The 288,358-nt window shown below is 41.4% G+C and overlaps 1 non-coding gene and 1 pseudogene across 1 annotated transcript; both read left to right on the top strand.

Annotated features, from left to right (window-relative positions):
- Positions 1–90,954: 90,954 nt before the first annotated feature.
- Trnaa-cgc lies at positions 90,955–91,027 on the top strand. The gene has a single exon. It is a non-coding gene; the product is annotated as a tRNA-Ala (tRNA).
- A 132,193-nt stretch (positions 91,028–223,220) lies between these two features.
- LOC124778847 lies at positions 223,221–223,338 on the top strand (annotated as a pseudogene).
- The last annotated feature ends 65,020 nt before the right edge of the window (positions 223,339–288,358 follow it).

The raw sequence follows: 288,358 nt of genomic DNA, 5'->3' as shown, positions 1-288,358 counted from the left end.
TAATTCTTTTTAATTGCCCAATAGCACAACTGGGTTAGTTTCACATCTTCTAATTTTTAGTTTTCCACCAACGCCATCTTAAATTTTTTATTCTACCATCAGCGTCATTGTGATGTGGGACACACGCTCAAGGATACTTCAACGCAATAAAGACAAGGCATTAATTATCAATGAAACACTCACCCTGGCTTATAATTTCCAACATATTTTATTTAACAATTGCATGGCAACAGCAGACTGCTGTTACCCCAGAATAATATACATAATTACCCTAGAAATTGAAACATTACTAAACAGACAAAATGTCTACGGGCGTCAAAGCCCATCCCAAACAAATAGTATCAGAACCCTCTTTAGATAAATCTTAAGAATTATACAAACAATAAATGGTTTACTGACAATCACTCCCACAGAAGCAAGACACCTTTCTAAGATATAACAGCAGTAAGATATTAAAAACACAGTAGAATGAAAGGCATCTTTCAGATATTACAAAATTTCAGTGACAAGTAGTACCATTTCTGGGGTTCGAAAACTACAACTCAGATCGAGCCTGAATGAAATCTGAAAGGAACGGTGAAGAAGGAAAGACGGACGCCTCGGCGTCACCAGGAACAAATAATGAAATACTCAACTTAGATTCAGCGAAGAACTGGTGTCTACTGGCAAACACAGTGACCGCGCTATCGGTTACAGTTCAAACTGGCCGCCGTCAAGGCGTCGTCCCCCAGTTAAACGATCAGCCACAACAGACGACGCGCACCGCTGATTATACCACGGAAACACCAACATAAAACCAAAACAGGCAAACCTCATTCAGACAGGTAACCACTGTTCAATTTGTTGTGCACCAGTGGTCAATACGAAACAGACTACAAGGGAGTCCAAACACTATACTCGTAAGATACATTACAAAACTCAATAAACATGTATACAGCAGAACTCTAAAAACCTGAATAAATCCCACTGTTTAATTCTTTAGCGTATCTGGTTGCAGGCTGATGTATATGAAGGGCACTTTCACATGTTCACATCGTTTAGCAGCACAGTCGAGAATATCGCCCTCTCACAAGACGCAATACACACACGCCGACCGCACGCAAGTCTCCGTCCGCAACCCCACTGTCCACGTGACAGAAACAGGCAGAGAATGCGCGAAGAGCGACCGTCGACAACCAGACTGCACACCGGAGCGTTAACCAACCGACCAAAACCAGCCCTCTCCCCATTTTTTTTCTTTATTGTGATTTCATTCCCCTGCGCCATATGAGCAGGGGAGGGCTGTCAGCGGCACAATCCGTCGCTTTTCAGCCGAGTGACATAACAATAATACGAGAATAAAATGTTACATAAAAGGCGATAAAAAAGGGGGACATAAGACAGAGTAAGGGGAGATAATGGAGGTAAAATTACTCTGACATGGAGACGTTCATGGGGAGACAATTAAAAAAATCGACATAAAGTTAAAAAACACAGTTGGCAGTTCTCAAAACACTAAGAAGGCACTGAAGGCAAACGCACAGATTAAATGTCAGCCACAATGTTAAAAGCACTCCAGAACAACACACTTTAAACCCACTTTGAGCACATACGATAAAGAATAAAACTGACAGGTGGGACCTGCCGAGGGAGAGGCCAGAGAGGATGGAAAAGGAGGGGAGAGCAAGGGGCAGCAGGAGAGGCGGCGGGATGAAAAGGGTAGGGGTGTCAGCGGCTACACCAAGAGGCAGGAAACAGGTGGGGCAGGAGATGAAGAGGGAAGACAAGGCAGGAGGGAGTGCAGAGACACTGAAGGGGAGCACAAGAGAGGGAGGGGGAGTAGGAGGGGAAAGACACGAGAAGTGAGGGGGAGAAGAGGAGGCCCTGAGGAGGAGGTAGAAGGAAGATGGGGTTAGAGTTGGTAGGAAGGGTACATGTCAGGGCGAAGCTCATCATCCAGGAGGGGTAGATGGTTGAAGTTGTGTTGGGAAAGGAGGCAGAGGGTATGGAGATGGACAGAGGGTGGGACACAGCGGTAAAGGCTCAGCAACGAGCTGGGGTTGGAGAGGAAGGGAGACACGAGGGTGTGAGGGGGATCAATGTGGTGGACAATATATAGTGTGCAGATGTGTTCAAGGAAAAGGAGAATGTGAGGGAAGGGGAAGAGGTCGTAGAGGATGTGCATGGGGGATGGAAGCCTGATGCAGAAGGCAAGGTGGAGCGCACGGTGTTCAAGGATTAGGATGGATTTATGGAACCTGGGAGGGGCGGAAATCCAAGCCACGCTGGCGTAACAGAGGATGGGGTAGATCAAGGATTTGTAGGTGTGAAGGATGGTGAAAGGATGCAGACCCCATGGCCAGCCAGACAGCAGTTTCAGGAGGTGGAGGCTGTTGCGAGCTTTGTGTTGGATGGTAAGGAGATGGGGAGTCCAGGTGAGGTGGCGGTCGAGGGTGAGGCCAAGGTATTTGAGGATAGGAGTGAGGTGGATAGGATGGCCATAAATGGTGAGGTAGACATCATGGAGATGGAAATGGCGGGTGGTTCGACCTATGATGATTGCCTGGGTCTTGGAGGGGTTGATACGGAGGAACCACTGGTTGCACCAAGCAGTGAATTGGTCAATTTGGAGGGTACGTTGGGACCGTTGAAGGTTAGGATAAAGGGCTAGGAAGGCGGTGTCATCAGCCAACTGGAGGAGATGACACCTCTCCCCACAGCGTGGTGTGCTTAAATAGCCAAAAAGTGACCAATAGAGGAAAAACCACGGCTACGCGATACAGAATCGGTGGCAGATATCTTAAATGAACATTGCAGATGACGCTGTCGTTTATCGAGTAGCAAAGTCATCAGAGGGTCAAAACAAATTGCAAAACGATTTAGAAAAGATATCTGAATGGTGCATAAATTGACAGGTCAGCGTAAATAACGAAAAGTGTGAGGTCATGCACATGAGTGCTAAAAGGAATTCGTTAAACTTCGGTTACACGATAAATCAGTCAAATCTAAAGGCACTAAATTCAACTAAGTACCTAGGAATTACAATTACAAACAACTTAAACTGGAAAGAACACATAGAAAACGTTATGGGTAAGGCTAACCAAAGACTGCGTTTTATTGGCAGGACACTTAGAAAATGTAACAGATCTGCCTACACTACGCTTGTCCATCTTCTTTTAGACTACTGCTGTGAGGTGTGGGATCCTTACCAGATAGGACTGACGGAGTACATAAAAAAGTTCAAAGAAGAGCAGCATTTTTTGTACTAACGCGAAATAGGGGGGAGAACGTCACTGAAATGATACAGGATTTAGGATTGACATCATTAAAACAAAGGGGTCTTCGTCGCGTAGCAATCTTCTCACGAAATTACAATCACCAACTTTCTCTTCCGAAAGCGAAAATATTTTGTTGACGCCGACCTAGATAGGGAGAAACGAACACCATGACAAAATAAGGGAAATCAGAACTCGTATGGAAAGATATAGAAGTTCGTTCTTTCAACGTGTTGTACGAGATTGGAATAATAGAGAATTGTGACGGTGGTTCGATGAACCCTCTGCCAGGCACTTAAATGTGATTCGCAGAGTATCCATGTAGATGTAGATGTAGATGTAGTGACTCTCCACGTTCAGGAAGACATTCGGGGTTTGATAAAGGTCATTTAAACACATTAATGATTTTTATAAAAACTTGTTTCTGCAGATTGAAAATATCGTTCTGGAAACATTCCCTAGGCTGTTGCTAAGACATGTCTCCGCAACATCCTTTCTTCCAGGAGTGCTAACGAGCGAGGTGGCGCAGTGGTTAGCACACTGGACTCGCATTCGGGAGGACAACGGTTCAATCCCGTCTCCGGCCATCCTGATTTAGGTTTTACGCGATTTCCCTAAATCGTTTCAGACAAATGCCGGGATGGTTCCTTTGAAAGGGCACGGCCGATTTCCTTCCCAATTCTTCCCTAACCAGAGCTTGCACTCCGTCTCTAATGACCTCGTTGTCGACGGGACGTTAAACACTAACCACCACCACCACCGGGAGTGCTAGTTCTGAAAGGTTCACAGAAGAGCTTCTGTGAAGTTTGGAAGGTAAGATACGAGGTACTGGCGGAACTGAAGCTGTGAGGTCGGGTCGTCAGTCGTGCTTGGGTGGCTCAGTTGGTAGAGCACTTGCCCGCGAAAGGCAAAGGCCCCAAGTTCGATTCTCGGTCCGGCACACATATTTAATCTGCCAGTAAGTTACAGTAAAGTATTTCTTTCGCCCTCGTACCTTACATTATTTGCGATAATGTAAATGCACAGGGAGTCACACCTAGTGATACGTGGCTGGCGACCACGGGACCCCGAGCTGAGTCCTGGCATTGCTTCCACTTACTTACGCCAGGCTCCTCACTTTTATCTTTCCTATCTGGCCACACTCGGCCAGCTCTTGTTCTTTTCCGACCCTGACGCTATTAGGTTTCGAAGGCTAGGGGTCTTTCATTTTCCAACGTATACTTCTCATGCAGCGTCTGACCCGGAGTGGGCGGCTGCAAAAGGCGTCTGTATCCCATGTTAGGGGCGGCCTCCGGAACTGCGGAAGTCAACGTAATACCACTGCAGATTTTCTTCCCTGCATAATGCAGTCTCCATTTTATGCACAAAAAATGGCTTCCTCTCATGTTAAATCAGTGTCCGGAGGTAAAATAGTCCCCCATTCGGATCTCCAGGGGGGGGGGGGGGGGGGGGTGACAACTTGAAAGGAGGCAAAAAAGTCAAAACGAGAATTGGTACCTGGAATGTCAGAACTCTGCTACCAGCAGGAAAACTAGGAAACCTTAAAAGAGAGATGGAAAAACATCATATGGACCTTGTAGGAGTTGCTGAGGTAAGATGGAATGGACATGGAGAGTTGCAGTCAGATGAATATGTATTCTACTACTCAGGAGGAGAAGTAAAAGGAATTAATGGAGTAGGAATGATTATGACAAAGGAATTGGCTAAATGTGTGGAATATGTAGACTATGCAAATGACCGGGTTATTGGTGTAAGGCTGAAAGGAGCACAAAAAGATTTACTGATTGTCCAGGTGTATATGCCAACTTCAGAACATGATGACCAAATTGTAGAGGAAACGTACAATGTAATAGAGAGAATAATGGACGAAAATAAAAAATGCTGCAAAATAGTAATGGAAGACTGGAACGCCATTGAGGGAGAAGGGAAAGAGGGAAACATAGTTGGCAGTCATGGTCTTGGAAAGAGAAATGACAGAGGTGAATGGTTAATTGACTTCTGCAGGGAAAGGCAGCTGATAGCGGCAAACACATGGTTCAAGAACCATAAGAGGAGGCTCTACACTTGGAAATCACCAGGGGATAAATACAGAAGCCAAATCGATTTTATACTGGTAGAAGAAAGATACAGGAATGGAATCAAGAAGGTGCACACATTACCAGGTGCAGATATTAATAGTGACCACAAATTACTTATAGCAGAAATAGAAATAAGGATGAAAAAACTGAAAAAGGCGACAATGGTGAAGAAGTGGGATGTAGAGAAGATAAGGTTCAACAAAGAACAAATTACAGAAATGCTGTCTCGGGACTTTCTAAACACATTACGAGACTAAGAAGCACCTGATATTGCCAACGAGTACTGGAATATGCTGAAAGAAGGAATCATTAAAGCAGGACAACAAAATATAGGATATGTAAAAGGGAAAAGGTCAAAAAAACCATGGGTCACACAAGAAATGATTTCCTAGATGGAGGAGAGAAGAAAATTGAAAAACAAGAACACTGAAGATGCAAGAAAGATATACCGAAGGTTAAATAACGAACTGCGAAGAGAAACTGAGCAGGCTAGGAAAAAATGGCTAAAAGAAGAATGTGATGAAATTGAAGAACTGGACAGGAAGGGAAGATACGACTTACTATACAACAGAGTAAAGACTATGACATGGGAACAAAACAGTGCAGGAAGTGCTACTATGGAAATTTTGAGTAAAGACGAGGAGGTAGTGTACAAAGATCGTGACGATGCCCTCCAGAGATGGGAAGAATATATAAAAGAGCTATATGACACAAATAGCAAACCAGAAACTCTGGAACTTGAATCACACAACAGTGCAAGTGATGAAGAGAAAGGACCGACCATCATAATGGAAGAAGTAAAGTCTGACATTGCTGCAATGAAAAATGGCAAAGCAGTAGGTACAGATACAATACCGGGAGAAATACTAAAATGCTTGAACCACAATGGAGTAAGAGAAATATTGAGGTTATGTAATAAAATATATGACAGTGGTGAATGGTCTGAGGACTTTTTGACAACAGTAATGATTCCATTACCGAAAAAACAAGGAACCAAGAAATGCAGCGAGCACAGGACAATCAGCCTCATTTCACATGCAGCCAAAGTGATGTTAAGAATAATTAATAAAAGCCTTGAAAAAGTAATAGAGGAGAATCTCGGCGAGGAGCAGTTTGGCTTTAGACGGAATACGGGCACCAGAGATGCAATAGGGCTCCTACGAATCTTGGGAGAAAGGTTTATTGAAAAAGGAAGAGACCTATGTATGTGCTTCATCGATTTAGAAAAGGCATTTGACAATGTGGTTTGGGACAAGCTGGCGACTATTATGAGGGAAAACAGAGTGGGCTGGAAAACCAGAAGACTTATAAACTCATTATACCTTAATCAAAAAGTTTCAGTTAAAGTGAGAGGAGGAAGTACAAACTGGATCAGACCAGGGAAAGGAGTAAGACAAGGATGCTGTTTATCACCTACTATTTTCAACCTGTACTTGGAAAATATGATTGACCAATGCTCATTAGATGACAAAGGAGTAGAAATTGGAGGAAGAAGAGTAGGGTGCTTGAGATTTGCTGATGATATGATCCTTCTAGCCACAGGGGAAAAAGAATTACAGGATTTGGTGGACACCATTGCAACTAACGGAAAAAAATATGGATTTGAAAATTAACACAAATAAAACAAAGGTATTGGCAATAGGAGGAAATAAGGAAATAAAAATTGTGCTGAATGGAGAAACGCTAGAACAGGTGCAAAATTTTAAGTAACTTGGAAGCAGGATGGACACCGACTGCAACTGCACCACAGAAATTAAAACAAGGATAGCAATGGCAAAAGAGGCGTTTAATAAGAAAAGGAGAATCTTCTGCTGCGATCTGGACAGAGAACTCAGAACGAGACTCATAAAATGTCTTGTATGGAGTGTTCTTCTATATGGCGCTGAAACATGGACTATGAGGAAAAAAGACAGAGAAAGGCTGGAGGCTTTTGGGATCTGGACATGGCGGAAGATGGAAAGAATAAGTTGGATGGACAGAGTAAAAAATGAAGAGGTACTGAGAAGAGTGGGAGTGATAAGACAGTTACTAGATGTAATAACGAGAAGAAAAAGAAATTGGATTGGGCATATATTAAGAAAGAATGACGGACTGATAAAAACAGTTATAGAAGGTTATGTAGAAGGGAAAAGAAAGCGAGGAAGGAAGAGATTCCAGATACTGGATGACATGATGGGCGGTACAACATACAGCAGCCTTAAGAAGGAAGCAATGGATCGCAGAAAATGGAGAGGCAAAGGACCTGCTAATATAGCAGATAACTGATGATGATGATGAAATGCACAGGTTTGACGTCATTTTCCTTTGTGACACTTCTCCAGCTTATTCTGCTTAGAAATGTAAACACTTTAAGTTTTCTAGTGGCACTTTCTTCACAAACCTAAATAAATTCATGCCACTACTGCCCACTCTGAAAACATTTAGATATGCATAGATATCAAATATTGGGCAACAAAGAGCTTCGCTGAAGATTGCTTTTCTGATCGGCCCTTAACTTCAAATATCACACTGTCCGATTACGAGGGCGCGTTGAAAAGTAATGCCTTCGAATTTTTTTTTCAATATCGGCTGTTACATGACACAGATATTAGCCGGTAGACTTTTCCGCATCGCTGACGTAAGTTCCAACCCTCTGCCGCTAGAGGGCTCCAAACTATAGTATGCAGCATGGCGATGTGTATCATAACAGTGTCAGTGTACTGCGAGATACTCAGAAACCTGAAAGCGCGAATTCCAAGAGTTTGTCCGCATATCGAACACCCTGTCCTTCAGCACGATTATGCCAGACCACACACGAGCGCTGCGACATCTGCTACAATCTGACGTCTTTGGTTCACCGTCATCGACCATCCTCGATACAATGTCGACTTGGCTCCATCTAATTTTCAGCTGTTTCAAAACCTTAAAGAACAGCTTTGAGGACTTCAATTTGATAGGGTTGAAGCGGTGCCACCAGAGGTGAGGGCGTGGCTCCGTCAACTTTGTCAAACATTCTGCAGTGACGATATTAACAAACATGTCCCTCGTTGGAAGAAATGTGTTCTTCGCCAGGGTGCCTAGGCATGAACAATGAAGATGCATTATCTTCATGAGGTTGGATTATTTAAAAAGTTGTAAGAGTATTCACATAGAAAATCGGAGACATTACTTTTCAGCACGCCCTATTAGTTCACACTATTTGCGGGGTAAACGTTCTGCTTGTGGCATTGTTGGTATTGCAGGGTTCACAAAATTTGCCATGAGAATAAATTATGCAATAGTAACCCCTTTCGTAATAATCTGAGCTGCATCTCTCAGTGAATACCAGTGAAGGTATAAATTACAACTCTTCTTAACAATATATTTCCTTTCGCCACCCTCGTCGACATGAAGAACGACTAAAGGTGCAAACCTTTAGTAGTCTCTCTGTTCGGTTACTTCACTCCGTTCGATTGGTAAGCTTTCTGCTTACACTTCTGTTGGTGTTTATACTAAAGCAGCAAACCTTTAGTAGTTCTTCATTTCGACAGAGGTGCGAAACGAATCATTTATGCCCCTGATGTTAAAGTGAGAGAGAAGCCAACGAATTAAGGGAGCAAAGGAGCGTCATGTTGACATCCTGGTAATTAAAAACGGAACACTAGCACAGTTGGAATATCTTTGGCAGGAGTATCGTCAAAACTGTATAGATCAGGATACTCTCATAGTGCCATTTATACCTGAGAGGCTTTTCCAAACAGATAGTTTACGGGAAGATAATTACATATAAATGTCTATAGTTTAATTCTCTGTTAACAAAAGACTAGCCGGGGAATTCTGTTTGTGCTCTGTGTTGTTTGTCATTTCCGTTATTAAATATTGTTTCTTGTTCAAGCGGTGGTGCAAAACTCCCAATTACAGTTTTCTGGCCATAGCCACCATCATGTTAAAGTGGGTGTAGTATTTCGGCTCTTCACTGCTTCCAACGTCCTTTGATAATCCATTCAGTTTCTCGATACGCTGTAGCCAATCATCTAAGATATTATCCTTCTGGTCTTCCGGAACTCGGTCCAGGAATGGACATACTGACTTCAGAAAATCTAAAAAAATAAAAAGGCAAATATTAGATTACGATGAAAAATCACAAAGCATACAAATATTGTATTTGAATAATGGTTTAAGATATCGGAAGCAGCATTTTATCAAGATAAAGTTCGCGAAAGAAGGATGTTCAATGCTTCAGACTTTATCTAACGAGGCACTGTTTATCAGTTGTTTATTCATCCATAGAGCATTTACAGACTGTGTCAGACATGTCATCTTAGTAGAAAAACAAAACAATTTAAAAAAAAATTGAAGGTATAGCTCTAGGGAACCTACATAATTAATTTTTCCCTTTATTGTTTTGTTTTATTCATTGTGTTTAGTAGTAAACGTCAAGACGTTCAGATAGTAGTTCTACCTGAACATTAATTTTTCATTGCTTCTGTTTATATCCATGCTATAAAAGTGCCTGTTTTCGACAACACAGGGTGATTTTTTTCCCTCATGTACAAAGTCTATGGATTGATCGATGAGAAGATACGGAACAGGAAAGATCTAATGAACTTATGTCCGGAAATTCATGATTTCCGGGTATTCGATCATACACTGTTATACAGACTGCGGTCTAATGCACGCTGCACCATGCAGCCATAGCTACAGTATGTCATGAAAATGATTTGCCTCAAGGCCTGTACGTACGCGCTGTAGCGTGCTCTGTCTCACACGTCCACGTGGGCCAGGCTGCATCCGAACAGTGTCAAAGGCAGCATGAATATCCTCCGTCCTTGTCTGCATATCTGGAATGATTCTGTGTACAGGATACTTTTGAGATGGCCCCATAACCAGAAACCACACCGGTTGAGATACGGTGAACGTGAGGCCATGCAACTGGACACCCTCGTCCGGTCCACCGACCTGGCAAGACACGATTAAGATGCGTCCAGTAGGCTGGAGAACCATCATGTAGCCGCCACGTAACCCTTCGAATCATCATTGGCACTTCTTCCAGTAAGGGAGGCAAAGTCACCCGCAAGAAACGCCGATAGTTCCGGCCCGTTAGGCGACGCTGAAGGAAGACTGGCGCCAAAAGACGATCGCCAATTATCCCGGCCCACACATTCCGGCTGCTCTGATGCTGATAATTCGCTGTCACCATACCATGGGGGTTCTGCATATTATAGCACAGATCACTGATAAGAAAGTTGAACATACCAATTCTCGTAAAGGTGGTCTCAGCTGTGAATAGGACAGACGACACAAATCCCAGAATCGTGGTTGCCTGGTGAAGAAACCAGTGACGAAACTGCTCCCGATGTGGAAAGTCTGTCTCTAGAACGCCCTGCGCACGTCTGAAGCGATGAGGGTAGTAACAACTGATATAGAGAAAGTTCCACACGGTCGTCTGGCTTACCCCTTACTGGCGGGCAAACCGAATGGTACGGTCGCCTTCCTGATGTGTTAATCATATTTTCTTCCAAGTCTGGTGTTCGAACATTTCCGGTACGTTCTTCATGGTTTCCTGTTTCCTGAAACGATCCTGTCTCAGACAAATGGCGATACACTGTTGCAAATATTGAATGCTGTGGCTACTGTCGGTAAGGACAGCTCTCCTGATACGATCTTGCTGCTCCCCCCCCCCCCCCTTTGCCATTTGCCTTTCCGCAAGTGAACACTATTTCGGAACCATTGTGTACAACACTGTATCACACCCACTTCAACATGAATAACATAGAGAAGTGAATCGGATACAACGTTACCAATTACTATGGCAGGAGAGGGCTCTAGGGCATGACATCTGAGGAACTGTACCACCCTCTAGGAGAAAACCATGCATACTGTAGGTGTGGCTGCATGGTATTGCAGCGCGTATTACACCGCAGTCTCTGTATCAAAGTATGATCGAATAAATGATCTCTAGCGTGGAAACCATGCACATTCGGACGTATTTCATTAGACATTTTTTCAGTGTACTCTCAGTACATGGTGAAAAAAAATCACTCTGTAGAGACTGAACAATCGAGTTGTAGGACCGTGAGTAACATGAGGACGCGGACTGCAGACATGTGGCATGGCTGGTGCGTTGATTTTCATGCGTTAAGTCATGGATAAATCATTTAAATTAATACGTGCGCGTATTCATGGGAACTGCCGAAAGAGAGCGAGTAATATTATGTGAACTGTGTGTTGCACTTTTATTCTTGAATAAACTGAGACAGTTTTTGGGTGCAAATCGGTAGGTCACTGGTGGAACAATGTGTGTGCGTGGTACCTCGTTTGAGTGTTTCGAAGACTGAACTTTTATGTGAGTAAATCCAAAACTGTGTCGTATAAATCACTTAATTGAAATTGATCGCAAGTTCCACTGAGCAGAACAATATACGAACATATGTTCGCATGTTTCAAATTATGCATACTCTGGAACTGCAATTCCACGACATCTAGATCACGCCGACAACTGCGCCAAAATCGGAGTCCTGTCTCTACCTCAGATGTATAACGGACCTAAAATCATTTTCAGCATATTATCGTCCAATACCAGACTCATCATACTATCTTGGATTACTGCAGCCGAGTGAGCTGCAGTCACAGCGAGTATTTTTGAAAAAGGCTGCTACGTGGCTAGCCACAGCCTGGGGGATGTTTCCAGAATGAGATTTTCACTCTGCAGCGGAGTGTGCGCTGATACGAAACTTCCTGGCACATAAAAACTGTGTGCCGGACCGAGACTCGAACTCGGGACCTTTGCCTTTCGCGGGCAAGTGCTCTACCAACTGAGCTACCCAAGCACGACTCACGCCCCGTCCTTATACCTTTACTTCTGCCAGTACCTCGCCTCCTACCTTCCAAAAGGCAAAGGTCCCGAGTTCGAGTCTCTGTCCGGCTCACAGTTTTAATCTGCCAGGAAGTTTCAATGTAGTACGGTATCTGATTTCTCTTTAAAACAAAATTTGCTCCGGTCATAATATTTTGTCAATCTGGTTTCCCGTTAAAACAAAATTTGCTCCAGTCATAATATTTGGTTAATATACGACAATGTTTTCAAAACTTTAGAAAGCATTTTGTAGATGGAGCATAGTGATCGGTATAAAATGCTAAAGAACCGTAATTACACGGATCTCGCTCCGTCTGCGGTCACCAGCAGCCATAACGGCAGAAAGAGCCTAAAGATGGTTCGAGGAACGAGCCGAAACCTGTTGCTAACAAATGAACAATCTGGAAACGCGATCAGGACTGTTTTCATTTAATTTTTAAGACAATGTTGTCATTGGAACAGTACGAACAAACAAATGTACTGTTCGCTCCATTCCGCACCCTATAATTTTTTTACTATTTAGTAAATTAATAGCCATACTTGCTCTCATTTATTCAGTGGGTTAACCACGTTGTATAGCGTCATGTTCCTGAAGTAATACATAAATAACTTTATGAAATGAAGATATTTACAAATCCATTACACTGTGTGCTGACACACCTATTATAAGTGTGCTTTGTTCTGACCGGTCGAGAACTGTAGCCCTCGCAATATTCAAATCTGACAGCTGGCGTACATGTGTTTGAGGTTAGTTAGTTTACAACATTATGTTAAATTTAAGGGTTGTGCATATTAGTGTGTTTCACGTAAATGAGTACATTTCTGGGTGCACGCATACATATTATTCAACAACATTTTCACGGTATACTTGTGGGAACTAAATGTCAGAGAATGACTCAATATTTCATATTGCCCAATGTTATTGGCTGTCTGTAGGTAAGATTGAAAGTTGTGTAATATATTATACGGCATTCTGACGGATGTACTGAAATAAGATTGTAAGTAAAATGTCTCATGCTAATGGCGCTGGCTAATATTGAATGCCTGTCAGAGCTGTCTGTTACGGTGTTTATTTTGTGCATTTTGATGTGTTGTGAAATGGAAATGGGTTCGAAATAGAGGAACTGACATTTATTATTGAAAATATTTAGTGGTTTCCAGTCTCACAAAGTACTTAATTGTTGCATTGCACATTTACACAGTAAAATAATACTGATGGAGATACGCTATTTAGGAACATATTTTTTATTATATTTGATGTATTCCCCGTAATTTAGAAAGACATACTACAACAAGAATGCAACACATAACATCTAGCATATATACCAAGACTACATACATTGGGCCAGGAGGTCTATACATGTCAACTCAATGCTGACACACATAACAAATATTTCGAGCACGAACATTCAACACTTCCTGTTGAACAAATGTTTTATGTGCTCACAATAATCATGAACACTACATCGTTTTGGAGCACTACGCATTGTACTCTATGTTGTTAAACCACACAGTTTTTCAAATACCTGGAATTTGTCTTTACTGAGAGCCTTGGTCAATAAATCAGACATGCTTCCTCCGTACACAAACAGTTTATAGCCGTATCCTTCTGTTTTAGGCGATACCTAGTAAAATGGTACCCAATATCAATGTGCTTGAAACATACACTTGTTATTTGCTTCTGAGCTAGCTTGACAGTTCCCTTGCTGTCGGAAAACATTTTAGTAGACTCAATAATCGTATGTGGCTCAGTTTCACCTATTAGAGCTCTTAATCATAACACTTCTGGTATGGTGAAAGAAAATGCCACATAGTCAGCCTCAACAGTAATCAAAACCACTGTTGGTTATTTCTTGCAAGACCAAGATATTAATCCTCCCATCAACTTGAAACAGCTGCCTGTAAAATAATGTCTGTTACGCAGTTCTTTTCCCCAGTCTGCATCAATATAACTTTCCAGGTTCTAGTTCACTGTCTAACAATTACTTAATTGGTAATCAACGGTTCCTTTTAAATATATGAATTTTCTTTTAACTGCAACCCAACGTTTAATTCTAGAGTCTTAGCAAATTTTGTTCACAATATGCTGAAAATAAGGGAATTGCTTTTTCTCATTCTACCTTCGTTTTCTACTAACAGCTTTGTGGCAGCCGTGCCGAGAAATGCGCGAGCTGTAGCTAGTGCCGGCCGAAACTAGCGGTGCCCGCCGCCACCACACCCGCAGATTTACCATTTGGCCAGATTTTGGGAATGGTGCGAAGTGCACGGGCTCGCACAAGACAAAGTGGAGACCAGTGTGAGCTGAGCAACGGACCAATATAGACGTGTAACCATGTGTATAATTCTGTTTGCCGCAAACCAAAGCGTCGAGCTCTGGACCAAAGTGTCGAGCTTAAACTGAGTTCCCCACAACGCTATCTGGATCTTTTAGACAGTACCACGCGTATCGTTACGTCGCGACCACAAAGTACACGGCGCTCAGTGGGTGGGAAGACGGTTATCGGTTTTGTCTGTTCACGCGTCCATTGTTTCATCGCCATTACACGATCGGATCACGTGCTCCAAAGTTAAGGAGTGTACAATCCCCATCTCACTCGTATGGTTTCTTTCCTTGTGGTGCACTCGTAAATATCATTCGTAGAAAAAAAAATGGTTCAGATGGCTCTGTGCACTATAGGACTTAACATCTGAGGTCATCAGTCCCCTAGACCTTAGAACTACTTAAACCTAACTAACTTAAGGGCATCACACACATCCATGCCCGAGGCAGGATTCGAACCTGCGATCGTAGCGGTCGCGCTGTTCTAGAGTGCAGCGCCTAGATCCGCTCGGCCACACCGGCCGGAGTAGAAAAAGACTGTAATTCCTTTTCTGTAGCTTTCTTCCAATAAACTGCACTCGGGCTAACCAAGGCTTCTTCAACTGTAAGAGGTTACTGTTGAATATTTGAGCATCCACACACATTTTATATTCTGGATACAACTTAGATTATATTCTACACGATGAACGCCGCAAATTTACGTCCATTGCTGCTGGAGTTTCCTGGTTCTCATTATCCTTTTCATCTTCAGTCAACATATCTCATTCTGCCTGAACAGCTCTTTCATGTGCTTTAAATCCAAAATTTTCTGGTGCTTTTGAACGCTCTTGGACATCTTATTCAGATTAATATGTGCACATACTTTTTCACTATACGTTTCATTCTCACCAATTATAAAAATATTACCTCTCTGCTAGTTAGTCCCGTTTTTGATTCAGGCTTTACGATTCAGTAACCTTGGAAATCTTCACAATTTCCAATAAATATGATTTTCAAAATTAGAGCACCATTTTCTTCTAAGTAGTTTGGGAACTTATACCATGGCCTTACATTTATATATTCTTAGATGGTCTAGATCTGGCTTCTTTCCAGTCCAAATTTCATATGTGGTCGTGTTTGGTAAATCTTTAGTAGGCGATTTACTATTCAGATACTCTGCACTTGATTCTACTTCTGCCCAATAACATATGAGTAATTATGGATCCTTTAAACATGCTCCTTGCTTTTTACAAAATTTTTCTGTTAGCCTGTTTTGCTACTGCGTTATGGTCAGAACTAAAGCAAGCTGCAGTTTGATTTCTGATTCCAAGTTCAATCAGTCGTTGTCTAAAGTGTTAATTGACGCATTCGGTACTATTTTCTTACCTGATAACTTTTATATTCTTACCACTCCCTCTTTCAGCCATGACGCGAAAGTGGCAAATATCTCGCTCACTTTGTCCTTGGTTCCAGGGAAATAAACGTGGGTTTATTTTGAAAAATTACCAATCAAGGTAATGAAACAACAAGTGCTCTGATAGATTCCCTTTCCATGGGCCCAAACGTCTCTGCGTATCAGGTGTGAAAGCTCAGTACATCTATTTTTACTTGTTTTAAACGATAATCTGGCTTGATTTCATTGTAAACAAATTTCACAACGCAAGTTACAACGCTTATTTTCCTTTAACCTTGTTGCCGTGTGTTTTAACAAGGCCGTACTTCTCCTACTATGATGTCCAGTCCTTTATCACATAAAAAACCTTTTGCGGAATGTAAAGGATAACTATTTCAAACTTCAGGAACATTTAATTCATAAATAACTTTTTCTTTAGTATCTGTGGGTCTCACACTGGCCATTCTGATCAATTATTTCTCCACAATTTAAATAGAATAATTATCTTGTAGCCCTTATTCACTATTTCACTAACTGAAGGAAAAATCTTTAGCATCATTCTTAATATAATGTACATTATGAGCTGTAATGCCGTGTGATTCTGCATTAGCATTCAAATTAAAGTTTATCTTTCTTTCCCATTCACATTGTAATGAAGAACCATCCACTGTTAGGCGAACAATGTACGTTCTAGGTGAAACATCGTATAAAACTCATTGGCCTTTGGTTATATTCAAAGACACTGCACAATCAAGGAACTAACCTTTACTCTTACTCCAAATTTTGCCAAGAATAATATGCTGTGCCTTACCTTTACTGTTTTCTTTCCTTTGTGTTCCCTTTGAAACAAGACTTTTTCTTGTGTACTTCTTTTTCCTTGGTATTTATAACATGGAACAGGTTTCTTCTTTTTGTATTTTCGATACGAAGCCATTCCTATGTCCTGGATAGAATATTTTTATATATTCTTAATAGCTTGCCTTTTACGCTGTCTCCTGTAATTGGTTTACCTGAATTCTGTAGGCCCATTATTATGTGGGAGAACTTAGAGGTAGTTCCGCTAGTAACAAGGTACCAATCCATTTATTAGCGATGTCGAATCCATTATTTCTTAAAGGATTCAAAGTGGAAGAAGATTTTGTTCACATATTCATCAACATTTTTACATTCGCCTTGGCGTGTGGTGATAAGCTCTCTTTGCAAATTCATTTTCCTAATCAAACTTCCTTCTTCAAACGCTCTTCTTAGATTGTCCCATACTTCCTTCGCCGTACTGGCCTTTTCTGTGTGAAGGTAATTAACATGATCCGACTAGAAGAATTAATTTGGATTTTGCCTTACGATCTTTGTTCTGGAAATCTGAATCTGTGAAATTTTAGGTTCCATCAATGACATCCCAAAGATCGTCCAAGTGCAGATAAGCTTATACTACAGACTTCGAAGCTGCATAATTATCTCGACCAATGAACTTCTCTATCTGCCTCATTTGGGCAGAAGTTCTTTGCGCAGTTGCAATACAAGTACTGTAAGTTATGGACTTCTCACATGTAATATAAAGTATACCACAATTTACTGGTCAAAGTTATTCAATTCGGTCTTCCTAGGACCATAACCAATTGAATTTTATATCTGTACAGTAAAATAATATAGGCGGAGAAATACTGTTCAAGAAAATAGATTTTATTTATTATATTTAATGTGCTCCTGGCAGTTTGCAAAGGCAAACACACAAAAGCATACAACGCAAAATCTAGCATAGATATCTAATAATACATATAATAGGTGAAAAGGTCCATACAGATTAACTCATTGCCAATACACATAACAAATCTTTTGTTCACCAAATCTCAACATAAATGGATCGAATACAGCAGACACCATGAGAAAATGGAGCAATTCTATCAGTTGTTGTCGAAATATAGGGAAACGTACCTGGGAGCACATAAGCTTCATTTAGTAAAGAAATTAAATTCATTGTGGAAAAATTATAAGAAAGAGCTGAAAAGAATTACAAGTGCATCGAAAAGCGAGGGTGGTGGTGCCGAGCTACTGGAACATTTAAGTAAAATTATGTGTACTTCTTGTTTTCAAAACTGGATGTAAATAAGTAAATACTAACCATATATAATCAGAATTATAGATGTAATCACGTGAAACAGTATATCTAATGAGCGAGCGTCCATCGTCAGAAATTTCCGATACTCATTTCGCTCGCTTATTGTCAAGTCACTTAGGACGTTTACATGTGTCAATTCTCCTCTCTTATTATATCACTCCTTTATTCGTCTACGCTTTCTCTTTTCTTGCATGAGTGCAAAACCAGCCCAAGAGCCATATAAGAGCTGGCATCAGAATTTGCCATGTTTGCACATCCGGGATTTGACACCAACATTGTGCCATATCGATTCATTGTCTGGAACCAGCTGCTGATATGTTGCACAATATTGCTACCCAATATTATTAATAGTTTAGGGGCCACTTAATGAGATCAGGCAATCACTTGATTGCACAGTCATTAACACTGTTTGAACTTAGGTCGACCATTCACGCACCTCTTAAGGTCAAGTCGCACTTCCCATCATGTCATGTCATGTTAAAATATTCCACTTCAAATCATTGCACTCACACTGGCCATCACATCACGTCACATCATGGCAACATCAAAGTTTCTCGGGTACAAAGTTTTGAGACAGCTGACGTCATCGTCCGTTGTTGACTATGTGACCTCAGGTCATTTCTTCCCAACACTCAGCCTTGCGCTTCGTTTCAGGTTACGTCATAATATTATTTCCTGGGTGAACATTTATGATTGAAAGGAGGAATTTTCATCAGGATGACTCACTTGAAAGCTACAACACGACAGCAGATGTACATATTGGCGACCCTGCCAAGATGAAAGAACGTAAGTTTCCAGAGTTGTCTAACGAATAAAATTTACCTATCGAACGGGTATTTTTGCTAATGTTCAGAAATCTTTTCATCTACTTGTTGAAAATTTTGTTCTCTGAAACAGTTATCAGTTTGGCATACATTTTATTACAGAATATCGTTGCTTATGCTGAGAACACAGGACAATTTACGTTAAAGCATATGATACACGTTATCTTCTCTCCTTCTTCAAGCACTTCATAGATCAGTAATGAGTGCATACTTGGTGTGGTTCAAAAGAGTTTCTTCACTTCATTCTTGACATAACTCACTGTGAGGGAGAATAGTAAAGAGTACTTTGTCATGATTATGTGATAATTACCGTGATTAGTAAGGACAATATGGAATGTAATTTTTTGATGTTTGTGGTCTAAACACGAATGACGGTTGCTAATAATTACTTCTTGCACTATTCTGCATACTGAAACAAGAGACTGTAGAAAGTGGTGAAAAATTTCTCGAATTTAAAGTATAATCAGCATTTTGTTATTTAAGTTTAAATTTGGAGTGATATATTTTTTTCAGATAGAAGATTGGCGGATGTTAAGCATCAGAATATTTGCGACTGTTGCAGAGTGAAATAATTTACTTTTCTTTCTAACTTTTTTTTAGTGTTAAACTGAGAAAAATTTTCTTCTTACCGTGTGTTGAGGTGTTGTACTGTGTCTTAGGAACTGGATCCTGCATTGCTAATTTTCATTCTTAATCATTGTATATTATGGCATGTGACCTGATTTTCTGGATTTGGATGCTTGTTCTTTGGAAGTGTGTTTTCTGTGTAGAAAATTGGTGCTGATATACTGTTTATTTTGTTCAACTTGGAAAGTCGTCTGAGCGGCTCTAGGCGCTACAGTCTGGCACCGCGCGACCGCCACGGTCGCAGGTTCGAATCCTGCCTCGGACATGGATGTGTGTTATGTTTTTAGGTTAGTTAGGTTTAAGTAGTTCTATGTTCTAGGGGACTGATGACCTCAGACGTTCAGTCCCATAGTGCTCAGAGCCATTTGAACCATTTTCAAAGTCGTCTGCTCATAAATAGAAGCAAATCTGGAACTTCTGTGATGTGTTTCAGCAGTTGATTCTATGATAGCACAGACGGTGCTACAAATGGTTGATTCATTTATTACTGGCTGTGGTGTCGATTTCGAGGGCATCCTCCCCCCCCCCCCCCCCCCCCCCCCGAGGTACCCTTTATCGCAGTTGTTCTGCACGGAAGTGCCAGACAAACTGGTATAGGCATGCGTATTCAAATAAAGAGATACGTAAACAGACAGAATACGGCGCTGCGGTCGGCAGTGGCCATCTAAGACACCAAGTATCTGGCGTTGTTGTTAGATCGCTTGCTGATGCTACAGTGGCACATTATCAAGATTTAAGTGAGTTTGAAAGTGGCGTTATAGTAGGCGCACGAGCGATGGGACACAACATCTCCGAGGTAGCGATGAAGTAGGGATTTTAGTGTACGACCATTTGACGAGCATACCGTGAATATCAGGAATCCGGTAAAACATCAAATCTCCAACATCGCTGCAGCCGGAAGAAAAACCTGCAAGAACGGACCAACAACGACTGAAGAGAATCGTTCAGATTGACGGAAGTGCAACCCTTTCGCAAATTGCTGCAGATTTCAACGATGGGCTGTCAACAAGTGTCAGCGTGTGAACCATTCAACGAAACATCACCGATATGGGCTTTCAGAGCAGAAGGCCCACTCTTGTATCCTTGCTGACTGCATAACACAAAGCTTTACGCGTGCCTGGTCCCATCAACCTCGACATTGGGGTGTTGATGATTGGAAACGTGTTGCCTGGTCAGACGAGTCTCGTTTCAAATTGTATCGAGCGAATGTGCGTGTACGGGCGTGGATACAACCTCATGAATCCATGGACCCTGCATGTCAGCAGGGGACTCTTCAAGCTGGTGGAGGCTCTGTAATGGTGTGGGTCGTGTGAAGTTGGAGTGATATGGGACGCCTGATACGTCTAGATACGACTGTGACAGGTGACACGTACAGAAGCATCCTGTCTGATCACCTGCATCATTCGTGTCCATTGTGCACTTCGACGGACTTGGTGTCCGTTCCCTCCTGCACTACTTCCGATATTTGTCGAATCCACGCCACGTCGTGTTACGGCATGCTCGCGGGGTCCCTACACTATATTCGGCAGGTGTAATAGTTTCATTGGCTCTTCAGTATAGAAGACTGATGGAAGAGGGATTTTCAAATAATTTAAAGCATACCAAATTCATTGGTTACTTTCAATTCATCTGATTTAATTATATTAACCTCATTTAATTTTAGCTTGGAGCCATCTAGAACTTAACAAGCTTTGCATAGGATTTAGGGTCTGGTGTGATGTTAAGGATACTGAATGGTCGTGTTGAGTGTTTGAGTTATTGTGTACAATCAGGCAGCACCTCATATAAACACCTTTCAGAATGTTGTTAGTTATTTCAATTTTACAAGCATATTCCTTAACCTATTTTCAGCTCTTCATAGTTTCCCGAACGAAACTATGTCTCGAAACCTGGGAGAAAATCCAACGAGAGTCTGATCGTATGTGAGGTACACCAGTGGCAACACGCAATCCATACATTTATTGCACGATAACAATGCTGACGTCACTGACGACAGTACCACTAAAGTAGAGTTACTAAACATAGTTTTCCGAAACTAGCATACCAACGGAGACAACGTAAATATTCCAAATTGGCAGTCTAGAACAACGGCCAACATGAGTAACTTACAAGGGGATATCATCGGTTTAGCGAAGCACCTAAAACACTTAAGAAAGGCAAATCTTCCGCTCCAGATTGTGTACCAATCAGATTCCATTCAGAGTACGTTGACACAATGGCTCTGTACTTAGCAATCATATACGTCGCGCTCTCGTGGAAAGATCCGTCCGCAAAGACTGGAAAGTTGCACATGTCATACCAATACCCAACAAAGGAAATAGGAGTAATCCGCTAAATAACAGACTAATATCCTTAAGGCAACTTGCAGAAGAATTCTGGAACATAAACAGTGCTTGAACATTATGAATCGCCTCGAAAACAACGATTTATTGACAAACAGTCAACAATGATTAAGGAATATCATTCTTGTGAAACACAATTAGTTCTTTATTCTCAAGAAGCAATGACTGCTATCGACAGGAGACGTCAAATTGATTCCATATTTTTAGATATGCAAAAGGCTTTTGACACCGTTTCCCCACAAGTGACTTCTAATTAAATTGCATCCCTATGGAGTATCGTCTCAGTTGTGTGACTGGATTCGTAATATCTTGTCGGGAAGGTCACTGTTCGTAATAACTGACGGAATGTCATCGAGTAAAACAGAAGTAATGTTCGGCGTACCCCAAGGAAATGTATTAGGCTCTCTGTTGTTCCTAATATGCATAAACGATTTAGGAGATATCAGAGCAGCCATCTCAGATTTTTTGCAGATAATGCTGTCATTTACAGTCACATAAAGTCATCAGATGATCATATCGAATTGCAGAATGATTTAGACAAGCTATCTGTATTGTGAAAAAGTGGCAGTTGTATCTAAATCATCCATATGATCACTAAAAAGAATCCGCTGAATTTTAGATCCAGGATAAATCACAAAGTTCAACAGGCTGTAAACCAGCTAAATACTTAGGGATTACAACACAAATAACTTAAATTGGAATGAGTTCACAGATAATGTTCTTGCGATTTATTCCGCATGAGACAGGATTCATGAAGGACATCTAAAAAGTTCAAAGAAGGACACTTCGTTTCGTATTATCACGAAATAACGCGGAAAGTGCCAGGGATATGATAAACGAGTTGTGCTGGCAGTTATTAAAACAAAGGCAATTTTACCTGCGGCAGGACCTTCTCATGAAATTTCAGTCTCCTATTTCTCCTCAGAGTGTGAAAATATTTAGTTGGCGAACACCTACATAGGGAGAAATGATTACCATAATAAAATAAGAGAAATCAGAGCTCGCACAGAAAGAATTAAGTGTTCGTTTTTCCCGCGCGCTGTTTGAGTGGAACTGTAGAAAAGTAGCTTCAAGGTGTTTCGATGAATCCTCTGCCAGGCACGTAATTGTGAATTGCAGAGTAATCCTGTAGATGTAGATGTGAATGTTGTAGTACTGATTAGTAAGAGACCCAGTATTTTAGCTTGACTTGTTGTGTTACCCAGTGCATGTGTTGTTTTGTGGGTAACTAATTGCTATATACTGTGCTTTGAAAATATTAATTTTGATACTGATGATGATGTAAAAAAAAACAGAATTTCCAGTTTGGGTGCTTCACAGTACTCACTGGTAATCTGGAATCACTGAAGCAAAGTAAAGACTACATGATGCAGATAGATGTTTACTGTTACAATCGTTTTGATAATCATTTCCTTTCATCATTAGTGTAGTGTGTGACTCAGTAATGGCTTCTACTTTTTATGTACTATAGCTTTAGACTTTACACAATTCACATTTTATAGGCAAGTTGGTGTAAAGGTAACAATGTAACCTTGTATTATGTAAATTAATCATCATTTTATGAGACGTTACGAAGAGAACAGAAAGGGCGAGGGGAATTCGTATCAACGGACTTGATAAGAAAATAAAAACCAGTAATCTAGAACTGAGCAAGATACTTAGCTGAGAATATAGAAAATAGTGTTGCTACCGGGCAGAGACAGTTACAGAAATATGAATCTGTTAATGGAGAGCTTACCATGAAATTCAATGTATTTAGCTTTCAGTAGAGGTGGGATTTCCACACAAAATTTGATGTAAGAATTTCTAATGTTGAGACTAAACTTTCCATTGTTGCACAGAATTGGTTAATCTCTGGCGGATGTTAATGAACTAAGAAGCAGTTGCAAAACAATTTTCAGAGTTTTAGGGAAGAGTGTTAAAAAAATAAGGCAGAAGTGGAGTTTTAAGATAACGAAGATGGAAATGATCTGGAGGAGAAGGGAATTAGGACAAAATTGTGTATGACTGAAGAAAGGTTAAGTGAAGTTAGTGCATGTCACTGTTACAGTAGGGATTACGTACTGCACAGTGATATGGATTCAAATCATGAAGACGAACCAGATCCTTTGTGCCATTACGGAGTGGGAGAACCCAGAGTAGTCATAGAGATCTTGATCAAGAGAATGAGATTTCTGAGGGTGTGTCTGAATTTGCTTATAATAATTTCTTACCTGTCAGGAATACAGCAATTGTCATTCACCCTCATGTTTGTTGGAGCAATTTGATTTTAAACTTCTGCCTAGTCTCCCTGCTGCCCGCAAGACTGAATTTGTGTACGGTTACCTGGAAAGTGAATATGCTGTGCAGATACATATATTGACTAGAAATTGTGAATCCTATGAGGTGTTTAGGCCTATGTGCCTGCCTGCTTATTGGTCTGAGGCAGCACAACACTGACTTAAACACGGTCTTGTAATGATGTAAAATTTTTGCAATTGTGGTTTATACAATCCTGCTTGATTATTTGAACATATGTTATTGAAAAATCAATTCTTATACAGTCCTTATAGTCTTGCAACGTCGATTCGTATCTATGTAATGAAACTTTTGTCACATTTACATCAAATTATTCTAGCTGCTTGAGAAAAGATGACTTAGGTTGTCAGAGTTTATTACAGATGTTGGAATATGATAATAGTGATGAGAATGCTCCTGGAAGGAGTAATAATCAGTCTGTGTATCTTGATTGAAGTCTACAATGGATTAGAAATTACGACCGCGAGCAATATATTGACGACGAAATAAATGTGGTAATGGGAAGTGGTACCATCGAGAATCATGATGATAGGACAGGTAGAGACGGTTGGAATGGTAGACGCTTTATTAACAATAGAGGTAGCGGGGGATATACCAGGGATGGCCACTGGAGTGATAGGAACTAAGGTCTGAGCACAGCAGAGCTGCAGTCAGCTGATCCACGGAATAAAGTGCATGTGGAGAGCCCACCAACACGGGACTGACACTTCCATACGTAGCCGATTTCGATGCTGGAAAATGACAGAGAAAAGATATGAACAGGTAGACATGTTGAATTCTGAAGATGTGGAGTAACTTTTGCTCGATGAGAAATGGGAAAATGTGAATACTTTGGTGAATACAATGCTTCAGATAGATGTTAATGGAGTTGTTTTGTCTTTTGTTCTTGATAAGCCTAGCCAGACATAAGTTGTTGATAGAATCAGATTATAAAATGAGACTCTCAAGAAACTGATCAGTAGTTTTGTTACTCAGGCAGCAAAATAACTGATGGTGGTCGAAGCAAAGTCAATATAAAATGCAGAATGGCATTAGCAAGATAAGCGTTTTTCAGAAGGAGAAATTTTTTAACATACCATAAATTTCTATGTCACGAAGTTCCTCCTGAAGAACTTCTTATGGAGTGTAGCCCCGTATGGAAATGAAACTTAGACGATAAAGAGTAGAGGCAGCAAGAGAATAAGAGCATTTGATATGTGGTGCCACAGAACAATGCTGCAGGTTTGATAGGTATAACTAAAGGAGAGGTATTGAATATAACTGAGGAAAAAAAAAAGTTAATGGCGCAACTCGACCAAAAGAGCGGATCAGCTAATGTGAGACGTCCTGCACTATTAGTGAATAGTTAGTCTGGTAATTACTTATGGGAGAGTAACATTTTCAGAGCCCAAGTATTCAGTAGAGGATGCAGGTTCATAGATTGTAGTAATCACGCAGAGATGAAAAGGCTTGCACAACATTGACTAGTGTGGGGAACTTCATCAAACCTACCATCAGATTGAAGATCACAACAATAACAACAAGAGTAGCGAGGCCTTTGCCAGAACGGACCTGTTTATATTACATGTATGCGCTATCAACTGAACCAAACACGGCCATATAATTGGAAAGGTACACTTATTTTAACGAGACCATCACCATGTTCAAAGAGTAATAACTATGAAGTCTTAAATACAAATTCCACGGAATATTCAAAGGGCAGATGCGATTCATTTTGGAATGTTAGCACCATGGAATAAATAAACAACGGCTTTCCTGCAATGTCTGCCACTGGCGTTTGTTTAGCATCTCTGCAATGCTCTCGCGTCTACTTATCGCGCTGCTCCTTACTGGTTCTATCTCGTCTGTTAACCCAACTTGGTAAGGATCTTAGACTGATGAGCAGAACTCACGAGTAAGCCTTAAGAGTGTTTTGTAAGGTACTCACTTCGTGAATGAATTACATTTCCTAAAGATTTTTCCTTTACTTAATTCTAGATGAGTGGTCGCAAACATTCCTGTTTAAGAGCCAGTACTTACATTGTTGGGCGGTAGCTAATTCTGATTTAGTGGTCGTCATACTTTTCTGTAGAAGAGCCAATACTGGCATTGTGGGGTGTGTGATGCCATGACTAATAACGATATATAATGTTTTTCTTTTACTACCTTGTACTCCATAGATATGTTTCTTATGACGTAGAATATTTTTCATTTGGTTATATAGTGTAGCACATGAAGTGTGTGTGCCTATACCGGACATTCTTTTGTTAGACCGGTTTGAAATCTGACTTTATGGTGGATGTTCTCAACGGACGTTGTATTATGCAAACGCTGTTGGTTTTCTAAAACGATGCCTGTGACAGTGACAATGCACTCGTTAACAGACAGTATAGTTGTCGGTTTAGAATTGAGCAGCATTACGTAAAATGTGAATTTAATATTGCGCATTTTCTTGACTACGATGTATGACATGTGCTAAAATACTAACTGCCAATGTGGAAACTGTGAACTGTTTTGCTATATTAGTGACTGTTTTCGTGAGAAAAGCGTTATTATTAACCATAAATATTAACGGTAGATGGACTGTCTAGCTTCGCAATTGGCAAAGTATAGCAAGTGGAAGGTTAATTTAAACACGATGTGGACTGTGCCAAACTATCCCCTGTGAAAGTTGCAGGTGAACTAATACGACCTTCAGGTGCTACATCAGGAGTTACTTTGTTCCGGCCTACGACAAATGGATGCTACGTCACTTATTACCACTGCCAGCCAAAACAGCATGAAAAGAACGAGGATATTTTAATGCCAGGGACATGACTGGATGAACTTACAATAGCCATATCATCAACTTCACACTGCTTACACCGCCGTCGCCACAGCACGCCGACCCAGAACAGATAAGACTCAAAAAACATTCCCCTCTTCAAGAAACACAATTGTAAGCAATTTAATTGCTTTATGCTCTGTAACAGACTAATGTCTGTAAATAAAAGTAGTGTATTGTAAAGATTGTTCACCTTCAGTGATTGTTGACCCGATCACTAACAGCAGTTACTCCCATCATCTGTTTGGTTTTGCTTTTCAGTGTATTTGTACTAGTCGTTGCATGCGTTGTATGTGTCTTTTGGAAGGGTGTGCTTCGATGTGTATATACAGTAATTTAGACAGGAGAATTGATGTGTTGCACTGGCGAAATGTGGCCAGACGTGTAAGTTGAGGCATCTGCCATTGAAGTTATTTACACCGACCAATTACAAAGATGTAGCTTATTCGCCATTGGTTCAAGTTAGCGTATTAGAAGAAACTTTGAATCTGACAACTGTTAATGTACGCGATCTTAGTGTAATATTTCCATTCGTTCATGTTTAGATGCATATTGATCTGGGTTTGACTGTTACAGAGGAAACTTTGAATCTGACAACTGTTATTGTATGTGATCTTACTGTAATATTTCCATTCATTCATGTTTAGATGCATATTTGTCTGGATTTAACTATTACTGGTAAGGAAAGCTACAGTACATTGTGTCATTATTTATCAAATTAACTTCAGATTGTTTTACTGTTTTCCAATATCAAAGGATTTTATTATCAGAATTTTAACAGGGTTGGGAAACTTCTCATATAGAGGTAGTATGCTTTTGAAGTTTCCGGAAGTAAAACGGGTTCGTGGGGTTTACACAATATTAATTTACTTCATGTAGTTTTTCTTTAAACATTTTCTGATTACAGATTCACGGTCATAGTCAATCTCCAGGAATCGTTTCCTTCACAGGTGGCACGTGGGGCCTCCTATGTACTGATATTATTATTAATCAGTAACCTACACGTTACACACCTACAATAGACTAGCTGTAGAAAGGGCATGATGAGTTGGATGCCACCCTACCCCCACCCCTCCCCCCCCCCCACAAAAAAAGAAAAACATTCTGATCGTTAGAAGTTGTCACCATTCGAACACTTCGTGTCGACTGTTCTATTTTCGAGACTACTGCCACCCTCACAGACCCAGAGTTGTGACACTGTAATTGCATGACGAAGTGTTGTTGTCTTGTGTGTCAGCAAACGATTAATTGACTAATAACAGCAACTGTACTTATGTTTAAATGATGAGTCCCCAGCATTCCCTTGGTATGTATTTGTTCCCTTCCTCTACTGATTCATCTCTGCCTTCCTCATCTCTCTGTCCTTTTCATCTTCCTTATTCTCTGTCTGTCTCCTCTCCACCTCTCTCTGTCCACCTCCTCCATCCACTAGTCCTAGGAGGATAAAAATCACAGGGAGACCAAGAGATGAATACCCCAAGCAGATTCAGAAGTATGTAGGTTGCAGTAGTTCCCTACTTTCCGTGGAATTAATACATGTTCGTTTTCAGATTGCCCATCTAAATGTTAACCTGCCTTCCTTTTGTTGCTGATGGATTCCTTACCGCATTAGAGCAAGGGAACTGAATGCTATTGAAGGTTCAATCTGCGTCTTTGCAGTACACCATATATAAAGGCGGTCAGAATTTGCTCACATTTGTTTAATTGGAGGCCATAGTGGAGATGTGGGAGCATGTCTCACAATTTTGGAGTGACTCGATGTGCTACAAGAATTTATTTAAAGATTTTAGTAATTGTACTGAACAAGATGTTTACAGAATTGTTGAATATTGTCCTAAATGTCTGAACTAATAAATATTGACGGACAGCTTCACAGGATTGCCTGAATTCCGATGCTAAGAGATCGGTTCGGGCAATTTGCGAGGAAATTTTGCGCGTCAGCGCGTAACTCGGAAAACTGTCTCGTCAGTAGCCTGAGCAACAAGGTGCACCGGCGAACGACTACGAGGTGGTCGGACCTTCTGCTTCATTAGTTACGAGCACCACACGCAACAACAGCAAGAAAAACAAGCAAGAGATGCAACAAGATGACCTATGCGAAGAGAAGTACAAGAACCAGCATATCCAAAAATGAAATAGGTAAGGCAGTCAGTCTTCTATAAGCTACATTACGCGTAGGTCAGAATCCCCGAGAAGGATCAACGACAACACGATTACGACAACAATGTTTAAATGAGCTTGTGTTTTGATAACTTGCAGCAGACTTTAATTCTGCAGACATTAAATCCTATGAGTGTTGTTTACCAGTTGAATGATTGCATTGTGATATTTAAACAGAGCAAAAATTTACTAATGAAGATTGTCTTCGGGTTAATGTTTTTGTATTCTCAAATAAATATGTAATGAAATGTTCAACCTGAGTGCAAAGTAGTACAGCCCTCCCCCCCCCCCCCCTCTCCACCATCCCACACACACACACACACACACTTCCTCTCTGTTAGTTGTGTTGTTCACCCCTAATGGAGGGAGAATAATTGGCACTCAATATCTAATTTAAATTGAAGTCTCTCCCTATGACAAGAAAACCAACCAACAACGACACTATGAAACACTCTGCACATCTGCTCCTATGGCTCGTTCTACGAGAAGTTGGGTCAAACCTGCAACCAGCTCGTCCTGGAACTGGGCCAACAACAACACTGCCGGGCTGACGAGACATTGTCCGGAACTAATGCGAGAATAATTTTCTCCACAGAAGCCTGAGGACACCTCATCTCCACCTCAGATGAGGACAATCTTGCTGCGAGAGAAAATTTCTCCACAGCAGCTGGAGGGAAAGTATCTTCATATTCCCTGAGGCCAGTCTACCAGAGTCCGGGTAGTTATAACATCACATCGAGGGGTTCATCAGGAGTAACATTCTAATGTTTAACCTGCACACATACTGAGCAAGGAATGCACACTAGATAAGCGATTAGCGACTAGAGAGACAGGGGGTCTGTAAAAGCATTTGATTTACAGTTTCGGCCCACTTTTGCTGCTTTCACCCAAACCTCCAAGATGTCACACACTCAGATCGGTACCACGTATTGTATGTCGATAGAGCATCAACCAAAACACCGATTTAGTTCGAGCTGCGTGCTGTCATCTGGTAGAAGATGCGTAAACGGTAATTAAAAGTAACACTACGGAGCATTGGAAAAGCGTATCTGTGACTGATTTTCTTGTAGATGTCGGGGTGTATTAGTTGGTAGAGTGTGAGGTCGTCGTACCATAGGTCCCGGGTTCGCAACCCTCTAATTAAAAATCCTTTTAAGTGTTTAGGCGTGAAATTTATATGAGAGAAGCTTCTGCTAATAGTGGCTTCGTATGGACCCCACGAAGACATTAGTGTTCTTCGTGACAAGCACACACAAAATAACCTACCAGGAAACAAAATCGCATTTCACGTAATTCCAGCAAACACAACCTTCTTTTATCAACCGTCCGATCTTCATTTCTTCAGAATGTACAAGCATATGACGCGTAAAATGTCTGATGGTGCTCTAGATTCTTCGGAAGAGATTGTCAGCAAAAACGGAAAAATCTTCTTAAGCGGCAGCCCGTCTTATACAGTTTGGTTCTCCACATTTGCATAATTCTCACCGTCATCGGTGGATAATGCCTTTAAAACTTCGACAAAGTTCTGTTTCAGGCACAATCTTTCATTCGGCAATCTTCAGGGTGGATGCACAAAGGTAAGCTTTATCAAATGGTTCAAATGGCTCTGAGCACTATGGGACTTAACATCTGAGGTCATCAGTCCCCTAGAACTTAGAACTACTTAAACCTAACTAACCTAAGGACATCACACACATCCATGCCCGAGGCAGGATTCGAACCTGCGACCGTAGCGGTCGCGCGGTTCCAGGCTGAAGCGCCTAGAACCACGTGGCCACACTGGCCGGCAAGCTTTATCAAATGTGGTTGGTGAACAAAAGTAATTTTCTTCATACGCTTCTTCTTAAGCAGCCAGTATTGTGAAGCCTTAATTCCTGAATGGATCACGCTCTTTATTATTACGGCTATTACTTTTATTATTGTGTCCATTTTATTATTATTATTACTTCTGCACATGTGATGCAACTGTTTCTTCCTTTCTGTTCTGGTTGTATATTATGTGAAATTGCAAATGTACTCTGTAGGTTTACCACGTGATTTCAATGAAAAGAAGCGAAAACAGACTGCCAAGAGCACAGTTCTATAAACATGACGTAGTTCCATATAACACTTTCATTCGTAATATAGTAAAGAAAAATTGCAGTCATTGGGTTTTAAACCCAGTATGCTTAGTACAACAATCTAACGTTCTACCAACTTCCCGACGGAAACTATACATGACAGTTACTGATCGTAGTGCTTTTTGTGTGCTCCATAGTTCTCATGTTGCTTTTAATTAACGTTTACGTCGTTCTACTGGACGACAGCACATAGCACAAACTAAATCGGAGCTTTGGTTGACACACTATCGACATACAACGATTGGTACACGTCTGAGTGTCGGACAGCTGGAGGTTTTGGCGTTAGCTGCACCCAGGCGCATGTAAAGCGTTGTTTCTGAGACACTGGCTGACACTAAAGGTAAAGGAGCTGCTCACCTCTACGCTGCATCTCACTCGGGAAGAAGACCACCTGTGGCGCCACGTCGCAGTGCAGCACCTGGTAGCCCTCGCTCTGCAGCAGCTGGCGGAAGTCGCTCACTGGGTCCTCACTGTGCTGGTACGGAGAAACGAACTCCTCCACGTCCTGTTAGGAACGGCAAAATCCGTGAACATCGACACTCCACTACAACGCTTGCAAACGATTTGTCTTCAGAAAAGAATACATCACATTCTGCTCCCAACCCCATGCCTCATGGCACATATCCCCGTAACAGACCTAGATGCAACAACTGCCCCATACGTCCCTCTATAACACCCCCCTACTTCCCAGGATTTGCGAAATTACAAGTTAACAATGACCGTGAATTATGAATTTTGACCCGTGTCGGGATAAGGCATCCGAATCCGAAGTAAATAATGAATATTCCGCGGGAAAAAGGAGACGTTATAACTTGATCGTTATTGAATGAGTAATTTCATTCCATAACGATCGGTAAATGAAATAATGGAAATAAAGGAAATAATTTGGAAATAAATTTTGCCAGTGGAAATTTTGCCAAAAGAAATGATTAAGTTGTAAAAGCAATTAAAAAATCGGTCGCCAGCTCAACTAATGAGCGGCAGTACTGTTAAGTACGTGAATAATTGTGTCCAAGATGAAGTTTACCTGTTTGTAGCGCAGCAGGTGGAATGTGAACTTTTACGTGAGTGCTGTGTCAGGCTCAGTAGTCATATAAAATAATGTCATAATAATCTAACTACACTTAAACATTAGTGGTTAACTTTCAATAAGTATTTTGATAGTTGTTTTGTTCATAATTTGTCAGGTAAGTGCAATGCTGACAACACAGATAATTATCTATCTACATTTTGAATAATGGACTGACATTCTGTCTTTAAAATTACGTACTTTGCACAGTTTAATCTACTGATAATGAAATATATTGTCAAGAATTGATTAACTATGTTTTGAATGATAAAAATTCATTAATTGGGCGATTGTCATGTGGAATAAGCTTTATAATTTCATGAAATATCCTTGAACTAACTTCCGCTGAAAAAAATGGTTCAAATGGCTCTGAGCACTATGGGACTTAACATCTGAGGTCATCAGTCCCCTAGAACTTATGAACTACTTAAATCTAACTAACCTAAGGACATCACACACACAGATGCCCGAGGCAGGATTCGAACCTGCGACCGTAGCGGTCGCGCGGTTCCAGACTGAAACGCCTAGAACCACTCGGCCACACCGGCCAGCCACTTCAGCTGAATATGCATTGAAATAAATCTTAATAATCAATTTTATTACTTTAGTCTATTATTAAGTTACTACGGTTGGCATAAGCTTATTAAGTGCAACAATTAACTATGATAACCAATCGTTCAAAACAGTCTGAAATTTACTCTTCACCGTCTATGCTAATAATTAGATAATTGGAAGTCCACGGCGGCGACACAATGTGGCAGTGGGCTTTTACTGTTGCGACTTGGGCCCACAGTGCGCTTCACATTTAAGCCCTCGTTTCTTCAGCACTATGCTCATTAGTCCATAATAACTTGCCCAGCCATGCTTCCAGATATGCCGACCATTACTTTCCCGTCGTACTTAGATCGACACACTAGCCATTAGATGTAACATAGCTAGGAATAGCAGCATTCGACTGTACATCTTACTCCGAGCACGGCGTCACTGCTACTACTGCCCGCTGGCGCGCTCCCGCACCCAGCAGCACGGCAAAACAATCTCTCTGACTTCAACGTTACCTACATATGCTCTGACTTGCCAGAGTTAAATAGTACATAATTTAAACGTAGTACTTACAATACATATTTACACTAGACAATACATCGTATACAAACCGTTTCATGTGTTAAGTAAGCGAAAAAATTCATAGCAAAGACTGCGTTGTAGCGTCACACTTCCACCATCACCTACTCCAGTCCATCAAAGGCAGGACTACCTGTGAAACCAGTGATCCAAAAGCTAAGCTGCAATTACTGTGCTGCATTTATGTGTGTGTGACTGCTAACAAGCTGTCTGTCTGCATGAACGGCCACTGACCAACGGTGGCCAGGAAACAGCTGGACACCACATTGCTGAGCATGCTGCCAGCACAACTTTCTTCATGTAAATGGTTGCTTCACAGCCTGCACCACCTCGATCCTTCTCACCAGCAACAGCTTTTCTGAACTGCTTAGGTGGGAACCCTCCCTGCAGTATATTCTACGTTCCTGTAACCCTCCTGGCCTCAACTGTCGTTAGTCTTTGTCCTAATCTTTAGCCCCTCGCCTGTTTCTGTTGCAGCACTACACAGACCTCTATTCACCAATGTAACCACAGTCTTTTTATTAGTCTCCTTTCCCGTTAACCCCCCACCCCACCCTCCGTCTAACCTCCTGCCTGCACTTAGCTGCCCTACTCGCCCTCCATGGTCCGTGTAAGCTCCCACAGGTAGCACTTTAGCGTCCTCCAGTCCACACTGCTACCTCTCCCCCTCCCCCTCCCCCCGCCACAAGGCTTCTCATTACCCACACCACACAGTCCCGTCTCCCATTATGCGCAGCTGATCCCAGTGTTGCCTCAGCAGCCAGAGAGGGCTGTGGTCTCTAAGCGGTGTAAAAATTGTAAGGTTCTAAGTCGATGCAGTCAAAAGATACAGCTATGTATGTCACATATTTCCATATTCGCAAAATTCATTCATCAAGACCTATAGGATACTTCCGTTGACCTACAATCACGAAATTTGGCTAGTAACAAGGTTTCACAGTACCATTCTAAAGCAAAAAAAAAAAATCGAAAATGCTTAATTTGTAAAACTATAACACGAAAAAATAGTTCTTGGTCATTTTTCATCCGTCTGTTTGTCTGTCCGTCCCTTAAGACAAATTTTCTCTGTAAGAGGTTGGCGTATCATATTCAAGGTCTATGGCCCCTTCGCAGTGTAAAAATTTAAGCTTCTAAGTCAATACTATCAAAAGAAATGGCCGATTATGACAAATTTTGATACTCGAAACCTCACTCACCAAAACCTATGGGGTACTTCCCATTGACTTAGAACCAAGAAATTTGGCAAGAATCAAGGCGTCACAGTAAAAGTAAAGCAAAAATCCGAAATTATTAATCTTTAAATATATAACACGAAGAAAAATATTTTTGTCATATGTTATCGACTTCAAATTTGAAGGTAAAACATTATCGAAAGTCTTGGAATCCCTGTGGCCGATATCTTGCCAATATCAATGTCGATAACAGGAACAACCAGTCAGCATCATCATCGATTCCCATAATAGGGGGAAATCGACACCGTGATTCCTGCAGGGCTGTCCATAATTCCGTATGAGTGCGAGGGATTGGAGATCTCCTCTGAGCACGTTCCAAGGCGTCTCAGTTATGATCAAAACGTTCATGTCTGGGGAGTTTGGTGGCCAGCGTCAGTGTTTAAATTCAGAAGAGTGTTCATGGAGCCACTCTGTAGCAATTCTGGACGTGTGGGGTGTGGAACTGCCCTGCTGGAGTTGCCGAAGTCCGTCGGAATGCACAATGGACATGAATGGATGCAAGTTATCAGACAGGAGGCTTACGTACGTGTCACCTGTCAGAGTCGTATCTAGACGTATCAGGGGTCTCGTATCATTCCAACTGCAGACGCCCCACACCATTACAGAGCCTCCACCGGTTTCAACAGTCCCCAGCTAACATACAGGGTCCATGGTTTCATGAGGTTGTCTCCATAGCCGTACACGTCTATCCGCTTGACACAATTTGAAACGAGACTCGTCCGACCAGGCAATATGTTACCAATAATCAAGAGTGCAATTTCGGTGTTGTCGGGCCAAGGCAAGGCGTAATGCATTGTGTTGTGCAGTCATCAACGGTACACGAGAAAGCCTTCTGCTCTGAAAGCACATATCGATGAAGTTTCGTTTAATGGTTCGTATACTGACACTTGCTGATGGCCCAGCATTGAAATCTGCAGAAATTTCTGGAAGACTGTCATGCTGAACGATTATCTTCAGTCGTCATTGATCCCATTCTTGCAGGATCTTTTTCTGGCCGCGGCGATGTCGGAGATTTAATGTTTTACTGGATTCCTGATGTTCGCGGTACACACGTGAAATGGCCATTGGAGAAAATCCCCACTTTATCGCCACCGCGAAGATACTGCGTCCCATTGCTCCTAGGCTGACTATAACACCACATTCAAACTCACTTAAATCTTTGTAACCTGCCTTTGTAGTAGCAGTAACCGATCTAACAACTGCACCAGACACTCTTTGTCTTATGTAGGCGTTCCCGGCCGCTGCGCCGTATTTTGCCTGTTTACATCTCTCTGTATTTGAATACTCATGCCTCTCCCAGTTTCTTTGGCGCTTCAGTGTAGCTTAAAATTATTCCACATGTGGTTCAATCTGCATGGGTGTCAGATTTTCTATAGGCAATGAGGGTAGGACGTTTTGGTAGATTATATCTCACTTCTAGCTCACTAGCTGCTTCGTTCCTCGTGAGTTAGCTCACTAGAACTTACACAGAACTTAACAAAACAACTACTTTTCAGGTCTAAATCACTTAATTTCTTTTAAATTACTTAGAAAAGTTAATAAATCTGAACATTTTTTCGTAGCACGTTCACCAATTTTCAAATTATTATTTTTTTCATACAAAACGTGAATGCAAGGAAATAAAATTTAATATTTCATATAAAACGTAAATGTAAGAAAATAAAATTTAATATTTCTTTATAAAAAGGAAACGTAAGAAAATAAAACGTAATGAACTATGGTGAATATAAGAAATCTATTCTTTGCTCAAAATTTTCCTAATTATTTCTTCTTGAGCAGCCATACGGTTTTTATGAACTGTCGATTGTACTTGATTTTTGAGTGTTCTTCTTTTACCAACAGTTCTACCACATTCACATGTAACTTTAATTTTCTGATGTCTCGATACACTTTCTTTACAAATCCATCTTTTCGTTACTTATCTTTATGAAATTCATTAATCTTCTTTTTTCTAGACAGTCACCACACTGCTTTAGCTGTCTGATATTGTCCATTTAAAGTTTATGAAATTTAATAGGACAAAATTAGCTTCATTCCTAAAAAGTGCAAAACGCTCGATAGCGAACACCTTCCACTGTGTTAGTCCTATAAATCGAGATTCCGGGCTGTGACCTCCCGTACGTCAGTGCATCTTGCTTCTGAGATAACAGAGGGCTCCATTATTTCGGAATGAAACACACCACCCGCTCCTTAGGATGGGTCTTAAACTTGCCCTATACATGGTGATAGATCGTACAGAAGCGAGAATAGAAAAAGTTTTGTCAAATAGCTAGTTCTTCTCTAACCACTGACGCTTTGATGATTTCATGAGATAATGGTCAAAATACTTCAGTCTTCATACTTGGTTTGGAGCTTTGACACAGTAAATATCCTCTAAAATGGTATATGTATTAGGTATTCGAGTGACAAAGTAGATTTTACAAGCACTACTCCATCAGTTCATTTTGGATATAAATAAGTTATTTTCTTCACATTTTCATGTTTTATTTGAAGTGAAGAAATGTGAATAACATGTAAACGATAGCATGAATACTGAAGACAACTTTAAAAACAATTAATTTATGTTTAAAGTAAAACATGTACCGCTATTATTTTCAATGGATCGTCCATCAGCGCCATCTCTGAAAGAAGTTTTGAACTGCCTTAGATTGGCGCAAGAGAATGTTTCACGTAAGTCATACTACAAATAGAGCAAAAGAATGTTTACGTAAGTTCACTCAGTGCGCAACCTTTCTTTCACTGACGGAAATTGTTGCTCTAGGTCAGTATTATCTTTATCTAGAGGCCACCTGCCACCGGATAAAATACGAGTTGCAAACTCCTAGTTCAGCTGAATCAGACTTGTCCTTGTCCTGCAGCCAACGCTTTCCATCGATCTCACGCAAATCTTAATTGATTTTGAAAATTCAAAATGCTAATATAATCTACATAAAAAGAGCTGTACACAAGAAATACAATGAGTAATCATTTTCTAATTAACATCTAAATTTTTCAGTTTTGTTTTCTTTATCTTCCTGAAAATATTTTAAAATGAAATGAAAACATGATGTTAAAATTTCTTTAACTATTTCTAATTTTTTATTCATTTATATTGTTAAAAACGTTCAGTAAATATTCTGTGCTAAGCATTGTAAGTTACATTTTTCTTACTATACATTCCTACATACGTTGAAGTATCTGAAGGAATTTGTTCATTAAAAGTTCCACACAAAGATTCCTAGTCCTTTCCTGTGAACTTACAATATTATTTCTAGACGTCACATTAATCACATAGATAGGATAGTTCGTTATGAAATTACATGGAATTATGTCAGCATCTGATATGAGTAGTGTAACTCATTTAAAATCGAGAAATGGGTTGTATGCTTTGAGAATATTATTTGGTGGGTTAATATTCCAGATTTCCTGTGGGAAAATTTCATTTGTTCCATTTAATGTGGTCGAATAACGAAGAGTGAAGTAGCTGATTATTTTTACGATTTGTCTGAAATGTAATAAATTCGAAATATGGCATATCAAATTCTGCAGAGTTATGTGACATGTAGTTTGAAATTTTTATTACTACTCAATCCTGCTACTTCTACAGTTGTACTTCATAAAAAGATATCTTAACTTTCGATTTTTTTCAGAATATTTTCTCGTTGTTCTAACTCGTATGTTGGTTCATATTTAATAGTTAGTACACGAATTTCCATCAATTCTATTACAACTTTTCCTAGGAAGTCTATCTACAATTTCATTCCAGCAACATTATAATCAGGCCATCTAAGAATTGCCTCTCCAGAACTAGAAGACCTAGTAAAAATTGCGTTATCGCACGTAATTTCTTTATAACCTTCAAAAAATCCACCAAGAATTGATAATAGATAAGGTACTTTATTTTTCTTACTGTTTATTTTTCTGTTATCTAGAATATGTAATTCTAAGCTTATTTTATCAGTAACAGATGAAGTCAAATACAACAAAGCTGTTGAAGAAATCAAAGAATGTGCTACTTTTGAATACATTGTGGGAAAGGCAGTGATCAATGTCTTACAAATATTTACTAGTAAAAACAGTCTTGGTCACAATTTATTTATCAAGGTGACCGGTTTCGACCACTACTGTGGTCGTCTTCAGACCTACAGGTTGTATACAAAGCTTTAAGTAGAGGTCTACATACATTAAAGAAGATACATAAAGTTATAAAACTATAAAAAGGTGAATTACCATTGAGTAGGAACCTCCTTCTGTTGGAGAATCAATACTGGAGAAACCAGTTTTTCTTCTTTAATGTTATTCTAATCACCTTATAGAAAGGTGGGCTGTCAGCATATTAGGCTGCTCTTCAGCCGCGAGTGGTACAAGAAATATGACATAAAAGGTGGTACAGATAATACAATAAAAATGGCAGGCAAAAACTCTAGACACGAAAAACAATAAACACGAAGCCGTTCACGCTGTACGAGAAAAAACACTAAAACCTGTTGACACGGCGCACAAAACACGGACGATTGCGACGGCACAGGTGGTGGCGTGACGGCGAAAGAACACTAAACACAAACGAAGGCACACACACGAGACACTGATGGCGATGATCTCCGGCGCGCAAATGACCACTGAGCGTGTACGAGTCCGGGGACCAGCCAAGAGAGGAGAATGGGGGGTGGGAGAGGGAGAAGGGAGAGCAGAGATGCCACAGGCAGGGGAGAGAGGGGGGAGGGACGAAGGGAGGAAGGGGATGGGGAAGCCCAGGGGAAGAGGGGTGGCGGAAGCGCGGATGGGGGGAAAAGGAGAGAGAAGGGAGGGTGGGTGCCCAAAGGAAAAGACACAGGAAGTGGGAGGGGAGGATCAAAGTTGATAGGAGGGGTAGATGGAGGGGAGGAGGACATCATCAAGGAAGGGAATCTGGCGGAAGCCACCTTGGGAGAGGGTAAGGAGGGTGGAGAGATGGAGACCGGGTGGGACATGGGAATACAGGCGCAGCAGCAGGCGGGGGTGGGAGAGGATGAGGGAGACAAACAGGTGAGGACGAGGATCGTGTTTTTGGGAGGTGTACAGGATCCGTATCCAGAGAAACCAGTGCACATCTCACTGTATATAATGGAGGCTCCACCCACTTCAGACTGCATGATGTCATTACTAACCAATGAGTTATAAGTCGAATTAAATTTAAAATTTCTTAGTTAAAAGAACATTGTCAAGAATTAAAAATAAATACACACTAAACTTAGCTTATTAAACAGCTATTGTCAATTAAGAAGCGTTAAAAATATTTAACTATGTAGGAAAAACGAACTTCGGTTTGGCAGTACATGGGTTGCCCTCTCAAGGCCTGTTAGTGAACCATTTGGTACCGGTGGTTGCCATGGTGAAGTTGGACGCCGTTGCAAAGATGAGGCAGCAGGCTTCTTTCCACTGATAGTTGTTGTAAAGTCGATTGTCGAACTAGTGGTTGCCATGGTGAGGACAAACGCCAGTGCAAAGATGTGGCAGCAGGCTTCTCTCCAACTTCACGAAAGTTCGACAATCGACCTCACCATGGCAACCAGTGGTTCCAAATGGTTCACAAACAGGCCTTGAGAGGGCAACCCATGTACAGCCAAACCGAAGTTCATTTTTCCTACATAGCTAAAAATTTTTAACACCTCTTAATTGACAATAGCTGTTTAATAAGCTAAATTTAGTGTGCATTTATTTTTAATTCTTGACAATGTTCTTTTAACTAAGAGATTTTAAATTGTAATTCGACTTATAACTCATTGGTTAGTAATGAAATCATGCAGTCTGAAGTAGGTGGAGCCTCCATTATGTATAGTAAGACGTGCACTGGTTTCTCCGGTATTGATTCTCCAACGGAAAGAGGTTCCTACTCAATGGTAATTCATCTTTTTATAGCTTTAATGTATGTAGCCCTCTAATTAAAGCTTTGTATACAACCTGTAGGTCTGATGATGACCACAGTAGTGGTCGAAATCGGTCACCTTGATAAATAAATCGTGATCAAGACTGTTTTTAATAGTAAATATCAAAGAATGTGCGATTCTAGATAAATTGTTATTTCTTTCCTTTACAGTCACAAAATGAAACAGTTTTGTCACATTATTATTGGATTTTCAATCATACGTTGGATAATACGATTCTGATTCATTTGGATTAGCTATAACAGTTCTTAAGTTCACCAAAAATTGTGCGTAGTTTGGATGAAGTCATCAATATTTATTTCAAAATGGTTCAAATGGCTCTGAGCACTATGGGACTTAACATTTATGGTCATCAGTCCCCTAGAACGTAGATCTACTTAAACCTAACTAACGTAAGGACATCACACAACACCCAGTGATCACGAGGCCTAGAAAATCCCTGACCCCGCTGGGAATCGAACCCGGGAACCGGGGTGCGGGAAGCGAGAAGGCTACCGCACAACCACGAGCTGCGGACAATATTTATTTCAATCTCTGTACCCTCGTTGCGTACATTTAAATTATTTTTACTTTTCTCATTTGCAAGGAATGATTTTTTTCATTTCCCGCCACTTTCAAGTTAAGAAAAGTGACCTAGGAAGTGTGTTCGCATTCCCAGGCCCACTATCTTGGATCGCCATTTGAATTCTGATGTCATGTCAAATATCACATTATATCCTAAGTGATAGTACTTTCGATAATAAGCGAAATTGTCAGATTACATGACATATACACACATACTTTGCAAGAAACTGCACAAAGCAAGGCAAAGGATAGGTAGTGTTGTAGCACACATTAGGGGTTCTCTGCCACACGAAAAGCTGTCCCGAGTAGCGATGAGTCGGCAACGTCTGACTGAAAAGGAACATGGCGCCCTTGGTAGTAGAGGGGTCGTGGCACAGTCGCTTAAAGCTGTCACTGCAGAGAAGACTCACCTCGCGATGGACAGGTATAGGTAAAGACGCGGAAATGTCAGACTTACGCGTGGCTGGTGCGTCCATGTACTGGTCATCTGATTACGTGCGTTGCTTGTATTCGAAACGATTTAGTTTTGTGTTTGTGTTGCTGCACCATAAAAGGTCAGAGAAGCATAATATATCCCCTTAAAGAGCTCGAAACGCTGACTATTTCATTATAATTGTATCAGTAGCAAATAAAATTAACAGAGGTTCGTTGAGGCGAAGAAAATGGTAACGCATAAATCTTGGAAAGCTTTTTAACGAAACACTCAAGGAATCAGATGCATTAAGTACAAGAAGTCTGTGCTAGCAGAAAAGGACGTAATTTGCCATTGGAATGATACGACTCTTTGTTTCCTAGTAGTAATTTTAGGCAGTTTCAATAATTTAGTGATACTGTGCAGTCACTCTAGTTATATTTGTTATCATTTATGGGTGAACTTTCTTGTAAACCGGTGTCTATCTCGGCTTCGCCTGCGACGCCGCCAACCCGCAACGTACCTCTGTTCAGCGGGTTATCGTCAGTCCAGCACCTGCGGTCATGCTGGTTCTCGCGGTATCTTACTCAACCAACAGAGGGTCCCTCGGTAAGCAGCTAGAGGGCGCAGAACAGGAGTCACTCCAGACATGCACCCCTTGTTGCATCCGCTGCAGCTTCGCTAGCCAGTAGAAAAATTTTAACCTTCCGCCGCGCGAGTTTTCTAAAAATAGTTCAAATGGCTCTGAGCACTATGGGACTCAACTGCTGAGGTCATGAGTCCCCTAGAACTTAGAACTAGTTAAACCTAACTAACCTAAGGACATCACAAACATCCATGCCCGAGGCAGGATTCGAACCTGCGACCGTAGCGGTCTTGCGGTTCCAGACTGCAGCGCCTTTAACCGCACGGCCACTTCGGCCGGCGCGAGTTTTCTCCCAGCACGGATTCGACTAGAGACAATTCCGTCTTCGCCAGCCAGCGACTGAAGTACCACCACTGCTTGGATACAGCCTCAGATGGGACGTCGCCCGCGACCTGCACTCCGAGACTCTGTGTTCCGCGCCGTGGACTAGTAGCACTGCGCGTGAGATACAACTTTGCATACGTACTTTGTTTTGAAGACAGACTTTTCGTTGTTCACGAGAACGTAATCTAAACTCTCAAGAATCTATTCTGGCTTCGTTGAAGAACAGTTGTTTGTGACGAAACTTTCCTACACAGAACTAAGAAGAATTTCTGGAGAATGTTTGTTTTCTTCTGTTGTACTCTATCAGAAACAGTAACTGTTTCTTTTCGAGGTTTACCTATTCAAATAAATAAAGTTTAATTATGTTTATTTGTAATATTGTGGAAACATCCCGAGTGAGGAACACTTTATTGTAACAACTAGAATGAATCAGCGCAAAAGCGTGCATCTTCCTATGTGTTAGAATTTATCTGGCCGTAAGGATATACAGGGTGGCAATTACTGAAATATATGAAATAAAATCGCCATAACTTCTGAACGGATTGCGTTAGGACGTTCAAACTGCACTGTTGGCCGCGTGGCACAATGGGAATTAGTATGCCCATTGTTGTTTTGTTTAGTGACGAGGCCCAACTTCACCTGGATGGGTTCGGCAATAAGCAAAATTGGCGCATTTCGGGACTGAGAATCCGCATTTCACAGTCGATATGTCTCTTCCCCCTCAACGGGAGACTGCGTGGTGTGCAATGTGCAGTCACGGAACAATCGGTGAGATGTTCCTTTATAGCGCGGAGACTAACGAACGGTACGTGAGGGTTTTGGAAGATGATTTCATCCCCATCCCAGATTTCGGCAAGGTGTGGTCATGGAAAACGGAGCTCGGCCCTATCGAAGCAGGAGAGTGTTTGATGTCCTGGAGGAGCACTTTGGGGCACACATTCTGGCTCTGGAGTACCCAGAGGCCACTGGCATGGGCCTCTCCTGGCCGCCATATTCTCCGGGTCTGAACGTATGCGACTCCTTCTTGTGGGGCTGAAAACAGCCATTTAGGAAGTCATGGACAGCATCGACGTTCCACCACTTCAGTGGATCATGCAGAATTTTGCTCTTCGTCTGTCTCTCATCATCGTCAATGTGGCAGATATATCGAACATGTCATAATCTAAATCTGAATATCCGTGGAGACGATGTTGAATAAATTGTGTACACACCGTAGTTTGTAAGAAATTTACGTTTTATTCAAATAGTTCAATAATTGTCTTCCTGTAAAAGTCATACTTATATATTGGTGCAGAGTATGCGCCTAAAAACTATTTATTATGGAATTTCCCACAAGTGGACGTCGGAAGCCCCTTTTACATGAACGATTTTGTGGCCTCCTTTGACTACTCGTGGCAAGTGATTCTACTGCAGCGCCCTGCCATTTTATTCCTGTAGCGAGTCTCGTCTGTTGTGAGTTGTTGCTCTTTTTGACACATCAGCGCCAAAATTGCTTCCTTGTGAGAGCTGTCTGCTCAGCAGTTTGTTTCTTGTTTGGTGAAAATGAGGCTATCAGGAACATCCCTTTTTACTAAAATAAAATCTACATATAGTAACAGGTGTAAGAAACAGGAATGAAAATCAAGTCTGTTAATGAACAAGACGAAGTTCATAGAGGATGTTCTGGACAAAGGGTGTATGCTGAATTCTCCACACTCTAGAGCAATGAAAAAATAGCTTAAGTGTTACCCAAACACTTCGAAACATCTACATTTAGTTACTCTGCAAAATCCACTGAACAATAGAAGTTTTGCATTGCCCCTTTATTTGGAAATCCACGGCACACAAACCAAAAATTGGCTCTGAGGCAAGCGTGTATTTTTATTTGCGATGTGTCTAGAGCACCAAATCAGAAACACAGGCATTTGTGTAACGGCAAAATCCTCTGTTTCCCATAAGAGGTTTTTCACAGCACTCCTGAGCCAAAGTTAATACATGGTGGAATGTTTCGTTGCTCGGATGCACAGTTGAAACCGCCCTCTGTGTACCATCGATGAGACTATCCAGCCAGCCCTGGTCCAAATTGATCCACTCTCCAATGATGATTCTGCGTAACTGGCAGAGTACGTGGGAGTTGTCGAAGTCCGACTGGTTTCACAGTATCGAAAATGAAGAAGAAGTAATAGCTCATAAAATGCCAGTTTTATAGTCCATGTTTACCTGACACTTTTTCTTCCTGTCCTACTCCTGAATACTGACCATTCCTCCCGGGACTCCCCCCCCCCCCCCCAATCAGGTTTGTGGCTCGAGTTCAGTAGAGAATCGTAATTAAGAGGGTGTACCGAAATATAGTTGCTCCTAATTTTTTAATTTGAAATCTCGTAACGCTATATAAGTAAACCAAACTTTATTAACATTCTACTTCATTATTCTTCATGTCTACATATTTGCTGCTCAACAAAGTTACCTTGGTGACGAACACGTGCCCCCAATGAGAGATCAGTTTGTTGACAGAGTCACTGTAGAATGTCTGACTTTGTTGACTGAGCTAAAACCTTACCTCTAATTGCACTGATTCATCACTATCAAAATGAAGTCCTCGGAAGTGTTTCTTAGGTTTTGGAAAGAGATGACGCTCTGCCACATACAATGAGGTTGTTGTTGTTGTGGTCTTCAGCCCGAAGACTGCTTTGATGCGGCTCTCCATGCTACTCTATCCTGCGCAAATCTCTTCATCCCGAAATAAGTACTGCAACCTACATCCTTCTGAATCTGCTTATTGTACTCATCTCTTGGTCTCCCTCGACGACTTTTACCAGCTTCATTACGAGCACGAACAACCCAGCATCGCACATTACTGATGTCGATACAATCATCACTGTACACAGTTTTCATTCATCTACGGATTTCAATTAGAGGCATGTTGTCTGCGGTTAGAAACTCGATTACAGCATTTCGTTTGTTACGCACCTACTTAGTTAACGTTACACACCTCTCTTTTACCCGCAACAGCTCGAAACCATGTCGACCGAGTAATGTGCAAGATCTTTAATGCCTCGAACTGTATAGAGAACAGAATTAAAAATTCGGAGGAATTACTTTTTAGCACGCCCTCGTATCTGCCGAACAGTGACTTACTAGGCCCATCAGCGCTCAGAAGTTAGAAATTTTACCGTAGCAAAACAAGTCGACTACTCCTGAGGTAGGGCATTTTTAGTATTATTAATCATCATTTGCCAAGTATTTCTGAGATTTAGCAGGACGTCAACTAGACCTAAGTTTTACCTGCATGTACTGGGCCCAACGTGAGTCTTTCGCCATTTCCTCAAACGCTGTGTAATGAGTCATGTTAGCCATTACGCTGAAGACAGCCTCTCCGCCAGAAACCAACAGCTTGTGAATGTTCTGGACAGCACGCCTGTGAAAATATTAATTAATTAGGGGGCTTTGCCCCAGTGGAAAACACGCAAGACCTGTTGAATTTTTCTAAGAATCGTATGAACGAATTACAACAAAACTATTTTGTGGTGAAAATATACAATAACAATACTGAAAACCCAAAAAATAACATGTTTTTAATTCCATTAAGTAAGTTATGCAAAAGTGGTTAAATTAATGAGCTTCAACTTGCTGTTCCCTGCACCGAACACATTATGAGAACAAAAACATTGTAAATGTGAGCACAAAAATGAAATTAATTGTGACGGTAACTTCAGTGTCGTTATAAGTCTTCAGTCTAATCATTCCTTGTTCTCTGTTGATATCTTGTGCTATTTGAAAGCTGTCAGACTGCACACACCTTGGTGAAAATTCAGAATGGCACTTCATTAATCCCATAAAAAATTACTGACTACAACCTTTTTGCTCCTGTGCCGTTTTATTTTTACTGTGACCAGCAGCAGCTTCTCCCCTGTACCAATCGGTAGTTTCATTTCCTTCTTTTTCCGTTGAGTTCAAAGCGTGAATGAGAATTTTTTTCATGTCTCATGAAGATTAGAGGGGTTTATTTCCTCCAAAGTAGTTTTACAGCTTCTAGCTACATTTTTAGGGGCAAAGAATAGTTTTTCTAAAAATTTAAGATGTTTGACTAGTTCATCCTCCAACCGATCAATGAAAGAGTTTTTAAATTTATCATAAGAACATAACATCGTTGTACATAGCCTGGTAATAAAGGCAGCGACGAGTTCTTCTAATGGACTCTTAGGGACAGGGAACGACCCTGCTGTTGAAAGTTGCAGCTAATGCGCTATTGACGGCATTTCTTCCCGTCACTGCATCCCATTTTGATTTCTTAGAAATTCTCATTCTGACACGATGGAAGGGACACGTTTTCACGTCCAACTTTTCTTCTGCTGTATGTATCACACAACTCGAATAGATGAATAAATGCCGATACCGTGGACCGGGGGTGGGGGGTTGGGGGGTGGGGGTGGGGGAGGGGGTGAGAGAAATAACAACGGCGGGATATGCCGTTTTATTTTTACTGTGACCAGCAGCAGCTTCTCCCCTGTACCAATCGCTAGTTTACTTTCCTTCTTTTTCCGTTGAGTTCAAAGCGTGAATGAGAATTTTTTTTTCATGTCTCATGGAGATTAGAGGGGCTTATTTCCTCCAAAGTAGTTTTACAGCTTCTAGATCTATACTACTCTCCCCGTAGTCTCTCGTACAAAGATGCCTTGCAGAACAACATGTAGCGAATCATGAACTTTCGTGGTTTTTTATGCATATCGAGAAAGAACATATTCAGTAAACAGTACGCCTTTGCAGCTTTTATTTTTCTTCCAGTTGACTTGTCGAACATGTGCCATCTCCTCTCCTGATAAAAAAAAAAATGTCGGTTCTAACGGGAGACCAGAGGTGTGCTCCATCCTTTAAAATTTGTCTTCATCTAAAGAGAAAAAAGGAAACATTTTATAGTGAGCGGACGCTAAAAGGCTTCAAAAAGGGGCTGGATTGGCAATAAAATATTGTCACTTCTACCACGTCGCTGCAGTACGCAAGTTACTATGTGGAAAGTATAAGGTGGCAGTGTCTTTCCGGTGTGAGTTAGGGCAGCTCGGTGAAGGGCAAAGCAAAACACCAGCCTAGAAGGCAAAGCAACGCTCTATTTCTTTTAGAATACCATATCTGGGTGAATTACGCGAAAAAATGCAGTCATACGAGATGTAAAACATTACTTCAGCGTGTTTTACATTTTCGGATATAAGCAGTAAACCCAGGCAAAAAGCTCTTGTGAACAAATATAATGAAGCGGCTGGATACTGTTTTACATGCAGTGATTGCCGTAAGAAATATATAGGACAAACCGGTAGGTCATTTCAAATATTTCAGGAACACCTTATCTTAAATAACCCACGAGCTAAATTAACAGCGCACTTAGCGAAGAGGGACACAGCATCACAAGCCCTTCAGAAAATTTAAAAATATTCCATAAGAAAGCAAAAAGCCACATTTTGAATATGTTAGAGAGTAGAAATTTTTAGCTATAAAAACGAAAACGCTCAATTCACGTTGAATAACCAATTAGAATTAAAGCACTATATCAGTCTGGCGAATTTTGATTGTTTGTATGATTTCGTTTAAGAACGTAATAAAATTCTGTATTATTCTCGTGTGTAAAGATAGAACCAGCGCTCCTAGTCATGAGTACATGATGTCACACTGTCCATATGAGGCCCACGAGAAAGACAGCACTATGGGACTTAACATCTGAGGTCATCAGTCCCCTAGAACTTAGAACTACTTAAACCTAACTAACCTAAGGACATCACACACATCCATGCCCGAGGCAGGATTCGAACCTGCGACCGTAACGGTCGCTCGTTTCCAGACTGCAGCGCCCAGAACCGCACGGCCACTTCGGCCGGCTGGCGATGTGGCCTTAGGCAGCGAAACTTATTGTGTTTTAATGAAAAACAATTTAAATATCTGTTAGCGGACTCCTTCCTAACGTCATGCCTTTCAAAAGCTGCGGTTGGCCTGATTATAAAATAGTTCATTTCTATTTTAAACAGTGATCTTTACCTTTTGCCTTCCCCTCGTAGTTACATGGTGCTCTGTCAATTCGTTTTAATACATAATACATTCAAAAATGATTCAAATTGCTCTGAGCATTCCGGAACTTAACATCTGTGGTCATCAGTCCTCTAGACTTAGAACTACTTAAACCTAACTAACCTAAGGACATCACACACATCAATGCCCGAGGCAGGATTCGAACCTGCGACCGTAGCAGCAGCGCGGTTCCAGACTGAAGCGCCTAGAACCGCTCGGCCACAAAGGGCGGCTAATACATACTTCTGCCAGTCTGGCAACAAGCCTTACATAATCTAGTTTTACCAGTAACATAAGATATAAATATTGATAAACTAAAAATGTTATTGGAGAAAATGTATGACTGATTGTTACGGCATTTCTTACTCTTGGAAGTACCACAATAGCAATAGTTGGAGTGTTCAAGTTTAACCCGTCTTGAACTACAATCGGAGAATTAAGACAGGCCAGTTGTTGCACAGTAGTTGGTAAGGCGCCAAAATGAGTACACACCTGTTGTCGGGGACCCAATGCAGCAGCAGCAAACAGAACACCTTGCCGAAGGGCGCGTACTGCCACACGGCGGAGTTCTCCAGGTCGGGCTCAACCACGTCCAGCTGCTCGTACGTGATGGTGCCTGGCAGCGCGTTGTGCTGCCTGCAGAACTCCAGCATCTTTGTGCTGATGTCGCAGGCCACCAGCTTCGTACCCGGTGGCAGCCGCGGGGCTAAAACCTGCCAGTGCAGAAATGTACTTTCTGATTTGCTCTTCTAAGCTATACAGCATATAAAGTTAATCAGTGCTTCCGTTTCTTTTAAGAGGCAAAGCGATCCACAGGTATTGCAGATCTTTTATACAACCGTGCTGTGAAATTTCCAGACATGTCGAATATTGAGAAAAAAGGAGGGCGATGAAAGAGGCCACAGTTGTCGAATGGAGAGCACGGTGCACATTACAGAGCGTCCAGTCCGTGTGTCGTGGCCTGGTACATGGGGGTGGGTCGCCGCGTTGTCCGCGGAACATAGCTCACCGGGCCAGCTAAAGCCTGAGAGTTGTATAGGGCGGTCGGGAACGGTCTGAAAAGCTTGCAAGGGTGTTGCAGGGTAGGTTGCACTGGTAACTGATTATAAATCGTTCCCGATTCTGTTTTTGTTGAAGTTAGCTAAACAAGTCGTTGAACGCGTGAATTCAAGCAGGGTACCGGAGAAGCTGTTGCCAAATGTGTTCTTTGCTCGTTTCCTCAGACAGCACAAACGTAAACCGAGCGAGGTGGCGCAGTGGTTAGCACACTGGACTCGCATTCGGGAGGACGACGGTTCAATCCCGTCTCCAGCCATCCCAATTTAGGTTTTCCGTGATTTCCCTAAATCGTTTCAGGCAAATGTCGGGATGGTTCCTTTGAAAGGGCACCGCCGATTTCCTTCCCAATCCTTCCCTAACCCGAGCTTGCGCTTTGTCTCTAATGACCTCGTTGTCGACGGGACGTTAAACACTAACCACCACCACCACCAGCACAAATGTAGCTTCTCCTCACCTATTTTAAACTTATAACTTCCGGAAAAGGCACATTGTAACTGGTAATAAGCATTTGAAGAAGTGATAACTCACGGACTAACAGATGTCTGTCCATTGCCGCACTTTTGCCTGTACAAATGCTTGAATTGCTAATTAAATCGGACTTGCCGCAACGTATGAATTTTGTTCTCAACAGTAATTTCTCAGTACAGCCTACCCTGCAACCCCCCTACAAGCTTTTCAGACTGTTTCTGTCAACCCTGTGACAACTGACAGATAGTTCAGGCGGCGAGTCATCAACCGAAGTCTATTTGAAAACCCGCCGGTATCTTGGAAACTGCATCGGTGGCCGGCTTATGTACACAGGGTGTGCTTGTCGGGTCCACGCCTTCAGTGAGCGTTGAACTCTTATGTGAGAAATATCGGCTGCGTTTGGGATTTATTGGAGCTGGATTCGTTTCCAGATTGGTGTCTCTTTGTGTCAGAACACTGCCCATAAACTGGCGAAAACACAATGTACGTACAATTAGTTTCTTTTTAGGGTTCCTTACTTCAGCCGGTAAAAATCGAACCTCTGTTGGATTACTTTTCTGTCTGTATGTCTGCCTTACTGTGAAAATTTATGTCACATGCTAAGATCTACGGTCCCTTGACGGAGTAAAAAAGTGAAGCTTCCACGACAGTGAAATCACAAGGTACGGCCATTTATGACACATTTTGACATTTGCAAGCTCACTCATCAAAACTATAGTTACTTCCAGTTCACCTAGAATCATGAATTTAGGCAAGAAGCAAAATTGCACAGTTTAAGTAAATTTGTAATTGTATCACTAAAAAAAATATATTTTTGTCATTTGATATCCGACTTCAAACTTGAAATTAAAACATTTTCGAAAGCCTTGCAATTCCTGAGACCAATATTTTGCCAGTATCAATGTCTCAAATCTATTGTCGTACATAGGATGTTATGTATAGCTTTCTTTATTAAAATTCATGAAAGGGTGTGATAAATGTAAAGCCCTTGTTGCTACTGGTGATGAGTTCCCTGTGAGTGGGATGGACAGTGACATTATCTCATTTACTCAATATGAGCAGCGGCGCATTAAAGCTACCATTTACTGGTAGTCTGGCATATCAAATTGTTGTTGAAGAAGAAGATAGTGAAGTAGCTGTAACAGTGGCAGCGCACCACAGCCCACGGATAAGCAATTACACCGCGATTCGAATATGTTCGTAGGTAGTATTGTACAATATTGCATTGTCATAGGGATTATCCACACCACAAGTCGTTGCATCAAGAATTGCATGGCGCCGATTTCCATAACCGGGTAGTGGTTTTGTAAGTAGGCTGTTTATGTCGTCTTATTGGCAACGCTACGTAGCGCTCTGTATGAAAATTGCTGTATGCAGTCTGTGGCTAGTTTGCATTACTGTCTGCGATTGTAGTGTTGCGCAGCGGCAGTTGGCTGTTAACAGCGCGTAGCGTTGCGCAGTTGGAGGTGAGCCGCCAGGAGTGGTGGATGTGGGGAGAGAGATGGCGGAGTTCTGAAATTTGTAACACTGGTTGTCATGAACTGCTGTATATATTATGACTTTTGAACACTAGTAAGGTAAATACATTGTTTGTTCTCTATCTAAATCTTTCATTTGCAAACTATGCATATCAGTAGTTAGTGCCTTCGGTAGTTTGAATCCTTTATTTAGCTGGCAGTAGTGGCGCTCGCTGTATTGCTGTAGCTTGAGTAACGAAGATTTTTGTGAGGTAAGTGATTTGTGAAAGGTATAGGTTAATGTTAGTCAGGGCCATTCTTTTGTAGGGATTTTTTGAAAGTCGGATTGCGTTGCGCTAAAAATATTGTGTGTCAGTTTAAGGACAGTCTTGCACAATTGTTCGAAGGGGACGTTTCATATGTCGACCCTTAGCCGAGGATACCTCACTGGAATCTTCTGATTTTTTTCTTGTAGTTTGTGTAATTAGTGTAGCTATTGTTTATTGCTAGCGCGTAATTGTAGAGAGAATCTCCTTTGTAGTTGCAGTCTTTCATTGTTGTGCAGTAAAACAGTTGTGGCATGCATGTAGATTTGCACCAAGTATTTCGCAGCTGCGCTTGCAATTAACTCCATGTTATTTTCAGTGCTATGTTAATGTGTTCTCTTATTTTTGCTCTTCAAATTGTGCTTTTCTGTGTTATCGTGTGAAATATTGTGACAATAATGGCGTGTGAAAAACGTAACACTAGGCTCCAAAGTAAACTGAGAAATAATAGTGACGACGAGCGTAATTTACCAGCACCACTGTGTAATGAATTAACAGACATTCAAAGTAGTAATTTGGTAACTGTGCATAGGGAAATGGAGTGGGCTGCAAACAATGGTGTAGACAGTGAAACAATTAGTGAACAAGGAAGCATTATCGATCGATCGGTCGGCAACAGCTTGCCTCAGGAATCCGAAATGACAGGACACAATCTTGCAAATACTATAGATTCAGGTTTTGGGTCCTCACCATTTTCTCAAATAAGTCAAGACACATTTTCTGCTTGTCAAAATGTGAATATTGCCGGTGCAAATTCACTGCCGAAAATCACTAAGGAACATGTTTCACACACCAACGCACTGTTATTACAATTAATACAACAAATGGGACAAACACAGCAAAAGCTTGAAAAGTTAGACACAATGGAACTAAATCAGAGACAAACACAGCAACAGCTTCAAAAGTTAGACTCATTGGAACAAACTCTTGAACAAACACGTGAGGATTTAACTACTGAGTTACATAACATTGAATGGAAATGTCAAGAAGTCTGTAATGACGTAAAAACACAAATTTGTGAGCATTTTCAACCTATTTTTTCGCGGTATGAAAATGCATTACAGAATCACCAAGCAGCCATAAAAGAACTGCAAACCACTGTTCATGAAAATCACGACACCCATGCAAGCTAAATTTGACTCAGTTGCATCTACCGATTCGGTTACGCAACTTGCAAAAACTCAGGAAAACTTAAAGGACACCGTAGATACTCTGAAGCTTTGTTCAGAAAAACACGCTGAGGAAATAAGTACACTATCGGAGAAAGTAGCCGAACTTTCGGATCAGTTCACTATCTTATCTGCAAAGGTAGATGATGATGTGAATGACACAAGACCTGTAGCCATCACTGCCACAGAAGAATATGAACAAATTAAGAAATTCAAACAAAATCAGAATCAAATTAATACGCAATACAAAAGAGAAATCCGGGAAGTACAAGATCAGTTGGCACAAGTAATACAAAAATTTCATATTTCAGAGGACACTCGCGCTCCAACACGGGAAGAGGGACTTAGAAATACGGAACACCCACAAAATAATAACACAGGACACTTCGGAAATTATGAAAGAAATTGGCAAGGTGCACCGAATTTTGAGATGGAACCGCCGACGCGACGTAACAATGACCGATATGCTACTCGCCGACACGATGATTTTGACTATAAGCTGTTCATTACTACATGTAAATTCAAAACATTTAAGAATTCTGGCAACGACATTCATCCACAAGCGTGGCTCCATCAATTCTCTCATTGTTTTCCTCCCAACTGGTCATTGGAGCACAGGTTAGAATTTATGTGTGGCTACTTGGAGAATGGAGTTTTGCTATTTGGGGAGCAAAATAACTGATGATGGTCGAAGTAGAGAGGATATAAAATGTAGACTGGCAATGGCAAGGAAAGCGTTTCTGAAGAAGAGAAATTTGTTAACATCGAGTATAGATTTAAGTGTCAGGAAGTCATTTCTGAAAGTATTTGTATGGAGTGTAGCCTTGTATGGAAGTGAAAAATAGACGATAAATAGTTTGGACAAGAAGAGAATAGAAGCTTTCGAAATATGGTGCTACAGAAGAATGCTGAAGATTAGATGGGTAGATCACATAACTAATTAGGAAGTATTGAATAGGATTGGGGAGAAGAGAAGTTTGTGGCACAACTTGACCAGAAGAAGGGATCGGTTGGTAGGACATGTTCTGAGGCATCAAGGGATCACCAATTTAGTATTGGAGGGCAGCGTGGAGGGTAAAAATCGTAGAGGGAGACCAAGAGATGAATACACTAAGCAGATTCAGAAGGATGTAGGTTGCAGTAGGTACTGGGAGATGAAGAAGCTTGCACAGGATAGAGTAGCATGGAGAGCTGCATCAAACCAGTCTCAGGACTGAAGACCACAACAACAACAACAATTTGGAGAATGAACCAGCTGTAAGAATGCGATCGGTCATTCACGATTGTCACAGTGAAGGAGATTTTTATCATGCCTTCCTCTCAGCATATTGGTCTCAAGCAACACAAGACCGAGTAAAATATAGCATCATAATGATGAAACATTTCGAACAATCTGAATTTTCCAGTCTTGTGAAATATTTTGAAGACATGTTGCACAAGAATCGGTACCAGTCAAACCCATACAGCCCTTCAGAACTCATCCGCATTTGCTTAATGAAATTTCCTGAACATTTAAGAAATATTATTTTGGCAGGACGTTGCAAAGATGACATTGAAGCTTTTCAGGGACTCTTACAAGAATTAGAAAATGACACAGACAGTCGCAGGATGCAAAAACAGGAAAACAATCACTACAGGTCACATCCATCACAATTCCGTGACGACAGAAACTGGACACGACAAGTCTATTCTTACAACGCAAATCGTGACCAAAACAGACACCACCCATATGACAACCACTGGCAGAGTAATAATAGTTACAGAGAATGATCGCATTTCCGTAGTAATGAATATGATAGAGATAACCATGGAAACAGACAATATGGGAACCAAAACAATTATTATCAAGGGAGGCAGAATAACTTCAGACGCAACAGTTCGGTGCACAGTTACGATTCAGGGAGAAATTCTCCACCACGTGACGGACAAGGAAGAAACTACGGAATCTACCGACATGACGACAGACGATATATTCGTAACGACAGACCTGAATTGCATCAGAACTGGCGGGATTTAAACAGGGCAGGGCCCTCTCGACAAGGTGAATTTGTAGAAGTTAGGTCTCCTAATCCCAATAACGACGCGCGCCAACAAAGAGACAGACAATGACTCGCACAGCAGGCAGCCGTGTGCGCCGGCTGGCCCAGAGAAAAATAACATAGACGCTAACCTTGAGAAAAAATCCAGTATTCTTTACCGACGTATACCGAATGATAATTGCGTTCAAGTTGAAACTCTGAGTACTATGAAGAGTAAAAGATTGCACCACATTTCACATCTAAAACCGCTTTTTGAGAGATAATCTGCTTTTTAACTTAGTCTTTGCAATAAAATTTTTCACTTTACATTACTAGTATGCTTTGTTAGACTTAGAAACTGTTAACATGCGACAGTGTTTGAAGTTAACTATCCAATCTAGAACCTAGGATACATATTTAGACAGTAGTTACGAGTGCATTGTTATAGTGAACAGACGACACAGTGTTATTGTGTGTGTATATTCTTGCTCGTTACTTGCACAATTACGTAACGACTATAAGGCTCACATACTTAGAACATTTACCAGTACTGCTAATGAGATTTTAATGCAACATTTTGGTTTACCTGAAAATACATTCTGGATTTAAATTACTTTCTGTGAAATACCAGATGACACAGTGGTTAATTTATGTGACAGCTGCACGATTTTATCACAACGCTAGTAATGAGTGACAATTTACAATTTACAATAATCAGTTTTATATCTGCACAGATTTTCTCAATTCTTCTGTAAAGTAAAACATGTTTTAGTAGTAACTTTTGTGGTATGGTTACAAGGAGACAGCCTTTTCCATAGGACAACAATACGTTACAGCACAGTACTTTCTTCATCACAGCAATAAGCGTAATAACTAAGATATCTATACGCAAAGCATTTCACTTTTGTGTATAATGAGGTAAGTACATTGACTTCTGCAGAACTTAGCTTTCGGAGGACGATAACTACGACACTTCCACAGAGATTATCTTACAACAAGACGCACAGTTTAGCGCAACAGTACACGTATTTGAGTGATTAATTTTGTACTTAAAACATTTATTTTTTAAAGATATTTGAAGTACAATGATACAAAGGTTTTCTATGATACATTTCATTCCATTGCTGTAATCTGTAACACCTGAGGGTATAATTACATTAATCCTCAGGGGGTACACGCTTACTTTGTGTACCATGTGTTTGGCAAGCACAAGGAGCCCTAGCTAATATGGTATTTGCTTATACAACTTCACACATCGGTACCATATTTTTCTAACACACAAATTACATAGCTATCTGATCATTTAACTGAGAGATAAACATTTTTTTTACTACATCAGTGACACATGTTTACACAATTACACAGTTGGGTAACTTCACACTTATGAAATTGTAGTTTGTCTGTACTTTGTGAACTGTTCATATTTTTTTGGAACCATTGTGATACTATGAGAGCTTTGAATGAGGTATTTGGTATGGGATCATGATTTTTAAAGTACGTTTGAGGTAGATGAAACTTTTGAAATGAGCAGAGAATTTTTTTTAGGTTTTGAAATTATTGGAGGAAGCTACAACGATTTTGAAAGTTGACTGAGGTGTTATGATGTTATTATTACGATGACTATGTGTATTATGCTGTTGCGGTATGTTTATGATCAGTAAGCTGATGCTATATGAGTTACTTGATTATGCTACGTATCTGTTATGATGAAATATTGAAGAAGTGTCGACGAATAAGGTAACGAATAATGAGTAGTGGTTAGGGACTCTGGTTTATGAAAAAAGTTGTTGGAAACCAAGAATTGTACTTTAAGAGTTATGAAATGCATGTAAATGCGTGAATGTATTACAATGCCGATGAAAATTTTTTGGTCACTGTTATATCAATAGGATTTTGTTTCTACAGATTTGTAATGCAAATTCTTGCCCTGTGAAATATTTTTATATGAGACTGTCACTGTAGTGGAAACTGCTGTCGTAAATATTTCGGGAAGAAAGGTAGGTCTCTGTAAGCACCCAGCTGCGTGACAGACGCCTGGAAAAAAAACCATTAGTGTATGCATTTCAGAGGCTCAGGTGGAGAAAAAAAAAGGGGAGGCCATTATCCTCACTATTGACATTCCTTTGTAGAAAGCATCGTAAATACGACACGCTCAAACTTGAAAACATGATTACACTGTAGAGTTCTTAATTTATGATATTTACTGAAATGAAATGATGAGAAACATTTTATGTCTATCGTCTTGCTAGTTGAAAGATTGTTTACTGCATTATGAAATGCCATATGGCTAGTGAATGACGTTTCACGCCTTGCTTCACCTATTTTGTTTAATATCTAGTTTCTAGCTGCACTGCAGCATTGGTTAAAACAAAATTTTATAGATGTACTAATATAAATATTTTCTGTCTACAGATCGAGTAAATAATAATTTTTTTCGAAAAAATGAAGGAGCACAAAAAGACATTTACCTTCACAGGAACCGCATACATAATTTTCTTTTCAAGTACTTGGTAATTTATTTTGTAGAATTAGTTTTTGTGGTGCACCACTTTAATGTCATAGATATTAAGATGTGAACAGACATTTCCCTTATCTGCATTGTTGTCTTTAGTGTACTATTTTTTCTGCTTGAGCTTTGTCATGTTTAGGTATAAGTTATAGCATTTGCTGCTGCTGCTTGCCAGGCATAGTGTTACTGAATTTCACTTTGTATTACTCTGTTAAGCCAGTTTTACTACTGATTTATTTTTCTTGTTTGCTGCGCATTGCCTTATATTAGTTGTAATATTTCATTTGCTTTGCTAATTTATGCTGCTTGCTTTGCCATTTGTATTTTTGATCATTGCTGTTTGTGTTAATTGTTTTGTGCTGCTGCATTGCCTCGTCCCTTAGTTTAGCATCTGAGCTCAGTAGATTTAAGTTAGCTTAAGAGGGGGTAGACTATATAAGAAACTAGCTATGATTGATTGGAAGAAATGCATTGAGAAGCTATAAGAAAATGGTTTGGCCAAAAAAGTAGTGTACAGTGGAGAAAAACTATTCTAGAAAGAGGATGTGAACAGAATACAGAAAGCATGCTTGGATAGGATTTTTTTAGTGGAAACAAATGTTTTGGGTTGGACTGCAGTACCAAATCTTACACTGAAAACAAACCCTGTCCTTTCCTCCTGTGTTATTCTGCTATGTGTTTGTGTACCCTTGGGTATTTGTGTTCTTCCTGTCTTTATGTGTTTATCTGATGAGAGTTACATTGTAGAATTTTCCTGATAATATGTTATTTACTTTGTAAAGATGTTTAGACATTATTTATTCTGTTTTGTTTTAATGCTCATGTGTGAAATTAAAGTTACAAAAACTATTTTCATTATTTTATGTATGTACTTATGTCATAATTCTTGTAACACTGATGTGCATGTTTATTTCTTATCTTTTGTAAAGCCTGTATTACTACAAATGTTATCTGTATTATTATGTTTTTAATGATGTTTTCTGTATCTTTGTAATTGTATTCTCATGTTATACAATTGTAATTGTCACCAGTTCATCATATTATTAACTTGTAAGTTACATTTCACTGCACACGTTTCTGTTGGTCATAGTATATGGACAATATGTGAGAAGTAGGGACTGTTAGTATTTGCACATGTGTTAATAATTCAGCAACGGACTGGATAACAGCATCGTTGGTTCTAAAGACATTTCAAAAAAATTTTTTGTGAGTGCACAAGTGGTGGTTTATGGACTTGCTATATTGTCCTTAAGACTCTTCGATGGTGATTGTACACCTGCACAGTCTCAACAGATGGTTGCTGGCTGTCTCTACAAGGACGACAGTGGGTCTACACCTTTGATGACTCACCAACACCAATTTCTACTAGGACTGCAGTGGGTCTGCACCTTTGATCACCCACCAATACCATTATTTCTACAAGGACTGCAGTGGGTCTGCATCTTTGATGGCAAACCAATACCATTGTTTCTACAAGGACTGCAGTGGGTCTGCACCTCTAGCGGCCCACCAATACCGTATTCTCTACCAGGACTACAGTGGATCTACTCTGTGATGACCTACCTACCAATATTCTTCAAAATTTCGACTGACTCTGCGGTGGGTTTGCTCTGTTGTGGCCCATTACCTGTCTGCATGTCAAGAGTCAGCACTGTCTTTCCGTTGAAAGGACAACACTACTTCTCCAAGACAGCATGGAAATCCACTACTTCTGTGTGCATTCTCTTTTACTGCCGAGACTTTGAGAAAAACACTGCAATTTTACTGTGATGAACGATCAGGACTGTCTTTATGCACTGTGAGAAAATTTTAGCTTTTGACCAACATTGTATCAATAAGTGTGTGCATTTGATATCTTTTTTATTGTAATTATGAAAAATTTCATCAAATCATTATTGGCCACTACCCAAAACAATTTGTAAAATTTTTTGTGGGGAGCATGGGGACTATGTAAGTAGGCTGTTTATGTTGTCTTATTGGCAACGTTACGTAGCGCTCTGTATGAAAATTGCTGTATGCAGTCTGTGGCTAGTTTGCATTGTTGTCTGCCATTGTAGTGTTGGGCACGCTCAGTTGGCTGTTAGCAGCGCGTAGCGTTGCGCAGTTGGAGGTGAGCCGCCATCAGTGGTGGATGTGGGGAGAGAGATGGCGGAGTTCTGAAATTTGTAACACTGGTTGTCATGAACTGCTGTATATATTATGACCTTTGAACACTAGCATGGTAAATACATTGTTTGTTCTCTATCTAAATCTTTCATTTGCTAACTATGCGTATCAGTAGTTAGTGCCTTCTGTAGATTGAATCTTTTATTTAGCTGGCAGTAGTGGCGCTCGCTGTATTGCTGTAGCTTGAGTAACGAAGATTTTTATGAGGTAAGTGATTCCCCCCCCATGAACCATGGACCTTGCCGTTGGTGGGGAGGCTTGCGTGCCTCAGCGATACAGATAGCCGTACCGTAGGTGCAACCACAACGGAGGGGTATCTGTTGAGAGGCCAGACAAACGTGTGGTTCCTGAAGAGGGGCAGCAGCCTTTTCAGTAGTTGCAAGGGCAACAGTCTGAATGATTGACTGATCTGGCCTTGTAACAATAACCAAAACGGCCTTGCTGTGCTGGTACTGCGAACGGCTGAAAGCAAGGGGAAACTACAGCCGTAATTTTTCCCGAGGGCATGCAGCTTTACTGTATGATTACATGATGATGGCGTCCTCTTGGGTAAAATATTCCGGAGGTAAAATAGTCCCCCATTCGGATCTCCGGGCGGGGACTACTCAAGAGGATGTCGTTATCAGGAGAAAGAAAACTGGCGTTCTACGGATCGGAGCGTGGAATGTCAGATCCCTTAATCGGGCAGGTAGGTTAGAAAATTTAAAAAGGTAAATGGATAGGTTGAAGTTAGATATAGTGGGAATTAGTGAAGTTCGGTGGCAGGAGGAACAAGACTTCTGGTCAGGTGACTACAGGGTTATAAACACAAAATCAAATAGGGGTAATGCAGGAGCAGGTTTAATAATGAATAGGAAAATAGGAATGCGGGTAAGCTACTACAAACAGCATAGTGAACGCATTATTGTGGCCAAGATAGATATGAAGCCCACGCCTACTACAGTAGTACAAGTTTATATGCCAACTAGCTCTGCAGATGACGAAGAAATTGAAGAAATGTATGATGAAATAAAAGAAATTATTCAGATTGTGAAGGGAGACGAAAATTTAATAGTCATGGGTGACTGGAATTCGAGTGTAGGAAAAGGGAGAGAAGGAAACATAGTAGGTGAATATGGATTGGGGGACAGAAATGAAAGAGGAAGCCGCCTGGTCGAATTTTGCACAGAGCACAACATTATCATAACTAACACTTGGTTTAAGAATCATGAAAGAAGGTTGTATACATGGAAGAACCCTGGAGATACTAAAAGGTATCAGATAGATTATATAATGGTAAGACAGAGATTTAGGAACCAGGTTTTAAATTGTAAGACATTTCCAGGGGCAGATGTGGACTCTGTCCACAATCTATTGGTTATGACCTGTAGATTAAAACTGAAGAAACTGCAAAAAGGTGGGAATTTAAGGAGATGGGACCTGGATAAACTAAAAGAACCAGAGGTTGTACAGAGATTCAGGGAGAGCATAAGGGAGCAATTGACAGGAATGGGGGAAATAAATACAGTAGAAGACGAATGGGTAGCTTTGAGGGATAAAGTAGAGAAGGCAGCAGAGGATCAAGTAGGTAAAAAGACGAGGGCTAGTAGAAATCCTTGGGTAACAGAAGAAATATTGAATTTAATTGATGAAAGGAGAAAATATAAAAATGCAGTAAGTGAAACAGGCAAAAAGGAATACAAACGTCTCAAAAATGATATCGACAGGAAGTGCAAAATGGCTAAGCAGGGATGGCTAGAGGACAAATGTAAGGATGTAGAGGCCTATCTCACTGGGGGTAAGATAGATACCGCCTACAGGAAAATTAAAGAGACCTTTGGAGATAATATCAAGACCTCAGATGGAAACCCAGTTCTAAGCAAAGAAGGGAAAGCAGAAAGGTGGAAGGAGTATATAGAGGGTCTATACAAGGGCGATGTACTTGAGGACAATATTATGGAAATGGAAGAGGATGTAGATGAAGATGAAACGGGAGATATGATACTGCGTGAAGAGTTTGACAGAGCACTGAAAGACCTGAGTCGAAACAAGGCCCCTGGAGTAGACAATATTCCATTGGAACTACTGACGGCCGTGGGAGAGCCAGTCCTGACAAAACTCTACCATCTGGTGAGCAAGATGTATGAAACAGGCGAAATAAACTCAGACTTCAAGAAGAATATAATAATTCCAATCCCAAAGAAAGCAGGTGTTGACAGATGTGAAAATTACCGAACTATCAGCTTAATAAGTCACAGCTGCAAAATACTAACACGAATTCTTTACAGACGAATGGAAAAACTAGTAGAAGCCAACCTCGGGGAAGATCAGTTTGGATTCCGTAGAAACACTGGAACACGTGAGGCAATACTGACCTTACGACTTATCTTAGAAGAAATATTAAGGAAAGGCAAACCTACGTTTCTAGCATTTGTAGACTTAGAGAAAGCTTTTGACAATGTTGACTGGAATACTCTCTTTCAAATTCTAAAGGTGGCAGGGGTAAAATACAGGGAGCGAAAGGCTATTTACAATTTGTACAGAAACCAGATGGCAGTTATAAGAGTCGAGGGACATGAAAGGGAAGCAGTGGTTGGGAAGGGAGTAAGACAGGGTTGTAGCCTCTCCCCGATGTTGTTCAATCTGTATATTGAGCAAGCAGTAAAGGAAACAAAAGAAAAATTCGGAGTAGGTATTAAAATTCATGGAGAAGAAATAAAAACTTTGAGGTTCGCCGATGACATTGTAATTCTGTCAGAGACAGCAAAGGACTTGGAAGAGCAGTTGAATGGAATGGACAGTGTCTTGAAAGGAGGATATAAGATGAACATCAACAAAAGCAAAACAAGGATAATGGAATGTAGTCTAATTAAGTCGGGTGATGCTGAGGGAATTAGATTAGGAAATGAGGCACTTAAAGTAGTAAAGGAGTTTTGCTGTTTGGGGAGCAAAATAACTGATGATGGTCGAAGTAGAGAGGATATAAAATGTAGGCTGGCAATGGCAAGGAAAGCGTTTCTGAAGAAGAGAAATTTGTTAACATCCAGTATAGATTTAAGTGTCAGGAAGTCATTTCTGAAAGTATTCGTATGGAGTGTAGCCATGTATGGAAGTGAAACATGGACGATAAATAGTTTGGACAAGAAGAGAATAGAAGCTTTCGAAATGTGGTGCTACAGAAGAATGCTGAAGATTAGATGGGTAGATCACATAACTAATGAGGAAGTATTGAATAGGATTGGGGTGAAGAGAAGTTTGTGGCACAACTTGACCAGAAGAAGGGATCGGTTGGTAGGACATGTTCTGAGGCATCAAGGGATCACCAATTTAGTATTGGAGGGCAGCGTGGAGGGTAAAAATCGTAGAGGGAGACCAAGAGATGAATACACTAAGCAGATTCAGAAGGATGTAGGTTGCAGTCGGTACTGGGAGATGAAAAAGCTTGCACAGGATAGAGTAGCATGGAGAGCTGCATCAAACCAGTCTCAGGACTGAAGACCACAACAACAACAACAAGTGATTTGTGAAAGGTATAGGTTAATGTTAGTCAGGGCCATTCTTTTGTAGGGATTTTTTGAAAGTCAGATTGCGTTGCGCCAAAAATATTGTGTGTCAGTTTAAGGACAGTCTTGTACTATTGTTCAAAGGGGACGTTTCAGTTTGTAAATGGACACGTCAACAAATGCAATCGACCTCTACGTTATTTGCTGAGGAACAATTTTCCCGTGAGTTTACAATCACAAACAATGGTTGCGTTAACCTGGATAATATGCATTACTGGAGTGAAGACAATCCCCACTGGTTGCAGCAAGTTGCCCATCAGTGTCCTTGGCCGGTTGACATATGTTGTGGCGTCATAAGAAACAAACTCATTAGGCTGTATCTTATCGACGGCACGTAGAAGGGGCACAAACGGGAACTATCGGTACAACTGTAAGATATTGCCCCTGACGTTCGACAACGAATGTGGCCTTAGCATGACGGTTGCACATAGCATTACGCAATTGAAGTACCAGAGCTATTAAACCGTTTTTACACTGGTAGGTTGATCGGGAGAAGTGGCCCTGTTAATTATTCTGCTAGGTCGCCGGATTTGATGTCACTGGATTTCTTCCTTTGGGGATATGTAAAAGATGAAGTGCAGCAGCAAGTGCCAACAGGCCGTGAAGATATGGGCGACAGCATCGGAAACGGCGATGCTGCTATTGCCGCATCTATGCTTCTGTCCTGTGTACCTTCATTTGGAAAATGGGTCACTAAGTGTATTGAAGTTGGCGATACTACGTTTGAACACTTACTCGAAATGGAAAAGGAGAGTAGAGTTCGTCGCGAGCCATGGCCACAGTGCCGCGTCAAGTACTCCCCTGTTCGAGGATTACAACGTTGCGAATGGGGTTCCAATTAAAAGTTACGAAATGTCCCCCTCCGAGACAAGCAAATTGGAATTTGAACTGTTTTTTGGTCCGAAGTGTAGTTTCGAGATACTTCAGTGTCTTCTATGAAAATGAACACTCTGTATACCTCCTTTTCTCGGTGGTCCTAGGTATCCAGGAGCGACGATACTTTACAAAACACAAGAGAGTTGCATAGTCGTCGATTGCTCTGATGGAGTAGTAACGTGACTGATAGTGAAGAACCCACCTTCCTGGCGACGTCACCGGGCCCGCAGCCAATGTCGAGCACCGGCAGCGGCTGCCTCGGCCACGTGAGGACCGGCCACAGCTCGTCAACCAGTTTGGCGGTCAGGAGCGTGATGGTAGCACTCCCGAGGTTGTACAAGTCCGGCTTATCCATGCTGATGTACACTTCTTGTTCTTCCAAGCTGGTTACAAGTCTATCCCCCTCACAGCCAGGAACAAGAGGCTGATGCCTGGAAGAAAAAAGTTTTTAGAGAAATCCCCCTCCACATCGGATACAGTTTAATGGGAAGGTGGACGTTAACCCTTTGTCATTAGAGACGGAATACTAGTCAGTTTATGGAAGAGGTCTTTAAACCAAGGCCGAAATAAACTGGCTGTGGCTTCCCAGTTATTTACGCGTTAATGAAATTTATCGTAAATAATATACCTCATTTTTCAAACCAACAGTTCGCTCCATGGGAACAATTTTTAAGTATCTTTACAAAAGTTTAAGGTCACCTACTCCGGTCCAGTAAGGTGTCCATTATTCAGAAGCACACATTAACAATATATTTCCAGCAGCCATAACGACTTTAGCTAGTAGTAAAGTTCAGTTTAAGAAGATCCTAAGGGATTTATTGGTGACCCACTCCTTCTATTTCATTCCTCAATTTCTTACTAGAACCGTTTGATGGACACTTTGTATATATTAATAACATCAAATAACACGAGCTTTTCGAAAATAAGACTTCTGTACATCTCCAGACCCGTAATGTGATCAGTATAACTAGGTGTTGTGAAGCGATTTTGTCTTTGGTGGTGCACGGTTAGAACAGCCTGAAAATTATAATATACACCACAGTGTACCGTACGAGTACGTTTACATGTTTCGTGACAAGTTGGATACTAATAGCATACAGATTAGAATACGAGTTGCTGTTTCCCTTTTTCTGTGTATCTCAACGGCGCTGGGTTCACAATGATTTGCAAAACGTCCCTGGTGGATGAAGCCGGTTTTAGCGTTCAAAAACATAGTTAAACTAATGGCGTGGTATGTTTCCAATTGGTTACAACATGCGGATACCATAGAAAATCATGTTAAGATGTAATCCTTAACTGCACATAATTTAACTTCCAGTAGTTTTTTCCTGTGTTCTTGTATGATTTTTTATACGATAACTTTAATCATGCTACCGTGCACGCCGTTGTGTTCTCTAGCAGATGTGCATTTGTCTCTATGTTAAATAGTAGCATCATAGACCGCACAGTAATTTTTATGACACTGTACATGTTAGTATTACATTTGATGAGTTACTCACTTTAACGAAACTCTGATGCTATGCTCATTCATTTTCTTTTCTTTTTATAAGGTAAATATTATAAGTACGTAGAAGTATTTGCGAACAATTTTTTTTTTCTGTCTATTCTAAATATGAAAATCATGAGTTAGCAATCGAGACAGAGCATCTTTTTTATAAATGTGCGTTCAAGACAAATTTTATATTAAAAATCAAGATAAAGTACTCCAGAAACATTTATCGTGTCAGGTTCCATAGAAATGTAGTTAACGTCCCTTCGAGGGTTCTAGTCTAAATGTCACCAAGTGTCTGGCCATTCGTTATCTGGTGGTGATGATTGGGGGAGGGGGGGGGGGGGGAGAGAACCTGCATCCGTAAGTGTCAGTTCTAAGTGGCTTGTAAGTTGCTCCTACATAGACTAGTATCATTTGTGGTCATTCCTTGTGACTGTCGGAATAAATCTTTTGGTTGTTTCTTCAACGGAAATTTAAAATAACTCGACGGGTTAAATGAACAGCGCAGTTCACGCCAACGTGTACTGAGACCCACCATTTACTTTGGCAAATTTGTTACAGAAACACGATGGCACGTTAGCATTGCGTCCACCAGAAGAAAATTAACATCTGCCTCTCACTTTTTTTTCATGTGGCGCTCACACGAGCTTCTAATCGATGGTGAAGGATACCTGACAAGAAAATATGAAGATTAAACGCTACATAAAAGCACGAAACCTAACGGAAGGTGTTTTATCGCAACTTGGGGAGTTATGACGCAGTACAATAGCTGTAAGAGAACACTATATCATTAGGCTGGTGACAGAAATGCAAGCGACTACAAATCTATGTATCCAAGACGAATCCATTTCTGTTAATACTATTGAACTTTGTCAAACAAACTGTTCTGGGTTGTTGGCCGCATTGTTAATACATAAACTGTCCGACGTTTCGGCCACTATTATAGACGGCCTGCCTCGGGGCTTTATGCTGAGCTACACTGCCTAATGAGAGAGACATTAGATAGCGGACAGCGCGCAAAGCGACTTACACGTGCGAGCGGGGCACCGCGGTGGTCGTACGCACACTGAGCGCGGGCACGCCGCTGCCCACACCTGACAACGAGTGCGCAGTGCTACGTCACAACTACCGTCCGTTTCTGATTCGCCTGTTTCCACCAATGGCAAGACGTAATCTAAACACCAGTGAGACACGTCTCTACCCACCAATGACAACGACCCACCAATAACGAACGCCTAACACCCCTTCTACCGTCAAGCGCCCCATCAAATTACGTAAAACAGCTTCCTCCGCTGCTATATAAGATCTAAAGTCTCTCACATTCAACAGTCTAGCTTAATACAAAGTCCCGAGGAAGATCTTTTGCAGTAGTGATTGAAACGTCGGACAGTTTTATGTATTGATAGTGCTGTCGACATCGCTAAAGAATAGTGAGTCCAAACTGTCAGCTCAGCACCCGGGGTGTTTCATAACAATTAAAGTCTGTAGACGGACTCGAGAGACCCTATACAATGTACTCATCACTGTCACATTGGGGGTGATAAAGCTCATAATCAATCAAAGTTAAATTTCAAATTAACCGCATCTTTCGAGTGTCGTTCATTCACGACAATAAAAAGTGCTGTCTGTTCGTTAAACCACTAATAAATCCATTTCCCGAGGGTTGCGACTCATGAAAAGCTGCAAAGTTCTAACCAGCAATTACTATTGAATAACAGCGCAAGTTCTCATAACCGGAGGGAGGAAAGTAAAAATCGTTAAATATTATAGGAGACTGAACTAGGTCACTGAAAAATTTACAAGCGCTGAGAGCACACACATGTAAAACAGTGTGTCAGCCGGTAATGTGCTGCTGAGTGACACGCGAACCAACATGGATCCTGCCAAGTTCGTGGTCCCAAACTCTGAAAGTTCCACTGCATTTATTTTTTTTGATCACGCAAAGGGTAGAGCCCGTCCACGCCCACAATGACGTGGTGACCATCTCATAAAAACTACTGTCACCCCCATATTTGTTAATTACTACACGAGGACTTCATGGAATGTGGACTTGTGATGTTATCCGTATATCTGGGCAAGATTACCCACTAATACGGTCGCATCAAGGAGATAGATAGTGGACGAAAAGCGAGCGAAGGGCAGCGGTTTCAAGGGCAGAGGTGAAAATGTGTCAAGGAAAGCGCCAAGGGCAAAATACTTCTGCGATTGTTTGGAAGGGTAGTAAGAGCAGTAGCGAATTGCTTGCTGTCAGTGACAGAGCTTGCGAAGATAGGGTGGTTGTTAGTTTTGGGTATCGTGCAATGCCCGGTACTGTTGCCATAGCTTAGGTCGACATAAAGAGTTTTCAAGAAGGGGTACCGCTGGGACTGGGCACCTGCGAGGTATCCTGGGCCAGCTGCAGCGTCTGTGACAGGCCAAGAGTGTCATTTAAGTGGTCGATTGGTCGTAAATCGATTACGGTATAAGAGCTGTGGTTGGGTTTATCTGCTTTTAGTGTGCAGTTCCGCTTCCCTGCGCTGCCTCTTGGTCGACTAGTTTACACCTGGCGGTGCCAGTTAATTTTGATGTGCTGCAGGGATTCACCAGTGTTTGTCATGTTTGTGTGTTCGTGTTATCCATAAACAGTTAAATGTCCCCAAGTAGTAGTGTTCCACTGCAGCCTCTGGTCGGTCTCATATAGCCGCGAGCTGTACTTTCCGTAACGACTAGTCGTTGCACTCCAAATTATATACCTTTGCACAGTCTGATCAAACGTATCCAGACAGTTGTTAGTGGACACTAATATGAGCTGTATCCACTGAACGCCCTTATGACGGCTTGAACTGTACTGGAGACATTTTCACTGAGGTGTCTGGATGTCTAGCGAGAAATGAGAGTCAATTGTTCCTCCAGATCGGGAAACTGGAGAAGGTAATTAGAGGCTGGCGTGTGGGACGAAGCCGATGTACAAACTCAACCCAAAGATGTTCCATTGTGCTCAGGTCAGGACCCACGGGAGACCAGGCAATTGTCAGGAATGTTACTGTCCACAGACCACTGCATGATAGATGCTACTTTATTACTGGTTGCATTGTCCCGCTGATCGAACACGTAGTGCTGTCAAACGAGCTGTAAAATTCGTTCATAATAGTCCGCATTTAGCATTGACTTACGTGCAATTAGCGGAACACTCCCTAACCACGAGAAACACCCCCATGCGATCAAAATACTTCCTCCAAATTTAAATATTCGCACTACACATGATGACAGGCAATTTTCTCTAGGCGTTTCCAAACCCAAACCTTTCCATCCGACTGCCACAGGATATAGCGTGACTCATTGCTCCTAGTCAGTGTAAACCGCTGTCCATCCATCTAAAGAGGTGCTCAGCACTGACTACATGAATTTGTGGCTCATGAGGATCTGCGAGAGCATTTTATCCCATTCCTTTTTAACTCCCTATGCAGGGTGTTGAGTGGTGCAGAGCACGGAACTCGGTAGGATTCGGTCGGGGACGGGATGTAAATCAAATATCGGTAGGAAGGAATACATTCCCTGGAAGTATCCCCTGGCACATCCCATGTTTACAAGTTACTATTTACAAGTATGCAGAAGTGGTCATATTAGACTGTACTGCTCTTGTCTTCAAATGAAGGGTTTATTTCAATAGTGGTACAAGTCCATTTTTGTTCATTCTGAGATACAGAGTCCTAAAGTTAAATGAGCGCTGAAAAATCTGAGTTGAGATACCAGAAATATTCAAGTATATATACTTTAACAAAAATGGACTTGTACCACTATTGCAATAAGCCCTTCAAATACAAGTCCTACTGCGGCTAAGCCTCGAGAATCTTTCTAAATACTGCCTATTCCAAATAATACAAGTACAACCCTTGACCCCGAGCGACACAGAGGTAGTGCCCCAGACAACTACCGATCTGTTCTCCCCCTGCAGGCGGTGGTTGGCCTATTTATAAGGAGCAGTTGCACACTGCACCACCTGTATGGTGGAGAATTGTCTGGAGAGTTTAATACATTGTACGTGAGTTTACAATCAGTTCCCAATAAATTCCACGAATACATGGGAAAGTCTGTGCTTACGTTTGATTATCTTTAGAAAAAGCTCGATGCTCATTTGGGAGTACCCTGCACCAATTTCCATTCAACTACATAGCCAGAGGAAAAGCTTATAGTTACCTAGAGATAAGTAGATCTGAAATCAACAATTTTTGTTGGTTTTTCACAACTTTATTTTTAACGAAAGAGGATGGACTCAGGCTTGCCACATCTTGGCTGCCAGCAATCGGAGCCCAACAGACCGCACTGTCAACACGAGGCATGAGCATTACCGGCGAGCAACTACCGCCGCGCGACCGACTCCCAGCATTTGGTAAACAGCAGCCAGTCTCATTGCACGGTGACCACCAATCATGGTACATAACACAAGAGCCAATACACAAAAGAGGTTACGCTCTCCCTCCACCGCAATAACCTATTAAAATAAAATTCCCTCTCCTTCTTCCTTAAGTGACCAATGTAACGAACTATCTTTTTAAAATTATGACGTAATGGCATGCCCAGTGAACAGTAACAATACAACATAAGAGACTCTGCATAGCTAGAACGCACCAGTAGACCCAGAAGAAGGCCGCAGCAACCGTGGCCGAAACGATGGTTTTTCTCCAACAGCAGCAGTAGTTTTATACTTTATGATGCGGCACCATACCCAGAAAACGTTTATGTAAATTACCAATAACATCTAATAGCGTAAAGTCAAGCACAACAAAGGTAATCTGAGTAATTAGTGATGTGTAAATTATGAAGAATAATTTATTTGATACTGACATAGTCTGGGAAGAGAAGAATAACCAGTCTGGTTCTCACTCGCAGCTTCAGTCAACCACTCATTGATTTTTTCCTGAATGTACAATTTCTGTATTGTAGACAACTTCTTCACAGAAGACAAAATACTCATCAAAACAAATGACCCTCATCTTGTTTTAATTTCTCATTTGGTTCATTTTCACTTGAACTTTCCTCCATTAGTAAAAATTTCTGTTTTTGGAATGCCAGCATGTCTTATTGCTTCCTTTTTGTAGAGGCTAGTAGGTGAGTTGTGGGTTGAGATAATCTATCAGTCTCGTAATGTTCAACATAGAGATCTCAGTAGACGAAATAATAGTTTGTCACTAGTAGCAAGAAATGTGTGAGACATGTTTGTGAATTACTTTTGTCAAAACAGAATGACACAATAAAAATATTTACTTACTGTTAATATTAATCTTAAATACTTACAATCGACCTATTTTTATACTGACAGTGACTAGACTGCCAAACTCCTGGTCTTCATTGTACCAGTGCGATAATTTTTTCAATGGACATAGCTCATTGCTCCCTGCATGCTCGAGAAACACAAACTGGGCTCTGTCACATATGCACGATCTCCTGGACGCTGGTAATGCCAATTGCACATGCCTCCCAAAATGCATGCATCCAGGACACTACCGAATCATCTAACCAAGTTTGCCTTGCATGTTGCAGGGAAAATCGCAATCATGATGGTTGCCCCATTCCATTCAGATTATGCCTAAGGGCCAGACTTCAGCAGTTTAGGGAAACAATTAATTTCTGCTAAGGAGACGATCATACTTGGCACTTGGAGCGCAATGAATTATAAATGAATAATGCAAGAAAATATTTTTATTGAAAAGTTTCGATTTTTGATTATCTGAAATTTATTATCTACAGCTACCTCAGCTGTAATTAGCAATTATACAAATGCAGGATCGTAGCTGAATTGATTTTAGGCAACACTAGGTGCATATCCATGTAATTACGTCCAAATAAGTTCAGAAACGGCTGCTGACGTGTGTTTAATTGTAGGCACATCATCTACCAATAACAAGTAAGTATGTGAGGACAACGTCAGTCACATTCCCAAACCTTGACTTAACATTAACTTCATTTAACTTTTCAGCTATGTTCAGCACTAAAAAAAAAAAATCACCCATAAGTATGAGAAATCTTTTTGAGCTAGTAGTGGGTTCACTCAATCGAGATTGTAAGTTTACAAAAATATAAGAAGAAGATACAAAGTGAGCATCTGAAAATTATTCAGTCTGTATATCATCTACCGATTTGCTACAGATTTTAATTTGCATCAGTATAGTATCTTTCGGATACTATTTGCTCTTCCTGGCCGGCCGGTGTGGACGAGCGGTTCTAGGCGCTACAGTCTGGAACCGCGCGACCGCTATGGTCGCAGGTTCGAATCCAGCCTCGGGCATGGATGTGTGTGATGTCCTTAGGTTAGTTAGGTTTAAGTAGTTCTAAGTTCTAGGGGACTGATGACCTTAGAATTTAAGTCCCATAGTGCTCAGAGCCATTTGTACCATTTTGCTCTTCCTGGAGCCTGTGTATGAATGGAGCTCATGCTTAGCGACCAACAACTGCGCAATATCACATCATTACAATGGTTACCATTTAACATACACGAAAAGCAATGGAATGTGTACAAAAGTAAAGTCTGAAGCCAACATACATAATGGGGTACTAAGAAATGTAGTAGTTTCGTAATGTTGAGTTCCACCAAAATACAAAAGTCACAAACCTGAAGTTTTAACACCTTATGATTTTAGAAAGGAAATGTTCTCCTGATAACCTTGTTCAGTTATTTCCTTTATTTTGCAAGCTATTGACGAAACTGTGTATTCGTGACGTATAAACGAAAAACCTTTAGCGATTTTGAACACCTTTGTCTTAAATTACGGAATAGGAATTCTAGCACCTTATTCAAACCTAGTACGGGGTGTCCTAGGAGGAATAGGAATTCTCATTTGAAACCAAAAACTTCATACGGACATATGTCGTAGTTCGATTGTTACTAGGCAGACTGCAAATCATGTCAGTGATTGAACACTTCGTATGCCAGCAGAGCTCTAGACGACATGTTACACTAGTATGAAATATTCCTCTGGTAATTTGGTCATGGTTAGTGATCATACGATCTTTCACTTGCATCTGATGCAAAAGCAATTCCGAGGCTCCATATCCATTACAAGGAAATAATTATAAACAATTCTGTTGGAGGAATATTCCCAACTGAGTGTTATGCCAGAGCTTGAAAATCCCGCTACAGTTGTAAAGTCCTTTTATTATCACACGACCGGTTTCAGGCTCTTGTAGGCCGATCTTCTTCAGGTGGCGTAACTGGTTGCTGTGATCCTCGAGCGCCGTGGTGGTACACGTTCGCCACAGCGCTCGGGGGACACACCACTAAGTTACGACACCTGAAAATGTGCTTATAAGAGCCTGAAACAGGCCGTGTGATAATAAAAGTAATAAATACAACTAATTTCTGAATTATTTTCACTCAGAATAAATTAAATACCGTTAAAACATGTTTATCTATTTCAGACGAGAAAGAACCCTATGCTTGTGTATCCTTTTCTTATTGATGCAAAAGCTAGGTATCATATACCGCATTTCCAGTTATGTACAAATACTAGGCATCGCACAGAACGCCTAAAATAGTTCCCTTCCTAAACAAATTCCTAACATAAATAATTAATTGGTTGGTACTTTAAGTAATCAATCATAAAATCTTGATGGATGTCTAATGCAGATTACCTCTTTGTAACAAATTCTGAAAAATTCTGATGGTGAGGAAGGGAGTAGTGATGACTCGAGTGAAGATGAATTCTCAGGTGTAAACGAAGGTGAATATACTTCTACTGAAAGAGGGTACGAAAAAATTGATTACATTTTACCAAAGCAAGATACAGAAAGTAGAACTGGGCCAAAACCGAATGAATTATTCAGTTATGTAACACAGGTGCATAATTTCCAGGAACCTCCAGATGATACTATATTGGGGCAAGCCTTAACAAATGTTTTGAAAGAGTGTGAATTACAGGGACAAAAAGAGCCTCCTGATAAAATAATAGCAGAACAGGAGATGTTGTATCTTGCTAAAGACTTTGAAATTCCAAGACCTAAAAAGCCACCTAATGAAACAAAACGTTGGCAAGATCTGGATAGGTTAGTGAAAGATGTAGAAAATAGGAGGCCTAAAAAACCACCAGATTCAAGGGGCTGTTTTATGAACCATAAAAGACTGCCTTGTTAATTAAGTGACTGGGGGCAGGATGTATGTATATACTCTGTTAATATAATGCATGACTTTATTATTGTTGTATCTGAGTGTTATCTGAAAGTGAATTATTGTTTTGTTGACCTTGAGGCCTGTGGCAGTTTGCTGCTTATTTTCTGTAGTGCACTGTTTGTCTTTGCTTAGGAAATCTTTATTTTCAATTGAATACTTATTGTTGCCAGTCTAATTATGAAGAGAGGGCCATCTAGTATGAGAAACCTGAAACCTTTATGAATAACGATGCTTATGGTAACTTAAATGAAAGTGCAAAGAACTTCACAAGATGATAATTAAGTTCTAATATACTTAAAGACCAGAAAGGGCTTATGTTTAGACTATGTTTTTTATTTAAAGGTACATGTCCTCAGATGAGGTTTGTTAACCCTCAGGGGACATGCACTCCTTGCATTGTCAGGTGCCTGAGGAGCACCGGGGATCCGAGTCGTTGCCAGCACCACTTCCATTTCTTTTCGTGCTGCCAACCTTCCTCTTCATCATTCAGAACTTTTACTATCTTCTTTCCTTCTTCTCTATCAGAATAAACTGGAAAGTGTAGAAATAATGTAAGATACTGTGTATTGTTTGTGGACTAGTAAATGAATAATTAAATTGGGTACACTAGAAAATGACCAAGAATAATGAAAGTATAGTGGGTATTGTAAAGGAAAAATGTAATGGAAAAATAATTGGAAAGAAAAATATAGATGGGAAAAGGTAAGAATACTGAAAACAGGGTAAATGAATACTATATTATCACTAAATGTAAATGTTTTTGAAAATAGGGATAATTATGATGTTGAAACACTGTGTGTGTCAAAAAACTGAGGAGTTGAACCCGGCTAATGTATGTGAAATAGATGTGAGAGGGATGTGTGTGTCTAGTGCCACCAAAAGGGTTGGCAGAAATCACTTGCAATAGGATATAAAATTATTGTCCTGATCTTGATGTATGTAATGACCTAACTGTGTGTGGAAAAGCAATGGTAAAGGAGTAGTAAGAAATTCTTAATCCTGACCTGATCCCAAGTATGGCATTTAATTTTTTCTTGATTAATGTATATGTTACCTGATGTCATTTGAAAAGAAATGGTTTTGTTACCAGTGTCTAGTTACTGTTTCAAAGTTACAGGTTTTATGTTTTATACCATTAATGCAATGGGTAACAAAGATGTGACATAATGATGGAAAACTTGGAGATGATGACAATAAACTGCTCAAAAATATGTTGTTGGGCAAAAAAACAAGACAAAACAACAAAAATGCTGTGGTCCTGAAGTTGAGGGCTACCAAATATGCTGTGTGAGCAGTAGCCAAAGGACTTGCCATTGTGGGGCAAGAAGTTGATAAGTGGTCACGAACTGCCAAACCTAGAGGATGGGGCAGTGTATTAACTGAAAAATGTGTCTTTAAGTGTTCTTAATCTAAAAATGTGTTTATATGCCTAAATGTTTACATACAAAGACTACCAAACCAATAATGGGCAGAATGTGTAGCATCGATTGCTGGTGCTGAGGCAAGCAGTGAAGTAAGTTAGGTTTTTTGGTCAATGTGTTGTGAACTGACTATTCTTTTTGAAGTCAGTGAAAAGCTATTATATAATACATATATGCAATTTTATTGAAAAGGATGTAGATGTTTTTGATACTAGTTTTTTCTGGAATAACTTAAAGTTTTGGACTGTCTGTTTTAAAACACAGCAGTGATGATTAAAGATAGGTTCTGAATATGTTAGTGTGTTTATGAAAAAAAGGCATTTTGCACTGCTATTACTGAAGAGCAGCTTTAAAGTTGATTATTTTGAAAAAAACATCTTGAAAAGTTACTTTCATATTTAAAGAATCATTTGGAAAAGGTTATCATAACTGTTTGTGTAGATATTTGTGCACAAGTGAATGCAAACTGAAATTTTCAATATTTCATTAATTGCTGAACCTTGCAAAATGTACTATGATCATTAACATGCTTGTGTGTCTGTGAATATTTACTTTCTTTGAAAATATTGAAAGACAAATTTCTGCTTTGTTAAGTTAAAATGTTCTGTGCTTTTGAATGCGTGTTTATTTTCGTTTCTTTTATTTGAAGGCTATACCTATTCTACTAATATGCAGATGTATTTGTGTACTGTTTGTCTGTTACTTGAACTGTATGTGTATGAAATTAACATGCTTAAAGAGATATTGTATAATGATGAAAATTAGTCTTCTTAATCCAGTCTGTGGATGAAAATTACTGTAAATGTTTTATTTTTGAAAATGTTTTGGGAAGAAATGTATGAAGTTGTTAGATTGTATACTGTATATCTGTAATATGTTTTTTTTCTACCAACTGAAGTTGGATGGAATAATTTTCTTTTTTGCCAACACCACTTAGGTGTTATAGATGTTTCCTTGAAGTATCCCTTACAGGAAACTTCAATGAAACATGGGGCATGTGTAACACCATAGCTCTAATGCTGTACTGATTTATTTTGCTTTTGTTTCATTTAATGTTACATTGCTGTGCTTCTGTAAATGTGTTTGATTGAATAGATGACACAAAATTGTATACTCTTTCCTTTGTTAAAACTTTGATGTCATGATGTGATCTGTCGTTTAAATGCTTTGTCCCATTTGGAGGGAACAAAACTTAATGTAAATGATTGTAATTTTGTGTGAATAATTTTTGGTAGAAATGTCAATATGTGCAAATATTCTGTTTTATTTAATGTATTTGGTTGCTGTTATGTAAACTGCTGATCCTCACTTAGGATTCTTAGTTATTCTGTACGTAAAAGTTGTTGCGGTTCCCCTCGGGAACGGAACTGTGTAGCGCGCGAAAATTGTGGTTGGCCTAGGTAGGAAAGGTGGAACTGATAGTCAGTCGGGGACGAGCTACCAGTCGGGGACGAGCTACGAGCTGGGGACGAGCTACCAAACTGTGCACTGTCAAGTAAATGTTGCATATCGTGCTGGTTCCGAGAGACGCTTTTCCTGCCGCTTTCCAATGCCTCGGATGGATGGATAATTAGCTGGAACTATTCTGGAATTTGTATCTGTCGTCGCCACCAAGGAATGACAGAGTCCAGCAATTCTGTCTGCGAATCCACCTACCAACATGCAGTTGCCACCATGCTGCGCAATCACTGTAACGTAATACTATAATGATGTACAGTGAAGGATCAGTTTAATGGATGTGTTAGTGTGCTCAAATATAAAGTAATTTATATCTGAATTTATGTACCTACCTTGATTTTCCTCCTTATCATAACACCTCTCAGGTTCCTCTCCGTTTGAACTAAAGTGATTTCCGAGTGTCCTTACTGAAACTACATTACATCCCAGTGTTTTGCTAATTGGTTCCTCTTGAACATAGTAAAGAGAAAGTTAAAGTTAATGTGGCAAGAGAGTGAGTTAAAGTTAAAGTGGCTTGCTGAAAATAATTTTCCAAGTAAAATTGCTTATTAATGTGTTGTTGCCAACTACAAATTAAAATTTCTCAAGACTGAGGCTTATAAAGTTTTGCTTAGTTAATGATCACATTGCTGTCTGTAGTAAATTCTAAAAGGTGAGTTAGTTTCTTGCAATTTTGCCAACATTGTGTTTCACTGTAGTAAAAGTGGAAAGCTGTAGTTGTGGAACTGTATATACTCATGTTTGTTAAGTGTATGTCTCTCTTGTGTATAGGAAGTACATATTAATAATATAACAGGATCCACAGTTTGTCTATTGTATTAATGCTGGGTAACTAGTAATGGGAAGACCACTGATTATAAAAACCATAATTTCTTTATTCAAATGATAGTGAGAAGCAGCCTTTCAGTGGATTCCAGTTAACTTTCATTTTAAATAGTAAAGTATTTAACTGAGAGAGACTTAACCTATATCCACTTAATGATTCTGCAGTGAATGTTAATAGTAATGTTATAAAGACCATTCAGTTTGAACAGGCCCTGACAGTAAAACTGTTTTTCGTCATCTACTATAATTTTACAAATAGTTTGTGCTGCTCTAGCTGTTTGTTCCAACCTTAACGTTAACATATGCAGGTGTCAGAGTTCATTGCACTCGCGTGTGGCCAAGTCTAGGTTGTGTTTGTCCGTTAAAGTTACGCATACCTACTGTCTTAAACGAGAACGTTAATCTTTCTCTTGCCTAATTAGGCTGGCGACCGTTTTCCATTATCAGTTAAACAGTGCAGATAGGCAAAATTTCGTTTGTTACTGTTCAAACATTTACGTAATTCTGACTTTCATTTCCGAAAAGCTACCTCCGTTAGGTACAACACGGTCAACATAACAAATTTCCTCTTAGAGGGTAACACTGCTCTGTTGCTATATACCATAATTGCTTTAACAAAATAGTTTTATTTCTCAACCTGTTTCCAGTTTTAAGGTTATGGTATAGCAGTAGCAGACAGTAGTGTTATAAGTTCCTGTGAATTATGATGGGTGGAGGTTACACTGAACAACCGAGCTAGGTTAATAATTGGCTCCTTTTACCGACCTCCAGACTCAGCAGCATTAGTGGCAGAGCAACTGAGAGAAAATTTGGAATACATTTCACATAAATTTTCTCAGCATGTTATAGTCTTAGGTGGATATATCAATTTACCAGATATAGACTGGGACACTCAGATGTTTAGGACGGGTGGTAGGGACAGAGCATCGAGTGACATTATACTCAGTGCACTATCCGAAAATTACCTCGAGCAATTAAACAGAGGACCGACTCGTGGAGATAACATCTTGGACCTACTGATAACAAACAGACCCCAACTTTTCGACTCTGTATGTGCAGAACAGGAAATCAGTGATCATAAGGCCGTTGCAGCATCCCTGAATATGGAAGTTAATAGGAATATAAAAAAAGGGAGGAAGGTTTATCTGTTTAGCAAGAGTAATAGAAGGCAGATTTCAGACTACCTAACAGATCAAAACGAAAATTTCTGTTCCGACACTGACAATGTTGAGTGTTTATGGAAAAAGTTCAAGGCAATCGTAAAATGCGTTTTAGACAGATACGTGCCGAGTAAAACTGTGAGGGACGGGAAGAACCCACCGTGGTACAACAACAAAGTTAGGAAACTACTGCGAAAGCAAAGAGTGCTTCACTCCAAGTTTAAACGCAGCCAAAACCTCTCAGACAAACAGAAGCTAAACGATGTCAAAGTTAGCGTAAGGAGGGCTATGCGTGAAGCGTTCAGTGAATTCGAAAGTAAAATTCTATGTACCGACTTGACAGACAATCCTAGGAAGTTCTGGTCTTACGTTAAATCAGTAAGTGGCTCGAAACAGCATAACCAGACACTCCAGGTTGATGATGGCATTGAATCAGAGGGTGACACGCGTAAAGCTGAAATACTAAACACCTTTTTCCAAAGCTGCTTCACAGAGGAAGACCGCACTGCAGTTCCTTCTCTAAATCCTCGCACGAACGAAAAAATGGCTGACATCGAAATAAGTGTCCAAGGAATAGAAAAGCAACTGGAATCACTCAACAGAGGAAAGTCCACTGGGCCTGACGGGATACCAATTCGATTCCACACAGAGTACGCGAAAGAACTTGCCCCCCTTCTAACAGCCGTGTACCGCAAGTCTCTAGAGGAACGGAGGGTTCCAAATGATTGGAAAGGAGCACAGGTAGTCCCAGTCTTCAAGATGGGTCGGCGAGCAGATGCGCAAAACTATAGACCTATATCTCTGACGTCGATCTGTTGTAGAATTTTAGAACATGTTTTTTGGTCGAGTATCATGTCGTTTTTGGAAACCCAGAATCTACTATGTAGGAATCAACATGGATTCCGGAAACAGCGATCGTGTGAGACCCAACTCGCTTTATTTGTTCATGAGACCCAGAAAATATTAGATACAGGCTCCCAGGTAGATGCTATTTTTCTTGACTTCCGGAAGGCGTTCGATACAGTTCCGCACTGTCGCCTGATAAACAAAGTAAGAGCCTACGGAATATCAGACCAGCTGTGTGGCTGGATTGAAGAGTTTTTAGCAAACAGAACACAGCATGTTGTTATCAATGGAGAGACGTCTACAGACGTTAAAGTAACCTCTGGCGTGCCACAGGGGAGTGTTATGGGACCATTGCTTTTCACAATATACACTCCTGAAAATGGAAAAAAGAACACATTGACACCGGTGTGTCAGACCCAGCATACTTGCTCCGGACAATGCGAGAGGGCTGTACAAGCAATGATCACACGCACGGCACAGCGGACACACCAGGAACCGCGGTGTTGGCCGTCGAATGGCGCTAGCTGCGCAGCATTTGTGCACCGCCGCCGTCAGTGTCAGCCAGTTTGCCGTGGCATACGGAGCTCCATCGCAGTCTTTAACACTGGTAGCATGCCGCGACAGCGTGGACGTGAACCGTATGTGCAGTTGACGGACTTTGAGCGAGGGCGTATAGTGGGCATGCGGGAGGCCGGGTGGACGTACCGCCGAATTGCTCAACACGTGAGGCTTGAGGTCTCCACAGTACATCGATGTTGTCGCCAGTGGTCGGCGGAAGGTGCACGTGCCCGTCGACCTGAGACCGGACCGCAGCGACGCACTGATGCACGCCAAGACTGTAGGATCTTACGCAGTGCCGTAGGGGACCGCACCGCCACTTCCCAGCAAATTAGGGACACTGTTGCTCCTGGGGTATCGGCGAGGACCATTCGCAACCGTCTCCATGAAGCTGGGCTACGGTTCCGCACACCGTTAGGCCGTCTTCCGCTCACGCCCCAACATCGTGCAGCCCGCCTCCAGTGGTGTCGCGACAGGCGTGAATGGAGGGACGAATGGAGACGTGTCGTCTTCAGCGATGAGAGTCGCTTCTGCCTTGGTGCCAATGATGGTCGTATGCGTGTTTGGCGCCGTGCAGGTGAGCGCCACAATCAGGCCTGCACACGACCGAGGCACACAGGGCCAACACCCGGCATCATGGTGTGGGGAGCGATCTCCTACACTGGCCGTACACCACTGGTGATCGTCGAGGGGACACTGAATAGTGCACGGTACATCCAAACCGTCATCGAACCCATCGTTCTACCATTCCTAGACCGGCAAGGGAACTTGCTGTTCCAACAGGACAATGCACGTCCACATGTATCCCGTGCCACCCAACGTGCCCTAGAAGGTGTAAGTCAACTACCCTGGCCAGCAAGATCTCCGGATCTGTCCCCCATTGAGCATGTTTGGGACTGGATGAAGCGTCGTCTCACGCGGTCTGCACGTCCAGCACGAACGCTGGTCCAACTGAGGCGCCAGGTGGAAATGGCATGGCAAGCCGTTCCACAGGACTACATCCAGCATCTCTACGATCGTCTCCATGGGAGAATAGCAGCCTGCATTGCTGCGAAAGGTGGATATACACTGTACTAGTGCCGACATTGTGCATGCTCTGTTGCCTGTGTCTATGTGCCTGTGGTTCTGTCAGTGTGATCATGTGATGTATCTGACCTCAGGAATGTGTCAATAAAGTTTCCCCTTCCTGGGACAATGAATTCACGGTGTTCTTATTTCAATTTCCAGGAGTGTATATAAATGACCTAGTAGATAGTGTCGGAAGTTCCATGCGGCTTTTCGCGGATGATGCTGTAGTATACAGAGAAGTTGCAGCACTAGAAAATTGTAGCAAAATGCAGGAAGATCTGCATCGGATAGGCACTTGGTGCAGGGAGTGGCAACTGTCCCTTAACATAGACAAATGTAATGTATTGCGAATACATAGAAAGAAGGATCCTTTATTGTATGATTATATGATAGCGGAACAAACACTGGTAGCAGTTACTTCTGTAAAATATCTGGGAGTGTGCGTGCGGAACGATTTGAAGTGGAATGATCATATTAAGTTAGTTGTTGGTAAGGCGGGTACCAGGTTGAGATTCATTGTGAGAGTACTTAGAAAATGTAGTCCATCAACAAAGGAGCTGGCTTACAAAACACTCGTTCGACCTATACTTGAGTATTGCTAATCAGTGTGGGATCCGTACCAGATCGGGTTGACGGAGGAGATAGAGAAGATCCAAAGAAGAGCGGCGCGTTTCGTCACAGGGTTATTTGGTAACCATGATAGCGTTACGGAGATGTTTAATAAACTCAAGTGGCAGACTCTGCAAGAGAGGCGCTCTGCATCACGGTGTAGCTTGCTCGCCAGCTTTCGAGAGGGTGCGTTTCTGGATGAGGTATCGAATATATTGCTTCCCCCTACTTATACCTCCAGAGGAGATCACGAATGTAAAATTGGAGAGATTAGAGCGCGCACGGAGGCTTTCAGACAGTCGTTCTTCCCGCGAACCATGCGCGACTGGAACAGGAAAGGGAGGTAATGACAGTAGCACGTAAAGTGCCCTCCGCCACACACCGTTGGATGGCTTGCGGAGTATAAATGTAGATGTAGATGTAGTCAACAGGCTCATCATTGCACAGGGAAGAAAAAAGAAAGAGGTACGTGTTAGTAATTATTGTTATCACCTGACACTCAGGATATTAAAGCTATTAAATATTGTTATAAAAAGTGACTTAACAGCAGAGCCACATATCAGGGGACTGACAATATAATGACAACCATAATGTAGGCAAAATTCACTATAATCTGATGGTAAGACTAAAAAATGACGAGGTCTAGATAACTATATGAAAATGTGGCTTACCGTTGTCAGATCACTCTAGTTCGTTCCATTGTTTCACTGAAGCGCCTTGTAGTCTCCACTGTATGAAACGTATGTTAGCATTAACAGCAGAAGATGACAAATGTTTTGTACTGCAGGATAAAGTTGATGATTATGCATTGCAATCACTATATCTTTGAGTAACTTTTCGATTTTAATCGAACTAAGATATGTGTTTGACAAAATAAAACAGGCTGTTTATACTTGGACTAACATTGTTTACTTTTGTACAAAGGTCAAACTATTCTTGTCGACAAGTGCACTTTAAGCTATAAGTTATATCAGTAGTAACAACTGTAAGTGTTTTGTCGTGTTATAGAACAAACTTTTATGTATTTAGATAAATAATACACACTGTTTTGGTATTATTGAAGTTTGGTACCAAGATCGAACTAAGCTCATCGACAAGTGTCACTTAACCTGTAGGTTAAATTAATAGTGCTATGAGTGGGCCATGTCTATTTTTCTAACGTTACAGAAAAATCAGGCTAGGTGGGAATGCTATGTGTATTTTGTACTCGAAATATTACTAATTTTGATAAATAATTTTATTTTGGTCCAAAGATCGTACTGTAATAAGAAACCTGTGTGTGTGTTATGTACTAGATATAATTAGGCATTTGATGAGTACTTTTAGTTTGGTTAAAGATCGTGTTTTCAAGATAGCAAATTTTCACCTCCATGTGGAAGTTCGTTCCACCAATGCCTCTGGTGGTGTGGGCATGTTGTGTGTTTACAACTCATATTTGGAACATTATGAAGGCATATATATGTATTCCATCACCGCTATATTGTGATCTGAGTCTATATCTGCTCCTGGTTACGTCTTACAATCCAGTATCTGATTTCGGAATCTCTGTCTCACTATGAAGTAATCTAACTGAAACCTCCCCATATCACCCAGCCTTTTCCAAGTATACCTCCTACTCTTGTGATTCTTGAACAGAGTATTCGCTATTACTAGCAGAAATTTGTGACAAAACTAAATTAGTCTTTCTCCTCTCTCTTTTCTTGTCCCAAGCCCATATTCTCATGTAACCTTTTCTTCTACTCCTTCCCCTACAGCTGCATTCCGCTCTCCAATGGCTATTAGATTTCCATTTCCTTTTAGGTATTGTATTACCCGTTCAATATCGTCATATACTTTTTCTGTCTCTTAGTCTTCAGTCTGCGACATCGGCATGTATACCTGAATATCGGTGTTGGTTTGCCGTCGATTGTGATGATGACAAACCTATCACTGAAATGTTCGTAGTAACACACTCTCTTCCCTATCTTGCTAATCATAACGAATCCTACTCCCCTTATACCATTTTCTGCTGTTGTTTATATTACCCTATGCTCATCTGACCAGAAATCCTTGTCTTCTTTCCACTTCTCTTCACTGGCCTCTACTATATCTAGATTGAGCCTTTGCATTTCCCTTTTCAAATGTTTTAGCTTGCCTACCTCGTTCAAGCTTCTGACTTTCCACGCCCCAACTCATGAACGTTATCCTTTCGTTGGTTACTCAATCTTTTTCTCATTGTCGCGTCCTCTTTGGCAGTCCGCTCCTAGAGATACGAGACTATTACAGAATCGAGACTATTCCGGAATATTCTGCCAATTGCGAGATCATCATGACACCTTTTCAATTTCAGGTCAGGTGTCCTGTGGATACACGTTATATGACTTTAACTCATTGTTTCCATTGCCTTCTGTATCCTCATGCCGTTGTTCATTGCTGATACTTCCGCCCTTAGGTGCAGTTTCCCATCCCAAGGCCAAGAGAGTGACATGAATCTCTGTCCGTTCCTTTGTGTTCTTTGAAATTGTAAGTAGGCTGATTAGGTTCTTATACTGGTAACGCCGCCGCCACGTAGCGCTCTGTATGAAAATCACTGGCTGTGCTGTGTGCAGTCTGTGGCTGGTTGGCATTGTTGTAATACTCGCCATTGCAGCGTTGGGCAGTTGGCTGTTAACAGCGCGTAGCGTTGTGCAGTTGGAGGTGAGCCGCCAGCAGTGATGGATGTGAGGAGAGAAATGGCGGAGTTTTGAGAGCGGATGATCTGGACGTGTGTCCATTAGACACATTAGACACATTTGTAAGACTGGATGTCATGAACTGGTATATATATTATGACTTTTGAACACTATTAAGGTAAATACATTGTTTGTTCTCTATCAAAATCTTTCGTTAGCTAACTATGCCTATCAGTAGTTAGTGCCTTCAGTAGTTTGAATCTTTTATTTAGCTGGCAGTAGTGGCGCTCGCTGTATTGCAGTGGTTCGAGTAACCAAGATTTTTGTGAGGTAAGTGATTTGTGAAAGCTATAGGTTAATGTTAGTCATGGCTATTCTTTTGTAGGGATTATTGAAAGTCAGATTGCGTTGCGCTAAAAATATTGTGTGTCAGTTTAAGCACAGTCATTTATAATTTTTCCAAGGGGACGTTTCAAAATTGCTGCTTGAAGAATGGGGGTGACTTCCTATGCCTGAAATCTTCAGCTGTCAACGGTCATTATCAATCAAAATTTAAGCTGTGGCAGTTTTCGAACTCGGGACCGATGATGCTAGCGCTATACCAGGAAAAATTAAGTCTTTTGTATGTGACCGCAATTTTTAAAATATTCAGTTATATTGTAATGTTCCTGCACGCAGCAGACAACTTACCTCGTCTTTCCGCTGCAACTGCTTGAATATTCTGCATCCAGCAACATGCTAAAATAATTCAAAAGAAATACTGCGATCCATGCAGAGTGCAACTCATGGTCACCACTAATGATGCAACCACTCCCCTTTTTTTTATAGAAATTAAATGTACAGATGTGGTTTAGTCACAAGCATTAAGCGGTGTAAAAATTTAAAAGAATCAATAAAAACTTTTAGTTCGCTATATTCCGAAAACTGACGATTCACACCCTGCATACTTTACTCGAAACTTCTTTTCCTTTAACAGTTTTATTGCCAAAAACTTTAATTATTCCACAATTTCTTTCATGACGTATCTGGTCAAAACGAAGATACGAATATTACATTCAATGTATGCGCACACAAATATGACAACATCCATGCAGTGGACAAGCAAGCAACATCAAGGAGCGGCCAAAAGGCAAATTACCGAAAATCCTCGATTAATACAGAGCTCTCGTCCGGCACCACCATCACGGTCAGGGCGGGCTGCAACATCTCCTGACACGCGGCTTCTCCCCACGCCAGGCCGCGTCCCACTGCTGCCAACAGCTAACTGTTCGCTCGCTACCACTCGCAATAATAATACCTCAGACTCAGAGTTGCTGCATGCACGCAACAGCAGAATCAACAGCCAACTTCCCAAACGAAGATATGTACGTCCAACTTTCAAACTCTATCAGTGCACAATCCGTTTAAGTAGTAACTATAAAATGGCGATATGGCCACTCCAAGACAAAGTACCTGTTTCAAACAGAGGCATACATGGATACTTGAGTAAACGCGCTATAATCACTGCCGTTAAATTCAGGCTGCTCCATTCCCAGAACTCACATTACTCCAGGCCAGCAATCACTGAGTGGTGGCCCCATAAACAAACCACATTGAGAGCTGGTGGAAAAGCTCTTCTTGAGCGAACAAGCGACTGCCTTTCTTACTGATCCGACCAACGACCAACTCACTGATCTCGTCTGTGTCTTGACTACTGCCAATAACCACTTCTGCCAACAGAGAGGGAAGAGCACAAACTACTAGGCAGTATAGCCAACCAATGGCCTGGGGCTGCTAATGCAAACCTAGGCAATAGTGCCGCATACAGCACAGTACATCTCCTTGAGGTGCACTGAGTGTGCAACTGGTATTGAGCCAAACAAATTTCCATTACGTAAAAGTACATCTTTCTGCTATGTTTTGACAAGACTAAATAACCTCCACTGATATGGATCATAAACGTTCAGTATCACAACAAAGAGCCATATCTTCTGCAATAAATAGTTTTACTTATTCTGTTTCTCTGTTCCTGTACAGAGAGAATGAGTCTCCAGGTAACAGGTGTTTTGCTTCCAGTCTACGCCCATACGGTTTGGCAGATCTCTTATCAGAGTCAAGTCACGAGTTAAATCACTTAGATCATTTTAACTAAATAATTGTGGTACATAATCTTTTTCTAGCTTGTAATCATCACCATCATCGCATTCATTTTTGGAGCTGCTCTCCTCTCGCAAATTCTTAAGAATCGTATGTGGGTTTGGAGTAGGGAGAGATTCACAATGCATAACTGGTCGTAAGGGCGAAGAAATATTAGGATATTCTATATCCTTCTTTCTTTTTGTGTCCAACAACAACAACAACGATATATATGTTTTTGCCGCTCTTTTCTTACCAATTACATAGTTAACACAAACATAACAGAATACGTTTGTGTTATTCAAACACTTGTTGAAACTCATTTCTAAGAAACTGGAAAAGTGCATCTAACAATACAAATGTAATCTCACGACACTGTAGCATGTCCACAATCAATTAATGCTTCCCTTTAACAGTCAGATGGTTGTCACAAGTGTAGCCAGCTACTCCATGTTATTAAGATACAATATTCCTTACTTGCAACAAAATTTCTCCTGGTGAAACATAAATCTAATTGAAAAATGAGTTAACTTCGCTTGTGAAAAAGCTATACACGATACAAAAAAAAAATTAATAACACATCCGAAATGAGTACGAAAAAGTTCTCCAAGAACAGTGAAAATTTCACAGAATCAAAAATTATATTGGGTTGTATAATCGAGTGCCTTTAAATGTGGCACAAAATCCAAATCGTTCGGATACTTTTGAACAAAGCGCCGTCCTGGACTGTAGAGTCAGCAGTCTTGCAAGGTATAACTGGTATACTTCCAACGTTTTTGGATTTTTTAATTTTTCTAATTTAATTGTTTTTAATTGCCCAATAGCACAACTGGGTTAGTTTCACATCTTCTAATTTTTAGTTTTCCACCAACGCCCTCTTAAATTTTTGATTCTACCATCAACGTCATTGTGACGTGGGACACACGCTCAAGGATACTTCAACCCAATAAAGACAAGACATTAATTATCAATGAAACACACACCCTGGCTTATAATTTCCAACATATTTTATTTAACAATTGCATGGCAACAGCAGACTGCTGTTACCCCAGAATAATATACATAATTACCTTAGAAATTGAAACATTACTAAACAGACAAAATGTCTATGGGCATCAAAATCCATCCCAAACAAATAATTTCAGAACCCTCTTCAGATAAATCTTAAGAACTATACAAACAATAAATGGTTTACTGACAAACACTCCCACAGAAGCAAGACACCTTTCTAAGATATAACAGCTGTAAGATATTAAAAACACAGTAGAATGAAAGGCATCCTTCATATATTACAAAATTTCAGTGACAAGTAGTACCATATCTGGAGTTTGCGAAAACTACAACTCAGATCGAGCCTGAATGAAAGCTGAAAGGAACAGTGAAGAAGGAAAGACGGACGCCTCGGCGTCACCAGGAACAAATAATGAAATACTCAACTTAGATTCAGTGAACAACTGGTGTCTACTGGCAAACATGGCGCCCGTGCTATCGGTTACAATTCAAACTGGCCGCCGTCAAGGCGTCGTCCGCCAGTTAAACGATCAGCTACAACAGACGACGCACACCGCTGATTATACCATGGAAACACCAACATACAACCAAAACAGGCAAACCTCATTCAGACAGGTAACCACTGTTCAATACGTTGTGCACCAGTGGTCAATACGAAACAGACTACATGGGAGTCCAAACACTATACTCGTAAGATCCCTTAACTGCAAACAGCACGAAACTCAATAAACATGTATACAGCAGAACTCTAAGAACCTGAATAAATCCCACCGTTTAATTCTTTAGCGTATCTGGTTGCAGGCTGATGTACATGAAAGGCACTTTCACATGTTCACATCGTTTAGCAGCATAGACGATAACATCGCCCTCTCACAAGACGCAATACACACACGCCGACTGCATGCAAGTCTCTGTCCGCAGCGCCACTGCCGACGTGACAGAAACAGGCAGAGAACGCGCGAAGAGCGACTGTCGACAACCAGACTGCACACCGGAGCGCCAACCAACCGACCAAAACCAGCCCTCTCCCCATTTTTTTTTTCTTTATTGTGATTTCATTCCCCTGCGCCATATGGGCATGGGAGAGCTGTCAGCGGCACAATCCGCCGCTTTTCAGCCGAGTGACATGACAATAATACGAGAATAAAATGTTACATAAAATGCAATAAAAAAGGGAGACGTGTAAGACTGAGTAAGGGGAGATAATGGAGGTAAAAATACTCTGACATGGAGACGTTCATGGGGAGACAATTAAAAAAATCGACATAAAGTTAAAAAACACAGTTGGCAATTCTCAAAACACTAAGAAGACACTGAAGGCAAATGAACAGGTTAAATGTCAGCCACAGTGTTAAAAGCACTCCGGAACAACACACTTTAAACCCACTTGGAGCACATACGATAAAGAATAAAACTGACAGGTGGGACCTGCCGAGGGAGAGGCCAGAGAGGATGGAAAAGGAGGGGAGAGCAAGGGGCAACAGGGGAGGTGGCAGGATGAAAAGAGTAGGGGTGTCAGCAGCTACACCAAGAGGCAGGAAACAGGTGGGGCAGGAGATGAAGAGGGAAGACAAGGCAGGAGGGAGTGCAGAGACACTGAAGGGGAGCACAAGAGATGGAGGGGGAGTAGGAGGGGAGAGACATGAGAAGCGAGGGGGAGAAGAGGGAGCCCTGACGAGGAGGCAGAAGGAAGATGAGGTTAGAGTTGGTAGGAAGGGTACATGTCAGGGCGAAGCTCATCATCCAGGAGGGGTAGATGGTTGAAGTTGTGTTGGGGAAGGAGGCAGAGGGTGTGGTGATGGACAGAGGGTGAGACACAGCGGTGAAGTCACAGTAACAGGCTAGGGTTTGAGCAGAAGCGAGACACGAAGGGGTGAGGGGGATCAATGTGGTGGCCAATATATAGTGTGCAGATGTGTTCAAGGAAAAGGAGAATGTGAGGGAAGGGGATGAGGTCGTAGAGGATGTGCATGGGGGATGGAAGGCCGATGCAGAAGGCAAGGTGGAGCGCACGGTGTTCGAGGATTAGGAAGGACTTATAGAACCTGGGAGGGGCGGAAATCCGATCCACGCTGGCGTAACAGAGGATGGGGTGGATCAAGGATTTGTACGTGTGAAGGATGGTGGAAGGATGCAGACCCCATGGCCAGCCGGACAGTAGTTTCAGGAGGTGGAGACTGTTGCGAGCTTTGTGTTGGATGGTAAGGAGATGGGGAGTCCAGGTGAGGTGGCGGTCGAGGGTGAGGCCAAGGTATTTGAGGGTAGGAGTGAGGTGGATAGGATCGCCATAAATTGTGAGGTAGAGATCATGGAGATGGAAATAGCGGGTGGTTCGACCTATGATGATTGCCTGTGTCTTGGAGGGGTTGATACGGAGGAACCACTGGTTGCACCAAGCAGTGAATTGGTTAATTTGGAGGGTACGTTGGGACCGTTGAAGGTTAGGATAAAGGGCTAGGAAGGCGGTGTCATCAGCCAACTGGAGGAGATGACACCTCTCCCCACAGCGTGGTGTGCTTAAATAGCCGAAAAGCGGCCAAAGAGGAAAACCACGGCTACGCAATACAGAATCGGTGGCAGATATCCTAAATGAACATTGCAGATGACGCAGTCGTTTATCGACTAGCAAAGTCATCAGAGGGTCAAAACAAATTGCAAAACGATTTAGAAAAGATATTTGAATGGTGCATAAATTGACAGTTCACCCTAAATAACGAAAAGTGTGAGGTCATGCAGATGAGTGCTAAAAGGAATTCGTTAAACTTCGGTTACACGATAAATCAGTCAAATCTAAAGGCACTAAATTCAACTAAGTTCCTAGGAATTACAATTACAAACAACTTAAACTGGAAAGAACACATAGAAAACGTTATGGGCAAGGCTAACCAAAGACTGCGTTTTATTGGCAGGACACTTAGAAAATGTAACAGATCTGCCTACACTACGCTTGTCCATCCTCTTTTAGACTACTGCTGTGAGGTGTGGGTTCCTTACCAGATAGGACTGACGGAGTACATAAAAAAGTTCAAAGAAGAGCAGCATTTTTTGTACTAACGCGAAATAGGGGAGAGAACGTCACTGAAATGATACAGGATTTAGGATGGACATCATTAAAACAAAGGGGTCTTCGTCGCGTAGCAATCTTCTCACGAAATTCCAGTCACCAACTTTCTCTTCTGAAAGCGAAAATATTTTGTTGACGCCGACCTAGATAGGGAGAAACGAACACCATGATAAAATAAGGGAAATCAGAACTCGTTTGGAAAGATATATATGTTCGTTCTTGCCACGCGCTGTACGAGATAGGAATAATAGAGAATTGTGACAGTGGTTCGATGAACCCTCTGCCAGGCACTTAAATGTGATTTGCAGAGTATCCATGTAGATGTAGATGTAGATGTAGTGACTCTCCACGTTCAGGAAGACATTCGGGGTTTGATAAAGGTCATTTAAACACATTAATCCATTTTATAAAAACTTGTTTCTTCAGATTGAAAATATCATTCTGGAAACATTCCCCAGGCTGTTGCTAAGACATGTCTCCGCAGTATCCTTTCTTCCAGGAGTGCTAACGAGCGAGGTGGTGCAGTGGTTAGCACACTGGACTCGCATTCGGGAGGACGACGGTTCAATCCCGTCTCCAGCCATCCTGATTTAGGTTTTCCGCGATTTCCCTAAATCGTTTCAGACAAATGCCGGGATGGTTCCTTTGAAAGCGCACGGCCGATTTCCTTCCCAATCCTTCCCTAACCCGAGCTTGCGCTCTGTCTCTAATGACCTCGTTGTTGACGGTACGTTAAACACTAACCACCACCACCACCGGGAGTGCTGGTTCTGAAAGGTTCACAGAAGATCTTCTGTGAAGTATGGAAGGTAAGATACGAGGTACTGGCAGAACTGAAGCTGTGAGGACAGGTCGTGCTTGGGTGGCCGAGTTGGTAGAGCACTTGCCCGCGAAAGGCAAAGGCCCCAAGTTCGATTCTCGGTCCCGCACACATATCTAATCTGCCAGTAAGTTTCAGTAAAGTATTTCTTTCACCCTCGTACCCTATATTATTTGCGATAATGTAAATGCACAGAGAGTCACACCTAGTGATACGTGGCTGGCGACCACGGGCCCCGAGCTGAGTACTGGCATTGCTTCCACTTACTTATGCCAGGCTCCTCACTTTTATCTATCCTATCTGGCCACCCTCGGCCAGCTCTTGTTCTTTTCCGACCCTGACGCTATTAGGTTTCGAAGGCTAGGGGTCTTTCATTTTCCAACCTATACTTCTCATGCAGCGTCTGACCCAGAGCGGGCGGCTGCAAAAGGCGTCTGTATCCCATGTTAGGGGCGGACTCCAGAACTGCGGCAGGCAACGGAATACCACTGCAGATTTTCTTCCCTGCATAATGCAGTCTCCATTTTATGGACAAAAAATGGCTTCCTCTCATGTTAAATCAGTGTCCGGAGGTAAAATAGTCCCCCATTCGGATCTCCAGGGGGGGGGGGGGGGGTGACAACTTGAAAGGAGGCAAAAAATCAAAACGAGAATTGGTACCTGGAATGTCAATGGAATGGACATAGAGAGTTGCAGTCAGATGAATATGTATTCTACTACTCAGGAGGAGAAGTAAAAGGAATTAATGGAGTAGGAATGATTATGACAAAGGAATTGGCTAAATGTGTGGAATATGTAGACTATGCAAATGACCGGGTTATTGGTGTAAGGCTGAAAGGAGCACAAAAAGATTTACTGATTGTCCAGGTGTATATGCCAACTTCAGAACATGATGACCAAATCGTAGAGGAAACGTACAATGTAATAGAGAGAATAATGGACGAAAATAAAAAATGCTGCAAAATAGTAATGGGAGACTGGAACGCCATTGTGGGAGAAGGGAAAGAGTGAAACATAGCAGGCAGTCATGGTCTTGGAAAGAGAAATGACAGAGGTGAATGGTTAATTGACTTCTGCAGGGAATGGCAGCTGATAGCGGCAAACACACGGTTCAAGAACCATAAGAGGAGGCTCTACACTTGGAAATCACCAGGGGATAAATACAGAAACCAAATCACCCTATAATAATAATAATAATAATAGTGAATATGTTGGGTATCAATGTACGTTGTCTCTTAGACAGTGGAATTGAGGTGAGTGCGATATCTCAGTCCTTCTTTGATGCGTTACCTGGTAAAGACGAGCTTACAGTAATGAGGGTATCAGGACTAAGAATAATTGGTGCTACGGGCAAGGTGTCAAAAACGGTAAAGCAAGAAGCTTTGCTGCCCTTTAACATTAATGGTAATTTAATTGATCATCCATGCTTAATTGTAAACAATCTCAGTAATGAGGTTTTAATTGGCATAGATTCCTTGTCGAAATATCAGAGTGTTGTTGACTTTTAAAGATGCCAGTTAAAAATGGTCTTGCAGATAACCGGAGTTATTACGGTACCTTTTATTGATAAACATGAAGTAACTAATGATGAAACTTGGGAGCTGCCTATACGAGTTCTGAAAAATAGGAGATACTGGGACGAAGGTGTTAATCTTAGTACAAGTAAGCTAAACACAGAAGAAGAAGAAGCAATTATTTTGGACAAAATAGAAGCTAAATTGCAGGAAATCGATAAAATTTCAGCTAATCAGAAGGGAGAACTGAGACAGGTTTTAAAAAGACTTCATAAGGTATTTTCAAATCGACCTGGCGTGGTCAAAGTTCATGAATGAATTCTGTAGGGAGGAGGTTGTTCTGTAACCTCTACACAGTGTGGCAGCTGTGCAGTCCCAGCTGTGTGGGATCTTCTTTCCATTTCAGGTCTCACTCATTCTTCATCTTTCCTATCCACAAAAATTTCGGCGCTTACTCTCAAATACTAAAATTTTCCGTTATGACTACCAAGCCAGCATGAAGCTAATGAATCCTGTAGGGAGGAGGTTGTTCTGTAACCTCTACACAGTGTGGCAGCTGTGCAGTCCCAGCTGTGTGAGATCTTCTTTCCTTTTCAGGTCTCACTCATTCTTCATCTTTTCTATCCACCTAAAATTTCGACCTCTTCTTTCCAACACATTAAATTTTCCGTTATGGTTATCAAGCCAATAATAAACTAATGAATTCTGTAGGGAGGAGGTTGTTCTATAACCTCTACGCAGTGTGGCAGCTGTGCAGTCCCAGCTGTGTGACATCTTTCCATTTCAGGTCTCTCTCATTCTTCATTTTTCCTATCTACAAAAATTTCGACCCCTTCTTTCAATATGAAAATTTTCTGAAACCAATGAATTCCATAGCGAGGAGGTTGTTCTGTAACCTCTATATAGTGTGGCAGCTGTGCAGTCCCAGCTGTGTGAGATCTTCTTTCACATTTCAGATCTCACTCAATCTTCATCTTTCCTATCCACCAAAGTTTCGACTCCTTCTTTGCAATACAAAAATTTTCCGTCATGGCTATCAAGCCATGAGTTCTGTAATCATTCGATCCACCGATTAGTGAAGAAAAATACCTAATGTGACAAACCTAATAGTGACATAAACAACAGAGAAGTATGATGTAATTAAGATACAATGTATTTGAGTAACAAGTATGTATAGAACCCTGGTAGTATTATAAGTACAAAGTTGTTGTATTATTGGAAATGGTCCCACAATAATACTTTAAAAAAGATATACAAATTCGTGTACAAGCAGGATCTGAAGTGGCAGTGAAACCTATTGCATGCTGTAGAGCTAGCTAACTAATTAGTAATAAAAGAGATTGCTTAGTGTTATGAAAAATATGCAGATAAGTTGTAAGAATGAACTCACCTTGTGTAGTAAGAAATGGCAGTGTAATAGAATTGAACAGTGTTTGTGGTTGCGACGTGAAGGACATGTCTTTGAAATATTTATAAGGTTGGAGCTGGTCGTTATTTGATGTAGTGTGTGACAGGACACACCTACACGTATTGAGGTTATGAGTTGGAGGCGTGAATGCGACCATAGGTACCCTTATGTTAGATGAGACAGAGCAGCTCATGGTGTCCTATAGGTTTAAGGAATTTAGCATTGCGCTCGTCCATAATTACTTGATGCACTTTAGTGGTAGATCGAGAGAGACTATCTGTGGTTTCAGCGTCCGATCGAGTGGAAATGGATTGCCACGTGAGCAAACTGATCAGCTGCAACACACTATAGATATGAAATAAATGTGCTATCCTATGCTTTAAATGTTAATAGAGTGAGTATCAAATAAGTACGTGCACTAGCAACGTAATTGAGTAACATAATGACAGACGTGAAACATTATTTATAGCTCAGCATAAATACACTTCAATGAAGTAAGTACATAATTGCAGATGTGGAACTGACACAGCAGCAGAGGACCAATAAGTGGATTTAGTAGTCAACTCAACGTAGTGTGTTTTGAACACGCAGAACTGTACTATTACCACAAGTTACTCACATGTACAAAGAAGCTGAGAACACAACTACTAATCAAATATACTCATACCATCTCTAAGAAAAAGGTAATCGAAGATGAGTCAGCTAAGTAAATAAAATACAGATTTGTCAGGAATGTACCTTGCATTGGTTCAGTGTTCCGGCCCAGAAATAATAAATTGAAATTAAATAGGATTCATGATTGTATGCCTTGAGCATTAATTTTCTCTAGTACGTGACTAACGTCGTTTTGAGCCATTTGTTTACCGATTTTATGACAGTTAAGTAACCATGAGAGTAAAATTGAAAAAGTTCTGTTAACTTTGTTCCAGCAAAATATTGAAGGATAAAATGTATATATCCCCATTTCATTGTGACCCACCCTTGGATAATAAGTGAGCCTGAGGCACTCTTTTTGTTTGTTCTACAGGACAAACCAGATTATGGCAGCCTGGTAGCTGCGTGAAAGCGTGGAGTGACTTGGACACAACTCACAGTGACCCCTCCCCTTTCCCCATGTAATTTAGAGTGAACGTGAAGGACGCACACCATAGCAACTTCCCCTCCTGTACCCTTGTGAATGGAAGTGTAGAACGCCAGCCAAAGTGGCTACAACCACGTGTGTAAAAATGAAATTGTCATGATTATAAAATTTTCTTTCAGGTTTAGAAAGGACTGCTAAGATATAATCATCTGTTTGTGCATCATGAATAACTGTGTTATTTTCTTTGAATTTGTGTATGTAAAAATGTATTTAATGGATTAAAATTTTCATAATTTTACATATTTTTATGTGTTTGTTTGTCTAAGGCAATATGTATGCCAAAGTTTTTCATTGATTTTGCTAAAATTTTGAGGGACAATATTGCTTAAGAAGCAGTGAACATGCCAGTAATTTAAATAATTGAAGTAGGTAATCAGTTTTCTTTTAATATTTCTATATGTTTACATTTCAATTTTAATTTTTCATAGGGAGTTAAGCTGTACTCTTGCTTCCCTTTTTGTAATTAAAGTTTTTTTTTTCTTTCATTAACATTCGAAAAGAAAAAATTTAAGTAGAGGGTGATGGAGGGAAGCAGCCTACTCACGCCATAGTAAATTCATATCAGTCTTTCCATTGTGTGCCAGCCTAGTCCGCTGTAACTAGCTCTGACGCCATAAATGTTGCGCAATACTTTAAAAATCAAGTAAATAACCTGAAACGGTTCTAGCATGTCAGGAGTAATACTAAATCAATATGTGTTGAATGTCAGTTCATTAACTTTAAACATTTTCGAAATTTGTACGTTTTTCTGTAAAATTCATTGGCGCAACAGAAAAGAGCTAGAGATTTAAAAATTTATATTTAGATTCCTTTTTCATAATAATTTAATAGAAACAGTACTTTGGATTTCACAAATTAAAATTTTATTGGAAATTCATGATATCTGGTTTTTGTCTTAAAAATTGAGGAAGCAAGATAGATTAAGTAGGCGAATAAATAAGGCTAGGATATTTAAATTTAAGTAGAAGGGAGATCCGCTATAATCATAAAGATGTGAGAAGTTTCAATTGAATAACTATAAAACTATAGCGATAGCGTATCTCCAAAGGGCAAGTTCAGAGCTCGTCTACTGCGTGTAGTGTAATTAAATTAATTCTCTCGCCCAAACTATTTTACTTAGCCACGTCAGACTGTTATTATATTACTTACCTGTGTGCTGAATGCGCATTTAAATTGAGAGCTTCATCTGCCATCAGCAAAAGAAGCTATGATTTATTCGGTAACTTAGAGTGGTGCTTTACCAGCCCAGCGGCTAGTAGGGAGAGCCGATTTGATCAGGCGTTCCCTTAGCCGTCCGCTCCGCGGCTTTATATATAAGAACGCTGCATGGGGAAGCAAGGCCCCAGTTCTCTCCAGACACTAAATAGCACACCATCTGTGTCGGCAGTCGCGTCGCGTCGGTATCATTGCTATAAACCGCCTCGGATGCCGTATTTACTCGGGATATGCGTAACCATGAAATCATTTTCGAGTGAAGTGATAATTCTGGGATGACTTTAATTATCTATCTTCAGTTTGCGTATGTCGTATTTTCACGTGCCGCTGCGGGACAGACATTCTACCATTATGTTGCGTGGCGTTTCATGAACCTAATCATCAAATTATGGCGAGCATTGACTTAAACATTTAATTTGGACAGTTATAGTTGCATCAGCGCATTAGACTCTGAACTGCTCTGTTAGTCTGATTGTGTGGATTCTTTTTTTTTTTTTCGTCTGTGACTTTCAGAATATAGAGAACGTTTTTTTTTCACGATCGTTTTTGATTATGAATCCCAGACAATCTCCTAATTCCTCAGAGCTATAAGCTGTAGCTATAAGTGTATTTCTCAGATGAAGTGGGCACTAGGAATTCTAATTACAGGCTTCACGTTTTGCTAATCACTTTCTGGGTGCCAAAATTGTAGTTATAGAGCCAGTGTTGAGAATGGCGAAACAACAGCATGAATAATAGGAACATTTTAAACAACATAATTCCACCCGCAGCCCCACATATGGTTAAACATCAGGGAAATGCAGTGTTTCTACATCACAAAACATTATATATAAATATATACATAAATTCCACCAGCCGCCCCACATATGGTTAAAACGGCCGGGAGCACTGCAATAATTTCTACATTCTACATTACATTTATAAAACAAATAATTTCCACTCGCCGCCCCACAACACCCCTCCGATTAAAAATCATTTAAGTGTTTAAGCGTGAAATTTATGTGGCAGAAACTTCTGCTAATACTGGATTCGTATTGACCCCACGAAGACATTAGTGTTCTTCGTGACAAGCACGCTCAAAATTACCTACCAGGAAACAAAATCGCAATTCACGTAATTCCAGCAAACACAATCTTCATTTATCAACCGTCCGATCTTCATTTCTTCAGAGTGTACAAGCATATGAAGCGTAAAATGTCTGATGGTGCTCTAGATTCTTCGGAAGAGATTAGTCACCAACAACGGAAAAATCTTCTTAAGCTGCAGCCCGTCACATACAGTCAGTTTGGTTCTCCACATTTGCATAATTCTCACCATCACCGGTGTATAATGGCTTTAAAACTTCGACAAAGTTCTGTTTCAGACACAATCTTTCACTCGGCAATCTTCAGGATGGATGCACAAATGTAAGCACTTATCAAATGTGCTTGGTGAACAAAAGTAATTTTCTTCATACACTTCTTCTTAAGCAGCCAGTACTGTGAAGCCATAATTCCTGAATGGATCACGCTCTTTATTATTACGGCTATTACTTTTATTATTGTGACCATTATTATTATTATTATTACTTCTGCACATGTGATGCAACTGTTTCTTCCTTTTTGTTCTGGTTGTATATTCTGTGAAATTGCAAATGTACTCTGTAGGTTTACTACGTGCTTTCAATGAAACGAAGCGAAAACAGACTGCCAAGTGCAGAGTTCTATAAACATGACGTAGTTCCTTATAACACTTTCTCTCGTAATATAGTAAAGAAAAATTGCAGTCATTGGGTTTTAAACCCAGTATGCTTAGTACAACGATCTATTGCTCTACCAACTGCCCCACGGAAACTATACCTGATAGTTACCGATCGTAATGCTTTTTGTGTGCTCCATAGTTCTCATGTTGCTTTTAATTAACGTTTACGTCGTTCTACTGGACGCCAGCACATAGTACAAACTAAATCGGAGCTTTGGTTGACATACTATCGACATACAACGATTGGTACAGGTGTCGGACAGCTGGGGGTTTTGGCGTTAGATGCACCCAGGCACATGTAAAGCGTTGTTTCTGAGACACTGGCTGACACTAAAAGTAAAGGAGCTGCTCACCTCTACGCTGCATCTCACTCGGGAAGAAGAGCACCTGCGGCGCGACGTCACAGCGCAGCACCTGGTAGCCCTCGCTCTGCAGCAGCTGGCGGAAGTCGCTCACTGGGTCCTCACTGTGCTGGTACGGAGAAACGAACTTCTCCACGTCCTGAGAGGAACGGCAAAATCCGTGAACATCGACGCTCCACTACAACGCTTGCAAACGATTTGTCTTCAGAAAAGAATGCATCACATTCTGCTCCCAACCCTATGCCTCATGGGCTCCGGGGATTTGCGAAATTACAAGTTAACAATGACCGTGACTTATGAACTTTGACCCGTGTCGGGATAAGGCATCCGAATCCGAAGTAAATAATGATTGTTCCGCGGGAAACAGGAGACGTTATAACTTGATCGTTATTGAACGAGTAATTTCATTCAATAACGATCGGTAGATGAAATAATGGAAATATTGTTGGAAATAAATTTTGCCAGTGGAAATTTTGCCCAAATAAATGATTAAGTTGTAAAAGCAATTAAAAATCGGTCACCAGCTCAACTGATGAGAGACAGTACTGTTAAGTACGAGAATAATTGTGTCAAAGATAAAGTTTACCTGTTTGCAGCACAGCAGGTGGAACGTGAACTTTTACGTGAGTGCTGTGTCAGGCTCAGTAGTCATATAAAATAATGTCATAACAATCTAACTACACTTAAACATTAGTGGTTGACTTTCAATAAGTATTTTGATAGTTATTTTGTTCATAATTTGTCAGCTAAGTGCAATGCTGACAACACAGATAATTATCTATCTAGATTCTGAATAATGGACTGTCATTCTGTCTTTAAAATTACGTACTTTGCACAGTTTAATCTACTGATAATGAAATATATCGCCAATAATTGATTAACTATGTTTTGAATGATAAAAATTCATTAATTGGGCGATTGTCAGGTGGAATAAGCTTTATAATTTCATGAAATATCCTTGAATTAACTTCAGCTGAAAAAATGGTTCTAATGGCTCTGAGCACTATGGGACTTAACATCTGAGGTCATCAGTCCCCTAGAACTTACGAACTACTTAAACGTAACTAACCTAAGGACATCACACACACCCATACCCGAGGCAGGATTCGAACCTGCGACCGTGGCGGTCGCGCGGTTCCAGACTGAAACGCCTAGAACCGCTCGGCCACACTGGCCGGCCACTTCAGCTGAATATGCATGGAAATAAATCTTAATAATCAATTTTACTACTTCAGTCTATTATTAAGTTACTACGGTTGGCATAAGCTTATTAAGTGCAACAATTAACTATGATAACCAATCGTTCAAAACAGTCTGAAATTTACTCTTCACCGTCTATGCTAATAATTTGATAATTAACATATTTTCTCTTGATTATGGCGTGACATACTTGGTTCAATAAGATAAGTAAGGATCGCAAGGAACCTACTTGGTGTTATTGTCGGGTGGAATGCAACACTTCGATTATACAATGCATGTTATTAATTGTTCAACTTCAGAGAAAAGCACAGTCACTGGCAAACCTTCTACAATTTTATCCTACGAAAATTACGTAGATCTTACTTCCCTCGTTGTCGGTGGATCGACGGAAGTCCTCAGCGGCGACATAATGCGGCAGTGGGGTTTTACTGTTGCGACTTGGGCCCACAGTGCGCTTCACATTTAAGCCCTCGTTTCTTCAGCACTATGAACATTAATCCATAATAACTTGCCCGGCCATGCTTCCAGATATGCCGACCATTACTTTCCCGTCGTACTTAGATCCACACACTAGCCGTTGGATGTAACATAGCTAGGAATGGCAGCATTCGACTGTACATCTTACTCCGAGCACGGCGTCACTGCTACTACTGCCCGCTGGCGCGCTTCCGCGCTCAGCGGCACGGCAATACAATCTCTCTGACCTCAACGTCAACTAAATATGCCCTGACTTGCCAGTGTTAAATATTACATAATTTAAACATAGTATTTACAATACATATTTACACTAGACAATACATCGTATACAAACCGTTTCATGTGTTAAGTAAGTGAAAAAATTCATAGAAAGGACTGCGTTGTAGCGTCACACTTCCACCATCACCTACTCCAGTCCATCAAAGGCAGGGCTACCAGTGAAACCAGTCAAGTGATCCAAAAGCTAAGCTGCATTACTGTGCTGCATTTATGTGGGCGTGACTGCTAACAAGCTGTCTGTCTGCGTGAACGGCCACTGACAAACTGTGGCCAAGAAACAGCTGGACCACCACATTGCTGAGCATGCTGCCAGCACAACTTTCTTCATGTCAGTAGTTGCTTCACAGCCTGCACCACCTCGTTCCTTCCCACTAGCAACAGCTTTTCTGAACTGCTCAGGTGGGAACTCTCCCTGCAGTATATTCTACGTTCCTGTAACCCTCCTGACCACAACTGTCGTTAGTCTTTGTCCTACTCTCTAGCCACTTGCCTGTTTCCGTTCCAGCACTACACAGACCTCTATTCACTAATGTACCCACAGTCTTTTTATTAGTCTCCTTTTCCGTTAACCCCCCACCCCACACTCCATCTGCACCTAGCTGCCCTACTCACTCTCCATGGTCCCTGTAAGCTCCCACAGGTAGCACTTTAGCGACTCACTCCACACTGCTATCACTCCCCCTCCTCCCGCCCCAGGCTTCTCGTTACCCACACCACAGAGTCCCGTCTCTCATTATGCGCAGCCGATCCCAGTGTTGCCTCAGCAGCCAGAGAGGGCTGTGGTCTCCAAGCGGTGTAAAATTTGTAAGGTTCTAAGTCGATGCAGTCAAAAGATACAGCTATGTATGTCACATATTTCTATATTCGCAAAACTCATTCATCAAGACCTATACTAGAATACTTCCGTTTACCTAGAATCATGAAATTGGGCTAGAAACAAGGTTTCACAGTACAATTGTAAAGCAAAAAATAGTCGAAAATGCTTCATTTGTAAAACTATAACACGAAAAAATAGTTTTTGGTCATTTTTCATCCGTCTGTTTGTCTGTCCGTCCCTTAAGACAAACTTTCTCTGTAACAGGTTGGCGTATCATATTCAAGGTCTATGGCCCCTTCGCAGTGTAAAAATTTAAGCTTCTAAGTCAATACTATCAAAAGAAATGGCCGATTATCACATATTTTGATACTCGAAACCTCACTCACCCAAACCTATAGGGTACTTCCCATTGACTTAGAAACAAGAAATTTGGTAAGAATCTAGGTTTCACAGTATAAGTAAAGCAAAAATCCGAAATTATTAATCTTCAATTATACAACACGAAGAAAAAGATTTCTTTTGTCATTTGTTATCGACTTCAAATTTGAAGGTAAAACATTATCGAAAGTCTTAGAATCCCTGCGGCTGATATCTTGCCAATATCAATGTCGATAACAGAAACAACTAGTCAGCATCATCATTGATTCCCATAATAGAGGGAAATGACACCATGATTCCTGCAGGGCTGTCCATAATTCCGTATGAGTGCGAGGGGTTGGAGATCTCTTCTGAGCACGTTCCAAGGCGTCTCAGTTATAATCAAAATGTTCATGTCCGCGGAGTTAGGTGGCCAGCGTCAGTGTTTAAATTCAGAAGAGTGTTCCTGGAGCCACCCTGTAGCAATTCTGGACGTGTGGGGTGTGGAACAGTCCTGCTGTAGTTGCCGAAATCCGTCGGAATGCACAATGGACATGAAAGGATGCAAGTGATCAGACAGGATGCTTACGTACGTGTCACCTGCCAGAGTCGTATCTAGACGTATCAGGGGTCCCGTATCATTCCAACTGCAGACGCCCCACACCATTACAGAGCCTCCACCGGTTTGAACAGTCCCCAGCTAACATGCAGGGTCCATGGATTCATGGGGTTGTCTCTATAGCCGTACACGTCTATCCGCTTGACACAATTTGAGACTCGTCCGACCAGGCAATGTGTTACCAGTAATCAAGAGTGCAATTTCGGTGTTATCGGGCCAAGGCAAGGCGTAATGCTTTTTCTGGCCGCGGCGATGTCGGAGATTTAATATTTTACTGGATTCCCGATATTCGCGGTACACACGTGTAATGGCCATACGGGAAAATCCCCACTTTATCGCTACCGCGAAGATGCTGCTCCCATCGCTCCTGGGCTGACTATAACACCACGTTCAAACTCACTTAAATCTCTTTAACCTGCCATTGTAGTAGCAGTAACCGATCTAACAACTGCACCAGACACTCTTTGTCTTATGTAGGCGTTCCCGGCCGCTGCGCCGTATTTTGCCTGTTTACATCTCTCTGTATTTGAATACTCATACCTCTCCCAGTTTCTTTGGCGCTTCAGTGTAGCTTAAAAATATTCCACATGTGGTTCAATCTGCATGGGTGTCAGATTTTCTATAGACAATGAGAGTAGGACGATTTGGTAGATTATATCTCAGTTCTAGCTCACTAGCTGATTCGTTCCTCGTGAGCTAGCTCACTAGAACTTACACAGAACTTAACAAAACATCAACTTTTCAGGTCTAAATCACTTAATTTCTTTTAAATTACCTAGAAAAGTTAATAATTCTGAACATTTTTTCGTATCACGTTCACCAATTTTCAAATTATTATTTCTTCATTCAAAAGGTGAATGCAAGGAAATAAAATTTAATATTTCATATAAAACGTAAATGTCAGAAAATAAAATTTAATATTTATTTATAAAAAGTGAACGTAAGAAAATAAAACGTAATGAATTATGGTGAATATAAGAAATCTATCCTTCGCTCAAAATTTTCCTAATTCTTTCTTCTTGAGCAGCCATACGATTTCTATGAACTGTCGATTGTACTTGATTTTTTAGTGTTCTTGTTTTACCAACAGTTCTACCAAATTCACATGTAACTTTAATTTTCGGATGTCTCTATGCACTTTCTTTACAAATCCATCTTTTCGTTACTTCTCTTGATGAAATTAATTAATATTCTTTTTTCTAGACAGTCACCACACTGCTTCAGCTGTTTGATATTGTCCATTTAAAGATTATGAAATTTAATAGGACAAAATTAGCTTCATTCCTAAAAAGTGCAAAACGCTCGCTAGCGAACACCTTCCACTGTGTTAGTCCTATAAATCGAGATTCCGGGCTGTGACTTCCCGTACGTATTGTGAATACATAGAAAGAAGGATCCTTCATTGTATGATTATATGATAGCGGAACAAACACTGGTAGCAGTTACTTCTGTAAAATATCTGGGAGTATGCGTGCGGAACGATTTGAAGTGGAATGATCATATAAAATTAATTGTTGGTAAGGCGGGTACCAGGTTGTGATTCATTGGGAGAGTGCTTAGAAAATGTAGTCCATCAACAAAGGAGGTGGCTTACAAAACACTCGTTCGACCTATACTTGAGTATTGCTCATCAGTGTGAAATCCGTACCAGATCGGTCTGACGGAGGAGATAGAGAAGATCCAAAGAAAAGCGGCGCGTTTCGTCACAGGGTTATTTGGTAACCGTGATAGTGTTACGGAGATGTTTAATAAACTCAAGTGGCAGACTCTGCAAGAGAGGCGCTCTGCATCACGGTGTAGCTTGCTCGCCAGGTTTCGAGAGGGTGCGTTTCTGGATGAGGTATCGAATATATTGCTTCCCCCTACTTATACCTCCCGAGGAGATCACGAATGTAAAATTACAGAGATTAGAGCGCGCACGGAGGCTTTCAGACGGTCGTTCTTCCCACGAACCATACGCGACTGGAACAAGAAAGGGAGGTAATGACAGTGGCACGTAAAGTGCCCTCCGCCACACACCGTTGGGTGGCTTGCGGAGTATAAATGTAAATGTAGATGTAGATGTAGATGTACGTCAGTGCATCTTGCTTCTGAGATAACAGAGGGCTCCATTATTTCGGGATGAAACACACACTACCCGCTCCTTAGGATGGGTCTTAAACTTGCCCTTTACATGGTGATAGATCGTACAGAAGCGAGAATAGAAAAAGTTTTGTCAAATAGCTAGTTCTTCTCCAACCACTGACGCTTTGATGATTTCATGAGATAGTGGTCAAAATCCTTCAGTCTTCATACTTGGTTTAGAGCTTTGACACAGAAAATATCCTCTAAAATGGTATATATATTAGGTATTCGAGTGACAAAGTACATTCTACAAACACTACTTCCATCAGTTAATCTGGATGTAAATAAGTTATTTTCTTCACATTTTCGTGTTTTATTTGAAGTGAAGAAATGTGAATAACATGTAAATGATAGTATGAATACTGAAGACAACTTTAAAAACAATTAATTTATGTTTTAAGTTAAACATGTACCGCTATTATTTTCAGTGGGTCGTCCATCAGCGCCATCTCTGAAAGAAGTTTTGAACTGCCTTAGATTGGCGCGAGAGAAAGTTTCACGTAAGTCATACTACAAATAGAGGAAAAGAATGTTTACGTAAGTTCACTCAGTGCACAACCTTTCTTTCACTGACGGAAATTGTTGCTCTAGGTCAGTATTATCTTTATCTAGAGGCCACCTGCCACCGGATAAAATACGAGTTGCAAACTGGTAGTTCAGTTGACGCAGACTTGTCCTTTAGCCACCGATCTCACGTAAATCTTAATTGATTTTGAAAATTCAAAATGCTAATATGATCTACATAAAAAGAGCTATACACAAGAAATACAATGAGCAATCATTTTCTAATTAACATACTAAATTTTTCAGTTTTGTTTTCTTTATCTTTCTGAAAATATTTTAAAATGAAATGAAAACATGATGTTAAAATTTCTTTAACTTTTTCTAATTTTTTATTCATTTATATAGTTAAAAACGTTCAGTAAATATTCTGTGCAAAGCATTGTAAGTAAAATTTTTCTTACTATACATTCCAACATACGTTGAAGTATCTGAAGGGATTTGTTCATTAAAAGTTCCACACAAAGATTCCTAGTCCTTTCCTGTGATCTTACAATATTATATCTACACATCACATTAATCACATAGATAGGATAGTTCGTTATGAAATTACATGGAATTATGTCAGCATCTGATATAAGTAGTGTAACTCATTTAAAATGAGAAATGGATTGTATGCTTTGAGAATATTATTTGGTGGGTTAATATTCCAGATTTCCTGTGGGAAAATTTCATTTGTTCCATTTAACGTGGTGAAATAACGAAGAGTGAAGTAATTGATTATTTTTACAATTTGTCTGAAATGTAATAAATTCGAAATATGGCATAAATTCTGCAGTTATGTGATATCTAATTCGAAATTTTTCTTCCTACTCAATCCTGCTACTTCTGCAGTTGTACTTCATAAACAGATATCTTAAATTTCGATTTTTTCAGAATATTTTCTCGTTGTTCTAACTCATAAGTTGGTTCATATTTAATAGTTGGCACACGAATTTCCTAAAAGTCTTAATAATTTTTTAAAAATTTTAAAAAACAAAGGACAGAAGAGTAAACATTCTAAAGAAGATCATCAAAAAGTTCAAATAAATGTTTATTTTTGAACTGAAGTTGTTCGTTTAAAACATATAATGGATTACTATTGTGAAGTGAAAAGATTTCAATTTTTCTCAGGTATTTAGCAGTGGTGCTTTTGGCACAGTATGTAATATTTTCAAAGTGTTAGAAATGCAACCTTCTGAATTATTGTAACCATCAAGATGTTGACCAAATATTGATTTGGTACATGCAGTACCAGTAGTATGTTCTTTGAAACGTGTTAAAAAGTTTTCGCTAACAACTCAAATAATTTACAATTAAAACTTGTATTTACAGTAGGACACGAAAGTAACAATAGTATTAATTTGCTGGACCTCACAATTACAAATAAGAATGGAAAACATAATATTTCTATTTATAGAAAACCCACATCAACCGACGTAATAATAAATGCTAAATCATGCCATCCATCAAGATACAAAATGGCATTTTTTAAAACTATGATACATAGGATACTGAAATTTCCTCTCGAACATGATGCAATCCAGAAGGAAATTGATACATCAAAACAGATAGCAGTTGCTAACAATTATAATTCCCATCAGGTATTGATCTGTTACATCAAAAATTACAAGAAACAAATGATGCTGGTACAAATTCCAAAAAGAGATTTACAAAAATGACATACATGGGACCTATTTCAGATAAAATAAATAAATTATTTAAGAACACAAGCGTGACAATAGCATTTAAAACTAATAACCCCTACAGATGAAACTGAAACACACAATTGGAGACTCAAATATATACCAAAATTAGGGGTTTACAAAATAACATGTAACGACTGTGAGAAACAGTATATTGGCCAAACTGGCCATAACTTTTTAACACATTTCAAAGAACATACTACTGGTACTGCACGTACCAAACCAATATTTGGTCAACATCTTGATGGTTACAATCTTTCTGAGGGTTGCATTTCTACCACTTTGAAAATATTACATACTGTGCCAAAAGGACCACTGCCAAATACCTGAGAAGAAATTGAAAACTTTTCACTTCACAAAAGTAATCCATTATATGTTTTAAACAAACAACTTCAGTTCAAAGATAAACATTTCTTTGAGCTTTTCGATGATCTTCTTTAGAATGTTTACTCTTCTGTCCTTTGTTTTTTAAAATTTAAAAAAAATTATTAAGACTTTTACGAAATATTTTATCTTCACATTGTAATTTTATTCACCAAATATTATTTTATGACTGACTATCTGTTTTAGAATTTTTGCTTATATGCTTTTAGACTGCATATTGCTAATTCACATCATTTTATTTTTGACACTATGGCTCATAATTTTATAATTTTTCCTCCTTTTTCATTATTTTTATTTGCTTATAAGACTGGCATATAACTTGAGGAATAGCAATGCCTTTAAAAATTGTCACATGTAATTTACATACCAACTTCATAGACAATATTTCATATATATGGACAACTACTTCGTATTGTATCTGTGCAGCACGTAGTATGCATGTCAGCTATAGATTATTGCAGCTTACACATTTAAAATCGTTTCAATAAAGACATGTTGCTGCTCAATAATACATCGTCTGACGCGCCATTCCACTTTCACAACAACTTCGTTGGAGAGAAGCCTACTGCCACATCTTTGCACTGGCGTTTGTCCTCATCATGGCAACCACTAGTTCGACTATCGACTTTACAACAACTATCAGTGGAAAGAAGCCTGCTGCCTCATCTTTGCAACGGCGTCCAACTTCACCATGGCAACCAGTGGTTCCAAATGGTTCACTAACAGGCCTTGAGAGGGCAACCCATGTACAGCCAAACCGAAGTTCATTTTTCCTACATAGTTAAATATTTTTAGCGCTTCTTAATTGACAATAGCTGTTTAATAAGCTAATTTTAGTGTGTATTTATTTTTAGTTCTTGACAATGCTCTTTTAACTAACAAATTTTAAATTGTAATTCGACTTATAACTCAGTGGTGAGTAATGACTTCATGCAGTCTGAAGTCAATGGAACCTCTATTATGTATAGTAAGACGTGCACTGGTTTCTCCAGTATTGATTCTCCAACAGAAAGAGGATCCTGCTCAATAGTAATTCATCTTTTTATAGCTTTATAACTTTATGTATCTTCTTTAATGTATGTAGCCCTCTAATTAAAGCTTTGTATATAACCTGTAGGTCTGAAGATGACCACAGTTGTGGTCGAAACCGGTTACCTTCATAAATAAATCGTGATCAATAGTAAATATCAAAGAATGTGCGATTCTAGATGAAATGTTATTTCTTTCCTTTACAGTCACAAAATAAAACAGTTTTGTTACATTATTATTGGATTTTCCATCATACGTTGGATAATACGATTCTGATTCATCTGGATTAGCTATAACAGTTCTTAAGTTCAACAAAAATTGTGCATAGTTTGGATGAAGTCATCAATATTTATTTCAATCTCTGTACCCTCGTTGGGTACATTTAAATTGTGTTTACTTTTCTCCTTTGCAAGGAATGATTTTTTTGATTTCCCGCCACTTTCAAGTTAAGAAAAGTGACCTAGGAAGTGTGTTCGTATTCCCAGGTCCACCATCTTGGATCGCCATCTTGAATTCTGATGTCATGTCAAATATCACACTATATCCTAAGTGATAGTTCTTTCGATAATAAGCGAAATTGTGAGATTACATGACATATACACACATACTTTGCAAGAAACTGCACAAAGCATGGCAAAAGATAGGTAGTGTTGTAGCACACGTCACGGGTTCTCCGCCACACGAAAAGTTGTCCCGAGTAGCGATGAGTCGGCAGCGTCTGACTGAAACGAACATGGCGCCCTTGGTAGTAGAGGGGGCGTGGCACAGTCGCTTAAAGCTGTCACTGCAGAGAAAACTCACCTCGCGATGGACAGGTATAGGTAGCGTCACGGAAATGTCAGACTTACGCGTGGCTGGTGCATCCATGTACTGGTCATCTGATTATATGAGTTGCTTGTATTCGAAACGATTTACTTTTGTATTTGTGTTGCTGCACCATAAAAGGTCAGAGAAGCATAATATATCCCCCTGAAGAGCTCGAAACGCTGAATATTTCATTATAATTGTATCAGTAGCATATAAAATTAACAGAGATTCGTTGAGGCGAAGAAAATGGTAACGCATAAGTCTTGGAAAGCTTGTTAACGAAACATGATAAAATAAAAATCAAGTAATCAGATGCATTAGTTACAAGAAGTCTGTGCTAGCAGAAAAGGACGTAATTTGCCATTGGAATGATACGCCTCTTGGTTTCCTAGTAGTAATTTTAGGCAGTTTCAATAATTTAGTGATACTGTGCAGTCATTCTAGTTATATTTGTTATCATTTATGGGAGAACTTTCGTGTAAACTGGTGTCTATCTCAGAGTCGCCTGCGACGCCGCCAACCCGCAACGGATCTCTGTTCAGCGGGTTATCGTCAGTCTAACACCTGCGGTCATGCTGGTTCCCGCCGTATCTTGCTCAATCCACAGAGGGTCTCCCGGTAAGCAGCTAGAGGGCGCAGAACAGGCGTCACTCCAGACACGTATCTCTAGCTGCATTCGCTGCAGCTTCACTAGCCAATAGGGAAATTAAAACCTTCCGCCGCGCGAGTATTTCTCCCAGCACGGAGCCGGCTAGAGCCAGTTCTGTCTTCGCCAGCCAGCGACTCAAGTACCACCACTATTTGGAAACAGCCTCAGATGGGACGTCGCCCGCGACCTGCGCTCTGAGCCTTTGTGTCCCGCGCCGTGGACAAGTCGTACTGCCCGTGAGATACAACTTTGCATACGTACTTTGTTTTGAAGACAGACTTTTCATTGCTCATGAGAGCGTAATCTAAGCTCTCAAGAATCTATTCCGGTTTCGTTTAAGAATAGTAATTTGTGATGAAACTTTCCTTCACAATACTAGGAAGAATCGCTGGAAAACGTTTATTTTCTTCTGTTGCGCTGCTTCAGAAACAGTGACTGTTTGTGTTCGAAGTTTACTTGTTCAAATAAACGAAGTTAAATTATGTCTACTTGTGATAGTGTGGAAATATCCCGAGTGAGAAACACTTCATTCACATCTTATTGTAACATCTTGAATTAATCAGCACAAAAGCGCGCATTAGAATTTAACTGGCCTTAGTGATATACGGGGGGAGGGGGGCGGGGCAATTATTGAACTACAAGAAATAAAATCGTCATAGCTTCTCTGAATGGTTTGCGTTAGGAAGTTCAAACTGCGTAGCATGATGAGAATTAGCATGCGCATTGTTGTTTGTCTTAGCAACGAAGCCCACCTTCATTTGGATGGGTTCGTCAGTAACTAAAATAAACGCGCTTGGGGGACTGATAATCCGATTTTCGCGATTGAGAAGTCTCTTCACTCTCAGCAGGTGACTCTGTGGTGGGCAATGTCCAGTCACGGATTGTCGGTTCGATATTCGTTGATGGTTGATGCCACGGTGACTACCGATCGGCACGTGACGGTTTTGGAAGATGGTTCCATCTCCATTATACAAAGTGACCCTCATTTCGACAAGATATGGTTCGTGAGAGACGGAGCTCGACCCCATCGAAACAGGAGAGTGTTTGATGTTCTGGAAGAACACTTTGGGGACACACATTATGGCTCTCAGGTACTCAGAAGCCACTGCATGGGCCTCAACTGGCCGCCATATTCTCTGGATCGGAACACATGCGACACCTTTTTGTGGGGCTATATTAACGACACGTTTGCAGCAATAACCCCAAAACCATCTCTGAGCTGCAAACAGCCATTCAGGAGGTCATCGACAGCACCGCTGTTCCGACACTTCAGCGGATCATGCAGAATATCGTTATTCGTCTGCGCCACATCATCGCCAATGATGGCTGCACTATCGAACATGTCGAAATCTAAATCCGAATTTTTGTAGTGATGATCATATGTTGAATAAGTTGTGTGCACGCCGTAGTTTGTGACTAATTTACGTTTTATTCAAATAGTTCAATAATTCTCACCCTGCAGAAGTCGTAATGATATACTGGTGCAGATTCGGCTCCTAAGAACTGGTTATTTTGGAAAGTCTCGCCAGAGTATGTCTAAAGCCCCTTTCACGTGAACGATTTTGCTGTCTCCATTGACTACTCGTGACAAGTGAGTCTACTGCAGGACCTCTGGCGTTGTACTAATGTAACAAGTCTAGTCCGTCACGAGTGGTTGCTCTTGAAGACACCTCAGCGCCAAAAGTGCTTGCGTTGTGAGAGCTGTCTGCTCAGCAGTTTGGCTCTCGAAGTGAGGTTATGAAGAGCAATCCGTTTTACTAAAATAAAATCTACATATTATTATTATTAATGATCAAGGCGAAATTCATAGCAGATGTTCTGGACATAGGACGTATGCTGAATTCTCCACTCTCTGGAGAAATGAAAGAATAGGCAAATTGTCACCCAAACACTTCGAAACATCTGCATTTATTTCCTCAAGAAATACACGCAACAACAAATGTTGTGCATCGCCCTTTTATTTGGAAAATCACTGGACAGAAAACAAAAATTGGCTTCAATCATGCGATTGTTTTCATTTGGGATGTGTTCAGATCACCAAATCAAACACACAGACCTTTGAGTAAGGACAAAATCCTCTGCTTCCCACTGGAGGCTTTTCACAGCATTCCTGGGCCAACGTTAATATGTTCAGACTTTAAACCTTCGCTTATGTATCTTCGATGAGATTATCAAGTCCGCCCTGGTCCAGTTTGTCCCACTCTCCAGTGACGATTCTGCGTAAGTTGCAGAGTATATGGTCGTTGTCGATGTGCGATTGGTTTCACAGTATCGATGACGAATAGGTGCTCAAGGCTCATTAAGCATGAATTTTACAGTCAATGTTTACTGGGCATTGTTGCTTCAAATGATCGTTCCTGTCATATTCCTCAATACTGATCACTGCTCCCGGGATACCCGCTAGGTTTGTGGCTTGAGTTCAGTCGAGAATCGTATTTGCGGGGATGTGCTGAACTTGAATGACTCCGAACTTCCTTAATCCGAAAACTCGCAAAACTTTTTAAATTTAACAAGCTTTATTAATATCTACTTCATTATTTTTCATGTCTATAGACTTATTTCTCAACGCAGTCACCTTGGTGACGAAGACATTCCCCCAACTAGAGGCCGGTTTGTTGATCAGCCATTGTAGAATATTTGACTTTCTGACGGAACCAAAACCTTACCTCTAATTACACTGCTTCATCGCTATTAAAGCGAAGTCTTCCAAGCTGGTCTTTAAGATTTGGAAAGAGATTGTGCTCTGTCACTCACGATTAGGTTGTTGTTATTGTGGCCTTCTGTCCGGAGACTGGTTTGATGCAGCTCTCCATGCTGTTCTATACTGTGCAAGTCTCTTCATACCCAAATAAATACTGCAGGCTACATGGTTCTGAATCTACTTACTGTATTCATCTCTTGCTCTCCTTCGACGATTTTCACTCCCTTCATTAAGAGCACGAACAGCCCAGCGTCGGATATTAGTGATGTCGATACAATAATCACCACACATCGCTTTCATTTTTCTATGGATTTCAATTGGATGCACGTTGTCTGCGGTTAGACACTCCTTTACAACACATTGTTTCTTACGCACCGACATAGTTGCGGTACATACCGCTATTTTACACGCTACAATTCGAAACCATCTTACGTCAGTCGACTGAGAAATAAGCCAGACCTTTAGTACCTGTACCAGTATAGAGAACAGAATTAAAAACTCGGAGGCATTGCTTTTCTACAAGCCCTCTATGGACTTTCACATTTCCTTTTAAGCACATCTGGTGCACGATTTTGCTTTAAATACCAGTTGAGACGGACAAAAGGCACCAGGAAAAGTGTTTATGGAATCTGTTGAAATAAATTTTTTAAATTTATTGCAAATTCTTTGCATTGGCCACAAAATTTATTGTGACTTATTTGTTTGTACAGTTCGAGGGAACTGCGTTCATGTGAATTATCAATTGAACAAGATCCGGCTGATGCAATCAGACACCTAGACAACGTAGAGCCATAGACAGTAGTGTGATTGCATTACAGTTCAGCCATATTCCAAGGGATAGTGCAGTATAATTTATTGTTATCAGCTTGGCCGGTAATACCGCATCTTCCGGTTCTTATCGTACATGAAACTCGGGAAGACTGAGTGCTCGGATGCCTCTCTCTGCCCTATGATTAGCCCTGTTCATTAACCATGGGACACTAGAAGACTCCTGTTGATGATCGCAGAAGGGGGGTCGAAACGTCGAGTACTCGAGAACGTTGAACAACTCTGAGAATCTTAAAGTCAATCGTAATGGGTACGACAGTCCTCAGATTTATAAAAGAAAATTCTCCCTGGCTAGTAACTTTAGTTTCGTTTGAGGAAAAGGCAGAATGCAGTGGTGGTCAACATGGTCCCTCCCACCCACAAGTGGGCGTTTCAGCTTTCGTGGTGGGCGGTAGCCGGTAGGGATTTTGAAACTTTTATTATGCTTTAAAGAAAAACTTTGAAAATAAGGGACTGACTATTGTATGTTTTAACTTGATGTAGCTCGGCTTTATAAATTTTCTAAAGTAAACTTATCCCTACTTCATAAATCATATTTACTGTGTAATCGGTGGACGGTTAGAAAATTTTACAACTAACACAGAAACAAAAGTGGGTGGCAGGCTAAACAAGTTGACTTCTCCTGAGGTAGGACATTTTTAGAATTATTAAACATAATTTCCCAAGTATTTCTAAGATTTAGGAGAATATCGGGTAGACCTAAGGGTTACCTGCATGTACCGCGCCTAACGCGAGTCTTTCGCCATTTCTTCAAACGCTGTGTAAAACACCATGTTAGCTATTATGCTGAAGTCAGCCTCTCCTCCAGGCACCAACAGCTTTTGAATGTTCTGGACAGCGCGCCTGTGAAAATATTAATCTCTTAGGGGCCGTTGCCCCAGTGGAGGACACATAAGACTTTCTGGTTTTTTGTAAGAATCAAATGAACGAATTACAACAAAACTATTTTGTGATGAAAATGTACAACAATAATACTAAAAACCCACACAAAATAAGGTGATTTTAATTTCACATTATGCAAACGAAGTTAAATTAACAGGCTTGAACTTGCTGTTCACAACGCCGAACACATTATGAGAACGATAACATTGTAAATGTGAGCACATAAATGAAATTACATGTAACGGTAAATTCAGTGTCGTTATAGGTCTTCAATGTAATCATTCCTTGCTCTCTGTTGATATCTTGTGCTATTTGAAAACCAGCAGATTGAGCACACCTTGGTGAAAATTCAGAATGGCACTTCATTAATTCCATAAAAAAATTACTGACTACAGCGTTTTTGTTCCTGTGGCTTCAAATGTTGCATTAATTTATAGGCTAATTGTAAAATTACTACCTTTTAGGGGCAAAGAACAGTTTTTCTAAAAATTTAAGATGTCTGTCCTCCAACCGATTAATGAATCAGTTTTTAAATTTATCTTACGAATATACCATTGTTGTACATAGCCCGGTATTAAAGCGACATGTTCTTCTAACGGACTCTTAGGGACAGGGAAGGACCCTTTTGCTGAATTTTGCAGCTAAGGCGCTATCGACGGCATTTTTTTTACTATCACTGCATCCCATTGTGATTTCTTTGAAATTCTCATTCTGGCACGATGAAAGGGATACGTTTTCGCGTCCAACAACTTTCCTAATATTATTTCATAACGACCATGTTGTCTTCATTTTCTTCTGCTATATCACAATGCTCGAATAGATGCCGATACTGTGGACGGCGGGGGGAGGTGGGGGAGAAGCCACAACGGGATATGCCGTTTTGTTTTTAATGAAACCAGCAGCTTCTCCCCTGTACCCATCTATAGTGTCCTTTCCTTCTTTTTCCGTTGAGTTGAAAGCGTGAATGAGATTTTTTTCATGTCTCGTAGAGACCAGAGGGGTTTATTTCCTCCAAAGTAGTTTTACAGCTTCTAAATCTATACTACTCTCCCCGTAGTCTCTCGTTCAATGATGCCTTGCAGAACAACCTGTAGCGAATCATGAACTTCCGTGGTTTTTTTATGCATATCGAGAAGGAACATATTCAGTAAACAGTATGCCTTTGCAGCTTTTATTTTTCTTCCAGTTGACTTGTCGAACATGTGCCATGTCCTCTCCTGGTAAAAAAAAAATGTTGGTTCTAACGGGAGACCAGTGGTGTGCTACATCCTTTAAAATTTGTCTTCATCTAAAAAGAAAAAAGAAAACCTTTTATAATGAGCGGACGTTAAAAGTTTACAAAAAGGGGCTGGATTGGCAATAAAATATCATCACTTCTAACACGTCGCGGCAGTACGCAAGTTGCTATGTGGAAAGTATAAGGTGGCAGTGTCTTTCCGGTGTGAGTTAGGGCTGCTCGGTGAAGGGCAAAGCAAAACACCACCCGAGAAGGCAAAGGAACGCTCTATTTCTTTTAGAATACCATATCTGGGTGCAGTACGCGAAAAAAATGCAGTCATACGAGATGTAAAACATTACTTCAGCGTGTCTTACTTTTTCGGATATAAGCAGTAAACCCAGGCAAAAAGCTCTGGTAAACAAATATAATGAAGCGGCTGGATACTGTTTTACATGCAATGATTGCCGTAAGAAATATGTAGGACAAACCGGTAGGTCATTTCAAATAAGATTTCAGGAACACCTTATCTTAATTAACCCACGAGTAAAATTTACAGCGCACTTAGCGAAGAGGGACACAGCACCACAAGCCCTTCAGAAAATTTAAAAATATTCCATAAGAAAGAAAAAGGCCACATTTTGAATATGTTAGAGAGAGTAAACGAAAACGCACAGTTCACGTTGAATAACCAATTGAAATAAAAGCACCACATCATTCTGTCTAATTTTGATTGTTTGTATGATCTAGTTTTAGAACGTAATAAAATTCTGTATTATTCTCGTGTGTAAAGGCATCGACCCAGCGCTCCTAGTCATGAGTACATGACGTCACACTGCCCACATCTAGGCCCACGAGAAAGACAGGCCGCAGCGCGTACGTCACGGAGGTAGGCCTGAATTCGCTCGCTCGCTCAGCTCAGGAGACAAAATGCGTTCCTAGACCTGTTAACTTGCAGCTTGGTGTGAACACACTAATGAGAATTGCATCTTCTACTGTAATTTGCTATTATGTAGTCCTACTGATGAACAGTAGTACAACAAAATGTAATTTAAGACTAGTACTTGATATAAATGTGTATCGCATTTAGTCTCTTCTGCTCAACAGTCCTCATTTCATACAAGAAGTAGTTCCTTATGCAACTGATAATCATTTTGGCATGATTTTAAGTTCATTGTACCCCAGTACAGCCGTAGTGGACTTCCTATCATTGTAGGACTAATAACAGTAATAATCCATAACAGCGGATTCCAGCAAAAGATGCAATTCTCGTTTGCACGTACACAGTTACGAGTTAAAAGACGTATAAACGTAGTTTTTGTCTGCTGAGTTGAGCGAGCGAGCGAGCGCAGACCTACATTCGTGACGTACGCGCCGCGTCCTGTCTTTCTTGTGGGCCTCGGTCCACATGGATAGCTTCCGTTCCAGGAGCCAGCTAGTCTCTCCTTGTCGGTCATGCAGGGCGCTTTTGCTTTATCCTACACCGACCTGCCCTTCTGTCACACTGGTAAGACACTGTCACCTGACACTTTCCACACAGTAATCTGCGTAGTGTCGTGACTAATCATGTTAGTAGTGACAATTTTTTAACGCTAAACCGTCCCTTTTTTAAAAACTTTTAGCGTCCACTCACTATAAAATATTTTCTTTCGTCTTTTTTGATGCAGGCAAATTTTAAGAAATGAAGGTACGCCATATGACGATATTCACTGAATAGTAAATCCTTACTAGGAGCGACCGGTATGCCTGCAATCTTTTTAAGTTGTGACTATATTTTTGACATTCCTTTACTAATTTTAACATCCACATTATATGGTGACGCTGTACTTTGCTTTTTACCGCGTTGCACCTGACGATGAGGCTTTAGGCAGAGAAACCCATTGTGCTTCAATGAAAATCAATTTAACCAACTGTTAGCGGACTTCTGCCTAACGTCATGCCTTTCAAAAGCTGAGGTTGGCCTGAATATAAAATATTTTATTTCTATTTTAAACAGTGTTCCTTACCCTTTGACGTGCCCTCGTAGTTGCATGGTGCTCTGTGACTTCGTTTTAATACATAACACATTCTTCTGCCAGTCTGACAACAAGCCTTACATAATCTAGTTTTGTCCGTACCGTAAGATATACATATCGATAAACTTAAAATATTATTGGAGAAAATGTATGACTGATTGTTATGGTATTTCTTACTCGTGGAAGTACCACAACAGCAATCCATAGCTGGAGTGATCAAGTGTAACCCCCTTGCATTACAATCGGAGAAATAAGACAGGCCAGCTGTTGTACGGTATTGGATAAGGCGACAAACTGAGCACACACCTGTTGTCGGGCACCCAATGCAGCAGCAGCAGACAGAACACCTTGCCGAAGGGCGCGTACTGCCACACGGCGGAGTTCTCCAGGTCGGGCTCAACCACGTCTAGCTGCTCGTACGTGATGGTGCCTGGCAGCGCGTTGTGCTGCCTGCAGAACTCCAGCATCTTTGTGCTGATGTCGCAGGCCACCAGCTTCGTACCCGGTGGCAGCCGCGGGGCTAAAACCAGCCAGTACAAAAATATACTTTCTGATTTGCTCTTCTAAGCTATACAGCATATAAAGTTAATCAATGGTTCCGTTTCTTTGAAGAGGCAAAGCGATCCACAGGTATTGCAGATCATTGATACAAGCGTGCTGTGCAATTTCCAGACATGTCGAATATTGAGAAAAGAGGAGGGTGATGAAAGAGGCCACAGTTGTCGAATGGAGAGCACGGTGCAGATTACAGAGCGTCCAGTCCGTGTGTCGTGGTCTGGTACATGGGGGCGGCTCGCCGCGCTGTCCGCGGAACATAGCTCACCGCGCCAGCTAAAGCCCGTACAGGGCGGTCGGGAACGGCCTGAAAATCTTGTAAGGATGTTGCAGGGTAGGTTGCACTGGGAAATAATTATTAATCGTTTCTGATTTTGTTATTATTGAAGTTAGCTAGACAAGTAGTTGAACGCGTGAATTCAAGCAGTGTACCGGAGAAGCTGTTGCCAAATATGTTCTTCCTTCGTTTCCTCAGACAGCACAAATGTAACTTCTACTCACCTAGATTAAATTTATAACTTCCGGAAAAGGCACATTTTAGCTGGTGATGTGCATTTGAAGAAGTGGTAATTCACGGACTAACAGGTGTCTGTGAATTACCGCACTTTTGCCCGTGCAAGTGCTTCTATTGTTAATTAAATCGGACTTGCCGCAACGTATCAATTTTGTTCTCAACAATTACCCTGCAACACCCCTACAAGCTTTTCAGACTGTTTATGACCACCCTGTAGAGCCTGTGTCAACTGGAAGGTAGTTCAGGCGGCACATCATCAACCGGCGTCTATTTGAAAACCCGCCGGTATCGTGGAAACTCCATGGGTTGTGGCCGGCTCCTGTATACGTAGGGTGAGCCTGTCGGGTCCACGTCATCAGCAAGCGTTCAACGCTTGTGTGAGGAACATCGGCTGCGTTTGAGCTGGATTCGTTTCCAGATTTGTGTGTCCTTCTGTCAGAACATTGCTCATAAACTGATGAAAACACAATGTACTTACAGTTCGTTTCTTTTTAAGGTTCCTTACTTCAGTCGGTAAAAATCGAACCCCTGCTGGATTACGTTATTGCCAGTCCATCTGTCTCTCCAATTGTCAAAAACCCATTTTCTCAGGAACGAGTAAACGTATCAAGCTCAAATTTATGCCACATGCTAATATCTACTGTCCCTTGACGGAGTAAGAAAGTGAAGCTTCCAAGACAGTGAAATCACGAGGTACGGCCATTTATGACATATTTTGACACTCGAAAGCTCACTCATCAAAACTATAGTTACTTCCCGTTCACCTAGAATCGTGAATTTTGGCATGAAGCAAGATTTCACAGTTTATGTAAATTTGTAATTGTATCACACGAAAAAATATCTTTTTGTCATTTGAAATCCGACTTCAGACTTGAAATTAAACATTTTCGAACGCCTTGCAATTCCTGGGACCAATATTTTGTCAGTATCATTGTTGATAACAAGTTGATAAGTTGTCGACATTCTCGATTTCCGATACGGATGAACTGTCTATATAAATGATGAAGTTTGTATGGAACCCTCACAGAGCGAGAACTAAACGCACAGGCCAATGTTTCGTTATACTGGATGTTAAAAAAATTGTACCGTATATTGAGAGGTGGCAGTATGGACTAAAACAAGAAAACAGTCCAATATACATGCGCACTTAAATGTATACCTTAAGTGCTATGAGCATTTGTTCATATAGGCTCGTGTGAAACAAATTTCTAATACTGAACAAATGGTCACAGCTCTTAATATATACGTTTTAGAAGCCATGTTTACTGGATATTTTTGTCTTGGTTCGGACCACACTATCGCCTCTCAAAAAAAAAAACTCCGTCCGCACAGGCCTTGGAAGGCCCAAAGGTACCGACCGGCCGCCGTGTCATCGTCAGCCCACAGGCGTCACTGAATAAGGATATGGAGGGGCACGTGGTCAGCACACCGCTCTCCCGGCCGTAAGTCGGTTTACGAGACCGGCGCCGCTACTTCTCAATCAAGTAGCTCCTCACTTAGGGGCTGATTGCACCCTGCTTGCCAACAGCCCTCGGCAGACGGGATGGTCACCCATCCAAGTGTTACCACAGCCCGAAAGCGCTTAACTTCGCTGATCTGACGGGAACCGGTGTGCCCACTGCGACAAGGCCGTTGGCATCGCCTCTCAAATTATGGGATAATTTTTAACATCTTGCATAAATAATCCATGCTTAATCGTGAGCATCATGTTTTTTCTTGCTTTCGAAAAGGATATATCGATCTGTTAGATATTACACAATGTAAAATTCAAGCTAGAAAGTAACAGTACTGTGAAGAAGATAGTTGATACTCACTGTATAGCGGAGGTGCCGATTCGAAGATAGGCACAACAAAAATGTCAGAAAATGAGCTTTCGGCCAACAGGGCCTTCAAAGAAAATAGTCGGTGATTATGATCACGTGTATGTGAGTTGCGGTTGCCAGTGTGTGTGTGTGTGTGTGTGTGTGTGTGTGTGCGTTGTCTATTTTCGACGAAGGCCTTGTTAGCCGAAAGCTCACTTTCCGACAGTCTTTTTGTTGTGGCTGTCTGCAACTCACTATCTCCGCTATATGGTGACAAGCAACTATTCTTTTCTTGTTAATTATTATAGGTGCCCGAAATTTGGTGCACCTGTTGTGTACCAGGTAGTACTGTAAATCAAGAGATGAACGAGGATTATGCAAGTAGAATAGAAATCCCACAACAAGTCTAAAATCTATTGTCGTACGTAGGACGTTATGTATACCTTTCTTTACTGAAATTCATGAATGGGTGTGATAAATGTAAAGCCCTTGTTGCTGCTGGTGGTGAGTTACCTGTGAGCGGGATGGACAGAGACATTATCTCATTTACTCAGTATGTGCAGCGGCGCATTAAAGCTACCATTTACTGGTAGTCTGGCATATCAAATTGTTGTTGAAGGAGAAGATAGTGAAGTAGCTGTAACAGTGGCAGTGCACCACTGCCCACGGATAAGCAATTACACCGCGATTCCCATATGTTCGTAGGTAGTAATGTACAATATTGCTTCGTCTTAAGGATTATCCACACCACAAATCGCTTCATCAAGAATTGCATGGGGCCGATTTCCGTAACCGGGTAGTGGTTTGTAAATGGACACGTCAACAAATGCAATCGACACCCATGTTATCTGCCGAGAAACTATTTTGCAGTGAGTCTACATTCACAAACCACGGTTGCCTTAACCGGGATAATATGCATTACTGGAGTGAAGACAATCCCCACTGGTTACAACAAGTTGACCATCAGCGTCCTTGGTCGGTTAACATATCTTGTGGCGTCGTAGGAAACAAACTCATTAGTCCGTATCTTATCGACGGCACGTAGAAGGGGCACAAACAGGAACTACCGGTACAACTGTAAGACGTTGTCCCCGACGTTCGACAACGTATGTGGTTTCAGCATGACAGTTCCCGGGGCATTATGCAATTGGAGCACCGGAGCTATTAAATCGTGTTTACACTGGTCGGTGGATCTGGAGAAGTGGCCCTGTTAATTGTTCTGCTAGGTCGTCGGATTTGATGTCACTGGATTTCTTCCTTTGGGGTATGTAAAAGATGGAGTGCAGCAGCAAGTGCCAACAGGCAGTGAAGACATGGGCGACAGCATCGGAAACGGCGATGCTGCTATTCCCGCATCTATGCATCTGTCCTGTTTACGGTCATTTGGAAAGTGGATCATTAAGTGTACAGAAGTTGGTGATACTACGTTTGAACACTTACTCGAAATGGAAAAGGAGAGTAGAGTTCGTCGCGAGCCATGGCCACAGTGCCGCGTCAAGTACTCAGCTGTTCGATATGTCGTAGGATTACAACGTTGCGAATGGGGTTCCAATTAAAAGTTACGAAACATTGGCCTGGCCTAACTTCACAGCATGGAGGTGCGGTCCCAAATGCCATTCAAGGGAGATTGAGTATCATGTCATAAATGACGATGGGGTACCCATTTCTGTTCCTCTGATTACAGCGTCATCTGTGGCGAAAAGAAGAAAATGCTTCAGACAAAAGTATACAGATTTGGCCGTAAAATCATAATCTGCAATAAAAAAAACGGGGGTTCTCATTGAAGATTTCAAAGTTGCCCATACCAGCCACGCACGGGGTTGGGTGGCTGGTTGAGTGTGATGTCACTGGATGTCCCCCTCCGAGACAAGCAAATTGGAATTTGAACTGTTTTTTGGTCCGAAGTGTAGTTTCGAGATACTTCAGTGTCTTCTGTGAAAATGAACACTCTGTATACCTCCTTTTCTCGGTGGTCCTAGGTATCCAGGAGCGACGATACTTTACAAAACACAAGAGAGTTGCTTAGACGTCGATTTCTCTGATGGAGTAGTAACGTGACTGGAAGTGAAGAACCCACCTTCCTGGCGACGTCACCGGGCCCGCAGCCAATGTCGAGCACCGGCAGCGGCTGCCTCGGCCACGTGAGGACCGGCCACAGCTCGTCAACCTGTTTGGCGGCCAGCAGCGTGAGGGGAGCACACCCGAGGTTGTACAAGTCCGGCTTATCCATGCTGGTGTACACTTCTGCGCTCAGCCAAGTTGGTTAGAAGTCTATCTCCCTCACAGCCAGGAACAAGATGCTGATGCCTGGAAGAAAAACGTTTTTAGTGAAATCCCCCTCCACGCCAGATACAGTTTAATGGGAAGGTGGACGTTAACCGTTTGCCGTTAGAGACGGAATACTAGTCAGTTTCTGGAAGAGGTTTTTAAACAAGGCCGAAGGAAACTGACTGTGGCTTCCCAGCTATTTACGCGTTAATGAAATTTATCGTAAATAATATACCTCATTTTTCAAACCAACAGTTCGCTTCATGGGATCAATTTTTAAGTATCTTTACAAAAGTTTAAGGCCACCTACTCCGGTCCAGAAAGATGTCCATTATTCAGAAGCACACATTAACGATATATTTTCAGCAGCCATAACGACTTTAGCTAGCAGTAAAGTTCAGTTTAAGAAGATCCTAAGGGGTTTATTGGTGACCCTCTCCTTCTATTTCATTCCTGAATTTGTTACTAGAACCGTTTGATGGACACTTTGTATATATTAATAACATCAAATAACACGAGCTTTTCGTAAAATAAGACTTCTGTACATCTCCAGACCCGTAATGTGATCAGTATAAGTAAGTGTTGTGAACCGATATTGTCTTTGGTGGTGCACGGTTAGAACAGCCTGAAAATTATAATATACACCACAGTGTACCGTACGAGTACGTTTACATGTTTCGTGACAAGTTGGATACTAATAGCATACAGATTAGAATACGAGTTGCTGTTTCCCTTTTTCTGTGTATCTCAACGGCGCTGGGTTCATAATCATTTGCAAAACGTCACTGGTGGATGAAACCGGTTTTAGCGTTCAAAAACATAGTTAAACTAATGCCATGGTATGTTTCCAATTTTTTTACAACATGCGGATACCATGGAAACTCATGTTAAAATGTAATCCTTAAATGCACATAATTTAACTTCCAATAGTTTTTTCCTGTGTTTTTGTATGATTTTTTTATACGATAACTTTAATCATGCTACCGTGCACGCCGTTGTGCTCTCTAGCAGATGTGCATTTGTCTCTATGTTAAATAGTAGCATCACAGACCGCACAGTAATTTTTGTGACACTGTACATGTTTGTGTTACATTTGACGAGTTACTCAGTGTAACGAAACTCTGATTCTATGCTCATTCATTTTCTTTTCTTTTTATAAGGTAAATATTGTAATTACGTAGAAGTATTTGCGAACAAAATTTTTTCTGTCGATTTTAAATATGAAAGTCATGAGTTAGCAATCGAGACAGAGCATCTTTTTATGAATGTGCGTTCAAGACAAATTTTACATTAAAAATCAAGATAAAGTACTCCAGAAACTTTGATCGTGTCAGGGGGGGGGGGGGGGGGGGGAGAACCTGCATCCGTAAGTGTCAGTTCTAAGTGGCATGTAAGTTGCTCCTACATAGACTAGTATCATTTGTGGTCGTTCCTTGTGACTGTCGGAAGAAATCTTTTGGTTGTTTCTTCAACGGAAATTTAAAATAACGCGACGGGTTAAATGAACAGCGCAATTCACGCCAACGTGTACTGAGACCCACCATTTACTTTGGCAAATTTGTTACAAAAACACGATGGCACGTTAGCATTGCGTCCGCCAGAAGAAAATTAACATATGCCTCTCACTTTTTTTCATGTGGCGCTCACACGAGCTTCTAATCGATGGTGAAGGATACCTGACAAGAAAATATGAAGATTAAACGCTACATAAAAGCACGAAACCTAAGGGAAGGTGTTTTATCGCAACTTGGGGAGTTCTGATGCAGTACTATAGCTGTAAGAGAACACTATATCATTAGGCTGGTGACAGAAATGCAAGCGACTACAAATCTATGTAGCCAAGACGAACCCATTTCTGTTAATACTATTAAACTTTGTCAATCAAACTGTTCTGGGTTGTTGGCCGCATTGTCAGTACATAAACTGTCCGACGTTTCGGCCACTATTATAGACGGCCTGCCTCGGGGCTTTATGCTGAGCTACACTGCCTAATGAGAGAGACATTAGATAGCGGACAGCGCGCAAAGCGACTTACACGTGCGAGCGGGGCACCGCGGTGGTCGTACGCACACTGAGCGCGGGCACGCCGCTGCCCACACCTGACAACGAGTACGCAGTGCTACGTCACAACTACCGTCCGTTTCTGATTCGCCTGTTTCCACCAATGGCAAGACGTAATCTAAACACCAGTGACATACGTCTCTACCCACCAATGACTAGGACCCACCAATAACGGACGCCTAACACACCTTCTGCCCTCGAGCGCCCCATTAAATTACGTAAAGCAGCTTCCTCCGCTGCTATATAAGATCTAAAGTCTCTCACATTCAACAGTCTAGCTTAATACAAAGCCCCGAGGAAGATCGTTTGCAGTAGCGGCTGAAACGTCGGACAGTTTTATATATTGACAATGCTGTCGACAACGCAAGAGAATTTTATTGAGAGTGACAGCAGCCGCAGAAACCTACGCTTACACTATTGAACTCTTTTTTAATTTTTTTTGTTAAAAGTCCATACGCTACTGAATGCCACTGGCACAGATAGTGAGTCTAGACTGTCAGCTCAGCACCCAGGGTATTTCATAACAGTGAATGTCTCTAGACTAACACGAGAGTCCCTACTCAGTGTACTCATCACTGTCACATTATGCGTCCTTGGGTGATAAAGCTCATAATCAATCAAGTTAAATTACAAATTAAGCGCATTATTCGAGATTTTTCGAGTGTCGTTCACTCGCGACAGTAAAAAGCGCTGCCTCTTCGTTAAACCACTAATAAATCCATTTCCCGAGGGTTGCGACTCATGAAGAGTTACGAAGTTCTAACCAGCAATTACTACTAAATAACAGCGCAAGTTATCATAACCGGAGGGAGGAAAGTTCAACCCGTTAAATATTTTCGTAGACTGAATTAGGACACTTAAAAATTTACAGGCGCTGAGAGCACACACATTTAAGACAGTGTGTCAGCCGGGAATGTGCTGTTGACTGGCCACGTGAACCGACATGGATCCTACACAGTTCGTGGTTCAAAGTGAAAGTTGCACTGCATTTTTTTTTTATTACGCAAAGGGTAGAGCCCGTCCACGCCCTCAATGACGTGGTGACCATCTCATAAAATCTACTGTCACCTCCATATTTGTCTGTTACTAACCGAGTACTTCATGGAATGTGGGGCTGGGCAAGATTACCCACTAATATGGTCGCATCGAGGAGATAGATGGTGGATGAAAAGTGAGCGAAGGGCAGTGTTTTCAAGGGCAGAGGGAAAAAATGTGCCAACGCAAGTGTCAAGAGTCTGCGATTGTCTTGTAGGATAATAAGAGCAGTAGCGAATGGCTTGCTATCTGTGACAGAACATGCGAGGATAGGATGGCCTTTAGTTTTGGGTATCGTGTAATGCCCGGTACCGTTGTCATAGTTTAGGTCGACATAAAGAGTGTTCGAGAAGGGGTTGCGCTGGGGCTGGGCACCTGCGAGGTATCCTGGGCCAGCTGCAGCGTCTGGCCCTGTGACAGGCCATTTAAGTGGTCGAATGCTCGTAAATCGATGACGGTGTAAGGGCTGTGGTTGGGTTTTATTTTGTTTTAGTGTGCAGATCAGCTCCCCTGCGTTGCCGCTTGGTCGGCTAGTTAACACCTGGCGGTGCCAGTTAATTTTGATGTGCTGCAGGGATTCACCAGTGTTTGTCATGTTTATGTGTTAGTGTTATCCATAGGCAGTTAAATGCCCCCAAGTAGTAGTGTTCCACTGCAGCCTCTGGTCGGCCTCATATAATCGCGAGCTGTACTTTCCTTATTGACTAGTCGTTGCATTCCAAATTACATATCCTTACACAATCTGATCAAACAAGCCAGACAGCTATTAGTGGACACAAATACGAGCTGTGTCCACTATTCGCCCTTATGGTGGCTTGAACTCCGTTGGAGACTCATTCACTGAGGTGTCTGAATGTCTGCGGAGAAGTGGCAGTCGATTATTCCTCAAGATCGGGAAACCGGAAAAGTTAGTTAGACGCTGGCGTGTGGGGCGAAGCCGATGTTCAAACGCACCCCAAAGATGTTCCATTGTGCTCAGGTCAGGACCCACGGGAAACCAGCTGAATTTCAGGAAAGTTATTGTAAACCAACCACTGCATGATAGATGCTACTTCATTACAGGTTGCATTGGCTTTCTGATCGAGCACATAGTGCTCTCAAAAGAGCTGTAAAATTGGTTCATATCGTTCCGCACTTAGCATTGACTTAAGCGCAATTAGCAGAGCACGCCCTAACCACGAGAAACAACCCCATACGATCACAACACTTCCTCCAAACTTAAATATTCGCATTACACATGATGGCAGGAAATTTTCTCTGGGCGTTTCCAGACCCAAACCTTTCCATCAGACTGCCACAGGGTATAGCGTGACTCATTGCTCCGAGTCACTCATTTAGCGTAAACTGCAGTCCGTCCATCCCAAGAGGTGCTCAGCATTGACTACACGAATTTGTGGTTCATGAGGACCTGCGAGGTTATTTTAACCCATTCCTTTTTAACTCCCTATGCACAGTCATTGTGCTAGGTGGACTGTTACTAGCACTTTGTAATTCAGGAGTGATTCTTTCCTCCGATTTCATGTAGTTTTTTACAACCACTCAAGGTAATGCTTCTCCGTTGGTACATGAGGCATGCATGATCTTAGTTTAGCTGTAAATGTTGCATCGCGTTTCCAGTTCTCAGTTGCAGTACCAGCAGTCCGCAGTCGACATCCAGTGTCACTGAGTTCTCGTGTCTGATCCATTCTGCAGTTATTGATCGTCTACTGACAACACAATACTCACCACCTGCATTTATACTGGGGGTGGAGGGTGGGGGTACGCTTCTCGTGACATTTGGTGATCAACTCCACATCACATATAGGTCTCCATATACTTCTGATCACACAACTTCAATCACCGCCGATTTTGATATTCAACACATTCGCCCTAGCAATAGCAATGCATTTTCAGTAACGGCTCTTACCAGTTTTGGGAGGGGGATACTTATGCAAACCAACAAAACAAAAAACAAAAAGAAATTCGTTAACTGCTGTTGACTCATATTAACAACGTAGTTTTTATAAACTACGTTGTAGAACTTCTTAGCACATACTTAGCAAAATCAATGCCCTTTTTAATGTGTACAACTAGTGGGTGGGGGGTTATTTTATGACCTCGACAAAAAATTTTAAAAATATACATTTCATTAATTATAGTTGACTTTTATTCACAACATACTTTTTAAAGAGATATTAATTTGTGCATATGATCGTGAAGCTGAAAATCCTGAAGATGACATTCATTGTGAAACATTACATCTATTGCTACGACAGTTTTTAGGTCATGTTTTACTGAAGGATTTTAAACAAATATGGAATCTGGTATATGGGTTCATTAGGAACGATAAATATTTAAAGCAAAATTTTAGAATATAAATTACCTGTCTACATTGCAATATTTTCAAAACATAGATACAAATTACCGCCTCCAGCCCCCTTGGTACCGCGAAGGTTAATCGACAAGAATTAACGAAATACATGACAAAAAATGTAGAGTGATTAGATTTATTTTAATCTGGAAAGTAAACCAACCGTGGTCTCTGCCTCCTGTTCCCAAGACCGAAACTGAATTTATTGTGTGGTGTCTCTCCTTGTCACTCCCGTAAAGCCAGCCAGCGCCCTTAAACACACTAGTATGAATCCCTTCATAGGGAACAGCGAAAGTGGTTGCTGGACAGGGAAGTGTAGCAGCTAACCCCCTCCCCCTTCCCCCCTGTTCATCACACTTGCCATTTGGCGGCTTCTGTGAAGTTTGGAAAGAAGTGGGAGATGAGGTATGGGAGATGAGGTACTGGCGAAAGTAAAACTGTGAAGACTGGTCGTGAGTTGTGCTTAGGTAGATTAGTAGGTAGAGCATTTGCCTGCGAAAGGCAAAGAAACTGGGTTCCAATCGCAATGAGGTGCACGGTTTTAATCAAATTGAAATGGTTCAAATGGCTCTGAGAACTATGGGACTTAACATCTGTGGTCATCAGTTCCCTAGAACTTAGAACTACTTAAACCTAACTAACCTAAGGACATCACACACATCCATGCCCGAGGCAGGATTCGAACCTGCGACCGTAGCGGTCACGCGGTTCCAGACTGAAGCGCCTAGAACAGCTCGGCCACCACGGCCGGCGGTTTTAATCAGCAGGGAAGTTTCGTGTCAGTGTACACTCTGCTGCAGAGTGAAAATCCATCTGGAAACATTCCCCCAGGTCTGTCAGTCTAATGTCTAATACGACATGTCCTTCACTTCTTAAAATCTGTGCTAGATTTCAGCCATAAACGAGAAAAACGGTGAATGTCGGCTCCAGTTCCTACAGTCAGCAATGACAGAAACACAGCTCTTCGCCCTGCGTCACACTTCTTACATTTAGTTTCAAAATTTGACATGTTAGAGGTACGATTCAGAGTCATTTTGATGACCCGTTCTATGTCTTTAAATGGTTACTCGATCCGTTTTTTAAATAATTACCCATTCCTTTTTTGTAAAAAAGGACAGTGGTCAATTCTGAATTTGTAAATGGCTACCCTCGCCATTTCTTTAAGGACTGCCCTACACCGAGAGGCAAATATAGCATTTTATGTAAAATATCTTATACCATTTTATGTAAATATCTTTGACTTTCATGGAAATTTATGAACATGATACCAATTATCACATCATTTTAATATTACGTTGATCAAATACAGACATACGTATGTATATGCAAATGTCAATGACTGCCACGAAAATAATGGAAGTTGACGCTATTTTTACAGATAGTTTTGATATCACATTGCTTAAAAACACAGCTACGTATGTGTACAGAATTACATTAGACCTTCTCCGAAATAATGCATATCTTGACTTTGGTACCTATTCAAGTAAAGTTTATGTAGTTCCTTACTGCATAGCTTCGAACTTGCCGGCATTTTAATACATTTTACTGTCTCATTGTAATACTACCCTGTGACTGCCTGGAGGGGAGGAGGGGAGATGGTACGAAACACAGTTGTGCTAGTTCTACCATCTTTAATTAATTTTTCACGCTAGCACAAGTGGTTCGGCTATTTTGGGTTATAACTGATTTTAGAGGAGAGAAGGAGGCTTAATGATAAGATTGCCACTCCATGTAGGCAGCCCACTCTAACACTTGCATTTTTTTAGTGCCAAATGACCTCTATCTTGGAGTGTGACTTCAGTGGTATCACATACTTCCACACTATATTTAAGTGCAAAGTGGGCTAGTATGCCCATAGATGCGAGGATTGGAACTTAAATAGTGCCAACTATTTATTCACAACCGATACAAAAGAGTTAGATGTTTACACCTGTTACTGTCCTTCACAGTAGTCACAAGCGTTGTGTAGAACCCGTTGCCAGCGATGTGGAAGGCGTAGTATACCGTTAGCAGCGCCTGTTCTGTTGATGGTGCGAATGGAGCGGCCTAAAGTTATAGTTATTCTAGTGTATGCCTGTGATGGTGTTATCCTAACGCATCACGTTCCTCCACCTCAGACGGTCAATGCACAGTATTACTGTTCGTTTTTGGAGCATCACCTGCGACCAGCTTTGCGAAAGAAGCGGCGACACTTTCTGTGCAACCCACCCATCATTTTGCACGACAATGTGCGGGCGCATACAGCGCAAGCTGTGGCTGCTCTGTTCGATCTATGGGACTGGGAAGTATTGTGCCATCCACAGTACTCCCCGGACTTAAGTCCTTGGGACTTTGATTTGATTCCGAAAATGAAGGAACCACTTCGTGGCATTCGCTTCAGAACTGTTCCAGAGATTCGACAGGCAGTAGACCGCTCCATTCGCACCATCAACAGAACAGGCTCTGCTAACGGTACACTACGCCTTCCACATTGCTGGCAACTGGTTCTATACAATGCTGGTGACTACTTTGAAGGACAGTAACAGGTGCAAACATGTAACTCTTTTGTATCGGTTGTGAATAAATAATTGCCACTATTTAAGTTCCAACCCTCGTATTGTACTTGTGGTTAGCTGGCTTTATAAACTTATGTATTTTACTAATTTTTTAAATTTCACTGTGGAAATTATTATACAATTTTATTCCATAGCAGAAAATGCTGTTTTAAGGATTTTTTTTTATTTTTGGTATATGTAATTACGAAGTGGCTTTCGTCCTCTGGTGATTTAAAGAACTAATAGTGAAATACTTATAAATTGGCTGAACACTTCATACAAAGTGGCCTTAACTCAGCATACATATTTGTTGCTCAATAAAGTTTTAATTTGTCCTATATCAGGTGCAACTGCCACAAAAAGATCGTTACATGGGATGTTGATCGAACTAACTGACTATGACATCGGGAGTATTATACTCGTATTTGTTATACTGTAATACATTCAGACCTTAAAAGATACTTAACGACAGAAGGAATGGAAATATGGCTGCAGCTTGTTTCACACTACCGTCTACGTTTAAGTCGTTGCTAAGCCGTGCTGACCCCGGCTTATGTGTTGCTTTAAAACTTGGCTGTTACTCTGTGTTTGGTTTCCCGAGGTTATTGCGGTTATGCCGTGGTTCTTCCTCTTTTTACGTGTGGCAGCAGCGGTGTGTATCGATATTTGCACCGTATACCATCTTCGGTCTGGTGTTCATAGTTCCGGCTTGGCGGTGTGCAGCCATTCGGTCGGTTGGAGCGGATCAGCAAGCAAGTCTCCGCGTGGCGCAGTCGGCCGGGCCCGCTGTCGTTCTCTGTGCAGTGTCGGAGCATGTGGAGGCTGTTCCGAGTGCTACGAGGTTCATGGCTCACCGACCCAGGACATGAAAGTTGAGTGGTGATTTAATTACCGAAGCCACGTCTGTTCACGTTGTTCCCTTGGTTGGTGGTTCGCTGTTGGTGGTATTCCTGGGAGCAACAGCGAGTGTTCGAGTTGGTGAAGATTTAGCCGCCGTGTGGTGGAATTAACTATATTTGCCGGTTTGAAATTCAAGTGCACCAGCGGAATTTTCTGCCTTGTGGCCGTTAGCATTCCGGTTACCTACCCAAGTCGCTGACGTAAATTCAGGCAGTGTCCTTTCCTCACCTGTTGTCACTGTCCAACATGGTGTGTAGTTTTTGACAGCTCAATGTATTTTTGGTTGTGGGCGGCTATGTCTGTAACTTTTTGGCTTTTGAATTCTCGTATACTGGTCGGTGGTTAGCAAATGGTCTTGTCGGTGGGTCCCTGACTTTCTCTTGTTTGTGTTGCCGGCGTATCGAGTATAGTTGGGCCGACTTCTTGTCTCACCTAAGCGAATTTTAAGATTTCAAGAGCAGACCGAGCCCCCTGGAAACTTATGAGCACCGTTGCCTATACTGCCTTTCGTGTTGGCGTTTAAGTGTGTATTTTTAATGGTTCATAGCCGATGGTTGGAAATCGTATGCTTTTAATTGTGTTTTTAAAATCAAAGGCCTTCAGCAGTTTTAAAAGTAAGTTTTTCTAAATTGGGCAAGTCTTACATTGTCTGAAGATAAAGCTTGGGCCTTTTACCTGTTGAAAATTTATTATATTGTTCTAAAGCATCGGCCTTCAGCCGCTTTAAGTTTTAAGGATCTTACTCATCAAGTATCACCCTTTGGAAGATAAAGCGGTGGGCTTTCTGCCTGTTGAGAATTTATTGTAGTGTGTTGTTTTTAAAAGCACCGGCCTTCAGCCGCTTTAAGTTTTAAGGTTCCTACTTATCAAGTATTACATTCTTTCAAGATAAAGCTGTGGGCCTTCCGCCTGTTGAAAATTTATCGTAGTTGTATTGTTCTTAAAATGATAGGCCTTCAGCCGCTTTAAAATTTTCGATTCTTACTTATCAAGTTTTACATCACTTGGGCTTAAATACTACTTAAGGTTAAAGCCTGGAGCCTTCTGTCTCAAAAAAAAATATTTATAGTTGTTGTATTCAATTCATGGGCCTTCAGCCGTTTTAGAATTAAAAGCGTTTTGTGTCGACAGTCAAGCTTAGAAGTTGCCTTGTAATGTTTGGATAACTACATAAAGTGTTAATGTTTGGAGAGTAACTTACAGCCGCTCATTCTGGCTCCCTTCCACAGTTCCTACTACTTGTCCTGTCCTGAGGGTTTAGCAGGACGTCTCAGCTGCTTTCAGGCACTTTATTCAGGTTACCGCAACTGCAATTGTAAGACCCTTAAGATGCTAGTATATGAGCAGTAGGGTACTGAGGCTCCCAGGACACTTTTGATATCAAATTGATATGTAAATTTATTCAGTTGATCAATTATTACTCCCACCCCCACCCCTATAACAGTCCCACCACCCACTACCACCTATACCCCCACCCCAAATCCACCACATCCCCAGGTGACATCATGTGTTTCCCTCAGCCTGCACATTGCTCCCCAACGCCTCCCCCTCACCCATTCCCATTGGTGGGAATTGCAAATATGATGGCAATTTCGAATTATGGTGAGAATATCGAAATTTGGTGGAAATTTGTTTTTCCCACCGCTACCCTGACATCCCACCTCTCCTCCATCCCACAAAGGAAGTGGTCTGAAATTCGAAATGATGTTGCTATTTCCAGGACTCGAACTCTGGTCCTTTTTGACAGAAAGCCCAAGTGCACCCACAACACAAGGAAACCGTCCAGATGCAGGAGAGGAAGATTAGGTTAGTGTATTTTATTTATTTTGGTTGGGAAATTGAACTACAGATTGATCTTAATGACATAATTAATTGTAGAGATCAGTCCTAATTACACAACTATATGCATAGCACTGCGTAAGTAATGCAGAAAATAGCAATAGGACTCAAAAATTTCCATACAACTGATGTTATCTCTCTGGGAAAGTATTTCACAATACCACTCAACAGAGAGGAGTTTAATAAGTGTATTACTTGTAAGCTTGCAGCTGAGGACTGTATCTATCGCTGTTTGGCGTCAGAGTTCACTACAGATGCCTGCTCGACAATCACATTACAGCCCAGGTAATCGAAGGCGATACATGCTACTGCAGCTGATGGAAAAAGCTTCACTGTTTTAATTACACAGTGAATTGGTCGTGAAAAGAAAAACCAGCACTCATAATCAATGGGGAAAAATGTAGTTCCTAAAGATGGCAGAGGGGTGGCAGTTGAGCATGCATTTTCCTCATAGTCCAGCTAAGAACTAGCAAAATTATAGGCACTCCCACCTCCCATAATTCACTCCCATACCTCCCTCACCCCTCCTTCCACCATTGCGGGGGGGGGGGGGGGGGGGGGGGAGGCACACAAGCGCTTTCAACTGCTACAGTGTGCCATCTGTGGCATACTGCCATTCTCCTTGGTCGCTGGCTGCACCCAGCCTTGAGGTGATGGTCTAGGCATCGACCCTTCGCAAACATAAAAGGATGTAAAGCCAACTAAACAGTATGAGATAACTCAGGACCATCCCAAGTACAAACTGTTCGTTTATCTAAAATTTAGCTGCACTGCACTGCACTGCCCCTCACACTGCCCCTTCTGTTGTGGGGCAGCTGCCCTGGTGGCCTCACAAACAGAAGGTCCACCCCAGAAAGTGGCCACCTTTCTGAACGTGAAAACGCTTCACTGTAACAATAGTATTTAATGTCAAGGCACTTCTTGTATGCGAGCATCTTTTAAAAAGGAAAACACACTCAGTATAGTTTTTACGTTTGCTGCAGGATACAATGCGCATCTTATTATTTTGCGACACCTAACGAAGTGAAAAAAAACTACAGCACCGCCATCGATCATAGATGACCAGACTGCTGAGGCCTATACATGTGCACCCTGCATAAAACTGAGGGAAAAATACTTCCACTATGTTGCTGCGATAACTACTGATCACCGCAGAATGTTCTAATTATATCGAAATCGCCACTGTAGTAAAGAAAAAGCGAGAATTTAAACTACAAAGAAAATACATTTGTGTTAAGCAATGTTTTTCAGCTTGCTCGACAAATTACGCAACCTGAGAGCCTCACGTTCAAATCAGTGTCGGAAAAAAAAAAACACTGTTATGTGTGTGTGTGTATTACAAACATTTCAGACACGTGAAATAACATTACGGAATACAGCCCTTCGCTCCATTTGCTCCACGTCAGAGAAAACACAATCATTTTACATTCGACAATAACAAGCTATAATTGAAGAGTACAGTGCTCTTTTGTACACTATGGCAGGACCCGTTTTGCCAGTGTAATGTTATATCACACTGGCGTTTAGAAACAATTCATGAGAGTCTATCTTGTAGTAGAACCTCCTATAAGTTTTTACTGTGTCTATCTCTTCCGATACATCGAAAGTATATACTGTCTGCATGCTTACATGTGACATTTTTACTCCATAACTGCCCTCTACTGACCTGTCTGTAAAGATTCTGTCATAGAGCAACTATCATTTGCAATAGCAGCAGATTTTTGCGTTCTAGTTTTATCAGCAATTTGATCATGTCAACTTGTTTCACACAACGTACTCACATGTCGGGAAAAACACTATCATTTCGATGCTCTACAACGAGCTATAATTAAGGTGGTGACTACTTTATAATTAGCGATTATGGAGTATGAAATAACGTAGGACTTGTGGTAAGACGTATTTTTAAACACACAGTCGCGATGATAATAATAAAAACAGTTGTGATTCCATGAGAATAGATACAGTGGAGTTCTGTTGGTTTCATGAGCAAAATTGGTGTAGTTTTGAGAGACCTATATGCATGCAAACTTTAATCAGTTATACCACTCCTTATAATAGAACCTCCTATAAGATTTTACCATATCTCTCTGTCTGCTGATGTATCAAAAAACAAATATCATCTTTGTGTTGACACCAAGCACATTACATACATACGTATCACTCCACTGGAGCTGGCGGACAGTGGTCGAAGTCTCTTGCGCAGATCTGCACAAAGTTTTCAACTATACTAGAGGAAGACCATATCCAACAGACTATCAATCACGAGAGAGGGTTCCTCAGTTATTCCTTCATAAGCAGTTTAGTATATTGTTTTGTGTTTTTTGTTGTTGTAACAGTTCCAAGCAGTATACAATTACAGCTTTGTGCACTGCCACTTTTTTCTGTTATGTCCTAAAGGTCTGTGTCAAGTGCTAAACCGACATCATTACGTTTCAATCAATTGGCTCTTACAGAAAGCTGAACACCACGTGGGGTAACTATGCAGCTGCCACCACATACAGGTTGGTAGAAATAAAATGCACAGGTGATGTTACCCAATGACAAACGTCGGGAATACATCGCAACATGTTAAAACTGGAAGAGCTTGCGGGATTGTAGAACATTCGCAACAGCTATCAGAGGGTGGTACCCTGTACAGTTAATCTCATCTTCCACAGTGATGGGATAGTGGATGCCTCAGCGTTCTGTTTCGAAGAGCATTGTTCCCTCATTTTTCAGTCATGTACATGATTACTGTTCTGGTGTTGACCCTCGCTGGAAGGTGTTTTCACAGTACATGTGAGGCACTAATAATAAAAAAGGTACTGTTATCTTATTGGTGAAAAACAAACATCTGAATGGTATTGCAGCATATAGAAATAGGATTAGTCTGCAGAATTGAGGAACGCATCTAAATAACTGGTAAGGTGATGACCCCAATGTTTAATACTATGCTCCACACTGACAAGTAGCAGATATCCAGTGTTCCGCCAAGGCTCTTTCCATCTCAACCAATTTTTTTTAATCGTGTCAGAAGCATCGTACATAAAATCAGAATTATTAACACATACATATCAAGTATATAACAAATACAAAAAGAGTATAAAAGTATACAGATATATAAAAATGGTTCAAATGGCTCTGAGCACTATGGGACTTAACATCTGTGGTCATCAATCTCCTAGAACTTAGAACTACTTAAACCTAACTAACCTAAGGACATCACACACATCCATGCCCGAGGCAGGATTCGAACCTGCGCCGTAGCAGCCGCGCGGTTCCGGACTGCGCGCCTAGAACCGCTAGACCACCGCGGCCGGCAGATATATAAGCAGGGTCAAGTAGTTTTTTATTTTATGAAGTCTTGGACCAGAACCTGGCCACGTCCTGCGCTTCCGGGGTGGCATTCATCAAATCCTTCATGGTGCAGGTGCTTGGGCACAGCACACACTGCGTGAGGTGGATGATGGTTTGAGTGTGTCCACAGTCACACAGCGCCGGTTCATTTGAGAGGCCCTATTTGCGCATATTCTCTTTGGATCGTGTAACACCAGAGCGCAGCCTATTAAGAGATTTCCATGTCGTCCATCCTTCCATATGGCCGGGAGGGAGTACTTCGTTTGGGACTAACCATTCCCCAAGGTGCCCGTTTTCTTCTCGCCACATTGCCAGCCTCACTTGCTGCGGTGTCCCGACGATGTTTTCTACTGTGTGCAGGAAGCTTTTTCTAGATTTTAGTCGACAGCGGGCTGGCTGGTGTTTGTATAGCGGGTGGGCAGGTGAGGTCAACGCCTTTGTCTTTTCCTTCCTGCCCGCTACTTTCCTTCTAATATCTGGTGGGGCCACGCCTGCCAGGCAGTACAATTTATCAGTCGGGGTTGGTCTCAGACAGCTTGTGATGATGCCGCAGCATTCATTAAGCGGTATGTCCACTTGCTTGGCGTGGCCAGAATTGTACCACATTGGGCACGCGTACTCCGCTGTTGAATAGCACACAGCAAGAGCTGTGTTTCTCACCATTCCAGGCTGTGGCCCCCATGTAGTGCCAGTTAGTTTGCGCACAATGTTGTTCCTCGTGGCTACTTTATGTTTAGTGTTAATGCAGTGCTTTTTATAGGTGAGTGCTCTATCCAAGGTGACGCCTAAGTATTTTGGTGTTTCGCAATGTTCCAGGGGCACTCCTTCCCAGTTAAGTTGTAGTCTTCTTTAAGTTGTAGTCTTCTTGCAGATCGTCTGTTCTTTAGGTGGAAGGCGCAGGTTTGGGTTTTCCCTGGGTTGGGTTTGAGATGGTTCCCCTTATAGTAGGTGGCAAGTTGTAAGAAGGCTTCTGATAGATTCTGTTCAACAGTTTCAAAGCTGTCTGCTTGAGCGGTAATGGCGCAATCATCTGCATCTATGAAGCTTTCGGTGCCTTGGGGGAGGGGCTGTTCATTAGTATATATATATTAAAAAGTGTTGGGGCCAGTACGCTTCCTTGGGGGAATCTCAACCAAATGGTGTCACTCAATATCATGTGGCAATCAAAAGCTTATCAGTGGATGGATTGGACTGTCAAAAGTCGTTCAATATGGGATGATGTACTCTAATACACACTGCAGTTGACGGTGTGCGAATTTTTGCAGTTTCACCAGTCGTTCGGTAATTTCAATGCCAGCCAGTGATACAGCACAATGCTTCCCAGTTTCTGTACCATCACTATATCACCCCTCCAATACTTTGTAAGTACCATATACCAGATTGTGAATGCAGATAGACGACTGTCCAGTACGTCCACTCGGTCATATACACCGCATACTAGATTGTGAAAGCAAATAGATGACTGTACAGTATGTCCATTCAGTCACATACGCCAGACTATACCACTTGTTCCACAGTTTCGACGCCACACAGTAGAATGATTACCAGATTCTGTATCATCGATAAATCACCCGTCCACTACAATGCAAGTACCGTATACTGAATTGTGACTGCAAATAAATGACTGTGCTGTACATTCATTCGGTCATATACACCAAAGTATATTAGACAGTGTTCCATTCCGATGCAGTTAGGTTATCTATATTTTCCACCACATCGATCATAGTGCAGAATTTATGGTTACGACTGGTCATCTTTCCCTGTATGATGGGTGTCACAGAGTTTTCCCGCATTTGTAGGATAAAATTAAAGATTGGCAGATCCCCCCAACATTTTCCTTGACGAATCCTCCCTGCAACACTGTCGCCAATTTAATTAATTTATTTTTTATTTATTTACACGTCAAATTCCGTAGGACCAAATTGAAAAATAAATCTCCACGGTCATAGAACGTGTCATTTCATGAAATTACAACTAAAAGTAATAACAGATGAAAATAAATGTTCATGAACCAGAAAAACGTCAGTCCATAAGTTTAAGTAAACACAATCAACAATACAATAAGAATCAGTTTAATTTTTCAAGGAACTCCTCGACAGAAGGAGTGCCCCATGAGGAAACTCTTCAGTTTCGATTTGAAAGAGCGTGGATTACTGCTAAGATTTTTTAATTCGAGTGGTAGCCTATTGAAAATGGATGCAGCAGTATATTGCACACCTTTTTGCCCAAGAGTTAAGGAAATTCGATCGAAATGCAGGTTTGATTCTTGCCGAGTATTAACTGAATGAAAACTGCTTATTCTTGGGAATAAGCTAATATTGATAACAAGAAATGACAGTAAGGAATATATATAAATTGAGAGGTGGATGTTAAAATACCCGGACTCCTGGACAGGGGTCGACAAGAGCTTCGTGAACTTACACCTCTTATTGCCTGAACCGCCCGTTTCTGAGCCAAAAATATCCTTTTAAATATAATATCATACGACATAAGCGAATGAAAATAAGCGAAGTAGACTAATTTTCGTGTCGAATGATCACTCAGTTATGATACCGTTCGAATAGTGAAAGTGGCAGTATTAAGTCTTTGAACAAGATCTTGAACGTGGGCTTTGCACGACAGCTTACTATCTATCTGAAACCTAGAAATTTGAACTGTTCATTTTCACTTGTCATATGCCGGTTCTGTGAAATTAAAACGTCAGATTTTGTTGAATTGTGTGTTAGAAACTTTAAAACTGAGTCTTACTGTGATTACGCATTAGTTTATTTTCTACAAGCCATGAACTTACGTCATGTACTGCACTATTTGAAACCGAGCCAATGTTGCACACAACATCCCTTACTACCAAGCTAGTGTCATCAGCAAACAGAAAAATTTTTGAGTTACGTGTAATACTAGAGGGCATATCATTTATATAAATAAGGAACAGGTGTGGCCTCAACACTGATCCCTGGGGCATCCCCCACTTGACAGTACCCCACTTAGACCCCACATCACAGCCGTTATCAACATTGTGAACAGCGACCTTTTTCTGCCTGTTGCTAAAGTAAGAGGTGAACCCGTTGTGAGCTGCTTCCCGCATTCCGTAATAGTCCAATTTCTGGAACAATATTTTGTGATCAACACGATCAAATGCCTTAGTAAAATCTACAAATATTCCAAGCGTTCGAAACATTTTTTTTAGCCCATCCAGTACCTCACAGAGAAAAGAGAATATAGCATTTTCAGTTATTAAACGACTTCTAATGCCGAACTGTACATCTGATATATAATCGTGTGATATAAAATGATCAATTATCCTTACATACAAGCCATTTCAATAACTTTTGCAAACACTGATGGCATAAAAAATGGTTGAAATGGCTCTGAACACTATGGGACTTAACATCTGAGGTCATCAGTCCCCTAGAATTTAGAACTACTTAAACCTAACTAACCTAAGGACATCACACACAACCACGCCCGAGGCAGGATTCGAACCTGTGACCGTAGCGGTCGCGCGGTTCCAGACTGAAGCCCCTAGAACCGCTCGGCCACACCGGCCGGCACTAATGGCATAGAAATTGATCTAAAATTATCTGCATTATTCCTTTCTACCTTTTTATAAAGCGGCTTTACTACTGAGTACTTTAATCGCTCAGGAAACTGACTGCTCCTAAAGGAAAAATTACAAATATGGCTAAATACAGGGCTAACATGTGCAGCACAGTACTTTAATATTCTGCTACACACTCCATGATAACCATGAGAGTCCTTAGTCTTCAGTAATTTAATTACTGACTCAATTTCCCTCGTGTCTGTATCACAGAGGAGTATTTCAGACATCAATCTCGGAAAGGCATTTGCCAAGAAAGTTATATCATTTCCTGAATAAACTAAATTTTTATTTAATTCACCAGCAATGCTCAGAAAAGATTGATAAATACTATACATATATCTGATTTATCAGTAACAGAAATATTTTTATTGCGAACTGACTTTATATCGTCGACCTAGTGCTACTGACCAGACACCTCCTTCACAACTGACCACATAGTTTTAATTTTATCCTGTGAATCTGCAGTTGACAACTACTACATTCCACGTCTCGTGAAAAACAGGGCGAGCTGTGTCTGTAGCTGCCATTCAGAAAAGACTGTTCCGCATCAGTCTTACCCACGGCATCCATCCAAATGTACAAGATGTCTCCAGATCAGTGCATATCGAGGTGGGTAGCACCTCTTATCGGTGTGTAGTAGACCTGGGAGTGTTTCAATCATATAACGGATGGTTAAGAATAAACGTGTGGTTTATACACGATGGAGCTCCAGACAGACGGAGTTTGAAACATTTCATGTATATCACCTGTGCTATCAATTCTGAAGTATTATCACACTGTCTGGAGTCACTGCCAGGAAGGTACCAGCATGAGAGAAATGATTACAGGGCATAAACACGCATTTCTGTAGCTACAACGTTCTGCACCTAAAAATGCTATATTGTTAAAGCCATATGGTTTCTGAAGTATTAATCATGTGGAATGCAACGCTCTTAACACTCCAATGCACGAGATATATTCGTCTGACATCGGACAGTTACTCAGCAAGTTTCCTACCCCAATCACTAATTCGGCAAACTTTAAAATGATAAAACTACTTCCTTTTGCACTACTCTGGTGACCTAGGAAGGGATCGTCAGTTTGTAACCACTGCTCGAGCAGCTTAAAAACCAACTAGAGCGAAGACAGGACACTGCTGTCTGTCTCTTATGAAATTAATGGTTTTTATATGTCTTTTTAAGGGGAGTTGGAACACCCTATTCCGGCAACGTAAAATTTAATGACTTGGCTTCAATGTATTTCCGGAACCCCTGTTGCCATTGACATGAAACTTTTACAGGACATCAAACTGTATGTTCTGAGTATACTGAACTACAATAATTTCATTTCAGCCACTGCTTTCGCAAATACAATTGTTTAATTACACAGTTAAAATTTTGTGTACTTTTTTGTACGTTAACCTATATAATTTTAGTTGTACATAACATTATGTTCTTCTGTTAGTTCAGTACATATATATATATATATATATATATATATATATATATATATATATACACATATATATATATATATCTATATATATATATATATATATATATATATATATATATATATATATTATTACTCCCTAAAATTTGAATACTCTATTCGAAGTGATTTTTGAGATTAAGTGAAAAATACAACAGAAAACCTAAATTCTCATGAACGGCTTCTGAAGTTTCGAAAGACTGTAATTCACTTAATATATGCTAATATTTTATTTTAAGTCACTCAGAAGAATCCTGCACCATAGTGTGTACCATACTCTTGATCTTTTTCGAAGTTTTTTCTTCTTTTCTTCTTTCTGGACTCCTTAGTGGCCAAGTGTGCTGCATACTCTGCTTTATCAATGTAAACCTTGTCCACTTTTCAGGTTCTCTGATGCAGTTTCCTCCAGCATTAATTCGCACACGCTGTAGCACTTTCACCCTACCAATGTTGCCATCAATAAACGCAATAACAACATCACTGAGCCCCCACTTTAGTGTTTTCATTCCAACAAAATCATTTTTTGGTAAGGGAGTCCATATAAGTTTATTGAACGACTCATTGGGATTTTGAGTCTCACCATGCAGACACTTCAGTAATCCAGAATTTTCCAGGTCTCTGTAAATAAGTTTTATGGTATCCATGACTGCTGCTGGGATGGAATGATAATGGCTGTATGAACTGTTTCAGTAGTGGGCATTGCGGTAATTGCACCATGAATCAGGTCCTGGAGGACAAAGGTGGCGTACTTGTTTTTAATTCCCTTTACTCGAAAATCTATTACCATGAAACCCAAGTTTCTTAAAAACACTTCATTTTGGCGTCATACTTTACTTTTTGAGAGATTTACCAATATATTCGTCACTTTTCCTCTTAAAATCGTTAGCACTTCGACATACAACGCGTGTTTATACTACGAAACGACACGATACTGTTTTTGACAGTGCTACCAATGAAACACATAATTTAACCTTTATAACACAGAAATCCACAGCTTTCAGCACAAAAAAATACCGGTTTTATTAGATCTTGAAGTAATGCACGTAAAAATATTAACACCATCGGTGTAGATTATATATATGAAAAAAAATTCTTCGCATGTGAGTTTATAAGTTTGAGATATAAATAATCATTTTATTCAGAAAATTGCAAATTTTATAATGAGATAAATATCCTAAAATATTAAAAAAATCCGTTCTGAGTCGGCAACGTATGTAGCCTGAATCAGATTTGCTGATTCAGTTGCGCTTATTATTAGTATTAGTATCGGGTTTAATGGATACAGCTATGTCTCACTAGGAAACAGAGTGAGAGAAAACCGACTTGAATATTTTCGATAGCTGATACATTGAGCTACAACCCACGCCCTGCTACACGAAACTGCACACAAAGAAGTCGTAACATCTTACAAGGGAGTAAGCACCACGATCAGCAGCCAAAGGAAATGTAACTGTCTTATTGCTGTTTATTGTAGCATTACCACAGCTCTGGTACCATTCCTCTTGCACAAAGAAGACCTGGTCTGATGTTAGGTAGTTTTGCTCGTGTGGGATAATGCAGAAATTTCGTCGTAACTCCACATATCTTGAGTACTGAAGGTGGTATTCGCGGCTTCAGCCCACTCTCCTACAGAACACTCTAGGGAATGGGTTAAGTCTGATAAACGCATTGATTCTTATTCTTAATATTTAAGGAATAACATTGGCTGTGAGAACCAACTATAGTTCAGTAATATCTGCATTTGACAGCTTGTGTGAGAACACAGCTACGGATTGTTGTTTCATGTTTTCCGTATGTATATTGTCATATTGCTTTCATACCCACGCGTTGTTTGGTTTTTTTACGAGGATATGTATGAGTTCTACACACCAACCTACTAAAAAATCCTTAGAATTCCCCCCTTACCAATGATCTACGAGCATGCATTTTTGGATAAAAATCTCATGAAAAGTATAGTAATACTTGCCTCGTACCTAAATGAGAGTCAACGAATGGTATAGATTGGAAACTCGTAGTCTGAGAACAAATAGGTGTACTGCAATGAAACATCAGACAGCTTTCCTGCAGACTCATGTAGAGATGCACTTTGTGGAAACTCAAAGTCTGGCAAAGCTCTACACATTCATCTGACCCTCCCTCCGCCGTGTAGGGATATGCAACAGGAAGCTGACATGTGTACAGAATTGATTTTTGCTGCTGCTCTCATATCTTTTCCTATAAGTATATGCTCTTATTTCTTACCAGAAGAGCTTCGCTACCTTTTTTTACTCCTTCCACCGTTGATACGTCTCGACAACCATGTCAGGACTTCTACAAACTGTAGACTTCGGGTTTCTTATCCTAGTAATATGTTATCCGTTAGCGGACAGTGTGTCAACTGCATTGAGTATTCTGGAATGTGAGAATTTCCCCTCCTCGTACCTACGTAGTACACTCCCCTGGCAACGTAATTTATATACAAACAGCAAGTTATGCTTTTGTACTGCAACCATCCACCGCTGACAGCTCTCCATGCATGCGTGCATGATAACAGCTACGGAGTATCGGTTTCAGCAGCATGTACGTTATTTTAGATACTGCTACAGCCCCGCAAATACCGAAAAACTCTTTGCAAAACTGTTCTGTAGGCGATGTAAGCACATTTTATTTCATCCTGCTAATGAGCATAACTTCTTCGATGCAAGTTATATTACCGACATTTCGTAACAATATTGTCTGTATTCTCCAGTAATAACCAAGGTATCCTGCCATGCCTATCACAGATCCTTTTATACTCTTAAAGATGCACGATGAAGGCACTTTACCAACCAAATTTCGCTATTTTGTGTGCTAGATGTCCGCTGGATGGATGGAGCGTCCTTCGTGAGTATTATGTACAAGATAGAACAGAACATTAGTCGAATGGTGTAGTATAGCTCTGTACTCGAATGCGGCCACTCACTACCAAATATTCTACAGAAGCTATGCATTACCTCTATTTTCTGTGTGTCTGTGTCCATGTGTTTGTTGCAGATGACTCCAATAAACCCGACCCGGTCTTCCCGCTGGTGGATCCACCACGCATTATATCCAGTTGTGTCAAGGGGATTAATCGCAAACCACTGTGTCTGGGACAGAGTTCGAAGTGGATCCACCAGCGAGAGGACAAGGTAAGATTTGTGGCAGCCATCCATGACACTCGCATAGACATAGACATACAGAAAAAGAAGCACATGCATTGCATCTGTAGAATATGTGATTGTGCGTGACTGGATGCATTCAAGAATGGTGCGATACTATACCGTCTGACTTATGTGCTATTCTATCTTGTACTTAGGTGTAATATTCACGAAAGGAATGTCGCCCTCCGTAAAACTGATACCTCGCATGCAAAATAACTGAACTGGATTGATCATGTGCCTTCACTGTAGATTTTTAAGAGTATAAATGGAGGAGTGATAGGCGCGGCAGGATGCCTTGGTTTGTTGTTAATACTGGAGATTACAGACAATATTGTTAAGAAATATCGGTAATACAACTTGAATCGAAGATGTTATGATCTTTAGCAGGATGAACTAAAATATGCTTACATCTCCGACAGAATCGTTTTGCAAAGATACAAGAAATTATCACCTTCGATTGCGGTAATGAAACCAACATTTACCTAGTTTTCAGCCCAAATAATTGAGCCTTCTTCAGAAGATATATCTGAATCTATAATTTGTCTAAGAGGTCATGGTCTAGAAATAAAAATAAAACAGCCCGAATAGACGTAGTCACATTTTAAAAATGTGGAAACTCTGGCGTGCGCCTCGTCTGCATGGACGATTTATGGCCGATTTATGGCAGCCATCCATGACACTCGCATAGACATAGACATACAGAAAAAGAAGCACATGCATTGCATCTGTAGAATATGTGATTGTGCGTGACTGGATGCATTCAAGAATGGTGCGCCTCGGGAGTTCACGTGAAACTAAGTAGGACTAGACAACAAGCTGCAAATCAACATGGTCCAGCATGTTGATTTGCAGCGCGTTATCCAGTCCTAGTTAGTTTCACGTGAGCTCCCGAGGCGCACCGCACGGCGTCCATGGAGACGAAGCGCATGCCAGAGCTCAAGTTGTCTTGGTGTTGACTTAGTACTCATGTACCGCATTTTTAAAGTGTGACTACGCCTATTCAGGCTCTTTTAGTTTTATTTTTGTACCATGCCCTGTTAAACAAATTATAGATTCAAGTATATCTTCTGAAGAAAGCTCAATTATTTGGGATGAAACCTAGTTAAAGGTTGGTTTCATTACCGCAATCGAAGCTGATAATTTCTTACATAATAGATTATATCGATTGCTGACTGTGCTGCAATGTTGAAAGTACTAAACAGTTTTGCAAAGAGTTTTTCGCTATTTGCGGGGCTTGTTGTTAGCCCGCCAAGTACATCACCCAAACAGATGACTATTATCACGTAGCCTATGGCTATTGTGGACCAAAGAAATGCACAGAGAAAACGGCTGAAGTTGTGAACATTAACAATTTAAAGAGAATAACAGATAGAATAAAGATTTACAATAAGTATCAGAGAGTGAATGTGACCAACTACACAAAGCGTGCCCCTATGCAGAGCATTATACCTGACGATGTACTTGAGTTAGAGTGTAGAGCCAGAGAAACTGGTTCACTTGCTTAATGTCGGGTAGGATCCCCGCGAGCACGCAGAAGTGCCGCAACACGACGTGGCATGGACTCGACCAATGTCTGAAGCAGTGCTGGAGGGAACTGACACCATGAATCCTGCAGGGCTGCCCATAAATCCGTAAGAGTACGGGAGGGTGGAGATCTCTTCCGAACAGCACGTGGGGAGACATCCCATATACGCTCAATAATGTTGGTGTTTGGGGAGTTTGGTGGCCAGTGGAAGTGTTTAAATTCAGAAGAGTGTTCCTAGAGCCACTCTGTAGCAATTCAGGACGTATGGGGTGTCGCATTGTGCTACTGGAATTGCCCATCTCCGTCGGAATGCACAGTGGACATGAATGGATGCAAGTGATAAGACACTCCAACTGCACGCGGCTCACACCATTACACTAGCCTGAACAGTTCCCTGCTGACATGCAGGGCCCATGGATTCATGATGTTATCTCCATACCCGTACACGTCCACCCGTTCAATACAATTTGAAACGAGACTCGTCCGACCAGGCAACACGTTTCCAGTCATCAACAGTCCAATGTCGGTGTTGACAGGCCCAGGCGAGGCGTAAAGCTTTGTGTCGTGCAGTCATCAAGGGTACACGAGTGAGCCTTCTGCTCCGGAAGCTCGTATTGATGATGTTTCGTTGAATGGTTCGCATGCTGACACTTGTTGATGGCCCAGCATTGAAATCTGCCGCAATTTGCGGATGGGTTGCACTTCTGTCACGCTGCACAATTTTTCTCAGTTTTCGTTGGTCCCGTTCTTGCAGGATCTTTTTCCGGCCTCATTGATGTCGGAGATTTGATGTTTTACAGAGTTCCTGATATTCATGGCACACTCATGAAATGGTCGTAGGAAAAAGTCCCCAATTCATCGCTACCTCGGAGATGCTTTGTCCCATCGCTCTTGCGCCGACTATAACACCACGTTCAAACCCACTTAAATCTTGATAACCTGACAGTGTAACAGCAGTAGCCGGTCTAACAACTGCGCCCGACACTCGTTGTTTTGCATAGCCGTTGCCGACCGCACGCCGTATTCTGCCTCTTTGTATATCTCTGTATTAGAGTACGCATGCCTATAGTGCAGTAGTTTCTTTGACGCTTCATTGTAGTATCGACATTGAGGTGAAGAAAGAACGTTTACGAGAGGTAATGGAAAAGAAAGCCGACGCACGAATACGGCGTCATGACGCGATATCGCAGTTTGCTAAGTTCGCAAATGGCAGCCTCGTTCTCGTTAATGATAACGAGAAATCAAGCGAGATTGATAATGAGATTCCAAAATTTAAATTGATTTATTGTGGACCATTTAATATTGCCAGTATACCTCACACGAATGCTTACTGTTTAGCTTTTCCTAATTCTGGCAAGCTGTTAGGTGTTCGTAACATTTCTGACCTGAAGTTGGATCAGACAAGAACTGATTGTTCTGAGAAATAATTTCCAGTGAAGACCTAATTAAAACTGTAATTTTCAAAATTCATTCCAAATTTATTTCTTGGACCAGACTATCATCAACGAATTTTAAAAAAGTATAACGAGAAATTTAGCATAAAGAGTAAATGTTCTGGAAGCAACTGAAATGAAAGGGAAACCCAAGCTGTGACCAATCTGTGTAAATGTCACTCTGGTATTTGTATCATCTGTAAGTTTGTAAATAATATGTTGTAAAAATTCTTTCATACCATATATTATGTAAGCGAATACCGATGCACTCAGAAAATGTGAGTTTCAGGTCTGTGTATGAGTGTGAATATGGACAATGTTGAGTTACCCACATTGACAGATATATGAGGAATCCTCTAGATTACTCGGGAGTGAGTTTCCGAAGCATGCAAAGCAGGTGGACGTTCTGGAATGTCACAACACAAACTGAGAAATCAAGCGTGCCACTGCGCCATACGCAACAACGCCAGGTCGGCACTGAGCCGCTGCGGGCTCTTGGAACGCTGTGGCGTCCTTTGTAAATAGGCGTGTGGAACGCAGTCTTTCCCTTTTCAGCACAACCTCTGTAAACCTTTGTTGTAGACATTTAAGTTTTCTCGGGACGCTTGCCTGAAACACCCAAACTCTCATAATGAGGAACGAAATCTGTTGACAATTATGATATTTATGAAAAATTGTCTAAAGTAAACATTGTTACTAGAGATTTCTTATATCGCTTCTTATCTTTTTAGTCATTTTTATATACCTTTAACTATTTTCCTTAAGTTTTCTTGTACAGCAGTGACTGGAGTTTTCATTTCAAATGTATTGATTTTTTTAAATGTTATGGTATACTATGATGATTTGAGTTACAATGGTTCAAATGGCTCGGAGCACCATGGGACTTAACATTTTAGGTCATCAGTCCCCTAGAACTTAGGACTACTTAAACCTAACTAACCTAAGGAGGTCACACACATCCATGCCCGAGGCAAGATTCGAACCTGCGACGATAGCGGTCGCGCGGTTCCAGACTGAAGCGCCTAGAACAGCTCGGCCACACCGGCCGGATGAGTTATAATGCCACAGTGCTGTCATGCTAATTAAATGTCCTCACTTAATTATTACAATTAATGAGAAGCTTAATGAATGATTAACAAATTTTATGTAAACAAAATTGAATGCATTTACCCACCTGCATTTCCTTTTGTATTCGTCGGACATTTCCCGATTCTTTTTTCCCTTAGGAAAAAACTCAAAGAATGTAGGGCATATGTACACCGAAAATGCGGATGAAATACCTTCTGTACCATACAAATTTTTTCGCCGTTTAATATCCGTTGATAACTTGTGCTGTATTTTTGATTCTGAATGTGTAAGCTTTATCACAGAAACTACACTCCTGGAAATTGAAATAAGAACACCGTGAATTCATTGTCCCAGGAAAGGGAAACTTTATTGACACATTCCTGGGGTCAGATACATCACATGATCACACTGACAGAACCACAGGCACATAGACACAGGAAACAGAGCATGCACAATGTCGGCACTAGTACAGTGTATATCCACCTTTCGCAGCAATGCAGGCTGCTGTTCTCCCATGGAGACGATCGTAGAGATGCTGGATGTAGTCCTGTGGAACGGCTTGCCATGCCATTTCCACCTGGCGCCTCAGTTGGACCAGCGTTCGTGCTGGACGTGCAGACCGCGTGAGACGACGCTTCATCCAGTCCCAAACATGCTCAATGGGGGACAGATCCGGAGATCCTGCTGGCCAGGGTAGTTGACTTACATCTTCTAGAGCACGTTGGGTGGCACGGGATACATGCGGACGTGCATTGTCCTGTTGGAACAGCAAGTTCCCTTGCCGGTCTAGGAATGGTAGAACGATGGGTTCGATGACGGTTTGGATGTACCGTGCGCTGTTCAGTGTCCCCTCGACGATTACCAGTGGTGTACGGCCAGTGTAGGAGATCGCTCCCCACACCACGATGCCGGGTGTTGGCCCTGTGTGCTTCGGTCGTATGCAGTCCTGATTGTGGCGCTCACCTGCACGGCGCCAAACACGCATACGACCATCATTGGCACCAAGGCAGAAGCGACTCTCATCGCTGAAGACGACACGTCTCCATTCGTCCCTCCATTCACGCCTGTCGCGACACCACTGGAGGCGGGCTGCACGATGTTGGGGCGTGAGCGGAAGACGGCCTAACGGTGTGCGGGACCGTAGCCCAGCTTCATGGAGACGGTTGCGAATGGTCTTCGCCGATACCCCAGGAGCAACAGTGTCCCTAATTTGCTGGGAAGTGGCGGTGCGGTCCCCTGCGGCACTGCGTAGGATCCTACGGTCTTGGCGTGCATCCGTGCGTCGCTGCGGTCCGGTCCCAGGTCGACGGGCACGTGCACCTTCCGCCGACCACTGGCGACAACATCGATGTACTGTGGAGACCTCACGCCTCTCGTGTTGAGCAATTCGGCGGTACGTCCACCCGGCCTCCCGCATGCCCACTATACGCCCTCGCTCAAAGTCCGTCAACTGCACATACGGTTCACGTCCACGCTGTCGCGGCATGCTACCAGTGTTAAAGACTGCGATGGAGCTCCGTATGCCACGGCAAACTGGCTGACACTGACGGCGGCGGTGCACAAATGCTGCGCAGCTAGCGCCATTCGACGACCAACACCGCGGTTCCTGGTGTGTCCGCTGTGCCGTGCGTGTGATCATTGCTTGTACAGCCCTCTTGCAGTGTCCGGAGCAAGTATGGTGGGTCTGACACACCGGTGTCAATGTGTTCTTTTTTCCATTTCCAGGAGTGTATATTTAATACATAATCGATTTAATGGTGTATTTATTTCGTCTACACACATCAAAAAAAGTTTTGCATCATTTCGGTTCCGAGAGTTTCATAACGTGTACAGAAAATTGGAACAGAGATCAACATAAACATCATTTCCGACCTTTTTATTGCTTATGAAAACCACAAATTGCATGTTGTACCACCATACGGCGAGACCTGCAGAGGTAGTTGTCCATATTGCTGTACACACCGGTACTTCTAATACCCACTAGCATGTCCTCTTGCATTGATGCATACCTGTATTCGTCGTGGCATACTATCCACAAGTTCGTCAAGACACTCTTCCACAGATTGTCCCACTCCTCAACAGCAGTTCGGTGTAAATCCCTCAGGATGGTTGGTGGGTCACGTCTTCCATAAAAAGCCCTTTTCAGTCTATCCCAGGCATGTGCGATAGTGTTCATGTCTGCAGAACATGCTGACCACTCTAGTCGAGCGATGTCTGAAGACGAATGTCTCGCCAATATGCTGCCGATATGATTGCGCTATCGTTCGGAGGATGGCACTCGTGTATCGTACAGCCATTATCACCAGCGACGTACGTCGGCCCCACATAATGTCATCCCAAAACAGCAGGGAACCTCCAACTTGCTGCACTCGCTGGAGAATGTGTCTAAGGCGCTCAGGCTGACCGGGTTTCCTCCAAACACGTCTCCGACGAGTGTCGGGTTGCAGGCATCGGTGAAGAGAACGTGATGCCAATCATGAGCGGTCCATTGGGCACGTTGTTGGGCCCATCTATACCGCGCTTCATGGTGTCGTGGTTAGAAAGATGCACCTCGCCATGGGAGTCAGGAGTGAAGTTGCGCATCATGCAGCCTACTGCGCACAGTTTGAGTTGTAACACGACGTCCTGTGCCTGCACGAAAAGCATTATTCAACATGATGGTGTTGCTGTCAGGGTTCCTCCGAGCCATAATCCATACGTAGCAGTCATCCACTGCAGTAGTAGCCCTTGGGCGGCCTGAGCGAGGCATGTCATCGACAGTTCCTGTCTCTCTGTATCTCCTCCATGTCCGAACAACATCGCTTTGGTTCACTCCTACACGCCTGGACACTTCCATTGTTGAGAGCCCTTCCTGGCACAAAGTAACAATGCGGACACCATCGAACAGTGGTATTCACCGTCTAGGCATGGTTTAACTACAGACAACACGAGCCGTGTACCTCTTTCCTGGTGGAATGACGAACTGATCGGCTGTCGGACCCCCTCCGTCTAATATCCTCTGTTCGTGCATAGTTGTCACATCTCTGGCCGAGTTTAGTGAGATCTCTGAACAGTCAAAGGGACGGTGTCTGTGATAAAATATCCACAGTCAGCGTCTACCTTCAGGAGTTCTTGGATCTGGGGTGATGCGGAACGTTTTTTGATGTGTGTGTAATTGGTCGTAATTATAATGAATATATTGTAAATTGCTGGGTAATAGCCAAGGGTAGTTTATTTAACTGTCCCGAAAGCATCGACGAAATGGCAGTAGCTGTCCCATTGTTTATCTTTGCGTATGGAGAGTCTGTCGCGTTGCGAGGAGAGAGGAAGCAAAGTCGATTGAGTCATGAAAGAGTGCGGAAGTGTTTGTTGGGCACTCCCGCAAACACAGTGTGCAGCTATGATCGCGCCAGTGTATGCTCACCAAATTCGTTAATTCGCGAGTATTGACAGCACGGTAGGAGCGGACAGGCGGAGGAAGCTGCAATTGTATCTATTGCCTGTCCCATAACTACCCGTGACTCTGGAGATGACTCGCGGTTACCAACCAGCCTCAGCAGCAATAGCGGCAGTTCAGCATTGTCGTCGGCTACATTCTCCGTCGTCTACACAGCTACAATTATAAACTGACATAGGCATGACCTAGAGGCATTTCTTTCACAAAGTATCGCTCTTCTGAATAATGAAGTGCAATAGCTAAAACTTGTAGGGTACCTGTGTTGTCATTGTCCTCAGTTTCAGTCTAAATTTTCTGCCTCAGTAAGGGTAACTGTTCATTCTCATATTGCATAACAGAGGCTTAACTAATTTGCAGTTTTGAGTATTCATTCATTTACATTAACGCAAACTTTCAATGGAAAAACTAGTAACTAAAGATACAGCACAGTTTCGTTTATTCAGTATTTAACTTAGCGAGTGACTTCTGTTGGCTTGGTATGTATTTTACTGTTATCATTTAAAAATTAAAATCAGTCCCTCACTCGCTTAAAATAAATTCTATTCAATCTTTCAATAATCAAAAGTAAATTGCTTGACTTTTTCTAAATTTTGCATTATGTTGCACTGAGGTTACTGAAAGTCATTTTTTTACATAGTAAAGTTGAAGTTAAGCCAGTCATTTATTTAACCAGTAGTTTCATTTACTTTCCTTTCAAAATTTAGTATTTCAGAATAAATATCTGCAAAGTCAGTGTTTTCTGGTTTATTTATTTTCTCGTGAAGTGTTCTGCTGTGGAATAGCGTGACAGCCTGTAGGCATAGAACTGTATCGTTGACTATCGATAGTCGCCTCTCTGCCGAGCGCAGAGCAAGGGTGGGGAGTGTGGCGTAGCTTTCGTGGAGCGTGGGCGCAGTGTTGTGTTGATGCCGTGGCTCCAGCACCTATCTTACAAGTTATGGAGAGGTAATTGAAAATGTTTGCCACACAAATTTTGCGTTTAATTTCAGTGTTCAAGACGCAGTATCATTATTCATCCAAAAGGTGATGTATCTCGGTTTCGTGTGTCGTGTAGGGAGAACAACAATCAACCGCGACGCGACGGTTAAGAAAAAATAATGAGGACTGGTATAATCCTGATTGCAACTTCTGCATGAAAGAAACACGTATCGTTTTGACTGGCTGAATATCACGAGAGCAGGTACTTTCTCGTTCGTACATTGTACCCGAAACTTTATGGACCATCCGCGCCGCGATTCGGTCACGAGCATGCTAGTGTTATTAGCTGTTCAAATGTTTAGCACTCTAGGAAGAAATTTGCCAATCGTCGACTGATAAAACATCCGTTGAACAGTGATTATTTTCTCAATGCACCGTGTTTTTGCATTGGATGCCATCAATTAGACAGCAACCTTACACATCACGACAGACACCTACTTGGAGTACAAATACTGATCACGACCATTGTGGAATAATGTTAATTGTGAACAGTGCAGCCCCACACTGTGCGAATGTTTAACAGAATACAAAGAATTCTACCAGATCAACTTGGTATTGTTGGTGTGAATGTCTCCTCTCCATGCTAGACAATAATTATTACAGGAAACATCATTGCAGGCAGTGCAGAGACCAGCAGATCAACCGCCACGGGAAAGACCAAGTACGTGGGTTTAGGCACACGGTCGTTAAATATCCAGCCCCGTTCCTGTGTGTAAGGAGTGTTGTACAGTCTCGAGTGCTAAAGGCTAGCTTTTATTTGTACTGCATAACTACCACCTTTTCCTCCCAGGCGTGTTACAAGTCTTCTGTTTCCACGCCAGTGGTTATTTGCTTAAATTTCTTTGCTATTACCTTTCTTAAGATTCTGAGGACTCAATCCCCTAGAGGACTGGCGACCGTTTAATTGTTTCATGCAGTAGTTTAGTTTATCTGGATATATCACAGCAACTACCATTAACGAAACGATAGGCAGATCAACATGAAGCTAACGAATTAAGCTGTGAGATGTGTGAGAATCAAACTTTTTACCAAATAATGTCCTTATAATCGACTGAGGCAGACTGCAGGTCGGTTGGGGGCGCGTGACATTCAGTTTCACCTCGAGAGTTAACTGCGGTGTCTGAGAGTTCTCACCCTGTAGGTCTTGATGTCAGATGCCGACTCATGACTGGCCAGCGCAGGAAGCATTCAGGGAACCTTATAAGGACTTACCAGGAGAACAGTAACAGAGCTATCATGGAAAATGTATCTACTGTAAGGAAGTTTCCAAGAATACTAGTGAAACAGAGAGAATTTTTTGGAGAGTTTAAAACGTTATACTTGAGTTTACAATCAGATTCCAATAAATTCTATGAATACACGAGGACATCTGAGCCTACATTTGATTATATTTGGAAAAAGCTCGGTGCACACATGAGAGTACTTGCACCAATTTCCATTCACCTATATTGCCAGAGGAGAAGCTTATAGTTACTTGAGATAAGTAGATCTGAAATTTTTGTTGGTTTTTCACAATTTTATTTTTAACGAAAATAGTTTAAACAATTGCTTGTAATATAATTGCGTACGTTTCCGCGGCCAGAGTCAGTCGACATAAAAGTTTTTTGGGTGTGGTACCGCTTCATAACGAATGAAACTACTGCTGCTGGAGAAAAACTACCGTTTTGGCCACGGTTGCCGCAGCCATCTTCTGGGTCTACTGGTGCGTCCTAGCTATGCAGTGTCCTTATGTTTTGTTGTTACTGTTCACTACGCATACCATTATGTCATAATTTTAATAGTTCGTTTCGTAGATCGAGCCCAACAGACCGTACTGTCAACACGAGGAACGAGCACTACCGGCGAGTGACTCCCGCCGCGGGGAAGACGTCCAGCATTTGATAAATAGGAGCCAACTTCTCATTCAATGGTGACCACCAATCATCGCACATAACACAAGAGCCAATACACAAAAGGGGTTACGCTCTCCCTCCACCGCAATAACGTATTAAAGTTAAGTTCCCTCTCCTTCTTCCTTAAGTGACCAATGTAACGAACTATCTTTTTAAAATTATGACGTAATGGCGTGCGCAGTGAACAGTAGCAACACAATATAGGGGACTCTGCATAGCTAGAACGCACGAGTAGATCCAGACGACAGCCGCTGCAACCGTGGCCGAAACGTTGGTTTTTCTCCAGCAGCAGTAGTTTTACACATTATAACGCGGCACCATACCCAGAAAATATGTCAAATGCTTGTTGTTGTTGTTGTGGTCTTCAGTCCTGAGACTGGTTTGATGCAGCTCTCCATGCTACTCTATCCTGTGCAAGCTTTTTCATCTCCCAGTACCTACTGCAACCTACATCCTTCTGAATCTGCTTAGTGTATTCATCTCTTGGTCTCCCTCTACGATTTTTACCCTCCACGCTGCCCTCCAATACTAAATTGGTGATCCCTTGATGCCTCAGAACATGTCCTACCAACCGATCCCTTCTTCTGGTCAAGCTGTGCCACAAACTTCTCTTCTCCCCAATCCTATTCAATACTTCCTCATTAGTTATGTGATCTACCCATCTAATCTTCAGCATTCTTCTGTAGCACCACATTTCGAAAGCTTCTATTCTCTTCTTGTCCAAACTATTTATCGTCCATGTTTCACTTCCATACATGGCTACACTCCATACGAATACTTTCAGAAATGACTTCCTGACACTTAAATCAATACTGGATGTTAACAAATTTCTCTTCTTCAGAAACGCTTTCCTTGCCATTGCCAGCCTACATTTTATATCCTCTCTACTTCGACCATCATCAGTTATTTTGCTCCCCAAATAGCAAAACTCCTTTACTACTTTAAGTGCCTCATTTCCTAATCTAATTCCCTCAGCATCACCCGACTTAATTAGACTACATTCCATTATCCTTGTTTTGCTTTTGTTGATGTTCATCTTATATCCTCCTTTCAAGACACTGTCCATTCCATTCAACTGCTCTTCCAAGTCCTTTGCTGTCTCTGACAGAATTACAATGTCATCGGCGAACCTCAAAGTTTTTATTTCTTCTCCATGAATTTTAATACCTACTCCGAATTTTTCTTTTGTTTCCTTTACTGCTTGCTCAATATACAGATTGAACAACATCGGGGAGAGGCTACAACCCTGTCTTACTCCCTTCCCAACAACTGCTTCGCTTTCATGTCCCTCGACTCTTATAACTGCCATCTGGTTTCTGTACAAATTGTAAATAGCCTTTCGCTCCCTGTATTTTACCCCTGCCACCTTTAGAATTTGAAAGAGAGTATTCCAGTCAACATTGTCAAAAGCTTTCTCTAAGTCTACAAATGCTAGAAACGTAGGTTTGCCTTTCCTTAATCTCTCTTCTAAGATAAGTCGTAAGGTCAGTATTGCCTCACGTGTTCCAGTGTTTCTACGGAATCCAAACTGATCTTCCCCGAAGTTGGCTTCTACTAGTTTTTCCATTCGTCTGTAAAGAATTCGTGTTAGTATTTTGGTCAAATGCTTATAACATCTTATAGTGTAAAGGCAAGCACAACAGATGTAATTTGAGTAATGTGTGATGTGTAAATTATCAAGACTAATTTTTGTGATACTGTCATAGACTGGAAAGAGAAGAATAACCAGTCAGATTCTCACTCGCAGCTTCAGTCAACCACTCATCGATTTTTTCCCCTGAAAACACAATTTCTGTATTGTAGACAACTTCTTCACAGAAGACGAAATGTTCATGAGAAACATATGACCCTCTTCTTGTTTTAATTTCTCATGTGGTTCATTTTCACTTGAACTTTTCTCCATCAGTAAAAATTTTTGATTTTGGAATCCCAGCATCTCTTATTGTTTCCTTTTTGTAGAAGCCAATGGGTAAGATGTGGGTTGAGATAATCCATCAGTCTCGCAATGTTCAACATAGCGATCTCGGTAGACGAAATAATAGTTTGTCACTAGTAGCAAGAAATGTGTGAGACATGTTTGTGAATTACTTTTGTCAAAACAGTATGACACAATAAAAATGTTTATTAACATTAATCTTAAATGCTCACAATCGACCTATTTTTATATTGACAGTGACAAGACTGCCATATTTCTGGCCTTTATTGTACCACTGTGATAATTTTTTCAATGGACATAGCTCATTGCTCCCTGAACGCCCGAGAAACACAAATCGGCCTCCATCACATTTGCACGCGCTGCTGGACACTGGTATTGTTAATTGCAATGTCCCCCAAAATGCATGCATCCAGGACACTACATCTAACCAAGTTTGCGTTGCTTGTTGCAGGGGAAATCACAATCATGCTGCTTGCCCCACTCCATTCAGACCATGCCTAAGGGCCAGACTTCAGCAACTCAGGGAAACAATTTCTGCTAAGGAGACGATCATACTTGGCACTTACAGCACAATGAACTATAAATTAATAATACAAGAAAGTGTTTTTAATGAAAAGTTTCGATTTTTGATTAGTGTGAAATTTATTAACTACAGCTACCTCAGCTGTAACTAAAATTATACAAATGTAGCATCGTAGCTGAATTGATTTTAGTCAACACTAGGTACATAGCCATGTAATTACATCTATACAAGTTCAGAAACTACTAATGGCGTGTGCTTAATTGTAGGCACAATATCTACCAGTAACAAGTAAGAATGTGTGGACAACATCAATCACGTTCCCAAACCTTGGCTTAACACTAATTTCATTTAATTTTTCTACTATGTTCAGCACTAAAAAAAATCACTCATAAGTATGAGAAATATTTTTGAGCTAATAGTGGGTTCACTCAATCGAGATTGCAAGTTAAAAAAATATGAGAAGATACAAAGTGAGCATCTGTATATGATCTACGAATTTGCTACAGATTCTAATTTGCAAATTAGTATAGTGTCTTTTGCATACTGTTTGCTCTTCCTGGACCTGTGTATGAATGTATCCCATGCTTAGCGACCAACAATCGCGCAATACCACATCATTAAAATTATTGCCATTTAACATACAAAAAAGGGAAGTAATTTATAACGGGGTACTAAAAGGTAGTATTTCCGTAATTTTGAGTTCCACCAAAATACAAAAATCACAAACTTGAAGTTTTAACAGCTTATTGTTTTAGAAAGGAAACGTTCTTCTGATAACCTTGTTGAATTATTTCCTTTATTTTCCAAGTTATTCACCAAATTGTGTATTCGCGATGTAAAAACGAAAACCCTTTAGCGATTATGAACTCCTTTTATTATTAAATTACAGAATAGGAATTTCAGCACCTTATTCGCAACATAGTACGGGGTGTCACAGGAGGAATAGTCAACATTTAGGAATATTACAGGTATTCTCATTTGAAACCAAAAACTTCATATGGACATATGTCGTACTTAGAGTGTTACTATGCAGACTGCAAATCATGTTATTGATTGAACACTGGATCAAATACTGCACTAATATGAAATGTTCCCCTGATAATTTGGTTATGCTTAGTGATCATACAAACTTTTACTAGCATCTGATGCAAAAGCAATTCCGAGGCTTCATATCAATTACAAGGTAATAATTATAAACAATTCTGTTGGTGGAACATTCCCAACTGAGCATTATACCAGAGGCTGAAAATCCCGCTACAGTTGTAAAGTTCTTTTATTATCACACGACCGGCTTCAGGCTCTTATAAGCCCATCCTCAGGTGTCGTAACGTGGTGCTGTGACCCCCAAGAGCCGAGGTGGTACACTTTCACCGCGGCGCTCGGGGGACACACCACCAAGTTACGACACCTGAAGATGGGCTTATGAGAGCCTGAAACCGGTCGTGTGATAATAAAAGTAATAAATATAACTAATCTCTGAAGTATTTTCAGTCAGAATAAATTACATATCGTTAAAATTTGTTTATTTTCTTCAAACAAGAAAGAAATCTATGCTTGTGTGTCCTTTTCTTATTGATGCAGAGCTAGGTAGCACATACCGCATTTCCAGTTAAGTACAGATAGTAGGCATTGCACAGGACGAATAATAGAGTTCGCTTAATAAATAAATTCCTATTACAAAAATAATTAATTGGTTGCTACTATAAATAGCCATAAAATCTTGTTGAATGTCTAATACAGATTACTTTTTTTGCAACAAATTCTGAATAAGGACAACATCCATCAGTCTCAAGAGGAAATATTTAGTGAAAGAAGATCAGTAATCGATTAACACGACAGAACCCACAGATATGATAACTACAGCCTTCACTGTGTATCGATTTCAATGCAAAAATCATTTATATTCCATTTAACAAAATTATTCTGTGATGTAAGTTATTTTTTTCATGATGATGGCAGACCCATATATTGGCAGCTCTTGAACTGATGATGATACTATCTAGTGACCGGTAGTCAGCACTAATATTGCACTTTTAAAATTGGTTCAAATGGCTCTGAGCACAATGGGACTGCTGTGGTCATCAGTCCCCTAGAACTTAGAACTACTTAAACCTAACTAACCTAAGGACATCACACACATCCATGCCCGAAGCAGGATTCGAACCTGCGACAGTAGCGGTCGCGCAGTTCCAGACTGTAGCGCCTAGAACAGCTCGGCCACTCTGGCCGGCTATTGCACTTTCATATCGATATAGCAGATAATATCTGTCTCGAGATACACGCTCATCTTTGCACAGGGAAGAAAAAAGAATGAGGTACGTGTTAGTAATTATTGTTATCACCTGATAATCAGGTTGTTAAAGTTATTAAATATTGTTATAAAATGTGACTTAACAGCAGAGCCATATATCAGGGGAGAAACAATGTAACAGCCCCCATAACGTAGGCAAAATTCACGATAATCTGATGGTAAGACTAAACAATGGCGACATCTAGCTAGCTATATGAAAATATGGCTTACCATTGTGAGATCACACTGGTTCGTTACACTGTTTCACTTAAGCGCCTTTTAGTCTTCACTGTGTGATAAAGAATGTTAGCATTATTAGCAGAAGATGACAGGTGTTTTGTACAACAAGATAAAGTTAATGATTATGCATTGCGCTCACTGTACTCTTTGACTCACTTTTCGATTTTAATCGAATTAAGATATATTTTTGACAAAATAATACAGACAGTTTAGACTTAGACTAATGTTGTTTACTTTTGTGCAAAGGTCAAACTATTCTTGTCGACAAGTGCACTTTAAGCTATAAGTTACATCAGTAGTAACACCTGTAAGTGTTCTGTCGTGTTATAGAACAAACTTCTATGTATTTCGATAAATAATACACACAGTTTTGGTTTTATTGAAGTTGTGTACCAAGATCGTACTAAGTTCGTCGACGTCATTTAACTTGTAGGTTAAATTAATAGTGGGCCACATCTATTTTTCTAACAGTACAGAACAATCAGACTTGGTAGGAATGCCATGTCTATTTTGTACTCGAAATATTAGGTATTTTGATAAATGATTTTATTTTAGTCCAAAGATCGTATTTTGGTTCACCATTAGAGATCTGAAATTGTACTTACATACTGTGACAAGCAACCTGTATGTGTGGTTTGTTCTAGAAATCATTAGGTATATGATGAGCACTTTTAGTTTGATGCAAAGATCGTCTTTTCAGATACCAAACTTTCACCTCAGTGTGGAAGTTTGTTCCACCAATGCCTTTGGTGGTGTGGGCATTTTGTGTGTTTACAACTCATATTTAGAACATTATGAAGGCATGTATCTGTACTACGAAAATGTGTTGTTTAAGTGATACACTTTGTTAACTATATAAACAAAATGCTACATTTTTTAGTATGGTTCCGTCTGCTAAAGTGTCGGAAAATGTAACGTTGGTGGATGACCATGCCACCACAGGTAGGCTCTAGTTCAAATGTGACGAAATCTATATTAGCTAGTCAGTAACACCAATTATATTTTTCTAGTGTAGAACATGAGCCTTATTCATCGTGCTTTGTGAGGTGATGCGTTACTGAAAAACTTCTGAAAAGTCAAGGCAACGGATTTGTGTGCCACAACTAAAATAGCTCCAAGTATGCCTACATACTACAGAAAATTGAGACATGGAACAGACTTTCTCCTCTGTGTGGAACCTTGTCCAACATTTTCTTTGATCATTTTGTGTGTTTACATATCGTATTTTGCCCGTTACGATTAGATCTCGGTATTATTTAGCAGCTGATTAAGGCAAGAAAAGGGAATACACGCTGAAATGCTTTTGTAAACCCTCTGCGCCGTAGTTCCAATCAGTAAATGTCGCAGCCTTTCTTAAAAGATCATATTCGTGCACAGCCTCATGTGTACCCAAAAACTAATTGTTTAGCATGTTATTTTTAGCAATATGTGCTGTATGTTGTTATATGACAATTAGGCATGGCAATAACAATTTGTCAGTTAATTTGAGAGTCCACAGTCAAGTGACAGGCATCGCACATTAATTGAGCTGTTCCATTTGCTGACATTTACAGAACAGTGATTCGGACTGCCTATTTTTTTGCATGTTTGCATGCAGAGATTTGTATTGTAAGTAACATGTGTTTTGCACTGTTATAGGCCTGGTCAGTTCGTGTTTGGGCAGAAGCTCGTTTAGGTCTGCTTAGGAAGTTATTTTAGCCACATGTGTTTCGTATAGTTGGATCACGTTTTTCTAATGCAGAACTAATCTTCCTTCTCCCTAAAATGATGCTTTGTAAGGTGTAGCATTACTTAGCAACATCCAAAGTGGGGTCTTCGTAACACTGCCTGAAGAATGTTTAAAACTGAAATGCTGTGCTTGCGTGTGTGAATTTAATTCATCTTACACTAAGTGTGTGGTGTATTAATCGGAATAAGCTTGTTCACATGAGTTGTTCAACGTGTAAGTTAGATCCTTAATCCCTAGTTACCCCAGTATTGTCACACTTTTATCTGTTTTTAATTAATAGCATTATACTGGCCAATTTTTAGAGGAATGTTTGGTGACTGTAAGGTGTTATTTGACATGTTTTCTATTCTGCTTTTTTTTGTTTTTTTGTATCACGTCAGTTTTTTGTACATATACATCTAACGTTTTAGATGAAATCACATTTTATTCTAACAGGGGATTTTTTTTTATTCCATTAAAATTACTTATTTTGTATCATGTGTATAATTACTACACACTGCGTTAGAATAGATAACAGCATATGTTAACTTAAAATGCTAATAATAAGGGGACTGATGACCTCAGATGTTAAGTCCCATAGTGCTCAGAGCCATTTGAACCAGCTAATAATTGTTACAAAGCACAACACATGTGTGGCAATTTAATTTCGCTTCGCTGGTTCCACTGCATGAAGTTCCTTCTGACAAGGGGCAAAACTTCTCGTCTCTGATTGTCTGCCTTCGCTACTGCTATCTCTATTTTGCATAATGTATGCATTTCGCCTTCCGAGGTGAAACCGTTCTACTTGATCTTCAGTGACAGTGTCCAGGTTTGCAGGCAAAAAATCAGTATGTCGAGGTAGAAAATGAAACTTCACAGTCATGTTACACCCAAATTTCATGAAATCTGGCAACATTGTTCTAACCGTGGTTTTGTAATTTAGATGTTTGTTGTCGCTCCCTAAATTGGTCACTACTTCTTCAAAAAGAATCAAAGTCCTTTCTCCACTGGGTGCATTGTACTTTCAGACAAATCATTTCTCATTAAATTTCTGATCTGTGGCCCCACAAGAAGCCCTTATTTATGTTTCTCATAAGATACTTTTGGAAATCTTGTTACCAGTTACATGAAGCAGTCACCATTTCTTGGAATTGCTTTAGTTAACTGTTTCGTTAGTCCAAGCGTGATATGAAAAGAAGATCATTGTATCTTGGATGGTGGAACAACTAGTTCATTTATTACATTCTATGAATTCAATTGGAGGGTTTTTCTTTCACCCCAGTTAGTTGCCTCCAAAAGCCTGTTTTTCGCTTGGCTGCCCCATTCACAAATGACATAAGGCATTTTTGTGAAGCCGGATTGTTGACGTAGTACCGTGCTAACTGCTTTCAAATCCCCACATATTGTGCCAAAATATTTCTCATAGTTCCTGTACTTCAACACAGTTTTGAGGTTTTCGTATTGTGGGAAGCAGGTAGGCCCAAGGAAAAATAAAAGGCTGACATCTATAGATTGAGTTACCAGTAAAGTAATATCCGTCTACTGAAAACACTAAAATTACAATTTGACTAGCTGACAAACCTGGCATTACCCGAGTATTCATTTTTCCAATTTTAAAAAAATGAACTGTATTTGTAGTGAAGTATCGAAAAAATTTCGTTTCCATGTATTCGTGAAAACACCTTTGAAATTATGAAACAGTCGTATCATAGAAATGTGCACGATGTACCAATGTATAAGTACAGTATTCAGATTAAGAAACGTATCACGGACAGTTTCTGTACACTCGACTCAAGTAATTCGCGTGTCTACAAAGCGGTTCTGTAAACGTCTCTATGGCAACAGCTCTTCATAGCTCTATAGACGGCCGTCGATTCCGCCTACAACCGTTCGCGCTGCATAGTTGAAAGCTGTCAAAGGCGTTTCAAGGTGTCAGGGATTTCCTTAAGTTGACTAACTGTTGGAGTGCCTATTGTTATCAGTAAAGAAAAAATGAATTAAAATATCATGCGTGTTGTGGCGTTTTTTTCACACATCTCAGTGTTTTTGACGTCATATCTCTCGAACTATATGTCGTGTAGTAATATATTCGTGTAGGCACATTCAACGGCATATGTGGATACTGACAGCGAAATATGTTGTGGGCAAAGACGTAAAAAATTTAAACGTCTTAACACGATGCGGTAGTTTTTGCGCGTCTCAGTGTTTACGATGTCATATCTCCTGATCTATATGTCCTATAATGATATACGTTAGCAAGTACATTCAGTGGTATATTGGATACTGTCTACAAAATCTGTTGCGCATATGAGTAGTAGAAAAGAAGTAATAAATTTAAATTTCATGCGCAATGCGGCAGTTTTTCATAAATCTCAGTGTTTATGACGTCATGTCAAGAAGGCCATCTCAGATCTGAGTGTCTTCAGCGACGAATCATCCAATTACCAGCCGCTACCGTGGCACCTCCGGCTCCGACGACATTTTTACCGATCACCTACGCATCGGCGCTCTCTTCTCTCACCGGCCGCCGCCCGTCGGACCATGTACCGTTGACCCTTCCAGCTGCTACGGATACCGCCGGGGCCGAAACGTCGCGCTCAAAGCCTGACGCTACTCCGGCGCCACTACCAACAGCGACGACTTCCGACCCCCACCCGCCCGATCATATGGACGCCCCTTCATTTGACGTTCCCACGACGGCCATCCTCCCAGAGCGACGCAACTCCCTTCCGTCTTCCGACACAGAGGGACGAAGCCGCAAACAACGTTCACCTAAGAGGCGCAAGAGGAGGCGCTGCACGGGTTCGGAACGAGACGGATCACCTCCCCCTGATGCTCCAGAGGCCGTCCGATCCGACGAGACATCAGAAAACCTGCACGACGATGCGAATGACGACAACATGACGTCGACTGTGGCTGTGTCGGTCACTACTCTACTGGCTCGCCCAGGCCCTCCTGAACCAATGGACTCCACCATTGCGACTGTCGCCGAGACGTCCTCCGCCCCTACGACCGAAGTGGAAAGTATAATCACCACAACGACAGCGCCTTCTATGGCGTGGAGTGAAGACGCCGATGAAGACTCGGACCACACACTGGGGACAGAGTTACCCCAGACGGAAGCCTCGTTACGCCGCTGATAACGCCGTCAGGTGGCGCACGGCACGACTCGCCGTTGCCTCGCCCCTCTTCATCCTCCGCTGGTGGAGTTCCCCTCCACGGCGGGGTACGGCTCCAAACCTACCAAGTAGCGACGATCAACACCAACACCATTAGCTCAGCCGTGAAACTTAAACTGCTGCGAGAGATGATATGGGCGTGGACGTCGACATCGCACTACTACAAGAAGTACACTTGGTCACACTTCCAGACGTCGCGGGATATAACACTTATCCTTCTCCTGGTGACCACCTGGGACGCGGCGTAGCCATCTACGCCCGAGAAGGCATTCCAGTGGCCGATATCACATACCTTCCATCCGCCAGAGGCATAGCCGTCACCGTCATGGGGACGTGTATTGTCAAAATTTACGCTCCGTCGGGCTCCACCCGCAGACGCGACAGGGCACTCTTCTATTCAGAGGAAATCGCTCCTTTGTTTCTTGGACGCTGCGACCATTACTTGCTTGGAGGTGATTTTAATTGTGTCTTGCGCCCTAAAGATCAAGTGCCCCACTACAACACCTGTCAAGAACTGCGTCTTGTCGTCCGAGATCTGTTGCTCCGCGACACTTGGGAAGTTCAGCATACTTACCAGACGAGTCACTCCGCGAGCCGCCTTGAAAGGATTTATGTCTCTCGGAAACTCGCACCTGCAGTCCGAGGTGCAGAACGTTGGCCCTTGGCCTTTTCGGACCACTGTGTCTACATCTGCAACATTCTCCTTCCCCGGCAAGTGGTCTGGCGTAGTCGTGCACCCTGGAAGCTAAACACCTCCCATCTTCATAATCCCGAACGTCTTCAACGTGTTACCGAGATATGGGCCACCTGTGAACGTCACTTACCTAAGTACTGCACGACCTTGACCTGGTGGCTGGAATGTGCCAAACCTGCCATTCGACGTACCTTGATTCAGTATGGCAAGGAAGTTGCTACGTGGCGCCGGCACACTACCGACTATTTCTACGCCGTTCTCCGCGACCTGGACGCCCAGCCGCCCACCCCGGACACCCAGAGGGAACGCAGCAGAATTAAGGCGCAAATTGTCACTTTGACACGCCGTAGGCTGCAGGGGGCTATGGTGCGAACGCGATGTCAAGATTCGGCGGAACAAGAACATCCCACCATGCATCATATCGCCTCCGATAGGAAACATCGACGACAACGACTCATCACCGAGATCAACACCTGTCGCGGCCAGCACGTCACTTGCCAGGCCGAAATCGTCAGTGCCTTTGTCGACCACTACCGCACAATGTACCAGGAGGAGACTACCAACAACCACGCTGCGGAGTCTGTGTTACCACACGTAACTCGCACCCTCACCAGCGACGAAGCGGACGAGCTGATGGAGCCAATTACGCGTGACGAAGCCCACGATGCAATCAACAAAGGTGCTCTGGATAAGTCACCCGGTGTCGACGGATTGCAGATAGAATTTTATCGCGCTTTCCTCACACTAATGGCGTCACGGTGGACGACGATGTTTCATGAACTGATGACGACGGGGAACGCCGTACCGCCGTCCTTTGTCACGGGAATTATTATACCCAACCACAAACCGACACAAGGTGTGACGGCAGCACATTACCGTCTCCTGACTGTGCTTAACAAAGACTATAAAATTTTTACACGCCTACTGGCAACGTGATGCCGCAAGGTCCTGCCTAGCATTCTATTCCCGGAACAGACAACTCCGGGCGGCTCAGTAAGTATACAAACGGCCACAGGAGAATGTCGCGCTTTAATTGCACTGGCAGCGGCGTGCAGACTCCGCGCAGGGGTGATTGCCATTGATTTTGACAGCGCATTCGACAGAGTGCACCATCTTTTTCTGTTCTCAGTGATGAACCGCATGGCTTTTCCTCCAGGCTTTATCGACTTCAGCTGGACCCTGTATGGCTCCGCTGAGTCGTTGATTCAGGTCAACGGCCGTGTGGCGGGACCAGTGGTGATCCGGCGTTCCGTACGGAAAGGCTGCCCACTTTCGACCCCACTCTATGCCATAAACCTGGAGCCACTCATCGGGAGTCTGACGAGCCACCTTTCTGGTCTCACTTTGCGACAGCACAGTTTTCGATGTCGTGCGTATGCGGACGACCTCCTCCTCTTGATCCGCTCACGGAGTGAAACACTAACGGTACTTGATTTGATATCAACTTACGGAACTCCAGCGGGCAGTAACATGAATGTGGCTAAATCCGCGGCGATGTCCATTGGACGCGGCCTCTCACACGACGACTTAGCACCTCTCCCGTGTGTACAAAAACTACGATACCTTGATATCATTTTCACCTCCACCGTGCGCCGCTCCGCTGCCATCAATTTTCGGCGCGCGCTCCAAACTATCCGCACGACGGTGCGACAAAATCTTCTCCGCCGACTCGATTCTTTACAACGTGTCCAATACCTCAATCAACATGTGGCGTCCAGAATGGTCCACGTCGCACAGGTCCTCCCGCTGCCATCAACTATTGGACGCAGCCTCCAGGCTGCCTTCGGATACTTTCTTACGGCCGGTACGCTCTTTAAGGTCTTCTACGACACGCTTACCCTTCCCCCGCGAGCGGGAGGCCTCGGCCTTTTCAATGTGCGACTCCGAGCGGAGTCCTTGTATATGTGCAACTCGGACAAGCAGTGGCACGGGGGCATCTTCCTTAAGCGCAGCTTGATGGAAATTCTTGTGCCCGCGACCATAACGCCACCAGTACCAGTCGGACACATCAAGCACCAGCTGACGCACATTTCAGATTTCATCGTCGACTTCAGTTATGCTCACACACACTTACCGACCACGCGGTCTCCTCGACCTACAGATTTTTAGAACCCATTGCTACGTTCCATATCCAGCAACAATATCGAATTCAGACGTCCGTCCAAGCGGTAGCCCACGATTTGGCGTCATATCCACCAGCCTTTTCTTCCCTCCAACGTCCGAGCAACATGGTAGCAAGTCGCAAATGGAAAATTCGCCACAAATCAACGTCTTCACGCCATCGGACTAACGGACTCACCACTTTGTTCCATTTGCCACCTCATGGATGACGGTGTCCATCAACTGACTTGTGCTGCCACCAGTGACGTCTGGAAACTTGCTCGACAGTTCGTTGCCTGTTACCTCCGCTTTCTGCCGGACTCGATTGGCCCATGGACTTTCCTCCATCCTGAGGATACTTATTTCACCGCCACCAAAAATCATGCGTTTGTATGGGTCAAGGGATGGACGATCACCTACGTGTATAATAATGGCGACAAATCACGCCTTGATTTCTGGCAGTACTTACAAACCGCCCACAGTGAAGTCGAGCACCGATCGCGCTACCGCGCCTTCTTCGCCAATTACCTACACGCGATCTTTACGTCACCCCCGCTCAGTTGGATGTTGCCACACGCAGACAGCACTCCCGCCCCCCTCCTGCTGACATCTGAGACTCCCCGCGCCACTTTCTATACTGTAACCCGCAGTGGAGTAGGCGCATGGACACGCGCCTCCTTTCTTTTATGCACTATACACAACACACTGGTTTTTCCCCCACTCCACTGTATATTGCTTCACACCTCTTAGCTTACATCAGTATTATTATTCTTTTTTTCCTACATGTTGTTAAAACAAAAATTGCTCGCCTTGTACGAGTGTAATGCGTCGTGTTATTTCCGCCGGAGAGATGGCATTTCTGTTGTATTTAAGCTTGTACCAATTAAAGATATTTTGTTCATTTACCCTGTTCCTGGAAAATAAAAGAGACAAAAAAATACAATAAAATAAAATAAAATAAAAATAAATCAAAAAGCTGCTTTGAGGGAGTGATTCAGGGATGGGAGGGGGGAGGCATCGCGGCCAGGCCTTGGGTTCCGACCCCTGCCCGCCTTGTCTCCACCTACTCATAACTGACCACTCTTAAAATAGAACCTCAAATTTAAAAAAAGTGGTTAGCGCGACCGAATTAAAAAAAGTGGCAATCGTCGTGCATAAAAAAATTGTTGGTAGAGCACTTGCCGCCGAAAGGCAAAGGTCCCGAGTTCGAGTCTCGGTCCGCCACACAGTTTTAATCTGCCAGGAAGTTTCTGTCTCTGTTTTGTTTCATCGTTGGCTTTTGTGTTTTCCTTGTGGCTTTTCTTTGCAGGGGTGTGTTTACATGTTTTAACAATGTATCTTATAGTGTTATTTTCTATTCAGTGTTTTTACGTGGGCGTTGCAGAAATTTTCTTTGCTTGTGTGCCTATTTTTGTTGCTTGCATTGTGTTTTTGTTGCATTTGGCTATTCCAAAATGAGCAACCGACCTGTCCCACCAACTGCTCAGGCACATTAGATGCAAGCGAAATGGGAAACACAGCTAACATAGATGTTTCAGTTTCAGACGCAGCAGATTGCAACCCTCCTAAACACTGTACAGCAGTTACTGGCCAATTAAGTGCCAAACGCAGCACGACCAACCGACCAACAAGCAACAACTGAAGCTCCAAGTGCCATACCGGCTTTTCGCCAATTTAACGAAAAAGAAGAGGAATGGCTCGAGTGGTTGCAACGATATGAAGCCGACATCATTGCTCGCAAAGTATCAGGTACTGTAAAACTACATTACTTTTTGTCAACAGTAGGAAGTGCAGTCTTTCACCTCATTCAGAAATTGTTCCCTAACGCCACTCCGAGTGAACTTTCCTGTGGTCAGGTTGTAGGTTCTCTAACTAACTATTATGACCATGTAGGTTCTCTAACTAACTATTATGACCAAGAGTGATTGTGGTGGCAGCTAGCCACCAATTCTTTTGTTGCAAGATATGGTCAGAACTAACTTATCGCAAGTGGGTAACAGATTTGCAGGGTATGAAATGCAAATTCAGATGCGCTTGTGGTGCTTTATATTCAGATGTTATGTTGCGTGATGCAATCGTGTACAATGAAACTGATGTCAATCTTAGAGAACAGATTCTGAAACAGTCAGATCCATCACTTCATCACGTAGTGCAAATTCTAGATCAGTATGATTCGGGTGCCGTAGCGACCGATAAATTTGAGCAGCCGCCAGTTTATCGAGTTGAGTCTTCCCTTGTCCACGGCTGGACCAGTTGGTAGCAACAGCACGAGTGCGCCAAGATGTGTAAACAGTTCTTCAAACAGGTGTGATACGTGTCACCAACCGGACACAATGGGAAGGACCAGGCCCCTTTGCTTTTTTATTTTATCACTCGTTTATTACATCAGAGAAATACACATTTTAAGACAAAATTTAACTACTTGAAATATTGCTCCCAGTAAAGGTTAACTTAAGCAGTGACAAAACTTAGTTGTCTTAAGGGTTTCGCCGGCCGGTGTGGCCGTGCGGTTCTAGGCGCGTCAGTCTGGAACCGCGGGACCGCTACGGTCGCAGGTTCGAATCCTGCCTCGGGCATGGATGTGTGTGGTGTCCTTAGGTTAGTTAGGTTTAAGTAGTTCTAAGTTCTACGGGACTGATGACCTCAGCAGTTAAGTCCCATAGTGCTGAGAGCCATTTGAACCATCTTCTTAAGGGTTTCTGCTGGCAACAAAGTTTGAGGAGGCAATGTAAGGTTTATATCAATTTAGCTGAAACAAGTAGCTAATGATTGAATCACGACACAGACACTTCAACAATTTCGGTAACAAAAAAATAGTGTGAATTTGTACTCACAGTAACCAACTAATCAACAGCCTTGCCATTGAATAAGTAGTAGGCCATCTGGAACGAATTTGCAACACTCCGCAACTAGGGGCGTTAATATCAACAGTCTTTAAATGTCTTGCTCCCCATTAAATAAACAAACTTACAGTAATTAAATGAATAACAAACACACTACGCTTCACTCAAACTCTTCAGTGGAAACCAAGCCAAAATGAAGATTCCATTAACTGACTAGCACTGAAGTCACACTAAAGCTCATCTCTATATTCCCAGACACACATGGGGCAAACTTATACAAGACAAGATTTTGAAGGGAGCACATCAGTAAAACCGGTAGTGGAGCTAACTCGTGCCACTGAAAACTAAGGTACTAGACCGGGGCACAAGTTGGTATACAATGAGGTTGCCTTAGTGCTATACTGCGCTCCAAAATATTAATTCAAATGGCCAATTCAAAATTAAGTACACATAAACCAGCATTAATTAACAAGGAGTGACACAAGGTCGCTCGAAGGGATGACAACACTTAATTGAAAAGACAAATGGCGGAAGCGGCAGTAACATCAAACACCTTCTCCGAGTTTTAACCAGGAGTCACTTCCTGCTATACAAGTAAACATTTAACCATGCACAAGGAAGGAACCCCAAAGAGAAAATTCAAATAAAACCCCCAAAAGATTATAAAGGAGAGGAAACCCCAAGTATTTAAATTTAAAAGAATTAGCTCTCCCCAAAGGCAGTGTAATCGCGAAGGCCACACTTAAGAGGCCACCAAAAGGTCCTTTTCTTTAAAGAAACACAAGGCTGCTTAACTTCTGCTGGCTTCTGCTGGACGTCCGGTATGGCTCGTGTAGTATACACCAGGCAGCAACCCAAGTTAGGCGGTCGCAAGGCACTGCGAGCAAAATCAGGAAAACAGAAAGGCAGGCATCCAGCACATATCCTCCATGCTGAACCGGCAGACCGTGTACAACCAACTCCACATATACTTGGTTGCTTCCCACTTCGTACCTCGCGGCGTCTCAACAGGTAGCCCGAGCAAACGTCGAGTCCATTCGCCCCGCGAATGCGGAAAACAACAAGGCAAGCAAAGATAAGAAGCATCGAAGGATCGATAATGGACATCCAAGAGACTGGCGCACCAGTAACGAGCGCCACCGCTCAAGGTGGACACATCAGTGAACAGAGTTAAGTCATTTTCTCGTTTGCTATTCACGGCACAAACGCCATGATTGCCCGTCCAGACGGCACAGTGATACACTTGTGACAAGAAAGGTCACGTAAGTACAATCTGTATGTTTTCACTGGAACAAACATAATAATTCTGCCCAATCACAAAAATCAAGTCACAAGGCCCATGTAATCAGTGCAGTGAATTCAAAGCCTGCTGCAGGCATTAGCAAAACTAGCAAGCAGACAGTTCCTTCAGTGTTGCGTGTGAGTTAACGAGCATTTCGCTCTCATTTAAATATAGGGCCGAAAGAGTCAGCCTTCAGGAATTGTGAAACGAACCTGTCGTCCGGGACAGTGTGCCACAAAGAGTGCAGATTCGCCACGAGATGGGGAAATTCACAGGCGTCTATTGTGCTGAATGTGGCCTAGGTGCTTTAGTGTGCGAGCGAGACAGACGAGAACCTATGTGATATGGAAACCTCATAGAAGCTGTTTGGGGCCAGAAAGACGTATCAGTGCTAAATATGGCGGACCTAAGATATGCCATAAAGGGAAACATTTGTAAAACTATTTAATCCTGTAGTAATTCAGGGAATTAAGCCACAGTGATTTTAATCAACCATCCATAAATTTTCGTGGTCATCCCTATAAAACTTGAATATTGATCATATCTACAATAGTTTAGTATTTACTGTTAAATTGAAATTAACAAGTTTTGTAACAAAGACCTGAATGCTAAAATCTGAACGCTTTGGTCGATCTTAACAATCGACATTTCATATAGAAGCGCATCATTAAAATGACGAATGTTATAAATATCAACTCTGTAACTTTATTTGTTTAAAATAATTAGTGAATTTAAATTATCAATATATTCAGTTAAGCATTAGATCATCATTTCCTCCACACAAAACACATTGAACGATGACAGCATGACACCTTATTGAATCATTAGGTAACAGAATATTTGTTGTAACGTTTAGTGCATAATCGTTACTTTTGTTCTTTATTTATTTACCAGAAAGCACATTGGTGCTAGGCTACTGGCCGTGACATTCAAGCTTAAGAAAGATTTTGACGTTTATTATGTACTGGATATTACTGTTACTTTATTTCGAATGTGAAAGTGGTCAATCTTTGATTATATGTTGAAATGTAAAATAATGTAGAATAAGCTGTAGCCAACCAGATGGACAGCTTCAGGAAAGGGAACTGCTCTACTCACTTGAGCGAGGATTTTCGGCGCACGGGAAAACGCAGCCGGCGACGGGCAGAGAGGGACAGTTCTGATTGAGGTGCGAAAGCGGACAGTCGGTCTTTAGGTAGCTAGGAAGTGAAACGACTTAGAAAATTTGGCGTTGTGTGGTATCGCGGGACTTTGTCTCTGATGGGTGAGCAGCCGCTCGCCTCGTGTGAACTCTAGCTTTTCGTGTAAACAACGAGGTGGAGATTGAACAGTTCTCGGGTATCCGACCATGTAGCGTCGTAATTTCTCCACAATACTTCGGCATACGTACACGCTGCCATCTTCAGGTGGTTCCTGACGAATGCTGTGCTGTTCCTCTCGGCGACCTATATATACTAGCCGTTACCCCCTCCACCGTTCCTTTCCTGGTGTCTTTGGTGCGGCCGGCGCGGCGGCTACTGGAGGTGGTGGGGGAAGCGGCGCCTGGGTCTGAACCGGGGTCTACAGTCTCCCTGCTGCCGCCATCAGGGGCGTCCTCGACCTCTGGGACCGCATCTTTCTCTCCAGGCTGAGTGCAGGGTTCCAAGCCCGAGTAAGTTGAAGGCCGCTGTCTTTATTGTGTCTGCCGAAATATTGTGGAGAAATTACGACGCTACCCGGTCGGATACCCGAGAACTGTTCGAATTGGAAATACGCCGGGAAAACTTCAGATTGCATATCAAGTACCTCTACGGGGAGGAAATGCTACAACAGATGAAGATGCTGGACAAGCTGCGGAACTAGAAGGAGTGACTGCTGTACTCACCTGCGTTCCTGCTTAGATGCCGAGACGGTACTGTCGTGCCGCCCTTCGCCAAGATAACTCACCACATAAGGACTGCAGCGGCCAGGCGCATCATGAGACGAGCCAGCTTAGCGCTGGTAAGAGAGATAATTCATTATACTCGCCGCTGCCTGGATGACACTTCGAAGAAACTGCTGGATGTCCATCTCAGGATATCTTCAGTTTATTATGGGAATGGGCTAACGTTGCCACCTGGACACAAGCAGACGGCGTATAAAGGAAAGCTACAGTAAGCAGACATCGAAGCTTGAACGCCTTGCAGCACGACAGAAGACTACGCAAGAACCACCTAAGCGTACTGTCATCAACCTTACAGGAAGAACGATCAATGACGCAGCAATGTCGGTGCTCAAGAAAGGACTCAACTTCGTCCCAACCCCGACATCTCTACCGAATGTGGACATTATAAGCAGTGTGGAGCAGGCCACCTATACTCTGCCAGCCAATGAAGCAGAATAAATACGTCGTGAAACGTGCCGTGCGCTCACCAGGGGCGCACCATTGAAACAGAACATCTCGAAGGAGGAGAGAGCGGCCATCCGCGAGTTACGCAGCGATCCTGAGTTGGTGGTCTTGCCTGCTGGCAAAGGCAATGCTACAGTGGTACTCCTGCACTCAGAATATAAGAGAAAAATGTACGATCTTCTCGATGACGCAGCGTACAGAAGGATAGAAGGAGACCCGACGAATCGCCTTCAAAGAAGAACCGTTGAACTTCTTCGCAGTGTCTTTGATGGAAAAACTGTCAAGAAACTTCGACCACGAGCGGCTGCACCGCCACGACTGTATGGGCTATCAGAGGTCCACAAGGATGGGACACCTATGCGCCCAATAGTCAGCAACATAGGAGCAGCAACCTATGAACTGGGCCAACACCTGATGGGTCTCCTTAGTCCATTTGTGGGAAAATGCGAACATCACATCCGCAATTCCATCCACTTTCTAAACATATACAAGAACTTCGGCTCCAGGATAGCGACCTGTTAGTGAGCAACGACGTAGTGTCCCTCTTCACCAGGGTACCACTGAAAGACTCCATTGATCTGATAAGCAAGAAATTCGACAACAACCTAACAAGGCTCTTCGAGTTCGTGCTCACCTCAACATATTTGCTGTTTGACGGAAATTATTATGAACAGACAGATGGCGTCGCCATGGGGGCCGGTTGTAGCCAACTTTTTATGGAGAATTTCGAGGAGAAGGCACTAGAACAAGCCAAACAAAAACCAACTTGTTTCTTCCGCTACGTGGATGACACGTTCGTTGTTTGGCCAAATGGACGGGATATCTTAAATGAATTTCTCGAACACCTCAACTCGCTGTACCCCAACATATAGTTCACGGTGGAGGTGGAGCAGGACGGTGCCCTACCGTTTCTTGTCGTCCTGGTGAAACGGAAATCTGACGGGAAGCTGGAACATTGTGTATTCAGAAAACCTACACACACCGATTTGTACCTAAATGCCTCCAGTTGCCACCACAACTCCCAGGGTGAAGGCGTTTTGCGCACACTTGTTCACAGGGCACGATCGATCTGCGATCAGGAGAGCCTTCCAGCAGAGCTGCAGCACCTAGAGACAACGTTTCGGAAAAATGGGTACAACCAGAAGCAAATAAGACACGCATTCAGACAGACTGCGCCATGAGAACAAGAAGAAGAAACAGAAGAACACAAGTCATTGGTGTGCATTCCGTTCGTCGGAAACACCTCAAGAAAAATCGGTAGAATCCTGGGGAAACACAATGTGAAATCTGTATTCCGGCCCCCTTGACTCTATTGGGTTCAGTGAAAGATGATGTAGGCCTTCGAAAACCAAGCGTTTATCAAATTCCCTGTCAGTGCGGAAAATGTTACATTGGGGAGACAGTCCGCACTGTCGAAGAGAAGTGCCGCGAACACAAGCGTCATACCGAATTATGCCAGGCCACCAAATCAGCCGTGGCTGACCATTGTATAAAGACAGGCCATACTGTGGACTATGAAAAAACAAAAATATTCTGTCAATCCTCATACTTCTGGGACTTATTGTTTACAGAAGTAAGTTGGAGAATGATAACTGTTCGTGATCACAGCAAACAAAATTTGAAGAAAAGATTTATTTTCGCAGCGACCTTTGAAGGTGCGTTATTATAAAGTGAAACGCTTCAGTGTCACTATGGCTTTTATTACTGTCGCAGAAAGACGGTATTAACATATACAGCTTGTGTAACTGCGACTGAGGAAGAAAGAGGCCATAAAACAAAGAAGACAATACGTAAACTGATTTGAAATCCACCCACCGTCGTTCGAACTCTGTTCGTTCGGGCGTTGAGACTGAGATCGTTTGTAACAAGACCGCATACGTACTGGCGTATTTTTTTGAAAAGATCGGCCGTCTTCGGCCGATGTCGGTCGTCGGAGGAATGCAGTCTGTGCCAGTGCGACCGCAGCCCTAGGCTATACTTACACGTGATACGCTTTTCTGCCAATCCGATGTGAAGTCATTATGTGCCCCATTGTTGTCCGACGTCGTCCATCTGGCCTCGCTTAACATCCAATCGAGAAGCAGTTACAGTAGCCTATGTTGTGTTTGTACCAAGCTAGCGCCACTCGTTTGCAAATGACACAAAGTCCGAATAGACATCATCTTTCAGATGTAGAAACACGCCTACCAACTTTAGTTTTCGTTGTACAGCTCCTTCTTGGTATTGCGAGTTTTTTCCATGAGCGTGTGAGATGAAGAGAGAAACGTTCAATTACGCACTCGAGATTATTCGTGGTGATATTTGAAAAGGAAGATAACGAACACTCACCACAACTACAAATAAATTCAGCAAAAGAGAAATATGTCATTTACACTTCAGTGACTGTCACTAAAGATACGCGCGACAGGCAAACATAAATTTTAGAATAAGATACTTTTAACAGCAGCTGTATTGAAAAGTGGTAACACATACACCACATTTGCAATCACCTCAAGTAAAAGAATGGCGACCCTGCTGGCGTAAAAACGCCAGTAAATAGCAACAGTAATTTGTAGACCGATAGTGCTCAGCTACCAAAACCCAAAAAACATCCAGTATGGTAACTTTAAGCGTAATATACGCCACTCTTTTCTCTTGAATGAATTATTTTTTGGGGTCATAATTTATGCCTAAAATACCCGACTGTGATTTTGCCTACCAGTGGTTTCCAATAAAGCACCAATTTCAGTCCACAAATGTTGAGCTATATCCTGATTACGACAATTTATATTCTCAACATGACACAAATACGATCTTTCTTGGACTCAATTTATCAGTTTCTCACGATCCATATTTCGTGTGTGAGAACGTCGGGAGATTCGGCAGAAGAAAGATTTGAATTTCGTCGAATGTCGTCCGAATTCTGTACGTTCGGACGATGAAACCGGCTGCATCTGGCCTCGCTCGCAGTGACGTAGTTGTTTGAAAAGATCGGCCGTCTTCGGGCAAAGTCGGTCGTTGCCGTAATCTGCCGGTGTCGGTGTCACCATGACCGCAGTCTCTCAGGCAGAACTTGAAGCGTCCGCGGGACACGTTCGCGACACGTGTCGCTCTGTTGCAGTAAACGAGCGCCCTGTTTTCGCAAACACAGTGGGTAAGCACCACAAAATGAGAAACATGATTAAGAGGCAGTTAGGCGCCGCTCGTAAAACGCAGCGAGAAGCCAACTCCAGGCATGGAGGAAGTTAGCTGCAGCGGGCGGAGCAAGCACTAGGTGTTAAATGTAAACGTGGAACAAGGAGTTGCAGCGGGATCTGACGGCAAAAGGATTACGACGTCGGAACCGACAGCACTTGGGAGATAGCACACATAAAGGTCAGAATACGGCATGGAGGTGAAAGAGGACATCATTTTAAATCTTTCGAAGAGGAAATTAATTTGATTAAATGATCTACACTGAAGAGCCAAAGAAACTGGTACGCCTGATTAATATCTTTTAGGGCCTTCGCGAGTACGCAGAAGTGCCGCAGCACGACGTGGCTTGGACTCGACTAATGTCTGAAGTAGTGCTCGAGGGAATTGACACCATGAATCCTCTGGGCTGTCCATAAATCCGTAAGAGTACGAGAGGGTGGAGATCTCTTCTGAATAGCACGTTGCAAGGCATCCCAGATATGCTCAATAATGTTCACGTCTGGGGAGTTTGGTGGGCAGCGAAAGTGTTTAAACCCAGAAGAGTGTTCCTTGAGCCACTCTGTAGCAATTTGGGACGTGTGGGGTGTCGCATTGTCATGATCGAATTTTCCAAGTCCGTCGGAATGCACAATGGACATGAAAAGATGCAGATGATCAGACAGGATGCTTACATACGTGTCACTCGTCAGAGTCATATCTAGACCTATCAAGGGTCCCATATCCCTCCAGCTGCACATGCCCCACATTCTTACAGAGCCTCTAGCAGCTTCAACAGGCCCCCACTGACATGCAGGGTCCATGCATTCATGAGATTGTCTCCATATCCATACAAGTCCACTGCTCGATACAATTTGAAACGAGACTCGTCTGACCAGGTAAGATATTTACAGTCATCAACAGTCCAATGTCGGTGTTGACGGGCCCGGGCGGGGCGTAAAGTTTTGTGTCGTGCAGTCATCAAGGGTACACAGTGGGCCTTCGGCTCTGTAATCTCATATCGATGATGTTTTGTTTAATGGTTCGCACGCTGACACTTGTTGATGGCCCTGCACTGAAATCTGCAGCAGTTTGCTGAAGCGTTGCAAGTATGTCACGTTGAAAGATTCAAGAGTCGTGGTTGGTCCCGTTCTTGCTGAATCTTTTCCCGGTCGCAGCGATGTCAGAGATCTGATCTTTTTCCATATTCCTGATATTCACGGTACACTCTTGAAACGGTCGTGCAGGAAAAGCCCCACTTCATCGCTATCTCGGAGATGCAGTGTCCCAACGCTCGTGCGCCGACTATAACAACACGTTCAAACTCTCTTAAATCTTGATAACCTGCCATTATAGCAGCAGTAACCGAACTAAGAACTGCGCCAGACAGTTGGTGTCTTATATAGGCGCTGCCGATTACGGCATATCTCTGTATTTGAATACGCGTGCCTGTACCAGTTTCCTTAGCGCTTCAGTGTAAATTGTGAGACGAATGGCAAGTTACAAGTGAGAGCGCTGCATGTGGAAGGTAAAGGTTCGGGTTCTAATCCCGGTCCGACACACCGATTGCCGGCCGGTGTGGCCGTGAGGTTCTAGGCGCTTTAGTGTGGAACCGCGTGACCGCTACGGTCGCAGGTTCGAATCCTGCCTCGGGCATGGATGTGTATGATATCCTTAGGTTAGTTAGGTTAAGTAGTTCTAAGTTCTAGGGGACTGATGGCCACAGATGTTAAGTCCCACAGTGCTCAGAGCCATTTGAGCCATTTTGAACACACCGATTTAATTTGCCTGGAAGTTTCACTAACGTACGTTAGTTAATCCAAACTAAGTCACATTAAAATCATATGTCAACGTGTCACTTTACAGTGCAAGAAGGGCGCTAGAGATAACATATTACACAGTGTGAGATCACTCGTAAATTTTAATGAGAGACGGAAAGTCTCACGTATAAGTAACTAACCTTGTTCATGTTTGATGACTGATGATGAATGTGTAATAAACGCAGATGTCGTCTAACAATGACGACACAAATAACAATGACTTATGCGGTGATAATTTGATTTAAGAATTTTAATTACGCAAAACTATGAGATGTTAATATGTTAGTGACATAAGGAGACCAATGAGTAAGATTCCGCAAGAAAAATATTCTCCAGTACCCTCCAGTACCTAAGTTAAGCACTGAGCTTCAAGTTCTCAATGGCCACCTCGTTTGTTTTATATAATTTGGAGCATCATTGAAAGACAGGTCAAATGTTTCTCTAATTTGTATTATTTCTTACAAATCATTTCACAAATCATGTTACCTTTTATTTTTAATTTTTTTTATTTTCAAGTTTTGCTCATAAATCATGAAATACAATATATTTCAGAGTCAATTGGTATTGTATTAAGAGTGAAAGCAAACTAGTTTCAATTTTTGCTGTCTTATACATTTTTGACACTTCATTTACGTAGGTGTTCGTTAAAAATTTCAAGTTTTCCCTCAGATCACTAATTGTTTATTTGTCATCAGTACTTTCAAGCAATTAAAACTTTTTTACAGAATTATATCTCATACTGGTCTAATTTGTACCACATTTGTCCGTTTCCTAATCTTCAGTTGGCTATGAAAATTCACTGACCAGTTTCTCCTGAAATCACTAACTAAATTTTTCTTAATTAGCTGGGTTACTTTAAAGTATTTTTTTTTTTTTGCACTAGAGCTCACACGCGTCAATGTGGTACCCAATTTATCAATCTGTCATCCATAATTTGGATATGAAGATTATGACAAAAATTTTCCCTCACCCAATCACTAATTGCTCTTCTTAATTATCGTGATTACTTTCAAGAATTAATTTCTTCCTTGTCAAACTAGACCTCACGCTGATCAATTTGATATCTCTGTTTTTCCATTTCCTAATTTCCGTTTCAGAATGAAAATTCGGAGACTAATCCATTGTATAATTTTTACAGAACCCACAAAAATGTTTGAGAAATATTATTAGTTTTCGGCAAAAATATACACCAGGAAATTATTCCAAGTATTGTGTGTAAAAGAAGGTATTAAAGTAGGTATCACGTTTAGTGTAGTAATAAAATTTACGCCATTTTTGTAGCTATGCGTAGGTTCATTAAATGGTTCAAATGTCTCTAAGCACTATGGGATTTAACATCTGAGGTCATCAGTCCCCTAGACTTAGAGCTACTCAAACCTAACTAACCTAAGGACATCACACACATCCATGCCTGAGGCAGGATTCGAACCTGCGACCGTAGCAGCAGTGTGGTTCCGGACTGAAGCGCCTAGAACCGCTCGGCCGTAGGTTCATTATCAGATATTAAATTATGGATCTCTTTGCGAAAAATCGTCTTTGAATTTTGCTCCACTTCCTATGATCAAAAGTATTATTTGTACCACCTGATATTAAACTTTGTATTGTTGTAACTGTCTTTCATTGTTTCATCACAGTCTGGCAGACTTTGAAACTAAGAACGCCCGATTTAAGCTTTCAAGTTTGCCAGATTATGCTGAAACAGTAAAAAATAAGTTGCAGCAAAATGAAGTTTAATAGCAGCTTTTTGATTGTATATTCAAATATGTCATCAAAAAATGGTTCAAATGGCTCTGAGCACTATGGGACTCAACTGCTGAGGTCATTAGTCCCCTAGAACTTAGAACTAGTTAAACCTAACTAACCTAAGAACATCACAAACATCCATGCCCGAGGCAGGATTCGAACCTGCGACCGTAGCGGTCTTGCGGTTCAGGACTGCAGCGCCTTTAACCGCACGGCCACTTCGGCCGGCCTATGTCATCAAATCAATCACCAAGTAAGTGTGCAGCCAACAACATTTCTTTTAACACGTCTCATACGACGAAAAGTTAGAGATTGCACCGTTTGAGTGTTGCTGACTCGGTAACTTTTGAGGTGGGCGAGAGCGTCTAACGGGCCGGAGGGGTGGTGGGTACGTATAAAAAAACGCGGGCGCCCTCGATTCTTTCTGTGTCTATATCTGGGTCGCGGTCCACACGCCGTGGTCGGTGAGTTCTACGTTTGGTGCTTCGTCGTCACTTCAGGCACCGACAGCGTCTGTGGTCTAAGGCGCAGTTCATTCTAGGAAAACTCGTGATCAGGTGGGTCTTTACACTTCAAAGTTTTCTTACATTGTGGTGAGCAAATTGTACTTTTGAAAGGCTTCTCCGAAACAGCGTGTGGAATACTGGACATGATTTGAACAATATCACAGTTAAAAACAGTTGAAATACAGTTTAGCATATACAGTCGCGATACACCTACGACAGCAGCGCACCAAGCGGACAGTCAGCTACACTGTTGAAGGAGATATCCGGTGAATTCAAGTTGTATCTATGACATTGATTTGTAACATGGTTTATACAAAAGGGAGCATATGCAGCGCAACAAATTGCCGCAATAGCAAAAAGAGGATACCACATTTGTCATTCTTAAGTCTTGCAAGGACCCAGAATGTGTGATACAGCAAATTACAGGGCTGTTCGATGTCAATTCCCTTGAAACCTATAGACTTTAATATCCTTCTTTTAAAGTATAAGAACGAATGTGAAAGGAAGGAAAGTGGAACGGAATGCAGAAAATACATTATGTGACGTAACAAATCAGCCACCGTAATTTAGGTAAGAAAGTTACATGTTCCGTAGACCATTGGAACGGCTCTTTTATCAAAATGATGTGGAAAGAGTCAGTTTACAGGATATGTACGCACGTCATTGTTGTTGTTGTTGTTGTTGTTGTTTTTATTGTCATGGTCTTCAGTCCTGAGACTGGTTTGATGCAGCTCTCCATGCTACTCTATCCAAGTACTTACTGCAACCTATATCCTTCTACATCTGCTTAGTGTATTCATCTCTTGGTCTCCCTCTCGAATTTTACCCTCCACGCTGCCCTCCAATGCTAAATTTGTGATCCCTTGATGCCTCAGAACATGTCCTACCAATCGGTCCCTTCTTCTTGTCAAGTTGTGCCACAAACTCCTCTTCTCCCCAATTCTATTCAATATCTCCTCATTAGTTATGTAATCCACCCAGCTAATCTTCAGCATTCTTCTGTAACACTACCTTTCGAAAGCTTCTATTCTCTTCTCGTCCAAAATATTTATCGTCCATGTTTCTCTTTCACACATGGCTACACTCCACACAAATACTTTCAGAAACGAATTCCTGACACTTAAATCTATATTCGATGTTAACAAATTTCTGTTCTTCAGAAACGCTTTCCTTGCCATTGCCAGTCTACATTTTATATCCTCTCTACTTCGACCATCATCAGTTATTTTGCTCCCCAAATAGCAAAACTGCTTTACTTCTTTAAGTGTCTCATTTCCTAATCTAATTCCCGCAGCATCACCCGACTTAATTCGACTACATTCCATTATCCTCGTTTTGCTTTTGTTGATGTTCATCTTTTATACGCCTTTCAAGACAGTGTCCATTCCATTCCGTTCAACTGCTCTTCCAAGTCCTTTGCTGTCTCTGACAGAATTACAGTGTCATCGGCAAACCTCAAAGTTTTTATTTCTTCTCCATAGATTTTAACACCTACTCCGAATTTTTCTTTTGATTCCTTTACGTCATTAGTATTGACATTAATGAACATGCCATTTTCGTTCCACTCATGCATTTATGCAACATAAAAACCAGATCGTTTTTTCCTGACAACCAGTCTTTACATAAAAAACCTTCCATGGGATAAAAGACAGGATTACACGTTACGTTGATTTAAATTTTACTTTGCTACCTGTCAGATATGTTATTGTACAAATGATCAATAATTTTTGTTGCTGCATAATGAACTCCTATCTCAACCACTAACAGCTTCAGTAATGGCTAATAAAGGTATTTTTTCTCTAGTGTCGAAAGTACGGCCATCATATTCTTTTCAGATAACTGTGGTGGGTGTGCTGGCGTGCGCCTTCACCATCACACCAGTCAGTAGTAGCAAATATCGTATAGCAGGCGCTGAAATAAGCGCCCTTATGACAAGAGAAAACCAAAACAGCCCCCAGACTACGCATCGATAACGCCCCCAGGGCAGCGTGCATATAGGCGACCGAGCTATCAATCAATAACAGTATCTCAGACGCCTGCACGGTAGCTCAGCGTGTTCGGTCAGAGGGTTTAGCAATCCTCTGTAATAAAAAAAAAAAAAAAACTGAGTGAACGAACAATAAAAAAGAAGAAAAAACGTACGTCGCGTCGGGAGTCAGTTCGCACTGTGATCTAGTCTTCCGCAGTGATAGTCGTCGCCTCACACCTTAGCGAGCTGTGAGGGAACTTCATTGTGTACAGTTGTGATAAGGACACGGACAAGATTCAAGAATTAGTACATGTTATTTGATTGATGTTAACCACAGAACTTCAGACCGGACATAATTGAAGTTAGTACACAATTGGTTCCTGTAATACAGTGTATTTTAACCACGTGTGCATTTTGTGTTGAAGTGAGAGGAAACCAGCCACCCACCTAGCATACCACCGTCTCCTCATGCAGCCAGGAACCACTAATCATTACAAGAGGGCACAGCCACAACAGTGGGTTATGTATGACGAATTTCATTACCGAATATTTGTATTGTGATGGCGCAGTTAAAACGCCTAAATCCTTCAAGAGGTACTTATATGAAGACTGCGTGTGAACACCGTATATTATTCTTGCAGCTGTCTTCCGTGCAATCAATATTTCCTTTTAAATGTTCAGTTACCCCAGAAAATTATTCCGTAAGACATTACTGAGTGAAAGTAGTCAGAAAATGACAGGAGGCTGATTCTTTTGCTCCCAAAATTAGCAGTCATATGTAGAGCAAATGTAGCTGAATGCAATTTTGTGAGCAGCCATGGAAAGAGCCAATGGGAAAAAACCTCTGCGATTTTTCGCTATCTCTGGTCGAATCAAAGGCAGTCCCCAGAATAACAATGGAAGTATAGTGTGAGACACGCAACAATTTGCCCACTAATTTGTCAACATTTATTTTAAAATAAGTATTTGCCGATACTGAGCACTAATAAAGAAGAAAACGAAACATAAGGATTCCGATTGTGATTGACTGCCTCAGTAATGATTTTTTTGTCTTTTGTTTGTTTTAATCAGGTAAGAGCGACGCTTTTTACGATTTCAGTGAAGTTGTTTTCCTGTAATCTAGCTTATTATCATTCTCCGAGAGATAATGACGTGGAAGGACAAGGCAGTTTAGACTGTGTATAGGAAAGTTCTCATTTTCAGAAAAAAGGGCTCTTACCGTGTTAACAGTACGAAAAGGGTCGACCGACCGGATGCCTGGGACAAGAGCTCTTCGCCGGGCAAGAAGTTTCGCCGTTTTTAAACGTGGCACGATTAGTGGACGCTTGTGGAAAACTGTATCAATATTGAGTATTGCCTCTTTACGTACTTTCGAATTCGAGCAGTAGGTTTGCTACTCACTTTGGATAAATTCGTCATACGTCTGTCGTCGTCATCATGGGCAGATTACTGACACTGAACACAGTGCAAAGCACGTTCAGTCACAAAATGAGGAATCCGAGAATGTGTCTTCCGTCATCTCCTATAGTACAACAGCAACAAGTTTCAGACAGGTCGTATATCACGAAGGATGGAAAAAGTTGGTTTTAATTAAAGTGAAGCTACTCGCCGAAATCCAACGACGCTTGGTAGGAATGGTAATGCATTAGTGCGGAACCTATTTACACTGGAAAAAAATTACTTTAGGTTTTGGCCACCAGGTGCGAAACTGGAGCTTTACACCATTTGAATGGCGGCATAGCACCAACGCTGTTATTTGACGAGCCGTGACCTGAGTGAACAGTATGGTTATCGAGGATAGAGACAGTGCACTTATAATGAAACTGTTTTGTGTGAGCGGCGGCAGCTACAGTGCTGCGCTAAAAGAGTACCGCCGAATGAACGTTCTGAGGAGAAGTCCGGTGTCATTAAATGTTTTAAAGGAGGTGAGAACGAAATTCAAAACCACAGGTGCACTTGGCGCGGTGCCTGGATGAGGGAGGCGCCTTACCCCGGTGGAAGTTATCGACGGAGTTGCTGTTGCTGCAACCGACCGTTTAGAACTTGCCCTGCGTAGCATTAGTGCGCGCGCAGTCTCCCGAGAATCATGCATCCCGTGGTCAACAGTACGGATATGAGTGCGTTATGTTTACTAAACTGGTACCCCTACAAGATCCAGACGGTGGAGCACCAGGAAACCTCATGATCCGCGGCAAGGTTCTGAATTTGCTCTTCCGTTTCTGGCACGGATCGAAGTTGATGACATGTGGCCGGGCAATATTCTATCGACTGGTTGGTTGGTTGTTTGGGGAAGGAGACCAGACAGCGTGGTCATCGGTCTCATCGGATTAGGGAAGGATGGGGAAGGAAGTCGGCGGTGCCCTTTCAGAGGAACCATCCCGGCATTTGCCTGGAGTGATTTAGGGAAATCACTCTATGAACTGACGTGGCACATTTTACACTACAGGATGCAGTAAGTACACAGAACCACCGAATTTGGGGTACTGTTACACCGCGTGTTGTGCACAAAGAGCCATTACACTTGCCGAATGTGACTGTGTAGTGTGCATTCACAAGCACCTTCGTTGTCAGTCAGTTCTTCTTTCAAGAAAATACACCCAGAAGACTTGTCCGGTGTACCGTGTAGTCTACACCTTATCGATACCTCCTTATACAGCATGTGATTCCTGCTTTGGAAGAGCGCAACTGTGTTGAAAACGCTGTTTTCATGAAATATGACGCAACATCTCATTTCATTCGCCCATTGAAAGATATGCTTAGTGAACCTTCCAAAGTCGTGTTATCTCCAGATGGTTTTCCGGATGCATGGTCTGCAAGATCACCTGATCTGAATCCATGTGATCTTTCGTTTTGGGGATATGTAAATGAACGCGTGTTTACCAAGGACACGTTCGGCGTCGACCTTATCTGAAAGCCGTTATATAGGAACATGTTGCTGAGATTCCAACGGAGCAGCTCCGAGCAACTGTTGATCACGTCGTTTGACACATGCAGCATCTCGTCGACGTTCCCGGTGCTCGTACTGAACGAATTGTGTGAGCTGTGGTTAACTATAAAATCAACATTATGCCTTTCTCGCTTCCTTGACCTTTTCTGCACACGTCCCGTTCCTAATCCGTTACGTATGGAAACATTCCTGTACGTCTTCCTTGCATTTACAGCGCCAGATTTGCACTTGTTAGCCGAGATCACCAGTTGCTGCTGTGTAGAGCAGCAGATGCTCCTGAGCTGAATTTTCAGTTCAAAAATGGTTCAAATGGCTCTGAGCACTATGGAACTTAACTTCAGAGGTCATCAGTCCCCCAGAACTTAGAACTACTTAAACCTAACTAACCATGCCCGAGGCAAGATTCGAACCTGCGACCGTAGCGGTCTCGCGGTTCCAGACTGTAGCGCCTAGAACCGCTCGGCCACTCCGGCTGGCTGAATTTTTAGTTGCGGCGAACTACATATAAACGGGATTTCCCTGTTATATAATGAATGAAATTGTGTCTCAAAATACTGTGGAAAAATGAAGGCAGCATAACACTTTTCCTCTTTGTACATGAGACTTCCGACATATCAGTGAAGGAACAAATATCCATATGCTTCAGATCTGTCTACAAAAATCTTCAAGTTGCAGTACAAGCTATCGAGGGTGTCATTAGACGTTTATCGCTGTCGTGATCAGTATTATGATGGTGAGAGGAATGTCAGTAGACATTTAACAAGACTACAAAATAGAATTACTCAATTGGAGCCGAAAGCTATATTTGTTCATTGTTCGACGCATAATTTGAATTTGGTAGCGCAAGATGCAATGGAAGGTATTAGTTACGCGCAAGACTTTCTACAGTATTCGTGAACTCAAGTCAAGATATTCGCCAAAGAGGGTAGTAGAGTTTCCCTCGCCACAAGAAGACAACGAAGACAGTTTTGTAAAAAAACATTCCCAGACAGATTTTGCAACCATTCTGTCCTGCAAGGTGTTGGGTGAGAGTACGATCAACAGAATCACTGGAAATCCATCATGACGTTCTCCTGGGTGTTTTTGAAGATCTGTCTGAAGAGAAAAGTCGGTAGTAAGGCTAGTAGACTGTTTTCCACACTTACATCAACTCAGATTTCTTATTTTCCTGAAAATGTTAATTTCAGTTTCCGGCAGCAGTGAACCTGTTCATACTGCTTTTCAGCAGCACGTATTTGTATTTGCAGATGATGCTGTCTTTTACCGTCTTGTAAAGTCATCAGATGACCAAAACGAATTGCCAAAAGATTAAGATAAGATATCTGTATTGTGTGAAAAGTGCCAATTGACCCTGAATAAAGAAAAGTGTGAAGTTATTTTGAGTACTAAAAGAAATCCGCTAAATTTTCATAACGCGATAAGTCACATAAACCTGAAGGCTGTAAATTCAACTAAATACATAGGGATTATAATTATAAATAACCTAAATTGGAACGATCACATAGGTAATGTCGTGGGTAGAGCAAACCAAAGACTGTGATTCATTTGGGTAACACTTAGGAGTTGCAACAGGTCTAACTAAAGAGACTGCTTACAGCACGCGTGTCCGCCCTATGCTGGAATACTGCTGTGCGGTGTGGGAGCCGCATCAGGTGAGACTGACGGATGATATCGGAAAAGTTCAAAGGAGGGTAGCTCGTTCTGTATAATCGCCAAGTAGCCGAGATAGTGCCACAGACATGATACGTGTATTTGAGTGGCAACCATTAAAACAAAGGCGTTTTTCGTTGTGACGGGATCTTCTCATGAAATTTCAATCAACAGTTTTCTCCTCCGATTGCGAAAACATTCTGTTGGTATCCACCTACATAGGGAGAAATGATCATCACGATAAAATAAGAGAAAACAGGGATCGCACAGGAAAATTTAAGTGCTCGTTTTTCCTTGCCGCCGTTCTGGAGTGAATCGGTAGAGAGACAGCATGAAGGTGGTTCACTGAACCGTCTGCGAGGCACTTTATTGTGAATAGCAGAATAATCACGTAGATGTAGATGAATGACCCCTTCAAAGTAGTACCCTCCGGCAGCTATGCACTGGCGGAGTCGTTGTTTCCAGTCGTGCTAACAGCGCTGAAAGGCTTCAACTGGCAGGACCTTTAACATCTCGGTCACATTGTATGGAATGTTCTACAGAGTCCGCAAATGACGTCCTTTTAAGACATGTTTAAATTTCGGGAAAAGAAGAACGTCACGAAGACTCAGATCAGTTGAAAGGGGGGGGGGGGGGGAAGGGGATTTGTGGAACAACAGGATGCCTTTTGAGGCTTAAAATTCCGTGATGAAAGCGGTCGTGTTTCATGAGGCGTTGTCATGACGCAGCATCCACTTGTCTGCAATGTCCGGCCTCACTCGATTCTCCCTTTTCCTGAGTCTTTCAGGGAAACACTTGGTTGACAATTTGTCCTGGAGGAACAAATTCTTTTATACGGTACTCCTATGGACAAAAAAGCAAATCAGCATTGTAATTTCTTAGTCTTTCCCGGCGATTTTGTGACATCTCGTTGAATCGGGTATACTGCGGTGGTCTGCGATTTTCTAATACAATGTTTCGACGTCGTACCTTGGCGTCTTCATCAGGTGCTTCCTGTGACTGAACGACAGGCTGACTGTGTCCCGTATTTGTGTATGGACGCTCTCTGGCGTTCCCCACGCCGTTCGTTCCCGCTGCGATCGCGTCGGTTGGTCGCCAGATGTTCCGTCTTCCGTCCGTGCCCGCTTCCGCTGTTTTCCCCGGTGGCGGCCGTTTCTTGGCGTCCCCTACTAGGTCCGCACCCGCCATGCGCGCTCCTAGCACTGTCGACAGGCTGCGTTTGCTGTTGGTGACTCTTCCGACTTTCTCCAGGTTCGCTCGCTCGCTCGCCACGGATCTTCAGTGGATGTGTGCGTATGGAGTGTCCAGCCTTGCGGCTTCTCCTCCTGAGTCTGAGTTACTGAGAGATGCGAACATCGTGGGATGTTTGTCTTCTGGGCGATCCGTCAGTGGAGGTCGTCACTGGCTAACCGATCCGGTCGACTAGCAGGTCTGGCCAGCGGGTGGATGCCCGAAAGTGAATTTTCCTCCCAAGCGCCCGTATTTTCGGATTGTGCGAAACTTGCGTCTTCTGATAGAAGAGTTGCGCTGTCTCGCGGAAACGTTCGCGCAGTCGTTGTACTCCGGCCATCTGGTGTGCAACCGCCGAAGGGAAGTGGAGATCCACGTGGAGGGCAAGCCGGAGGGCTCGATTTTGTAGGGTCTGCAGCTTCTGGACATGATCGTCAGCAGCATTCCTCCATACCACCACGGTGTACTTAAGGACAGGGCGGAGGTAGCACCTTGAAGAGAGTCACCCCGAGGTGAGGAGGTAGCGATGAGCTCGGGTTGAGGAGGGGATAAAGAAGACTGAATCTTCCTGAAGCCTTTCGTCTGACATCCGCGATATGGTGGCGCCACGCAAGACGGCGGTCGAGCGTGGCGCCCAGGTATCGTGCGGTGTCGCTCCATGGAACAGCACTGCCGGCGATTGGCGGTGGTCGGAGGTCCCAGGGGAGGCGACGGCGGGTAACAATGAGGGCTTCAGTCTTCGCTGCATTAAAGCGGAGACGCAACCTGACCGCCCAAAGGACGAGATCGTCGCATGCCAGCTGGAGCCTCTGCTGCAGAAGATGGGGCTCCATACTTCGGGCGAAGACAGCAGCATCATCCGCGTACAGCGGAAGCTGTACGCGGTCAGTCTTCGGAGTATCCGCGGTGAACAAGGTGTAGAGGATCGGCACGAGGACTGACCCCTGTGGCACACCTGCCCGGCTGCGGCGGTCGATGGACGTCCCAGTCTGGGCACGCACGTGGAACGTCCGATCGGCCAGGTAACTGCGGATGAGGCGAGCATGGGGCACGGGGAGCCCCTTGCACTAAGCTTGTACAGGAGACTTTCTCCAGGGCGACCGTGTCGATTGGTCATCAGGTGTTCCGTCTTCCGTCTGCACCCGCTTCCGCTGTTTTCCCCGGTGGCGGCCGTTTCATGGCGTTCCATAAGTCCACTCCCGCCAGGCGCGTTCCTCGCACTGTCCACAGGCTGCGTTGGCTGTTGGTGACCGTTCCGACTTTCTCCAGCACCCCTGTCATTCTCCTGGTCTTGTGTTTTCTTCCGTTGTTTTTGTAATAGGTCTTAAGCCGGGTTCCACGCCGTGCTGAGTTGGTATCCAGCTTCCCGGTTTATAAAGTTCTCTGTCATCTTGATTTCGATCGATTCAGTTATGACGCTATCCCAAAATTTGGGGGTCTGAGATAAGATCCTGATTTTATTATAATTCATGGTGTGCTCAAGTTCCAAGTAATGTTCCGTTATTGCGGATTTAGTGGCTTGTCGTACGTAGGAGTAGCGCGGTTCCGGACTGAAGGGCCTCGAACCGCTCGGCCACGGCGGCCGGCGTAGCCTGGTATGCCTTTGGTGCTCTTTACATCTTATGTCCACGGTCCTGGTGGTCTCGCCAATGTAAGACATACCACATTCACATGAAATTCGGTAGAAACCAGGTGTTCTCAATCCCAGATCATCCTTAACCGTTCCAAGGAGCGCCCTGATCTTGTTTGGTGGATAGAACACACTCTTGATGTTGTGCTTTCTCAGTATTGTGCTGATCTTAGCAGATATAGGTCCTGCACACAGTAGAAAGGCTACCCTCCTGGTTTCTTTTTCTTGTTCTTCTCCCTCAGTATCAAGTCATCTGGAGGGATGTAGCACCTTTCAGAACTCCCTTGTTGAGTATCCGTTGTCTGCGAACACTAGCTGTAAGTGTTCTAACTCTGCTGTCAAGCTGTCTGAGTCGGACAGTGTTTTGGCTCGGTGAACAAGTGTTCCCAGCACCCCATTCTTTTGTGCCGGATGCTGTCAGCTGTCAGCCTGTAGGTATAAGTCGGTGTGTGTAGGTTTTCTATACACACTATGACCTAATGTGCCCTCTGTCTTCCTTTTCACCAGGACATCCAGAAAAGGAAGTTGACCATTATTTTCTAGTTCCATTGTGAACTTAAGTGGGGTAGGACCTCAAACGGGCCGACTTCGAGAAGGAGAGGCACCACAGGACATTTTAATTTTCACTGTCTATACTTTTACAAATAAATTCATAAAACTTTTTAGCATGACCAGGAAGGATTCAGGATTCACACTCATAGCAGTGGAAGTTCAAAAACACCAAAAAATAATATTTTTTAAATATGAAATTTCATGATTTTTTTCACTTACTGTTGGCTGCATTTGTTGCTATAGGTACACTTTTCTTCATAAGTAAGAGCGATTTTTAGATGAATTTTGCACAGCTTACAAATCATACTTACAGGTGTATGAAACTCTAGAATTTTTTTAATCTATGGAAAAATGAATGGGCTGTTACGTTTTAAACTTCGTGTTTAGAGAGAACTCGAATTTTATAGTTAATCATCTCAATTTTTTCCACATTTTTTAACAGATTTAAGGAATTCTAGAGTTTCATACACCTGTAAGTATGGTTTGTATGCTATGCAAAATTCATCGAAGAATCTCTCTTACTTATGAAGAAAAGTGTACCTACAGCAACAAATGCAGCCAATACCAAGTGAAAAAATTATGAAATTTCACATGTAAAAAAAATTGTTTTGTTATGTTTTTGAACTTCCTCTACTATGAGTGTGAATTCTGAATCCTTCCTGGTCATGCTAACAAAGTTGTATGAATTTATTTGTAAATGTATAGACAGTGTAAATAAAAGTGTCCTGTGGTGCGTCTCCTGCTCCAAGTCGGCCCGATGCACGTCCTATCCCGCTTAATACTGGGGTGTCTCGAAATGAGAAGGTCAAGAAACTCATGTAGTTTTTCCCGACCATGTGGCCAGATGACAAACGTGTCGTCAACGTACATAAAGAAACAGGTCGGCTTGTAGGCAGCGGTCGTAAGTGCCTCATCCTCGAATCTCTCCACAAACAGATTTGCCACTACCGGAGACAAGGGACTACCCATCGCCACTCCTTCAGTCTGTTAATAAAATTGGCCTTCACATAGGAAATAGATCGATGTTAAGATATGCAAACGCATCCTGTCGACAGTGCTAGGAATGGCGTGCGCGCACCTAGTAGGGAACGCCATGAAACGGCCGCCACCGGGGAAAACTGTGGAAGCGGGCGCGGACGGAAGACGGAACATATGGCGACCAACCGACACGGTCCCAGTGGGAGCGGACGGCGCAGGGAACGCCAGACAGCGTCCAGACATAAATACGGGTCACGGTCAGCCCGTCGTTCGACATCAGGGGAACCACCGTACCTTGGGGCAATACCGCTAAGTACCTGGGTGTGACGCTGGATAGAGGCCTCACATGGAGACACCATATCGACGACATCGTCAAAAAGGTCAGGGGTAGAATGACTCAACTCTACCCCTTTCTAAATCCGACACCTGCGCTCCCGCCAGAACTGGGTGTTGCGCTCTATCTTACGCTCATACGCCCGATTATCGACTACGCCGCTGTGTTTTGGGGCAATGCTGCAGCGACCCACGTCGATCGACTCCAGCGACTTCAGCACCGGATCCTACGTCTGGCATTGCACCTCCCTCGGGACTTCCCGTCGGACGACCTTAACCGAGTCTCCAACATCCCTACTGTTCGAGGCAGGTTTCGCCAGGCTGCACGGCTCTTTTACGAGAAGAGCGCGCAGTCCGAAAATCCGCTCCTTCGAGCCTGGGCCACCGGATGCAGCGTCTTAATGCAACCAGATGGCCCCACCTGCTTCGCGACCACTGAGTTGCCGGCACATCCAGAACACCGTCCGAGCAGACTGACAGGACATCAAACACGAAGTCAGGCCACATCACACGCTCCGTCAGTTTGGAGGAATAGCCTTCCAGTTTAGACTCCACCACCCACAGGGGCTCATCTGTCCCTGTCAGGCAGCAGCAGCAGCCGTCGTTCAAGCTGCGTGAAATGCTGCGAGAATTCAAGCACCTTATACTGCAGCTTCCTCAGATGATAGTACCTGCCCTGACTGCGGCCAACCAGGCCACCACCACGCGTCCAGCCCCTGCCCCACATCATGGCTAATACGCCAATACTGGGGCTCAGCGTTTGCATTTGGAATGCGAACAGTATTCGTGACCAAGCTGGCGAGTTTCGGCAGTTTCTGCGTGACGAGGCCGTGGACGTCTGCCTCGTCACCGAAACCTGGCTGAAACCAGGAGTGCAGGTGCGGGCTCCGAATTTCCGGTGCTACCGCACCGTCCGAGAGACGGCGCGCGGCGGAACGGCGGTGTTTGTGAAGACATCGCTACGCCACCATCCATTCCAGCTGCCTGAATTGACCACAGTCGAGGCCACTGGTGTTGTGGTCAACACCTCAGCGGGTCAGGTAAAGTTAGTGGCCGCGTATCGACAACGAGGACGGCTGCTGCAGCCGCGAGACCTCCACTCGCTGCTGACGATGCGTGGCAACTTGTTCATCGGCGGCGACTTGAACGCCAAACACCCGGAGTGGAACTCCCGGGTGACGACCACCAGCGGGAGGAGGCTACTGCGAACGGCCCAACAACATGACGCAATTGTGGTGGGGCCTTTTGACCCCACACACTATCCCAAACGCGGCCGCGCCGGCGTCTTGGACGTCGCTATCATCAATAGTGCCGCACACGACGCCATCGCGACAACACGCGTGGCGCTACCGTCCGATGACCTTCCTGTGATCTTCGATCTCGTCACTGACGGAGTCGCAACACCGGAGGGCCGCAAGCAGTACCGCAACGTCGACTGGGACCACTTCCGGGCCCACCTAGAAGAGACAGTTGCCGCCATGCCTGACCCAGAGGACGAGGGCGCCGATGCAGCCCTTGCCACATTCACGCGTCTGACGCACGAAGCGGCAGCAGCAGCAACGCGCGCTCGTGAAGTTTTAGCTACGGTTTTCGCGTACAAATAGCGCCTCCTACTCGAAAAACAGTGTACATCAACGGAAAAGTCTGATGTGAATACAGAGCTAAAAAATGTTGTCGTGTAATTTAAGAGAAAATTGTGCTTTTTATGTGATATCGGAGCCAGCCAAATTGGAAATACTTTGGACCTCACCAAAGGTATTTCTTATCAACTAACAACTAGGAAACGCTACTCACGTTTCTAGGAACAATCAACAAAAGCAATTACCATCTTTGAAGTATTACACTACTGGCCATTAAAATTGCTACACCAAGAAGAAATGCAGATGATAAACGGGTATTCATTGGACAAATATATTATACTAGAACTGACATGTGATTACATTTTCAAGTAATTTGGGTGCATTAATCCTGAGAAATCAGTACCCAGAACAGCCACCTCAGGACGTAATAACGGCCTTGATACGCCTGGTCATTGAGTCAAACAGAGCTTGGATGGCATGTACAGGTACAGCTGCCAATGCAGCTTCAACATGATACCACAGTTCATCAAGAGTAGTGACTGGCGTATTGTGACGAGCCAGTTGCTCGGCCACCATTGACCAGAGGTTTTCAATTGGTGAGAGATCTGGAGAATGTGCTGGCCAGTGCAACAGTCGAACATTTTCCGTATCCAGAAAGGCCCGTACAGCACCTGCAACATGCGGTCTTGCATTATCCTGCTGAAATGTAGTGTTTCGCAGGGATCGAATGAAGGGAAGAGCCAAGGGTCGTAACACATCTGAAATGTAGCGTCCACTGTTCAAAGTGCCGTCAATGCGAACAAGAGGTGACCGAGACGTGTAACCAATGGCACCCCATACCATCACGCCAGGTGATACTCCAGTATGACGATGACGAATACACGCTTCCAACGTGCGTTCATCGCAGTGTCGCCAAACACGGATGCGACTATCATGATGCTGTAAACAGAACCTGGACTCATTCGAAAAAATGACGTTTTGCCATCCGTGCACCCAGGTTCGTCGTTGAGTACACCATCGCAGGTGCTCCTGTCTGTGATGCAGCGTCAAGGGTAACCGCAGCCATGGTCTCCGAGCTGATAATCCATGCTGCTGCAAACGTCGTCGAACTGTTCGTGCAGATGGTTGTTGTCTTGCAAAAGTCCCCAACTGTTGACTCAGGGATCGAGACGTGGCTGCACGATCCGTTACAGCCATGCGAATAAGATGCCTGTCATCTCGACTGCTAGTGATACGAGGCCGTTGGGATCCAGCACAGTGTTCCGCATTACCCTCCTGAACCCACCGATTCCATATTCTGTTAACAGTCATTGGATCTCGACCAACGCGAGCAGCAATGTCGCGATACCATAAACCGCAATCGCGATAGGCTACAGTCCGACTTTTATCAAAGTCGGAAACATGATGGTACGCATTTCTCTTCCTTACACGAGTGATCACAACAACGTTTCACCGGGCAACGCCGGTCAACTGCTGTTTGTGTATGAGAAATCGGTTGGAAACTTTCCTAATGTCAGCACGTTGTACGTGTCGCCACCGGCGCCAACCTTGTGTGAATGCTCTGAAAAGCTAATCATTTGCATATCACAGCATCTTCTTCCCGTCGGTTAAATTTCGCGCCTGTAGCACGTCATCTTTGTGGTGTAGCAATTTCAATGGCCAGTAGTGTAGAAGTGGAAAGAAACAAATTTCTCTTGTGATGACTCATAGGTGGTAACATACGGTAGGGGTTTTCTTATAAAGGGTTGGTGAAATTTAAACGAAATTTCTGACAAAACAACAGTATAGTGTAGGGAAGTGACTGTAAAGGTTTCGGTAATTTCCAAGAATGATTGCCTATCAAAGTCGCGGAGTCCAAGCTATACATATTGTACGTGCGATGGTAAATCGATCATCCGACTCCGGTGGTGCGTGTTGTGATCAATTATTTGTGATCGTCATTTTTATCTGTTTTCCGTCGTTCCCTTAGTTGCTCTAAATTACACACCTCCGCGAATTGTTTATAAGTTGCTAAGGAAAACCCGGGGGTGTACCCGTCGTCTAGAGGTAGCGTCTTTGATTCATAAGCAAAACGTCTTCGGTCCCGGGTTCGATTCCCACCACTGCGTAAATTTTGATATGTAATCAGCATTGGCGGCCGAAGACTTCCGGCATAAGAAGTCAGCCTCATTCTGCCAACGGCCTTGTCAAAGAGGGCGGAGAAGCGGATAGAGGTTCAGGGCACTCTCTTGTCCTGGGGGTGGGAAATTGCCCCTAAAGGCGGAAGAATCAGCTATGATCAACGACATGAGGACGCAGAAGGCAATGGAAACCACTGCATTAAAGACACGTAACGTGTATCCACAGGACATGTGGCCTGTAATTGAAGAAGTGTCATAATGATCTCATTGGCAGAAGATTCCGGAATAGTCTCCCATTCGGATCTCCAGGAGGGGACTGCCAAGGGGGTGGTTACCATGAGAAAAAGATTGAATAATCTACTAAGGGATAACGTTCTACGAGTCGCGGCGTGGAATGTCAGAAGCTTGAACGTGGTAGGGAAACTAGGAAATCTGAAAAGGGAAATGCAAAGGGCTCAATCTAGATATAGTAGGGGTCAGTGAAGTGAAGCGGAAGGAAGACAAGGATTTCTGGTCAGATGAGTATCGGGTAATATCAACAGCAGCAGAAAATATAACAGGTGTAGGATTCCTTATGAATAGGAAGGTAGGGCAGAGGGTGTGTTACTGTGAACAGTTCAGTGACCGGGTTGTTCTAATCAGAATCGACAGAAGACATGCCGACGTCGCAAGCTGAAGATGAACAGATAGAGAAAGTGTATGAGGATATTGAAAGGGTAATGCAGTATGTAAAGGGGGACGAAAATCTAATAGTCATGGGTGACTGGAATGCAGTTGTAGGGGAAGGAGTAGAAGAAAAGGTTACAGGGGAATATGGGCTTGGGGCAAGGAATGAAAGAGGAGAAAGACTAATTGAGTTCTGTAACAAGTTTCAACTAGTAATAGCGAATACCCAGTTCAAGAATCACAAGAGGAGGAGGTATACTTGGAAAAGGCCGGGAGATACGGGAAGATTTCAATTAGATTACATCATGGTCAGACAGAGATTCCGAAATCAGATACTGGATTGTAGGCGTACCCAGGAGCAGATATAGACTCAGATCACAATATAGTAGTGATGAAGAGTAGGCTGAAGTTCAAGACATTAGTCGGGAAGAATCAATACGCAAAGAAGTGGGATACGGAAGCACTAAGGAATGACGAGATACGTTTGAAGTTCTCTAACGCTATAGATACAGCAATAAGGAATAGCGCAGCAGGCAGTACAGTTGAAGAGGAATGGACATCTCTAAAAAGGGCCATCAGAGAAGTTGGGAAGAAAATCATAGGTACAAAGAAGGTAGCTGCGAAGAAACCATGGGTAACAGAAGAAATACTTCAGTTGATTGATGAAAGGAGAAAGTACAAACATGTTCCAGGAAAATCAGAAATACAGAAATACAAGTCGCTGAGGAATGAAATAAATAGGAAGTGCAGGGAAGCTAAGACGAAATGGCTGCAGGAAAAATGTGAAGACATCGAAAAAGATATGATTGTCGGAAGGACAGACTCAGCATACAGGAAAGTCAAAACAACCTTTGGTGATATTAAAAGCAACGGTGGTAACATTAAGAGTGCAACGGGAATTCCACTGTTAAATGCAGAGGAGAGAGCAGATAGGTGGAAAGAATACATTGAAAGCCACTATGAGGGTGAAGATTTGTCTGATGTGATAGAAGAAGAAACAGGAGTCGATTTAGAAGAGATAGGCGTTCCAGTATTAGAATCGGAATTTAAAAGAGCTTTAGAGGACTTACGGTCAAATAAGGCAGAAGGGATAGATAACATTCCATCAGAATTTCTAAAATCGTTGGGGGAAGTGGCAACAAAACGACTATTCACGTTGGTGTGTAGAATATATGAGTCTGGCGATATACCATCTGACTTTCGGAAAAGCATCATCCACACAATTCAAAAGAAGGCAAGAGCTGACAACTGCGAGAGTTATCGCACAATCAGCTTAACAGCTCATGCATCGAAGCTGCTTACAAGAATAATATACAGACGAATGGGAAACAAAATTGAGAACGCGCTAGGTGCCGATCAGTTTGGCTTTAGGAAAAGTAAAGGGACGAGAGAGGCAATTCTGACGTTACGGCTAATAATAGAAGCAAGGCTAAAGAAAAATCAAGACACTTTCATAGGATTTGTCGACCTGGAAAAAGCGTTCGACAATATAAAATGGTGCAAGCTGTTCGAGATTCTGAAAAAAGTAGGGGTAAGCTATAGGGAGAGACGGGTCGTATACAATATGTACATACAACAACCAAGAGGGAATAATAAGAGTGGACGATCAAGAACGAAGTGCTCGTATTAAGAAGGGTGTAAGACAAGGCTGTAGCCTTTCGCCCCTATCCTTCAACCTGTACATCGAGGAAGCAATAATGGAAATAAAAGAAAGGTTCAGGAGTGGAATTAAAATACTACAAGGTGAAAGGATATCAATCATACGATTCGTTGATGACATTGCTATCCTGAGTGAAAGTGAAGAAGAATTAAATGATCTGCTGAACGGAATGAACAGTCTAATGAGTACACAGTATGGTTTGAGAGCAAATCGGAGAAAGACGAAGGTCATGAGAAGTAGTAGAAATGAGAACAGCGAGAAACTCAACATCAGGATTGATGGTCACGAAGTCAATGAAGCTAAGGAATTCTGCTACCTAGGCAGTAAAATAACCAATGACGGACGGAGCAAGGAGGACATCAAAAGCAGACTCGCTATGGCAAGAAAGGCATTTCCGGCCAAGAGAAGTCTACTAATATCAAATACCGGCCTTAATTTGAGGAAGAAATTTCAGAGGATGTACGTCTGGAGTACAGCATTGTATGGTAGTGAAACATGGACTGTGGGAAAACCGTAACAGAAGAGAATCGAAGCATTTGAGATGTGGTGCTATAGACGAATGTTGAAAATTAGGTGGACTGATAAGGTAAGGAATGAGGAGGTTCTATGCAGAATCGGAGAGGAAAGGAATATGTGGAAAACACTGATAAGGAGAAGGGACAGGATGATAGGACATCTGCTAAGACATGAGGGAATGACTTCCATGGAACTAGAGGGATCTGTAGAGGGCAAAAACTGTAGAGGAAGACAGAGATTGGAATACGTCAAGCAAATAATTGAGGACGTAGGTTGCAAGTGCTACTCTGAGATGAAGAGGTTAGCACAGGGAAGGAATTCGTGGTGGGCCGCATTAAACCAGTCAGTAGACTGATGACCAAAAAAAAAAAAAGGAAACCCAGACGTTTTATGTCGTTAGTGAGTAGGATGTCTCGTGTTATTGACGTTTCTTCGGCGAATTCTCTCACATGGAAAAATCTAATTCCATGTTTATCCAGCGTAGGAATACTACCGGTCGAGGAAAGAAGGGACTGTTTTTTTGTGGTTTTAGGGCGCACAACTACAATGGTCATTAGCGCCCAGACTAAGTTAGGAATACACCGCGAGGCACAAGGTTAAAACAGCAACTAAAAGGGACAACACTATAAAAGACATATTAACAGGCATAGGATTAAAAAAACAGCTTAATCAAATGTCCTTAGACAGTTTGTCAAGTGGGTCATCCGCTAAAATGGCATCCAGAGTACATAGCAGGCCGAGATCAACGCGCAATGTATTAAAATTCGGACAGGACGTTAAAATGTGGCGTACCGTCAGCAACTGCCCACATGGGCAGAACGGCGCCGGCGCAGCCGTCAGCAGATGGCGATGGCTGAACCGGCTGTGTCCAATTCGTAACCGGGCCAAAACGTCCTCCTCCCACCGAGTAGGACGTGAAGAGGTCGTCCAAGCAGTGGGAAGAGGTTTCAAGGCCCGAAGCTTGTTGTCCGTAAGTGTAGCCCAATCGGCATGCCACAGCGATAAAATGCGCTGACAAATGACCCTGCTACAATCTGATGGAAATGGAAATGAGCGTTTGGCGTCATTGGCCGGGAGGCCCCTCGCGGGGCAGGTCCGGCCGCCATATCGCAGGTCTTATTACATTCGGCGCCACATTGGGCGACCTGCACGCCGGATGGGGATGAAATGATGATGAACACAACACAACACCCAATCCCTGAGCGGAGAAAATCTCCGACCCAGCCGGGAATCGAACCCGGGCCCAGAGGACGGCAATCCGTCACGCTGACCACTCAGCTACTGGGGCGGACTACAATCTGATGAAGGGACACAACAAGAAGCTGTCCGAGGCTGGAAGACCGCAGCCTTGGCCGCGGCATCTGCAGCTTCGTTCCCAGGGATACCGACATGGCCAGGAACCCACATAAAGCTAACCGGAGAACCGTCGTCCACCAGCTGCTGAAGAGAGCGTTGGATCCGGTGCACGAAATGGTGAACCGGATACGGATCACTGAGGCTCTGGATGGCGCTCAGGGAATCTGAGCAGATGACATAAGCAGAATGTCAGTGGCGGCAGATGCAAAGAAAAGCCTGGTAGAAGGCCAATAGCTCAGCTGTGAAGACCGAACAATGGCCATGGAGCCGGTATTTGAAACTGTGTGCCCCGACAATAAGAGAACACCCGACACCGTCATTGGTCTTAGAGCCATCTGTATAAATGAAGATCATATTAATGAACTTCGAATGAAGTTAGACAAAACGGGAGCGGTATACCGAAGCTGGGGTAACCTCCTTTAGGACAGAGCTGAGGTCAAGGTGAACGCGAACCTGAGCCTGGAGCCAAGGTGGCGTCTGGCTGCCGCCCACTCGAAAGGTTGCAGGGAGTGAAAAATCAAAGTGCTGAAGGAGGCGACGAAAGCGAACTCCAGGAGGTAGCAGGGCAGAGACATACAACCCTTATTGACGGTCGAGAGAGTCGTCAAAAAAGGAACGATAAGACGGGTGGTCGGGCATTGACAATAGCCGACAGGCATACCGACAAAGCAGTATATCGCGCCGGTAGGTTAGTGGCAATTCACCGGCTTCAGCATGAAAACTCTCGACGGGACTAGTATAGAACGCTCCGATCGCGAGACGTAAACCCCGATATTGTATAGAGTTGAGGCGGCGTAAGATGGACGGCCGTGCAGAGGAGTATACGAAGCTCCCATAATCCAGCTTTGAGCGGACGATCGGCCGATATAGGCGAAGTGGGACAGAAGGGACTGTGTAGACTGTGGTGATGCAAAGTGTGTAAAACTTCGTATGAGCAGTTTCGATGCTGAAATACCGTTACAGTTTCATTACGTTCTGTGTGGAAAACAAACGAGTATCAGGAAGAATACATGGTTCGACTCTTCCAAATTATTCATCCAGACCACCGTAATGACGACAACACCGACGACGAGTAAGGTAAGTCGTCTCCTTTACAATTACAAGTATTTTTGTAACGCTCTTCTTTTGTCGCCTGAGTCGCACGATAAATTTCCGACAGTACGTTCGATATTTATCGTTTGGACCCAGCGACTCCGATAGGCAATTATTCTTGGAAATTACCCTTCGGAACGAAAACTTTAATTACAGCCATTTTATAGGCAAAAAGTGATAAACATCAAAAGTAGGAAAACTTGCATAAAAGCGTTTAAATCAGTGACAACAAACAGTGTAGAAAGAAGATTCAATCAGATTTATAGTTTCTAAAACACAAAAGGATTGCATAAAGTCCATAGAGAAAGTTCCAAAATTACGAAAAAGACAAACCGCCACTCCACGCTGAGTGACGGAGTAGCCTTCGCTGGGCGCAAATTGAGACGCGTATAGCGCAGGTAGCCCGGCGCAGCGCAGCGCGCTTGTTTGTAACTTCACAGGTTCAAATGGAACCGCGCAAATTGCCATGCGACGCGTTTGGGAGGCGAAACGCGCGTTAGCCAGGTCGCGCGGCATTGAGCTCGTGGCACAGTTTCTCGCGACACGCGTCACGCGAGTACTGTGGGAGGGACAAGGGGGGTAGCGAGAAGGTACTCCTGCCATATGCTGACTTTGACATGACGCATATGGACATTGAAAGTATTGACCATCAGAAGAATACAGCCTTATGGGACACTGAATTTTATTGTCACTGAAGAGTGTTTCGTTTTTCGCCGTTTAAGCGTTCCACCTCTTTTCGTTAGTACATAATTGTTTCCAGCTACCTATATCTGTATACTTTTTTGTTTAGTTTATTCTTTTGTCACGAACAGTGCACAGTTCAATAAGTGGTGAGCCATTACCCACTGGAATCGTATCTTCTGCCTCCACCATGTTTGAGATCGTAAGATGGTAAGAAGGGACAGACAATTCATCGTGAGGGTAGCGAATGAGGAAGTAAGGAATATTATAAAAACATGTGACCTAGAAGCAAGGGAGGAAACTAAAACAAAGTTACGTACTTGCTGCCTGTTATGCTGGCGTATCTCTGTCATCTGTTACAAAAAGTCGAAAAGGCGTATTTTCCACAGGTATGACCCCTTTATGCTCCTGGTAAAAAGCGACCAACATATGAAGTACATAAGTTTCACTATCATTATTTGGATATGGAGGTAATAAGAGACATTATACTACGTACATGTGGGCGTCATATTTCCCCTGAAAGCTAGAAACAGTCGAGAAGCCCTCACGAAAAACGGTGTTTTAATCGTCTCGTCCTGACAAGAAAAAGCATTTCAGTGGTTGCATAAACAGTATCAGCAAAAATAAACTAATCATACAACAAGCTACACACATGAGGTAGTGGTCGGTATTATTCCGAAAATACGAGTATCCCGGACGAGTGCTGTGATTTCTTATATTTAATTTGTTGAAATATATTACTGACAAAGGCAGATCTACTTACATGACAATGTTTTTCAAGCGACGTGAACTCTTCCTCTCACAAAGCACGCTAGGCTAGCTTCCGCATTCCTGCCGCGCGCATTATTCTCAGCTGCTTACGATACACTGACCATTCTGTTGTGCCACGTATCATTTGTTTACTTTCCTCAATAACAACTATCTTTTTCACGAATCGCACACCGTCAGTTTGGCAAACCATAAATGAGTAAACAGTATCTGGCATGTGCCTGTCATTCCGCCTGAAGGGCAGTGGCGGATTTAAAAATTTTGCGCCCCTAGGCACAGCATATTACATGCATCCCCCCTCCCCCTCCACAAAAAATGTTTTAAATAATAACTATTACCCGATCACTTCACAACTGTCGTTTTGGGTGGGAGCGCTGTGAGCTGTTTCCGTACTCTGCTATTCGTTGTTCTGAAGGACGCGCCAGCGGCCTAGTCGCGCTCAATCAAAATGTAATATGGTTCCTGAACTGTATTTGGTGTATGGCAGCGGATAAAACAAACTTATAACTGCATTGTGTTAACACAATCTTCTGTCGAAAGACAACAGAAACGGAAACAAGGAAAATAACTTTTCTTTTATGGCCTAAAAATTCAGCAGAGCGTGTAGGAGACCACGGATTTTTGTTATACAGTCACTTTTAATATGTCCTTTTAAACGAAACCGTTGAAAATGAAAATAAAAAATTTGTGTTACGATCTAAAAATTGAGGCGAACGCGTCATACATTAGAAATTAATACGTACTTTTACATAGATGCGTGCAAAATTAAAAATAAACTGTCGTTTTACGGTCTTATAAGTTGAATGTGTAGAAGATAAAGAAAAAAAAAAACATGTTCTGTATTAATACGTGGATCTATGGGAAACCGTAAGAAATGAAATTGAAAGAGATTTCGGTAAACAAACTAATAACTAAATACAGATGAGCAAACACAGAACTTGATTGCTATTACATAATTTTACAGACCAGTGTGGAACAATCAAATTTGTTTTATAATCTAATAAAAATGGTTCAAATGGCTCTGAGCACTATGGGACTTAACATCCGAGGTCATCAGTCCCCTAGAACGTAGAACTACTTAAACTTAACTAACCTAAGGACATCACACACATCCATGCCCGAGGCAGGATTTGAACCTGCGACCGTAGCAGTAGCGCGGTTCCGGACTGAAGCGCCTAGAACCGCACGGCCACATAGGCCGGCTATAATCTAACAGTGAAAGTGTAAAGCATTAGCGTCTGTGTAGCTAGATGCTGCATAATAAGTGTACAAAATACCTTTAATCCACGTGAGGGCTGAACAGTTTTGTACTGCAGCTACCACTCTCACCATAGTTCTTTCTAACGATGTTTATCGACAGAACTGACCTACGTTATTTATTAACGCTTTTTCATATGAGCGTATTCTCTGATAACGTATATTTCCGTGATAACTATACACCTCAGGAGACGCCAAGAATAGGCATCAGTTGTGATATACTATGGTATCAGTATGACTTGACTGTACTGCGCCGAGCGGCCTGTGTCATGCGGGTTATTTTTTAATATTGTCGGGCGGCATGGTCACGTCTCACGTAAACGAGGTTTAGTTCCGCGTTCTGCCATCGGAAATTGTAAAATGAACAGGTAATACGTAGTTTGTAAATCCAATGAATGTGCTCTAAGTTATAGTCGAGTGGTAGAGCACTTGCCGCGCTGCAGAGTGAAAATATCATTCTGGAAACATTCCCTAGGCTGTGGCTAAGCCATGTCTCCGGAATATCCTTTCTTCCAGGAGTGCTAGTTCTGAAAGGTTCGCAGAAGAGCTTCTGTAAAGTTTGGAAGGTAGGAGACGAGGTACTGGCGGAATTGAAGCTGTGAGGACGGGTCGTGAGTCGTGCTTGGGTAGCACACGGTAGTTTCATATCAGCGCACACTCAGCTGCGGAGAGAAAATCTCATTCTGTTCTTGAGGTTACTGAAAACTGTGAAGGAGTCCAAGCGTGTTCTATAGTTTTCCTTCCTCCTCACTAATTCGGTGTACTGGGAGAAATGTTTCGACTCTAAATTTTTCCCTTCCAGTCAGAAAAACTTCTTCAGAGTCCGCTTCTTCGTCATCATGAAGTTTACGTTTTCGTCATCTTTTATAGGTGCATTCATAGCCTTTATCAGTCACAATATCTATGGATTTATTTTCATAATAGTCGAACATACCACGAATAGATGCAATAAATCCCACAAGTGATTCATATTATTCATGCACTATTTTAGTATCAATATTTACACTTTGTAATTTCAGGTTTACACTATTAAATCTCTGGAGTATGCCCTTCCAAACAGTCATCACGAATATTGTTTCTAGTCTGCTGAGTTGATTCAATAAAGCTGAAGACTCATTTCGTAAGATTAGATTTCCAAGCGTGTTATTGGCAAAATGTGCGAGGGGATTAATAACGCCCTCCCATTTTTCATATAGACTTACGCACGCTGCTTCTCTTGCTGACCAATGTGTTTTTGATAAACTTTTTACCGTTTTGTTTCCTGATTTCATGAAAGAAAGAAGTTTATCCCAGCACTGTGTAGAAGCAGAGAAAAAATTATAAAGGTTTTGCCCTAGACAAAAAAATAAACATGCTTCCCGACAACAGCTTGCAGCACTGGTGCCGACTAAATTCAAAGAATGTGCTGCACAAGGCACGTAATGTGATTTTGGATTTCGTTCTTTAATGCCTGCCTGCAAACAAGTGTAGGTTCCTGAAATAACGAGTACAAATGAGGCCCTATCAGGAAAGCTGGAAAATCTGTAAGAGCCACCAGAAAAAGGATTTGTAATAAATCCGAAATGGGTAACGAACTGAGTCAACCAAAATCTATTAAGCCATACTCAGCGCCGACCGTTGTGGCCGAACGGTTCTAGGCGCTTCAGTCCGGAACCGAGCGACTGCTACGGTCGCAGGTTCGAATACTCCCTCGGGCATGGATGTGTGTGATGTCCTTAGGATAGTTGGGTTTAAGTAGTTCTAAGTTGTAGGGGCCTGAAGACCTCAGATGTTAAGTCCCATAGTCCTCAGATCCATTTGAAGCATTTTGAAGCCATATTTATGACAGGTAGCTATTTAAGTTATAAATCTTGTAATTAATACGTCTTGCTTGATGCTGAAGCTTTACCACATAAACAATATACATTTACTAAGCGATAAAATGTTTTCCTTTCATTATTATGTAAGCGAGAAAAAGATCAGAAAAGGTTTGAAATAATGCTTAAATTTTGCTGGAAGTCGCTAAGACCTGTCAAATACTGATTATCGTCTTGGTAATTTGCTCTCCGTTACAAGAAAAGCTACTTCTTCACACACATCAGTGTTTATGGTGTCATCTAAGGAGCTCGAATTTGCTATTGTGCTGATCTTTGAACTATCCAGTATTATGACATCCAAGGTAATTAGGCGACCAAGGGACTTAATCTGCTTATGCCCAAAACGTAGAGATTTTTCCTGCTTTGGTTGGGGAAAGAATTAGATGATTCAGATGTATTCAGATTAGAATTAGGAGTTTAAAAAAATACCTGGATGTAGTCTAAACTACACCAGGGAAACATAAGCTGGTGGACTCTAGTCCTAACTTCTATAGTCTGCTAGATAGACATCTATAACTGTGTTATAAACATCTCTTGTTTCTACAAGATTACTCTTTCATTTTTGATGAATAAATGTGTGATTCGTTCAACAAGCCACTCGTATGGAAAGTCTTTTTGCTGAGCAAAGTTAGATATGACCGTGTTAGGGAAGTCTGCTGTTACTACTTACATCACACTCCCTATGGTGGTTAAAAATCATAAGCAGATTTAGCATGGTAGCAATCCAGTGCTGCAATGGATTCCTCCCAGTTTCCAGAGCTCTAGGCATCACAAGTTTTACGCAAGGTCTGATGATATGTCAGACAATGACTGTGCTCTGTGGAGTGAGATGTGGGAACATGTGAAATAACTAACCACTTAGAGCGATAGTGGGGAATAATAAGACAATTTCAAGCAGGCATAGCTAGAATCTGCATTTATATTCAAGCATGGTTTGCTCGCGGTGTTTCCATATATTTTTTTGCCCAAGCCGTATGCCAAAGATCACTGTATGCGGTGAGGTATGTCTGATATGGTTTTTCGCAGTCTGTCGACACTGAACATTAAAATGAAGTCACTGCCTGCATGAGAATGTGGTAATTGAATCAAGACACATGCTTGGCTAGCCTTTATAGTGTCAGAAGTCCCCAAAGGCTGGCTACATACCGCAACCTGCCAATGCCCGCACTTACCTCCCTAACGCTGTCCGCAGTTGATGTTAACTGAATTACGACCCATGCAGCTGTGTGTTGTGACAAGTGGGTGGTGGCCACACTAGGCGCCAGCCTGCCGGTGTGTGTGGAGTGTGCTCCAGACACTGGCTGGTCACACATAGGACACACACCGTGGACGCCAGCAGGATGTCGCTGTCGTCTTGGACGGCCAACCACACTGTCCGGCGGCAGCTGGACTCACAGCTCATTGTGTTTGTTATTAATAATAAAGGCGTTGTCATTTATAGCCTCCATACTTCCTGTAAGATCAGAATGGATTAGAGACACCTGCAAAAAATTGTTAAAACATGTATCTAGAGGCTATCAAGATGTCTTATTTGCGGTCTGTGGTGTATGTGGTCAGTGGCTACAGTGGTTGTTCATGTGTAAATGCAATTGTTTTTCAAATAAAACAGCGGGATATCTAGCATTTTAAATTTGGAGCAAGCAGACTTAATTGGACAGAGGTGTACTTGATATGCTAAATAGAGTCACACGTTAGGTGCAGATGGCTTTCTGTACAGAAACAGTGAATTGCGGAACTCCACACTGTAAATTGTTTGGTACCTAGAGTGTGCTAAGTGAACCGGGTGCCTACACGGTGTGTGCTTTATTGTGTAACAAGAGTGAACTTTGTTTATGGCAGATACATGACTTCAGTATTAATAGACCATGTTATGTCACTTGGATTTTTTTTTAAATTGCCCATGATTTTAAACTTGGAATAACTTTTTATGGGCTGGTAGTGAAATTTAATATGTTTTAAAAACATCTGCTAACCATGCAGGCTGCGCTCTTTCCTCCCTGCAGTAAGACAATGCATCAACTCCAGTCTTCAAATATCCATCTATTTTTGAAAGGAACCACCATTCCTAGGTCATAAATCATTAATAAATTCCACGATTTATGCTGATGTTGAATCTATGACATATAAAGTACGAGTGGTAGTGGAAATTTAGCGACTGCAGCCTTTCCCACCATTTTAAATCACCGAACTGATGTGGAGAAGAGGGGAGGAGGAAGGGGGGAAAGGTTTGATAGCGACTTCACATTCCGCTTTCTTTAGTGGTGTCATAATTACAACAGCCCATTGCTTGAAAATAGGGGGGGGGGGGGGGTACGGAAGACTAAGTGACAATGCACTTTTCAGGAGGAGTCGGACAAGGTATTACTATTCCCCCCGCTCCCCCCCCCCCCCCCCCACATACCTTTCGCGTATTGACCACGAAGAGAAAATTCGAGAAATTAGAGCCAATACAGAGGCTACCGACAATCATTCTTTCCACGCACTATTCACGAGTGGAACAGGTTGGAGGGATCAGACAGTGGTACCGAAAGTACCCTTCACCACACACCATTAGGTGGCTTGCGGAGTATAATGTAGATGTAGATGAGGTGACCTTGTAAGTGACAATTAATTAAACTAAGTAAAGAGCGATGAATTGCGCCAACTCTCTATTTGCTCCAATAAGAACAGCTTCTCGGATACACTAACTTCGCAATATGCTTTTGGGACATTATAGGGCATAAGTTTGTTTGGTCCAGGGGAGGCTGTCACGGAGATACCGAAAAACGTCATCTGGCATCTGTATCGCTCCCGTAGGGAGGCGATGACAGGTATATACCCTGGGCTAAAATTTTGGTTATAGTTATTACAAAAATTGCCTCCCGAGCTCGGGCCTGGCATGTGCGCTGCTACGGTGGGATCGACAAAATCCGCTTGTGACTCGGCCGCTCACGCTACATCGTTGACGCCGTACAGCGGCTGGCACTGCGGAGGCTGGTTGCCACCACTGCTACGGGAATTGTTTTGGTTGGTGTGGCTCTGTCTTGAATCTTCATTAATTAAGTCAATATAGTCCAAGATACATAGAAGGTACTGCAAATTGTTTTTGGCTACTTGTACTAGCTTTTCCCGGATATTAAGCTGTAGTTTAGCTTTCAGAATGCGTAGGACGTCAGTGTATGTCACTGGCTCCTCCCAGAACCTCGTTTTATTTAAATATTTCTCAAAATATTTTCGCAATGATCCAATATTTGGATTATATTGCTCAGGGTTTAATAGGGCTTTTCTTAATCTCTCTTGAAAGCCATGTGACCAATACTTTGAAAGAAACGCGATTTCAAACTGTTCTAATGTCTGACAAGTTTCTGACATTTCCATAGTCCTTAACACTCCATCACCTTGAATGTAACCCATACCATATTTTATCTTTTGCTGTTCCAACCATATTTTAGGCAATACATTTTTGAATGACTATAAAAATAACCGGATGCACAGACTTCTTTTCAGGGATAAACACTTGAAAACGCCAGAGTTTTATAAGACTCTCTTCTAACAAAACTAATAACAAAATCGGTTCAGCTATCTGCTGTTTCTTTCTTCCATCACGATGTCGTTGGTTACCTAACATCTCATAATTTGGTGAACACACATGTACATTTGGGGTAGGATAGTCACTAATTGCACTATCACTCTTACCTGTGGGTATGTTGTCAAGCTCTTCTTCTGTGTCTTGGTATCGTTCTTTCATTGTACTAATGTTTCCTGTTAAGTTGGCCGAATATTTGATTCTGCCAGCCTGGTAAGTTCTGTGTCAAAGTTTTCTGTATCTAGCTTATGTAAATTTGCAGTTTAACTGCAGATGTGTTTTGTGTAGTGTATACTTGTTCCATTGTGTTACTTATGGCTTTTTGTAACTGTTTCTAGAGTACGGTTTATGTATGTGTCTTTTTCTTCTAGAAAATCCTCAAATTGCTGTTTTTGTTGTTCTGTTATGTCCTCAACATGATTTGCAGCACACTGATTTTTTTTAAACATTTTTTTTTTTTTTTTTTTTTTTTTTTTTTTTTTTTTTTTTTTTTTTAGCTCGGTTTGCTGTACACTCATAGCATTGAAATTTTCAGTTAACTCTCAGAGTAGCACTTGCAACCTACGTCCTCAATTATTTGTTTGACGTATTCCAATCTCTGTCTTCCTCTACAGTTTTTGCCCTCTACAGCTCCCTCTAGTATCATGGAAGTCATTCCCTCATGTCTTAGCAGATGTCCTATCATCCTGTCCCTTCTCCTTATCAGTGTTTTCCACATATTCCTTTCCTCTCCGATTCTGCATAGAACCTCCTCATTCCTTACCTTATCAGTCCACCTAATTTTCAACATTCGTCTATAGCACCACATCTCAAATGCTTCGATTCTCTTCTGTTACGGTTTTCCCACAGTCCATGTTTCACTACCATACAATGCTGTACTCCAGACGTACATCCTCAGAAATTTCTTCCTCAAATTAAGGCCGGTATTTGATATTAGTAGACTTCTCTTGGCCAGAAATGCCTTTCTTGCCATAGCGAGTCTGCTTTTGATGTCCTCCTTGCTCCGTCCGTCATTTGTAATTTTACTGCCTAGGTAGCAGAATTCCTTAGCTTCATTGACTTCGTGACCATCAATCCTGATGTTGAGTTTCTCGCTGTTCTCATTTCTACTACTTCTCATGACCTTCGTCTTTCTCCGATTTGCTCTCAAACCATATTGTGTACTCATTAGACTGTTCATTCCGTTCAGCAGATCATTTAATTCTTCTTCACTTTCACTCAGGATAGCAATGTCATCAACGAATCGTATCATTGATATCCTTTCACCTTGTATTTTAATTCCACTCCTGAACCTTTCTTTTATTTCCATCATTGCTTCCTCGATGTACAGATTGAAGAGTAGGGGCGAAAGGCTACAGCCTTGTCTTACACGTTTCTTAATACGAGCACTTCGTTCTTGATCGTCCACTCTTATTATTCCCTCTTGGTTGTTGTACATATTGTATATGACCCGTCCCTCCCTATAGCTTACTCCTACTTTTTTCAGAATCTCGAACAGCTTGCCCCATTTTATATTGTCGAACGCTTTTTCCAGGTCGACAAATCCTATGAAAGTGTCTTGATTTTTCTTTAGCCTTGCTTCCACTATTATCCGTAACGTCAGAATTTCCTCTCTCGTCCCTTTACTTTTCCTAAAGCCAAATTGATCATCACCTAGCGCATTCTCAATTTTCTTTTCCGTTCTTCTGTATATTACTCTTATAAGCAGCTTCGATGCATGAGCTGTTAAGCTGATTGTGCGATAATTCTCGCACATGTCAGCTCTTGCCTTCTTTTGAATTGTGTGGATGATGCTTTTCCGAAAGTCAGATGGTATATCGCCAGACTCATATATTCTACACGCCAAAGTGAATAGTCGATTAGTTGCCAGCCGGCCGAGGTGGCCGCGCGGATGATTTTAGAAATTCTGATGGAATGTTATTTATCCCTTCTGCCTTATTTGACCGTAAGTCCTCTAAAGCTCTTTTAAATTCCGATTCTAGTACTGGATCCCCTATCTCTTCTAAATCGACTCCTGTTTCTTCTTCTATTACATCAGACAAATCTTCACCCCCATAGAGGCTTTCAATGTATTCTTTCCACCTTTCTGCTCTCTCCTCTGCATTTAACAATAGAAATCCCGTTGCACTCTTAATGTTACCACCGTTGCTTTTAATGTCACCAAAGGTTGTTTTGACTTTCCTGTATGCTGAGTCTGTCCTTCCGACAATCATATCTTTTTCGATGTCTCCACATTTTTCCTGCAGCCATTTCGTCTTAGCTTCCCTGCACTTCCTATTTATTTCATTCCTCAGCGACTTGTATTTCTGTATTCCTGATTTTCCTGGAACATGTTTGTACTTTCTCCTTTCATCAATCAATTGAAGTATTTCTTCTGTTACCCATGGTTTCTTCGCAGCTACCTTCTTTGTACCTATGTTTTCCTTCCCAACTTCTGTGATGGCCCTTTTTAGAGATGTCCATTCCTCTTCAACTGTACTGCCTACTGCGCTATTCCTTATTGCTGTATCTATAGCGTTAGAGAACTTCAAACGTATCTGGTCATTCCTTAGTACTTCCATATCCCACTTCTTTGCGCATTGATTCTTCCTGACTAATGTCTTGAACTTCAGCCTATCTTCATCCTACTACGCACCTGGAAAAGCTGATTAGTCACTCTCTACTTTGGCTTTCCCTTGTTTACCCTAAATAGCTTGGTCTTACGTTATTTTATACAAGGATTCTACCTCTTCGTTTCTAATACTTCCTGACTCTTCTTGCTATAGAAATATTCTAAGTTTAACTTTTTCTGGTGTTTGATCTACGTTTAGTTAGTTTGTCAAACATTGCATCCACTTGTTTTTGTGATTCATCTATCACTTTGCTCGCTGCTTTTACCTCTTTGCTAACAGTTTCTTTCTGTACATCCAGTTCTTTGTGTGATTCTTCCATTTTTCTTAACATTCTCTTCCGCCCTTCTATCAATCCCTCCGTCTTCAGTAACACCACTTCGAACATCATTTAGATCGTCTTATTGCAGACGCAAGAAAAACAAAACGAACAGGCAAACACGGAAGTGACACTCAGTAAATTCCGAAATTCATACTCACAGACTGTCATATTTCGTCAAGATAGCATTAAAACAACGCTGCCTTCTCACTACACGGCGGTCTATGTGATGTAACAGGAACCCCTCGAACATTAATCTTACCAAAAGTAACCGTTTTATCTCCCATGACTATTAGATTTTCGTCCCCCTTTACATACTGCATTACCCTTTCAATATCCTCATACACTTTCTCTATCTGTTCATCTTCAGCTTGCGACGTCGGCATGTATACCTGAGCTATCGTTGTCGGTGTTGGTCTGCTGTCGATTCTGATTAGAACAACCCGGTCACTGAACTGTTCACAGTAACACACCCTCTGCCCTACCTTCCTATTCATAACGAATCCTACACCTGTTATACCATATTCTGCTGCTGTTGATATTACCCGATACTCATCTGACCAGAAATCCTTGTCTTCCTTCCACTTCACTTCACTGACCCATACTATATCTAGATTGAGCCTTTGCATTTCCCTTTTCAGATTTTCTAGTTTCCCTACCACGTTCAAGCTTCTGACATTCCACACCCCGACTCGTAGAACGTTATCCTTTCGTTGATTATTCAATCTTTTTCTCATGCTATCTATCCTTTTAGTGGTGCCAGCTATGTTGTCAGGTTATCGTGGATGCCAGTAAGGTTTCTTACATCACTGTCTATCTTGTTCATTGGAGTGGCTACACTCCCTATCTGTGTTGTGACATTGCCTACCTTTGTAGTGACATTTCTCATCTGAGTTGTTACTTTTCCTAACAAGTACTTTGTGTCTGTTACTGATAGCATTGGGTTGTCAGGCTCAGTAAATAATGCAACGGAGTATCTTAGACCAGAGCACACAAGCAATCTCAGTAAAATAGAACTGACACTTACTTCACCCCAAGAAATAGAATCCATCAAGAAGTCCTTGAAATCAAAGCATTCTAGTGGTTATGATAACATATCAACAAGGTTAATAAAAGAGTGTTCATGTGAGCTTAGTCATATCTTAAGTTATTTGTGTAATCAATCACTTATCACAGGAACATTCCCGGACTGTCTTAAATATTGGTTGTTACAGCCAAGTAACTAGCTACTGTGTGAATGATGGATTTAATGAAAGCAGATGTGAGTATTAAACCAGGAAATATTAGAAGTTTAATTTTAATTCATGTACATAATTTTACTGTTTATTGACTGAGGATCATTAAAATTAATGAAACTCAAATTTTCTGTTTACATTTTTGTAATCTGTTTATCTGACATGTTCCACATCCAGGACGATCCTCTCTTTTGTGGGTCTATGGAATGAATAATTAATCTAATCTAATATATCTGTGTATTAATTTGGGCTTTTATCTGAATTACAAATTGTGACATGAAATCTGTCTGCATTACTCTAAACATCTGCATAATGACTGGCTCTACTGGACCTTGTACATTTGCGGAATCTGATACAGTTTCCACAGCTGAAATATTATCGCCTGTCGCTTGCAACTGAGTATCACTAGTCGCTGTGACTGCGCTCTCACTATCTGCAAAGTTTTCTACTTCTGTGTTGGGCATAGATTGAGAAATTGATTTCTCATGGGATGAATTATCCATCGTTTTGGTTTGTGATCTTAATTTCGCCATAGCTGTATATAGCCGTAAATCAGCGTGCAGCTGAACTTCACTACTATTGCAGCTCGTACTACATATAAACAAATCACAGATGACGTCGCGCTCGTTAGTCAAATTCAATGTAGTAAAATCTGTTTCTCGTGAAACAGAAGACTGGTAAGTGATTTCTACGCGCGCAGTAAATGAAGATGATCCACCGTCTTATAATATATCCTCGTGTAATAAAACTACTAAATTTTACGCAAATTCATATCAAGAAATTCGGAAAAATTAATGCGTTCTACGCAGTGGGTGTCGGAAAAATGAAAAACTAGCCCACATTTACTCACAATAGAAGCGTAATAGTGCTGTTATCCTTAACTTACGATCTCTCCTGCGTCGGACAGCTCTTTTGGTTGGTAAAAGTTAAATAAAATTCCCTTTTTCAAAATTTTCTCAGTTTAAATTCCTTTTAAATTTGGTTTGCGTACGCAGGAGTAGTCAGTGATTTCCTCGTAATGCACACGGTTGGCGTAACATGCAACAAGAACAAATTTATTATAGCCATAACAATGGTTGAATAAAAATTACTTAAATACTTCAGTTGAATAGTTATTTATGAATTCTGCAATAACAATGGTTATCGCATTCGGTCGCTATTTTTAAGTTTTTCATTTGCTTCTACTAATGATTATTGTTGTACATTTCGGCCAATCGGCGCGGCAATTTGGGAACAGAAAGCTTTCCTACAAACCGAGTAATAAATTCCGCCGTTAAGTGGCGGTGAGATTAAGATATGGTACAAAAGTTACTAAAATACGGCATCGAACTGGCTATAAGAATAAGAGACGACGTACATTCGCGATGAAATGAGACCAAAAATAAAAAAATGATCCTATGTTTCTCAAATATTTATACTTGTTAGTTACGTGTCACTATGTGAAACTCGCGATTCCAAGGTTGTGGAATTGCTGGACCGTCAATGAAAATCAGTGTTGATACGTTTTTATATGGTAATTATTCAGCATTTTGCTCACGTCACATTCTCATACGTCTTTACACGCACGGCCTGCCCTTGTGGCCTGTATAAAGAAAAGTTGGGAGAAAAGTACAATTATTTTATCTTTAAAGATATAGACTGGATTCGACTTTGTGAAAGGGAAATAGTTACACATTCCTGGTCGCGGCTTACCATGACCTAAGAACAAAATTAAATATGGTGGCCACAAAAGGAAGTAGATAAGTGCATTCACGTACCTCAGTTAATATGAAGCGTCATGTCGAAGACCGGCGTCCAATCTTTTATGAAATTTTGGAAAGAACATTTCCAAGAAATAATTTCACGGGGTTCCAAGGTTGTGGAATTGTTGGACTGTCAATGAAAAACAGTGTCGATACGTTTTTATATGGTAATTATTCAGCATTTTGCACAAGTCACATTCTCATACGTCTTTACAATAGGACTGACAGATAATGAAAGACGGCTCTTCGTCGAGAAAAAAAGCTGAAGGTGAAGTGGTTCACTCTTTTTCAACGTTATCTCTTCCTACAGCTTATATACATCTTTGAAAATAAATCTGCTTGAAAGTTATTATACTATTTACAGTCCGCCTGCTTAGCTGGGTGGTAACAAGCTCACCTCCCATGCCAGTGGCCCGAGTTCAGTTCCCGACCGGGTTGGAGATATTCTCCGCTCAGGGAGTGGGTGCTGTGTTGTCCTCATCATCATTTCACTCTTATCACCGGCGCAAAAGTGGCCGAGTGTGGCGTCGGCTGAAATAAAACTTGCACATGACGGCCGAACTTTTCCGCATGGGGCCTCCCAGCCAACGATGCCATACACTCATTTCACTTCGTATACTACTTACAGAAAAGAGAAACGACAATAAATACAAATAAAAGAATGAATATTTACATAGTTCTTCTTCAATGACAAGATTGGTCTTTGCGGTGGGCAGGTACGTGTGACTGTAAATGCTGGCGTAATCGGCGAGTTTGCAGAAATGAAAAAATGGGGAAGTCGGCGTGAAGTGTTCTGGACAAGTCCAATATGTGACGAAATCGAATGAAGAACCCATCAGACACCTTTTATTGTGCCACTTACATACAATGGTAATTTTATTACCATTTTTAGCAAACTGGTTATCGCCAAGCTTGAACGTGCATCGTTTTCCTTTCTATTCTTGCTCTAAAGGGAATAAAGAGGCTGCTAGCTGTTTGATACACAGAATATCTGTTAATAAATCATTACTTAAGTACACAGCTCTAAAACTGGCAGTGTATTTACAATGAGCTGCCGACATTTTTGTAGTCCGTCGCGTCGATATTTCTCAGTCGATGTATCGATGTATAGCTGTCTGATAGTGATATATCTTTAAATACCGAATTTCGAAGGCCCGATGCTTATAAAAATATCAACAGTCCTAGAGTGGAGCTGCCAGCGCATGTGCGTCCATCTAAGCGTCGAATGTCCTGCTCTTTGGGAGCACACGCCGAGGAAGATGGCGGCACGTAGTGTAGACACTGTAGACCAGACATGGGCAACTTTTGATGCACTGCGGGCCTGTATCACGTACATATCTCGTGGGCCTACTCGTCACATGATGCGACAGCAGCGCTCTTAGCGTATAAAGGCAGAGCTACAGCGTCCCTGTCGTTAATGTATATGGGATAACGCACCGCCATCTCTTTATTGAAACGCCACGTCAATAAATTATGTTTCAAAACAAATAGTTTTGGGGGTGCATTCACTGTACGTGATCAAGTGTTTACATTTGTTTACGCATAGTAAACATTATTTATTTACTTACGACGTTTCACAATAGCTGTCTGAAGAAATTCCTAACAAAATTCTGCAATGCCTCGCTCTCTCTCCCACGAACTTCTTGCGCGCGCCAGATTGAAACCAAACGCTGGCCGGATTCGGTCCGCTGGCCGCCGGTTGCCCATCCGTGCTCTAGAGTGTAGATCACAGACGTATACAGGGTATTACAAAAAGGTACTGCCAAACTTTCAGGAAACATTCCTCACACACAAAGAAAGAAAATATGTTACGTGGACATGTGTCCGGAAACGCTTACTTTCGATGTTAGAGCTCATTTTATTACTTCTCTTCAAATCACAGTAATCATGGAATGGAAACACACAGCAACAGAACGTGCCAGCGTGACTTCAAACACTTTGTTACGGGAAATGTTAAAAATGTCCTCCGTTAGCGAGGATACATGCATCCACCCTCCGTCGCAAGGAATCCCTGATGCGCTGATGCAGCCCTGGAGAATGGCGTATTGTATCACAGCCGTCCACAATACGAGCACGAACAGTCTTTACATTTGTACCGGGGTTGCGTAGACAAGAGCATTCAAATGCCCTCATAAATGAAAGTCAAGAGGGTTGAGGTCAGGAGAGCGTGGAGGACATGGAATTGGTGCGCCTCTACCAATTCATCGGTCACAGAATCTGTTGTTGAGAAGCGTACGAACACTTCGACTGAAATGTGCAGCAGCTCCATCGTGCATGAACCACATGTTGTGTCGTACTTCTAAAGGCACATGTTCTAGCAGCACAGGTAAAGTATCCCGTATGAAATCATTGAGCGTAGGTGGAAGAACATGAGGCCAAATCAAGACATCACCAACAATGCCTGCCCAAACGTTCACAGAAAATCTGTATTGATGACGTGATTGCACAATTGCGTGCAGATTCTCGTCAGCCCACACATGTTGATTGTGAAAATTTACAATTTGATCACATACTGACGAAACTAAAATGAGCTCTAACATGGAAATTAAGCGTTCCCGGACACATGTCCACATAACATCTTTTCTTTATTTGTGTGTGAGGAATGTTTCCTGAAAGTTTGGCCGTACCTTTTTGTAACACCCTGTATAGAACGTGTGCGACCCTACCTCTAACGTATCAAGTTTTGAAACTAAATGTAAGAAGTGTGATGCAGAGCAAAATGCTTTATTTCTGCCATTGGAGCCGACATTCACCGTTTTTCTCGTTCACGGCTGAAATAAAACACTGATTTTAAGAACTGAAGGACGTGTTGTCTTAGACTGACAGACTTGGGGGAATGTTTCCAGATGGATTTTCGCTCTGCAGGGGAGTGTACACTTACACGAAACTTCCTGGCTGATGAAAACCGTGCATCTCACCGGGACTGGAACCCAGTTCCTTTGCCTTTCGTGGGCGATTGCTCTACCTACTAAGCTACCCAAGCACAATTCACGATCAGTCTCCACAGTTTTACTTTTGCCAGTACCTCATCTCACACGTCTTTCCAAACTTCACAGAAGCCACCAAATGGTGTGAAGAACAGGTGGAGAAGGGGGTAAGAGCGAGGGGGTTAGCTTCTACAGTTCTCTCTCGAGTCACAGCTTTCGATGCTCCCTATGAAGGGACTCATACTATTGTGTTTAAGGGTGCTGTGGAATGACAAGGAGAAATAACACACAATAAAGTTAGTTTCGGTGTTGGAAAACAGGAGGCAGAGACCACATCAATGTACATTTTTGCCCCTATTTTCGTTTATTCTGGTCGATTAACCTTTGCAGTACCAAGGGGGTTTGAGGCGATAATTTGTACCCATCTTCTGAAAATATTGTAATGTAGTCAGGTAATTAACATTCTAAAATTTTGCATAAAATATTCATCGTTTCTAATGTAACCATATACCAGATTCCGTATTTCTTTCAAATCTTTAAGTTAAACATAGCCCAAGGAACTGTTGTAGTAGCAGATGTAACGTTTCACAATGAAAGTCATATTCAGTATTTCCAGCTTCACGACCATATGTACATATTAATATCTCTTTAAAAAGTATGTTGTGAATATGTCAATAATAATGAAACATAAATTTTTAAAATTTTTTGTGGAGTTCATAAAGTAGCCGACCACCCTTTAGTTGTAAGCTTTATTGAAAGTTTACTGATATTGCTAAGTGTGTGCTAAAAGGTTCTAGAGCGTAGTTACATCCCAGTACCCGTTTAAAAATTATGTTGCTAATATGAGTCAACAACAGTTAACGAATTAATTTTTTTTTCTAGGATGGGCATAAGTATCCCCCTCCACAAATTGGTAATACCCGTTGTTGAAAATGCATTGCTATTGCTAGGGCGAATGTGCTGAATATCAAAATCGGCCGTGATTGAAGTTGTGTTGAGAGTACTACAAAGCGGATTGTACCAGCGGAAATAGCAGCTAACTTTACATAAGGGTGATGTGCTAGTTTTATTGGCCCTGCTGGTTATATACTGAAATTGCGATATTATAGTAGTCATTTTTTAGTTAGGAACGAATTATTCAACGTACAGCCTCCTGCTATGGTTCATTTAATCAGCTCGAAAATGTTCATCTGCATATGTAATTTTATTTGCCCTATGCACATTATTTGGTCAAAAGCATATGGACACCCATGTGATGTGGAACGGATCACCAAATATCACGAGAAGCGTACCTCCTAGTATAAATGCAAGTGGTGAGTATTGTGTTGTCAGCAGAGGATCAATAACAGCAGAATGGATCAGACAAGAGAACTCAGTGACGTTGGATGTCGACTGAGAAACAAATAAGTCACGTACTTTTCAACTCTTATAGAGCTGTACAAGAGGACTGCTGGTACTGCGACTGAAAAATGGAAATACAATGCAACATTCACAGCTAAACCACGACCACGCAAGCCTCATGTACTGACGGAGAAGCATTACCTTGAGTCGTTGTAGAAAATTGTATGAAATCAGCAGAAGGAATCACTCCTGAATTACAAAATGCTAGCAGCAGACCACCTAGCACAATTAGTTAAAAAGGATTGGGGGAAAATGGTCTCGCAGATCCACATGAACCACAAATTCATGTAGTCAATGTTGAGTACCTCTTGAGAGGGATGGACAGTGGTTTACGCTAAGTGAGTGACTTGGAGCAATGAATCACGTTATACCCTATGGTAGTCCGATGGAAAGGTTTGGGTTTGGCAAACGCCCATAGAAAATTGCCTGCCATCGTATGTAATGTAAGGATTTATTTATTTATTTATTGTTGAAGAGCTGCGAAGGAAGCACCTGGCTTGGCGTAGAAATTTGTTGAAGAGCTTTTAAGTTAGGAGGAAGTGGTATAATGGCATGAGGATGTTTTTCATGGTTGCGCTTGAGACCATAGTCTCGATCAGCAAGACAATCCAACCAAAAATAAAGCAGGATCTATTAGGCAGTGGTTTGTGGACAATAACATTCCTGACAACTGGCTGGTCTCCCCTGGGTCCTGACCTGAGCACAGTGGAATATCTTTGGGGTGAGTTTGTTCATCGGCTTCGCCCCACACCCCAGCTTCTAACTTCCTTCTCCGGTTTCCCGATCTTGAGGAATAACGGACTGCCATTTCTCCCCAGACATTCAGACACCTCAGTGAAAATATCACCAGTGGATTACAAGCCGTCATGAGGGCGAATAGTGGACACAGCCCATGTTAGTGTCCACTAATAGCTGTCTGGATATGTTTGATCAGTTTGTGTAAAGGTATATAATTTGGAGTGCAACAACTAGTCATTACCGTAAGTACAGCTCGCGGCTACCAGAGGCTGCAGTGGAACACTACTACCTGGGCACAATTAACCGCCTATGTATAACACGAACGCACAAACATGACAAATACTGGCGAACCCCTGTGGCACAACAAAATTGACGGGCACCACGAGGTGTAAAATAGTCGACCAATCGGCAACGCAGGGAAGCGGAACTGCACACTAAAAGCAAACAAACCTAGCTAAAGCCCTTATACCGTAATCGATTTACGACCAATCGACCACTTATATGACAGTCTTGGCCTGTCAAAGGGCCAGACACTGCAGTTGGCCCAGGATACCTCGCAGGTGCCCAGCCCAGCGGTACCCCTTCTCGAACACTTCTTATGTCGACCAAAGCTATGACAACAGTACCGGGCATTGCACGAGACCCAAAACTAACAGCCACCCTATCTTCACATGCTCTGTCACTGATAGCAAGCAATTCGTTACTGATCTTACTACCCGACCAAACAATCGCAGAAGTTTTTTTCCCTTGGCGCTTGCGTTGGCACATTTTCCCCTCAGCCCTTGAAACTACTGCCCTTGGCTCGTTATACGTCCACCATCTATCTCCTCGATGCGACCGTGTTGGTGGGTAATCCTACCTACAGTAAAATAAATAAATCTCGTATGATTAGGGCCTCCCGTCGGGTAGACTGTTCGCCGGGTGCAAGTCTTTCTATTTGACGCCACTTCGGAGACTTGAGCGTCGCTGGGGATGAAATGATGATGATTAGGACAACACAACACCTAGTCCCTGAGCGGAGAAAATCTCCGACCAAGCCGGGAATCGAACCCGCGCCCTTAGGATTGACATTCTGTCGGGCTGACGACTCAGGTACGAGTGGCGGACTTACCAACAGTAGATGTACGGGTAACGTCACAGGCCCACATTCCGTGAAGTCCTCTGTCAGTAATTAACAAATATGGAGGAGACAGTAGATTTTCTGAGATGGTCACCACGTCTTTGTGAGCGAGGACGGGCTCCACCCTTTGCGATGTTAAAAAGAAAATGCAGAGGATCTTGCGGTTTGGGACCACGAACTGTGTAGGATCCATGTCGGTTCGCACCATCCCGTCTTATATTTGTGTGCTCTCAACGCTTGTAAATTTTTCAGTGTCCTAGTTCAGCCACCGAAAATATTTAATGAGTTTTACTTTCCTCCCTCCTGTTATGAGAACTTGTGCTGTTATTAAATAGTAATTGCTCGTTAGAACTTCGTAAATTTTCATGAGTGGCAACCCTCGGGAAATGAATTTATTAGTGGTTTAACGAACAGGCAGCGCTATTTACTGTCGCGAGTTAACGACACTCAAAAGTTGCACTCAGTTTGTAATTTACCTTTGATTTGTTATGATCTTTATCACCCCAGGATGCATAATGTGACAGTGGAGAGTACACTGTGTAGGGACTCTCGAGTCCGTCTACAGACTTTAGCTGCTACAAAAGATACACTGGGTGCTGAGTTGACAGCCTAGACTCACTATATGTGCCAGGAGCACGCAGTAGCGTGTGAAAACTTCAATAAAAATTTTAAAAAGTGTTCGATAGTGTAAGCGTAGGCTTCTCCGCCCGCTGTCGCACTCAACAAAATTCTCTTGCGCTGTCGACAGCATTGTCAATACATAAAACTGTCCGACGTTTCGGCCACTACTGCAAACGATCATCCTCTGGGCTTTGTACTGAGCTAGATTGTTGAATGAGAGAGACTGTAGACCTTATATAGCAGCAGAGGAAGCTGCTACACGTAATTTGATGGGGCGCTTGAGGATAGCAGAAGCGTTAGGCGTTCGTTATTGGTCTTTATATAATTCCTTGTAATTGGTGGGTAAAGACGTATCTCATTGGTGTTGAGATTACTTCTTGCCACTGGCGGAAACATGCGAATCAGAAACGGACGCTAGCTGTGACGTAGCACTGCTTATTCGTTGTCGGGTCCGGGCAGCGGCGTGCCCCAGCACAGTGCCCCGCTATCTTGTGTGAGTCGCTTTTCGCGCGCTGTCCGCTATCTAAGGTCTCTCTCTCACTCGGCAGTGTAGCTCAGCACGAAGCCCTGAGGAAGGCCGTTTGCAATAGTGGCCGAAACGTCGGACAATGCGATCAACAACTCAGCACAATTGACAAACTTCAACAGTATTAACAGAAAGGAATTTGTGTTGGCTACATAGATTTGTGCTGACAGCCTTGCCGCAGTGGTAACACCGGTTCCCGTCAGATCACCGAAGTTAAGCGCTGTCGGGCTGGGCTAGCACTTGGATGGGTGACCATCCGTTCTGCTGAGCGCTGTTGGCAAGCAGGGTGCACTCAGCCCTTGTGAGGCAAACTGAGGAGCTACTTGATTGAGAAGTAGTGGCTTCGGTCTCGGAAATTGACATACGGCTGCGAGAACTGTGTGCTGACCACATGCCCCTCCATATCCGCATCCAGTGACGCCTGTGGGCTAAGGATGACACGGCGGCCTGTCGGTACCGTTGGGCCTTCATGGCCTGTTCGGGAGGAGTTTAGTTTAATTTTTACATAGATTTGTAGTCGCCTGCTTTTCTATCACCAGCCTAATGATGCATTGTTCTCTTACAGCTATTGTACTATGTAACTCCCCCGGATGCGATAAAACACTTTCCGTTAAGGTTCGTGCTTTTATGTAGCGTTTTTATCTTTATATTTTCTCGTCAAGTATCCTTCACTTACACACTTAAGTCGCCGATTTAATTTCTGACGTTGTCTCATCTTCTCCAGCCACATGAAAAAAAGTGGGGGACAGATGTCATTTTTCTTCTGGTAAACGTGGAGCATAGTGGACGCAAAGATAACGCGCCATCATGTTTTTATATCAGATTTGCCAAAGTAAATGGTGGGTCACAATACACATTGGCGTGAACTGCGTTATTCATTTAACCCGTCGGTTTATTTTAAATTTTTATTTAAGAAATAATCAAAAGCTTTCTCTTCCGGCAGTCACAAAGAACGACCACAGATTATGCAAAGGTTGGAACATAAATAGTGGCAACTATTTATTCACAACCGATACAAAATTCTTACATGTTTGCACCTGTTACTGTTGTTCAAAGTAGTCACCAGTGGTGTGTAGAACCCGTTGCCAGCGGTGAGGAAGACGTAGTATACCGTTAGCAGAGCCTGTTCTGTTGATGGTGCGAATGGAGCGGTCTACTGCCTGTCGAATCTCTGGAACAGTTCTGAACCGAATGCCACGAAGTGGTTCTTTCATCTTCGGAATCAAATCAAAGTCACAAGAACTTAAGTCCGGGGAGTATTGTGGATGGTACAGTACTTCCCAGTCCCATAGACCGAACAGAGCAGCCACAGCTTGCGCTGTATGCGCCCGCACATTGTCGTGCAAAATCATGGGTGGGTTGCGCAGAAAGTGTCGCCGCTTCTTTCGCAAAGCTGGTCGCAGGTGATGTTCCAAAAACGAACAGTAATACCGTGCACTGACGGTCTACCGTGGAGGAACGTAATGCGTTAGGATAACACCATCACACTCGTACACGAGAGTCACCGTAACTTCAGACCGCTCTGTTCGCACCCTCAACAGAAAAGGCTCTGCTAACGGTATACTACGCCTTCCACATCGCTGGCAACGGGTTCTACACAACGCTGGTGACTACTTTGAGCGACAGTAACAGGTGCAATCATGTAACTCTTTTGTATCGGTTGTGAATAAATAGTTGCCACTGTTTAAGTTCTAACCCTCGTATGAGTCTAGGCAGGAGCAACTTATATCCCACTTAGAACTGACACTAACAGATGCAGGCTCTCCCCACCACCAGATAACGAATGGCCAGACGCTTGGTGCCGTTTAGAGTGGAACCCTCGATGGAGCATTAACCACATTTTTATGAGACATGACATGATCAAGTTTGTGGAGTACTCTATCTTAATTTTCAATATAAAATTTGTCTAGATTTTCACGTTTATAAAAAAAGTGCTCTGTTTCGATTGCTAACTCATGATTTTCATATTTAAAATAAACAGAAAAAATATTGTACTCTAAAAGTTCTACCTACTTACAATATTTACCCTATAAAAAGAAAAGAAAATGACAGGGAGCATAGCATCAAAATTTCGTTACAGTGAATAACTCGTCAAATGTAGTACAAACATGTACCATGTCATAAAAATCATTGTGCTTGTATGATGCTACTATTTAACAAAGAGACAAACTCGCATCTGCTAGAAGGCACAACGGTGTGCACGGTCGCATGATTACAGTTATCGTATAGATAATCATAGAAGGACACGGGAAAAGAACGTTGGAAGTTAAATTGTGTGCAGTTAAGGATTACATGTTAACATGATTCTTTACGTTACCCGCAAGTGTTGTAGTCAATTGCAAACAAACCACGGCATCAGTTGCTACTTTGTTTTCTAATGCTAGAACCGCTTTCATCCAGCAGGGACGTTTTCCAAGTGAATATGAACGGCAAACAAACCACGGCATCAGTTGCAGCTTTGTTTTCTAATGCTAGAACCGGTTTCATCCAGCAGGGACGTTTTCCATGTGATTATGAATGCAGCGCCGTGGAGATTCGTAGACGCTGACCAGTCGTGGTGTTGAAAAAGGAAAACAGCAACTGGCACTGTAACCTGTTTGCAATTACTAATCAATTTGCCAAGAAACATGTAAACGTACTCGTTCAGTACACTGAGGTGTATATTATAATTTTCAGGCTGTTCTAACCGTGCATCACCAAAGACAAAATCAGTTTACAACACTTACGCTAATCACATTACTGGCCTGAAGACGTGCAGAAGTCTTATTTTACGAAACACTCGTGTTATTTGCTATTACTAATGTATGAAAAGTGCACATCAAACGGTTCTAGGAGGGTTGACTGAAAAGTAATGCCTCCACCTTCGTAACTCTTCAACAGTTGACAACATTGCTATGCGGCAGGTACTGACTTGTTCCGTAACCTCTTCTCTACAGCTCCAGTTGGCGGGAAGCCTTGGCATTGAACGGTTGTGTTGTTACAGTGTAAAGTATGGAACCTTGCGGAGACGGTCAGTCAATGCAATTTAAGCAAAGTGCAGTCACTGAATTATTGACAGCAGAAGATGTCACCCCAAAGGAGATTCATCAGAGAATGAAAGCAGTTTATGGTGATTGTGTTGATGTGAGGTGGGAACATCTGACCTGCGTGACAAACAAAGTGTTGGACTTGCTGTGACAGCAACCACCGAGTTTCACAAGCAAAATGTTGACAGACTGATTCAGGACGATCATCGTATCACTCAGAGAGAAATTAAAGCACAATCGGCATTTCACAAGAACATGTGAGTCACATTGATGCTGACACCTGCAATAAAAGCGCACATACTTGAAATTTCCCAGGAACTCCTCTCGCGTTACAAGAATGAAGGTGACGCCTTTCTCCATTCAATTGTGACAGGAGACGAAACGTGGGTACACCATTACGACCCGGAAACGAAACGCAAAGAGTCGCCCCAGGAAAAGAAATTCAAGACGCAGCCCTCAGCTTGAAAAATCACGGCCAAAGTGTTCTGGGACGCAGACGGTGTTATCAATGTTGATTTCCTTGATCGTGGAACAACAATACATTCGGAGCTTTACATCACAACGCTGCGAACTCTGAAATGACGGCTAACAAGGGCTCTAAAGGAAAAGGGTAATGTTTTCCTGCAGCATGACAATGCCAAACCGCACACTTAAGTGCCATCACAGCAGAACTTCAGAGACTGAACCTCAGCACCGTACGGCATCCTCCATACAGTCCAGATTTAGCACCGTCTGACTTCCATCCGTTCCCGATAATGAAAGACGATCTGCTGAGACATCATTATGCTTCTGATGAAGACGTTGAGAGAACTGTGAGACTGTTGTTGCAGAAAATGAGTGTCAACTTCTTCCGTGACGGCTTCAGAAAACTTGTTAATCGTTGGCAGAAATGTATCCAATTGGCTGGTGATTATGTGGAAAAATGAATATTGGTAATAAAAGATCATATTCTAAGGATTATTTCTGCGTCTGATTTACTAAAATATTCCCATCCAAACCCAATTAACGAAGGTGAAGGCATTCTTTTCGTTCAGCCCTCGTAGTAAGAAATTCAGGAATGAAGTAGGTGTGGACCACCGATAAATCCCTTAGGATCCTCTTAAACTGAACTTTATTACTAGCTGAAGTCGTTATGGCTGCTGGAAATTTATTGTTAATGTGTGTTTGCGGACCGAAGTAGGTGACTTTAAATTTTTTTGAAGATACTTAAAAACTGTTTCCATGGACTGAACTGTTGACTTGAAAATGAGATATATTATTTACCACAAATTTCATTAACGCATAAGTAAGTGGGAAGCAGTGGTCAGTTTCCTTCGTCTTCCAGGAAACTGACTAGTATTCCGTCTCTAACGGCAAACGGGTAACGTCCACCTTCCCATTAAACTGTATCTGACGTGGAGGTAGATTTCCCTAAAAACATCTTTCTTCCAGGCATCAGCGTCTTGTTCCTGGCTGTGATCGGTACAGACTTCTAACCAGCTTGGAAGAACAAGAAGTCTACACCAGCATGGATAAGCCGGACTTGTACAGCCTCGGGTGTGCTCCCCTCACGCTGCTGGCCGCCAAACAGGTTGACGAGCTGTGGTCGGTCCTCACGTGGCCGATGCAGCCGCTGCCGGTGCTCGACATTGGCTGCGGGCCCGGTGACGTCGCCAGGAAGGTGGGTTCTTCACTTCCAGTCACGTTACTACTCCATCAGAGCAATCGATGACTAAGCAACTCTCTTGTGTGCTGTAAAGTATCGTCGCTCCTGGATACCTAGGACCACCGAGATAAGGAGGTATATAGAGTGTTCATTTTAACAGAAGACACTGAAGTATCTCGAAACTACACATCGGACCAAAAAATGTTCAAATTCCAATTTGTTTGTCTCGGAGTGAGACATCCAATGATGCCACACTCAACCAGCCACCCAACCCTGTCCATGGCTGGTAAGGGCAACTTTGAAATCTTCAGTGGGAACCCCGGTTTTTGTTGCAGTTTACGATTTTATGGCAAAATCTATATACTTTTGTCTGAAGCATTTCCTTCCTTTCGCCACAGGTGGCGCTGTAATCGGAGGAATAGAAACGGGTACACTATCGCAATTTGTGACATGGTACTCAAAAGTCCTTGAATATCCAGTGGCATTTGGGACCCCACCTCCATGCTGCGACGTTAGGACAGGCCAGTGTCTCCTAACTTCTAATTGGAAACCCCATTCGCAACGCTGTAGTCCTCCAACCCAACGAACAGGGGACTACTTGACGTGATACTGTCGCTATGGTTCGTGGTGAACACTACTCTACTTTTCCAATTCGAGTAGGTGTTCAAACGTAGTATCGTCAACTTCAGTACACTTAGTGATTCACTTTTCAACTGACCGTAAAGAGGACAGAAGCATAGATGCAGGATTATCAGCATAGGTGTTTCCGATGCTGTCGACCATGTCTTCACGGCCTGTTGGCACTTGCTGATGCAATTTATCTTTTAAATATCCCCACAGGAAGAAATCCGGCTACCTAGCAGACCAATTAACAGGGCCACTTCTCCTGATCCACAGAACAGTGTAAACAACGTTAATACCTCCGGTGTTTCAGTTGCGTAATGTGCCGGGAATTCGTCATACTGAAACCACATACGTTGTTGGACGTCCGAGGCAACGTCTTACAGTTTTTCCGATAGTTCCTGTTTGCGCCCCTTCAACATGCCGTTGATAAGATACGGACTAATGAGATTGTTCCCTATGACTCCACACCATACGTTAACTGACAAAGGACGCTGATGGTCAACTTGCTGCAACCAGTGGGGATTGTCTTCACTCCAGTAATGCATATTATCCCGGTAACGCAACCATGGTTTGTGAATGTAGACTCACTGGAAAATAGTATATGGGTAAAGAACTTGGGGGTCGGTTGCATTTGTTGACGTGGCCACTTACAAAACACTACTCCGTTATGGAAAACGGTGCCATGAAGTTCTTGATGCAGCGACATGTGGTGTGGATAATCCTTATGACAGTGCAATATGGTGACAATACTACCTAAGGACATATCGGAATCGCGGTATAGTTGCTTGTCCGTGGACTGTGGTGCACTGGCGCTATTACAGCTATTTGATAAGCTTCTCCTTCAAAAACAATTTTATATGCCAGATTACGAGTCGCTGCACAGATTGAGTAAATCAGATCATGTCAATGTTCATTCCGCTCACAGAGAACTCATCACCACCAGCAACAAGGGCTTTCATTTATCACACCCATTTATGAATTTTAATAAAGAAAGCGATATGTAACATCCTATGTACAACAATAGATTTAAGACATTCTGTGGGGTTTCTATTTTACTTGCATATTCCTTGTTCATATCCCGATTTACAGTACCACCTCGTATGCAACAGGTGCACCAAACTTCAGATAACTATAATAATTAACAATATTATGAAAAGGATAGTTGTTACTCACCGTATACCGGAGCTAAGTCTCAGACAGCCACAACAAAAAGACTGTCAGAGAGTGAGCTTTCGGCTAACAAGGCATTCGTCGAAAATAAACACACACACACACACACACACACACACACACACACACACACACACACACACACACACACACTCCCGCAAACGCAACTCACGCACACATGATCACAGTTTCCGACTATTTTCGATGATGGCCTTATTGGTCGAAAGCATATTTTCTGACAGTCTTTTTGTTGTGCCTATCTTCGACTCGGCACCTCCGCTGTATAGTGAGTAACAACTGTCCTTTTCATAATAATGTAACGTTCTATCTTGAATTTTCCATTGTGTATTTACAGATCAATGTATCCTTTTCCAATGCAAGAAAAAACGTGGTGCTCCCAATTAAGCAGGGATTCTTCATGCAAGCTGTTAAAAAATTATCCCATAGTTTGAGTGGTAATAGTGTGGTCCAAACCAAGACAATAATATCCAGTAAACATGGGATCCAAAATGCATCCATTAAGAGCTGTGACCACTTGTTCAGTATTAGAGATTTTTTTCACACGAGCCTATATGAACAAATGCTCATAGAACTTAAGGCATTCCTTTTGGAGCCCATGTATATTGGACTGTTTTCTTGTTTTAGTCCATACTGCAACCTCGCAATGCATAGTACGATTTTTTTAACATCCTGTATAGCGAAACATTGGCCTGTGCGTTCGGGACTCAAGCTGTGAGGGTTCCATACAAACTTAATTTTTATCCTGAACTGACGCGGCATGTACACCGAGAGATTTTTATTCAAGAAATACGTCGTGAAAGACTTCGTAGCCATATTGTATACAGATAGTTCATCCATCTTGGAAATCGAGAATCTCGGCGATTTTTGCCTGTTATCAACATTGATACTGGCAAAGTATTGGTCCCAGGGATTCCAGTACCTTCGAGAATGTTTTAATTTCAAGTCTGGAGTCAGATAGCAAGCGAGAAAAAGACATTTTTTCCGTGTGATATAATAACAAATTAACAATTTACTGATTGTTTCCTTTTCTTGTACTGTGAAATCTTGCTTCTTGCCAAATTTCATGATTCTACGTCAACGGGAAAGAAGTATAGGTTTTGATGGATGAGTGTGCGAATGCCAAAAAATTTGACACAAATGGTCCTACTTTGGATTTCACTGACTTAGAAGCTTCATTGCTGCTGGTAAACCTTTCGGGGTATAATGTCGTGATCCACGAAACTGTTCTGCTCCTGGCGTTCCCTCCAGAATTGCGCTGGACATCTCCAGAGGTGTTGCTCCTCCGTTGAGACTTGAGTCGTGAAAGAGCAACGCCTCTAAAGACGTCCAGTTCAGGGTAGAACGTCAGGAACAGAAGACGACAACATTATACCTCGAAGGATTTAACAGGAGTGTGTCATCCGATCCTGAAAGCCTCCTTTCTGTCATTAGATGCTTCACTTTTTTACACCGTCAAGGGACAGTAGGCCTCAGTATGTGACATAAATGTGCACTTGGTAGACCTTAGTATGTGACATAAACTGGAACTTGATATGACCCGTTGTTGAGAAAAATGGTTTTTCACAGTAGGGTAGACAGACAGACAGAAAAGTAATCCAACAGGGGTTCCATTTTATCGACTGAAGAAAGGAACCCTAAAAAGAAACGAATTGTACGTACGTTGTGTTTTCGCCAGTTTATGGACAGTGTTCTGACACAAAGACACACGAATCTGAAAACGAATACAGCTCCAACAAAGCTCAAACACATCCGATATTCCGCACACACGCGTTAAACCCTCGCTGAGGGCATAGGCCCCACAAGCACATCCCGTGTACTCAGGAGCCGGACACAACCGATGCAGTTCGCAAAATATGGGCGGGTTTTCAAATAGACACCGTTTGATGATGCGCCGCTTGAACTACCTGTTAGTTGTCGCAGGGTTGTCAGAAACAGTCTGAAAAGCTTGTAGGGGTGTTGCAAGGTAGGCTGTACTGAGAAATAATTGCTGAGAACAAAATTCATACATTGCGGCAAGTCCGATTTAATTAGCAATTCAAGCACTTCCACGAGGAAAAGTGCGGTAATGCACAGACATCTGTGAGTTAGCACTTCTTCAAATGCTCATCACCTGTTAAACTGTGCTTTTTCCGGAAGTTATAAATTTAAGCAAGGTGAGCAGAAGCTACGTCTGTGCTGTCTTTCAACGGCTTGTTTAGCTAACTTCAATAATAACAAAATTGGAAACAATTAATAATTATTTCTCAGAGCAACCTACCCTGCAACACCCTTACAAGCTTTTAAGACTGTTCCCGACAGCTTTGTACATCTTTCAGGCTTTAGCTGGCCCGGTGAGCTATTTTCCATGGCACATCGCGGCGAGCCACCCTAATGTACCAGGTCACGGCACACGAACTGGACGATCTGGAATCTGAACTGTACTCTCCATTCGACCACTGTGGCCTCTTCTATCAATTCCCTCTTTTCTCAATCCTCGACAAGTCTGGAAGTCGCACTCAGCACGCTGTTTATCGCTTTGTGTCCTCGAAGAAACGGAAGCGCCGATTAACTTTACCAGCTGTGTAGCTTAGAAGAGCAAATTAGAAAGCATATTTCTGCACTGGCAGATTTTAGCTCCGCGGCTGTCACCGGGTACGAAGCTGGTGGCCTGCGACATCAGCACAAAGATGCTGGAGTTCTGCAGGCAGCACAACGCGGTGCCGGGCACCATCACGTACGAGCAGCTGGACGTGGTTCAGCCCGACCTGGAGAACTCCGCCGTGTGGCAGTACGCACCCTTCGGCAAGGTGTTCTGTCTGCTGCTGCTGCATTGGGTGCCCGACAACAGGTGTGTACTCATTTTGTCGCCTTATCCAATACCGTACAACAGATGGCCTGCCTTATTTCTCCGACTGTAATACAAGAGGGGTTACACTTGATCACTCCAGCTATGGATTGCTGTTGTGGTACTTCCACGAGTAAGAAATACCATAACAATCAGTCATACATTTTCTCCAATAATATTTTAAGTTTATCCATATTGACAAAACTAGGTTATGTAAGGCTTGTTGTCAGACTGCAAGAAGAATGTCTTATGTATTAAAACGGAGTCACAGAGCAGCATGTAACTACGAGGGCAAGTCAATAGGTAAAGATCACTGTTCAAAATAGAAATAAACTATTTTATGTTCAGGGCAGCTGCAGCTGTTGAAATGTATGACGTTAGGAAGAAGTCCGCTAACAGTAGGTGAAATTCTTGTTCATTAAAACTCAGTGGGTTTCGCTGCCTAAAGCCACATCGTCAAGTGCAACATACGTTGTAAAAAGCAAAGTACAGTGTCAGCAAATTTTGTGAATATTAAAATTAATAAAGGAATGTCTAAAATATAGCCACAACTTAAAAAGATTGCAGGAATATCCGTCGCTCCTAGTTAAAATTAATTGTTCTGTGAATATCGTCAATACTACTGCGTGCTGTGTTCCTTAAAATTTGCCTGCATAAAAAAAGACGGAAGAAAATATTTTATAGTGAGTGGACGCTAAAAGTTTTTAAATAAGTCCGGATTGGCGTTGAAAAATTGTCACTGCTAACATGATTAGCCGCGACACTACGCAGATTACTGTGTGGAAAGTGTCAGGTGGCAGTGTCTTACCAGTGTGACAGCAGAGCAGGACAAAGCAAAAGCACGACCGACGAAGAGAGACTAGCTGGCTGGCAGAACGGAAGTTACCCATATGGATAGTGTGACGTCATGTACTGATGACTAGGAGCGGTAGGTCGATACCTTTACACACGAGAATAATACACAATTTTATTAGGTACTAACACCTAATCGTACAAACAGTCAAAATTAGCAAGAATGATATGGTGCTTTAATTCCAATTGGTTATTCAACGCGAATTGTGCGTTTTCGTTTTTATATCTAAAAATGTCTACTCTTTCTAACATATTCAAAATGAGGCTTTTTTTTCTTTTGGAATATTTTTAAATTTCTGAACGGCTTGTGATGCTGTGTCCCTCTTCGCTAAGTGCGTTGTTATTTAAGATAAGGTGTTCCTGAAATCTGTAATGGCTTACCGGTTTGTCCTATATATTTCTTACGGCAGTCATTGCATGTAATGCAGTATACGCCCGCTTTTTTATGTTTATTTCCCACGGCTTTTTCCTTGTGCCTGAGTTTTTTGCTTGTATCCGAAAATGTAGAATACGTTGAAGTAATGTTTTTACATCTCATACGTTTGCAAATTTTTTCGCGTACTGCACCCAGGTATGGTATTCTGAAAAAAGAAAAATAGAGCGTTCCTTTGTCTCCTCAGCTGGTGTTTTGCTTTGTCCTTCACCGAGCTGTCCTGACTCACACCGGATGGACACTGCCACCTTATACTTTCCACATAGTAATCTGCATACTGCCGCGACTAATCGTGTTAGCAGTGACAATTTCTATCGCCAATCCAACCCCTTCTTGAAAACTTTTAGCGTCCGCTCACTATAAAATATTTTATTTTTTATTTTTAGATGGAGACAGATTTTAAACGATGGAGCACGCCTCTGCTCTCCCGTTAGAAACGACTTCCTTTTACGAGAAGAGGGGACGGCACATGTTCGACTAGCAAACTGGTAGAAAAATAAAAGCTGCAAAGGCGTGCTATTTACTGAATATGTTCCTTCTGGATATGCAGAAAGAACCACAAAAGTTCATCATTCGCTACAGGTTGTTCTGTAAGGTATCTTTGAACGAGAGACTACAGGGAGAGTAGTGTAGCTCTAGAAACTGCAAAACTACTCTGGAGGAAATAAACTCCTCTGGTCTCTACGAGACATGAAAAAAATCTCATTCACGCTTTCAACTCAACGGAAAAAGAAGGAAAGGACACTATAGATGGGTACAGGGGAGAAGCTGCTGGTTTCATTAAAAATAAAACAGCATATCCCGTTGTGGCTTCTCCCCCACCTCCCCCCGCCGTCCACAGTATCGGCATCTATTCGAGCTGTGTGATATAGCAGAAGAAAATGAAGACAACATGATCGTTATGAAATAATATTAGGAAAGTTGTTGGACGTGAAAACGTATCCCTTTCATCGTGCCAGAATGAGAATTTCAAAGAAATCACAATGGGATGCAGTGACAGTAAAAAAAATGCCGTCGATAGCGCATTAGCTGCAAAATTCAGGCGCAGGGTCCTTCCCTGTCCCTAAGAGTCCATTAGAAGAACATGTGACTTTAATACCGGGCTATGTACAACAATGGTATATTCGTATGATAAATTTAAAAACTCTTTCATTAATCGGTTGGAGGATAGACATCTTAAATTTTTAGAAAAACTGTTCTTTGCCCCTAAAAAGTAGTAATTTTACAATTAGTCTATAATTTAATGCAACATTTGAAGCCACGGGAACAAAAAAGCTGTAGCCTGTAATTTTTTTATGGAATTAATGAAGTGCCATTCCGAATTTTCACCAAGGTGTGCTCAATCTGCTGGTTTTCAAATAGCACAAGATATTAACATAGAGCAAGGAATGATTGCATTGAAGACCTATAACGACACTGAATTTACCGTTACATGTAATTTCATTTTTGTGCTCACATTTACAACGATATCGTTCACATTATGTGTTCGGCGTTGTGAACAGCAAGTTCAAGCCTGTTAATTTAACTTCGTTTGCATAATGTGAAATTAAAAACACCTTATTTTGTGTAGGTTTTTAGTATTATTGTTGTAAATTTTCACCACAAAATAGTTTTGTTGTAATTCGTTCATTTGATTCTTACAAAAATTCAGAAAGTCTTATGTGTCCTCCACTGGGGCAACGCCACCTAATACATTAATATTTTCACAGGCGCGCTGTCCAGAACATTCACAAGCTGTTGGTGCCTGGAGGAGAGGCTGTCTTCAGCATAATAGCTAACATGGTGTTTTACACAGCGTTTGAAGAAATGGCGAAAGACTCGCGTTGGGCGCGGTACATGCAGGTAACCCTTTGGTCTACCCGATATTCTCCTAAATCTTAGAAATACTTGGGAAATTACGTTTAATAATTCTAAAAATGCCCTACCTCAAGAGAAGTCAACTTGTTTAGCCTGCTACCCACTTTTGTTTCTGTGTTAGGTGTAAAATTTTCTAACCGTCCACCGATTACACAGTAAATATGATTTATGAAGCAGGGATAAGTTTACTTTACAAAATTTATAAAGCCGAGCTACATCAAGTTAAAACATACAGTAGTCAGTCCCTTATTTTCAAAATTTTTCTTTAAAGCCTAATAAAAGTATTTTCAAAATCCCTACCGGCTACCGCCCACCACGAAAGCTGAAACGCCCACTTGTGGGTGGGAGGGACCATGTTGACCACCACTGCATTCTGCCTTTTCCTCAAACGAAACTAAAGTTACTAGCCAGGAAGAATTTTCTTTTATAAATCTGAGGACTGTCGTACCCATTGCGATTGACTTTAAGATTCTCAGAGTTGTTCAACGTTCTCGAGTACTCGACGTTTCGACCCCCTGCTGCGATCATCAACAGGAGTCTTCTGGTGTCCCGTGGTTAATGAACAGGGCTAATCATAGCGCAGAGAGAGGCATCCGAGCACTCAGTCTTGCCGAGTTTCATGTACTATAAGAACCGGAAGATGCGGTAATACCAGCCAAGCTGATAACAATAAATTACATTGCACTATGCCTTGGAATATGGCTGAACTGGAATGCAATCACACTACTGTCTATGGCTCTACGTTGTCTAGGTGTCTGATTGCATCAGCCGGTTCTTGTTCAATTGATAATTCAAATGAACGCAGTTCCCTCGAACTGTACAAACAAATAAGTTACAATAAATTTTGTGGCCAGTGCAAAGAATTTGCAATAAATTTAAAAATTTATTTCAGCAGATCCCATAAACACTTTTTCCTGATGCCTTTTGTCAGCTTCAACTGGTATTTAAAGCAAAATCGTGCACCAGATGTGCTTAAAAGGAAATGTGAAAGTCCATAGGCCGTCTCGTGTACCTCCATACAATGTAAGTAACAATGTAAAATATCTAACTTGTGAGCGCTGATGCGTCAAGTAAGTCACTGTCCGACAGATACGAGGGCTTGTAGAAAAGTAATGCCTCCGAATTTTTAATTCTGTGCTCTATACTGGTAGAGGTACTAAAGGTCTGGCTTATTTCTCAGTCGACTGACGTAAGATGGTTTCGAATTGTAGCGTGTAAAATAGCGGTATGTACCGCAACTATGTCAGTGCGTAAGAAACAATGTGTTGTAATGGAGTGTCTAACCGCAGACAACGTGCATCCAATTGAAATTCATAGAAGAATGAAAGCTATGTATGGTGATGATTGTATCGACATCACTAATGTCCGACGCTGGGCTGTTCGTGCTCGTAATGAAGGGAGTAAAAATCGTCGAAGGAGACCAAGAGGTGAATACAGTAAGTAGATTCAGAACCATGCAAGCTGCAATATATATTTGGGTATGAAGAGACTTGCTCAGTATAGAATAGCATGGAGAGCTGCATCAAACCAGTCTTCGGACAGAAGGCCACAATAACAACAACTCATTGTGAGTGACAGAGCACAATCTCTTTCCAAAGCTTAAAGAACAGCTTGGAAGACTTCGCTTTAATAGCGATGAAGCAGTGTAATTAGAGGTAAGGTTTTCGTTCCGTCAGAAAGTCAAATATTCTACAATGACTGATCAACAAACTGGCCTCTCGTTGGGGGAATGCCTTCGTCACCAAGGTGACTGCGTTGAGAAATAAGTCTATAGACATGAAAAATAATGTAGTAGATATTAATAAAGTTTGTTTTATTTAAAAAGTTTTGCGAGTTTCGAATTAAAAAAGTTCGGAGTCATTCAAGTTCAGCACATCCTCGGAAATACGATTCTCGACTGAACTCAAGCCACAAACCTAGCGGGTATCCCGGGAGCAGTGATCAGTATTGAGGAATATGACAGGAACGATCATTCGAAGCAACAATGCCCAGTAAGCAATGAATGTAAAATTCATGCTTTATGAGCCTTGAGCACCTGTTCATCTTCGATACAGTGAAACCAATCGCACATCGACAACGACCATATACTCTGCGACTTACGCAGAATCGTCACTGGAGAGTGGGACAAACTGGACCAGAGCAGGCTTGATAATCTCATCGAAGATGCATAAGCGAAGGTTTCAAGTCTGAACATATTAACGTTGGCCCAGGAATGCAGTGAAAAACCTCCAGGGGGAAGCAGAGGATTTTGTCCTGTGTGTTTGATTTGGTGATCTGAACACATCCCAAATGAAAACAATCGCATGCTTCAGGCCAATTTTTGTTTTCTGTCCCGTGAATTTCCAAATAAAAGGGCGATGCACAACATTTGTTGTTGCGTGTATTTTTGGAGAAAATAAACGCAGATGTTTCGAAGTGTTTGGGTGACAATTTGCCTATTCTTTCATTTCTCCAGAGAGTGGGGAATGCAGCATACGTCCTTTGCCCAGAACATCTGCTATGAATTTCGCCTTGATCATTAATAATAAACTTTATCATCATTGCTTTTTCTCAATTATGTTACAATATGTAGATTTTATTTTAGTAAAACGGATTGCTCTTCATAACCTCACTTCGAGAGACAAACTGCTGAGCAGACAGCTCTCACAACGCAAGCACTTTTGGCGCTGAGGTGTCATCAAGAGCAACCACTCGTGACAGACGAGACTTGTTACATTAGTACAACGCCAGAGGTTCTGCAGTAGACTCACTTGTCACGAGTAGTCAATGGAGACAGCAAAATCGTTCACGTGAAAGGGGCTTTAGACATACTCTGGCGAGACTTTCCAAAATAACCAGTTCTTAGCAGCCGAATCTGCACTAGTATATCATTATGATTTATACAGGGTGAGAATTATTGAACTATTTGAATAAAACGTAAATTAGTTACAAACTACGGCGTGCACACAATTTATTCAACATATGAACGTCACTACAAATATTCGGATATAGATTACGACATGTTCGATATTGCAGCCGTCATTGGCGATGGTGTGGCGCAACGAATAACGAAATTCTGCATGACCCGCTTAAGTGTCGCAACAGCGATGCTGTCGATGACCTCCTGAATGGCTGTTTGCAGCTCAGAGATGGTTTTGTGGTTATTGCTGCAAACGTGTCATTAATATAGCCCCACAGGAAGGTGTCGCATGTGTTCCGATCCAGAGGATATGGCGGCCAGTTGAGGCCCATGCAGTGGCTTCTGAGTACCTGTGAGCCATAATGTGTGACCCAAAGTGCTCTTCCAGAACATCAAACACTCTCTTGTTTCGATGGGGTCGAGCTCCGTTGCCCCCCCCCCCCCCGCCCACCCCCCCCCCCCCCCCCCCCGGATATCACTAAGGTCAGTTAAATTCTAATGCGCGCTTTTGTGCTGATTAACTCAAGATGTTACAATAAGATGTGAATGAAGTGTTTCTCACTCGGGATATTTCCACACTATCACAAGTAGACATAATTTAACTTCGTTTATTTGAACAAGTAAACTTCGAACACAAACAGTCACTGTTTCTGAAGCAGCGCAACAGAAGAAAATAAACGTTTTCCAGCGATTCTTCCTAGTATTGTGAAGGAAAGTTTCATCACAAATAACTGTTCTTAAACGAAACTGGAATAGATTCTTGAGAGCTTAGATTACGCTCTCGTGAGCAATGAAAAGTCTGTCTTCAAAACAAAGTACGTATGCAAAGTTGTATCTCACGGGCAGTACGACATGTCCACGGCGCGGAACACAAAGGCTCAGAGCGCAGGTCGCGGGCGACGTCCCATCTGAGGCTGTATCCAAATAGTGGTGGTACTTGAGTCGCTGGCTGGCGAAGACAGAACTGGCTCTAGCCGGCTCCGTGCTGGGAGAAATACTCGCGCGGCGGAAGGTTTTAATTTCCCTATTGGCTAGTGAAGCTGCAGCGAATGCAGCTAGAGATACGTGTCTGGAGTGACGCCTGTTCTGCGCCCTCTAGCTGCTTACCGGGAGACCCTCTGTGGATTGAGCAAGATAGGCGGGAACCAGCATGACCGCAGGTGTTGGACTGACGATAACACGCTGAACAGAGATGCGTTGCGGGTTGGTGGAGTCGCAGGCGAATCCGAGATAGACACCAGTCTACACGAAAGTTCTCCCATAAACGATAACAAATATAATTAGAATGACTGCACAGTCTCACTAAATTATTAAAACTGCCTAAAATTACTGCTAGGAAACCAAGAGGCGTATCATTCCAATGGTAAATTACGTCCCCTTTCTGCTAGCACAGTCTTCTTGTAACTCATGCATCTGACTCCTTGATTGTTATTTCATAACGTTTCATTAACAAGCTTTCTAAGATTTATCCGTTACCATTTTCTTCGCCTCAATGAATCTCTGTTAATTTTATATGCTACTGATACAATTATAATGAAATATTCAGCATGTCGACCTCTTTAAGAGGATATATTATGGTTTTCTGAGCTTTTATGGTGCAGGACACAAACACAAAAGTAAATCGCTTCGAATACGAGCATCACACATAATCAGATGACTAGTAGACGGGCGTTCCAGCCACGTATATGTATGTGTCATGTAGTCCCATAAATCCGCTTATTATCGAAAGTACAATCGCTTGGGATATCATGCAATATTTTTGACTGGAATGAAGATTTGTTGGTAGAGACGACGCACGTGCTACCTGGGACGGATGATCATCAACAGATTAAGAAATAAATAGAGCTGTGAACCAGAGACAAGACCTAGCTGTTCATATTTTAAAGTAACTACCTGGCAGAAAAATCTAATAATAACTTCAGAAGTTATGCAGCTGTTGCAGTACCCCGTAGCAAAATACTATCACAGAAAGGATTACAGATATCAGCCACATCTTTTTAAGAATTAATATCGAGAACTTGATTCAAAAGTTCAGAGATGTAAAACAGTGCACTTCACGAATTGAAAAACGTATTATCTTACGATTGCAGTATCAATGAGTCCCAACTGTAATGTTCTTGCACGAATATCTGGGTATCACAACTTCAAGGAGCACGAAATGGTATGACTGCATAGGTCAGTCATTTGTAAACTAGATGGCGGAATTCAGTTCATTGATAGGGTAATAGGAAAATGCAACCAGTTTACAGAGAAGTCTGTTTACGAAACTATTGTGTGACCCATCCGTAGTATAACTTGTGCCAGTTCTTGCACAACCTGCATTGTTGCCAGATTTCCCTCCCTTATGACAGTGTGCTCTTTTACCAGGTATTCCCCTATCCCTACACCTCCACCTACTCCACCACCGTCCCTTTTACCTCATATATGCCAATTGTCAGGTCTATGACATGAGAATCCAAGATGGCGATCGAAGATGGTGGACCTGGGAATACGAACACACTTGCTAGGTCACATTTCTTAACATGAAATTGGCGGGAAATGAAAGAAATCCTTGGTTTCTCCCACTCCTATGATATTACACTTCAGTTGCCCTACGTCCATGGCATATATGAGGTAAAAGGGACGGTGGTGGAGTAGGTGGAGGTGTAGGGATAGGGGAATACCTGGTAAAAGAGCACACTGTCATAAGGGAGGGAAATCTGGCAACAACGCAGGTTGTGCTCGAACTGGCACAAGTTATACTACTGATGGGTCACACAATAGTTTCGTAAACAGACTTCTCTGTAGACTGGTTGCATTTTCCTATTACCCTATCAATGAACTGAATTCCGCCATCTAGTTTACAAATGACTGACCTATGCAGTCATACCATTTCGTGCTCCTTGAAGTTGTGATATCCAGTCCATGTGTAATGTTATTAAACAACTGACGCCACTTCTGGAATAGTATAGGAGTTTTTATGCTTTTATTTACATAAATACCACGCTGTGGATGGCCTCTGCGTGTCGGAAAGGCCGAAGTAGCAGGGTATACAGACACCGCCAGGGGGTAGGAGTGATAGAGCTAAATCCCACCCACTGGCTGATGACAGATGCCACACTCATACTACTGATTCAACTACCTAACGGAAAATGCAGAATAATAGCTCCAGTTTCCGCGACCAGCATGATGTTGGCGATGGTGGTGCAGTCACAGCCGACCTAAGTTAAATTGCTCGGGAAATTTTAAAATGGAAGACGGTTATTTATACAAAAGCCGTTCAATAAGTAATGCATCACTTTTTTTCTGAAAACATGTAATTTTATTCAGGATTTCAATATACCGTATTATTCCTCTCTCTTTAGGCAACAAAACCCTATTTTTCAGCGTAATCTCATTCAATACGGTGGCTTTACGTCACCTTACAGGGAGGTCTGTATGTCCACATGGTACCACTGTATTCGTTGTTGTCAGAGCCAACGTCTTGCTGCATCAAAAACCTCCGTATCAACCACGTATTGGTTCCTGCATGTTTCATTGGAAAAAACAAACGGAAAGTGCGAGATTCGGGCTGTAGGGTTGATGAATACCTCAACAGGTAGACAAGTGAGTCAGCACTTCTGACAGAGACGCCCAGTTGTCCAGCGAGGTGTTTGTTTGTGATCCGTCGATCACCTCGAACGTGAGTGTTCGCATGTTTCGACACCGCAGAAGTAACAGCTGCGTGCAGGCTGCTGGCATGCGTTAGATCAGACTGATATACGTGACGATATTTCGATAATGATGGATGCCTTTCCCAGTCACTGACTGTGCGTTTGTTCACTGGCAGGATTAAGTAGACATTCTACAAGTGTCTATGGGTGTCTGCCATGCTCTGGTCTTCCGCCAAAAGAAACTCTCTGCTGGAAACACATCTCTGTTACAGACGCCATTTTGAAGACTGTACATAGCGCCGCCACCGATGGGCACCTCATGAGTTTACAGTGTTTGAAGCGAGAACATTTCATGAAGTCCCACAACAAATTCCACATTACTTTCCACCAAAAGTGGCTGAGAAAAAAATGTGTTAGATTACATGTTGAACAGCCATATTGAAAAATTGTGGGACAATTGGTCCTATGATTACATATCGAATTGAATTTTCGAAAAACTAAACGATGATTATTTTTTTTAATTTCTGTTCCCGAATTCTTATTTTTGGTTCCCAATCTGTGCGACCGCTAAAACAGTCTTGACTGCATCACATTTCTTTCAATACAATTTTTATTAATGTAAGTGGAATGCTTATTTCAATTGCGTGGTAAGTCATCTATTTTTGAAAAAAGATTAACCATTACTTACAACAATATTTCACTAATTGGCCTTTATTAAACTTTTTTAACTACAATATTACATCGAAAAATAATGAATTATTTTGTGACACAGAAGCAACAGAAATTCCTGTAGATGAGAATAGTTAAAAAAGAAAAATTTCTTCATTCGAAATATCCAAATATTCATATTAAGCCAGATGAAATTTTAAATAGAATTGTTACTGAGAGTAATGTAAAATTCTGAATGGATATAAGAGAAGATAATATTGGAAGAGAGCTAGAATTTAATAATCAAATTATTGAAGCTAATAAGAAGACTGTTGCTAAAGATATTCCTAAAATTATTCCATTCGAATTAATTGATATAAATTTTAATTTGGTTGATGGAATGTTTGTTAAACATACTGATCGTTTTCGCAGAGAAACCAATATTATTGTTTCATTTAAACCAAATGCTTACTTTGGAAGACCGATAATTTATGAACCATATTATCCAGTAAATCTTCCTGTTTTAGATCCCAGTCAAGATTTAGAAATTACTGTAAGTGATGAAAATGACAATTTGGTTGATGTTAATTGTGCTTGTACAACAGTTGTTCTTAAAATGTTTTAATAAATTTTATCCTTAATAAATCATGAGGAAAATCGAGAGTTATCAGTTCTACTCATTCTCTGCGAATGGGAAAAGTAAACATAATTTAAATGCTCCCAAATTGGATACAGAGATTCAAATAAATGTTTGTGACTTCATACAAATTATGCACAGTTATACATGAACTTAAGAAATGTTCTAGTTAACCCAGATAGATCAGAATCAGATAATCCAACATGTGATTGAAAATCCAATAAAAAATTAATCGATTAGTATGTGGCAAAACTGTTTGTTTTTGTGAGCATAAAGAAAGGAAATGATATTTTATCTACAATCAAACATCCTTTTATTTCATCAGCAGCAGTGTTATATTTGACTTCATGTGTTACTGATAAAATAAACTTAGAAGGGTAAATTAATAACGGAAATATAAAGAGTATGAAAAATGAAGTACTTTATCCATTATTAATTCTTGGTGGATTTTTTATAGATTATAAAAAATTAGGTGGGAAGGAGATTTAACAGTAATTTTTACTAGGTCTTGTAGTTCTGAAGATGCAATTCTTAGATGGCCTGATTATAATGATGCTGGAGTTGAAATTAAAAATACACTTCCTAAGGAATGAAAAATTCTAATCGAATTGATGGAAATTTGTGTAGTAATTGTTAAATATGAACCAACTTACAAGTTAGAACAATGAAAAAATATTCTGGAAAATCCATGAGTTCGGATATCTTTTTATGAAATAAAAATTGTAGCAGTTGCAGGATTGAGACGTAAGAAAAATTACGAACTAGATATCACTAGTTACTAGAACTCTGCAGAATGTGATATACCTTATTTCGTATTTGTTACATTGCAGACAAATCGTAAAATTAATCCGTTACTTGACTCTTCATTATTCGACCACGTTAACCTACCCTACAGAAAGAATGAAGAAACGTAATTTTCCCACAGGGAATGTGGAATACTAATCAACCAAATAGTTTTCTCAGAGTATACGATCCATTTCTTGATTTTAAACGACTTACAGTACTGAAATCAGACACTGACATTTCTCTATATAACTTCATAAGAAACTGTCCTATCTATGCGATTAACGTCTTTCATAGAAAGAATATTGTAAGTTCACAGAAAATGACTATGAAAGTTTGCTTGGAACTTTTAGTGAAAAAATTTCTACAGATATACTTACTGAAAGCTTTCAACTTTATAAATGAATAAAAGATTAGAGAAAGTTTAAGAAATCTTTACATCATGTTTTCATTTCACTTTGAAATATTTTCTGAACGATAGAGATAATAAAAACTGGGTAATGTTAATTAGAAAATGATTATTCAATGTATTTTTTTCTGAATAGTTCTTTTTATGTCGATGATTTTAGCATTTTGAATTTCCAAAATCGGTTAATATTTGCGTGAGATCGATGGACAGCACTGGTTGCAGACCAAGCTTCCTTCAGTTGTAACTGGGAGCTTCAACTCGTATTTTATTCAGCAGCGTGTGGCCTCTAGATAAATGTAGTACTGACGTAGAGCAGTAATTTACGTCAGTGCAAACGAGGTCAAGCGTTGAGTGAATTTACGTCAGCATGACTTACGTAAGACATTCTCTCGTGCTGATATAAGAAGTTCATAACTTCATTCACAGATGGCGCTGATGGACTACACATTGAAAATAATATTTGGAACATGTTCCACATTAAACACAAATTAATTATTTTACAATTGATTTCAGTATTTATACCATCATGTACAGTCGTGCTCACAAGTATCCGAACGACCTGAATTGCATTTCGCCTTATTCGCATGCAACCCACATAACGCAACTGATTAGCAGGTCCTCTAATCGCTCCTCGGTACAGTCGTTTGACTATTGAAAATGGTTCCAACAAATCACCACTAGAAAACACTGCTCTGTATCGCAATAACTCAAGATGTAAAGTAAAACCAAGATACTACAAATATCAGGGAACCCTTTATCACAGATAACACTGTCCTTAAGGCCTGTAAGCTCACATTTATTACAATAAATGACATACCTGAAATGCTTACCTCAGATAGGTAAAACACGTAGTAAGTTCGTCCTATTCATGATTTCCTCTTCAACGTAACATACCGTACTTATTGTTTAACACAAAATGACATTAAAAATTTAAGTTATTCACGAGCAGCTAGTTGAGAAAATGTATGAACTTCAAATGACACGACGAACCGTCTTGTTCTGCATATGGATTCAAACCCAGGTCATGCAAACTAAGCAAAGTCTTCGTGACTGACGAAAACCAACAGTCATTCCTGACTAGGCATACAGAGAGCGATATACCTCGATTTTAGACAGTATCAGTTAGCAAATATCAACTTTAAATTACATAACGAAACATTTTTAACGGACGCGAATTCCTACTCATCATCTGTTGTCCTTTTTAACGAACTACGAGAGATGTTAAATATTGCTTCTTTACAAGTAATTTACTTGAAATGCCGTGAGGTAAAGATTTGTGTCGGATAGGGATTCGAACCCAGAACCTAATCGGATTGTAATTGAAGCACAATCAACTGTGACTTATCAGATTTTCTCGGCAGTAGCTTGATGTTTTAACTGAAATGACTAGACGAAACATTAATTTTTTCTTCCCAGAACTCCAACCTGGCACTTATCGCTGTTATATTCTACAGAAAACGAACGTTAAATATGGGTTTGTTACAACAGCAGCAACATGTGAGCACGTTTGAACTAGAAATAATACGTGAAGAGTTCAGTGCTAACTGGGAATCGAATCACACACATATCGTTGTTGACTGCACACTGAGAGACGTCAAATACCGAATTTTTCTCAACCTGCAGCTCGGACTAACATCCTTGAATTTACAATGACCTCGCAAATAGTTCTGTGTCTCACTGAGCGTCAAAAACGTCAGATATCGTTAGTGCTGACAACGAATAAAAATACATTCAAAATCTAAATTATTATCCACCAGCAGATAGGTGTTCTCATGCTAGAGCTTGATAATACATAATGGAAACTTTAGTGCCGGGCCAGAATTCTAACCCATTCACGCGCAATATGTGGAGACGTTGAGGAATCTGCAGTTTTGAACAAACAACAAATTATTGTCGAGCTGTTCTGTCACGAAAGGATCAAATTCCGCGTTAAGGGTGGTCTGAATTGCATCTCCAGTTCAGAACCAATTTTATCGACATACACAAGCTCAAATAAAAGATGAAATAAGTGACCTGTGATCCTACTTGGCGTTTGTTCCGTCACTAGAAATAAATAATTAGCATAAGAAAGATTACTGCTGAAGTTGGAATCGAATCCAGACCAGAGGTATAGGAACCTATCATCAGCCCAATAGACCACCAAATCCTCTTCTCTGTGAAACATTTTTCTATCGTAAAACGTTGTTCCATACTAGATGAGAATTCTGACTCACAGGCTCCCTGTAGTGGTGTGAAACATGTTCTGTACATTCCTTTACTTGGTTGATCGAATCGCCATGAACTAGCTGCCTCGGCTACCCAGTGCATACATTCGACTCTATTTTCGAATCATCGAAATAAAATCACGTAACTGCCACCTACACAGAACTTCCAACAGTGTAGGATGCAGAAATTTAAATAGGAGGTGTTCCTTTCCACTTGAGCTACTCTATTGCGCTAAATGTTTGTTGAAAACGCCGTGCAATGCAAAAGAAAAACTGTAACTGCCTGTCTCTCAGAAGTTATCAGTCTAATGAAACGTTAAACATAATTCCCTTCACTTCTCAATCCAAAATAGTCGCATGTTGAAAAAGAGCTAACTTCTGCGACATTTTGTTCTTTTCAGGTTTAATAGACGGCCAAGCAGTAGATACATCTTGCAATTTTTGTATTATGTATGGGGAGAGCGCATCGTGCCAAATGTTCAAACGTGTGTGAAATCTTATGGGACTTAACTGCAAAGCTCATGAGTCCCCAAGCTTACACACTACTTAAATTAAATTATGCTATAGACAAACACTCACACTCATGCCAGGGAGCGGACTCTAACCTCTGGCGGGACCAGCCGCACAGTCCGTGACTGCAGCGCATCAGGCAGCTCGGCTAACCCCGCGTGGGCCACATCGAGAAAAAACACGTAAGAAAGGTATTTTCTACACTAACTGTCGTGTGGTAATGGAATTTTATTCTTCTTCAAACCTTGTTTGACTGCTTTAATTCAGAACAAGTTTTCTATATGCATGTAATCAATAAACTGCATGTGCATTGTCGGACTGTTATAGGTAACATCAGAGAATTCGCATATATCATTGATGATTAATTTCTCTCTCATGTTTACTATTGTTTTAACAACACGAAAATAACCTTACGAAAATTGTGCATTGTATTATAAGAAATGAAATAAAACTACCCACGATAACCTTACGACGAAACTCTGTTTCAATAAAACAGAATATCTATACACAAGGGTGTCTCTTTCGGCACGAATTAGTAAAATACTATTCACTTAGATTTCGATTGGGTTTGTGTTTGATTGGTATGCTGTGTCATACTCAAGTGGTATGCAAATGTGGTATTTCATAAATAAAGTTATGTATTCCTAGAAACCCAAAATTTGCTTGTCAGGTACGGAAAGAGGCGTTACCTGTTGTGCAGCATTGTAAGTTTTTCACCATTGTACTATGAGCAGAAAGTATTTCCTTGCGATTTCCTTATCGATGTTTGATCTGACTGCTTGTAGCTCTTTCACAGAAGGGATAAAATCGTTAGAGTCAAGAGACTGGAACCGCAAACAGTAACAGCCGCTTTTTTACAGCTCAGCAAGTTACCACAGGGCTATGGAAGATGCATGTGTTTACACGTCCTTTTACAAGGCCAATAGTGGCTAGAACTCATAAACCGCTATTTAAAGGACGAGATTAGTTGCAATTTTCACGTGCAACGACTTTCCTGGGCCATCTCTTACCATCTGCTAGGTGTTTGAATCTAAAATAAGGATTCAAATTTTTGTGCCTGAGCCACAATCGAACCCCACACATACCGTCCTTCTTTATAATCCACGAATACAGCTGAAGTAACAATTGCTTGGTCACCAATAGTAAGATGTGTGCTTGTTTGACCAGAAATAATGACACCTATTGCGATTGTTGGCAACACGTGAACAGACATTAAAAATGCACGTTAATTTTCACTACCAGGCCGGTGTGCACGTAATAGGGCTTGAAATGAAATTATGAATATTTTTGTACTGGATCAGGATTCGGACCCACATACTTACCTTTGGTGGAGATCTAGAGAAGATTGCAGTCTTGGGAAAAGGAACGAAATGATTGAACTATTCTGTTCCAAGAGATTCAGATCCTCGAAAGAGGAGATACGAATTCGAATCACAGTCCAGCACCAAATTTTTCAACGTCTCTAGTTCAATCGAGTGCCAGTAAAATAAGAGCCCTGTTCCTTTAAATGCATATCGGTTCATCAAATAAAGCAAAATTTTCTAATGTAAGCAAGTTTACTGGTGACAGTATTTCTGTTTACCATGACTTCCGCCTGTGTCATTTCCCAACGTAAACCGGCTCCGCCCAGTTGGTAATGAAGGAACGTGATGTTTAATGCGGATTCTGGATTAAAACGTCGTTCTCTTGATGCTACCAGGGATAAAGTCAATTTTTTGTGCCTCTTAAAAGTAAATGCCAGAACCCATGCGTTGCACCTGTCATAGTTCGTTCCACCAGACCATTGTCGCCTCATTTCCCAGCCCCAGGAGTGTGCTGTAACGGATGACGTGATTAGCTTACAAAATTAGTTACTGTGGAAAAAATGCGAGTGTATTGAGTGGTTAAGTAGAAGTAAGCTTCTGTCGCGGAGATTATGCTATTCTCATGTCAGCAGGATGTAAAGACTTTTCTAGGCATCATAGCCTCGATGTGAAGCCATTTTGAAATTTTCACTAATTCAGCAAATGTCTTAGTTCGAGAAAATCCACTGTGAAGTGTGAAGTTACCGGATAATTCGATTATTACCTTCATTATTACTATCATTTTCTTAATACCGCTGCTGGAACACATGTGCTTGAAGATAATTTAATGGCTTTTGGTCATTATAGAAGTAGCTGCCCAAGAAGAGGTTCTTTCCCGGTCTACGGAATCCTTTTCATGTTAATATCAAACATCAGCAATTACTTGTAGATTACATTAAAACTAAAGTAATTGATGAAGACGTTACTCGAAAACAAAAACGCGCTGCCTTTCTTCATTTACTTGCGCCTAGAAATGGCTGCCGAATACTGCGAAACTAAAAGCCAAGGGATCTTACTGCCTTCCGATATACGTCGCTCTCAGTTCTTCCATATGATTTGGTCGACGTGACCTGTTACAAGTTGTATATGACAGAGAATGTTTTAGAAAATCAATTGTTTTCCTTTGCAATAAACAGAAAAATTTTCATTCTAAGCTATCCAAGTTCAAAATTTTCGCAATATTAGTTCAAATTTAATATTCGCTTCTGTAATGTAGGAAAGTATTTCACAGTTGCAAAACCCACATCCGACTCATTGACGTTACACTTAGTCGCTGACCATAAATTCTAGCTCGGAGTGACACCTGTTTAAGGAACCTAATGTAGCGAAGACTGTTTGCCAGTGCTCTTTCTCACCGGAATATATGCAATTCACTTATTGGGCTCAGTACACTGTGACAGTAATTCCTGTGTGTATGCAATGCATACTTATTGTAGAATATAGTGGTGTTCTGGCTTCCACTTCTGTATACAATATGCCTTACCTAAACGGGACCTTTATCATTACAGGCCCTGGGCAGTGCAGCATCATACTAACAACAGTAATGTGCTTATACTGACAACCTCACTGTTCTTTTTAGCTGATTTTGTAATCATTTAAATAAAACAACATGACCTTCCAGTGGGAGACATTTTGTCCCCCTTTTCCTTCTGTGAAATTTGTCAGTAAGCTTTTTGCTTTCAAACCAGCGAAATGAGGCAGAGTACAGCCAGTAAACGATTCACAAACCACGATTTAGTGCCTTTAAGACGATCTCTTTAAACATTGTCGTAGATGAAGGAATTTAGTTTCTTCGTAATTCGTCTTATGCAGCAACACTCACAGATATCATAAATAGGAATAGGTCTTCATCCAGGTATAAAGGTTCTAAAACACAGCTTGTGTCAGGTTGATCTTTTCGTCTGATAGCACCGCTATCTACTACCTTTGTGTGTTAGTTCTCGCTGTTCAAAAAGCAAAATATTATGCCTGCTCCCAAGAGGCATTAGAACGAGGTCGCAAGAAGGCTAACGAATTATAATCAAAATGCACTGAGACGCCAATTTGATGTTAAGTCGACAGATATAGTTGGATATTATTGCCTGTATTACTGGCATCCAGTTGTCGTCTTCTCTTACCGAGCTTTTCATATTAACCTGAACACAAGACGCCGAGATAAATGTGTATATTCTCCGTGACGAAACATCCCACATTTCAATCATCCTGATCCATTCATTACGTGTTTTGGCAGCAGTGAGTGATAGGAAATCTGTTGTGAGGTGACGAATAACAATAACAATGTTAGTAATAACAAATCAGTAATCAAGGGTGTTTACTGCATTACAGACAATAGTTAACGATTAACAAAGTAACCAAGAAAGGCTGAGTGTTTAATTGTCGCACTGCGTAGGTGTTCTAACCACTTTGTTACTGAATTCTGTTCTGGTTGTTTGCAGAGAGAAAAGAAAGAACCCTGTATCCATACATTTCGCTAGTACAAAGAGATACTACCTATCAACTACCCTTGCTTTACATCACGAGACGAACATAGCGTCATCGAGCAGATATTTGAAATACATTTATATTTTTTCTCTCTGTCTCTCTCTCTCTCTCTTATTATTTTTCTTTTTATTTTCTGAGGAAATCTTTGAGAAGCGCGAGTAATAAGGAAGTAGGCATATAATCTATTTACAGTTAATTTCGTCAGGATGCATAACGCAAAACTACACCTTTTAAAATATTATTGCGTAATTCCAGTTATTGACAGTCTATTCGTGAGCTTGCTCGCATTCAGTGAGGTGAAACCTATCGTAGAAGCAAGCAAAACACAAATATTTCTTGCACCATGCGCAACACACAAACGATATCTCGCTGCACTGACGTGTTGTCCAATATATTGCTCGGAAAACATATCTGATTCATGTTGCTAAATAGAGCTCTATCAGATATCGATCTGGATGTGTACCAAGTGTATAAAAGTATATCTTGAAATATGCACAAAGACACATAGAGGTATTCGACTGAAACATAGCCATGACCAAGATTGTAACTGGGGTCGACAGCATCGTCGTCTACCGCCTTGACAGCTCGAATGGTGACGGTGCTCGGCCGGTTACTTATGTTTACTGGTATCAAAGCTACAGCATGAAAATACAAAAATGTTAATAACCCGAAGATCATTAGCTTTGGAACCCATAGTAAAGTAAAGCAGTCATCAGTCGGAAAATTGGTTTGAACACCACAGTGCTTTAATAGGCACGGTCGTGTTGGAGGTTGTAAGCCATTGCTTTCCTCCGACCTTTCAGTTGACTTACCTAGCCAGTTAATAGGGGAACCTACAGTTTAACGTGGCTTTTGGACCACAGTGCAACTCGGCATTTTTCACGTCAACAAACACTGCTGCCGCTGCACGTAATGAATGGATCAGAATGACTGGAATGTGGGATGTTTCGTCACGGAGAATATACACATTTCTCTCGGCGTCTTGTGTTCAGGGTAATATGAAAATCTCAGCAAGAGAAGAAAAAAACGCGGTGCTGGTGATGCAGGCAATAATACTCAACTATTTCTGCCGACTTAACAACATGGCGATAGACTAATTGGCGTCTCAGTGTATTTTGATTATAATTCGTTAGTCTTCTTGCGACCTCGTTCTAATACCTCGCGGGAGCAGGCATAATATTTTGATTATTGAACACCGTGCAGTAACACACAAAGATAGCAGATGGAAGGATAGAAAGAAACAATCAGATTCATGGGTGTGAATCCAGTTCATTATTAGAACACTGAACAAGAGGGAAACATTACGAGAGCAATGAATACACTGCATAGTATACATTATTTGTATAGATATGAAGACGAAAAAGCGCAGATCTGCACAGTGCCCGCATCTGCACTTTAGTTTCTGTCTTAATGGGCATGATTTTTAGTTTCTTCTCTTCTGAATTTTCAGGTGAATTGATTATTACGTGGCACAGAATAATTACTTAACTGTGTTTCTTATATCTTCCATTCACACCAAAATTTTTCTGCATTCTTGTGCAATTCACGAAATTCTATTTCTATGTTCACAAGACTGCACGTAGATGAAATCGATTTGGAGGTGCAAAGTGTTTGTTATCTTACTTTTCGTGACAGGTGTGCAAAGTTGATTTCCAGAGACTTTATACTGTACTGAAATAATTTTTTGTCACAAAGTAACAAGGTAAGTGTTTCATTTGTATATATTTTGTGGGAAACTATAATCATGGTGGCAGATTACACACCTGAATGTTTCAAATAACTGGTAGGAGAAAACGCTGCATATTAACCGAACCCCACGCCTCGTCTGTGTATCCTCCTATGACACGAGCATGGGTTTCTCCTCGCATACCACTACAGAGCTGTTCCTAGTACAGCTGAGAAATGGCAGCGTCGTCACAAACATTTGGCAATACTGTCACAGTGCAATATCTTCAGCGTATGGTACTGAACTGACTCACTAAATTCACTTGATATTCCCTTTCCATTTGAATGACTCGTGTTATATAATCCTTATGTAAACTAAGACACTGAGACTAAAAATTCAATATTTTGTCTACAGAAGTGCTATTCATCATATAAGTGACAACTTTTATTATCTTTCATGATGCGTTATGAGGCTGAGCGACCAATACCATGATGAGAATGGCGTGCCGGCAGCAGTGTGCCCATAGCCCTGTGGTACCGCCTTTGTCTGGTGTTGCAATGGCTCAATGAGTCGTCAGTTCTAACCATGGTAGGGGAGAGCGTATGCGAGCTTCTTTTCTGATTTGTTTTATGGAGCTACGAATTTCCAGAAAAATGCTGTAACGAAATCAGAAGAATACCTTTACCCATCACGTCCTCTTGGTAGTTCGACTCAGTAAGTTATGTTAATGGTGATGGATCTCGGCTTTCTGACTGCCAAGCTGCTTCACAATACAAGCGTCTCTGAGGAAATTCGAATCAACTGTCAACAATACGATTTTCAATATTGTTCTTCACTTAAGACTCACATGCCAGGGTGATAAGTATGAAGGAAATGAACCTCTTTATTACTATAGGGCCTCTATGCTAAATTTCCACAGTAGCAATTAGCAACTCTCTGCAGACTTTGCTAACAGCGTCTCTAGGAATTTACTTTTTCTCCAGGTAGCTTCAAATATGGGCAATTTTGTCACCTTAAATACAATTGAATATTTTAAATGTCATTTTTATACAGCGTTCACTTCTTCATTAATGAATGTATGGACCTCAAAACAAGCAATTTGCCACAGCAGCTGTAGAGCAGTTTCTGAAAGATACCGACACAATGATTCGCATCCATTTACGATAGGGAATCAAAGAAAAGAACCAAACACATTACATTGTATTTACTTTCTGTTCCTTGACTAACACTTATGAATCCATGACAAAAAGAAATTATTTGAAGAATCTCCAGTGAAAGGAAAAAGAACAGGATATGACACATTAATTATAGTGCACTGGATCAAAAACAGTGAAATTAATTTTGTGCCACATTGATGTATTGCATACTAGTGTACTAAAATACTCACTAAATAAAAGCGGTTTTGTGTCTCCACTGCTATCGAGTGTAACACAAATCGTAGACAGATTTTATGGGTCACCACTCAACAACATTAAAGCACTTTACATAGTCGAGAGTGAGGAGTGGAGCTGATGTTGTTGGCAGAAGGCGAGGCAGCACAGTGCCTCAGCTCCTGCCAGTAGGCAGTAAACGGGTCCCAGAGTACTCAGACGCACGTGGTTTTCAGAGGCAGATGGTCGGCCAACAGATCTCTCGCTAAAATATTGCTGAACCAAACTGTTATTACCAATGTGACAGAAACCGAAACATTTTGTAGATTCGCTTGAAATACACTCAGAGCTTCAGCACCGAGAGGAAAGGGGCAATAAATATTTTGTTGACGCGTGCTTTCGGTTGCCTGACCTCGTAGTAACTAGTCTCGCGTTTTACCTCAAGACTACGGTCGTAGACAAGAGTGATGTACTCAGACTGCAGTCAAGACTTCGTCCAGGAAGTGCCGCAGTCTACAATGTTGCCAGATCGAGCATATTGCCGGACATAAAATTCTTAGGGAAGCACGACTGTATTGTCCACCTGAAGAACTCGGCGGTGATATTTTTGTCTAAGGATGTATCTGCACCTCATATTTCACAATGAAGAACCAGAAGAATTAAAAAAACTAAATTAGTTTATGAGAGCAACGGTAGCTACAGCGTTCGAAGTATTCATAGTATTGTATACATGTCAGTAAGTGCCTTCCAATACCCACTCAAGGAAGACAACGATACACAATCTACCTTCAATATTATAAAAACGCCTCAGTTTGTGGATGAACTCAGACTTAAGTTGATAATCATTGTGAATATTTAGCAGTACTGTATCTATTGGTGTTAAACTCATTTTCAACCAACGGTTCCCACAGCTACGGGAACACTACCTGTGATACCTCTTACACAAAATACTTACGCAGTGCTATCAGATGAAAAGACCAACCTGACACATGCTGTGGGAATTTTGTCTAACAACCTTTGTACCTGGCTGGATAAAGAGATTTTCCTATTTTAGATATCTATGAACGTTGCTGCATAAGACGATTAACGAATAAAACTAAATTCCATCAGCTGCGACAATATTTGAAGAAATCGTCTTAACGGCACTAAATCGTGGTTTGTGAATCGCTTACAGGCCTTACTCTGCCGCATTTCGCTGGTTGTAAGGCAAGAAGCTTACTGACAAATTTCACAGAAGGAAAAGGGGGACGAAATGTCTCCCACTGGAAGGTCATCTTGTTTTATTTAAACGATTACAAAATCAGCTAAAACGAACAGTGAGGTTGTCAGTATTAGCACATTACTGTTGTCAGTATGATGTTGCACTGGCCTGGCCGGCTGAAGTGGCCGTGCGGTTCTAGGCGCTGTAGTCTGGAACCGCGAGACCGCTACGGTCACAGGTTCGAATCCTCCCTCGGGCATGGATGTGTGTGATGTCCTTAGGTTAGTTAGGTTTAACTAATTCTAAGTTCTAGGGGACTAATGACATCAGAAGTTGAGTACCATAGTGCTCAGAGCCCTTTGAACTATTTTTTTGCACTGCCCAGGGCTTGTAATGATAAAGGGCCTGTTTAGGTAGGGCATATTGTATACAGAAGTGGAAGCCAGAAATTCTACAATCCGTATGCATTGCATACACACAGAAATTACTGTTACAGTGCACTGAGCCCAATAAGTGAATTGCATATATTCCGGCGAGAAAGAGCACTGGCAAACAGTCTTCGCTACATTAGGTTACTTAAACTGGTGTCACTCTGAGCTAGAATTTATGGTCAGCGACTAAGTGTAACGTCAATGAGTCGGATGTGGGTTTTGCAACAGTGAAATACTTTCCTACATTACAGAAGCGAATATTAAATTTGAACTAATATTGCGAAAATTTTGAACTTGGATAGCTTAGAATGAAAATTTTTCTGTTTATTGCAAAGGAAAACAATTGATTTTCTAAAACATTCTCTGTCATATACAACTTGTAACAGGTCACGTCGACCAAATCATATGGAAGAACTGACAGCGACGTAAATCGGAAGAAAGTAAGATCCCTTGGCTTTTGGTTTCGCAGTATTCGACAGCCATTTCTAGGCGCAAGTAAATGAAGAAAGGCAGCGCGATTTTGTTATCGAGTAACGTCTTCATCAATTACTTTAGTTTTAATGTAACCTACGAGTAATTGCTGATGTTTGATATTAACATGAAAAGGATTCCGTAGACAGGGAAAGAACGTGGGCAGCTACTTCTATAATGACCAAAAGGCATTAAATGATCTTCAAGCACATGTGTTCCAGCAGCGGTATGAAGAAAATGATAGTAATAATGACGGTAATAATCGAATTATCCGGTAACTTCACACTTCACAGTGAATTTTCTCGAACTAAGACATTTGCTGAATTAGTGAATATTTCAAAAAGGCTTCACATCGAAGCTATGATGCCTAGAAGAGTCTTTACATCCTGCTGACATGAGAATAGCATACTCTGCGCGTCAGAAGCTTGCTTCTACTTAACCATTCAATACCCTCGCACTTTTTCCACAGTGACTAATTTTTCTAAGCTAATCACATCATCCGTTACAGCACACTCCTGGGGCTGGGAAATGTGACCACAATGGTCTGGTGGAACGAACTATGATAGGTGAAACGTATGGGTTCAGGCATTTACTTTTAAGAGGCATAAACAGATTTCCTTTACCTCTGGTAACCTCGAGAGAAAGACGTTATTATCCGGAATCCGCATTAAACATTACTTTCCTTCATTACCAATTGGGCAGAGCCGGTTTACGTTGTGAAATGACATAGGCGGAAGTCATGGTAAACAGAAATACTGTTACCAGTAAACGTACTTACATTAGAAAATTTTGCTTTGTTTGATGAACCGATAGGCATTTGAAGGAACAGGGCTCTTATTTTACTGGCACTCGATTGAACAAGAGACGTTGAAAAATTTGGTGCTGGACTGTGATTTGAATTCGTATCTCCTCCTTCGAGGATCTGAATCTCTTGGAACAGAATAGCTCAATCATTTCGTTCCTTTTCCCAAGACTGCAATCTTCTCTAGATCTCCTCCAAAGGTAAGTATGTGGGCCCGAATCCTGATCCAGTACAAAAATATTCATAATTTCATTTCAAGCCCTATTACGTGCACACCGACCTGGTAGTGAAAATTAACGTGCATTTTTAATGTCTGTTCACGTGTTGCCAACAATCGCAATTGGTGTCGTTATTTCTGGTCAAACACGCACTAACCGGCCGGTGTGGCCGTGCGGTTCTAGGCGCTTCAGTCTGAAACCGCGTGACCGCTACGGTCGCAGGTTCGAATCCTGCCTCGGGCATGGATGTGTGTGATGTCCTTAGGTTAGTTAGGTTTAATTAGTTCTAAGTTCTAGGCTACTGATGACCTCAGAAGTTAAGTCGCATCGTGCTCAGAGCCATTTGAACCATTTTTGAAACAAACACGCACACATCTTACTACAGGTGACTAAGCAACTGATACCTAACCTGTATTCGTGGATTATAAAGAAGGACGGTATGAGTGCGGTTCGATTGTGGCTCAGGCACAACAATTTGAATCCTTATTTTAGATTCAAACACCTAGCAGATGGTAAGAGAAGGCCCAGGAAAGTCGTTGCACGTGAAAATCGCAATTAATCTCGTCCTTTAAATAGCGGTTTATGAGTTCTAGCCACTATTGGCCTTGTAAAAGGACGTGTAAACACATGCATCTTCCATAGCCCTGTGGTAACTTGCTGAGCTGTAAAAAAGCGGCTGTTACTGTTTGCGGTTCCAGTCTCTTGACTCTAACGATTTTATCCCTTCTGTGAAAGAGCTACAAGCAGTCAGATCAAACATCGCTAAGGAAATCGCAAGGAAATACTTTCTGCTCATAGTACAATGGTGAAAAACTTACAATGCTGCACAACAGGTAACGCCTCTTACCGTTGCTGACAAGCAAATTTTGGGTTTATAGGAATACATAACTTTATTTATGAAATACCACATTTGCATACCACTTGAGTATGACACAGCATACCAATCAAACACAAACCCAATCGAAATCTAAGTGAATAGTATTTTACTAATTCGTGCCGAAAGAGACACCCTTGTGTATAGATATTCAGTTTTATTGAAACAGAGTTTCGTCGTAAGGTTATCGTGGGTAGTTTTATTTCATTTCTTATAATACAATGCACAATTTTCGTAAGGTTATTTTCGTGTTGTTAAAACAATAGTAAACATGAGAGAGAAATTAATCATCAATGATATATGCGAATTCTCTGGTGTTATCTATAATAGTCCGACAATTCACATGCAGTTTATTGATTACATGCATGTAGAAAACTTGTTCTGAATTAATGCTGTCAAACAAGGTTTGATGAAGAATAAAATGCCATTACCACACAACATTTAGTGGAGAAAATACCTTTCATACGTTTTTTTTCTCGATGTGGCCCGCTCGGGATTAGCCTAGCTGTCTGATGCGCTGCAGTCACGGACTGTGCGGCTGGTCCCGCCAGAGGTTAGAGTCCGCTCTCCGGCATGTATGTGTGTGTTTGTCCATAGGATAATTTAAGTTAAGTAGTGTGTAAGATTAGGGACTCATGAGCTTAGCAGTTAAGTCCCATAAGATTTTACACACTGTAAGAGGTATGCGCTGTATGCGCTGCCTGCAACAGGCAAGACTTAGGAGAGTCTCTGACCAGAGAGCAGTATATAGTTAGTTGTTGCTTGTCGCTAGTCGGCATGAGTCTGCATTAGTGTTGAGTAGTCTGCGTGAGTCGGCAGTGGTCCGTGGTGGTCGGCGCGTATTTGCTCTGGTCGAGACTCTGGAGGATGAGTATTATTGTAGAAGGTAAAGAAGCAGCCTTGCGCATATTTAGTAATGTATGTTAACTGTCATCCAATTTCTTTTAAAAAAATGCCCCAATAATAATTTTTATAATATAAAGAATTTTTTTAAAAAAAAGCATTTTGTGGGAACATTAAATGTGAATGCATTTCTGCACAGAGATTATAAATGGGAGCCAATTTTGTTCAGAGGTTACAATATTTAAAATTCATTTTTATTATTATTTCCGTGGGGAGTTTACACATGATTCATTTTAATTTTTTTATTAATATTTCCATGGGAGGTTACACTTGGTTCATAGTAGATTTTAATATTTTTGTGGGGAGGTTACACTTGGCGACATCCGGCCAGGATCGTATTTCTTTGTGAATCTTCTGATAAGTAGTCATATATCTGCTCTTATTCACTTAAATGTAGTTTGCATCTGGCGCAACGCATTTACTAATTTATCACTCTTTCTTTCACAGATCATCGGCAATTTGTTGCTCTTTGTTGTAATTGTGTTTGTTGCATTTTTGCATTGTCCTTGTTTCATTTGTGCTTAATTTTGATTTGTGAAAAATGCCGCTAAAAACTGTGTAATTTTTTCTAACGAAAATGAACAGTGTACTCAAAGTACGACAGATTTATTTGATTCCGAGGTAGTGACTAACAGTGCACATCCGTTTGGCAAACCCTTTCAAGAAATACAGAATGACCAAATGGTTACAAAAAACGTGACAAATGCACATACACCATCACACAGCACAGAGAATACAGTAGCTGATTTTGGCATGGATCGAGTCATAGCATTAATGATACAACTTAACGAGAATCTCAAACAACAATTTGGTGAAAATGTTGAACAACTGCTTAATGAAAATTCCAAACAACAGAATGAAAAACAAGACAACAATCACAAACAACTTAGCGAAGATCTCAAACAACGAATTGATTAAATTAATGAAAAACAAGACAACAACTTCAAACAACTTAATGAAAGTAATGAAAATCTCAAACAACAACTTAATGAAAAACTAGACAACAATTCCAAACAACTTAGTGAACAGATTACAGCCGTTGCCGCGCAATGTCATGATACTAAAGAACAATTACGTGAGGAAAATAAGGCTTGTGCTAGGAAAAGTAATGAAGAAATTAGATCTGTTGCTCAAGAATTAAGTAATATGCAAACAGCTACAACAGAATCACTTACAGACGAAATTAGTGCAGTCGGTAAACAATGCTCTGAAAACGCAACACAGTTACGCGACGAGTTTAAATTAATGTCAGCAGAACTTTCGCGCACACTAGATGCAAAGGTAGACGCGAAATTTGAACAACAGAACAGCCAAATTGACGAACGTTTTAATCACCACCTACAAAACAGTGAAACGCGTTACCGTAAATTCATACAGGAACAGAATAAAGTAAAGCGACAAGTCATGGAAACAATTACCGCACAGAGACAGGAAGATAAACGTAAATCGTTTACAAAAGCAAAAACATACGTAGACAACAATATTGCTACAGTATCAGACGAAATTAATACTATCAAACGGTTGAACACCGAATTGCGTGATGAAATTTCCGATCTTAAATCAAAAACAGATACACACAGAGTAGACTTTCAGACAGTGACCGACAGACTCGAACAATTAGAATTAATACAGGATTCCGATGTCATCAAAGCAGACGTTAAAAGATTGGACGAAACCACACGTAAAATACAAAAACAAATTAATGCTTGTGACACTAAAAACGATGATCAGGTAAAAATACTGACTGAAAAAATAATGAATTGGCCAGTCGTATTGACGCTATTGAAGGTAATAATGACAGCAAATCAGAAGATACTTCACCGATTTCGTTTAATCAAACACCTGAATTCCAAAATTTACAGCAGACGATCAGTGAGATAGATTCGTCCAATAATACGTTACGTAGAAAATTGTCAACTTTACAGCAAGAAGTGACAGAGATGAAAAATGTTTCAGTCAATAACACGTCACAGCATACGGCACATTTGGAACATTTGTCACACTCACACAGTCAGTATAATTTAGGTAATTTACAGAGAGTACGTGACTTAGATTCCGAACAATCACAGACGGAAAGATTCTCATACAATCCTGAACCAGTTCAGACATATAGAGACGATTACTTTCATTACAAGCATTTTCTATCCGTGAGAAAATTTAAAGTATTTAAAAATGACAGAACACAGATTCACCCCTTGGATTGGATACAACAATTTAGCTTTGCTTTTCCACCGACTTGGCCTGTAACACATAAACTTGAATTTATTTGTAGTTTTTTGGAAGGCGAACCGGCAACTCGTACGAGACCGATCGCGAGACAAAGCTATTCGGTAGAAGAATTTCAGAATGCTTTTCTGTCATCGTATTGGTCGAAGACGACACAGCGCGGAATCAAGGATCAATTAATTAGTTTACCGAATTGTGAAAACTCAAATTTTTCCACTGCCACGCAATTTTTTGAACACATGGACCAGCAAAATCAGTACTTAACTGAACCCAGTGAATCTGCACTTATTCAATTATGTATTTCTAGATTACCACGATCATTAAGAGTGTCACTTTTAACGGGTCAGCAGAAAGAAAATATTTCGGCATTCAGAGATCTGTTACAGCTTTTGGAAGTGCAGCAATCGGATTATTCCTTTATAAACAAAAATTTTTCATATAATAACCAAGGTCAACAAACATACAGCAATTATGATCAGCCACGCAATCTCAATAGCAAAGCTAATAGGCGCTTCAGGAACGACAACCACTAGAACTTTTATAACAGACAAAATTTTAATTATCAGTATCGTCAAGATTATCAGCAACAGCGAACGCATTTTGGTAACAATAGAGGTTTTTCACAACAACAGTATGAAAGCCAACCGGTTAGCATACCTAACCAACAATGTAATGTACAAGGTCAACCAAACTTTAATGTTTCGCCGCCTACACGTATAGCATCAGCTCCAACAAATAGTAACGCACAGCAACAAGGAAATAACTACGTACAGAATACACACCATTTCAACTCCTATCGCAATGCACCGTATAGAAATGACTATCATGACAGACGTAAAAGTAATGAGCACAATTTTCAGCGTACGTTTAATAACAGTCGGTCTTACCAACAGCAAAATCATCCGCAACAACATATTATCATGAATGAACCAGACAGTAGGTATCATCCCGAACGTAATACGTCAGGAAGAAATAACAGAACAGCACAAATAGTTGAAATGCCACAGCATCCTCCCGAACATAATAGCACGTCAGATAGAATTTGACTAGATACAGTACAGGTTGCATCTTCCAGCAACGTAAGCAATACTTTTGACACGGAGAATCTTGTTCACAAAAATGTTATTACTTTCGACGACATCCGAGACACTCTTTTGCAGGAAAGACCAGTTATTCAAAAAACCATTTCACACCCTGTCATCGAAGTAAAGATTGGATCATCTAAATTTTCAGCAGTAATCGATTCTGGATCTCCTATGTCAGTCATAAATGTGGAAACTTTTAACGAATGTAACAAAGAGAATACCCATCCTACATTACCATTAGGCAAAACTAAAGTAAAAGGAGCAGTACCTGGTAAAGGAGTAGATGTAAAATTACAGACACATTTATCATTTTGTATTGCAGGTCATACATTTCACTCAAATTTTTGGATTGATCCCTTATTGACGACCGACGTTATTTTAGGTACGAATTTCCTGGTACAACACGACGCAATTATTGACTTTCAAAACTCCTATTTAATGTTAAATGATGAAAACGTACAACTGGCTTTAGAATTTCAGCACTCTTTATCTGCAGAAGAACAAACAATTAATCGTACAGAGGTCATTTCCGCATCACGTAACATAGACTGTCATTCCACATTGTTCACAGATACGTACGTACATAACTATAATACTCCAGACGAAGCCGACTATGACGTTATACAGATGATTTCTGATAAAGTTAAACAGAGCATTGCAAATACAGACGACCAACGCACGCAACTACGCAAAATTCCTTTACAGTAAGCTCCAGTTTTTGACAACGTTCCTGGTACTATGTCCGCTTTTTGTATGAATTTCAAGTTAAACAGCACGACACATTTAAAGCCAAACATTATCCCATTCCGTATATTCACAGAGAGCAAGTTAAGAAAGAATTGCAAGCTATGCTTGACCAAGGAATTATTGAACCGGCAGTTAGTCCGTACATAAACCCGCTCCATATTGTTAAGAAAAAGGATGGTTCACTTCGCCTCGTACTTGATTCGCGGCACATCAATGACATTATTATTAATGAAACAGATCGCCCTCAGACACTAGAAGACTTCTACAGAAATTTCAAGGTACTGCTATTTATTCCACATTAGATTTGAAATCGGGATTTTCGCAAATTCAACTCCATCCGGACTGCAGAAAGTACACGGCTTCTCTCTGTTTTGGTGACTGTTATCAATTTTGTAAATTACCGTTCGGTTTAACTATTTCTTCAGCAGCATTTATTCGCGGTTTGAATACAATACTTCCGACAGAACTTAAAGACAGGATCACAACGTATGTAGACGACAGTCTTATTGCAGAAGCTAACTGGTCTGAACACAATCTGATTCTTGAACAACTGTTACGAACTTTTCGTGCACAAGGACTCATAGTTAATCTCAGTAAATCGCACTTTGGCAAAACTTCTATAAAATCTCTTGGACATGTAATTTCAGCAGAAGGCATTGCACCTGACCCGGAAAAGCTTCAAGCTTTACGTGACATTACTGTTCCTACGACGAAGAAACAACTACGCAGCTTTTTGGGTTTAATTAACTTTTTTCGTAAATTTATTCATTACTCTGCTTTAGACACCCCTAGATTATGTCAATTGACAGGTAAAAACACTATTTGGTCCTGGGATAAGCAAGCACATTCTGAATTTGTGAACCTGAAACAAGCTTTGTTGAATGCACCACTTTTATCACATCCAGATCTTACTAGAAATTTTTCCATTGCCACCGACAGTTCTAACACCGCTTTAGGCGTACACATTTTTCAGGAAATTGGAGAAGATGGTTGTACAGTAATTAAAAACATAACCTTTGCGAGTCGCATTCTGTCACCTGCTGAACGCAATTATTCTGTTACAGAACTTGAAACATTATGTGTTGTATGGGCATTTACGAGATTTTGGCATTTTCTTTATGGAAGACATACCACCGTTTACACAGACCATAGAGCGATACAGTTTTTAATTTCCGCTAAATTTACACACGACAGATTAAGCAGATGGAAACTTTATTTGCAGGAATTTAGTTTTACAATTGTTCACATTCCCGGTACACAAAATATTGTAGCAGACGCACTATCCCGTTCTCTCAGCAACAATCAGCAAGACATCGCAACCAACTTCTGCAAAGCAAATTTCACCGTCATGTACATTCAACGAGTTGCATTTGAAAATTTCATTTCGTCGTCATTACAAGACATAGCACAAGAGCAGAGTAAAGATAACGTGTGGAAAGAAATTAAACACCTTTGGCAAGATAGGAATAATGTTACCATTAGAAACCATTACACTGTATGCAATGACATTCTGTTTCGCCGCTCTCACCCTGACAGCAACAATTGGTTATTATGCATTCCTGACGAGCTTGTTAACAAATTAATCTGGTATACTCATTTAAGTTACGCACATTACGCAGCCAGAAAATGTTTTCTTATACTGAGACAGAACTGTTATTTTACCAACATAGAGAAACGTATTCGACGAGTTTTAGCGTCATGTAAAATCTGCCAGAAAGCTAAGTCAGATACGGCTTCACATATTCCTCCATTACATCCCATTGTACCTGTTAAATTGAGACACATGGCCGCTGTAGACATTTTTGGTCCGATTCCCAGAACTAATAGAGGTTTTTGCTACATCTTTGTCGCTGTTGAACTCACTTCAAAATTTGTTACCTTCACTCCGTTACGCAAAGCTACAGCTAAAACTGCATTTCTAAAACATTTTCTATTTCATGTAGGGCATGTATTGAAAGTAATTTCCGACAATGGACCACAGTTTCGATCTGCTATATGGACACGTATGTTAAGAGCTAGAAACATTTCTCCGATCTATATATCCAGGTACCATGCTTCTTCGAACCCTTGTGAACGATTAATGAAAGAAATTGGTAAACTGTGTAGAATATACTGCCATAAAAAACATACTGATTGGGACACACACATACTCTCATTCCAGGATGTAATTAATTCCATACCAAATGAATCTACTATGCTATTTCCGTCTGTTATACTGAAAAATGTTGAACCACCTAACAAAATTAAAGAATTAGTAACCTTTCCTACATCTCGTCGACTACGACACCATTAAATAATTGACATTGCGCTGAACAACATCAAACGTGCCGCAGAGCACCGGAGAAGACAGCAAAAACAGGTTTGTACACGCCGTGACTTTCACATTGGACAGAAGATATTAGTACGCACACATTATTTATCTAATAGAGGAAAAAGTAGATGTAGTAAATATGAGCTTCTATATGCAGGTCCATATCGAATTCGCAGCATTCCTCACCCCAATGTAGTACACGTCGAAACTCTGAGAACCAAAAAAACCAAAGGGAGTCACCATATCTCCAACATCAAACCCTTTATTGAATGAATATACTTTATGATTTATCACACTGTAATGCCATTTCCTGATTTTTTTATGACCACTTATGCAATTATATTCACATGAACACTTACTGATGATTATCGTATTTTTTCTTGGCAAGTGCCCAGCAAGGTAAGGTTAGCAGGTCGCTTCTCTTGTCGTTACACATCAGACTGTGCACATTTTCCATTTTTTTATGTATGTATGATTATTTTCCTGTTTTGTTTGTATGCACTATGAAAATTTAAGACGTAACAAACACCAGTTGATTCTGACATTTGCTTTATGATATCTCAACATCGTGACTATTTTACATTTTTGTTTTGCTGCTACATTGTGATACTCTGTGTACATTTTTGCATCTGAACACTGTCTATGTTTTTGACATATTACGTTTTCTGTCATGCTATGCTGTATGCTCAATTATATCACTAGAAATCAGCTATTATTTAATGGGTATATGATTTAAATGCAAGACATTAATCATTGTTCATCATTTTCAGAAAGAAATAACGTGTAAAAGAAATAAATTAAACAGAAATGGGAATTTCACCTTCGGAATGAACGAAAGAAGATGCAATACCTCGTCACGAAGAGTAAATGGATCAGAATTAACAAGCATTAACAAGAATATACTATACACATCGTATGATAGCAGTCTTAACTAATTTTTTCTTTCAGAATACGAGGCGATTGATGCAGGCTGTCAGACAGAACTACACGTCTTAGTTTTAGTGATGAAATATGCTAGAAATAAGGAACTCTATACTATGAATAGTTGTATAATGAAGTGACTTTTTCGCAGATGATAATGAATGGTAATGAATAATGATGAAGAATATAGTGATACTGATAATGAAGTTTTGCTTTGCAGGTGATGATAGTAATGATAATGAAGTTTTTCTTTGCAGATGAAAATAATGATGAAGTTTATATATTTACTGTTAGTTAAGAAATGCTATGTACTAATTTAGGTATTTGTTGCAGTTCGTTTTGACAGTATGTCTTATGTCGCATGGTATGATGACTGAAGGTTTTGGAAAGGACAGCTAGAGAACATATAATATATTTAATACATATTTCATTACCTGTTAATTCGAAGTTCACTACTTTTCAGCATAATATGCGTTTCTTCTTTCAGCTTAATGATCCATTTTGTATTTTTTGCGGGAGAAATTATTCATGAAGTTAATGTGCTATAGGCAATTGGTCATTAAACCTGTGTCTTTCATGAATGTGATCACATATACTCTATTTGTTTCATAACCTTGCTACAGCTGACTCATGACAAATGACGTTACACATCTTCATTTGTAGCAATAAGTCAAATGCAAATATTATTATGCCCCAGCAATTAATTATCGATCCCAACGCAATGCATTGCTAGCACAAAAAAAAGTATTACCAGTCCCAAATAATGCTACCAATTTAAAAGAGTTATGAGTAATACTGAATGATGTTTTCTAATCACAGACTTTGAGTAATAGTTACAGAGTGTTACATTTTAATTATGTCTTATGTCACTTGAATGATGAGTTCTGAGTAATAGTGAATGATATTTTGTAATAATGCATGCATGCTCTACACTCATTAACTTCTTTTTTGATAGATGACTTCTGATGATTTGTAACTGGCCAATGAGTGCCAATAACTATTTGTAAATATGTCACATGTCACTTGAATGATGAAAAATGTTTTGTAATATTCAATACTTGCTGACCAACGAATACCACTGTTTTTTATATTTTGAATTTATATTATGTCACTTACACGCTATATATATGAATACCAGTAGCTTGATGCTACACTCTTTAACTCCTGTTTTGAATGATGACTTCTGATGGTTTGTAACTAGTCAGTGAGAACCAATGTCCTCTGTAAATAGATAACTTATGAACATTATTCTGTAATACTTCATACATGGTACAGAAATGTTCAGTAAGTGGGCGATGAGTGCCACTAATTAATCAACTCAGTTGATAGACTAGTAATTATCAATGATGACTGGCATAAGACTTAATGTCCTTCACCTTCTGACCTAATTACCAGAAATTACTGCAATATCCGTTTGTCCTGTCTATCCTCATGCTCATGGAGCACTATATTTGGTTTTTGCACTAATTCTACGTTGGTGTACCTTACAAGAACTTGGTGTTGCCACGATATGCTGTCCACCACCTTGAGCGATGGAGATGTTATTATGGTCCTAAAAAATAAATAAAATAAAATATTAATTATTAATTATGTATATGCATGATAGTGATTGGTTGTAATTAATATTTGCTTATCTGGAATGTGGACGTTTAATTATTTGGTATCAGACGCTTGACAATGGCTTTTTCGTAAATGCAATGCTATTCGTAGTTGACCGTGAAATGTGGTTCAAATAATCGGACTTCGTATTTAAATCGTTTCCAACGACTGCTGCCGTAGGTGCGGACTCAAATCTAAATCTCAGTATTAGAATAATTTGCCAGCCATGTCAATACGTCGTACAGAGGTGACTGTCTACTCAACATAAAAAGTTTACACAGTTAGTTAAATCAGATATATTCAACGAATAAGCCTACAGTTAAATAATTCTACTTACTTTCATAAATATAAATTCTTTACAGAATCGAGTGCCTAGTAAGATTGCAACTCGCAGTGTTCTTATATAACTTCAAATATGGCGGTGTGCCAGTTAATAAAATATACGTGCTTCCCGCCTCAGCTATTCTCCTCGGCCTCCTTCTTCTTAATCAAACATAAGAGTATCGTAATTGTGTTTTTGTTTTATCAGCGACACTGCGCTGCAGTTCTGTGCCATAGGCTTTATTTATTTGTCACAGATTAATTATTTAATTAAGATTTCGCGTTTCCGAGGAAACTCACGCACGGCATGCAAATGTGCCTTTATATTGCCCCCTGAATTGCGAGGCGAAAGGACACACCTGCAGGCGAGCAATTCACCTAAAGGCACAAGAAAATCTAAGTTATCTACAACAATTTACATGACATACATTATACAGTATATTATATACAAAATTTGAATGACGCGCATGCGCCGTAAAAGTTCTTATGTTGGCAAAATAGAGTGCGCGCATGCGCAGAAGCGTCTGTGTGACTCCGGCACTGCCGTTATATCGTAAATTTAGATCACGCGGCACAGTATTGCAGTTCATATTGTGCGTGTGCGCGCGCATTTCTTAGTCGTTGCACAAAGAAAATATTCAACCAAGATTACATATGAAGACTACATTCAATGACAGGTAACTTAGTTTTAAAATTACAATATTTGTTATAATACAATACAACTTTAGTGTTGAATGTTCTTAGTTACATAGTATTGCATTGAAATGCTTCAAAGAAGAATGTCTTTTTGTTTCAGGTGCGTTGACCTATACACATCACGTCGTTATTACAGTTTATATTCATCTGCTGCACAATAATTTTTCACAGGTTAGTGTCGTCGTGGTAAAGTTTTTTGATCACAGTAACATCGCTGTATAACAACGTGATTGATACATAAGCATGTCCATTTCCTATTTCCATTATAGTCGTTGGGATGCAGTTCGTTGTGACAAAAAGCATTGTTTATTTCTTATCAGACGTGACCCGTCGAGTAATTGGTCCATATGCAGTTCGTTTTCGATATTTCGTGGAAGCTTGGTTGCACAACCTTGGACGGCACATAGCTGCCGTCGATCCTTGGACAGTCCAGGTAAGTGTGTCCGTCACATTTCGAGAACATTCCTTTCCCTGAAGTTCCAACCAAAATTCTTAAACTCGACGTGTTATTTTCTGGACAGGCACGTTGTGACCATTTAATCCAGTTAACATCTTGAAGTTAGGTACTGTAGTAATGTCACTAGACGATGCACCAATTACACATTTCACATTTTCAGTTTTTTGCTGAATATAGCTCACCTAAATGTTCGTAGTTACTAATCAAAGAAATCGTTCATCGCGTTTACAAAGGTACGATGCATGATGAATGTCATTAACAGTTTCTTTCACATAGGTTTCTGCGTAGTTGCGGACTTAGTAATGTACGTTAATGTCCGTGAACAGCGGTTCACTATGCAATTTTTTTTTTCAAAAGTTTTTCACATTTTGGCACTCGTCATCGTTCAAATTTTCACATAGTAACAGTTACATTATACATAATTTTTTTAAAAAAACATAAGTAATCATACATATAAACGTCACATATTTTCTTAGAATAAACATAATACAGTTACACATAAACATGTTTACATCATCATTACATAGCTATAAATTATTACATTGTGTCACATTTGATTACATGAATTGCAGATATTTACGTCCTCTTTAACGGTTTTGCTGAGATTTTATCAATGTTTTTTGTGATGTCATCTGAAATTAAGATAGGTTAGACACAACATTCATTACATCAGTAGGCAAGGCCAGGCGTTTTCACTACTCAATAAATATTCAAAATAATAAGAGAAGGAAAACTGTTAGATTCCTCGCGTTTTGTGAGTGTGTTTATAGTGTCTTTGTGGCCTTGGCTACTGGCAGATGCTTTTCTTGCTGAGAGATGTGCGTCTAATCTATTTCTCGAAGTAAAAGATCGCTTCACAGATGACGTCTGTCGGTTCGTCAGGTGTCATACCAAGGCAGTGATACTTACAGTCACATATGTTCCGTGAAAAATTAATATATCTTTCACTGCTACGTAATCATAAATTTTACTTTAATATTCAGTCTTCTCGGTGGTGCCGCGGCGTTGAAAGGAAAGTTCTTCTGTCTTCAACTGCGTCACTGGAACCGCTGAAATGAAAATTTCTATACTACTTATTATCTGTGTTGTAGCAAACAAAGTTTTGCGAGTTGCTTAGCAATGTTTTCATAGGTATGACTTTGACATTAATTAGCATGAAATGCTCTAAGATCTCGGTGTGCGTATAGCCCAATAATTTTGTTAGTTCTAGGATGTTGTAACAGATACGTACCAGGATGTGGTATTTTAACAAGTTTATAAGGTCCTTCATATAGCAGACGCCACTTAGCATTGCGTAGTTTGAGTGCTACAGATTTATGATGAGTACGAAGTAGTACAAGCATTCCTACCTTGAATTTTTGTTTTCTTTTTATTATGTTTATGTGATGTTTGTTTCGTATCTGTGCGTGATGTGTCAGTGTAGTCAATACTTGTACCCTGTACAGCGTTTGTCATGCTTTAGAGTTCTCCTGTCCAAATCAATAATAATTACACTGCCTTTATCATTTAAAATACATTTACCTTTGGAGAAGTTTATAATGCAGCCCTTCTCGCTCATAATATCTATTCCTAATATGCAATTTGTCACAAGGTTTTGTACAACCAGGAATAGTCATTGTACGGTTCCATTACCTATTTTAATGTTTACAACAACTTGCTTCGTAACCCTACATAACTTATTACGTAGAGCAGTAGTTATTTTACAGTTTTGGACAGGAAACTCAGGCACAGGCTCCAATTCACACATCTTTTTATAGAAATTAAAAGACAAAACGCTCACAGCTGCACCTGTATCTAAGATAACAGTAGTTGGAATCCCACCTACTACACCAGTAGTAGAGGCTAAAACAATTTCATTTCTGTTTGAACGAGATTTTGTACTGTCTTGCAAAAGTTCATTTGATATATTCTCATTGTGGTTATATCTTATAAATAAAACAGGTTGTTTTTGTTTAGAATTATTAGGTAAATCAATATTTTGTTGTTCAATGGTGGTGTCAAATAACTGATTAACATTGAAGTCGCCCCCCAAGAATTCTTCAGCCACGACCCGGGGCATAAAAGTGACTGTTTCTAGTTTGTTGGACTAGCATTTGTATTAGGTACTGACACAGATTGAGGTTGTGTATCAGGTGTCATTTCTATTATATTCACATTCGGATATTGCCTGTTGTGATCTCCAAACTTTTGCGGTTGTTGTTGCTGTTGCGCATTATAACTTACCTGTCGGTCGTAAGGTATGCTCCAATTTTGTCCTGGTGGCTGCTGTGGTAAAGCAGTGTTTGAATGAAAGTATTGATCGCTACGAGTCCAGCCTTGATGCTGTCTTGGCTCGTAGTTATTGTTATTTCTATTTCTGTTTGTGTTTTTGTTGTTACATTTGAATCCGTTGTTACCGTTGTTGTTATTTCCGCGGTGCCTTTTGTATGGATTGCCGCATGAAGTGTTATTACTGTCGTAACTGTTGTTTGTATTGGAATACGCGTGTTGATTTTGATTTCCGTATTGAGACGGCATGTGAGTTTGCTGTTTTTGCTGTACCGCGTATCCAACTGTGGGAGCGCCAGAATTGAGTTGGCAAGCCTGCATGTTTTGCATACCACTAGTATAAACATTGTGGCTGCTGTTTTGCCGCGCGAAGCGCTGATCTTCTAGTAACATGTCAACCGAATCTAAAGCCGTTAAAAAATAATCTGGATCGTCATCCGGATTATGTAAGTTTTTCTTTAATGTTGAAAGGCAATTTGGCCTTCAACGCACGGAGTATATCACGTGTTGCGATTGGTTCGTCCAAAAAATGTCCCATGTTGAAGTATTTTTCAAAATATCTGCGTAAGTTACTATTTTTACTGTTAAAAGTTTCAGGTTCTAAAATTTGTCTTCTGAGTCGCTCCTGGACGGATTGCGACCAGAATTTGCTCAGAAAGGCACGCTCAAACTCACTGTACGTGGTACATACGTCAGCTTGACTGTATGCCCAGACAGCTGCATCGCCTTGGATTTAACCGCCAATATATGAAATCTTTTTCCGGTCACTCCAAGTGCGTGGAAATGCGTTACTAAAAGATTTAAGAAAAATCACCGGATGAATGGTTCGTTTTTCTGGGATAAAAGTCTGATATTGCCTGTGTTTTATTAAGCTTTCTTCTTCCTTTGCATTATGATATGGATTTGTTCCACTGTAATTACTGTAATGTTCAGATGGCGAGTAATTACGATAATGTTGCTGTGGTTTAGCAGAATAATAGCTTGTGTTTGTGTTTGCACGTCGTTGTATGTGTTGTTGTCGTGGTGTGTTTTGTTCTTGTGTGTTTATTGTGTCCGGTATGTGTGCGTCCTACTCGTATGTATATTGGTTTCTGAACTGTACATTTTGACTGATCTTTTCGTTACATTCAGACTGTGGTTGATCCGTGAATTGTGTCATTGGTGCAGTAACGGATTGCACTGCGTCACTAATCAGCTGTTTGTTATTAGTGATGTATTCCGCTACGGAGTCGTGCACAATTGTTTTTAAATTTTCACGTATGCATCTATCAAAATGTTTGTCCTTGCCCTCTACCCAATCATGAAATTCTTTGTTAATATTTTGAAAACGAGCTGTGGCATCAGATTGTAATCTATCAGTCAGTTGTTGTTCAACATCGCCAAATTTATTCTGTACGTCAATAATTCGTTTTTCAAGGTTGTCATGTACTGAAGGATATGTTTGAATTTGTTCAGTAAGAGCTTCACACGTGACATTAAGGTTTTTTACTTGTGTCTGTAAAAATCCTATGTCACTTGTAGTCTTTTCTTGTATCGTATTGAGCCTGTTTGGTCAGTGTGGCGTCTATAAGTTCCACACGTTTACATAAAGTGTCATTGCATGTCTTGATTGCTATGAGGTCAGATTTAATTTCATCATTTTGTGTCTTTAAAGTTGCCAGGTTTTCCGCGTTCTGCATCCTTAAGGTTGCCATATTTTCTGCGTTTTGTTACATTAGCATTTGTAACATGTTGGCAATGTTTACTGTTTGCAAGGTCTCTGCCCCCGCCGCGTCATTAGACGTGACGTCATATATTAACATGGGCTCTGACTGAGACTTTGAAATTTTTTTGGTGGACGGCCTATTGTCAAAACTTCCGTTAACACTTGCGTCAATATTTGATGAATCGTCACTACCGGTTGCTGTCGTAAAGTCGTTTTCTAACATTTGTCTCTCGTCCGAGTCGGATTGCGTCTGAATAGTATGTCTTTGCTGTTCCATCTTTGCGTATTGTTTTCTAGTTATGACCATGCCACACGTATGGTATGCTTCAAGAAAATAAAGTTTGACACTGGTTTTAAAATAAAATGCAGTTGAACATGAATCGCTCGTAGCAACAATGGCTGTTTGTTAATTTAAAAATGTAAACTGAATATCGGATTATTCTTAATGGCTGCTGGCCATGTTACAACGTATCGTACAGAAGTCGGCCACATTGTACACTCGTGTATTGGTATTGTTGCAGAAGTTATTGTTTAAGGAAAAGCACTGAGAATGAAATTTATCACTGAAAACTGCTACGCGCGAAAGAAATACTACAGAATCTACTGAAGAGCTAATACACTGAATTATGCGTCTGGTCAAGCCTTCCAATGCAAAGATGCTGCGTCTTACCTTATTTTGCTGGAACCTTCGTTGCGTTTTCCCGCAAAATTTTAGAATTGGAAAATATCTTCAGATTTTTGTTATTTCTCATACATTCACGTCCAGGTCCAGAAAGTTGATTTTTCAAATGAAACAAAGAGAACAATGTAACAAATGACGAATTGAACAACGTCCTGCCACGGTCGCCCATATAAAATAAATAAAATAAAATAAAATATTAATGATTAATTATGTATATGCATGATAGTGATTGGTTGTAATTAATATTTGCTTATTTGGAACGTGGACGTTTACTTATTTGGTATCAGACGCTTGACAATGGCTTTTTCGTAAATGCAATGCTATTCGTAGTTGACCGTGAAATGTGGTTCAAATAATCGGACTTCGTATTTAAATCGTTTCCAACGACTGCTGCGGTAGGTGCGGACTCAAATCTAAATCTCAGTATTAGAATAATTTGCCAGCCATGTCAATACGTCGTACAGAGGTGACTGTCTACTCAACATAAAAAGTTTATACAGTTAGTTAAATCAGATATATTCAACGAATAAGCCTACAGTTAAATAATTCTACTTACTTTCATAAATATAAATTCCTTACAGAATCAAGTGCCTAGTAAGATTGCAACTCGCAGTGTTCTTATATAACTTCAAATATGGCGGTGTGCCAGTTAATAAAATATACGTGCTTCCCGCCTCAGCTATTCTCCTCGACCTCCTTCTTCTTAATCAAACATAAGAGTATCGTAATTGTGTTTTTGTTTTATCAGCGACACTGCGCTGCAGTTCTGTGCCATAGGCATTATTTATTTGTCACAGATTAATTATTTAATTAAGATTTCGCGATTGCGAGGAAACTCACGCACGGCATGCAAATGTGCCTTTATAGTCCCACTGTTTGGTGTACCTAATGTACTACCAAAATGATAACATGGAATATTACTACGACATTTCAGTGTCTTGGCTACACTGATTAATACTTCAGGGAAAAGAACCTCAGATTGTCTCACTTGGTGTTGTGCTTCTGTAGAAAGATATGGACTTTCAGTGTAGCTGTGTGCAACCTAATGTGCTACAACCATGATGCAATCCTTCCCTTTCCTATCCTAGTTCTTGTAAAATAGTAAAAAAAAGCTACAGTGCGTGTGGACTTTATGTTATTTGTTAATATGATTTGTACTCATTGCGTATACTTTTTGTGATTTCCTGATATTCTGCACTGCAGTGAGTGTGCACTTATGTCATTTGTTAATATGATTTGTAACCATTGCGTGTACATTTTGTGATTTGCTGATATATTCTGAACTACAGTGCGTGTGCACTTTATGTCATTTGTTAATATGATTTGTATTCATTGCGTATACATTTTGTGATTTGCTGATATATTCTGAACTACAGTGTGTGTGCACTTTATGTCATTTGTTAATATGGTTTTGTACTCATTCCGTATACATTTAGTGATTTCCTGATATGTTTTGTACCACAGCGCGTGTGCACTTTTGCCATTTGTTAATATGTTTTGTACTCATTGTGTATACATTTTGTCATTGCTTGATATGTTCTGTACTCAGTGCATGTGCACTATATTTTATTTCATGTTCTGCATTCTGTGATTGTAAACTTAGTTAATTAGGAAAAATTTGTTGCTCATGGCAAGTCCAATCGACTCACCGCTGCCAAATTTTTGCCCCCCCCCCCAGTGGAGGGTATCCGCTGTATGCGCTGCCTGCAACAGGCAAGACTTAGGAGAGTTGTTGCTTGTCGCTAGTCGGCATCAGTCAGCATTGGTCTTGAGTAGTCTGCGTGAGTCGGCAGTGGTCCGTGGTAGTCGGTGCATGTTTGCTCTGGTCGGGACTCTGGAAGATGAGTATTATTGTAGAAGGTAAAGAAGCAGCCTTGCGCATATCTAGTAATGTATGCTAACTGTCATCCAATTTCATTTTAAAAAATGCCCCAATAATAATTTTTATAATATAAAGTAATTTTTTTTAAAAAAAGCATTCATTTCAATTTAAAGATTTTATTCAATGGATTATCTTTCCTTTCATGAATCACAAAGCATAGGCCAGCATTGCACGGAGCTGTGCCGAAAATTTTTTATGTAAGAGCAGATATATTCGCAGTTTTTATTGAGGTAAGAATTGTTGCTTTTTTTTATTCAGAATACAGGGCCGAGACGCAGCGCTGCTGTCGTCATAAAATTTACCAGGTTACTGAATTTTTTTTATTATTTTGGTGTTTAGGAATTTTTCTGTTTCGAACTTAACATTAAATGAGAAAAGAATTTTGTAGGAACATTAAATTTCTGCACAGAGATTATAAATGGGAGCCAATTTTGTTCAGAGGTTACAACATTTAAAATTCATTTTTATTATTATTTCCGTGGGGAGTTTACACATGATTCATTTTAATTTTTTAATTAATATTTCCATGGGAGGTTACACTTGGTTCATGGTAGATTTTAATATTTTTGTGGGGAGGTTACAACACATTTGAACATTTGGCACCATTGCTCTCCCCATACATAATACAAAATTTTCGTGATGCATCTGCTGCCCGGCCGTCTAATAAACCTGAAAAGAACAAAATGTCGCAGAAGTTAGCTCTTTTTCCACATGCGACTATTTTGGGTTGAGAAGTGAAGGGAATTATGTTCAAAGTTTCATTAGACTGATAACTCCTGAGAGACAGAGAGTTACAGTTTTTCTTTTGCACTGCACGGCGTTTTCAACAAACAGATAGCTCAATAGAGTAGCTCAAGTGGAAAGGAACACTTCCTATTTTAATTTCTGCATCCTACACTGTTGGAAGTTCTGTGTAGGTGGCAGTTACGTGATTTTATTTCGATGATTAGAAAATAGAGTCGAATGTATGCACTGGGTAGCCGAGGCAGCTAGTTCATGGCGATTCGGTCAACCAAGTAAAGGAATGTACTGAACATGCTTCAAGCCACTACAGGGAGCCTGTGTGTCAGAATTCTCATCCAGTGTGGAACAACGTTTTACGATAGAAAATGTTTCACAGAGAAGAGGATCTGGTGGTCTATTGGGCTGATGATAGGTTCCTATACCTCTGGTCTGGGTTCGATTCCAACTTCCGCTTATGATTTTTGATAAGTAGAGACAGGTCCTGTTCTCTTCTGGCTACGCCAAGTGTAGAAGGTATAATGGAATTGTGGTCTGAAATTCACGTTAAACATGATATTCCTTCTCTACCAAGTACACGTTAGATTGAACCACAATAAAGTCAGGAGTAGCGTCATGTAGAAACTCTATCAGCAGTAATCTTTCTTATAATAATTATTCTGGGACAAACTCGAAACCACCCCGGCAAAAATACCCCAAGACAACGCGAAAATTCTACTAGGCGATTTCAACGCACAAATCGGCAGAGAAAAACGCTACAGAAAAACAGTAGGAAATTTCCCTGCACACAAATTCACCAACAAAAACGGCACCAGACTGATCGAACTCTGCCAGCAAAACAACCTCAAAATCATGTCAACCTCCCTGATGAAAAAGCCCAAGAAACAAAAGACGTGGCGATCACCAGTCCACTCACTAGGCGAATTCCAGATAGATCACGTGGCAATCTCCTATGAATACCAGAAAGAAATCCACTACGTCCAAGTGAGAAAAGACGCCAACATAGATTCGGACCACTACCTAACAAGAATCAAAATCAAACTCACACCAAGAAGACAACACAAAAAGAAATTGACCTCACCGAAATTTGATACAAGAAAGATCAGAGAATCGAACATCACAGAACACTGGGAAAAAAAAGAGGCGAAAGATTGGACCAGCTTTAAACAAAAAATTGTGAACACAGCCAAAGAACTGATCCCGCTGACGAGAAAACCCAGGCACCCTTGGTGGAACACTACCTGCGAAATCGCCCTACAAAATCGAAGAACAGCTTTCACAAACTACAATAGCAACAAAACACAAGAAACGCAGGACAACTTCTATGAAATTCGAAGACAAACATCGAAAACAATAAGACAAGAGAAACGCAAATACATAAACGATCAGCTAAACTCCATCGAAGAAGACTTCAGAAATTTCAACACACGGGATTTCTACAGGACGTTCGCCAACCAAGTCAAAGGATACTCACCACAGAACCTCTGCTTCAGAAAAGAAGACGGAAAACTGGCACTTACCAACAAAGAAAACTGTGAAGAGCTCGCGAAGTACTTTTCAAAATTACTAAATTGCCTGGAACCTAACTCAACCTTCGAACCCTGAGAACCGGCCAACGCACCGGAAGACTCACCATCACCAACAAAAGAAGAAATCCTCCACTGCATAAAGAAACTGAAAAACAACAAGGTAGCCGGTGAAGACGGAATAACGGCAGAACTGCTGAAGAACCTAGGACCAAACTCGCTAAACGAAATCACACAAATCATACATAACACCTGGACAACCGAAATCATACCTGACGACTGGAATACCGCACTCATTCACCCGCTACACAAGAAAGGTGACAGGACAGACACAAACAATTATAGAGGAATTTCCCTGCTACCGGTCATCTACAAAATTCTATCAACCTGCCTTCTCACCAGAACGCAAGGACAACTGGAACCCGCCATCTCGGAATACCAAGCGGGTTTCAGACCCAACAGAGCCTGCCCCGAACAAATCTTCAACCTGAAATCAATCATAAAATCCCACATGACAAGCCCCAAAAAAATCATCTGCACTTTCGTCGACTTCAAAAAGGCTTACGACTCGATCGACAGAAAGTCCCTCATCCAAATCCTCAGAGAAAAAGGCCTAGACCAAAAGACCCGAAGACTAATCGAACAGACACTAACCAATACAAAATCCAAAGTCAAATTCATGGGCGAAATCTCGGACCCCTTTGAAATCCACACTGGCCTAAGACAAGGAGATGGACTATCCCCGCTATTGTTCAACATCGTCCTGGACAAAGTAATGAGCGAATGGGAAGCTGAAGTCAGGAGACAAAACACCTGGAGACCAGTCACATTAGGAAGGAAAAGACTGGAAATCCCTTACCTAGCATTCGCAGACGACCTAGCGATACTGACCTATGACCCAACATCAGCAAAAACACAGATCGAAATCCTGAAAGAATGCGCCGAGAAAGTCGGCCTACAAATCTCTTTTGAAAAAACACAAGTCCTAACAAGAGAAGGCGACGACATCACAACCAAGTACGGCAAAATTAAAGGGGTCACACACTTCAGATACCTAGGCGAAATCATCGAACCGACCGGAACAGAGAAACTGGCTTACGAAGACAGACAACAGAAGACACGGAAATCACTAGGCATGGTACGAAACGTCTACAATAAACAATGCATTTCCAGAAACACCAAGATCAGACACTATTACACAATGATCAAACACGCCGTACTGTATGCCAGCGAAACACTAGCACTCAACAGGAAAATCAAAATTGAAGAAATCAAAAAAGAAGAACGCAAAATCATGAGGAAAATTTTAGGAGGAAAACTCACACCAGATGGCTACAGACTACAGAAGAACTCAACAGTAGAAGCATATTCGAACATCGAGAAGGATATGAGAAAAAGGCGCCTTAAATTCTACGGACATTTAGATAGACTCCCTGAAACAAGACTCACCAAGAAAATTCTAGAACACATCAAGACACTTAAAGTCTCGACACCCTGGATGGAAGGAGTCCGAAAAGACCTACAAGCAATTGGCACCACAAACACCACAGACAGAAGCACCTTCCGAAAACACATAGACAATTGGGAAGTAAAGTCAGAAGCGCTAAAACAGCGGACCAAACAAGAATGGTCTGAGGAGAGAAAAGAGGCCCTCTCCAAGAGAATGAAGGAGTACTGGAAGGACAAGAAGAACAAGCCTTCAAAGTCATAAGCTTAACGATTTCCTTTTAGGGAAAATTCGCCAACAATAATAATAATTATTTATTTCTAGTGACGGAACAAACGCCACGTAGGATCACAGGACATTTATTTCATCTCTTATTTGAGCTTCTGTATGTCGATAAAATTTGTTCTGAACTGGGGATGTAACTCAGACCGCCCTTAACGCGGAATTTGATTCCTTCGTGACAAAAGAGCTCGACAATAATTTTTTGTTTATTCAGAACTGCAGATTCCTCAACATCTCCACATATTGCGCGTGAATGGGTTCGAATTCTGGCCCGGCACTAAATTTTCCATTGTGTTATCAAGCTCTAGCATGAGAACACCTATCTGCTGGTGGATAATAATTTAGATTTTGAATGTATTTTTATTCGTTGTCAACACTAACGATATCTGACGTATTTGACGCCCATTGAGACACAGAACTATCTGTGAGGTCACTGTAAATTCAAGGATGTTATTCCGAGCTGCAGGTTGAGAAAAATTTGGTAGCTGACGTCTCTTTGTGTGCAGTCAACAACGACATGTGTGTGGTTCGATTCCCAGTTAGCACTGAACTCTTCGTCATATTATTTCTAGTTCAAACGTGCTCACATGTTGTTGCTGTTGTAACAAACCCATATTTAACGTTCGTTTTCTGTAGAATATAACAGCGATAGGTGCCAGGTTGGAGTCCTGGGAAGAAAAAAAAATTCATGTTTCGTCTAGTCATTTCAGTTAAAACATCTAGCTACTGCCGAGAAAATCCGATATGTCACAGTTGATTGTGCTTCGATAATAATCCGATTAGGTTTTAGGTTCGAATCCCTGTCCCACACAAAGCTTTACCTCACGGCATTTCAAGTAAGTTACTTGTGAAGAAGCAATATTTAATATCTCTCGTAGTTCGTTAAAAAAGACAATAGATGCTGAGTAGGATTTCGCGTCCGTTAAAAATGTTTACGTTATGTAATTTAAAGCTGATAGTTGCTAACTGATACTGTCTAAAATCAAGGTATATCGCTCTCTGTATGCCAAGTCAGGAATGACTGTTAGTTTCCGTCAGTCACGAAGTCTTTGCTTAGTTTGCATGACCTGGGTTTGAATCCATATGCAGAACGAGACGGTTCGCCGTGTCATTTGAAGTTCATACATTTTCTCAACTAGCTGCTAGTGAATAACTTAAATTTTTAATGTCATTTTGTGTTAAACAATAAGTACGGTATGTTACTTTGAAGAGGATATCATGAATACGACGTACTTATTACGTGCATTACCTATCTGACATAAGAATGAGAGTGGTAGCATTTCAGGTATGTCATTTATTGTAATAAATGTTTGCTTACAGGCATTAAGGACAGTCTTATCTGTGATAAGGGGTTCTCTGATATTTGTAATACCTTGGTATTACTTTACATTTTGAGTTATTGCGATACAGAGCATTGTTTTCTAGTGGTGACTTGTTGGAGCCATTTTCAATAGTCAAACGACTGTACCAAGGAGCGATTAGAGGACCTGCTAGACAGCTGCGTTATGTGCGTTGCATGCGAATCAGGCGAAATGCAATTCATGTCGTTCGGATACTTTTGAGCACGACTGTACATTTCAAATGAAATACGAAAGTGTGAAGAAAATAATTTATTTACATCCAGAATAAACTGATGGAAGTAGTGCTTCTATAACGTACGTTGTCACTCGAATACCATTCGTATATACAATCTTAGAGCATCATTACTCTGTCAAACATATAAACCAAGTATGAAGACTGAACGATTTTGGCCATTATCTCAAAAGGCATCAAAGCGTCATTTGTTGGAGGAGAGCTAGCTTCTATATAGTCTCCTGAATCGCAAACACATTTTTCCCAGTGGACAGGCAGTGACTTGATCCCATTTTTGTAAAATGAATGTGGCTGTGTCAGCAGCCAGTTATGCACAAACACTTCCTTAGCGCCAAATCTGTCACCTCCGATTGCTTCCTTTAGTGTTCCAAACAAACGAAAATTGTAGGGCGATAAGTCCAGACGGTAGGATGGATATTCGAGTGTGCTCCACAACATTTCGCGAATTTTTGTTGATTTCGGGTAGCTGTGGACGGTCGAGCGTTGTCATAAAGCAGGATCATATCCTGGCTTGGAAAGACTGCCTTTCCTGACAAGAGGCACGTTTTATTCAGTAATAGTATGCACCGTTCGTGGTACGGAGGGCATGCAGAAAATCGATGAGACCTCCTTTAAAGTCAGAAGCTGGCCGGAGTGGCCAAGCGGTTCTAGGCGCTACAGTCTGGAACCGCGCGACCGCTACGGTCGCAGATTCGAATCCTGCCTCGGGCATGGATGTGTGTTATGTCCTTAGGTTTAAGTAGTTCTAAGTTCTAGGGGACTTATGACCTCAGCAGTTGAGTCCCATAGTGCTCAGAGCCATTTGAACCGTTTTTTAAAGTCAGAAAAGACATGCGCAAGAATCTTAGACAGTCACGCTGGTTCTCAGTCGGCGTTGGTGTGCTGTATTCTCAACTGTTTCTCGTCTTCTCAAAAACTGTACCATTTGTAGGCTTGAATCTTCTTCAGGATGCTCTCCCCGTCCGAACTGTGCCTCAAATATTTTCAAAATTTCGGACAGTTTTAGACCCTCCGTTCTGAGAAGCTTGATCATACAGGACACGTCGCTTAGATCCGGACAGACGAATTTTTTTAAAACCAAATTTATGAAAACAAAATACAAATGAAAATTAAAATCCTTTCACATATAATCAATGGTACCTTTCAAGAGTAACAGTACTTGATGCAACCTCCTTCAGCCGCAGTGACTGCCTCCAATCTTGCCCTGAAGCGACCGCAGATACTCTTTAAAACAGCGCCCTCCATATTCGCTAAAGCTGCTTCGATAGCGGTGCGCGGAAATGCGACGTTAGGGTGCCTCGTCTTATTGGTAACGTTTTTGACTGTGCTCCAAACACAGTAGTCTATGGGCTATGCGGGGCCCATAAATCTTTTGACCAGAACATGTCAACGTCATGCGAGAGCCAGTTTTGGACTAAATGGTTCGTATGAGATCCTCCCTTGCCATCCGATACATTATTCGCTCGCTGACAGTCAGTACAGACACCGGTTTACTCAGCGGTTGCCGCGGTTCCTCCGAAATCAGCGCCCCTCGCCGTTTCACCAGAACCTTCCCCAGAATTCTCCGAAGCATTGTTCTTAGCCACAGTATCGTAACCAGCTGATCTCGGACACCTGAAGAATCGAACTGTTTCAGTGGGCGAACGCCCATCGAGACGACTGTCGAAAATCGCGGCTCTTCGATTTACTCCGCACTCGGCCGTAACATCTCATTCGGCCACAACGTCCAGAACCCGTACACTGCCGAGTACGAACATTCTTATATGGAGTAACATTGCACGTTGGCTGTCATGTATCTATGTCTACGTTGTGAGGAAAACGTCAGGTTGCTATACAGTGCTTAAAGGCCTGTGTCCTACAGGCCAATGTAGTATTGCTCAGATCATTTTGCTTTAAAATTTGCATCTACAGTAGGTGGACCACTGTGTTCAACATCTTTTCAGTAGCTGGCAATAAGCCCTGCAGCTGACATACAGTTAAGTTTTACACTTCGCTACTGTCATGAAATGTAAGTCTTTTTTCATCATACATGTTTCTGATATTTTTGAGGCTTACTGTGCGACTTGATGCTTTGAGTAAGTGTGCTTGATTCTCAGATGTGCTTGATTCATGATGGGTGCAGACAAGATCAACACGTTTGTGTGGCAACTGTGTTTTGGCTATGACTAAGGCAAGTTACTGCTTGTTTTAACAGCTGTCGTCCATTCAACAAATAAAGTTTTGTGGTGAAATTTTTAACAAGATAATAGCACATGTTTTTCCTTCAGTTTCTGAGTCAATGCATGTCTTTCCATAGGAAAATTAATATGCTTCTGTAATTTTTGTTTAATTTACCTGCATAATTTATGTGTCGGCTGTTTATCACCTCAAACCTAGGAGAAATTTGAATTTCCAATAATTTTATTTAATTTGGGTTAAAGAATAAATATGCTTCCAGCATCTTAAAATTTCATAACAATTTTAATTTAGGTCACATTAGCTGTGATGCAACGCCGTCAAAAACAGCAGATCATTTTGTATTGGTATATATTATTCATATTGGTATTGTACACTGCCAATTTTCCAGCATTTTGGGCGTTCAGTATGGGATGGCATTACCATACTTTCGTCTACATTGGGTCTGAGAATTCCTTTAATGTAGGCTCAATAAATTCATGGTTGTCTCAATAAGAGCCCATATATGTGCAATATTCATGGCCAGCTTAAAACTGGTTATGCGCATTTTGTTACACTCGTCATGCTGTCTCGTGCCACAAACCAGTTCATGCTACTCATTGACGGTTGTGATAACACAGATTACAGCAAATCTGTCATGTTGCATTATCTTCTACTAAACACACATTTCATTTCTTCTCATGTTTTCTTACTTGTATATTTGTTTGCGACGATGACGCAAAATACTTTGACTACTTGCTTAACGCAATACATCCGCGATTCTGCATGCTATGTAATTCGACAAGTCCTTAGTAGGTTTCCAGAGGTATCTGAAATAATATGTCTTCGCACAGACCATGCAGTTCTATGCTCTTGGTGGATTACCAGAGGTATATGAGATAAGATATCTGTGCACCGATCATGCAGTTCCCATATATTATGCCGCTGGTGGGTTGCCAAAGATATCTGACCTAAGATGTCGATGCAGAGATCTCGCAATTTCTGGAGGTATCTGACATAAGATGTGTATGCTCGGGTCACACAGTTCCCATAAATTATGAGCTGGCAGTTGTGGATGCGGAGCTGGCGCCCTATGGATTCCCAGATGTGTTCCATTGGCTACAGATCAGGTGAACTTGGTGGCCAAGACATCAACGTGAGTTCATTATCATGCCCCTTAAACTACTGTAAGCATAATTCTGGTCTTGTGGCTCCGAAAATTTTGGTGCAAGAAACTACCGCCTTCAGAAAAAAACATGAAGAATGAGGCATTGATTGATGCAGGTGGTACCAAATAATGTTCATTAGTCCAGAACTGTCGAATGCCTTCGATTAGAATCACAGGTCCCTTGGAAACCCATATGAATATACCCCATACCACATAATTGCCTCCACTGGCCTACGTCTGTGGTGCTGTGCATGGTTGATGGTGTATCCGGACGTGATCATATGTCTGGTGTAACAGAAAAACGTGAATTATCTGGTCAAGCTTCACGTTTTCACTGAGCCACTGACCATTCTCGACGATTCTGGTCAGTCAACAGATGAGATTGTTGGGTCAACTTAGGGACAAAATGCGGATCGTCTACTGTAGAGCCCCAAGTTCAATATCCTGCATGCTGTGCTCTATAACACTTGTGCCTGTCCCAGCACTGTACTCTGCCCTCAGCTCTGCTACAGATCTCCATCTATTGTACATCACCAAGTGGGAAACCCCACCTCCAAGTCCTGTGATGTGGTGTGGACATGTAATACAACATCCCCTACTTGTTCTTTTACTGACCTACAAGCACTTTCCATAGAAACTTGCGACAGTAGCACATCAACTGCCACCCAGCCCTGCTGTCTCTGGGATGTGGACTCTCCATTTTGTGGCCCAGATAGTTGCTGGAGTGACTCCCCCAATTGTGTCTGCTCTACTTATACAGGATGTAAAGAGTCTACATACAGACATTATTTTAATATGTAACTACTTCAGTGTGTTAGTTGGTTTTTCTCTGCATCTAATAATCTTCCTGCAAACAAATGACAATTTACTGCCTGATGTTTCCTGCATGGTCGCAACTGCATCATGTAGTGGACTACACCTGCCAGTATAGACAATCCATTTTGTCTCCAAACATCCACACTTCAATGCCTGAGCAGCTGCACAAACGAAAATAAACATCAATGACTTGCTTGTGTCACGTTTACTTGGAGATACTAATCAACCTAAAAACATGCCGCTTATAATACCTAAAATTATTAGTCTACAAATGAATTAAATACTGATGCAAAGTTTTTCAGTACACTGTCCTCAGTAATTGACAGAAACATCTGCATTTATACACCTAACATCCTGTATCCTTTTCTTACCTTGTCGCATGCACACAATATCACCAGACGACCTTCAGTCTTGCGGTGGCCAGCGGTCATGTTTTGGCTCATCAGTGTATATATGATATGCTTGTCTCCACTAGACAGGTTGACAATAAAGTAAAACAATTTTTTAGTGTTGTTGATCTTTATTACCATCACAACTTTTAACAGCTTATGTCTCTGTTGATATAGACCTTGACATACCTCTCAATACTTAAGGTTCCAGGTCACGATGGGTCATAACGAAATAAACCAAGGAATGATTGCCCATTTCTACATAGTATAGTGTTCTTTTGGAAGTTTCACTCTGTAGTCTATTTTTGCGATTCACATATGTCATTTTGCACAGTTAGAAAGTGTACCAACCAATGAATCCACATATATTATATATACTACATATATGCGAGTGTGTGTGTTTGCCGCATGACCTCCTAAACCACTGGAGCAGTTTCAACCACACTTGGTAAACATATTCTTTACTGTCAGGCAACAATAACTGTGTGGGTAAGAACCACCTACCTGAGGTAGTTCAGGAGATAAGACATCACAAAAATGAAATGCGTGAAAAAACGCGGCATCATGCATGAAGTTTAAATTTTATTTCTTCTGTACTATTAACTGTATTCGCAATAACTTCCGCAGACGGTATCCACATACGCTGCTAAATGCATCTATAAAATTATTTCATGATATCACACGTGGTTCAGGAGATATGACGTCATAAACACATAAATTCGTGAAAAATTGCCTCATTGTGCTTGACGTTTAAATGTATTTCTCCTTTGCTACTAATTCTGTTCTAATATATTTTCGAGACAATACCCATATACGTCACTGAATGTATCTAGTCAGATACATGATAGTACAACACATAGTTCAAGAGATTTGACATCATAAACACTAGGATGCGAGAGAAATTGCCTAATCATGCATAAACTTTTAATACGTTTGTTCTTTACTATTGAGACACTCGTACAGTCGAGACAGGTTGAGGAAATACCTGACATCTTGCAACACCTTTGACAACTTTCAACTGCTAAGGGCAAACGACATAGGTGAAAACAGTAGCTATCTATAGAGCTATCAACAGGCATTGCAATAGAGACGTTTACAAAATGGCGTTGTAGACGCGCGAAGCGCCTGGGCCCAGTACGTTGAAACTGTACGGGATCATTTCTTAATTAGGATACTGTAGTTATGCATTTCTAAATTACATATATTTCTTTATACGATTGTTTCATAACTTCGAAACTGTTTTCACCAATACATGAAAATGAATTTTCTTCAATAGTTCACTACAAACACATTTTATTTTTTGTTTTCGTTTCTAATAGAAAATTGGGAAAATGGACACCGTGTGAATGCCGATTTTGTCAGTTAACACTGGTACAACACCTAACCTTTACATGCTATTAGTTGTATACCTCATTGTGGGAAGCGGAACTGTTGAAAGGTTCTTTTATTTTATATACGTCTTTGCTATAAATCTCATTATAGTACAACATGGGCTAATAACATGAAACAGATAAAATAAATTGGCTACGTGTGAGTAGGACTCACGTACTGAGGGTGGACTGCAAACTTAATTGCGTATATAGATAGTTTAAGCATTACGAGAACCAATGATATTGACGATTTTGGCCTATTATTGACATTGCTATTGACAAAATATGTTTGCAGGGATTCCAAGACTTTCAATAATGTTTTAGTTATAAATCTGAAGTCGAATAACAAATGACAAAAGAAATATTTTTCTTCGTGTTGTATAATTACAGATTAACAGTTTCGGATTTTTCCTTTACTTCTACTGTGAAACCTTGCTTCTTGCCAAATTTCATGGTTCCAAGTCATCGGGAAATAACCTATAGGTTCCGATGAGTGAGATTTCCAGTATGAAAATATGTGATAAACGGCCGCTTCTTTTCGCCGTATTCACTTACAAGCTTAAAATTTTTACACCGTGAAGGGACCATAGACTTCAGTATGTAACATAAATTTGAACTTGATACGCCAACCTGTTACAAAGAAAAGATGTATTAACAGACGGACAGACAAATAGACAGACGGATAAAAAAATGAGAAAAAAATATCTTTTCATGTTACACAATTATTAGATATTAAGAATTTTCGTTTTTTTTTTTTTTTTTTTTTGCTTTGCTTGTACTGTGGAATCTTGTTTCTTGCCAAATTTCATGATTCTAGGTCAACGGGAAGTACACTAGAGGTTTTGATAAGTGAATTTTGCGAATATGAAAATACGTGACATAAATGGCTGTATCTTTTGATTGCAGCAACATAAAGCTTAAGGCTTGTACACCGCTGAGAGATCAGAAACCCTTAATAACTGACATAAATTTAACCTTGA

Source organism: Schistocerca piceifrons, chromosome 2 (genome assembly GCF_021461385.2).
Source record: "Schistocerca piceifrons isolate TAMUIC-IGC-003096 chromosome 2, iqSchPice1.1, whole genome shotgun sequence".
Taxonomy (NCBI): domain Eukaryota; kingdom Metazoa; phylum Arthropoda; class Insecta; order Orthoptera; family Acrididae; genus Schistocerca; species Schistocerca piceifrons.
The sequence above is the reverse complement of the archived record's forward strand: the minus strand, read 5'-3'. Positions and strand labels throughout refer to the sequence as shown.